Consider the following 232,779-nt stretch of genomic DNA (forward strand, 5'->3'; position numbering starts at 1 on the left):
GTGGGCCTGGGAGGGCATAGTCCCACCCACTTGGGCGCAAGGCCCACCCACTGGGGAGCTAGGCTCAGCCAATCAGAATTGTTTTTTTCCCCACAAAAGGGCTTTATTACAGATAGCAATACTCCTCAGTTTCATCAGCTGTCCGGGTTGCTGGTCTCAGACGATCCCACAGGTGAAGAAGCCAGATGTGGAGGTTCTGGGATGGCGTGGTTACACATGGGCTGGAGGCATCTGTGGCATTGTGTTGTGTGACAAAACTGCACATTTTAGATTGGTCTTTTATTGTCCCTAGCACAAGGTGCACCTGTGCAATGATCATGCTGATGAATCAGCTTCTTGATATGCCACACCTGTCAGGTGGATGGATTATCTTGGAAAAGACGACATGCTCACTAACAGGGATGTTAGTGGATCTTTTGTATGTGCATATTTTATTTGTGCACATGGAACATTTCTGGGGTCTTTTATTTCAGCTCATGAAACATGGGACCAACACTTTACATGTTGTGTTTATATTTTTTGTTCAGTATAAATGGAATGAAGTCAGTCATTATATTCTTCCCTAGTCTATTAATACGAACACAGTGGCCTTGTACGAAAACCCATACCAGTATTACATACTTAAACTGCATACTAATTTCAGTGTTTGATCTAGTATAATAAACTCATGTTTGACTCACGTGTCTGACAAGAGCAGATATATTGACGCCTGTACCAAAATGAACGAATGGCGGGAGTCAACACAATCACGCATATTAGTTGCAACTTTCAGCGTATCAATGCTGCGTTAACATTTTAGTCGGAACTAGAAATCTCGGACATTTCCGACTTGCTAACTGGTTGTATTTATAGGCGTTCAACGAATCTACAGATCGGAAATTTCGGAGTTTCTAGTTCCGACAAGAATATGAACGCGGCATATTATCGAAATTTCACATACTATAAAACTTTGTTTTTTCGCATACTACGACCCGTACGCTAGTATGGGTATTCGGACAAAGCTACTGTTCTTTCTAAACAAGTCTGCTCTCAGCTTGAGAGATAATGATCATAGGATATGTTATGTGTAATAATAATGTAATAAGCATTACCGTGTTTCAAACAACGCGCATTTCTTTTCCATTTAATCAAACCCTTTGAGATACAGTATGACGCCAACAAATGAGATCCTTTCTCTTCAGTGTAAACGGAAGTGAACAGTGACCAAGAACCATTTCCCCGTTAGCGTTTTTATTGTTGTTATTTAGACGTTTATTAACACCCTGGAACTTAAAATATGACTAATTTACTTGCACAACATCACATACTTACCTAAGGTAGTGTTTAAATCACGTTGGAGACAGGACTTGGTTGATAGCTAGCTAGCTGGCTGCTAACTAGCTAGAAATGGCTAACGTGAACAGTATGGTTTTTCACACTCAAATAGCCTCAATCATGGAGGTGCTAGCGAATGCAGCCGTGGCAGAGATCTGTAAACTCGTAGACGACGACTATGCAGTGTTTCGTTTGGAAATAACTCAAAGCCAAAAAGAAAACAGGGGATTGCGGAGGAAGCTACAGCTACTGGAACTGAAGGTAGCACGGGAGCGCGCAGAGAGGACAATGCGAGAGCGCGTCCTCGCCAGTCGTCCCAGTAGTGTCAAGATCCTCGACCGATACAGAGGAATGGCAAGAGGTACATTTTCCAGAAGGCCAAGGTTGCGCGGCTTGTCGGCGTTCATGTATAGCTCAGTGCCTGTTACCCGTTCCGTTCTGCACATGTGTTCAGATGTATTACCCAGAATTGAGCCTTGGTCAGTTTGTCGATAGTATGCAATAATTGCCCTGATTACTAAGATATCTTGCACAAAGACATAATATCATATTCTAACCAGATTCTTAATTTACTGCATTTCCTATTATTAGCTCAATGAAAACAATTTGATGCATAGAAAATAATTCAGTCAATCAATAAATTCTATGAAGTGTTACCTTACACCCAATTCTAGACCGTGCCAATAGTGTACAATATAGTGTTGAGCATTGACAGTAGCTAACCTAACCACCTCTTTCCCCCCAATCACTCTCTCAGGTGAAGGAAATCTCACTGGAGGCCACAGAAGCTTTGTGAAGCCAGCGGGACACAATACATGGAGAGATGACCAACCAATCACTGTTGATGAGGGGAGTGGAACCTCAACCCAGCACGTTATCGTGATAGAGGTTAGTGTAATAGTATTACGTCAGAAAATCAAATGTGGCCAGTTTATTTCAGAAAGACTCCCCTCATCCTTCATATGATGTGGGCGTGCCCTGTAGTTAAATGCTTGTAGGACAAAGTTCATTTCGAAGTGCATGAATGTAAATATTCAATGTGTTGACAGGGCATGTCGACCTTTTTGGACCCGTGAAGACGTCTAAATGGGATGGGGAGTTGGTGGTGTAGGACCACCTATTTATGTTTCTCTCTTCTTTACACCAATTTTATTATTACACAAATCTGTGTGATCAATATGATCATTTCTCTGTATGTTTTTCTTTGGCAGCCTACGGATACATGTTGTATGAACTGTGTAAATTGAAATTAATATTGTACCCCCCCCCAAAAAAAGACAAAACAAATACAAACTTGGTCAAAAAAATTTACTTCCCTACGACATTGTTGTCCAATTCTTCTCATGTACCGTTAATAACCTCCACTCTTCTTGTGTCAGTCTGCAGATGCAGAGGCTGCAGGTCCTGGGGTCAAGCAGGAGAAGACTGAAGGAGAGGAGGAACCATGGCACAGCAGTAACATCCAGACTGGAGCTCCCCCTGTAGCCACGGAGGACCCCACCACTGCCACAGTGCTACCCATGCCCCGACGCATTATCACGGAGGTCAGTGGAACGCCAAACGCCGTACTCAAGTCAGAGACAGACACCAAGACTTTAACGGGGCTGAGCTGTCCTGCTCCCCACTCAGAATATTTCCATTACGGTAACCCAAGGACGGTTCTGTCCCATCAGGACTCAGGTGACACGTTACAGACTGGCAATGATCCGTCTTGTTCATACGCTACAGAGATGATACCTGGTGACATGCCTGTGGTATTAGATGCACAGACTAATCCAATGAGAGGGGACTGGAACCAGTACAGTAGTAGTGTATACTCTGAAGGGTGCCAAGATAAGAAAGGGGAGTGTCTGGTCGTAGATGAGATGACTGTGAAAGTGGAGGGCGACGTTCCTGTGACATGGAATGCAGACGAGACTCACTTCGGAGAAGGACACTCGCAGGGCAGCTCCAGTGACTTCTTAGACTACAGGGAAAGCTTAGAGACAAATCTAAATGTCCCGACCCACTCCCCTTTACACCCAGTGTCCATGTCGATGGCGCCTTCCGATTCACAAGGCTGCATCCTTTTCGATCAGGTATTGAACTCAAACAACCAAACGGCCAAGGCGTGGGGAGAGGGAGCAACAACGGGCGGTAAAGAGAAGCAGTTCTTTTGCATGTTCTGTAACAAAGGCTTCAGCTGCCCACAGAAGGTGGAGATCCACCAGAGGGTCCACACAGGGGTGAAACCCTTCATCTGTACCCAGTGTCATATGCGATTCGCCCATGCTGGCAACCTGAAGAGGCACCAGCGGTTTCACACAGGGGTAAAACCCTTCAAATGTACCCAGTGTCACATGCGATTCACCCAGGCTGGTGACCTGAAAAGGCACGAGAGGGTCCACACAGGGGAGAAACCCTACAGCTGCCCTCAGTGTGAGAAGAGGTTCTCCCGTCAGGACCAGCTGAAGATGCACTTGAAGGTCCACACGGGAGAGAAGCCATTCGCCTGTACACACTGCGGGAAGAGGTTCTCAGAGAGGACCTACCTTAGGATGCACCAGCAAAAAGACCATTCAACTGTAGAACATAGAAAGTAACCATTCCACTCCATAGCTTCTGACGTTTAGATCAAACCCTGCATTAAAGACTAAGATGAATTGTCATTGTTGTCAGCAGAAAAGATCCACAGATACATTTGGAATAAAGAGAGTAAGAGATTTCAGCGTTGAATATTACTGGGTAGAATATTGCATCCAGTCATTGTGTGACATATAAGGCATAAATAAGTCTACAAAAGTCGAACATGTTGTGCTGTGTAGGCTATATGATGTTCACACATTTTCCCAAGACACTTTTAATGAGAAAATTAAAATTATATTCATCAACTTCATTATATTCATCAACTTCATGCAGATTTGTAGTTGAGACATGTGTATGTTTGGTTTTCATATGGTGTGTTTAAAACCTGTTTGTTTAATAAACACAAAATGGGACTTTTCATTCCAAGACTTTCATTGAGACTCTTTAGTATACATCACATCTGATCTCACGCTTTATAACCAATATACACTTACTAAATATACCTACACATACCCACACACTAACAAACACCTACTGTACATGTCAAAATAGTTAAGTCAGGTTTATCTGATGATAAATCATATTTATGTCCACCATTACGGGTTTAACAACAATGAAGTCATTCTGTAACTACAGTATTGGACTCATGTAGTGGGGATGGGTAAACACTCCATGTTGAAAGTGTGTTTATTATCTGTGTGTACGTACTTGAGATGTCTGTATCACCTGTCTCCTCCAGGAGGAGGGTCCAGGGGTGCTGCTGGTGACGGATGAGGGGTGTGAGGAGGTTCTGGGGAACCTTGAGGGGACCATGGTCATTGAGGACAACCAGACTACACCTCCTGAACCCACAGAGGAACCAGCTGAGCAGCACAGGACCACACACAGTCTCACTGAGGTGAGCCCGCTGTGAACTACTCTCTAAATGGTATTCGGTCAGGGCCTGTATCCACAAAGCCTCTCAGAGTAGGAGTGCTGTTCTAGGATCAGTTTTGCCTTTTAGATCATAATAATAACACTATGTGTTTATTTATTTGACAGGTGGGGACCTGGTCCTCGATCAGCACTTTTACTCTGAGCCACTTTGTGGATACGGGCCCAGGCCTTGATTAATTTTGTCTTAAATGAAATGGGTTTCTATTCTATCTATTTTCTATTGTTCAACTCTACTGATGGTTTTATCACAACAAATGCTGGGTTATTGCGAATGTCCACACTGTGGTCTTGGCACATGAGCTCCAGCCAACTGCTGGCAGATACAGTGCAGGTAGGATTATTATGGATAAGAGTGAGATTCTTTTTATTTTTCAAACGGCAGCCAATCGTCAATCATCATTTCACCAGAATAAGACCTTCGATATTTAATTGAAAGGAGCATCAAGCTCACCGTGCATTTAAAAAAAAATTGAACCTTTAGGCAAGTCAGTTATGAACAAATTCTTATTTACAACAGTGGGTTAACTGCCTTGTTCAGGGGCAGAGCGACAGATTTTTACCTTGTCAGCTCGGGGATTTGATCCGGCAACCTTTCGGTTACTGGCCCAACACTCTAACCACTAGGCTACCTGCCGCACCTTCACTTTCACGCCCTGTGAAGTTCATCATAACTTATTTCATGGTGTCCTCCAAGTTCACTTTGATATGATGGTTATTATATCAATATTTGGGGTTCTACCGCCATTTGTCGCAGAATACATTTTAACGACTCAAAAAGGTCCCTCCTTGTCTAGACTATTTTGTTATGTCGACATTTGGAGAGTTTACCGCCAGATTTGCTGTTTCCATCAGGCCTGTTTTGACATTTATTATCCAATGTACTTTTCTCACATAAAAAGGTTGGATGGAATCCTGGTTACACACACAGTTGGATGTATTTAAACTGATGTACGTCACTATATCACTGTGTTCATCAATGCAATAAGAACCAAAACATGCTCAAGTCAAGCCCCTCAACTGTTTCTGTTATGCGAAATCCCAGAGCACACAAGCTTATCTATCATCTGTGTTATGTGATCTTTACAAACAGTCCATGACTTCAAGCTGTTTGCAGTAAATGGCATGAAGGCTTCAGGTCTTGTGATGACTGGGGTGAAATATTAAACATGAACGAATGTAACCCTGTACTTGATATTCCAGACTGACTAATCTCTACAAACTGAGGAGTGTATGTCCTTTTAACTTCGGTTTAGGAGGGTAATTATTGCAAGAGATGTAGACTCGGACACTGTCAAAAAAGAGGAATAAATGCAAAAAATACTAAAAATATCATGGTGAAAAGATGAAAACAAACCGCTTCCGCGTCAAGCCATCATAGTGCCCTCAAATTCAACTCTGGACCTCGAAGACAGTTCCACTGCACTTTTTAATTGATCCCCTCTAATCAGAGACTGATTTAGACCTGGGACATCAGGTGTGTGCAATTAATTATCAGGTAGAACAGAAAACCAGCAGGCTCCAGACCTCGTAGGGTAAGAGATGAGTACCTCTGGCCTAGTGTATGCTGGTTTTTGTTTTTTCCTTTCAATTAGGTGTGGGGAGTTCTTTACTAATTAGTGACCTTAATTCATCAATCAAGTACAAGGGAGGAGTGAAAACCCGCAATCACTCAGCCCTCCGTTGAATGAGTTTGACTCGCGGCTTAAATGATCGGCACACACACACCTCTGACTTCGATTTCAAGGATAATTGCATGTGTCACATGATCAAGAAAGAAAATACATTAAATCAGTACCTTATACAATAGAATGCATGAACTACTACATTGTGTATATAAGCGGACAGAGAAATATAATCAATTATTGCTTTTAGAAATACCATGTGAACATTTCCTCAGAATAAATAACACAGGGTTGTAGAAAAATTGAATATAGAGTAGGGAGCTTGAAAGAGCTTGAAAGAAATTTGATTTATTTATTTTTATTTCACCTTTATTTAACCAGGTAGGCAACTTGAGAACAAGTTCTCATTTACAATTGCGACCTGGCCAAGATAAAGCAAAGCAGTTCGACACATACAACAACACAGAGTTACACATGGAGTAAAACAAACATACAGTCAATAATACAGTAGAAAAATAAGTCTATATACAATGTGAGCAGATGAGGTGAGATAAGGGAGGTAAAGGCAAAAAAGGCCATGGTGGCAAAGTTAATACAATATAGCAAGTAAAACACTGGAATGGTAGATTTGTAGTGGAAGAAAGTGCAAAGTAGAAATAGAAATAAATCACTAGATGAGGGTATCAAGCTCCAGTAAAACTTACAGAAAACACTTCAATAACGATTCTTCATTCATGCCTGATAGGTGGAGAGTTTTTAGAACATCCACCTGTATTCTGTCTGGAGAACACTCAGTTCAAGATTACCACCCCTATGTGAACTATTTATCTTCTGTACAGAAGGACATGGAGGAGACTGGGTGACCGGCCTTTGAGAAATGACGTGCCATTGGGGATTTAGGGTCATTTCTCCTTACACCACTCCTGTGTTCTATAATACGTGTTCTTATCTGTTTACTGGGTTGGCCCATTTATTGCTTATTGCATGGACAAGAGATAAGGTATATGACGTTAGAAGAGCTGCATGTGAGGAACTGTTTCATAGTGTATTGTTTACCAGTGGCAGAGCTACTGAATTTGCTCACTTTTATACAGGAGTCCCTATATGCCGCACACCTACCGCAGGGGTAGAAACCGGTAACCTGGTTTATTTTCTACTCTATTCTTGTTAACACAGTCTTCTTTCGAAACAAGTCTTCTCTGAGCTTGAAAGATACTGATCATAAGAGATTTTATGTGTAATGTAATAAGCAGTACATTTTTTTTTTAAACATTGTGCATACCTTTTTCATTTAACCACTCCCTTTGTTCTATGACACCAACCAATAAGATCCTTTCTCTTAAGTAAAGCAGAGACCAATGGATTAATAAGAACAGTGGTAAAAAAAAATGGTATGAGTTGAGGAAGGGAAAGACAACTGTATAAGATCCAGGAAAAGGTGGGGACAGGGAGGTCCTCAGGTCCAGAGAGAAGGGACGAAGACGTAATCACAAGGCTGAGACTCATCAGGCTCAACAGCACTTTGAAATTACTAGGGAAACATCCAACTGGGAAGTTAAATCACAGGCAGAGGGAGATGGAGACAGTGGAACACATTCTATTTCAGTGCCAGCGATATGGAAGGGAAAGGGACAGTTTCTTAAGGAATAATGGTATTGAGAAGCCAAGTTTTATTGAACTGTTAAGAAAACCTTAAGGTGATATTGTATTGAATTATATATTTCGTTTCCTTAGGGAGAAGGGTTTAATTGTGTAGGTTTAAACTTTAAACCTTCCCTGTCTCTGATCCACATTCCAGTCGGTGGCGGAAATGCATCTTTAAAGTTGGTTGCCAACCGCCATTTAAAAACCACTGAAGAAGAATCGTAAACGGAAGGGAACAGGAACAATTTCTACGTTAGCGGGTTTTGTTGTTATTTAGACGTTTATTAACACCCTGGAACTCCACAGCATCGCCTACTTGCCCCATATAGTGTTTAATTCGCGTTTGAGACAGGACTTGGTTGATAGATGTTATCTAGGTAACGCGGACGTTAACTAGCTAACGTTAGCTGCTAACAATGGCTAACTGTATTGCTTTTCACACTCAAATAGCCTCCATTATGGAGGTGTTAGCGAATGCAGCCGTGGCAGAAGTCTGTAAACTCGTAGACGACGACTATGCAGTGTTTCGTTTGGAAATAACTCAAAGCCAGAAAGAAAACAGGACATTGCGGAGGAAACTACAGCTACTTGAACTGAAGGTGGCACGGGACCGCGTCCTCGCCAGTCGTCCCAGTAGTGTCAAGATCCTCGACAGATACAGAGGAATGGCAACAGGTACATTTTGCAGAAGGTGGAGGCTGCGCATGTGTTACTTTAGATGTGTTAACCACATATGGCTGGTTAACCAGAATTCAGTCTTGATCATTATTTGGATATTAGGCAATAATTCTGATTACTTAGCTAACTTGCAGAAAGACACTATCATATTCTAACCATTCTTGATTTACAGCGTTTCCCATTATTTAATCATTGAAAACAATATAATGCATGGAACATAATCAATCTATAAATAGTATTTAAAGAAGTTATGCTTAGTGTTATCTCACATCCTTGCCAATTCTAGACAGTGTCAAAACTGTAAATAGTGTATAATACACCATTGAACATTGACAGTACCTCACCACCTCTTTTCCCCCAATCTCTCTCTCAGGTGAAGGAAATCTCACTGGAGGCCACAGGAGCTTTGTGAAGCCAGCGGGACACAATACATGGAGAGATGACCAACCAATCACTGTTGATGAGGGGAGTGGAACCTCAACCCAGCACGTTATCGTGATAGAGGTTAGTGTCATAGTATTACGTCAGAAAATCAAATGTGGCCAGTTTATTTCAGAAAGACTCCCCTCAGCTTTTCACTTGCTTACATGGACATACTTATTTATCTGCCATAGGGGAGCTTGTGAGACTTCCCTATGACCTTGTTATCCATTTCTACTCATGTACTGGTAATAACCTCCCCTCCCCTCATGTCAGTCTGCAGATACAGAGGCTGCAAGTCCTGGGGTCAAGCAGGAGAGGTCTGTAGGAGAGGAGGACCCAAGACACAGCAGAGACATCCAGACTGGAGCGGCTGGAAAGCACCTTGTAGCCACCGAGGACCTTGCCACCACCACCGTGCCCCAGGCCTGGACCCAATCTAGCATCACAGAGGTCAGTGGAACGCCGAAGGCCGTCCTCAAGTCAGAGATGGACACCGAGATATTAATTGTAACACAAAGGCTCTTACACACAGGATCTGACCGCAGATCAGACCCAGAGAGACTGGGGAGACTGGGCTGTCGTCCTGCTCCCAGCTCAGAGTATTTACCGGTATTTCACCAGAGCCAGAAGACAGTTCATTCCCGTGGAGATGGTGACGCGTTAGACACTGGTGGTGATGATCCGTCTTGTTCTTACACTACAGAGATGGACCCTGGCAACATATCCTTGGGTTTAGAGACACAGACTGATCTGTCTAGAGGGGACTGGAACCGATACAGTAGTAGTGTATACTCCGAAGGGTGCCTAGATAAGAAAGGGGAGGTTATAGTGGAAGATGAAGTGACTGTGAAAGTGGAGGGTGACGCTCCTCCCACATGGAATGCAGATAGTCAACTAGGAGACGGACACTCACAGGGCAGAGATTTCTTAGATTACAGGGGAAGCTTAGAGACAAATCTAAATGTTGCCACCCACTCCCCTTTACACGCATTCAGGGATCGCAATCCTGCGTCCACATTGATGGCACCTTCCGCTTCACACAGCCATATCCTTTCCGATCAGGTATTGAACTCAAACGACAGGGCTAGAGCCCAGGCTCATGGAGTGGGAGCCACATCAGGCAATAGTAAAGAGAAACGGTTCCTCTGCATGTTCTGTAACAAAGGATTCAGCTGCCCCCAGAAGCTAGAGATCCACCAGAGGGTCCACACAGGGGTAAAACCCTTCAGCTGTACCCAGTGTCATATGCACTTTTCCGTGGCTGGAAACCTGAAGAGGCACCAGAGGGTCCATACAGGGGTGAAACCCTTCAGCTGTACCCATTGTCAAATGCACTTTGCTCAGGCTGGTGACCTGAAGAGGCACGAGAGGGTCCACACAGGGGAGAAACCCTTCAGCTGCCCCCAGTGTGAGAAGAGGTTCTCCCGTCAGCACCAGCTGAGGATGCACCTGAAGGTTCACACGGGAGAGAGGTCGTTCGCCTGTACACACTGCAGGAAGAGGTTCTCAGAGAGGAGCTACCTCAGGATACACCAGCAGAAAAACCATTCCACTCAATAACATAGAAAGTAACCATTCCATTCAATAGCTTCTGACATTTATATCAAACCATGCATCAAAGACGAAGATGAATTTATTGTTATCAGCTAAAAAGACCCACAGATGCATTTGGAATAACAAGAGTAATAGATTTCAGTATATATTGCAATATATAAGGCATACAATGCATTCGTAAAGTATTCTGACCCCTTGACTTTTTCCACATTTGTTACTTATTCTAAAATGGATTAAATAAAAACGAATCTACACACAATAATGCATAATGACAAAGCGAAAACAGGTTTTGAATTTTTTGCAAATGTATTGTCAGGCCTTTATGGTAGAGTGGCCAGGCAGAAGCCACTCCTCAATAAAAGGCACATGACAGCCCGCTTGGAGTTTGCCAAAAAGGCACCTAAAGACTCTCAGACCATGAGAAACAAGATTCTCTGGTCTGATGAAACCAAGATTGAACTCTTTGGCCTGAATGCCAAGTGTCACATCTGGGGGAAACCTGGCACCATCCCTACGGTGATGCATGGTGGTGGCAGCATCATGCTGTGGGAATGTTTTTCAGCAATCAGGATCAAGGGAAAGATGAACGGAGCAAATTACAGAGAGATCCTTGATGAAAAACTGCTCCAGAGCACCCAGGACCTCGAACTGGGGTGACGGTTCACCTTCCAACAGAACAATGACCCTAAGCACACAGCCAAGACAATGTAGGAGTGGCAACGGGACAAGTCACAATGTCCTTGAGTGGCCCAGCCAGATCCCGGACTTGAATCTGATCAAACATCTCTTGAGAGACCAGGAAATAGCTGTGCAGCGACGCTCCCCATCCAACCTGACAGAGCTTGAGAGAATCTGCAGAGAAAAATGGGAGAAACTCCCCAAATACAGGTGTGCCAAGCTTGTACCGTCATACCCAAGAAGACTCGAGGCTGTAATCACTGCCAAAGGTGCTTCAACAAAGTACTGAGTAAAGGGTCTGGATTCTTATGTAAATGTGATATTTCTGAGTTTTTTTTATTTTTATATAAGTTTGCAGAAATGTAAAAAAAAAATAGGGTTTTGCTTTGTCATTATGGTGTATTGAGGGGAAAAAAACAATTGAATCCATTTTAGAACAAGGCTGTAGCGTAATAAAATGTGGAAAAAGTGAAGGGGTTTGAATACTTTCTGAATGCACTGTAAGCCTAAAGTCTGTTTCAAATTGTGTTTGTACTGTATAGGCTATATGATGTTCATGAAAGCATATTACATTACTTAAATTCAACTGCTTTATTTTTTTCCCAAGACACTTTTTTAATGAGAAAATTAATGCAGTTCATCAAGTTCATGCTGATTTTTAGTTGAGACGTGTATGTTTTCATATGATGTATTTAAAACTTGTTTAATAAACACAAAATTGGACTTTTCATTCTAAGACATTCATTGAGACTCCCTTTAATATACATCAGATCTGATCTCACCCTATTCTGCTTCATAACTAGTGATGAACCGTGTTATTGGTTAACAGTCAGTCATAATTATGGCTAAACCCCACCTATTTCTACAATTTCTCAAAATTAGATTTTAAACCTAACCATAATACTAACCTCATGCCTAAACTTAAATTAAGACCAAAAAGCAAATGTTTAATTTTCATTCATTTTTATGGGCAATTGTGACTTAACTATTGACGGCCAATATACACTTACTAAATATACCTACACTAACACCTACTGTACATGTCAAAATTGTTTAGTCAAGTTTGTCTGATGACTTGACTTATCATAGCTGACATCTTTACCCACAACATATTTATGTCCACCATGATGGGTTTAACAACAATGAATTCATTATATAACTACAGTACAGGACTCAAATGTAGTGGGGATGGATAAACACTCAATGTTGGAAGTGTGTTTATCTGTGTGTACGCACCTGAATTTTTTATTCAAACGGGAAACTGGAGAGTGACAAACCGAGCAGCGTTGGCAGTTCTTGACACAAACTGGTGTGCCTGGCACCTACCTACCCCGTTCATAGGCACATTCACCCTCTGAATGGCACACATACACAATCCATGTCTCAGTTGTCTCAAAGCATAAAAATGCCTTTAACACTGATTGAAACAAGTGGCCTCAATAAGGGATCAGACTTGACCAGGTGAAAGCTATGATCTCTTTGAAGTCACATGTTAAATACACTTCAATCAGTATAGATGAAGTGGAGGAGTCAAGTTAAAGACTCTTTAGTACACATCACATCCGATCTCATACTATTCTGCATAAACATGACAGCTCTTTATAACCAATATACACTTACTAAATATACCTACACACTAACAAACACTACTGTACACGTCAAAATAGTTTAGTAAGATTTGTCTGATGGTGACTTTTGACTATTTCTCCACAACAACATTTATGTCCACCATGATGGGTTTAACAACAATGAAGTCATTCTATAACTACAGTATAGGACTCAAACGTAGTGGGAATGGATATACACTGTTTATTATCTGTGTGTACCTACCTGAGGAGTGTATGTCTGTGTAATCTGTGTCACCTCTCTCTTCAAGGAGGATGAGGAGGTGCTGCTGGTGAAGGAGGAGGGCCTGGGGAACCCTGAGGGAACCATGGTCATGGAGGACAACCAGACTACACCTCCTCCTGAACCCACAGAGGAACCAGTTGAGCAGCACAGGTCCACACACAGTCTCACTGAGGTGAGCCCACTGTGAACTACTGTCTGAATGATATTAGGTCAGGGTCCGTATCTACAAAGCCTTTTTACATTTTTTTTATTAACAATTATTTATTTCAAACGTCAGGATTTCCGTTAGGCAAATGTGGCACCGGACAATGTAACCTGGAAGATTTTTTATTTACCGTCCATTTGAGAAAATTACCGGACCCATATGCCGTGGGTGCATAACCCATTAATATCCACCCACGTTGCTCAGAATGACATAAATCACATTTAGATTATGGTAATGCATCTTAACAGAACATGCAACTCATGTAATGAAGCAGCCAAGAAAACAACATTTTCAAACATTTGCCAAAATGCAATTCGTGGGAAAACACCATTGCTAATATGGCTAGGATTGTGGCGTCTGGACAATAAAAGAAAGTTGATATGAAAACCAATAGAACAGGAGAGAAATGGCATAGTGGTGGGTCCAATAAGAAAAGAAAATGGAAATAAATTAGCCAAAATTATATATACTGAACAAAAATATAAAATGCAACATCTAATGTGTTGGTCCCATGTTTCATTAGCTGAAATAAAAGATTCCAGAAATGTTCCATACGCACAAAATGTGTTTACATCCCTGTTAGTGAGCATTTCTCCTTTGCCAATATAATCCATCCACCTGACAGGTGTGGCATATCAAGAAGCTGATTAAACAGCATGACCACTACACAGGTTCACATTGTGCTGGGGACAATAAAAGGCCATTCTAAAATGTACAGTTTTGTCACACAACACAATGCCACAGATGTTTTGAGGCAGCGTGCAATTGGCATTGATAGGTTCTAAATGAACCTTGCTTTGGGTGAGTAAGATGTTAAATGTATTTCTCCATCCCAATCTTTTTACATTTCTTCCATGTCTTGTCCCATTAAATTTGTTTCTTGCAACAGGGCTATGACCAATGTTCCCTCAATTTTTGGGGCACTGAGCAAATTTCAGGTCTGCTGAGCGCAAGCTTGAGCATTAAAAATTCTGTGCAATTTCCAGCACGCTGGTACTCTGAACACTGAGGCTGTACCTGCTTTATGGTACAGTTTAACAGTGGCCATGTAGGCTACTGTGGCTATTTGATCATAATGTAGGCCTACCAGAGTGGCCTACCATCAAAAACAATGGAGAAAATGCATCCCATAACATTTTAACATGTTAATAGCTATTCTATCATTCAGCCTACAGTAGCAGCCAATGTGTGGTGTTCAATGCCTACATTCCATGAGACTTAAAAAAAAAACATGCAGGGCTTGACATCAACCTGTTTATCCACTTGTCCTTCAGACAAGGAGGTGACTGAAAATGTTGTGTTTGATGCAAGAAACCACTTTACAAAATAAAAAGCATTATTATTCCTATACCATTATTACAGAGAATCACACAAACGATGCTACCCTCTGCCTATTGTCTACTTAGCTTATTAGGGCTCCCGAGTGGCGCAGCGGTCAAAGGCACTGGATCTCAGTGCAAGAGGCGTCACTACAGACCCTGGCTCGATTCCAGGCTGTATCACAACCGGCCGTGATTGGAGTCCCATAGGGCGGCGCACAATTGGCCCAGTGTCGTCCGGGTTAGTCTCGGGGAGCTGCCCTGGCAGTCTCGGGGAGCTGCTGGACGTGCAGCTGAGGGAGCATTAGCTATGACACATTTTAATTTATTTAGGTAATTAAATGTTTGTTTCCTTTTAATGCGGTGTGCCATAGACTTCACATTCCATGAAATTATGTTCAATTCAGAAAATGAAATCTGTGTACTGGCCATAAAAAAAATATATATATATATTTACACGTCTAAAACATTCATGGCTGTAGTACCATAGGATGAACCATAGAGTGGGCACGCCTTAAAAACAACTCGGAACTGGGAACTCGGAAATCTCAGACTTCCGACTGTGCGTCCAAAACAATTGGGAACTCTGGGGCGGGGAAAACAAGCTCAGACTGGGAAAAATCGATTTGAACTGTCATCCAACCCCCGAATTCCAACTCGAGTCTCTTTCTAGAGCTCCGACTTTCCGACCTGAAGATCACTGACGTCATGATTTGACCTCATATTTTTTCGAGTTCCCAATTGTTTTGAATGTGGCATCAGAGTTGTTGATCTAGGATAAGTTTTTCCTTTAAGATAATAATGAATAAGATTAGTTGGAAAGATCCTAGATCAGCACTCCTACTCCAAGGCTCTTTGTGAATAAGGACCCAGGTCTTGATTTATTTTGTATTAAGTGTGGTACCATGCCTTTATCTTCCATTTTAATGGTTTGATAATTTAGAGGTAGTTTTGTGAACCAGTGCTAACTAGCTTAGCGGCAAACACTGGAAGTCTTCCGGTACAGCTAGCAAGCTAGTTAGCATTGATTCGCTGAATTACCTCTTAACTGCCTGCATACTGGACACAGAGACAATAATGGTATCCACGAGTTCATCTGATTCATCTCTTTAAAGACTGTCACGTAATCAAATCAACTAACAGGTTTGCATAGTACTCATGGCAATCCCTCATTTCCCAATCAGAAGATGCTCCATAGCAGGGTGCTCATATCAGATTTCCTGATCCAACATCCTCTCACTCTGTATCTCTTACAGTCAGTAGACATGGAGGATGGGAAGCCTGATCTGCTGATAGTCAAAGTGGAGACAATAGAAGACGAACCAGAGAGCATTGATCTGCTGAGTGGACTAAAGATGGGGGAGCAAGGTAAGGGAGAAATACATATAGCCTACATACAGTAATAGATCTTCAATGGGAATAGTGATGCACCTGGCTATTATTTTCTTCAGTTATAAAATAAAATCAATACAACTTATGTTTACACACATGATTTATGTACTTGATCAGGACATTGACTCAAACTCCATATTTAAAGTTTTTTCTGCCATGTTTGTAAATGTCTATTTTGTAACCTCTTCCTGCAGGTGGTTGGCCGGAGCCTAACAAGGGAGACTGGGCAGCCATCTTGGAATCCCAGACGGCCGCAGCCAAGGGCCCAGGGGACCACATCACTGAGCAGGGCGAGATAGTGGAGGTCAGTGGATGGGACAGCGTCCTCAACTCTGGGCTGGGGAACAACACTATTAGCCAGAACCCCAAAAAATATTCCTAATAGTCTACACATAATACCCCATAATGCCAAAGCGAAAACAGGTTTTTAGAAATCTTTGTAAATGTAATACAAATAAAAAACAGATACCTTATTTATATAAGTATTCAAACCCTTTGCTATTAGACTCGAAATTAAGCTCAGGTGCATTCTGTTCCCATTAATCATCCTTGATGTTTCTACTTCATTGGAGTCCACCTGTGGTAAATTCAATTGATTGGACATGATTTGGAAAGGCACACACCTGTCTATATATGGTTCCACAGTTGACAGTGCATGTCAGAGCAAAAACCAAGCCATGAGGTAGAAGGAATTGTCCGTAGAGCTCCAAGACAGGAATGTGTCGAGGCACAGATCTGGGGAAGGGTACCAAAACATTTCTGCAGAATTGAAGGTCGCCAAGAACACAGTGGCCTCCATCATTCTTAAATGGAAGAAGTTTGGAACCACCAAGACTCTTCCTAGAGCTGGCCGCCCGGCCAAACTGAGCAATCGGGGGAGAAGGGCCTTGGTCTGGTAGGTGACCAAGAGCCCTATGGTCACGCTGACAGAGTTCCAGAGTTCCTCTGTGGAGATGAGAGAACCTTCCAGAGGGACAACCATCTCTGCAGCACTCCACCAATCAGGCCTTTATGGTAGAGTGGCCAGACGTAAGCCACTCCTCAGTAAAAGGCACATGACAGCCCACTTGGAGTTTGCCAAAAAGGCACCTAAAGACTCTCAGACCTTGAGAAACAAGATTCTCTGTTCTGATGAAACAAAGATTGAACTCTTTGGCCTGAATGCCAAGAGTCACGTCTGGAGGAAACCTGGCACCATCCCTACGGTAAAGCATGGTGGTGGCAGCATCATGCTGTGGGGATGTTTTTCAGCGGCAGTGACTGGGAGACTAGTCAGGAACGAGGGAAAGATGAACGGAGCAAATTACAGAGACATCCTTGATGAAAACCTGCTCCAGAGCGCTCAGGACCTCAGACTGGGTCGACGGTTCACCTTCCAACAGGACAACGACCATAAGCACACAGCCAAGGCAAAGCAGGAGTGGCTTCGGGACAAGTATCTGAATGTCCTTGAGTGGCCCAGCCAGAGCCCGGACTTGAACGCGATCTAAAATAGCTGTGCAGTGACGCTCCCCATCCAACCTGACCGAGCTTGAGAGGATCTGCAGAGAAGAATGGGAGAACCTTCCCAAATACAGGTGTGCCAAGCTTGTAGCATCATACCCAAAAAGACTCGAGGCTGTAACCGCTGCCAACGGTGCTTCAACAAAATACTGAGTAAAGGGTCTGGATACTTATGTAAATGTGATATCAGTTTTTTTTATAAATTAACAAAAAATGTCTAAAAACTTGTTTTTGCTTTGCCATTATGTGGTCTTGTGTGTAGATTGATGAGGGAAAAAACATTTAACAAATGTTAGAATAAGGCTGTAACCTAACAATGTGGGAAAAGTCAAGGGATCTGAATACTTTCCGAAGCCACTGTGTTCCCTACAGGTTATAGAAGGTTATATCTACAGGTTATATCCGTTCAGACCCCAGTCTTACCTACAGTTGAAGTCGGAAATGTACATACACTTAGGTTGGAGTCATTAAAACTTGTTTTTCAACCACTCCACAAATTTCTTGCTAACAAACTATAGTTTTGGTAAGTCAGTTAGGACATCTACTTTGTGCATGACACAAGTCATTTTTCCAACAATTGTTTACAGACAGATTATTTCACTTATAATTCACTATCACAATTCCAGTGGGTCAGAAGTTTACATACACTAAGTTGACTGTGCCTTTTAAACAGCTTGGAAAATTCCAGAAAATGATGTCATGGCTTTAGAAGCTTCTGATAGGCCAATTGACATCATTTGAGTCAATTGGAGGTGTACCTATGGATGTATATCAAGGCCTACCTTCAAACTCCGTGCCTCTTTGCTTGACATCATGGGAAAATCAAAAGAAATCAGCCAAGACCTCAGAAAACAAATTGTAGACCTCCACAAGTCTGGTTCATTCTTGGGAGCAATTTCTAAACGCCTGAAGGTACCACGTTCATCTGTACAAACAACAGTACGCAAGTATAAACACCACGGGACCACGCAGCCATCACACCGCTCAGGAAGGAGACGCGTTCTGTCTACTAGAGATGAACGTACTTTGGTGCGAAAAGTGCAAATCAATCCCAGAACAACAGCAAAGGACCCTGTGAAGATGCTGGAGGAAACAGTCACAAAAGTATCTATATCCACATAACCTAAAAGGCCGCTCAGCAAGGAAGAAGCCACTGCTCCATAAAAAAGCCAGACTACGGTTTGCAACTGCACATGGGGACAAAGATCGTACTTTTTGGAGAAATGTCCTCTGGTCTGATGAAACAAAAATAGAACTGTTTGGCCATAATGACCATTATGTTTGGAGGATAAAGGGGGAGGCTTGCAAGCCGAAGAACACCATCCCAACCGTGAAGCACAGGGGTGGCAGCATCATCTTGCGGGGGTGCTTTACTGCAGGAGGGACTGGTGCACTTCACAAAATAGATGGCATCATGAGGTAAGAAAATTATGTGGATATATTGAAGCAACATCTCAAGACATCAGTCAGGAAGTGAAAGCTTGGTCGCAAATGGGTCTTCCAAATGGACAATGACCCCAAGTATACTTCCAAAGTTGTGGCAAAATGGCTTAAGGACAACTAAGTCAAGGTATTGGAGTGGCCATCACAAAGCCCTGACCTCAATCCCATAGAAAATTTGTGGGCAGAACTGAAAAGGCGTGTGCGAGCAAGGAGGCCTACAAACCTGATTCAGTTACACCAGCTCTGTCAGGAGGAATGGGCAAAAACTTATTGTGGGAAGCTTGTGGAAGGCTACCCGAAACGTTTGACCCAAGTTAAACAATTTAAAGGCAATGCTACCAAATACTCATTGAGTATATGTAAACTTCTGACCCACTGGGAATGTGATGAAAGACAGAAAAGCTGAAATAAATAATTCTGTACTATTATTCTGACATTTGACATTCTTAAAATAAAGTGGTGCTCCTAACTGACCTAAGACAGGGAATTTGTACTAGGATTAAATGTCAGGAATTGTGAAAAACTGAGTTTAAATGTATTTGGCTAAGGTGTATGTAAACTTCCAACTTCAACTGTACCTACACGTCTATGTCAAAGATAATAAAACAAAACACTATAGTACTACAGTATTTTATATTATAGTTAACTGTGTATACTACATGAAATACTACAGTAAAGTCTGCAAGAACACTACAGTGAATACTATAGTACTTTTTCAAGTGGGGGACCAGGGTGAGGCGTAGATTTGGTCCACGGGGACGGGGAGGTGTCTGTATGCTGCAGGAGAGAACAGATACAGACTCGGCTAGCGATGCTCCGTCCTGCTCCTATAGTTGTGATTCAGAGAGACTGATGGGGCCTCAGGTTAACCCCCTAACAGGTGCTGCCTTCAGCCTGCCTTCTATAGGTTCAATCTACAGGAACATGGACCCTGTAACAATACAGACTCCCTGGCCTTCGTCCTCCTCACACTCTCCTAATGTTAAACCAGACCTCAGACAATGCCAGTGCCTCAACACTAAATGGCTACACAAGTCCAATGACAAATGACAGTAGTAGAGACGTAATCAGTAAAGGTGGCAGCGCCAAAGACAAGCGCTTCCCGTGTTCATTCTGTGAGAAAGCCTTCAGTTTCCCCAAACGGGTGGAGATCCACCAGAATGCACACGGGGGAGAACCGTACAGCTGCCACCTGTGCGGGGACAGATTTTCCAACTCGTTCAACCTGGAGAGGCACCAGAGGGTCCACACGGGGGAGAACCCTACAGCTGCCCCCAATCTGAGAATAGGTTCTCCCACCAACACCAGCTGAAGATGCACCTGAATGTCCACACTGGAGAGAGACCATTTGCCTGTACTCACTGCAGGAAGAGGTTCTCAGAGAGGAGCTACCTCAGGATACACCAGCAGAAAATGCACACGGCCCATGTATAGTGACATGTAATGTAGTACTAGTTAGTTTGTAGTTAATTCTGTTGGTTTAGGATGTAGTAGGGAACTGGATGAGAAGAAATGAGGAAAGAATGAGTATGATGAGGCAGAGTAGATGATATGGTGATGGTTGGTGTGATGGTGTCTGTAAAAATCCTTCACTAATGAAAAGTGACACTGTGTCCCTATAGGTTGATACTTGTATTTTATAATGGGGAAAGGATTGTGCCTTAAAGGCTCAGTGCAGTCAAAAACTTTAGATATTTAGATATATTTTCTCACTGAGGTTAGAATTATACTGTGAAATTGGGAAAATTATAATACCCTTTTAGTGTAAGAGCTGTTTTGGTGGGATAGAGTTTCGGCCCTGCCTGGTGACAGCACCAGGTGTTAAATTAGTTAATAGACCAATAAGAGAGTTCCAAACCTCTCTGCCAATAACAGCTAGTTTTCAGTTTTCCCCTCCCCACTCACACCACTCCCAGACAGTCCTAGTTCAATTCTTGCTTGAGAAATTGCTCTTTGCTAAGAAGCTATTTTTGTTTCTTTTTGACCTTTTGAAAACAATCACAGTAAGGTACTTAGTTGTTAACCAGAAATTATTAGATACTGAGATAAAAACGGCTGCATTGGACCTTTAATGAATGTTCACTGGACATAAAGTAGTGAAGCTGTGTGTAATGTCATGTTGAACCTTTTCCAAAGTATTCTAAAATTAATTTGATCAAAGGGAAGTTACCAGATTTACAAGAAGTGTTACCATAGTTAGAAAAGTTATTCTACTTCACATGTATCGTTTTGTATAATAAAAGTACAACATTATCTTAGTATATGACCATTTTGTTGAAATTAAATACAAAATTTACTCTGTGCTGACTCACTTGGTTATTTTTGATTATTGCCAGGACTGTTTCCCTTCTCTGTCGAACCAAAACATTATACTTCATTCTTGAATCAACACGTGGACATTTTTTTTTATTTATAGTAAACTTGAATGGGTCAATATTGTTAGGTACTTAAATCACAGTGTGAAAGATAGGCTTGACTGTGGATAACATTTTATAATATAATGTTTCTGTGTCTACAGCAAAGAGTTTCTTATATAAACCTTTATATGCTATTCTGCTCAATTTGTGTTTATAGTCTGCAGTCCATGAGGACCTGCTGATTTCTGGTGTCGCTGACGGGAGAGACTGGACCTCTGAAGTGGCTGGTCACAAATCCTGGCCCCGGATCAGGACCATGGATCAGGAGTCATCGCTCTTCCTTCCCGAGTCGCAACTAGGACCAAACCAAGAGGGACAGAGACTCCACCACCACACAGAACACAACCAGTGGACAGGAGGACTGAACAACCTCAGTCCTGGTGGTAATCAGATAGACAGAGGCTCCAGTCAGGGATCCAGTCTGCAGCCCAGACCCTTCTCTTCACAGTCTCAGTGCAGGGATGAAGCAGGGCCTGGGGCTGATAGAGATAGACCCTCCTGTTCCTATGATACAAACACCACAGTATCCATGATGAACAGAGCAGATCACCCTGGGCTTCAGCCTTCACAGAGAGTGGTGGGAGACCCCCCTGGTGGTAGTCTATCAGGAAGTCTGTCTTCAGGGTCTCGTCTAATGCCTGGTGACTGGGTTCATAGAAAGCCTGGACATGGGTCTAGCCTTCCTCAGCTACCTCATGGTTACCCCACAAATACAGACAGGGTCAGGATGGACGTTCACCACGAGAAGTACTTAGCTTATAACACAGCACACAATCCCAACAACACCCAAACAATGGCTAGAGGTCAAGGAGGGAACTCAAAGACTAACCACCTGAGGGCAGCGGCTCCTGCTTCTACCACCTCTGGTGTCATTGGGTCACAACGTGGGAGGCCGAGCAATAGGACAGACGCCGACAAGCCGTACGCCTGCCTCACGTGTGGGAAGCGTTTCGCTGAGGCGAACTATGTGAAGAAGCACCAGACTGTTCACACCAAGGAGAGGCCCTTTAAGTGTAAGCTGTGTTACAAGAGCTTCTCCTTCCAAAATAACCTTATCAGACACAGGAGTGTCCACAATGGGAAGAAATCATAGAAGTGTATGAGTTTTACGCAGGGGATATCTGGGAACCATTATTTATCTGACATACACTAAATGACCAGTATGTGGACACCCCTTCAAATTGGTGACAGGTGTTTACAATCGAGCACACAGACATGCAATCTCCAAAGACAAACATTGGCAGTAGAATGGCCCATACTGAAGAGCTCAGTGACCTTCAACATGGCACCATCATAGGATGCCTCCATTCCAACAGTCAGTTCATCACGTTTCTGCCCTGCTTGAGCTGCCCCGGTCAACTGTAAGAGCTGTTATTGTGAAGTGGAAATGTCTAGGAGCAACAACAGCTCAGCCACGAAGTAGTAGGCCACACAAGCTCACAGAACGGGACTGTCGAGTGCTGAAGATCGTAGCTCATAAAAATTGTCTGTCCTCGTTTGCAACACTCACTACTGAGTTCCAAGCTGTCTCTGGAAGGAACATCGGCACAAAAACTGTTCGTCGGGAGCTTCATGAAATGGGTTTCCATGGCTGAGCAGCCGCACACAAGCCTAATATCACCATGCGCAATGCCAAGCGTCAGCTGGAGTGGTGTAAAGCTCGCCGCCATTGGACTCTGGAGCAGTGGAAACGCGTTCTCTGGAGTGATGAATCTGGCAGTCCAATGGATGAATCTGGGTTTTGCAGATGCAGGGAGAACGCTACCTGCCCGAATGCATAGTGCCCACTGTAAAGTTTGGTGGAAGAGGAATAATGGTCTGAGGCTGTTTATTGTTTGGGCTCCTTAGTTCCAGTGAAGGGAAATCTTAATGCTACAGCATGCAATGACATTCTAGACAATTATGGGCTTTGTGGCAACAGTTTGTGGAAGGCCCTTTCCTGTTTCAGCATGAAAATTCCCCTGTGCACAAAGCGAGGTCCATACAGAAATGGTTTGTCAAGATCGGTGTGGAAGAACTTGACTGGCCTGCACAGATCCCTGACCTCAACCCCTTAGAACACCTTTGGGATGAATTGGAACACCGATTGCGAGCCAGGCCTAATCGCCCAACATAGGTGCAGGACCTCACTAATGCTTTTGTGGCTGAATGGAAGCAAGTCCCTGCAGCAATGTCCCAACATCTAGTGGAAAAGCCTTCCCAGGAGAGTGGAGGCTGTTATAGCAGCAAAGGGGGGGACCAACTCCATATTAATGCCCATGATTTTGGATTGAGATGTTCAAGGTGTCCACATACTTTTGGTCATGTAGTGTATTATAGTTATGTGTAGTGTATTGGGGTAAGAGGTTTTTTTGGATTACTAGGTCCCTCGTTTGAGCATCTGGGTACACTCATATTCTTACATGATACAGACTTGTTTGGTGTGCTAGCATAGCCAAAATACTGTCATTGAAGTGTAACACTACATGTCCCCTCTGAATTTGGTTTTGCCTATGTTCTATTCATAACAAATACTATGTCTCCCCCCCAACATTATTCAGCATAATCAGGTGGTACCTGTTCCTTTATGTACAAAAAAATAGGTGATCAAATCTGTTAATAAATGAGAAATCATGTTGTCATGCCCTTTTTATTTGCCTGTGTATCATTTAGAATAAAAAATGGCCTCCGTTTCCTTGGCTTCCTTCGAACCTATAGGTTTCTGTCCTTGACACTGATGGGATCTAACCAGCCATTCTTGTTAGGTCATTTACTGTAATTTTTCCACCACACTTGTAGTGAAAGAAAGTGACCGGTCAGCCATATTGGCACTCCCTAGTAGGAATGAATGGAATCCTACAGTATTTCAATTATATGTATTCTTTTTTTGTGTGTGTGGGGACAGTAACATAAGTCACCCCAAAAAATTATACTTAAGGAAAATGCTATATTTTTATGTTTTAACTCGCATATTAATTTAAACGTGAATTAAGTTGTCTAATATAAAAAAACGTGGCAAAAACGTTAAAAAAAGAATGTAGACAATAATAAATATTTCTATAGCTTCCAAAATATTTTTTACGATGGAGGCACGGTGCCTTAAACACGGCAGGTAGCCTAGTGGTTATAGCGTTGGGCCAGTAACCGAAAGGTTGCAAGATCGAATCTCCGAGCTGACAAGGTAAAAAAAAATCTGTCGTTCTGCCCTTGAACAAGGCAGTTAGGCCGTCATTGTAAATAAGAATTTGTTCTTAATTGACTTGCCTAGTTAAAGGTTAAATATAAATTAATAAACAGCGCCCCCTACAGTATTCGAGTGCGTTCGTAAATTCAGTCTGGCTATCTACTCCGATTTCCAGAGCGCTCTCGTCTGACAGTGTGCTAGAGCCTAGAATACTGATGAATTTACTAACACGCAACACCCGATGAATATGAAGTTTAATTGTTATCTCAGCTTTTCATTTCCTTAACTGGCCATACTAATTCAGTGGTGATTTTAGCATGTAAATCTTGGTGGGTTGCATGCCAGCAAAGCCACTACACAACACTAAACAATACATTCATTGCACTATAACGGTGGCAAATGGTGCCCACAAACTGTTAGGGTCTACATAAAGCTGTACCAACAGCAGAGTCCCAACAGCAATCCCAACACCTTACCACTGCTACACCTGGCTATCAGCTGAGCCTTGTCTGGCAACGAAAACAGTTCATTCAACCTCATTTACTGCCTTTAAAAAAAATATAGCCGATATGGATGACTTGCTTAAACAAGTGTGGTTTCTACTGACTACTGAGATGTAGAAACACTGACATAAGGGGACAAAAGCAGCTAAGAGGCAATCCGTAATTTCAATTAAGACATTAATGAGCGAGCTAGGATGGATGTAGTCAATATAACTTTTGTTCATCTCTTTCGATATGTACAGTGACATAATTCTGAACATGGGCCGTTCTTACAGTGTTCTCCCTGTACAGCAAGTCAGAACTGTAGGATAAATAAAGGGGGCATATAAGCAGACAATGAAAGCCCTTACAATATTCAATGATTACATTTCTCTAAAACAGGTTATAGGGTACATGTGCACCACCAAGTCAAGACAGTAGGTGAAATTAAGAGGTGAAAATAGAAAAAGTTATTTGGGTGAGGCATATGTGCTACTAACAGCTTACTACACAACATACACTTAGTATTACTTTCTTAGCTACAGTATACATATTTCCCTGGCATATTACATAATTTATGCAGCAGCATCTCACTTGAACAGGAAGGGGGCGGTCTTTCATGGGCAAATTTTGTCAAAGTCTGTGATTCTATGGATTTATGGTGCTTTCAAGACAACTGGGAACTCTGGAAAAAAAACAAGGTTGAATCATGATGACGTCAGTGATCTTCAGGTCGTAGCTCTAAAAAGAGACCGGAGTTCCCAACTTACAATTCCGAGTTGGATGACCGTTCAAAACGTATTTTCCCAGTCCGAGCCAATTTATTCCTGAGTTCCCAGTTGTCTTGAACTCACTGAATTCAGATTCCCAGTTCTGAGTTAAATTGTTTTGAGTGCAGCAGAAATGATGCTGGATTGACAGCATGGCCAATGTTGAATGTTAGAATTTTAAGCTTGGAAAAGAGACCCTTAAACCAACAATTGGGACCACACACCCACTCAACTGAATAGCAGGCTAGTGGTTGCTTTGCAATGCTTGCAGATAGCCACTGATTCCTTCCAAACTACTCCTTTGCGATTTCCAACTTGTGTAATGTTTATGTCCAAAGGCTGATGAGTACTGATACATTTTATCTATAATTTCTCTTCATTATTTCTCTTCATATGACAAGGAGTAAAAAGGATTTGCCAGTAGATTGTCGAATTGATTCATGATGACTGCCAGCTAAGATTTTGATAGTATGATGTTGACATGATCAGTCCAATCAAAGCTACTGTAGATATAACGTGATTTCATGTCATTTTATTTGCGGCCAATGACCTTGAGACTTCTTGGATGGGCACTTCTAATGTAACTCTATGGCAGCACCCAAGGGGCTTGAATTTTCGAGCTCTACCCTTAGATTTGGCGGTGACATAGTGTCCCCATGAGTGACATAACACTGAGCCAATCATGAAGCAACTAGAGAATATTTCCAACCTCTACACTCTGTATTTTAAGCTGGCTTCCCCACCACCACAGAAAGCACTTAGCTAGACTGAAACACCTTCATTTTGGAGGTGACTTACTCAAGAAAGAAAAAAAAGAGACCATGTTTGTATGGATGCTTTATTAACTCAATGATTTTGTATAATATTTGACATTGTTTTCAAACTGATGTGACATGTATTAATGCCAAAATAAAATGCAAAACAGGCAAAAAAAATATTTATTTTTAGCTAAAAATGTGGGGCTCAAAACAGGTGGAGCTAAACATGCCACCATATCCCGTCTAAGATCAACATAACCCATAGCCGGATTTCTCATAACCATGATACAAGTTTATCCGGGTTATTGTAAACGGGACGTGATGTTTATATGCGTCAACTCAAAACAGAATACTTTAGTATCTTCAATAATAATGGGATATTGCGTGTACATGGGTAGCGATAAATGTAACTATTTTGAGCAGAAGAAATATGAGTAGCATATGCATAACCATGGTAGTAATTGAAAGGGAACAATAGAGATTATGAGGAAATGCAGATCAAAGGTGAGGACACAAGACTGAATCCAAATATTACACTAGATTTTATGTGCATTTTACATTTACTGTACTTTTTGCAGCATCTGTCTAATGAAATCTTATGACTCATGGAAAGAGCTTTCAATTATTAAATTATTATTTTTTTGTTCCTCTCCTTGCTTTGCCATTGAGTAATTTAAGCTTGGAACACAGCTTTAAATCCCCACCATCATATCACTGTTGTTCATTCAATCCAAATACAGTCCATTATAGATCGCAATCTGGGTCAGGTGGGCATAACTTGAAAGCTTATCCTATTGCCAAAAATACCTAGGCAAATTATTAAATACTGTAGGCTTTTCTTAAGGCATAACACAAGGCCTGGTGAAGTGTTAAATTAAGTGTGTTTTGTCTTTATAGATCTTCAGATGGGCCAAGGATCCAACATTCACCGATATGTCACAATAAGCGCAAAGACCTGATACTGATCCTGGTTCCGGTGCAGAAATGGCTGTTTATATAATCTCATTACACCTTAAAAATGCCTAATTTGGAGTTGCCGAAACGACGCCATGGCCCTCCCACGTTTGTCTCATCCCATCTTATTTCCCCATCTTGTCACACATCGGACTTGGATAAGTGGTGTAGTGCTATTAAGAGGTTTAGAAGGCTTTTTCAAAGAATGAGAATGCATTACTTTTTTATTTTTAAGGTATCTGTAACCATCAGATGTATGTCTGCATTCCCAGTCATGTGAAATCCATAGATGAGGGCCTAATGAACCTACTTCAATTTCCTTATATGAACTGTAACTCTGTAAAATATTTGAAATTGTTGCATTTATATTTTTGTTCAGTGTATATACACAGAACAAAAATATAAACGCAACATACAAGCATTTCTAAGATTTTACTGAGTGACAGTTCGTAGAAGGAAATCAGTCAATTGAAATAAACTCAGCTTAAAAAGAAACGTCCTCTCACTGTCAACTGCGTTTATTTTCAGCAAACTTAACATGTGTAAATATTTGTATGAACATAACAAAATTCACGATTGAGACATAAACTGAAGAAGTTCCATAGAAATGTAACTAACAGAAATGGAATAATGTGTCCCTGAACAAAGGGTTGTCAAAATCAAAAGTAACAGTCAGTATCTGGTGTGGCAACTAGCTGCATTAAGTACTGCAGTGCATCTCCTCATGGAATGCACCAGATTTGCCAGTTCTTGCTGTGAGATGTTACCTCACTCTTCCACCAAAGCACCTGCAAGTTCCCGGACATTTCTGGGGGAAATGGCCCTAGCCCTCACCCTCCGATCCAACAGGTCCCAGACGTGCTCCATGGGATTGAGATCCGGGCTCTTCGCTGGCCATGGCAGAACACTGACATTCCTGTCTTGCAGGAAATCACGCACAGAACAGGCAGTATGGCTGGTGGCATTGTTATGCTGGAGGGTCATGTCAGGATGAGCCTGCAGGAAGGGTACCACATGAGGGAGGAGGATGTCGTCCCTGTAACGCACAGCGTTGAGATTGCCTGCAATGACAACAAGCTCAGTCCGATGATGCTGTGACACACCGCCCCAGACCATGGCGGACCCTCCACCTCCAAATCGATCCCGCTCCAGAGTACAGGCCCCGGTGTAACGCTCATTCCTTCGACGATAAACGCGAATCCGACCATTACCCCTGGTGAGACAAAACCGCGACACGTCAGTGAAGAGGACCAGTCCTGTCTGGTCCAGCGACGGTGGGTTTGTGCCCATAGGCGACGTTGTTGCCGGTGATGTCTGGAGAGGTCCTGCCTTACAACAGGCCTACAAGCCCTCAGTCCAGCCTCTCTCAGCCTATTGCGGACAGTCTGAGCACTGATGGAGGGATTGTGCGTTCCTGGTGTAACTCGGGCAGTTGTTGTTGCCATCCTGTACCTGTCCCGCAGGTGTGATGTTCGGATGTACCGATCCTGTGCAGGTGTTACACGTGGTCTGCCACTGCGAGGATGATCAGCTGGCCGTCCTGTCTCCCTAAAGCGCTGTCTTAGGCATCTCACAGTACAGACATTGCAATTTATTGCCCTGGCCACATCTGCAGTCCTCATGCCTCCTTGCAGCATGCCTAAGGCACATTCACGCAGATGAGCAGGGACCCTAGGCATTTTTCTTTTGGTGTTTTTCAGAGTCAGTAGAAAGGCCTCTTTAGTGTCCTAAGTTTTCATAACTGTGACCTTAATTTCCTACCGTCTGTAAGCTGTTAGTGTCTTAATGACCGTTCCACAGGTGCATGTTCATTAATTGTTTCTGGTTCATTGAACAAGCATGGGAAACAGTGTTGAAACCCTTTACAATGAAGATCTGTGAAGTTATTTGGATATTTACGAATTATCTTTGAAAGACAGGGTCCTAAGAAAGGGATGTTTCTTTTTTTGCTGATTTTAGATTCATTAAGCCCTAATCTATGGATTTCACATGACTGGTTTCCACATGACCAAGAGTGAAATGATCTGAATTTAAAAACAGACAATCTGACAAAGATCTGAATTTATGAATGACCCAGAGAGCACTCTGACACTGGAGGCAATTTACAAACAGGGGAAGGCGTCTCGCCATAGTACCCTACCAGTCTAACATCAACTTGCTATCACTGAGATGGGAGGGGTGGAAATATTTGAGGTGTCCTAAAAAACGTGTGCTAAACTGCCAACTTCGGCTGGCTATGGCATCGATTTAGCCAGCGAAAGCTCACAGTAGCCTAGTCAGTGGCATATCAATGTTTTATTAAATGCGATGCCCATTGAATGACAGGTGACTGTGGGAAGCCTGTTTAGGAACATCAACTTATTAAAAAAAAGACTGCATCTTCCACTTTCCTCTGTTGGACCTGCGGTAACTGTCAACAACCCCTACTGTGGCCCTATAGCCCTCCTGTCACAGCGGGTGGCTTTAGTAATCAGGAGAGGTGGAGTCAGGCGCAGGAGTCGGATGATTCCGGGAATAAAGTTTAATAAAATATTCACACAGAAAAATATGCAAAGAACGGAGTGCAGGGTGTGCAAAAACAAAGGCACCACCCTTTAAAGAACGTTCACCAGGGACGCAGCCCAAAAACAATACAACGTAACTCCAAGAGGGAAAAACACAGAACTTCATAACAAACAAACAACCCTGACAACGAACAATCCCGCACAAACCACAAACCTAACTAGCTAGTCTAAATACCCTTCCCCACTAACAATAAACACAAAACAGGTGCGTAACTAACCTAGGCCTAACTAACAGAACGTGAAACATAAATCGGTGACAGCTAATAGGCCGGCGACGACGACCGCCGAGCGCCGCCCAGGCGAGGAGGGGCACCACCTTCCGTAGGTGTCGTGACACCTCCCAAGCCACTGAGTAGTAAGAAGGAGTTACCCTTAATCAGATATTTGTTTGTGCTATTATTGTTATGTATCTCTCCCATGATTGCAGTGTTTCCCAACCCTGGTCCTCGAGTACCCCTGGACAAGCACACCTGATTCAACTTGTCAACTAATCATCAAGCCCTCAATAAGTTGAATGAGGTGTGTTTGTCCAGGGCTACAGTAAAAATAAGTGTACTGTTGGGGTACTCGAGGACCAGGGTTGGGAAACACTGGTAGTTTACATAAGCAGTACCGTATTTCAAAGAGCAGCGTGCATAGCCTTTTCATTTAGCCACACCCTTTAAGCTCTGATGCCAACCAATAACACTTTTTCTTCAGTGTAAACAGAAATGAACAGTGACCAACAACAATTTCCACGTTAGCGTTTACACTGTTATTATTTTGACCTTTATTTACACCATGGGACTCAAAATACGACTATTTTAACTGCACAGCCTCGCATACAGTATATCACAAAAGTGAGTACACCCCTCACATTTTTGTAAATATTTGAGTATATCTTTTCATGTGACAACACTGAAGAAATGACACTTTGCTACAATGTAAAGTAGTGAGTGTACAGCTTGTATAACAGTGTAAATTTGCTGTCCCCTCAAAATAACACAACACACAGCCATTAATGTCTAAACCGCTGGCAACAAAAGTGAGTACACCCCTAAGTGAAAATGTCCAAATTGGGCCCAATTAGCCATTTTCCCTCCCCGGTGTCATGTGACTCGTTAGTGTTACAAGGTCTCAGGTGTGAATGGGGAGCAGGTGTGTTAAATTTGGTGTCATCCCTCTCACACTCCCTCATACTGACTGGTCACTGGAAGTTCAACATGGCACCTCATGGCAAAGAACTCTCTGAGGATCTGAAAAAAAGAATTGTTGCTCTACATAAAGATGGCCTGGGCTATAAGAAGATTGCCAAGACCCTGAAACTGAGCTGCAGCACAGTGGCCAAGACCATACAGCGGTTTAACAGGACAGGTTCCACTCAGAACAGGCCTCGCCATGGTCGACCAAAGAAGTTGAGTGCACGTGCTTAGCGTCATATCCAGAGGTTGTCTTTGGGAAATAGACGTATGAGTGCTGCCAGCATTGCTGCAGAGGTTGAAGGGGTGGGGGGTCAGCCTGTCAGTGCTCAGACCATACGCCGCACACTGCATCAAATTGGTCTGCATGGCTGTCGTCCCAGAAGGATGCCTCTTCTAAAGATGATGCACAAGAAAGCCCGCAAACAGTTTGCTGAAGACAAGCAGACTAAGGACATGGATTACTGGAACCATGTCCTGTGGTCTGATGAAACCAAGAAACTTATTTGGTTCAGATGGTGTCAAGCGTGTGTGGCGGCAACCAGGTGAGTACAAAGACAAGTGTGTCTTGCCTACAGTCAAGCATTGTGGTGGGAGTGTCATGGTCTGGGGCTGCATGAGTGCTGCCGGCACTGGGGAGCTACAGTTCATTGAGGGAACCATGAATGCCAACATGTACTGTGACATACTGAAGCAGAGTATGATCCCCTCCCTTCGGAGACTGGGCCACAGGGCAGTATTCCAACATGATAACGACCCCAAACACACCTCTAAGACGACCACTGCCTTGCTAAAGAAGCTGAGGGTAAAGGTGATCGACTGGCCAAGCGTATCTCCAGACCTAAACCCTATTGAGCATCTGTGGGGCATCCTCAAATGGAAGGTGGAGGAGTGCAAGGTCTCTAACATCCACCAGCTCCGTGATGTCGTCATGGAGGAGTGGAAGAGGACTCCAGTGGCAACCTGTGAAGCTCTGGTGAACTCCATGCCTAAGAGGGTTAAGGCAGTGCTGGAAAATGATGGTGGCCACACATAATATTGACACTTTGGGCTGTTTCACTTAGGATATTTTCACTTAGGGGTGTACTCACATTTGTTGCCAGCGGTTTAGACATTAATGGCTGTGTGTTTGTGTTATTTTGAGGGGACAGCAAATTTACACTGTTATACAAGCTGTATACTCACTACTTTACATTGTAGCAAAGTGTCATTTCTTCAGTGTTGTCACATGAAAAGATATACTCATATTTACAAAAATGTGAGGGGTGTACTCACTTTTGTGAGATACTGTACTTACCCCGGGTAGTGTTTAATTTGCGTTGGAGACATGACTTGGTTGACAGATGTTATCTAGGTAACCCTAGCTAGGTGCTGGATAACTATGGTTTTTCACACTCAAAAAATAGCCTCCATCATGGAGGTGCTGGCGAATGCAGCCATGGCAAATATCTGTAAACTCGTAGACGACAACTATGCAGTGTTTCGTTTGGAAATTTCTCAAAGCCAGAAAGAAAACAGGGGATTACGGAGGAAACTACAGCTTCTGGAACTGAAGGTGGCACGGGAGCGCGTCCTCACCAGTCGTCCCAGTGTCAAGATCCTCGACGGATACAGAGGAATGGCTAGAGGTACATTTTGCATGAAGCTGCTGGGCCTTTCGCCAGTCATGTATACTGTAGCTCAGTGCCAGTCGCCCTGTTCTCCTCTGCACATTTGTTCAGATGTTACCCAGAATTGGGTCTTGGTCAGTTTTTGAATAGTATGCAATAATTCCCGTGATTACTTAGTTTAATGACTTGATATTTTTCCATGCAATGTTCAATTCACTGGTGTTACTAAACAATCAATACCACGAATCAATAACCAGAATTTATCACAGAACTTTTACGATTCCATTATTCAGACCAGAATCGCTTCCAGCCACATACTCATAGGAAAAAATATCACCTCTTTTCTAACAGCGTTCTGCCTTTCCTCTATCGCAAGATTAAAACCAATGTTACAACTGTATCTCTCTTTCGGCTTCACACTTATGAAATGTCTATGACCTTATATGTACCATGTAAAATCGCCAAATTTATAAAATACTTACTACAACTTAATACAACTCCCTTCAAACCTATCCGCTCATTATAATTCATTAGATTTCGGTAACTGTCTCTTCAATTTAAACTAAACAAGCCATCAAAACGTTCGGTTTATATCTTAAACAACGGTCGTTAGTGGTATCTTTCCAGGCAAAACATACCAACAGTTGAATAACAATCAGCACCTAAAACTTTTATCCACTGATGCATAGGTTGAGAAGCGAACCCGAGTCTCCCGCATGGCAGGCGAGACTTCTACCACAGAACCACCAACGCACTATTGAACTGATGGACACTCCTCGCAAATAACCCTATTTATCAATGTCTGTAGTCGTACAATTAGGCGCGTACTATCGATACAATTTCCAGAACATAGCCCTAATGTAAATGTCTAAGCCTTTCTCCTGCGACCGTTGACTCTGCCCCTCTTTTTCTACACTTGCCTTCTTCTGTGGGCTTCAGACAACCACACCCTGGCTATGTCTAACCATCGACATGCTGTTTTTCTGTCTTGTCCCCACATACCTTATGCATCTTCCTTACTTTTAGTCCCATCTTTAACCCAGCATTTAAAACATATTTTTCTACCCTAGCCACGCCCGTCGTATGCGTCTTGCCAATAGCCACAATTATCGTCCTAAAATATTCCTCCAATCTCTTTGATGCCTTTTTGTTTGTAAATTCAAATCAGCTATACATCTCCTTTTATTCTACACCTAAATTTATCCTATTATTTTTATCTCCAATCTTTTTATTATACTATTATTCTCTTGCCTTTAAATTCTTAATTCATTATTCCTCTTTTACCTCGCCTTATAACCTCACCTCCTTTCCCAAGAATTACTCCGCCGAACCCAATCGTACCTTTTTTATATTTACGAATCTTGCCGATATCAATTACTAAACCAATTATTCCCTATATCTTCGAACCTAATCGTACCTTTATATTTACGAATCTTGCCGGTGGACCAATACTCTATGGTACCATGGTACTAACAACACATTCACCACAGGTTTGCATGTCACAATAATGACTCTATAATATTTCTTATCTACTCATAATAATTCATAATTTGGTTCACTTACATCGAACAAGTGCTTCACAAAATTAATTTGGATATAGCCAATATGCAGATCTTTATTATAACAATAGGTGTCTGCTTACCTGTTTTTAGTTGTCCGGACTCTTTGTGAAACACACCGTTCCACGACAGAGATGTCCAATTGGCTGATCAATACTCAGCGAAGTCCCAGTACCAGAATCATGTCGGGGTCACCATTTGTGGGGTCGCGTCAATTCGAATCTGGTATCAGAACAAAATAGTCAGCACATAGTAACTTCTGATTTCTTTGTACTTTAATTAATGCAAACACTTGAATGGTAAATATGATGTTCGTATATATACAGGCTCGCTGTGTCACCACGCAGGGCAGACAGAGAACTCAGTGACACATCCTTTGCTTTTCATTAAATACTCTGACAGAGATAGTTCCCGCTCACTGCTGGCCTGTCAGAGGGAGGATGAGCGTGGTTTAAACTTACTCATCCTATCGTTGGCGTGCAGGCTGGTCCCAGCCTCTAGACGCATCTTTTTTTGCCAAGCATAGTTGTCTTCTAACTTATCTTCATGTGTGTACCCGAGAGTCAGACACCCAAGGACAGTGCCTGTTCTTGTGCCACAGCCATTCTCCCCTCTATCAGTTCCTCACATACGCCTGTCCTTGAGCGGCCCCACAATCAGGCATTGTGTGTGTGTCACGAGTCTACTCAGCCTGCACTACTAGCCAGCAACCCTCCAGTTAGTCATGTCTATTATATGTCGCTCAATCTATGTTAATACAATATAAACCTCTTATGTTTAGCATTAGTATTCATAAGTTATGCACCACAACTAATTTTATTATATAGGTTTAAATAGTTGTATTATATTGGTTATGCAAACAAATAGTTGGTTAAACCCTAACAGTATATCTTGGTTTTGTCAATATCCACTAGGTGAAGAAGATTAGTAGGCTGAAGCCCATTGCTTTTTTCCCCCATGTATGTTTCTCCTGAAAAGAGACTCAAACAGCCCTTATTGTTGATAGTAAACATTCAGCCATCAATGTCTATTCACAACGTTTGTTTTCAACATAGAAAGCTCGTAGGTTTTAGTTTACTCCAAGGTTTAGCTAGTTAGAGCAAGATGGAAAACGAGCAAAAACGTATCTCTACAAGTGTTTTCATGTTTGATTGTTGAGATTGTGGTTTTGGTCCGATATTCAGGGTGGGTGTATTGTTTGTCGTTTCCTTCCTAAAGAGAAACATGGGTCACTTCAGTGTTCAAACTAAAGTTGAAACATTACCTGACTATTTACATATTAGAGATTACTATTTGGTTATATATTTGAAACCCAACCCATGCTTAATCCACTAAAATATGTCACATTCAACGTAAAAGGTCTTAACAGCCCGGTTAATAGGAAAAGAGTCTGTACATACCTTAAGAAATTAAAGGCTTTACAAGAAACATCTTAGTCAGTGAACACAATAAATGAAAGAGGGAATGGGTAGGACAAGTTTGGCGTCATCTTTTAACTCCAAAGCAAGAGGAACTGCAATTTTGATAAGTAAACACATCCCCTCCTGCGTCAACAACACCATGTCTTATCCCTCAGGAAGGTTTGTTTTGGTGCAGGGGCATATGTATTCGGAGTCTTGGACCCTATTGAATATTTATGCTATTTATATATATATATATATATATATATTTATAAATGGAGCACATAGATCGAGACTAAACTCTACACTCCTGAACCCTCCTTTGTGCATTCATCAAAGAGCAGATCAATATTTTTACTTAGACAAAAACCCTCTGCTCCTGACAGTTTCATTCTTTGGGACGCATTGAAAGCCTCTGAGGGACAGATCATTGCCTATACTAAAGGGCTGAAGAGAGAACACGGTGCTGAACTGAATGTCCTTTTATCTGAAATCTCAAAGCTAGAGAGAACCTACCAAAGAGGCCCGACTAAAGACCTATACAGGCTTTTGGTAAATAAAAAGCTGAAATATAATATTCTGAACACGTATCAAGTTGAGAGGGCCATCGCTAAATCGAAACAGCGTTACTACGAGCTTGGAGAGAAAGCTCACCAAGTGTTGTCATGGAAACTGAAAGCAGAGGAAAGTAAGAGGACAGTTAATGCTATAGAAACTCTTACTAACGAGATATCTTTCAACCCTACTGAATTATACTTTTAAGAAATACTATAAAGACCTCTATACTTCCCAATCAAGCGACGATCTATCAGAGATCAACTCTTTTCTCTCCTCTCTCAACCTCCCATGCCTGTCAGAGGTAGACCGAGAGCGCCTGAGTGAACAGTTCTCAGTACCTGAATTGTTGGAGGCCATTAAATCTTTATCTTCTAATAAATCTCCAGGGGAGGATGGCTTCCCTCCAGAGTTCTATGAAGAATTTAAGGAGCTGTTGTTACCCTACCTTATAGAAAATCCAGGGGGAACAACTGCTTTCTGGAGTCTCTCTCAAACTGTGATTACAGTAATTCACAAGAAAGGGAAAAACCCACTAGTGCGCCTCCTATAGACCAATCTCTCTCCTTAATACAGATTGTAAACTGGTCACCAAGATGCTGTCTAAATCAAATCGTATTTATATAGCCCTTCGTACATCAGCTGATATCTCAAAGTGCTGTACAGAAACCCAGCCTAAAACCCCAAACAGCAGTCGTGTCTCCCCCTGTTGGTCAACCCAGACCAGACTGGCTTCATAATTAATAGATTGTCCTCCAATAATCTCAGTTTTTTATATATGTAACCCTCTCACCAGGCTCGAATATGACTCACAATATTAACTTATGCAGAGTATCTCAGCAGCATGGGATGTTAGGTGAGAAGGACATCTCCAATAAGAATTCCTATTGTAAACTATCTAGGGTTATGACAATAGGGTATTAACTTCAGATGAAATGATTATAGGTTTCTGTTATTGAATCAGGATAGACCATCCCATGCATTAAATGAAATTGAAACAATCAATGACTCCACCAAGGCAATATACATAACGTTCCATATGTGTATTGAAACATTTTCAAACACAAATACATTTTCAGACACAACATCAAAATACATTTTTTTTTTTAAATCCCCAATGAGTCGTGCACAACCCGTGTCCAAATTATTTCAAGTTTGCTTAAATAAACCGTTGGCGCGCGTTGGAGCTCAAAAAAAAAAATGAAGACACCCAAAAATATCCAGAAGCACCTCACCTTGTGGTTACTCACTGCTTGGTAGATATTCCCTCAGCGAAGTATGGCAGTTCCATGCATGTTTCCTCACGAAGTCCAAGGCAAGCACAGCTACCCATGCAGACAGTACTCCTTAGCCGTAACCGATATCCCATGGGAACACGAACTCGTTAAGCTTCCCAAGCAATTATCTCCTGGTGTCACACGATGCTAGGCTAACCTCAATGCTGGCAAATAGCTCCACGACGAGACGGTAGCTTCAGTCTTTACTAAGTTTTAACAAATTTATAACAACTATTTTATAAAATAAAACATGTCTTAGTAAGTATGGGTTTTGTTCTAGTTCTGTCGTCTTTTATAATTTCTTTACCAACCGTTCTAAGGTAAAAACGTCCATCCTTCCATCAACGTCTTTTCCCTCTCTTTTTTCCCTGGCCTCCCGTTAACCAAGTCAACTCCCATTGGCCACAACTTAACAAGCGACCTTATTGGTCAAAACTTAAACTTCAAAGTAAAACAAACTATTCACTTATACATTAAATACATATTTCTTCAAAAGCATAATGCATTAACAACATTACAGTTTAGGAGCAATTCAATCATCTTTTAAATGTATAACCAATTAATTATAACAAATAAACTCAATACCTGGTTCAAACAAGGGTATTACATATTGTAACGACCCGGTATTGTGTTCTGTGTTTGTGGGTGTGTTATGGTTCTCATGGCTACTAGCAGGGGTTAAATATGTCAGGACAGAGGGAAAGGTTGGGGGGGTATGATGGGTAATCCCGCGGGATTTGGGAATGCATAAATAGGGATTACTGTCTCATCTTTCTCTCTCTCTTTCTGTTCGGGCCTTGATCTGTTCCTAGGGGAGTGACCCTGAACTCGACATGGTATAATTGTGTACGTTCGGTATTTAGCGGCGTGGGCTGTGGCCAGAACAATAGCCCAGTTTAGGAATAAACCTGTGTTCTGACCTGCACACCTAGAGTCCGTCTCTTTTCCTTTCATGACCCAGCCGGGTCATTACAATATATATAATTCACCTTGCTAACAAAAACAAAATACCCACTGCCGCAGTCTCCCTCGACACCGAAAAGGCCTTTGATAGGGTTGAATGGCCATATATTTCGCGTATTGGAAAAGTTTGGTATCAAATTGTATTAGTCACATGTGCCGAATACAACAGGCCTTACAGTGAAATGCTTACTTATGAGCCCCTAACCAACAATGCAGTACAAATAAGAATAAGAAATAAAAGTAACAAATAATTAAAGAGCAGCAGTAAAATAACAATAGCGAGGCTATATACAGTGGGTTCCAGTACAGAGTCAATGTACGGGGGCACCGGTTAGTCGAGGTAATTGATGTAATATGTACATGTAGGTAGAGTTACTAAAGTGACAATGCATAGATAATTAGAGACTAGCAGCAGCGTAAAAGAGGGAGGGAGTGGGGGGGCAATGCAAATAGCCAATTGACTAGATGTTTACGAGTCTTATGGCTAGAAGCTGTTTAGAAGACTCTTGGACCTAGACTTGGTGCTCCGGTACCGCTTGCCATGACTAGGGTGGCTGGAGTCTTTGACAATTTTTAGGGCCTTCCTCTGTCACCACCTGGTATAGAGGTCCTGAATGGCATGAAGCTTTAGGTGCCATGTTTGTAAATTTGAAAAATAAATCACTCTACAAATCTTCTAAAGCTAGGATTGTTATCAATAGGATTACTTCCTCCTCTTTCCCTCTCTACAGGGGGAACAGACGAGGTTTCCCAATTGGCCCCCACCTCTTGGCCCTCGCCATCGAACCGTTGGCTGAGGCCATTAGAACGTGCCCTGACATACAAGGCTTTGAGGTGGGCCCCCATACCCATAAGTTATCACTCTTTGTGGACGACCTTGTCTTATTTCTAACGAACCCAGAACATTCCCTCTCTCACTTACAGAACCTATTATAGTTCTTTCTCTGGATATAAGGTCAATTTTGATAAAAGTGAAATTTTACCGTTGTCTGTCTTTGACCATCAAGCATAAGTTTCCTTTTAGATGGTTGCCTATGGGCTTCACATATTTGGGCATAATGGTGGATGGTAACCTGAACAACCTCTATAAACTCAATCTGGCCAGTTTGTTGCAAAAGGTGGAGGGTGACCTGTGTAAATGGATGGACTTGCCTCTCACTCTATTGGGTAGAATCAATGTAATTAAAATGAATGTCTGTTAATGGAATTTTATATCTTAATGATAATAATTAGCAATCAATAAGCCTTGACTAATCCCCAGGGTTTGTAAGACACTGGGTTTAATAATAATTAGGCAAGGACTCAGCTTTCTGCAAAAGGTTAATTCGGCTTTATTCAGAGAACGTTCTGAGGTCCAAATAACAAAACACCATTATATACCAGGCTCCTCATTTAAATCACACTCCTCCACACAAACCGTAGTTAACCTACACACATACATTTTCACAAACACTAGATATATGAAACACTCCTCGGATTTCTCACAACCGTTAATCACTATCCAGCGCTGTCTGTGCTCTTTCCCCCCCCCCCCCCCCCCCCCGAGATTTGTGGTGGCTAATTTCTGCATTACCAAATGAGAAGAGTTACAAACACACCAGTCCGAGTTAAACTACATCTTTAATACTTAAGATACTTTTGCAAAAGTACTTGACCCCCAATAATGCACTCTCTCGAATGAACCATTGAATGAGGTAATTACACAATGTCTACAGACATCTTTTATAGCAACGATACACCCCCTTCAACGTACATTGACAAACCACAGATACTTAGTAACAGTTCACAAAGGTTAAGTTTTGTATGACAGATATCCATAAAACACAGCAGGCAGTAACTGCTATGTCAACAGGGTTCATTGTATAGCCCAGTATCTGGTCCGCCTAGAACCGTCCCTCCCTGGTACGGTATAGAACGAAAACACCATTTCATCCAATGGCATATATCGATTGTCAACTCTAGATACTCCCATCTCAAGCAAACCCCCTCTTGACCCTACTCCTGGACAGGCTCACTGGGGAGTGAGCCTCTAGGCCATATATTATCACAGGATAAGTGCAAGATCTAAGAGAGGACATACAAGGGTCCATTTACTGCCATAATCCTCCCCACAATAAAGAAAAGGAGGGAGTGACTTGCTCACAGACATTGTGGAGACAAGTAATTGGTTCCCCATTAATCACGCCATCCCTTCACATGGTTTAAGAATAAGTAAAGACACATTCCCATGGCGACAAATCTGATCTCTCCCCTCTCTGGGCCCCAAGTGTCTGAGCCCCAGCTAAGGTAGACGTGCAACTGAAAAGACACCAGAGTCCAATGGACACTTTCTAATGACAAGTACCTCAAATAAGCATATTATACTAATAAAACATCTTAATTATCTATGTTACCCAACTAATTCTGATTCATCCACGACAGATTAGAGAAACCTTGGAGGTACCTCCCGGTTTTCTCAAGTCTCTCCAAGTTTCTAGGTCGGGTAAAACAGAGGTCTACTGTTCTCTCATCTCCCTGCTAAAACACCCCTACTTAAAACACACACACCCCCATTTTGTCCCGGCCCTCTACTAGACCTTATGGGACTAACCATTCAGTACCTTAATTATTCATTATCCATGCTACATAACTACTAATTAATAATGGATTATTGATTCATTTACCTTTATTAGATAATTCTCGTATCAATGTCCTGCCCAGATTTCTATATTTGTTTCAATCTCTCCCTATCCCTGTGCCCGCAGCATTCTTTTCCTCTCTCGACAAGCTGACCAGACGGTTTATCTGGCACGGCAAAACCCCTAGGCTTAGCCTGGATAAACTGACCCTTAATTACGGTCAAGGGGGCTTAAACCTCCCCAATTTCAGAATGTATTACTGGGCTGCGCAGTCTAGATTTCTGATTGATCCAGTTTAATTTCCTCCATCAGCTCTATATCACCCCAACTAGATTACACAAGTTCAACCCTGATATCTCCTCCCTGTGTTTTAGATGTGGCTCAGATGAAGGAACATTCCTCCATTCCACTTGGCAGTGTTCAGAACTACACCGTTTCTGGCAGGGGGTATGCGATACCATATCCTCAATTCATGGGGCTGTAGACCAGGTCGTCTGTCTACTGGGTAACTATACTAATTCCAATCTTAGGCAAAGCCATACTATAAAGCTAACAGAAATATTGCTAGCGATTGCCAATAAATGTATTGCCTTGAAATGGTAATTGGATTCCTCCCTGCCAGTTGCAATGTGGCTATCGGAAGTTAATAGTAGTATACGACTGAAGAAAATGACTTACTGCTTGAGGAATAAGTTGGAGACATTTTATAGAATTTGGCAACCTTTTATTGATTATATGGAGAATCTCCCCTCGCATCACATTGATTGCATCTCTATATAATCCTCATGTAATGTTTCACACTTAATGTATAATATGTAGCCTACGGCAGGTGACCATATGATCTAATGTCTTTTTATTTACATTTTATTCTGATTATTTTTTGGGTATTTTTTGTTGTTGTTGTTGCACTTACATTGTCATCTTGAAAGTTTGTCACTTTGTTATATTGTTGTCTATCTTCTCATTTTTTGTTTTGAATGTTCCTAATTGGAAAATGCTAAGAAAATAAATAATAAAACCTGACCACTCGGTGCATTCAACATGTCAACACTTCTCACAAATACAAGTAGTGATGAAGTCAATCTCTCCTCTAATTTGAGCGAGGAGAGATTGACATGCATATTAATGTTAGCTCTGTGTACATTTAAGGGCCAGCTGTGCTGCCCTGGTCTGGGCCAGTCCCTCTTTTGTGGCACCTGACCACACGACTGAGCAATAGTCCAGGTGTGACAAAACTAGGGCCTGAAGGACCTGCCTTGTTGATAGTGTTGTTAAGAAGGCAGGGCAGCGCTTTATTATGGGACAGACCTCTCCCCATCTTATCTACTGTTGCATCAATATGTTTTGACCATTACAGTTTACAATCCAGGGTTACTCCAAGCAGTTTATTCTCCTCAATTTACAAAATTTCCACATTATTCATTACAAGATTTAGTTGAGGTTTAGTGAATGATTTGTCCCAAATACAATGCTTTTAGTTTTTTAAATAATACTAAGTAATGTATTTATTGCCACCCATTCTGAAACTGACTGCAGCTCTTTAAGTGTTGCAGTGATTTCACTTGCTGTGGTAGCTGACATGTATAGTGTTGAGTCATCAGCATACATAGACACACAGGCTTTACTCAGAGCCAGTGGCAGGTCATTAGTAAAGATTGAAAAAAGTAAGGAGCCTATAAGTGTGCTGAAAATCTGTTGTTCATTTGTTTGCTGTGAAACAGCATTGTATCTGGTCAAACACCTATTTTTTTTCAAAAGTTTACTAAGGGTTGGTAACAGGCTGATTGGTCGGCTGTTTGAGCCAGTAAAGGGTGCTTTGTTATTCTTGGGTAGCGGAATGACTTTTGATTCCCTCCAGGCCTGAGGGCACACTTTCCTGTAGGCTTAGATTGAAGGGGTGGAAATATCATCCGCTATCATCCTCAGTAATTTTCCATCCAAGTTGTCAGACCCAGGTGGCTTGTCATTGTTGATAGACAACAATACTTTTTTCACCCCTTCCACACTCACTTGTCTTTCATAATTTGGTCAGTTATGCATGGATGTGTAGGTTCAGAATTTGTTGTTGGCATGTCATGCCTAAGTTTGCTCATCTTGACAATGAAAAAATAAAGTAGTTGGCAATAGAGGGTTGTGTGATGAATGAGCCATCTGATTCAATGAATGATGGAGCCGAGTTTGCCTTTTTGTCCAAAATGTCATTTAAGGCGCGCCAAAGCTTTTTCCTATCATTCTTTATAATTTCTGTTTCATAGTACAGTTTCTTCTTTTTGTTCAGTTTAGTCACATGATTTCTCAATGTACAGTACATTTGCCAGCCAGACTTATTTGCCATTCCTTTTCCCCCTCATCCCTCTCAACCATACCATTTTTCAATTCCTCATCAATCCACAGGGATTTAACCATTTTACAGTCATTCTCTTAGTGGATGCATGCTTATTAGTAAATGGAATAAAGAATTTCAGAAAGTTGTCAAATGCAGCTTCTGGTTGCTCCTCATTACAGAGCGGTTTTCCTAATTTAATTCAATAAATTTTATTGGAAACATTCTTTACATTGGGCTTTCTGACATAACACGTTTCATTGTAAACAAACACTGGGAAGCTCTCGCCATTCAAACTTTCCCGCCAGAGAAGCTCTTGCCATTCAAACTTCCACGCCAGTTAATTATGAACGATGTAGCCTATTTTATATCCAGCAAGCAAGAGCAAAGTACTTCTTTCCATGTATGTATGTATGTATGTATGTATGTATGTATGTACATGTCAAATGTTTGGACACACCTACTGATTCCAGGGTTTGTCTTATTTTTACTATTTTCTACATTGTAGAATAATAGTGAAGACAGACTATGAAATAACACATATGGAATCATGTGTGGGGGTGCTTTGCTGGGGGCACCGTCTGTGATTTATTTAGAATTCAAGGCACACTTAACCAGCATGGCTACCACAGCATTCTGCAGCGATACGCCATCCCATCTGGTTTACGCTTAGTGGAACTATAATTTATTTTTCAACAGGACAATGACCCAACACACCTCCAGTCTGTGTAAGGGCTATTTGACCAAGAAGGAGAGTGATGGAGTGCTGCATCAGATGACCTGGTCTCCACAAATCTCCCGACCTACATTTACATTTACATTTTAGTCATTTAGCAGACGCTCTTATCCAGAGCGACTTACAGTGGTGAATGCATACATTTCATACATTTTTTTCTTCTCCGTACTGGTCCCCCGTGGGAATCGAACCCACAACCCTGGCATTGCAAACACCATGCTCTACCAACTGAGCCACACGGGACTAGTAGTAGTAACTCTAACTCTAGTAGTAGTAGCAAAGTAGTAGTAACTATCAGTAGATCCGGTGGCAAAGAGAAGCGCTTCCCGTGTTCATTCTGTGGGAAAGCCTTCAGTTTCCCCAAACAGGTGGAGATCCACCAGAGGATGCCCACGGGGGTGAAATCGTTCAGCTGTCACTTGTGCCAGGCCAGTGTTTCACACTCGTCCTGATGTGGCAGGGGAGAAATCCTACAGCTGCACCCCAGTGTGTGAAGAGGTTCTCCTGCCAGCACCAGCTGAAGATGCACCTGAAGGTCCACACGGGAGAGAGGCCGTTTGCCTGTACCCACTGCGAGAAGAGGTTCTCAGAGAGGAGCTACCTCAGGATACACCAGCAGAAAATGCACACAGCCCATGTATAGAGTATAGTGACATGTAATGTAGTACTAGTTAGTTTGTAGTTAATTGTGTTGGTTTAGGATGTAGTAGGGAACTGGATGAAGTGAACTGAGGAAAGAATGAGTATGATGAGGGAGAGTTGGTGTGATGGTGTCTGTAAGAATGCTTCACTTATTAAGTGTCATTTTTACTTTACATAAAGTGAAGATGACAAAGATGTGTGTAATGTTAAATATTTTCCAAAGGATTCTAAATTGTATTTTAAAGCGAAGGTACAGAAAAGTTTATGTAATAATGTACCCAGGTTGTCTCTCGTTTAGAGGCACAGACCATTTTCCCTTTTTATAAAAATAGTTTATTACAACGAAAGAGCAAAGTGTATCAATGGGTCTGTATAGGAGCAGATCAGGTTCGCATTATTTAGGTAAAATGCTTCATGCATATAGAGTTCTAGTAGCTATTATAGTTATTCAGGTCTAAGAAAGAGTGACAAAGGCCAGATCTGAAACCAAAAACAGAACACAATGTAAGAAATACAGCATGGCTACAATGCATGACCTCAACCCAATTGAGATGGTTTGGGATGAGTTGGACCGCAGAGTGAAGGAAAAGCAGCCAACAAGTGCTCAGTATATGTGGGAACTCCATCAAGACTGTTGGAAAAGCATTCCAGGTGAAGCTGGTTGAGAGAATGCCAAGAGTGTGCAAAGCTGTCAAGGCAAAGGGCGGCTACTTTGAAGAATCTCAAATATAAACTATATTTTGATATGTTTAACACTTTTTGGGTTACTACATGATTCCATGTGTTATTTCATAGTTTTGATGTCTTCACTATTATTCTACAATCGTAAAAAATACAATAAAACCATTGAATGAGAAGGTGTGTCCAAACATTTGACTGGTACTGTATACTGATCAAAAATATGTAAAGTGTTGGTCCCATGTTTCATGAGCTGACATAAAAGATCACAGAAATGTTCCATATACACACAAAAAAAAAGCTTATTTCTCAGAAATTTTGACAACAAATGTTTACATCCTGGTTGGTGAGCATTTCTCGTTTGCCAAGATAAGACAGCCATCTGACAGGTGTGGCATATCAAGATTAAACATCATGATCATTACACAAGTGCACCTTGTGCTAGGGACAATAAAAGGCCACTAAAATGTGCAGTTTTGTCACACAACACAATGCCACAGATGTGTCATGTTTTGAGGGAGTGTGCAATTGGCATGCTGACTGCAGGAATGTCCACCAGAGCTGTGAATTTCCAAATTAAATTCAGTGAATTTCTTAAAAATAAAACTGGTGAAACATTTAAGTTACGTTTTTAGATTAAACTATACTAAATATATTAATGTCACCAAATAGTTGATTAAAACTATGTTTTGCAATGAATGTTACGGTAGCCTCAACAGCACTCTGTAGGGTAGCACCACTGACCGCCACTGGAACCCACTAAGGTGTTTCAGATGTTAAGCTTATGGTCATTTTGCAGCAGTGTGTAGAATGGAGATACCGAGATGTGAAGTGTGCAGGAGAGCATGGGCCAAATTAATATGTAGTATTGGTGGGGGGAGAAAAAACTGTTAATTATGGGGGTGCCCATGTTGCTGGGAATCAGAAGTGCCTGGTGCGAGAAAGACAGGTTGAGGTTGCCAGGGTCAAAAACACATAGAATAAACAAACATACGGTCAATAACACAATAGAGAAAAAGTCTATATACAGTGTGTGCAAATGGGGTAAGATGAGGTAAGGCAATAAATAGGCCATAGTGGCGAAATAATTAGAATTTAGCAATTAAACACTGGAGTGATAGATGTGCAGAAGATGAATGTGCAAGTAGAGATACTGGGGTGCAAAGGAGCAAAAAAATAAATAACAGTATGGGGATAAGGTAGTTGGATGGACTATTTACAGATGGGCTATGTACAGGTGCAATGACCTGTGAGCTGCTCTGACAGCTGGTGCTTAAAGCTAGTGAGGGAGATATGGGTCTCCAGCTTCAGTGATTTTTGCAATTCGTTCCAGTCATTGGCAGCAGAGAACTGGAAGGAAACGCGGCCAAAGGAGGAATTGGCTTTGGGGGTGACCAGTGAAATATACATGCTGGAGCACGTGCTACAGGTGGGTGCTGCTATGGTGACCAGTGAGCTGAGATAAGGCGGGTCTTTACCTAGCAGAGACTTGTAGATGACGTGGAACCAGTGGGTTTGGCGACGAATATGAAGCGAGGGAGGGCCAGCCAACGAGAGCATACAGGTCGCAGCGGTGGGTGACAAAATATGGGGCTTTGGTAACAAAGCGGATGGCACTGTGATAGACTGCATCCAATTTGCTGAGTAGTGTTGGAGGCTATTTTGTAAATGACGTCGCCGAAGTCAAGGATCGGCAGGATAGTCAGTTTTACGAGGGTAAGTTTGGCAGCATGAGTGAAGGATGCTTTGTTGCAAAATAGGAAGACAATTCTAGATTTATTTTTGGATTGGAGATGCTTAATGTGAGTCTGGAAGGAGAGTTTACAGTCTAACCAGACACCTAGGTATTTGTAGTTGTCCACATATTCTAAGTCAGAACCGTCCAGAGTAGTGATGCTGGACGGGCGGGCAGGTGCAGGGCAGCGATCGGTTGAAGAGCATGCATTTAGTTTTACTTGCATTTAAGAGCAGTTGGAGGCCACGGAAGTAGAGTTGTATGGCATTGAAGCTCGTCTGGAGGTTAGTTAACACAGTGTCCAAAGAAGGGCCAGAAGTATACAGAATGGTGTCATCTGCGTAGGGGTGGATCAGAGAATCACCAGCAGCAAGAGCGACATCATTGATGTATACAGAGAAAAGAGTCGGCCCGAGAATTGAACCCTGTGGCACCTCCATAGAGACTGCCAGAGGTCCGGACAACAGGCCCTCCGATTTGAAACACTGAACTCTATCTGATAAGTAGTTGGTGAACCAGGCGAGGCAGTCATTTGAGAAACCAAGGCTGTTGAGTCTGCCGATAAGAATGTGGAGGATTGATAGAGTCGAAAGTCTTGGCCAGGTCGATGAATAGAGCTACACAGTATTGTCTATTATCGATGGCGGTTATGATATCGTTTAGGACCTTGAGCGTGGTTGAGGTGCACCCATGACCAGCTCAGAAACCAGATTGCATAGCGGAGAAGGTACGGTGGGATTCGAAATGGTCAGTGATCTGTTTGTTAATTTGGCTTTCGAAGACCTTTAGAAAGGCAGGACAGGATAGATATAGGTCTGTCGCAGTTTGGGTCTAGAGTGTCTCCCCCTTTGAAGAGGAGGATGACCGCGGCAGCTTTCCAATCTTTGGGGATCTCAGACGATACGAAAGAGAGGTTGAACAGGCTAATAATAGGGCTTGCAACAATGCGGTGGATAATTTTAGAAAGAGATGGTGCAGATTGTCTAGCCCTGCTGATTTGTAGGGGTCCAAATTTTGCAGCTCTTGCAGAACATCAGCTATCTGGATTTTGGTGAAGAAGAAATGTGGGAGGCTTGGGCAAGCTGCTGTGGGGGGTGCAGTGCTGTTGACCAGGGTAGGGATGGCCAGGTGGAAAGCATGGCCAGCCGTAGAAAAATTCTTATTGAAATTCTCAATTATTGTGGATTTATCGGTTGTGACAGTGTTTCCTAGGCTCAGTGCAGTGGGCAACTGGGAGGATGTGCTCTTATTCTCCATGGACTTTACAGTGTCCCAGAACCTATTGGAGTTTGTGCTGCAGGATGCAAATTTCTGTTTGAAAAAGCTAGCCTTTGTTTTCCTAACTGCCTGTGTATATTGGTTCCTAACTTCCCTGAAAAGTTGCACATCGCGGGGACTATTTGATGCTAATGCCATACGCCACAGGATGTTTTTGTGCTGGTCAAGGGCAGTCAGGTCTGGAGTAAATCTGGATGATGAGTTAAGGGTGAGTAGTAGGCCTAGGCCAATACATAGTGATACAAATTTGTGCTTCACTCAAGGTTGGCTTCTTCTTAGCATTCATGCCCTTGGTTATCAACTGCATCGCAGAATTCGAATGTAAAAAAAAACAGAAAATAGATATGGTGGCAGCTGCATTGAAATACTTGGGTGTATGAGGTTTTACTGCAGAAGAGTTACAACACCGTTGGCCTGGTGTAGGATCAGTTAGGGTCAAATTAGTGGAATGGGGGTGTTGGTATATAGGTGTAGGGTTTGTTGGTGGTGCAGTGTTTTCCTTTTTAATTTTTGTTTCACAAAATGTTACGTGATCGACCACACACTACCGCACAGTAGGTGGCGGCAAGCACAAACAAAATGTGTGAACGCCAAAGACACCAAAGAATAAGAAGTAAACGGACGTGAACAGTGAGTTTCCACGTTAGTGTTTTTATAGTCGTTATTTAGACGTTTATTAACACACTGGAAATCAAAATATGACTCCTTTAACTGCACAGAATCACATACTTAATTCGCGTGGGAGACAGGACTTGATATTATCTTGGTAACGATAGCTAGCTGCTAACAATGGCTAACTGTATGGTTTTTCACACTCAAATAGCCTCCATCATGGAGGTGTTAGCGAGTGCAGCCGTGGCAGATGTATGTAAACTTGTAGACGACGACTATGCAGTGTTTCGTTTGGAAATAACTCAAAGCCAGAAAGAAAACAGGGTTTTGCGGAGGAAACTACAGCTACTGGAACTGAAGGTATCACGGGAGCGCGCAGAGAGGACAATGCAACAGCGCGTCGTCACCAGTCGTCCCAGAAGTGTCAAGATTCCCGACCGATACAAAATGGCAAGAGGTACATTTAGCATTGGGCCGAGACAACCCCTCTGCGCATGTGACTTTTGACGCGTTAACCAGAAATGGGTCTGTTTTTGGGACGGATGCAATAATTGCCCTAATTACTTAGCCATCTTGCACAAAGACACTATCATATTCTAAACATATTGATTTACTGCATTTCCTAGTATTTACTAATTGAAAACAATATGATGCATGGAACATAATCGATCAATAAATAGTATATCAATAAGTTATGCTAAGTGTTACCTTACATCCTTGCCAATTCTAGTCAGTGTCAAAGCTGTCAATAGTGTGTACAATATAGAGTTGAGCATTGATAGTACCTAACCACCTCTTGGCTCCCGAGTGGCGCAAGGCACTGCATCTCAGTGCAAGAGGCGTCACTACAGTCCCTGGTTCGAATTCAGGCTGTATCCCATCTGGACGTAATTGGGAGTCCCATAGGGCGGTGCACAATTGGCCCAGCATCGTCCGGGTTTGGCCGGGGTAGGCTATCATTGTAAAGAATAATTTGTTCTTAACTGACTTGCCTAGTTAAATAAAAGGTTACATTTCCCCCCAATCACTTTCTCAGGTGAAGGACATCTCACTGGAGGCCACAGGAGCTTTGTGAAGCCAGTGGGAGACAATACATGGACAGATGACCAACCAATCACTGTTGATGAGGGGAGTGGATCCTCAACCCAGCACGTTATCATGATAGAGGTTAGTGTAATCGTATTACATCAGAATTACAGTACATCAAATGTGTCCCGTTTATTTCCGAAAGGCTCCCGTCTGCTATTCACTTGCTTACATGTACATACTTATTAATCTGCCAAGGTTGAGCTTGTGAGACTTCCCTATGACATTGTTATCCTATTCAACTCATGTACCGGTAATAACCTCCTCTCTTAATGTGTCAGTCTGCAGATGCCAAGGCTGCAGGTCCTGGGGTCAAGCAGGAGAGGACTGAAGGAGAGGACCCACGGCACAGCAGAGACATCCAGACTGGTGCGGCTGTAGCCATGGAGAACCCCACCACCACCACCCCAGCGCAGCCCAGCTCCCGACACAGCATCACGGAGGTCAGTGGAACGCTGAACGCCATCCTTAGGTCAGAGTCAGAGACTTTAACTGTGACACAAAGGCTTTTACACACAGGATCTGACGACAGGTCAGACACAGAGAGACTGGGGAGACTGGGATGTCCTCCTGCTCCCGGCTCAGAGTATTTACTTTACGGTAACCCAAGCCTGGTTCATTCCCATCGGGACTCAGGTGACGCGTTAGAAGCTGGTAATGATCGATCTTGTTCTTACACTACAGAGATGGACCCTGGCAACATATCCTTAGATTTAGAGACACATGCGGATTCGTCTAGAGGGGACTGGAACCGGTACAGTAGTAGTGTATACTCTGAAGGGTGCCTAGATAAGAAAAGGGAGTGTCTAGTTGTAGATGAAGTGACTGTGAAAGTGGAGGGCGACGTTCCTCCCACATGGAATGCAGCTTGTGCAGGACTCTCACAGGGCAGAGATTTCTTAGATTACAGTTTAGAGAGGAATCTAAATGTTGTTACCCACTCCCCTTTACACGTGCTCAGGGATTGCGACCCAGTGTCCACGTCGATTGCGCCTTCAGATTTACAAGGCTGTGTCCTTTTCGATCAGGTATTGAACTCAAACAACAGGGCTAGAGCCCAGACTCAGGGAGGGGGAGCCACATCAGGAAATAGTAAAGAGAAACGGTTCCTCTGCATGTTCTGTAACAAAGGCTTCAGCTGCACCCAGAAGGTGGAGATCCACCAGAGGGTCCACACAGGGGTGAAACCCTTCAGCTGTACCCAGTGTCACATGCGCTTTGCCCAGGCTGGCCACCTGAAGAGGCACCAGAGGGTCCACACAGGGGTGAAACCCTTCAGCTGTACCCAGTGCCAAATGCGCTTCGCTCAGGCTGGTGACCTGAAGAGGCACCAGAGAGTCCACTCAGGGGAGAAACCCTTCAGCTGCCAGATGTGTGAGAAGAGGTTCTCCCGCCAGCACCAGCTGAAGATGCACCTGAAGGTCCACACAGGAGAGAGGGCATTCTCCTGAAGGCATATATAGATTTCTGTGTTTAATATTTCTGAATATTATATTGCATCCAGACATTGTGTAATAAGGCATACATATACATACACAGAGTCATGTAGTAACCCAAAAAGTGTTAAACAAATCAAAATATATTTTATATTTGAGATTCTTCAAAGTAGCCACCCTTTGCCTTGATGACAGCTTTGCACACGCTTGGCATTCTGTCAACCAGCTTCACCTGGAATGCTTTTCCAACAGTCTTGAAGGATTTCCCACAGACCACTTGTCAGCAGACCACTTGTTGGCTGCTTTTCCTTCACTCTGCGGTCCAACTCATCCCAAACCATCTCAATTGGGTTGAGGTCAGGTGATTGTGGAGACCAGGTTATCTGATGCAGCACTCCATCACTCTCCTTCTTCATCAAATAGCCCTTACACAGCCTGGAGGTGTGTTGGGTCATTGTCCTGTTGAAAAACAAATTATAGTTCCACTAAGTGCAAACCAGATGGGATGGCGTATCGCTGCAGAATGCTGTGGTAGCCATGCTGGTTAAGTGTGCCTTGAATTCTAAATAAATCAGAGTGTCACCAGCAAAGCACCATCACACCACCTCCTCCATGCTTCACGGTGGGAACTACACATGCGGAGATTATCCGTTCACCGACTCTGCGTCTCACAAAGACACGGCAGTTAGAACCAAAAGTCTCATCCACAGGTCTAATGTCCATTGCTCGTGTTTCTTGGCCCAAGCAAGTCTCTTCTTCTTATTGGTGTCCTTTAGTGGATTTTGCGACTGCACTTGAAGAAACTTTCAAAGTTCTTGACATTTTCCGGATTGACTGACCATGTCTTAAAGTAATGATGGACTGTCGTTTCTCTTTGCTTATTTGAGCTGTTCTTGCCATAATAAGGACTTGGTCTTTTACCAAATAGGGTTATCTTCTGTATACCACCCCTACCTGGTCACAACACAACTGATTGGCTCAAACGCATTAAGAAGGAAAGAAATTCCACAAATGAACTTTTAACAAGCACACCTGTTAATTGAAATGCATTCCAGGTGACATTATGAAGCTGGTTCAGAGAATGCAAAGCTGTCGAAGGCAAAGGGTGGCTACTTTGAAGAATCTCATACTAAATATATTTTGATTTGTTTAACACTTTTTTTGGTTACTACATGATTCCATATGTGTTATTTCATAGTTGATGTCTTCACTATTATTCTACAATGTAGAAAATAGTAAAAATAAAGAAACCCTGGAATGAGTAGGTGTGTCCAAACTTTTGACTGGTACTGTATGTATGCATTTACTTATATTTGTTGTATTATACAGGGCGCATTTGAAAAAAGAGACCTAGGTCTCTGTCCTTCCTGTAAAAATAAAGGTTAAATAAAAAAAAAAGACAACGTATAGAAAATTGGGTTCCGCTTTAAATGACATTCAGCTTGTAAAAGCTTCATAAACACTACAAATGTGCTACAAATCTTACCATATGTCATGCTTTATAAAGGGTTCATAAATGTGGCATAACTGTGACAACCACCAATGTCATGTGACATAACCCACTAACGTGCTTTATTAAGGGTGGCATAATCACCGCTTATTAAAGGCCTTATATTATATTGAGGCTTCACAAAGCATTTATAACCCTGTCATGCATCTTGCTAATTGATTCGACATTACAAAGGTAAGATATTGGGTTTGATTTCCAGGACCACCCATATGTAAAATGTATTCATGCACGACTAAGTCGCTTTGAAAAAAAGCATCTGCTAAATTTTACATATTATATTTCACTAAAACATTTCTAGGATGGCACAACCTCTTTCCCTCTTGGGTGCATAGTCAATATTGGACCTGACCTCAACTTCCCCCAAAGTGCTTCCCCCCCCAAAATGTTTAACTTTTTTTTTTTTTTACCCATTTCATTTATTTATTTATACCAAATTCCGTTTTCTTTTTTTCTTCTTCCGGGTTCGGGATTAAGCACAATTTTCAGGTTTACCTCAGTTTTCACTTTTTTGGGGGGGGAAACAACAAAACTGGATTATCGGTGTTCACAACTATGCTTAAACCACATCAGGGGATGGATGACTTAAGGTCTGGGAAAAATCTAAGTAACTTTATTTTTGAGTGTAGTTGCCGTTTATTTCAGTAAGCATGCCCTGCACCATTGTTTGGTTAGCAGGTGTTCTGTAGTGCAGTAAGTGCACGTGATAAGAGTCGACCACCAATGAAATGAGTGGACTAAAAGGCCAGCAACACTCCATATTATTCAGAAATGACACCATACAGTGCATTCGGAAATTTTTCAGACCCCTTGACTTTTTCCACATTGTTACATTACAGCCTTATTCTATAATGGATCAAATGTTTTTCCTCATCAATCTACACACAATACCCCATAACAACAAAGCATAAACAGTTTTTTTTTTAAATCCACATTTATTACAATTAAAAAACAGATACCTTATTTACATAAGTGTTCAGCCCCTTTGCTATGAAACTCGAAATTGAGCTCAGGTTTATCCTGTTTCCATTGATCATCTTTGAGATGTTTCTTCAACTTGATTGGAGTCCACTTGTGGCAAATTCAATTGATTGGACATGATTTGGAAAGGCACACACCTGTCTATATAAGTTCCCACAGTTGACAGTGCATGTCAGAGCAAAAACCAAGCCATGAGTTCGAAGTAATTCTCCGTAGAGCTCCGAGACATGATTGTGTCGAGGCACAGATCTGGGGAAGGGTACCAGTGGCCTCATCATTCTTAAATGGAAGAGGTATGGAACCACCAAGACTCTTCCTAGAGCTGGCCATTCGGCCAAACTGAACAGTCGGGGGAGAAAGGCCTTGGTCAGGGAGGTGACCAAAAACCCAATGGTCACTCTGACAGAGCTCCAATCAGGCCTTTATGGTAGAGTGGCCAGACAGAAGCAACTCCTCAGTAAAAGGCACGACAGCCCGCTTGGAGTTAGCCAAAAGGCACCTGGACTCTCAGACCATGAGAAACAAGATTCTCTGGTCTGATGAAACCAAGATTGAAATCTTTGGCATCACATCTGGAGGAAACCTGGCACCATCCTTACAGTGAAGCATGGTGGTGGCAGCATCATGCTGTGGAGATCTTTTTCAGCGGCAGGGACTGGGAGACTAGTCAGGATCGAGGGAAAGATGAAATCGAGCAAAGTACAGAGAGATCCTTAATGAAACCCTGCTCCAGAGTGCCCAGGACCTCAGACTGGGGCAAAGGTTCACCTTCCAACAGGACAAGGACCCTAAAAACACAGCCAAGACAACTAAGGAATTGCTTCGGGACAAGTCTCAATGTCCTTGAGTGACCAAGCCAGAGCCCGGACTTGAACCCGATCTAACATCTCTGGAGAGACCTGAAATTAGATGTGCAGTGACGCTCCCCATCCAACTTGACAGAGCTTGAAAGGCTCTGCAGACAAGTATGGGAGAAACTCCCCAAATACAGGTGTGCCAAGCTTGTAGCTTGAATTTTATTTAACTTGAATTTAATGTAACTTTTTTTTAAAGGTTGAGTTTGTAGTAAAGTGTTGAGTTAGACGAAATACTGTAGCTCCTTCCTAAATCGTTATTTCAAATCATTTTGGTGACTTCACAGCAAATGCTACCTATTCGAAATGTAACTAGCTAGCAGGCTCAGCTAAATACAAATCCCCCTATATACAGCGATATCATGAGATTTGTAAATGAAAGAGGAATATAATAATACAAATTGAATGGAGTTTCCCCATCTTCCCATTTAGTTTCTGGCAGAGCACAGAAATGCCCTTATCCAGGATGTGTGACAAAGGCATTTCCTAACGGATCTGCTAACTTTCTTTGTTGTTACATTAAAGGTTGAAACCAACAAGCAGTACCTCCAGCAGGAAGAGAGGCAAGAACCATTTGTCCGCCATCTCACTGACAAGCTACACTATTCACAGCCCTGTGTAATGTTCAATGTAATCGCATTATTATAGTTTTTGAAACATGTCTTTAATGCGTATTTGTTTTAGCTGTTAGGGAATTATAACTGTGTTAATACATTTGTTCACATCAAAGGCTTTATGTATGTGTTATAAATGACCAAAGGGGTCTGAATTTAAATTAAGTACAGCGTCACGCATTATAGCATCTTTATGGATGTGTTATGAATGACCCTCACTTCAAAGTAAGTATTACAGGACACTACATAGTGTCAATAAATAGGTTATTAACAGTCTGCTGATTTATGAAGGTTGTCTCATGATCCACAGGTTATTGTATGGTGTGAGATGTATTTAAAATGGGTTGATGGACCTGCAAAATGTGTGTGTGTCAGAACCAAGAAGATTTGGGAGTAGTCCAACCTGAAATTACCGCACCAGGTATTACTCTACTGTTCCCATGCTGGAGACCAGGGCTTGATTACAATGTTGCCAACATTTTGTGGCTGATCTTTCAGTGGGGGAGTGATGAATGTGTCAAAGACCTGACTGGGCCCAGCACCGCACATATGGCTCGTTTTTGTTGTGTGTGTGTGTGTGTGTGTGTGTGTTTCTGTACTGAGGAACATGTAACTTGGTTCCAGAAGAAAGACACTTTCAATTTCTTTCAGTTGGGGGCTTTCATCAAGGTAAGTGTTTCTTGGTGTAACGTCGTCCTTAGGCTATTGCGCACACACAGCACATACTGTATAAACCTGGGTTATCAACAATTCAAAGTTGGCCTTAGTGGGAGTGGCCATAGAATTCTATAGGAGTGACCTTACTGAGTATAACATATGTCATCATCACTAAACAAAGTCATAATTAAGGCTAAACCCTGCCCATTTCCACAATTGATTTTCTTAAGTGATTTTAAACCTAACCCTAACTAATGAAGGCCAAGTTTGATGCGTTGATCCACCAGACTTTCCACACATTAGGACGGAAGTGTCTGGGAACGAGATTAGGTATAACATGACATTAGAGCATATGCCATCCTTCAGCACAACATGTCACCCTTTATAAAGCACATGTTTATATCATATGACATAGTGGGTTATGTCACATTTGACATTGGTGATTGCCACATTTATGAACCTTTTATAAAGAATTACATATGGTTATAGATGCTTTTTAGCATGTATTTAAAAAATATATATATATTTAACCTTTTATTTCACTAGGCAAGTCAGTTAAGAACAAATTTTTATTTACAATGACGGCCTACCCGGCCAAACCCGGACGACGCTGGGCCAATTGTGCGCCGCCCTATGGGACTCCCAATCACCGTCAGATGTGATGCAGCCTGGACCCTAACTAGGGACAGCAGTGCCGCCTCTTGCACTGAGATGCTGCGCCACTCGGTAGCCCAATGTAGTGCTTATGAAGGCTATAAACTCAACGTAATTTAAAGCGGGACCGTCCAATATGAAAAAAATAATTGGATTTAAGCTGATTGGCCACTCTAAAGGGCCGCAAATGAGCAACAAATTCCTCTGGGTGTTAACTCTGTGATTTGAAACTAAAGTGACCCTGAATAAAATGGATCCCCCTTTTACTCCATACAGAAAATTATGTAAGGTGCCATAAATGATAGTACACACAAAAAACATTGACCAGTTTGTATTTAATTTAGTTTTCAATCCTATCAAAATATATTTTAGAAATACTTGTAATTATTGGTTGTATGATAACTAGTATAAAATATCGATAATTCTGCACATTTTCGCCTTAATTATTAATGTACAAAGTAATAGGAAAGAATTCTTATTCTTTAGGATTCCAAAAATCCGTGACCTGGAAGTACTTAGCTAGTTATTCTTGCCTGCTTCACAGTGGTAAAAACATTTACGTTTTTATTAACGTTTTTATTGTTGTGATTTAGACGCTTGTTAACACCCTGGAAGTCTAAATATGACTTAACTGCACTGCATCACATACTTACCCTAGGTCATCTTTTAATTCGCGTTGCCGACGGGGCTTGGTTGATAGATTTTATCTAGATAACGCTAGCTGCTAACAATGGCTAACTGTATGGTTTTTCACACTCAAATAGCCTCCATTATGGAGGTGTTAGCGAATGCAGCCGTGGCAGAGATCTGTAAACTCGTAGACGACGACTATGCAGTGTTTCGTGTAGAAATAACTCAAAGCCAGAAAGAAAACAGGACATTACGGAGAAAACTACTGGAACTGAAGGTGGCACGGGAGCGCGCAGAGAGGACAATGCGAGAGCGCGTCCTCGCCAGTCGTCCCAGTGTCAAGATCCTCGATCGATACAGAGGAATGGCAAGAGGTACATTTTGCAGGAGGACGACGAGGGTGCGCTGCCTGTCGCCTCTAGTGTATAGCACAGTGCCTATCTCCCCGTTTCCCTCTGCACTAGGTACAGATTGTAACACCAGATAATGAATGTGATTCAACCAAACATTTTTGGACCATTATACTCGTAGTTACAGGTGTGGCTATACAAAACGTCGCCAGAGATGAACTAATCTCACCTGGTATTGGCGATACTATCTTCGTCCTCGATTTGTGGAAACAGGAGTCTAATAAAATGTTTGTGTCCGTTTTATTTTTAAAAACTATACATTTTCTAAATTCAATCCGATTTTTGGTCCATGAAGTAACCAAGACCGGTGTCTGTCATCATGACGTTAGACAGTTTTGGGTGGACTCGCCTGTCTCAATCAATGGTGGAGTTAATTTTGCTTGGCGGTGCACCTGGTAAGTGGAGATTAATTTATGGACCAATGGAATGGTCTAAAATGCCCAAACTCTGGTGGGTCATTCAAAACGAACTCAACCAGTGAGAGAAGATTTGAAAAAGACAGGATTGAACATTGTTGGATTAGTTAATGGACCCCCCAAAATGATTTATTTTAATAACAGAGCATTTTCTAAATTCAAACAGACCCCCTGCAACTGGACAGACATTCTATGAGACTCCTGTTTCCACTAATTGAGGATGAAGATAGTATCGCCAATACCGGGTTAGTTGAAAAATCTCTGGCTACATTTTGTATTGCCACACCTGTAACTACTAGTACTATAGATACCAAATGTTTTGGTTAAATCACATTATCCGGTGTTAGTCTGTAGCCCCTCTGCACATGTGTTTTATCCAAAATTGGATCCTGGTAAATTTTTGGATAGTATGTATTAATTCCCCTATTTACTGAGCTATCTAGCACAAAGACACTCATATTCTAACCAGATTCTTGATTTACCGCTTTTCTTATTATTTCCTCAATGAAAACAATGTGATGCATGGAACATAATACATCTATCAAGAAGTTATAAGAAGTGTTACCTTACATCCTTGCCAATTCTAGACGGTGTCAATAAATATACTGTTGAGCATTGACAGTAGCTAACCTAACCACCTCTTTTCCCCCAATCACTCTCTCAGGTGAAGGACATCTCACTGGAGGCCACAGGAGCTTTGTGAAGCCAGTGGGACACAATACATGGAGAGATGACCAACCAATCACTGTTGACGAGGGGAGTAGAACTTCAACCCAGCACGTTATCGTGATAGAGGTCAGTGTTGCATTTAAAAATGAATTACAGTTCCTTTTGCAAATCAAATGTGGCCAGTTTATTTCAGAAAGGCTCCCCTCATCTATTCACTTGCTTACATGTACATCCTCATTTATCTGCCATAAGGGAGCTTGTGAGGCCCTATGGCAACTCAACTAATGTATAACCTCCTCTCGTCTTGTCAGTCTGCAGATGCAGAGGCTGCAGGTCCTGGGGTCAAGCTAGAGAGATCTGAAGGAGATGAGTGCCCACGGCACAGCAGAGAAATCCAGACTGGGGTGGATGGAGCGCCCCTTGTAGCCACGGAGGACCCCACCACCGCCCCAGCGCAGCCCAGGACCGGATGCAGCATCACGGAGGTCAGTGGAACGCCGAACGCCATCCTCAAGTCAGAGACAGACACCGAGACTTTAACTGTAACACACAGGCTTTTACACACAGGATCTGACCACAGATCAGACCCAGAGAGGCTGGGGAGACTGGGCTGTCCTCCTGCTCCTGGCTCAGAGTATATACCGGTATTTCCCCATAGCCAAAGGACAGTTCATTCCCATGGTGATAGTGATGTGTTAGACACTGGTGGTGATGATCCGTCTTGTTCTTACTCAACAGAGATGGACCCTGGCAACATGCTCTTAGAGACACAGACTGATCTGTCTAGAGGGAACTGGAACCTGTACAATAGTAGTGGATACTCTGAACGGTGCCTAGATAAGAAAGGGGAAGGTCTGGTCGTAGATGAGGTGACTGTGAAAGTGGAGGGCGACGTTCCTCAAACAGGGAATCCAGATAGTCACCTAGGAGACGGACACTCACAGGGCAGATATTTCTTAGATTACAGGGGAAGTTTAGAGACAAATCCAATAGTCGCAACCCACTCCCCCTTACACTCATTCAGGGATCGTGAGCCAGCGTCCACCTCAATGGGGCATTCCGATTCAAACGGTCTCGTCCCTTTTGATCAGGTATTGAACTCAAACGACAGGGCTAGAGCCCAGGCTCCGGGAGGAGGAGCAACATCAGGCAATATTAAAGCGAAACGGTTCCTCTGCATGTTCTGTAACAAAGGCTTCAGCTGCTCCCAGAAGGTGGAGATCCACCAGAGGGTCCACACAGGGGTGAAACCCTACAGCTGCCCCCAGTGTCACATGCGCTTCACCCAGGCTGGTGACTTGAAGAGGCACCAGAGGGTCCACACAGGGGAGAAACCCTACAGCTGCCCCCAGTGTCACATGCGCTTCACCCAGGCTGGCAGCCTGAAGAGGCACCTGAAGGTCCACACAGGGGAAAGGCCGTTTGCCTGTACGCTTTGCGGGAAGAGGTTCTCAGAGAGGACCTACCTCAGGATACACCAGCAGAAAAACCATCCCACTCTATAAAATGTAAACCATTCTACTTTATAGCTTATTACATTTAGATCAAACCCTGCATCAAAGACAGATTCATTTTCATTGTTGTCTGCAGAAAAGATCCACAGATGCATTTGGAATAATGAGATTAACAGATTTCAGTGTTGAATATTCCTGGTTAGAATATTGCATGCAGACATTGTGTGATATATAAGCCTAAAAAGTCTGTAACATAGTGTTTGTACTGAATAGTCTATATGATGTTAGGAAATGCCTGTTTCATTTTTAATGGTGTATTTAAAATGTGTTTATGTTCAATAGAATGAAAAGTCCCATTTTGGTGACTCTTTAGTATTCAGTACCAGTCAAAATTTTGGAAACACCTACTCATTTAAGGCTTTCTTTATTTTACTATTTTCTACATTGTTGAATAATTGTTAAGACATCAAAACTATACAATAACATGTAGTAACCAAAAACCAAAAAAAGTGTTGACAAATAAATGAGATTCTTCAAACGTAGTCACCCTTTGCCTTGATGACAGCTTTGCACACTTTCAACCTGCTTCATGAGGAATTCTTTTCTAACAGTCTTGAAGGATTTCCCACATATGCTGAGCACTTGTTGGCTGATTTTCCTTCACTCTGCCATCCAACTTATCCCAAACCATCTCAACTGGGTTGACGTCAGGTGATTGTGGAGACCAGGTCATCTGATGCAGCACTCCACTCTCCTTCTTGGTCAAATAGCCCTTACACAGCCTAGAGGTGTGTTGGGTCATTGTCCTCTTGTAAAACAAATGATCGTCCCGCTAAGCACAAACCAGATGGGATGACGTCTCACTGCAGAATGCTGTGGTAGCCATGCTGGTTAAATGTGCCTTAAATTCAAAATAAATCACTGACAGTGTCACCAGCAAAGACACCTCCATGCTTCACGGTGGGAACCACACATGTGGAGATCATTCGTTCACCTACTCTTCGTCTCACAAAAACACAGCGGTTGGAACGAAAAATCTCAGATTTGGACTTATCAGACCAAAGGACAGATTTCCACCGGTCTAATGTCCATTGCTCGTGTTTCTTGGCCCAAGCAAGTCTCTTCTTATTGGTGTCCTTTAGTAGTGCTTTCTTTGCAGCAATTCAACCATGAAGGCCAGAGTCACGAGGTCTCATCTGAACAGTTGCTGTTGAGATATTTGTTACTTGAACTCTGTGACTCATTTATTTGGGCTGCAATCTGAGGTGCCGTTAACTCTAATGAACTTATCCCCTGCAGCAGAGGTAACTCTGGGTTTCATCATACCGCTTGATGGTTTTTGAGACTGCACTTCAAAGTTCTTAGTGTTCCGCATTGACTGACCTTCGTTTCTCTTTGCTTATTTGAGCGGTTCTTACCATAATATGGACTTGGTCTTTTACCAAATAGGGCTATCTTCTGTATACCACCCCTACCTTGTCACAACACAACTGATTGGCTCAAGCGCATTAAGGAGGAAATTAATTCCACAAATTAACTTAACAAGCCCCACCTGTTAATTGAAAGGCATTCCAGGTGACTACCTCATGAAGCTGGTTGAGAGAATGCAAAGCTATCGTCAAGGCAAAGGGTGGCTACTTTGAAGAATTTGTTTAATACTTTTTTGCTTACTACACGATTCCACGTGTTATTTCATAGTTTTGATGTCTTCTATTATTCTACAATGTAGAAAAGTTTTTTTTTTTTTTTTTTTTAAATGGAATGAGTAGGTGGTTACTGGTACTGTACATCACATCTGATCTCACCCTATTCTGCATATACCCGACAGCGCTTTATAACCAGTATACACTTACTAAATATACCTACACATACCCACACTAACAAACACCTACTCTACACGTCCAAATAGTTTAGTCAGGTTTGTCTGACTTGACTTATCATAGTGGACTTATATTTACACACATCTCTAAATGTGGAAGACACATTAATGCATTGTTGTACAATTGACTAGGTATCCCCCTTTCCCATCATATTTATGTCCACCATGATGGGTTTAACAACCATGAAGTCATTCTGTAACCACAGTATAGGACGCAAACGTAGTGGAGATGGGTAAACGCTCCAGGACCATACTTACAAAAATTAGAGGTTAAATTAAAGCATCCGCCAATTAAACGTCATTGACGTATTTGCACGTGATTAAAGGCTTCATGTTAACTGTTCCCATTACATAAACTTGCACATTTACTCCTATGCTAATCTCACCAGGTGGCCTTGATTATTTCCTGTAATAAACTGTGTATTTACAAATTAAAATCGTCAACGTAGTTGGATGTTTCAACACTTTTTCATGGAAGCGTCCTTAACAGAAGTATAACCGCACACTGATAATCATAGCAACTACATCACGTGTATTTGACTTACTGGTCAAATTGCTGTGTAGAGTGACTAGCTCAGTTCGAATCTCACTTGAGATTTCCCTCCCTTTGAAATTCCATTTATTTTGTGTTAAGGGACGTAGCCTATAGCCAACAGTTAGAAAATTAAGGTTAATAATTAATATAATAAGGAGCTACCTTTTTCTTCAGCCTTGCAGACAATCTGCTATGGCCTAATAATCATATTGCATAGGCTATATTATATGGACTTGTACACGTAAATGTAGGCCAACGTTTTATATGCATATTTATAATAATCTACTTCGTCACGTTATTTGACTCGACGAGCATTCAAGTGTAAGAGTAGGATTACAGGTTGCACTCTCACTATCATCCTACAGATGGGAGTATTGCAGTTATTTAAATAAAGAAGTGTATTGTGTACAGCCTACTGTATGTAAAATATTCAAAATCGACAGTCTTAATGGAGGAAGACACTTATCAGTATCAGATGGTGAATTACTTATATTTGACAAAGTTATCCAACTCTGATTCTCATATTCTGTAATATAGGAATTCCGATCACGAATATAGCTATAGTCTATATTCATTCACGTCAGATAGTGTCCTCCTTATGCTTTAACTTATTAATGCATATGGGACTTTGTATGGTACACTTCAATTCACTTCGACAATGTGTGTGAGAGGCTATAGACCTACATAAATAAAAATGTATCACTCCTTGAACCCTCATATGAAAACCATTAATTCAATGTAAAAATGCAGACCGGTACATAAATAATCGACACTACTATAGTATAGGCTCTATTACATAGACGTGTAGGCCTACACCTACATTTACAATGATATGTGTATTATAATCATCCACTTCGTCACATGTGGAACAGCAGTGAACAGTATTTTCCTTACCAAAAAGGCTTGCAGCGAGGGGTGTTCGAACCCGCGGTTAATATACACTGGCGTTTACTAAACCGCTTCTGCGCTGTTTGCCACCTGGAAAACAATGATGGTTACCTTACATTACAATTCCATGAGACTGATTTTTTTACAACGTACGATCAATTTAAATGTTGTACAGACCTCATCTTTTCTCCGTAAAAGCACATGGATGAATGTGAAACGGATAAGCAAAAACGTGGGACTTTGACATATATACAAAAATGTTACTTTAGTAAGTCTCCTAGTCAAGGATGCGTCGATTATGTAATATTGTCAATCTACACTTGAGACAGACCAAGTGAAGAGGAACAAAAGTAAACCTTGAATTGGGGTTTAAATGTATCCCTCTGGTGGCCAAGTTGTCCTATTTTAAGAAATGCCATTGGTTTGTGGAGAAAAAGTTAAAGGTCTTTGATAGGCTGATACGGATTTTTTTACAGGAAATAATCACTGCCACCTGGTGAGGTTAGCATAGAGCTAAATGTTCAAGCTTGTGTAATGGGAATCGCTAACATTTAGCTTTGTAAAGTGTTGGTTAACATGTAAACAATTGGTCCCATGTTTCATGAGCTGAAATAAAAGATCCCAGAAATGTTCCATACACACAAAAAGCTTTTCTCAACTTTTGTGCACAGATTTATTTACATCCCCATTAGTGAGCATTTCTCCTTTGCCAAGATAATCCATTTGACAGGTGTGGCATATCAAGAAGCTGATTTAACAGCATGATCGTTACAGGTGCACCTTGTGCTAGGGGACAATACAAGGCTACTAAAATGCCACATAAGTATCAAGTTCAATGTGCAATTGGCATGCTGACTGCAGGAATGTCCACCAGAGCTGGTGCAGAGAATTGAATGTTAATTTCTCTACCATAAGCCGCCTCCGTTTTAGAGAATTTGTCAGTACGTCTAATGGGCCTCACAACCACATGTAACCACACCAGCCCAGGACCTCCACATCTGGCTTCTTCATCTGCAGTATTGTCTGAAACTAGCCACCAGGACAACTGATGAAACTGGGTTTGCACAACCGAATAATTTCTGAACAACATGTCAGAAACCGTCTCGGGGAAGCTCATCTGGGTGCTCGTCGTCCTCAACAGGGTCTTGACCTGACTGGAGTTCAGCGTCGTAACCAACTATAGTGGGAAAATGCTCACCTTCGATGGCCAGTGGAGAAGTGTGCTCTTCACGGATGAATCCCAGTTTCAACTGTACCGGGCAGATGGCAGACAGCCTGTATGGCATTGTGTGTGGGCAAGCAGTTTGCCGATGTCAATGTTGTGAACTGAGGTCCCCATGGTGACGGTGGGGTTATCGTATGGGCAGGCATAAGCTACAGACGACAAACACATTTGCATTTTATCGATGGCAATTCGAATGCACAGAGATACTATGATGAGATCCTGAGGCCCATTGTTTAGCCATTCATCTGCCGTCATCACCTCATGTTTTAGCATGATAATGCACGGCCCCATGTCGCAAGGATCTGTACACAATTCCTGGAAGCTGAAAATGTATCTGTGACCAACAGATGCAAATCTGTATTTCCAGTCATGTGAAATCTGTAGATTAGGGCCTCATTTATTTCAATTGACAGATTTCCTTATATGAACTAACTCAGTTTAGAATATCTACACTGACCAAAAATAAACGCAACATGCAACATTTTACTGAGTTAGTTCATATAAGAAAATCAGTCACTTGAAACATTCATTAGGCCCTAATCTACAGATTTCACATGACTGGGAATACAGATGGACACAGGTATATTTTCAGCTTCAAACGCAACATGCAACAATTTAAAAGATTTTACTAAGTGTTTTGATTACTTTAAAATGTAGTAACAGGTCCATGTAGAATAAACCACGCTTTACATAATATCATAGAAGCAGTGTTCTGCTAATATAACAATGTGAAACTTTCATTGTCATTCCCAGCAGATACTGTGCCTATCAGCATTTTGTCTGGTAGTAATGGGGCAAACATGTCAGAGTGGTCATACTCATACTCACCACTGTGTGGTGTCCCATATACAACAGGAGTTCCCTGATCCTGGTTCAGAACACACAGGGTTTCTCCCTCCACATATTGACTGATAGCATTCAATTCAATCATTTAAAAAAAGCAATACAAGTAAAAATGGTCTAGTAAAATGTTAATGCCAGGTCTGGCTCTATTCAGAGACATCAGTGTCAAGCCTGTCAGTCTGGACTCCATCACATCATCTTGCAAGTCTCCATGTGCTGCCTTCATAGATGTTTCTGTGAACACATACATAGTCACTGTTCTATTACCAATGGCAGTTAGTACCTGTGTGTCAGATATCACCTATCCTATGTTGAAGTTTGAACAAGTCAGATAAAATCTGCCCAATTATGGTCTCCCCCATCAAACGACTGGCTGCCGTCTGGCAAAAGCATCTGCAGTCCATCTGTAGAACTAGGCAGAGTTGAATCAGAGTTTATCCGTGACAAATGTAATGAAAAGGGTGTTGCAAATACTGGACATTTCTGCTGTACTGTATTATTCGTGATCACCTTCTGTCCCACATTGTGGATGTGTTGAGTGCCAGGTCTCTCTCCATTGAGACGTCACTATCAAGCCTCTGTCGGTCAGGACTCCATCACATCTCTCCATGTGCTGCCACCATAGCTTAATCTGTGAACACATACACAGTCAGTGTTCTATAACCAAATAGCAGTTAGAATAGGTGATATGACAAACAAACTATGTTGAAGTTTGAACAGGTCAGACTAAACCTACCTAATTCTGGTCTCCCCATCAATGACCGCTGGTGAGCAGGCAAGAGGCGAGAATTGAGGTAAGGTCTTTGCCAGCTCCCCGTTTGTGCTTGGTCAGTCACACACAAACACAGAGCACTGATTACATTATCAATGGTGGTTATGACTCGAATGGTGGAACCAAGCTGCTCGCCGAAATAGAACGGTAAACATTTGACCAGGTCAAATGTCACCAACCCGATTCAAGCATCCTCCCTGTTCAATTTATAGGAATGCTCACAGCGAGGGCATGTCTGCGTGATGCTGAGGGTCCCCTTGCTGGTCTTCTCTATGTTGCATGTTTGGCAGCAAACTGGATCTCTCTCGAACAACTGCTGCAAGCAATCCTCATAAACAATGGACTTCCTCATCTTATGAGGTGGTGTTAGGGTTATATGATAGACAGCCAAGTGGTAAATTGCATTTTGTTAAAGAAATGACAAAGCTTTTTGATAACGCACTTCAAAACCAAAATAATAGTTTAACAAAACCGTGTTTTTTTAAACACAACCTTTCATATAACACACAACCTTTCATATAACACACATTACCGTTGTTGATGAAGCCGCCTGTGTCATCAGGGCAGTAACTCGGGTCAAGCTAATTCTAGGTCGTCACTAGTTACCACAGCCACAAAGTCAAACACCTCGCCTATTTCTACAATTTATCTTATTAAAATGTGATTTTAAACGTAACCTTAAATTAAGACCAACATACATTTTTAAATGTTACATTCATTTTTGCCATATAACCGATTGTGGATGTGGAAACCATAATGATATACTTTATAGATGTAGACTGACTAGCTCCAGATTGGATTCAGGCCAGTGACGCCATTGCGGGTTGTTGCTCCTAGTTCATCGTATTAGTCAGACTCACACATGAGTTAACTATCACCATAGTTGCATTTATTATTTAGTTTTGCCTTTGGAAATAACATACAGAAGACACTTGCAAATCCGACATGTCAAATGATAACGTTATATAACCAGCAGTATGAGCTATTGTAACGAGCTAGTTAACTAGCTAGCTATGCTAACAATAGCTAAAACGTTAGCTAGCCTGCCTCGCTTTGTCAAAAGATAGATACTTAACCAGCAATAACGTTAGTTAAATTATACCAGAGGTCATATAACAGTATCTCTGGTTATACTCACCACCACCGAACGTTGCACACCAGCTAGCGTTACTTTACTGGTGGTGCAGAGGGGACTGGCGAACTCCAACCGCCTTTCCGCATACTAGGGTCCTTCGGCAGGGCATGCAAACCATATCACTTTGGGTGTGGAGGCATGGTCAATCCACACAGGGCTTTTTAGTCATAAACGGCGGTGATGGAAAAAAAAGAGCCCCATTCTGAAAAGCAAAGCGGATGGGGCGAGTTGCACGTGGAGCTAGGCAAAATTGGGGATAATTTGTTGACATAATTGTAATCCAAAACCAACCTTAATTTACTCGTTGTGACGCACTTGGTTCCAAACTCCGTTTTTGACAAGACTGATTGCCCTATTTTCACACTATAATAAATGTTTGTGACTCTTATCAATGCCACATAGGCCATTTAATGGGATTAGTTGATTATGGGCAGTCGCTCATTAAGATCTTTTATTAGGCTGATACGGAAATTGTTACAGGAAATAATCAATGTTCACAAGTATGGCCCCTTACAAGTTGAAAGTGTATTTTTTACCTGTGTGTATGTACCTGAGGGAGTGTATGTCGGTGTAATCTGTATCACCTCTTCCTTCCAGGAGGAGGAAGGTCCAGAGGTGCTGCTGGTGAAGAAGGAGGGGTGTGAAGAGGGTCTGGGGAACCCTGAGGGGAACATGGTCATGGATGACAACTGGACTACACAACCTCCCGAAACCACAGAGGAACCAGTTGAACAGCACAGGACCACACACAGTCTCACTGCGGTGAGCCCACTGTGAACTACTGTCTGAATGATATTAGGTCAGGGTCTGTATCCACAAAGCCTCTCAGAGCAGGAATGCTGATCTATGATCAGTTTATCCTTTTAGATCATAATGAATATAATTATATGGAAAGATCCTAGATCAGCAATTCTACTCTGAAATGCTTTGTGGATACAGGCCCAGGTATTGATTCAAATTGTCTTAAGTGTGGGACCATGCTTTTGAAATATGAAACCATTAAAGAGTGTCAAGTAATCAAATCAACTAACATGTTTGCATAGTACTCATAGCAATCCCTCATTGCCCAATCAGAAGATGCTCATATCAGATTTCTTGATCCAACATCCTCTCACTCTGTATCTCTTACAGTCAGTAGACATGGAGGATGGGAAGCCTGATCTGCTGCTGGTCAAAGAGGAGACGATAGAAGACAGACCAGAGAGCATTGATCTGCTGAGTGGACTAAAGATGGGGGAGCAAGGTAAGGAAGAAATACATATAGCCTACATACAGTAATAGATCTTCAATGAGAATAGTGATGCACCTGGGAATTTTTGTCTGAATTTTCATCATTCATAAAATGAAATCAATACAACCTATGTTATAATGTATAAACTTGAAACTAGAGTTTTCTCTGCCATGTTTGTAAAGTCTATTTTCTAACATCTTCCTGCAGGTGGTTGGCTGGAGGCTAATAGTGGAGACTGGGTGGCCAACTTGGATTCCCAGACCCAGACAGGTGCAGCCAAGGACTCTGGGGATGACATCACTGAGCAGGCCAGGACCATAGGCGACATAGTGGATTGGACAGCGTCCTCAACCTTGAGCTGCGGTACAATACTGTTAACCAGAAACAGACAAACACAAAACAACATCCAATCTTAGTCTCCATGACAGCAAACTGTCTGAGAACAGGCCAATGCGTAGATTTGGTCTGCGGCGACAGGGAGGTGTCCGTATCTGGTGGGAGAGAACAGACACAGACTCAGCTAGCGCTGCTTCGTCCTGCTCCTATAGTTGTGATTCAGAGAGACTGATGGCACCTCAGGTTAACCCCCTAACAGGTGCTACCTTCAGCCTGCCTTCTATAGGATCTATCAACTGGAACATGGACCATGTGACAACACAGACACTCCCTGGACTTCGTCCTTCTCACACTCTCCTAATGTTAAACCAGACCTCAGACAATGCCAGCGCCTCAACACCAAATGGCTACACAAGCCCATTGACAAATGACAGTAGTAGAGACAGAATCAGTAAATATGGCAGCGCCTAAGAGAAGCGCTTCCGTGTTCATTCTGTGAGAAGTCCTTCAGTTTCCCCATAGAGGTGGAGATCCACCAGAGGATGCACACGGTGGAGAAATCGTTCAGCTGTGCCGGGCCAGTTTCTCCCACTCGTTCAACCTAAAGAGGCACCATATGGTCCACACAGGGGAGAAAACCTACAGCTGTCCCCAGTGTGAGGAGGTTCTCCCACCAGCACCAGCTGAAGAGGCACCTGAAGGTCCACACGGGAGAGAAGCCATTCACCTGTACGCATTGCGGGAAGAGGTTCTCAGAGAGGAGCTACCTCAGGATACACCTGCAGAAAATGCACACAGTATAGTAACATGTAATAAATGACTAGTTAGTGTGTTTGTAGTTCACTCTGTTGGTTTGGGATATAGTAGGGAACTAGATGAGGTGAACTGAGGAAAGAATGAGTACGATGACACAGAGTAGATGATATGGTGATGGTTGGTGTGATTGTGTCTGTAAAAATGCTTCACTGATGAAGAGTGACAACTATGTCCCTTTAGGTTGATACTGGTGTTTTATAGTGAAATAATGATAGTGCCTTAATTCACTTCACAAAATAGATAAGATCCATGTAATTTTGAACCCAAAGTATTCTAAAATTAATTTGATCAAAGCGAAGGTACCAGCTTTACAGAAAAGGTAGTGTTACCATAGTGAGAAGTTATTCTACTTGCATTGTACAAAACAATACATAACAAGTACTATACTTCATGTTATGTGACTATGTCAATTTTGTTGAAATTAAATAAAAACTGTGCTGACTGATTTGGCTATTTTTGTCTCATTGCAGGGACTGAGTTTCCCTTATCTCAGTCGAACCACATAATTTTATTTCATTCTTGAATCAAAAGATATGGATATTTTTATAATAAACTCCAATGGGTCCATATTGTTAGGTTTGACTGTGGTTACCATTTATAATATAATGTCATGTTTCTGTGTCTACAGCAAAGAGTTTCTTATATAAACCTTTATATGCTCTTCTGCTCAATTTGTGTTTATAGTCTGCAGTCAATGAGGACCTGCTGATGTCCGGTGTTGCTGACGGAAGAGACTGGACCTCTGAAGTGACTGGTCACAAACCCTGGCCCTGGATCAGGACCCTGGATCAGGAGCCGTCACTCTTCCTTCCTGACTCAGGACGGAACCACGAGGGACAAAGACTCCACAATCACGCAGAACACAACCAGTGGACAGGTGAACTGAACAACCTCAGTCCTGGTGGTCATCAGAGAGACCGAGGCTCCAGTCAGGGATCCAGTCTGCAGGCCAGACCCTTCTCTTCACAGTCTCAGTGCAGTGAGGGAGCACATCCTGGGGCTGATCGAGAGAGACCGTCCTGTTCCTATGATAAAAACAGCACAGTATCGATGATGAACAGAGCATGTCACCCTGGGCTTCAGCCTTCACAGAGAGTGACGGAAGCCCCCCCTGGTGGTAGTCCATCAGAAAGTCTGTCTTCTACTTCAGGGTCTTGTATACTACCTGGTGACTGGGTTCATAGAAGTCCTGGACCTGAATCTGGGTCCAGCCTTCCTCAGCTACCTCATGGTTACCCCACCAATACAGACAGGGTCAGGATGGGTGTTCTCCACAAGAAGTACTTAGCCTATAACACAGCACACAATCCCAACAACACCCAAACAATGGCTAGAGGTCAAGGAGGGAGCTCAAATGTGGCTCATGCTTCTACCTCCTCTGGTGTCATTGGGTAACAACGTGGGAGGCCAAGCATGAGGCCGGACGCAGATAAGCCGTATGCCTGCCCCACGTGTGGGAAGCGCTTTGCTGAGGCGAACTATGTGAAGAAGCACCAGAGGGTCCACACTGGGGTGAAACCTTTTAGCTGTACCCAGTGTCACATGCGCTTCGCCCAGGCTGGTGACCTGAGGTGGCACCAGAGGGTCCACACAGGGGAGAAACCCTACAGCTGCCCCCAGTGTGAAAAGAGATTCTCCCGCCAGTACCAGCTGAATGTGCACCTGAAGATCCACACGGGAGAGACGCCGTTCGCCTGTACTCAACAATGTTGTTGATCCATCCTCAGTTATTCCTCTTCAAGCCATTAAACTCTGTAAATGTCACCATTGGCCTCATGGTGAAACCCCTGGGCGGTTTCCTTCCTCTCCGGCAACTGAGTTAGGAAGGACACATGTATTTTTGTAGTGATGGTGTATTGATACACCATTCAAAGTGTAATTAATAACTTCCCCATGCTCAAAGGGATATTCAATGTCTTTTTTTTTCTTCACCCATCTACCAATAAAAGTTATCTTCGTTGCAAGGCATTGGAAAACATCCCTGGTCTTTGTGGTTGAAATTCACTGCTCGACTGAGGGACCTTACAGATAATTGTTTGTATGGGGTACAGAGATGAGGTAGTTATTCAAAAATCATGTTGAACATGATTGCACACAGAGTGAGTCCATGCAACCTATGTGACTTGTTATGCACATTTTAACTCCTGAACTTATTTAGGCTTGCCATAACAAAGGGGTTGAATACTTATTGACTTTAGACATTTCAGCTTTTAATTTAATTCATTTGTAAAAAATGTTTTATAAAATCTAATTCCACTTTGACATTATTGGGTATTGTGTGTAGGCCAGTGAAAAAAATTGATTAATTAAAACATTTATACTTACAACAAATTGTGGAAAAAGTCAAGGGGTGTGAATACTTTCTGAAGGCACTGTATTTGTGGGGTGGTTATGCAATACCTTTTTTTGTAAACGAAATGTGCAATTCACTCTCCAACCTGTGTCAGGCGGCAATACACTACAACACGTCTAGTCTGCCGTAAAACCACACGAAGAAAAGTAAGTAAACGGAAGTGAAGAGTGACCAAGAACGCCTTAGCGTTTTTATAGTTATTTCGACATTTATTAACTCAATAAGACACATTTAATTACATAGCAAAACATACTTACCACAGGCAGTCTTTAATTCGCGTTAGAGACAGGACTTGTTTGATGTGTTATTTAGGTAACGCTAACTAACGTTAGCTGCTAAGGTTATCTAACAATGGCTAACTGTAATGGTAACGTTATGGTTTTTCACACGCAAATAGCCTCCATCATGGAGGTGCTAGCGAATGCAGCCGTGGCAGAGATCTGTAAACTCGTAGACGACGACTATGCAGTGTGTCGTTTGGAAATAACACAAAGCCAGAAAGAAAACAGGACATTGCGGAGGAAACTACAGCTACTGGAACTGAAGGTGGCACGGGAGCGCGCAGAGAGGACAATGCGAGAGCGCGTTCTCGGCAGTCGTCCCAGAAGTGTCAAGATCCTCGACCGATACAGAGGAATGGCAAGAGGTACATTTAGCCCCGTTCCCCTCTGCTCATGTGTTTGGAAAGTATGCAATAAGTCCTCTGATGTGATTACTTGGAAGTCTTGCAAGAAGTTAAGTGTTGGTTTATATCATTGCCTAGACAGTGTCAAAACTGATTTAGGTCAAATTTGTTTTATATTGGGTATTCGGTGTATATTTGGTTCTCTCTCGTCAATAGCTACCAAGCATGAGATAATACGATTTCGGATTAAACAAAGCGTGCCATAACTAAGAAAATACTATATTCTGAATCAGAGGATGGAGAGAAATCCATCCCTTTTTTCGTTGTTGAATTATTATTTATTATTTTCGGATTTCAGTCTTCAATAGTTCTTAAATAGCATTCACTGTTCGGCTATTAGTGCCTTCAGAAAGTATTCACACCCCTTGACTATTTCCACATTTGGTTTTGTTACAGCCTGAATTTAAAATGTATTATATGGAGATTTTGTGTCACTGGCCCACACACACAATACCCCATACTGTCAAGAGGATTTTGTTTTGTTGAAATTAATAAACGAAAAGCTGAAATGTCTTGAATCAATAAGTATTCAACCCCTTTGTTATGACAAGCCTAAATAAGTTCAGGAGTACAAATGTGCTTATCAAGTCACATAAGTTGCATGGACTCACTCTGTGTGCAATAAGTGTTCAACATGGTTTTGGAATGACTACCTACCTCATCTCTGTACCCCACAAACAATCATCAGTAAGGTTCCTCAGTTGAGCAGTGAATTTCAAACACAGATTCAACCACAAAGACCAGGGATGTTTTCCAATGTCTCTCAAAGAAGGGCACCTTGACAGAGCTTGAATAATAAAAAATGAAGTGTAAATATTGTACAATCCAGGTGTGCAAAGTTCTTCGAGACTTACCCAGAAAGACTCACAGCTGTAATCACTGCCAAAGGTGATATGTATTGACTCAGGGGTGTGAATACTTATGTAAATGAGATATTTCTGTATTTCATTTTCAATACATTTCATTAGAAACATTGGACATTCTGATGTAATACATTTTATTGTAAACATAAACATTGGGTGCCTGGAGAAGAGAGGATTCCCCATTATTGCATTTTTATAACAAGCCAATGTGATCACATCACACCAGAGAAGCTCTCGCCATTCATATCTCCCCGCCTGTTCACTGTGTGAACGCTGTTGCCTATTTTTTTTATCTAGCAAGCAAGAGCAAGGTGCTTCTTTCCTCAAATATACAGTACCAGTCAAAAGTTGCCAAGAATGTGCAAAGATATTAAGGCAAAGGATGGCTACTTTGAAGAATCTCAAACTTTTTTTTGGTTACTACATGATTCCATGTGTTATTTCATAGTTTGTCTTCACTATTATTCTACAATGTAGAAAATAGTCAAAATAAAGAAAAACCCTGGAATGTGTAGGTGTGTACAAACTTGACTGGCATTGTAGATATAGAAAGATATATTTTAGAATTGCTTAATAAGTGACCAAACTATATATCTACTTCTGGGACACATTTGGGCTAGGCAACTAGTTCAGGAGCTATAAGAGGAATAGAGAGAGGTTGGAAGAGCGCGAGGCCAGTGGAGTTGCGCAATAATATAACAGTGAACACAGAGACGTATTCGTTAGAAGTGCTAGCTCCTATATATTAGGCCTACTACAGTGAATTTAGGCATATTTTGGTTTGACGCAGGCTTTGTGGCAATTAATTGATCATCACGAAATGCGTCAGTTTAATGAAATGCGCAATAAAAAAGTATAGTGCCTAAAGAAGCCCAGGCTGTTAACGTAGGCAACAGATCGCAAAGCAGGGTATCCCCGTGTTACATTTCCTGTCTCGCCTCACTTGCTAGCTCCAGGGCCAGAGAAATTTACGGATGCTCTGGGGTAATTCCCACATTTGGGGGTCTTATCCGCTGCTAATAACGAGTTAGTCTGGAATTCCACTGAAGTAGTTGACATTTATTAAACTTGTACACCATGTGAGGTAGTCTGAATGACAAAATAAAAGTGGGCTCACAGAGCGAAAAGAGCGTGGCTCACAGATCGGCTATAGAGGTCGACCGATTATGATTTTTCAACACCGATACCGATTATTGGAGGGCCAAAAAAGCCGGTACCGATTAATCGGGCGATTTAAAAAAAATAAAATTTGGTTTTACAATTATTATTTTTTTATTTGTAATAATGACAATTACAACAATACTGAATGAACACTTATTTTAAGTTATAATACATCAAAATCATTTTAGCCTCAAATAAATAATGAAACATGTTCAATTTGGTTTAAATAATGCAAAAACAAATTGTTGGAGAAGAAAGTAAAAGTGCAATATGTGCCATGTAAAAAAGCTAAGGTTTAAGTTCCTTGCTCAGAACATGAGAACATATGAAAGCTGGTGGTTCCTTTTAACATGAGTCTTCAATATTCCCAGGTAAGAAGTTTTAGGTTGTATTTATAATAGGAATTATAGGACTCTCTCTCTATATGATTTGTATTTCATATACCTTTGACTATTGGATGTTCTTATAGGCACTTTAGTATTGCCAGTGTAACAGTATAGCTTCCGTCCCGCTCCTCGCTCCTACCTGGGCTCGAACCAGGAACACATCGACAACAGCCACCCTCGAAGCAGCGTTACCCATGTAGAGCAAGGGGAAAAACTACCCCAAGTCTCAGAGCGAGTGATGTTTGAAACGCTATTAGCGCGCACCCGGCTAACTAGCTAGCCATTTCACATTGGTTACACCAGCCTAATCTTGGGAGTTGACAGGCTTGAAGTCATATGCGAAGGGCTGCTGGCAAACGCACAAAAGTGCTGTTTGAATGAACGCTTACAAGCCTGCTGCTGCCTACCATCGCTCAGTCAGACTGCTCTATCAAATCATAGATTTAATTATAACATAACACACAGAAATACAAGCCTTAGGTCATTAATATGGTCGAATCCGGAAACTATCATCTTGAAAACAAAACGTTTTTCCTGTCAGTGAAATACGGAACCGTTCCGTATTTTATCTAACGGGTGGCATCCCTAAGTCTAAATATTCCTGTTACATTGCACAACCTTCAATGTTATATCATAATTACGTAAAATTCTGGCAAATTAGTTCGCAACGAGCCAGGCGGCCCCAACTGTTGCATATACCCTGACTCTGCGTGCAATGAACGCAAAATGACACAATTTCACCTGGTTAATATTGCCTGCTAACCTGGATTTCTTTTAGCTAAATATGCAGGTTTAAAAATATATACTTCTGTGTATTGATTTTAAGAAAGGCATTGATGTTTATGGTTAGGTACGATTGTGCTTTTTTCGCAAATGCACTTTTGTTAAATCATCGCCCGTTTGGCAAAGTTGGCTGTCTTTGTTAGGAAGAAAGTCTTCACAGTTCGCCACGAGCCAGGCGGCCCAAACTGCTGCATATACCCTGACTCTGTTTGCAAGAGAAGTGACACATTTTCCCTAGTTAAGAGAAATTCATGTTAGCAGGCAATATTAACTAAATATGCAGGTTTAAAAATATATACTTGTCTATTGATTTTAAGAAAGGCATTGATGTTTATGGTTGGAGCAACGTGTACCTAAGCGATTATATGCAACGCAGGACAGGCTAGATAAACTAGTAATACCATCAACCATGTGTAGTTAACTAGTGATTTTGATTGATTGTTTTTTATAAGATAAGTTTAATGCTAGCTAGCAACTTACCTTGACTTCTTACTGCATTCGCGTAACAGGCAGGCTCCTCGTGGAGTGCAATGTAAAGCAGGTGGTTAGAGCGTTGGACTAGTTAACCGTAAGGTTGCAAGATTGAATCCCTGAGCTGACAAGGTAAAAATCTGACGTTCTGCCCCTGAACAAGGCAGTTAACCCACCGTTCCTAGGCCGTCATTGAAAATAAGAATGTGTTCTTAACTGACTTGCCTAGATAAATAAAGGTCTAAAAAAAAAAAAAATCTGCCAAATTGGCGTCCAAAAATACCGATTTCCGATTGTTATGAAAACTTGAAATCGGTCCTAATTAAAATCGGCCATTCCGATTAATCGGTCGTCCTCTAATCGGCTACATCTCCGCCACCACAACAATTGCATCATTGTTACCCATAATGCGTTTTAAAGCTTTACCAACACTACTCCCACTCTGGATGGTGATTAGGCCTAACACCACTCCAACACTCATACAAAGGCACAACGCCCAATGGTTTTCATTTCAGTTACATGGACATTAGACATGTTACCCCTTTGGTCTCTTTCTTCTTCTTTTCAGTCCATAAAGACCTCTGAACTTGTCCTGTTCAGTAATAACTCCACTTGACGGAGAAAATAGTCTTTACAGTACATATTCCCTAATTGCCCGAAAGCACATGGAGCGGTGGGTAGCACAATACAAGGGCTGTTGGTTTAAGATTAGGATACTTTGAGAAAGGAAGGCAAGCCAGTCTTTCCGGTAGCCTGCCGTCCATTATGGGGCTTGCACATGTAATTCCAGTGCGAATGCAGGACCCCAATTTCTCTCTCCTGAAAAGGAAAAAGGTTAACATCTGCAACTTACAACTGTCCTATTTCAAGAAAGTTACTTTCTGTTTACAAAAATACCTGCCTTTCTTCCCATACAAAATAAAACAGTTCCCAAAACATAAATAGCCCACGTCTCAATGCATAGAATGCTCAGCAACAATAATGCAGCAATAAACAAGTGCCTTTTTTTTTTACCTCCCAGAACAGTTTGTATGTTACAGTTCAGTTCAAATTCCCAGTTCAAAATCAAGGAGCCACCCAATCACCTAGTCTGTTAGGTGGTATTTTGTTCCTCTTTGGCCTCCCTGTGGGTGTCTGACCCAAGGCAGGGTGAGTAACAGTCCATGCTTGGCCTTGTTGCATTATGCTACCCCCACTAGACTGAACTCCATCTGGTGTCGCAGACCCACTCACAAAATAAGTGATATCTGAAGCAAGCCCTGCATCCTTCTCAATTCCATTGTCACTGTTTTGATCGTCCATGAACAGGTTGGGTAGATCCAGATCGGAGTCGTGGAGGCCTGCATCCAGATCAGGCGACAAGACCTCTGCAGGTTTCCACGCTTCGGCGTGTGTGAACACCCAGCTGTTGTCTAGAGTCGTGCGGCTTGAGTTTGTCGTGATGAACAACATTCACCTTTGTTCTCGTACTCTTTTGGAGCTGGTAAACCAAGTCGTCCAGCTGTCCCAGTATGAAGTAAGAATCTTCATAGGATGGTTGGAACTTCCTAACTTTGTCCCGCACCCGCTTTGTTCCTTTAAGTACCATACTGTGTCACCAACGTTGTAGTGTGTCCTCGCGACATTCTTGTCATACTGCTTTTTGGCACGCTCCACAGACTGACCCTGCATTTCCCTTTCAATCTGGTGAGCAAGTTCCAATCTGTCTCGTAGATGTACAACATACTGTGGAGGGGTCATTGCGTGCTCATGGTCAGGTGGTAAGCCAGCCACCAGGTTGATGGGTTCTGTTACTTCTCTTCCAAGGAGCATCATGTTTGGAGTGAACCCTGTTGAGCTGGGCTTTGTTGCTCTATAGGCTAACCTTTATTTAACTAGGCAAGTCAGTTAAGAATAAATTCTTATTTACAATGACGGCGTACCCCGGCCATACCCTAACCCGGACAACGCTGGGCCAATTGTGCGCCGCCCTATGGGACTCCCAATCATGGCCGGTTGTGATACAGCCTGGAATTGAACCAGGGTCTGTAGTGACGCCTCTAGCATTGAGATGCAGTGCCTTAGACCGCTGTGCCACATTATTTGGAAGACTTCAGACTCGAAATTGGAGCCTTGATCTCTGTGGAGTGTCTGTGGGGCTCGACACACCCATTCAGCTGTCAGAACTTCAGCCACTGACACGGCTTGATCGTTGGGCAGAGGGTAGGCTTCCACCCACTTTGTGAAATAGTCTTGAACCACCAATATGTAGCGATCTGTCTTGTTCATGGGGCCCATGAGATCAATGGCGATCCTCTCCATAGGTACTCCCATGCGGACAGTGCCCATAGGTGCTTGGGGTTTCCTCGAAGGTCTGGCTTTAGCCGCACAGCTGGTACATGTACGACACCATAGTGTGACATCTTCTCTAATTTGGTACCAATAGTATCTTGTCTGCAAGATGTGTGCGTTCCACGCCAAAGTGACCGCCTACTGGGCCATCATGCTGTCCGTCCGGAACACACGAGTTAGGAGCATCTGTGGGTAAAACACTGCGCCTTCGGTACAGTAGAAGCGCTGTAAGAGAATGCCGTCCTTGACATATAGTCTCTTCCACTGGCTCCAATAGGCCTCAGTTGCTGGCCCGAAAGGCGACACAGCCCCCCACGATGGCTGTTCCTGTCCTTCCTCGAGCCATCTCTTGACGGGGCCCATGTCAGAGTCCGCCATCTGAGCTCGACGTAATTCCTCAGTAGTCCATCCATGGAACAAAACAGTGTCACTTGCGTTGGTGAGGCTAATCTTTTCCACGTCCGACATTTCATCTTCACTGTCCCGATGACCCGACTCCACGTCGAAGGCAGCTCCAGAATCTCCAGGGAGTGTAGGCTGGGGTCTTCTCCTACCCCCACTGAGCGGCGCTCCATAGAAGTAGCTTCCACAGCGTAATCAGCTATACTGGGGCCGCGGTCAGACTGCACTTCCTGGTACCTGAAACGGTCATTGTTCTGGGTAGGGTCCTGTAAGTGCAAGGGCAAGTCTGGCAGCAGGGCCTCCTGGACAGGACGTCAGCATTTGTGGTGGCGTCCTGGATGATGTATGACGTTGAAGTTATACTCCCCAAGCTTCTCGAGCCACCTCGCCAGTTGACCTTCTGGTTCCTTCATCCTTATGAGCCACCGAAGGCTGCTGTGGTCGGTTCGTACAATGAAGGGTCTTCTGAGCAGGTATTGACAAAAGTGTGTAGTGAACTCCACTACTGCCAGTAGTTCCCTCCGTGTGGTACAATAGTTTTGCTCGGTGGAAGACAGCCGCTTGCTCCCATACGCTAGTATGCTTTCATCGCCGTCCTGCATTTGGGACAAGACGCCTCCAATGCCGAAGTTGCTGGCGTCTGTATCGAGGATGAGGTTGCCACTGTTGAGTGGATAGCCCAAGACGGGCGTGGTGGTAAGTAGCTTCTTTCATTTTTTGGACGCCTCCTGGGACTCTGGCGTCCACCGGAAATGAGCATGCTTCTTTGTAAGCTCATGAAGGGGCTTGGCTGCAGCAGAAATATATTTTACAAAATCTTAGGTAGTACGAGGCCAGGCCAACGAACTGACGGACTTCTAAAACTCAGGTAGGCTGGTCCATTTCTTGGACTTTCAGAAATTTCTGGGTATCTGTGGTGATGCCGTGTTCAGAAACAATCTGTCCAAGGTAGGTTACTTGTCGGCGAAAAGACAGCACTTGGAGGGTTTCAATTTCAGGTTGGTTTGGCTTAGCCGATTGAACACTTGTGCCAGGCGTTGGAGCATCTCTGTGACTTCCATTCCCAGGATGATGATGATGTCATCTAGATATACTAGGCAGGTCTCACATTGCATTCCGGCCAGGACGTCGCTGGCGCGTTGCAGAGCCCAAAATACATCACATTCCACTCAGAGGCCCTTCCTGCTGCAGAAAGCGGCCGCCTTACCGTCGCTGAGAATAAGCTCTACCTGCCAGTAGCCTGACGCTAAGTCCAAAGTGCTAAACCATTTGGCCGCCGACAGAGTGTCTTGGATACGAGGAAGTGGATATGCATCCTTAACAGTACGCTAATTTAGAGCCCTGTAGTTCACACATAGACGGTATGTCTGCTCCTTTTTGCATTCCATAACTATCGGTGAAACCCAGCTGCCGTGGCTTGGAGAGGTTACTCCAGTTTCAAGACTGCTGGATCTGCATTGTGCGGTTTTTCTAATGTCCATTCAGAAAGTACAAGTGAGGAGGGACAAATAATAGAACTGAAATGAGCATAACATTGCAAAAATGTAAGCCAGTCATGATGATCAACCAGTGCGAGGAATGAAGACCGGTGGCAGTTTTACATTACTTTCCTCTTATTAAAGCAAACGTAGCTCGATTGAATCTTGAAGGCAAATATTTTTCGTATCATTTCTCTCTCTCATTACGGAGTCATCTTTGGACAACACGGTCTTGCATTGACACTGCCTGCTCACAAGGAAATTACAGCAGCAGTCATTGTCTTATGTCGGAGCGCGTTGGATTCCGCCATCTGACGTGAGACAATGCGTAGCAGGTTGATTGTTATTGTTTTTAAAATTCAAATTCTATATTGCGCCAAATTTGTGCGAACCCCATGTTCCATAACGTTGTCATGGAAAATTAATGTTTCCAACAACCAATCAGCAACTTCGCGGTAAATCCGTCTGCATAATGAATGTTGAGATTGCCCGAAAGCTTTGGAAAATGACAGGAGTGGAATGTTAGCTATGAAGACTGGTACCCAGACTAGTTCCTAAACAAAGTGTGTCATGAATATTGGGAGGATGGAGAAAAATCCACTTTTTGGGGCAGGCTTGGCACACGTTGTTGAAGAGCTATTGAAGATTTTAATTTTGGGGGGGATTTCAAGGTATGGACTCCCCCGAGTTCTGCAACCAAATTGCAAACACAGAAAGGGGTCTATACCGTGGTGCAGATAGTAGCTAGCCTAACCATCTATTTTCCCCCAATCACTCTCAGGTGAAGGACATTTCACTGAAGGCCACAGGAGCTTTGTGAAGCCCGCTGGACACAGCACATGGAGAGATGACCAACCAATTACTGTTGATGAGGGGAGTGGAACCTCAACCCAGCATGTTATCGTGATAGAGGTCAGTGGAATAGTGTTGCATTAAAAATTACAGTTACTTTGTAAATCAAATGTGTCCCCAGCTATTCACTTGCTTATATGTACGTCCTCATTTATCTGCCGTGGGGTTCCTTACAACATTCTTATCCAATTCAAACATTGTACCGATAATAACCTCTTTTCTTGTCAGTCTGCAGATACAGAGGCTGCAGGTCCTGGAGTCAAGCAGGAGAGGACTGAAGGAGAGAAGGACCCACGGAACAGCAGAGACATCCAGACTGGAGGGTCTGGAGCGCCCGCTGTAGCCACGGAGAACCCCACCACTGCCCCAGCACAGCCCAGGACCCGACACAGCATCACGGAGGTCAGTGGAACGCAGAACGCCGTTCTCAAGTCAGCGACAGACACCAAGACTTTAACTGTAACAAACAGGCTCTTACACACAGGATCTGACCACAGATCAGAACCAGAGAGACTGGGGGAGCGGAGACTGGGCTGTCCTCCTGCCCCCGGCTCAGACTATTTACCGGTATTTCACCAAAGCCAGAGGACGGTTCATTCAAGTGGGCTTGGTGAATCGTTAGACACTGGCAGTGATGATCCATCTTGTTCTTACTCTACAGAGCAGGACCCTGGCAACATGCCCTTGGGTTTAGAGATACAGACTGATCTGTCTAGAGGGGACTGGAACCGTTACAGTAGTCGTGTATACTCTGAAGGGTGCCTTGATAAGAAAGGGGAGGGTCTAGTCGTAGATGAAGTGACTATGAAATTGGAGGGTGATGTTCCTCCCACATGGAATGCAGATAGTAACCTAGGAGATGGACACTCACAGGGCAGAGATTTCTTAGATTACAGGGAAAGCTTAGAGACAAATCCAAATGTCACGACCCACTCTCCTTTACACTTGTTCAGGGATCACGACCCAGTGTCCACATCGATGGGCCCTTCCGATTTACACAGCCACGTCCTTTTCCATCAGGTTTTGAACTCAAATGACAGGGCTAGAGCCCAGGCTCAGGGAGGGGGAGCCACATCAGGCAATAGTAAAGAGAAACGGTTCAGCTGTACCCAGTGTCACATGCGCTTCACCGAAGCTGGCACCCTGAAGAGGCACCAGAGGGTCCACACAGGGGAGAAACCCTACAACTGCCCCCACTGTGAGAAGAGGTTCTCCCGCCAGGACCATCTGAAGATGCACCTGAAGATCCACACGGGAGAAAGGCCGTTTGTCTGTACGCACTGCGGGAAGAGGTTTTCAGAGAGGAGCTACCTCAAGATACACCTGCAGAAAAACCATTCCACTCTATAACATAGAAAGTAATCATTCCACTCGATAGCTTCTGACGTTTAGATTAAACCCTGTATTAAACGGTAGACTCTGCAAGATGATGTACAGTGCCTTCGGAAAGTATTCAGACCCCTTGACTTTTTCCACATTTTGTTAGGTTACAGCCTTATTCTGAAATGGATTAAATAGTTTTTTTCCCCCTCATCAATCTACACACAATACCCCATAATGACAAAGCAAAAACAGGTTTAGACATTTTTGCTAATTTATTAAAAATAAAAACAAACATGACGTTTACATAAGTATTCAGACCCTTTACTCAGTACTTTGTTGAAGCACCTTTGGCAGCAATTACAGCGTCAAGTCTTCTTGGGTATGATGCTACAAGCTTGCCACACCTGTATTTTGTGAGTTCTCCCATTCTTCTCTGCAGGTCCTCTCAAGCTCCGTCAGGTTGGATGGAGAGCGTCGCTGCACTGCTATTTTCAGGTCTCTACAGAGATGTTCGATCGGGTTCAAGTCCGGGCTCTGGCTGGGCCACTCAAGGACATTGAGAGTTGTCCCGTTGTACTGTTGGAAGGTGAACCTTCCGCTCTGGAGCAGGTTTTCATCAAGAATCTCTGTACTTTGCTCCATTCATCTTTGCCTCGATCCTGACTAGTCTCCCAGTCCCTGAAAAAAAAAGAAACAGCATGATGCTGCTACCACCATGCTTCACTGTAGGGATGGTGCCAAGTCTCTTCCAGACATGACACTTGGCATTCAGGCCAAAGAGTTGAATCTTGGTTTCATCAGACTAGAGAATCTTTGTTTCTCATGGTCTGAGAGTCTTTAGGTGCCTTTTGGCAAACTCCAAGCGGGCTGTCATGTGCCTTTTACTAAGGAGTGGCTTCCGTCTGGCCACTCTACCATAAAGGCCTGATTGGTGGAGTGCTGCAGAGATGGTTGTCCATCTGGAAGGTTCTCCCATCTCCACAGAGGAACTCTGGAGCTCTGTCAGAGTGACCATCGGGTTATTGGTCACCACCCTGACCAAGGCCCTCCCCCCCCGATTGTTCAGTCTGGCCGGACGGCCAGCTCTAGGAAGAGTCTTGATGGTTCCAAACTTCTTCCATTTAAGAATGATGGAGGCCACTGTGTTCTTGGGGACCTTCAATGCTGCAGACATTTTTTGGTACCCTTTCCCAGATCTGTGCCTGTCTCGGAGCTCTATGGCTTGGTTTTTGTTCTGACATGCACTGTCAACTGTGGAACCTTATATAGACAGGTCTGTCTTTCCAAATCATGTCCAATCAATTGCATTTACTACAGGTGGACTCCCAATCAAATTGTAGAAACATCTCAAAGATGATCAATTGAAACAGGATGCACCTGAGCTCAATTTTGAGTCTCATAGCAAATAGTCTGAATACTAATGTAAATAAGGTATTATTTATTTTTTGTCATTAGGGGGTATTATGTGTAGATTGCTGAGAATTTGTATTTATTTAATCAATTTTAGAATAAGGCTGTGACTTAACAAAATGTGGAAATGGTCAAAGGGTCTGAATACTTTCCGAAGGCACTGTAGATGCAAAGTAAACTGCATTAGTGGGTCAATTGCCAAAACAACTAAGCGTGTTGAAATGCAAGGCCCAGACATTGTGGAATATATAAGTCATATTTAGAGGGCAGCGGGTAGCCTGGCGGTTAAGAGCTTTGGGCCAGTAACCGAAAGGTGGCTGGTTCGAATCCCTGAGCAATTTCTAATTTCTCCTGTAAGTCGCTCTGGAAAAGAGTGTCTGCTAAATGACATAAATATGTAAAGGTAAAATGACAAAAAGTATAGCATAAAAAGTCTGTTACATATTTTGTTTGTACTGTGTAGGCTATATGATGTTCACAAATGCCTATTTCATTACTTCCATTCAACTATGTTTTATCCCAGAACACTTTTAATGAGAAAAAGAATGCAGTTCATCAACTTCATGCAGATTTTTTGTTCACACGTGTATGTTTGGTTTTCATATGGTGTATTTAAAACTTGTTTGTTTAATAAACACAAAATGGGACTTTACATTTCAAGACTTTCATTGAGACTCTTTAGTATACATCAAATCTAATCTCACCCTATTCTGCATACACCTACCTGACAGAGCTTTATAACCAATATACCTACACATACCCACACACTAACAAATACCTACTGTACACATCAAATAGTTTAGTCAGGTTTGTCTGACTTTTGACTTATCACAGCTGACTTATTTTTACCCACATCATCATATTTATGTCCACCATGATGGGTTTAACAACAATGAAGTCATTCTGTAACTATAGTATAGGACTCAAACGTAGGGGTGTGGGTAAATACTCCATGTTGAAAGTGTGTTTATCTGTGTGTGTGTGTGTGTGTGTGTGTGTGTGTGTGTGTGTGTGTGTGTACGTACCTGAGGGAGTGTATGTCTGTAATCTGTATCACTTCTCTCTTCCAGGAGGAGGGTCCAGAGGTGCTGCTGGTGAAGGAGGAGGGGTGTGAGGAGGGTCTGGGGAACCCTGAGGGGAACATGGTCATGGATGACAACCAGACTACACCTCCTCCTGAACCCACAGAGGAACCAGCTGAGCAGCACAGGACCACACACAGTCTCACTGAGGTGAGCCCACTGTGAACTACTGTCTGTATGGTATTAGGTCAGGGTCTGTATCCACAAAGCCTCTCAGAGCAGGAATGCTGATCTATTTTTTTTTAGTTTATCCTTTTAGATCATAATGAATAAGACTATATGGAAAGATCCTAGATCAGCACTCTTTGTGGGTACGGGGCCAGGTCTTTATGAATTCTGTGTTAAGTGTGCAACTATGCCTTTGAATTATCAAACCATTAAAGAGTATAAATTAATCAAATCAATTAATAAGTTTGCGTCATATCAAATTAACTAAAAGTTGCCTAGTACTCATATCAATCCCTCATTGCCCAATCAGAAGATGCTCCATAGCAGGATGCTCATATCAGATTTCTTGATCCAACATCCTCTCACTCTGTATCTCTTACAGTCAGTAGACATGGAGGATGGGAAGCCTGATCTGCTACTAGTCAAAGAGGAGACAATAGAAGATGAACCAGAGAGCATTGATCTGCTGAGTGGACTAAAGATGGCGGAGCAAGGTAAGGGAGAAATACATATAGCACATTGTTTTCCGACAGGTTGCATCGCTTCTATGCAAGGCTCATCCCTCATAAGTGCTGGAGGAATCTCACTATCTGGGCGGCAGGTAGCCTAGTGGTTAGAGCATTGGGCAAGTAACCGAAAGGTTGGTGGATCGAATCCCTGAGCTGACAAGGTAAACATCTGTCGTTCTGCCCCTGAACAAGGCAGTTAACCCACTATTCTTAGGCAGTCATTGAAAATAAGTATTTGTTCTTAACTGACTTGCCTAGTTAAATAAAGGTTAAATAAAAAATCTGATGTAAAACAATGCATATAGTCTACATACAGTAATAGATCTTCAAAAGGAATAGTGATGCACCTGGCTATTTTCTCCTCAGTCATAAAATTAAATCAATAGAACATATGTTTACATACAAAAACACACATAATGTCTGAACTTGACCGGTTAATTGAACAAAATAAAGTGAGTTTTCCCTGTCATGTTTGTAAAGTGTATTTTCTAACCTCTTCCTGCAGGTGGTTGGTTGGAGGCTAACAGAGGAGACTGGGCGGCCAGCTTGCATTCCCAGACCGATGCAGCCAAGAGCCCAGGGGACGACATCACTGAGCAGGCCAGGACCAGAGGTGACATTGTGGAGGTCAGTGGATGGGACAGCGTCTTCAACTCTGGGCTGGGGAACAATACTGTTAACCACAACCAGAAACAGACAGTCAAACACAAAACAACAACCGATCTTAGACTCCATGACAACAGACTGGCTGTGACCAGGGCGAGGTGTAGATTTGGTCTGCAGGGTCACAGTATGTGGAGAGAGAACAGATACAAACTCGGCTAGCGATGCTCCATCCTGCTCCTATAGTTGTGATTCAGAGAGACAGATGGCACCTCAGGTTAACCCCCTAACAGATGCTGCCTTCTATAGGATCTATCAACTGGAACATAGACCCTGAGACAACACAGACACTCCCTGGCCTTCATCCTCCTCACACTCTCCTAATGTTAAACCAGACCTCAGACAATGCCAGTGCCTCAACACTAAATGGCTACACAATCCTATTGACAGTACATTTCACATTTACATTTTAGTCATTTAGCAGACGCTCTTATCCAGAGCGACTTAGTGGTGAATGCATACATTTCATACATTTTTTTCTTCTCCGTACTGGTCCCCCGTGGGAATCGAACCCACAACCCTGGCATTGCAAACACCATGCTCTACCAACTGAGCCACACGGGACTAGTAGTAGTAACTCTAACTCTAGTAGTAGTAGCAACTCTATCAGTAGATCCGGTGGCAAAGAGAAGCGCTTCCCGTGTTCATTCTGTGGGAAAGCCTTCAGTTTCCCCAAACAGGTGGAGATCCACCAGAGGATGCACACGGGGGTGAAATCGTTCAGCTGTCACTTGTGCCAGGCCAGTGTTTCACACTCGTCCTGATGTGGCAGGGGAGAAATCCTACAGCTGCACCCCAGTGTGCGAAGAGGTTCTCCTGCCAGCACCAGCTGAAGATGCACCTGAAGGTCCACACGGGAGAGAGGCCGTTCGCCTGTATGCACTGCGGGAAGAGGTTCTCAGAGAGGAGCTGCCTCAGGATACACCAGCAGAAAATGCACACAGACCATGTATAGAGTATAGTGATGTAATGTAGTACTAGTTAGTTTGTAGTTAATTGTGTTGGTTTAGGATGTAGTAGGGAACTGGATGAGAAGAAATGAGGAAAGAATGAGTATGATGAGGTAGAGTTGGTGTGATGGAGTCTGTAAGAATGCTTCACTTAAGTGTCATTTTTACTTTACATAAAGTGAAGATGACAAAGATGTGTGTAATGTTAAATATTTTCCAAAGGATTCTAAATTGTATTTTAAAGTGAAGGTACAGAAAAGTTTGTAATAATGTACCCAGGTTGTCTCTCGTTTATAGAGGCACAGACCAGTTTCCCTTTTTATAAAAATAGTTTATTACAACGAAAGAGCAAAGTGTATCAATGGGTCTGTATAGGAGCAGATCAGGTTCGCATTATTTAGGTAAAATGCTTCATGCATATAGAGTTCTAGTAGCTATTATAGTTATTCAGGTCTAAGAAAGAGTGACAAAGGCCAGATCTGAAACCAAAAACAGAACACAATGTAAGAAATACAGCATGGCTACAATGCATGGTTTAAAGATGAAAATGCAATTGGTTAAGCATGAAACGCACTGAGAATCTCACTGCAGATACACTTCTGATAGATACTTATCACAGTGGGAGGCCGTTCCTTCTCTTGCTAGAACAAAAGCGTTACCTGCTGTATGCCGACCCGGTAGTGACGAACCTGCCGTTTCTACTTGTAGAATTGTAACGTTCGTCATTAGCCAACAACTTGACTTTGAGCCAATCCGAGAGCACGAACTGGGGGAGGTAAAACGTGTGACAACAAAAGGGGAAAAAAATATAGCATATTCTCTGTACATCCATGGTTAAATGTCATGAGCCAGACTTCATATGCAATGTAAGCTATGGGATGGTAGCTAGCTAAGAGCACAGACGCAATGCGGTTGAGGCTTATTTATAAAAAAAACCTTTGGCCTCACTCCCCCCTATCTGAGATACCTACTGCAGCCCTCATCCTCCACATACAACACCCGTTCTGCCAGTCACATTCTGTTAAAGGTCCCCAAAGCACACACATCCCTGGGTCGCTCCTCTTATCAGTTCGCTGCAGAAAAACACTCAAACTGGACAGTTGTATCGCAATGTCTTCATTGAAATACTCAATCCATGGACACTCTTACTGACAGTTGTAGCAGCTTTTCGTGATGTAGCTAGTATTGACATAATTAAATCACAATGGATTAGTTTCCATGAAACAGCTGCCTGTGTTCGTGCAGTGTCCTTAGCTAGCCATGTTGTGCTAGCTTGCGAAAATGCTAACGTTAACTCGATAGTTAAACATTTGGCCATGGGCTGGTACTATGGGATTATGGAGAGTGAATTTAAAAAAAATGATCTTACTAGGTAGTCATCTAGTTGTGGCCGTCTGGCTAGTATCAACAAGGGCTTTCTACAACAACAAAAATCAACATTAGCACAGCTAGTTAGCAATCATTGGAATCTAGACCATAACTAAACACAGACGGACATTCATTACCAAGCAATGCTCCTGCCACCTTCTGATTTGGAGAATTGTAACAAGGCTGAGTGGCGGACGACATCAAGGTTTTTGCTGTGTGAATACAAAATATAATTGACTGTCGGCAATGTCGGCAGGCAAACGTTTGACAATCCCTACCTGCTTTTACAAAAATCAATACAATCAGAAGTAACATACCGTTTCTTATCTGTAACCCACACGGAAGGACTCAAAAGGGCTGGTTACACACACTTGCTATCAGTCTTCCCTTTTGAGAGAAATGGCGCATGTCATTTATTTAATTTACAAAAAGCGACAGTAACTCATTTGTATTACAATAGTCAATGTAATGTCCAAAACAACAACGCAGGTTCTCACACAAACACTATATTCCCGTCTGTCGGTTGTAGCTCAGGGTGACGCAAGCATACCGGACCGATGCCCATTGTCTAACTGCACGCAACACTGCTTGAATAACCCGCTGTTAGCAAAGCGTGGACAGTGTTGACCAAGTAAGAGAGACTGCCGTCTGCCATACTGTTTACCTTTAACCTTCCAGTACCAGGTAGGGGCAGGGTCTGACCCCAAACTTCTACCTGGTCACATTAACATAGTGAGAAAATATATTTTACTTGTCACGTATCGTTTTGTGCGATAAAAGTACTGTACTTCAAAGTTATGTGAACATATGGCTATTTTGTTGAAATGAAATACAACATTGATACTGCTGACTTGATTTTTTATTTGTATTTTTAGGGACTGAGTTTTTCTTATCTAAGTCGAACCAAAACAATATACTTAATTCTTAAATCAACACATATGGAATTGTTTTAATAATAAACTCCAATGGCTCCATATTGTTAGGTACTTATATCACAGTATTAGAGATGGGCTTGACTGTGGTTAACAGTTTATAATGTCATGTAATGTTTCTGTTGGTACAGCAGAGTTTCTTATATAAACCTTTACGCTTTTCTGTACAATCTTTTTTTGCAGTCTGCAGTCGAAGAAGACCTGCTGATATCCAGTGTTACTGGTGGGAGAGATTGGACCTCTGAAGTGGCTGATCACAAACCCTGGCCCCGGATCAGGATCCTGGACCAGGAGCCTTCGCTCTTCCTTTCTGAGTCGGAACCAGGACCCAAACGCGAGGTTAAGAGACTCCACCACCACACAGAACACAACCAGTGGACAGGCGGACTGAACAACCTCAGCCCTGGTGGTCATCAGAGTGACAGAGGCTCCAGTCAGGGATCTAGTCTGCAGCCCAGACCCTTCTCTTCACAGTCTCAGTGCAGGGATGGAGCAGATTCTGGGGCTGATAGAGATAGACCCTCCTGTTCCTATGATACAAACACCACAGTATCCATGATGGACAGAGCAGGTCACCTTGGGCTTCAGCCTTCACAGAGAGTGGTGGGAGACCCCCCTGGCGGTAGTCTATCAGGAAGTCTGTCTTCTTCAGGGTCTCATCTAATGCCTGGTGACTGGGTTCATAGAAGGCCTGGACCTGGGTCTAGTCTTCCTCAGCTGCCTCATGGTAACCCCACGAATACAGACAGGGTCAGGATGAACGTTCACCATGAGAGGTACATAGCCTATAACACAGCACACAATCCCAACAACACCCAAACAATGGCTAGAGGTCAAGGAGGTAGCTCTAAATTGGCTCCTACTTCTACCTCATCTGGTGTCATTGGGTCACAACGTGGGAGGCCGAGCATTAAGACGGACGCCGACAAGCCGTACGCCTGCCCCACGTGTGGGAAGCGCTTCGCTCATGCAAACTATGTGAAGCAGCACCAGACTGTTCACACCAAGGAGAGGCCATTCATGTGCAAGCTGTGTTACAAGAGCTTCTCCTTCCAGAGTAACCTTATCAAACATAGGAGTGTCCACAATGGGGAGAAATCGTAGCAGTGTGGCTTGAGATGTACACAGGGGATATCTGGGAACCATTCTTTAGCTGACATAGTTATCATGTGAAGTGTCTTGGGCTAAGAGGGTTTTTTGGATTACTAAGTCCCTCAGCACTGTTCAATGTCAGTCCTGGAGGGCCAAAACCCTTCTGGTTTTCATCTTCTCCTAATAAGGGACTAATTCAGACCTAGAACACCAGGTGAGTGCAATTAACTACCAGGTTTGAACAATAGTTTTGTACAAAAAAATAGGTGACCAAATTTGTTAATAAATGAGAAATCATGTTGTCCTTTTGATGTGTTGATTTTGTATTTGCTTGTTTATCATTTAGAATTAAAATTGGCCTTAGTCTCCTTGGCTTCCTTCGAACCTATAGGTGTCTGTCCTTGCCACCGATTGGATCTAGCCAACCATTCTTTTTAGGTCATTTACGGTAATTTTTCTAAACAAGTCTGCTTTGAGCTTGAAAGATACGGATCATGGCCTTTTCTCAATTGGTTTTGAGCAAATCCTGTGTCCTCTCTCCTCCGGCCTCCTTTTGAATAAGGTCAAATGTAATCGAGGAGAGGGAATGTGGACGAAAATGCGCTTGAATGAAATGAGACTGCTTCTCCTTATTCGCGGGTCATAAGGCAAATAATGTTTAGGGCTGGATCCCAAAATAAATGTGTAAAGTGATAATTAAGTTAGTTGTGCAAGATAAAACATAAGTAGCATATTTGTTTTTAAACATCTGCATGCTTTTCTCCACCAACAAAACAAAAGCTGATTCAAAGGTGGCGTGGTAGATTTCAAAAAGACTATCAAGGAGGGGAGGACACTTCCTTTCGACTACTAATGAATTCCTATCTCCTCGACCACTTATCCTAGGACGGAAGGCGCACCCGGGTGGATGCTGGTTGGAAGAGCGCGCTTGTTTGAAATGGAAAAGCGTTGCGGTAGCTTTTGATAAAGAAGAACATCAAGACGAAGCAGCTGCTTTACAAGTGGGATGCACTGTTGAGCGCTACATCCTGAGGGGTTCGTGCTGATTGTACAGAGATTGTGACAGCCGGTTAAATGGCGTCCCTTAACAATGCAAGAACAAGATGTATGTCAGGAGAAGTGCAGTATTATCAGAAGGAGACGTATACTTGGAATACAGAGGAGGAATGGAGGGAAAAAGAGAGGCAGGGGAGGTCTCAGAGGGAGAGGGAGGAAGTCGGTGAGCTTGAGTCGGTTAAAAATGGCGGGAAAAAGGGAGATGGTTTGTTAAAAAAGAATGATAGAAAGTGTAAGCAGAGTGAGCTGAAGACAGGAGGAGAAATGGAAGTGAATGAGGTCGAAGTATCGGATGTGGTAGGTGTGGTGAAGTTCTCGGAGCCCGAGGCTTGCACTTAGGGTCAGGATAAAGATGAGTCTGTGACAGTAGGAGTGAAGTTTTTGGTAAAAGTGGACCGTTGCCTTTTGACTGATCCATTTGTGGTTTCAGGGTGGGTGAAAACAGAGTTGGGTGCTGTGGAATCGATGAGGGTAACCAGAAGTGGTCTTGTGATAATTGTTTGTGTTTCTGCTGGTCAGAGGGAGAAGGCGCTCGCCGTTAAACGAATTGTTTTGCTCTCAAGAAAAGGGCACCATTGAAAGGAGTGATTACCGGGGTAGCAATAAATGTAAAAGTTGACCAACTGAAGGGGAAGATTCCCAGTGGTTGTGATGCTCGTCGCACAGACAGGGTGGCGTGAGTGATGAAACAGAAGAGTCATTGTCTGTTCTTTTGAGTTTTGATGTTGTCTTTGGCCGACAAAGTGATATTAGGATATATAAGTTATCCTGTACAAGCTTTTGTGCCGAATACATTACGTTGTTACAGGTGTCAAGCTTATGGGCATGTGGCAGCAGTGTGTAGGCGGGAGGTTCCTAGGTGTGAGAAGTGTGCAGAAGGGCATGAGACAAAGGAATGTGTAGCATTGGGGAAAGTAGTGGTATGTGTTAATTGTAGGGGTGCCCATCAAATCAAACTTTATTTGCCACATGCGCCGAATACAACAAGGGTAGACTTTACCGTGAAATGCTTGCTTACAAGCCCTTAAGCAACGAGTGCAGTTCAAAAAGAAGAAAATATTTACCAAGTAGGCTAAAATCAGATCAGAAATGTTCCATGCGAGAGACTCAGGTTGAGGTTTCCAGGGTCAGAGTAGTGCAGAAGTTGTCTTATGTTGAGGCAGTGAAGAAAGTAGGGGAAGATGAGTCAAGGGGGAGGGATCCTGAGAGGAGTGGTGTGAATAGTAGATCTGTACCAGTACAGAAGGATAAACCAACAAGTGATATACGTTTCAGTAATATGTTAGTTTTTTTTGGCATTTATAGCAATGATTATCAACTGTACTGCAGGGGTGGAATGTAAGTCTCAGAAAATTGAGGTTGTGGTGGCAGCTGCAGAGAGGTAGTTGTGTGTGCGAGATTTGACATCAGAAGAGTTACAGGGTGTGTTAAGTGGTGGTGTCCCATCCTTTCATTTTTCTATTGTGTTATTGACTGTACGTTTGTTTATCCCATGTGTAACTCAGTGTTGTTGTTTTTGTCGAACTGTATAAGTGAGTTGCAAAGTATAAGTGAGTTGTACTCCAGTCTAGTAGGTGGCGGAAATGCAACATTTATTGGATGCCAACCGCCGTTAAACCTCGAAGAAGAAGCCCACATCGGTTTCCGGTTCACGGAGGACATACTTTCTGTTCTCCCTCAAATGCGGAAAGGCCCATGAATAGGAGGTTTGATGTGTAAAGTAATAAGCAATACCGTATTTCAAAGAACAGCGCGCATAGAATTTTTATTTATCCGCCAACCAATAACATCTGTGTAAACAATGACCAATAACAATTAGCATTTTTGTTGATATTTAGACTTTTATTAACATCCTGGAACTCAAAACTGCACAACATCACTCCATGTAGAATTTAAGTCGCGTTGGAGTCCGAACTTACTTGATAGATGTTATCTAGGTAACGTTAGCTAACTGTATGGTTTTCACACTCAAATAGCCTCCATCATGGAACTGCTAGCGAATGCAGCCGTGGCAGAGATCTGTAAACTCGTAGACGACGACAATGCAGTTTTTGGAAATAACTCAAAGCCAGAAAGAAAACGGGATTATGGAGGAAATTACAGATACTGGAACTAGTGGCACGAGAGCGCGTCCTCGCCAGTTGTCCCAGTAGTGTCAAGATCTTCGACCTCTACAGAGGAATGGCAAGAGGTAAATTTTTCAGAAGGCGGATGCTGTGGGTCATATCTAGAAGGCATGTCATGCCGCTAATGTCAAAAGTTGCGTCGGTGAGAACTTTGGGATTTTAGCTAATACTTTTCCTAACCTTAACCTAATTATAATAACCTGCTACATTAAGTATCCAAAGCTGCTTAAAGTCCGCTAACCTGATACGAAAAGTGACTTCTGACATTAGCTGCATACTACCTCGTCAAAATCGACGCTACGTGGACAGTACATAATTGAACCACCCCCTTACCCCCCAATAACACTTTTAGGTGAAGGACATCTCACTTGAGGCCACAGGAGCTTTGTGAAGCCAGCGGGACACAACGTGTGGTGAGATGATCAACCCAGAGCTATAGATGAGGGGAGTGGAACCTCAACCCAGCATGTTATCGTGATAGAGGTTGGTGTCATAGTGTAACATAGAAAATTACTGTACATCAAATGTGGCTCGTTTATTTCAGAAAGGCTACCCTCAGCTATTAATTTTCTTACATGTTCATCCTTATTTATGTGCTTGTGAGACTTCCCAGCAACATTGTTATCCAATTCAAATCATGTACAGATAATAACCTCTCGTGTCAGGCTGCAGGTCCTGGGGTCAAGCAGGAGAGGACTGAAGGAGAGGACCCAACACACAGCAGAGACATCCAGACTAGAGCAGTGGCTGGAGTGATGCCCCCTGTAGCCATGGAGGACCTCCCCACCGTCACCAGGACCCAACGCAACATCAGTGACGTCAGTGGAACGGCGAACACCGTCCTCAAGTCAGAGACAGACACCAAAACTTTAACTGTAACACACAGGCTCTTACACACAGGATCTGACAACAGATCAGACCCAGAGAGACTGGGGCTGGGTAGACTGGGCAGTCCTCTTGCTCCTGCGTCTGAGTATTTACCTGTATTTCACCAGAGCCAGAGGACAGTTAATTCCCGTGGGGATGGTGAAGGTGACGCGTTAGACACTGGCAGTGATCCGTCTTGTTCTTACACTACAGAGATGGACCCTGGCAACATATCCTTGGGTTTAGAGACACAGACTGATCTATCTAGAGGGAACTGGAACCTGTACAGTAGTAGTGTATACTCTGAAGGGTGCCTAGATAGGAAAGGGCAGGGAAAGCGGAAGGCGACATACCTCCTACATGGAATGCAGAGATTTCTTAGATTACAGGGAAAGTTTAGAGACAAATTCAAATATTCACGACCCACTCCCCTTTCCACATGTTCAGGGGTTGCGACCCAGTTTCCTCATCGATGGGGCCTTCCGATTCAAATGTCCTTTTCGATCAAGTATTGAACTCAAAGGGCCAAATCGCGGGGATGGGGAGCAAAATCAGTCAATAGTAAAGAGAAACGGTTCCTCTGCATGTTCTGTAACAAAGGCTTCAGCTGCACCCAGAAGGTGGAGATCCACCAGAGGGTGGATTCTCCCGACAGCACCAGCTGAACATGCACCTGAAGGTCCGCAGGGGAGAGAAGCCATTCGCCTGCACACACTGCAGGAAGAGGTTCTCAGAGAGGAGCTACCTAAGGACACACCAGCAGAAAACAATCCCACTCTAGAACATAGAATGAAACCATTCCACTCGATAGCTTCTGATGTTTAGATCAAACCCTGCATTAAAGACAAAGATGAATTGTGATTGTTGTCAGCAGAAAACATCCACAGATGCATTTGGAATTACGAGAGTAAAATATTTCAGTGTTGAATATTCCTGTGTAAAATATTGCATGCAGACACTGTGTGATATATAAGACATACAGTGCCTTCAGAAAGTATTCACACCCCTTGACTTTTTCCACATTTTGTTGTGTTACAGCCTGAATTTAAAATTGATTAAAAAGATTGTTTTTCACTGGCCTACACGCAATACCCCATAATGTCAAAGTGGAATTATGTTTTTAGACATTTTTCCAAATAATAAATAAATGAAAAGCTGAAATGTCTTGAGTCAAGTATTCAACCCCTTTGTTATGGCAAGCCTAAATACTTTTGTGAGTAAAAATGTGCTTAACAAGTCACATAAGTTGCATGGACTCACTCTGTGTACAATAATAGTGTTTAACATGATTTTTGAATGACTATCTTATCTCTGTACGCCACACATAAAATTATCTGTAAGGTCACTCAGATTGAGCAGTGAATTTCAAACACAGATTCAACCATTAAGACCAGGGAGGTTTTTCAATGCCTTGCAAAGAAGGGCACCTATTGGTAAAAAAAAGAAGACATTGGATATCCCTTTGAGCATGGTGAAGTTATTAATTACACATTGGATGGTGTATCAATACAAAGAGACAGGCGTCCTTCCTTACTCAGTTGCTGGAGAGGAAGGAAACTGCTCAGGGATTTCACTATGAGGCCAACGGGGACTTTAAAACAGAGTTAAATAGCTGTGATAGTAGAAAATTGAGGATGGATCAACAACATTGTAGTTACTCCACAATACTAATCTAATTGACAGAGTGAAAATAAGGAAGACTGTACAGAATAAAAAATATTTCACAATATGCATCCTGTTTGCAACACGGCCCGCTGCCAAAACCTGTGGGCTCTCCTTCACTGCAGCCAACATGAGTAAAACATTTAAACGTGTTAACCCTCACAAGGCTGCAGGCCCAGACGGCATCCCCAGCTGCGTCCTCAAAGCAAGCGCAGACCAGCTGGCTGGTGTGTTTACGGACATATTCAATCAATCCTTATCCCAGTCTGCTGTGCCCACATGCTTCAAGAGGGCCACCAATGTTCCTGTTCCCAAGAAAGCTAAGGTAACTGAGCTAAATGACTACCGCCCCGTAGCACTCACTTCTGTCATCATGAAGTGCTTTGAGAGACTAGTCAAGGACCATATCACCTCCACCCTACCTGACACCCTAGACCCACTCCAATTTGCTTACCGCCCAAATAGGTCCACAGACGACGCAATCACACTGCACACTGCCCTAACCCATCTGGACAAGAGGAATACCTATGTAAGAATGCTGTTCATCGACTACAGCTCAGCATTTAACACCATAGTACCCTCCAAACTTGTCATTAAGCTCGAAACCCTGGGTCTCGACCCCACCCTGTGCAACTGGGTCCTGGACTTCCTGACAGGCCACCCCCAGGTAGTGAGGGTAGGTAACATCTCCACCCCGCTGATCCTCAACACTGGGGCCCCACAAGGGTGCGTTCTCAGCCCTCTCCTGTACTCCCTGTTCACCCATGACTGCGTGGCCATGCACGCCTCCAGCTCAATCATCAAGTTTGCACTACAGTGGTAGGCTTGATTACCAACAATGACGAGACGGCCTACAGGGAGGAGGTGAGGGCCCACGGAGTGTGGTGTCAGGAAAATAACCTCACACTCAATGTCAACAAAACAAAGGAGATGATCGTGGACTTCAGGAAACAGCAGAGGGAGCAGCCCCCATCCACATCGACGGGACAGTAGTGGAGAAGGTGGAAAGTTTTAAGTTCCTCGGCATACACATCACAGACAAACTCAAATGGTCCACCCACACAGACAGCGTGGTGAAGAAGGCGCAGCAGCGCCTCTTCAACCTCAGGTGGCTGAAGAAATTCGGCTTGTCACCAAAAACACTCACAAACCTTTACAGATGCACAATCGAGAGCATCCTGTCGGGCTGTATCACCGCCTGGTACGGCAACTGCTCCGCCCATAACAGTAAGGCTCTCCAGAGGGTAGTGAGGTCTGCACGCTTCACCGGGGGTAAACTACCTGCCCTCCAGGACACTTACACCACCCGATGTCACAGGAATGCCAAAAAGATCATCAAGGACAACAACCACCCGAGCCACTGCCTGTTCACCCCGCTATCCTCCAGAAGGCGAGGTCAGTACAGGTGCATCAAAGCTGGGACCGAGAGACTGAAAAACAGCTTCTATCTCAAGGCCATCAGACTGTTAAACAGCCATCACTAACATTGAGTGGCTGCTGCCAACATACTGACTCAACTCTAGCCACTTTAATAATGGAAAAATGGAGGTAATAAATGTATCACTAGCCACTTTAAACAATGCCACTTTATATAATGTTTACATACCCTACATTACTCATCTCATATGTATATACTGTACTCTATACCATCTACTGCATCTTGCCTATGCCGTTCGGCCATCACTCATTCATATATTTTTATGTACATATTCTTATTCATTCCTTTACACTTGTGTGTATAATTGTTAGGTAAGATTACTTGTTAGATATTACTGCATGGTCGGAACTAGAAGCACAAGCATTTCGCTACACTCGCATTAGCATCTGCTAACTATGTGTATGTGACAAATAAAATTCGATTTGATTTTAATAAGGCGCTGAAGTAATACTGCAAAACATTTTGCAAAGCAATTTACTTTTTGTCCTGAATACAAAATCATATGTTTGGGGAAAATACAATATATTACTGAGTACTGTACCATTCCAAAACCTCCCAAAGGTGTTCGATGGGATTGAGGTCAGGGCTCTGTGCAGGCCAGTCAAGTTCTTCTACACTGATCTCGACAAACAATTTCTGTATGGACTTTGCTTTGTGCACAGGGGCGTTGTCATGCTGAAACAGGAAAGGGTCTTCCTCAAACTGTTGCCACAAAGTTGGAAGCACAGAATCGTCTAAAATGTCATTGTATGCTGTAGCGTTAAGATTTCACTTCACTGGAACTAGGGGGCCCCAGACCATTACTTCTCCTCCACCAAACTTTACAGTTGGCACTATGCATTGGGGCAGGTGGCAAGCTTTACACCTTTCCAGCCGACACTTGGCATTGCGCATGGTGATCTTAGGCTTGTGTGCAGCTGTTCAGCCATGGAAACCCATTTCATGAAGCTCTCGACGAACAGTTATTGTGCTAACGTTGCTTCCAGAAGCAGTTTGGAACTCAGTAGTGAGTGTTGCAACCTATGACAGATCATCGGCTGTTCCGTTCTGTGAGCTTGTGTGGCCTACCACTTTGCGGCTGAGCTGTTGTTGCTCCTAGACGTTTCCACTTCACAATAACAGCACTTACAGTTGACCGGGGAAGCTCTAGCAGGGCGGAAATTTGACAAACTGAATTGTTGGAAAGGTGGCATCTTATGACGGTGCCACGTTGAAAGTCACTGATCTCTTCAGTAAGGCCAATCTACAGTGAATGTTTGTCTATGGAGATTCCATGGCTGTATGCTCAATTTTATACACCTGTCAGAAATGGGTTTAGCTGAAATAGCCAAATCCACTCATTTGAAGGGGTGTCCACATACTTTTGTGTATGTATATATATATAGTGTATGTGCCCTAGCCTACCACACAATGGCGCTATGGATTTATTTTCACTGGTTGACGCAGACATGCTCAGGAAAGTGATATCACAACTTCAGCCTTCTACCTGCCTTCTTGATCTTATCCCCACCACCTTCTTAAAACAGTTTTTAATTGCATATCTGAAGAAGTGCAAGCTATTGTTAATATTGTTAAACTCCTTGTTCACAGGCACTTTTCCCACTGCACTAAAAACCGCTATGGTAAAACCCCTTATGAGGAAAAGTAAACTAGATTCTTTAGCTCTTAGAAACTTTCGGCCAATCTCTAACTTTGCATTCTTAAGCAAAATTCTGGAGAAAGTGGTGTTCAAACAGCTAAATCATTTATCTGTTTGAACAAATAATACAGTGCCAACTGTATTTTTGAAAAATTACAATCTGGTTTTCGGGCCCACCACAGCACAGAGACCGCCTTAGTTAAAGTGGTAAATGATCTTAGAGCCAACACAGATGCCAAACAGCTCTCTGTTCTTGTACTCTTGGATTTAAGTGCTGTATTCGACACTGTTGACAACGATGTCTTTCTGGACAGACTGGAGAGGTGGGTTGGCCTCCGGTCCAGTTCTAAATTGGTTTAGGAACTATTTAATCGGTCAAGAGTTTTTTTGTCACCCTTAGTGAACAATACATGTGGCATACCACAAGGTTCGATTTTGGGTCGGGTACTGTTCAGTTTATATATGTTATCAGAAAGCACAGCATGGATTTTCACTGCTACGCAGGCGATACACAACTTTTAATTTCTGTGTCACCAGAGGATTTTTAGCTCCACAGACAAATTATTAGACTGTGTTAGTGATTTAAATACTTGGATGGCTCACAACTTCCTCCAACTAAATCAAGACAAGATCGAGGTACTTATTGTTGGAGCTTAAGCACAGAGAGAACCTGGCCACACTTTTTAATTCAATAAAGATAAAACACCAGGTAAAAAACATAGGTGTTATTTTTGTTTCGGAACTCAATTTTGAGTCACACATTAGGAATGTGACCAAAATAACTTTTCACCACCTGAGGAACATTGCCATGGTGGGGCTGTTTCTCTCTCAGGCTAATACAGAGAGACTCATATATGCTTTTATTATAAGCAGGCTTGACTACTGTAATGCTCTCCTGTCTGGTCTACCCAAGAAAGCCATTGGTCAACTGCAAAACATACAGAATGCTGCAGCATGGGTACTGACCAAGACCAGACGGAGAGCACACATTACATCGGTTTTTAGGTCTCTGCACTGGCTGCCTCTGAGTTTTCTAATTCATTTTAAGATTCTTCTCTTGGTTTTTAAATCAATCCATGATTGTGCATGTCAAGCTTGGGTGTAGTGGGTGAGGAATCAAATGCAGGAAGCTGCGATACAGGGTAGTGGCTTTAATAAGCACAACGGCAAAAACACAAGCCTTCCCAAAACAGCGATCAAAGCGCACAACAAAACAAGGTGCCCCAAACACAGGGGACAAAACACTTTTGGTGCAAACACACGCACTACTGCAAAATACAAAATCAGAGTGTCACCAAGCAAAGCAAACAGAGAAACACAATCACGTACAAAAACCATACATCCTACGCTAACCTAAATACCCCCCCCCTTTCTAATGACTAACCCAAAACAGGTGCGTGCCTACCTAGACCAACCAAACGAAAGTGAAACAAAACAGGGATCGATGGCAGCTAGTAGTTCGGCGACGACGACCGCCGAGCCCCGCCCGGCCGAGGAGGGGCGCCACCATCCGTCACAGTCGTGACAGTGCACCCCAATACATGTCAGACATGCTTTTAAATTATGTACCCAGTAAGCAGGGTTGGGTAGGTTACTTTCTAAATGTAATCCGTTACAGTTACTAGTTATCTGTAACGTAACTTTTGGATTACCTAAACTCAGTAACGTAATCTGATTACATTCAGTTACTTTTAGATTACTTTCCCCTTAAGAGGCATTAGAATACGACAAAAATGTGTGTTACCAATTGAACCACATCTATTGCAGGATAAATCAATGTTAAAGTTTACATAGCTGGCCATATATTGATGTTAAATTTTACTTTATGGGTTGGTTATGTTGGCTTCTTCTAACTCATCGCTTTCTACTACATATAATAATACGATTAAATTAGACTTTGTTTTTTAATGTAAAGATATATTAAAATTCCAGTCATTCAAATAAATGTTATACCCCTGATGTCGAGGAATAGGACTTGGAAATATGGAAGTATAGATTAGCCAAATTGTTTCACCTTAGCATAACCCCAAAACTAAGGACTTATTATCCAGCCCTACTCTGTTGTTTATGACTTTGTTGTCATGGAGGACTGATTGGGCTCATTGATTCTAGTTGAAAAATTAAAAGCTGCGCTCATGGAATGGCATGCTTTGAGCACTACTGAAAAGTGCTATTTACATGTGAAAAATGAACACCATATGCTGCATTTGCTATAGGCCTACTGTTTACCTTTTTGTTGGTGACACTTTGATATCTTGATAATATGTAGCTGTTTAAAGGGCAAATCCACAGATGAAACAATAACAAAATGGTCGCCCCGCCTCTGTTTTGGTAAAAAGCTGAGGGATGGAGCTGGAGAAATGTAACCACTGTCAAATTAATAGACAGCGCTATGGATGCAAGGACCGACCATCCATGACATCAAAATTATTGTTTTAACCATGTTATGAGGCTATACAGTGTTTGTTTACAAACATTGGAGAAAAACAAGCTTATATTTTGGGTTCCAATGGAGTGTGACAGTTGAACTAAGCTTGAGGCATTTTATAAGTTATATTCCTCAAGAATCAATGGATATATAAATCCAAAATGGATGTAACAATTACAGATTGTCCCTTTTAAGTCTATCAAAAGTGTGTGAGTTTGAACATGTGTCCATTAGGCCTATGGATTAAAAAAATGTATCAGCATGAATTAAAAGCCCAACTTTTATTCCATAGGCTGGGACCGCTGGCTGTCAAAAACAAGGATTGATAGGCAGCGTAAACTTCTTGAATTCAACCATTATTGGGTTCAAATACACATTTATATTTGTGAACAGCCGTCCACAACAACCACAATCCGTAAGGCGCAAATAGCTAAATGAGAGAACAGCAGTGTGATTCACATCAATGCGCTATGTAGATATCAATAATAAGTGATATCCGTATCGCCGTAGACTACACCACTACTGTCATCCTTACCTCCAAGCTTTTATTCAAGTTGGATAATCTTTGGATGCCAACAGCAGTCGTACCATTGGAAGACATAGCTTGGACTGTTGCCAACAAAAGCCTATTCCTCTTTTCCCGCGACCCATCAAACACATTTGGTGTGTCATCATAGTGGTCTCTGACTTCTGGTCAGACTCACTCAGGTGGAACAAACTTAAAACTTGTGCCTTTTTTCAATGCTGATTTGAATGTCTTTGAGAACAGAGTAGTGTCAAAGAACCTCCTTTCTGAATTTAAAAGTAATCCTCGAAGTAATCAGCTAGTTTTTCAAAAGTATCTGTCAAATCAAAGTAGCAGAGAGAACAGTCTATGACTTTGGTGGCTGGAGTCTTTGACCATTTTTAAGGCCTTCCTCTGAAACCGCCTGGTATAGAGGTCCTGGATGGCAGGAAGCTTGGACCCAGTGTTGTACTGGGCCGTACGCACTACCCTCTGTAGTGCCTTGCGTTCGGAGGCCGAGCAGTTGCCATACCAGGCAGTGATGCAACACGTCAGGATGCTCTCGATGGTGCAGCTGTAGAACCTTTTGAGGATCCATGCCAAATCTTTTTAGTTCATCAAGTTCATCCAGATTTTTATGGTGCATTTAAAACGTGGTTATGTTCAATAGAATGAAAAGTCAAATTTTGTGTTTCAGACTTGATTGAGACTCTCTTTAGTATACATCACATCTGATCTCACCCTATTCTTCATACACCCGACAGAGCTTTATAACCAATACACACTTACTAAATATACCTACACATACCCACACACTAACAAACACCTACTGTAAACATCAAAACAGTTTAGTCAGGTTTGTCCGATGATGATGACATAGCTGACTCATATTTACCCACAACATCATATTCATGTCCACCATGATGGGTTTAACAACAATGAAGTCATTCTGTAACTACAGTACAGGACTCAAATGTAGTGGGGATGGATAAACACTCCATGTTGAAAGTGTGTTTATTATCTTTGTGTACGTACCTGAGGGAGTGTATGTCTGTGCAATCTGTATCACCTCTCTCTTCCAGGAGGAGGAGGGTCCAGAGGTGCTGCTGGTGAAGGAGCAGGGGTGTGAGGAGGGTCTGGGGAACCCTGAGGGGAATATGGTCATGGATAATAAGCAAACTACACCTCCTCCTGAACCCACAGAGGAACCAGCTGAGCATCACAGGACCACACAGAGTCTCACTGAGGTGAGCCCACTGTGAACTACTGTCTGAATGGTATTAGGTCAGGGTCTGTATCCACAAACCCTCTCAGAATAGGAGTGATGATCTAGGATCAGTTTTACCTTTTAAATCATAATGAATAAGATTATTTGGAAAGATCCAAGATCAGCACTTCTACTCTGAGACTCTTTGTAGATACGGGCCCAGGTCTTGATAAATTTTGTCTTAAGTGTTTAACCATGCCTTTGAATGATCAAACCATTAAAGAGTGTCAAGTAATCAATTTAACTAACATGTATACATTGTATCAAATCAATTAACATGTTTGCATTGTACTCAAAGCAATCCCTTAGCCAATCATAGCTCCATAGCAGGGTGCTCATATCAGATTTCTTGATCCAACATCCTCTCACTCTGTATCTCTTACAGTCAGTAGACATGGAGGATGGGAAGCCTGATTTGCTGCTGGTCAAAGAAGAGACAATAGAAGACGGACCAGAGAGCATTGATCTGCTGAGTGGACTTAAGATGAGGGAGCAAGGTAAGGGAGAAATATATATAACCTACATACAGTAATAGATTTTCAATGGGAATAGTGATGCACCTGGCTATAGTTTTTTTTCATTCAAAAAAGGAAGTCAATACAATTTATGTGTAAAATACAAAAACACAATGTATAAACTTGACAAAAAAGAAAACAAATCAGTATATAGAGTTTTCTGGCATGTTTATAATGTCTATTTTATAACCTCTTTCTGCAGGTGGTTGGCTGGAGGCTAACAGAGGAGACTGGGTGGACATCTTGGATTCCCAGATCCAGACCGGTGCAGGGGACAACATCACTGGGCAGGCCAGGACCAGAGGTGACATAGTGGAGGTCAATGGATGGGACAGCGTCTTCAACTCTGGACTGGGGGACAATGTCAACCACAACCAGAAACAGACAGTGGAACACAAAATAACATCCGGATTTAGTCTCTTTGACGACAGATTGGCTGTGTCCACGATGAAGTGTAGATTTGGTCTGCGGGGATGAGGAGTTGTCCGTATGCGGCAGAAGAGATAGACACAGACTCGGCTAGCGATGCTCAGTCCTGATCCTATAGTTGTGATTCAGAGAGACTGATGGCACCTCAGGTTAACCCCCTAACAGGTGCTGCCTTCAGCCTGCCTTCTATATGATCTATCAACTGGAACATGGACCCTGAGACAACACAGACACTCCCTGGCCTTCATCCTCCTCACACTCTCCTAATGTTAAACCAGACCTCAGACAATGCCAGTACCCCAACACTAAATGTCTACACAAGCCCAATGACAAATGACAGTAGTAGAGATGCTAACAGCAGATCTGGTGGCAAAGAGAAGCACTTCCAGTGTTCATTCTGTGGGAAAGCCTTCAGTTTCCCCAAACAGGTGGAGATCCACCAGAGGATGCACATGGGGGAGAAACCTTCCGGCTGCCATCTTTGCCGGGTGAGTTTCTCCCAGTTTTCCAACCTGAAGAGGCACCAGAGGGTCCACACAGAGGAGAAACCCTGCAGCTGCCCCCAAGGTCACATGCGCTTCACCCAAGCTAGAAGCCTAAAGAGGCACCTTAAGGTCCAAACGGGAGAAAGGCTGTTTGCCTGTACGCACTGCAGGAAGAGGTTTTCAGAGAGGAGCTACCTCAGGATACACCAGCAGAAAAACCATTCCACTCTAAAAAATAGAAACAATTCCACTTGATATATTTTTACATTTAGATCAAACCCTGCATTTAAGACAATGATTAATGTTCCTTGTTGTCAGCAGAAAAGATCCACAGATGCATTTGGAATAACGAGGTTAACAGATTTCAGTGTTGAATATTCCTGGGTAGAATATTGCATCCTGACATTGTGTGATACACTGTATAATACTGTATGATATACTGTATAACCCAAAAGTTTGGGGTCACTTAGAAATGTCCTTGTTTTTAAAAGAAAAGCACATTTTTTGTCCATTAAAATAACATAACATTTATCAGAAATACAGTGTAGACATTGTTAATGTTGTAAATGACTTGTAGCTGGAAACTGCTGTTTTTTAATGGAATATTATCTACATAGGCGTACAGAGGCCCATTATCAGCAACCATCACTCCTGTGTTCCAATGGCACGTTGTGTTAGCTAATACAAGTTTATCATTTTAAAAGGCTAATTGCTCATTAGAAAACCCTTTTGCAATTATGTTAGTACAGCTGAAAACGGTTGTGCTGATTAAAGAAGCAATAAAACTGGCCGTCTTTAGACTAGTTGAGTATCTGGAGCATCAGCATTTGTGGGTTTGATTACAGGCTCAAAATGGCCAGAAACAAATAACTTTCTTCTGAAACTCGTCAGTCTATTCTTGTTCTGAGAAATGAAGGCTATTCCATGCGAGAAATTTCCAAGAAACTGAAGATCTCGTACAACGCTGTGTACTACTCCCTTCACAGAACAGTGCAATCTGTCTCTAACCAGAATAGAAAAAGGAGTGGGAGGCCCCAGTGTACAACTGAGCAAGAGGACAAGTACATTAGTGTCAAGTTTGAGAAACAGACGCCTCACAAGTCCTCAACTGACAGCTTCATTAAATAGTACCCGCAAAACACCAATTTACACGTCAACAGTGAAGAAATGACTCCGGGATGCTGGCCTTCTAGGCAGAGTTGCAAAGAAAAAGCCATATCTCAAACTGGCCAATAAAAATAAAATATTAAGATGGGCAAAAGAATACAGCCACTGGATAGAGGAAGATTGGAAAAAAGTGTTATGGACAGACAAATCTAAATTTGAGGCGTTCGGATCACAAAGAAGAACATTCGTGAGGTGCAGAAAAAATGAAAAGCATGGTGGAGGCAATGTGATGGTCTGGAGGTGCTTTAGTGGTGGTAAAGTGGGAGATTTGTACATGGTAAAAGGGATCTTGAAGAAGGAAGGCTATCACTCCATTTTGCAACGCTAAGTGACCCCAAATGTTTGAATGGTAGTGTATAAGCCCAAATGTTTGTTACATATTGTGTTTGTACTGTGTAAGCTATATGATGTTCACAAATTCCTATTCCATTACTTCCATGGAACGACTTGATTTTTTTCACAAACTTTTAATGAGAAAATGAATGCAGTTCATCAAGTTCATGCTGATTTGTTGTTGAGACGTGTATGTGTGGTTTTCATAGGGTGCATTTGACACTTGTTCATTTTTAATAAACACAAAATGGGACTTTTCATTCTAAGACTTTCATTGTGACTCTTCAGTATTCATCACATCTGATCTCACCTTATTCTGCGTACACCAATACAACCTACAAAGGGCCCAATTCAATCAAATGCACTTTAGCCAACATCCGCATAGCTGACGTTTTGATGTGTCGGAGGTGGAACTGGAGGTAGCACTGTCAAATCCACAAGCGGCTCCAGGCATTATACCTAAAGCGGACATTGCCATTGGCTGCACGGAGTTGCTGTCACGTCCTGACCATAGTAAGATGTGATTTTCTATGGTAGAGTAGGTCAGGGCGTGACAGGGGGTGTTTTGTGTTTTTCTATGTTTTCTATTTCTATGTTTAAGTTCTAGTTTTTCTATTTCTATGTTGGGGTTGTTTGGGTTGATCTCCAATTGGAGGCAGCTGGTCCTCATTAGCTCTGATTAGAGATCATATTTAAGTAAGGGTTTTTCTTCCTGGGTTTTTGTGGGCAGTTGCATTCTGTTTAGTCTTTGTACCTGACAGAACTGTAAGTTGATCGGTTCCTTTTGTCATTAGTGTTTTGAGTTAATAAATATCATCATGAGCACTTCGTGACAATGATCAGGAGCAGCTGGTCACTGATTTTTGACAGCGCCAACGCAATTCCACAGCCAAAACAGCTATGCAGGTGTCTGCTATAGCCGGTTAATGATGGATCGTATTGAATCCAAGCCTTAATATACTTACACATGCCCACACACTAACAAACACCAACTGTACATGTCAAAATAGTTTAGTCAGGTTTGTCTGTTGATGACTTTTGACTTATCATAGCTGACTTATTTACCCACATCAAATTTATGTCCACCATGATGGGTTTAACAACAATGAAGTCATTCTGTAACTACAGTACAGGACTCAAACGTAGTGGGGATGGATAAACACTTCGGGGCCAAACATTAGAAAAAGTAGAAGTTCAAGGTTAAGTTTAAGCATCAGCCAATTAAAATCATTGATGTAGTGGCACGTGATCAAAAGCTACATGTTAGCTGTTCCCATTGCATAACCTTGCACATTTATCCCTATGATAACCTCACCAGGTGGCCTTTACTATTTCCTGAAACAAATTCCGTATCAGCCAATTCAAATCATCGACGTAGTTGGACGTGTTCCTACACTTGTTCATGGTAACGTCCTTAAGAGAATTAAGAGAAGTACAACAGCACATACTGATAATCAATGCAACTACATCAAGTGTATTTAACTAACTGGTCAAATTGCTCTCTGTGTAGAGTGCCTAACTCCATGTAGTTGTCGCAGATTGTGACAAGGGTTCGAATCTCATGTTTTTCTCACCCCATTTGAAATGTAGAATTAAATGTATTGTGTGTTGAAGGGACGTAGCCAACAGCTTGAACATTAAAATTAAGAATGAATTTAATAAGGAGCTACCTCTTTTGAACAGCCTTGTAGACTAAAAAACTGTAAAAATGCTTCACTGATGAAGAGTGACAAACTTTGTCCCTTTAGGTTGATACTGGTGTTTTATAGTCAGTTAACTATAGTGCCTTAATTTATGTTTTCTTGACATGTAGTAGTGAAGATGTGTGTAATGTTGAACCTTTTCCAAAGTATTCTAAAATAAATGTTATCAAAGCGAGGGTACCAGATTTACAGAAAAGGTCAAGTGTTACCATAGTGAGAAAAGTTATTGGACCTGTCACATGTGTCGCAATGAAAGTATTGAACTTCAAAGTTGAGTGTATGACCATTTTGTTCAAATTAAATACAAAATTGAGTCTGTGCTGACTGACTTGGTTATTTATGTATCATTGCAGGGACTGAGTTTCACTTATCTCAGTCGAACCAAAACATACTTAATTATTGAATCAATACATATGGAACAATTTTATAATAACCACCAATGGCTCCATATTGTTTACAGTGTTAGAGATGGACTTGACTGAGGTTAATATTCTATAATAAAATGTCATGTTTCTGTGTTTACAGCAAAGAGTTTCTTATTTAAAACGTTATGCTCTTCTGTTCAATTTGTGTTTATAGTCTGCAGTCCATGAGGATCTACTGATATCCGGTGATGCTGATGGAAGAGACTTGACCTCTGAGGTGGCTGGTCACAAACCCTGGCCCCGGATCAGAACCCTGGATCAGGAGCCGTCGCGCTTCCTTCCCAAGTCGGAACCAGGACCCAACCATGAAGGAAAGAGACTCCACCACCACACAGAACACAACCAATGGACAGGTGGACTGAACAACCTCAGTCCTGGTGGTCATCAGAAAGACAGAGGCTCCAGTCAGGGATCCAGTCTGCAGCCCAGACCCTTTTCTTCACAGTCTCAGTGCAGGGATGAAGCAGGGCCTGGGGCTGGTAGAGATAGACCCTCCTGTTCCTATGATACAAACACCACAGTATCCATGATGAACAGAGCAGGTCACCCTGCGCTTCAGCCTTCACAGAGAGTGGTGGGAGACCCCCTGGTGGTAGTCTATCAGGAAGCCTGTCTTCTCCTTCAGGATCTTGTTTAATGCCTAGTGAATGGGTTCATAAAGGTCTGGGTCTAGACTTCCTCAGTTACCTCATGGTTACCCCACCAATACAGACAGGGTCAGGATGGGTGTTCACCACAAGAGGTGCCTAACTTGCTCTCTAAGCAGATTCTCTCCCACTGGATCTCCCTGGCATAGCGCAGCAAGGGTTAACTACTGTAGCGCTATAGGCCCCAACTCCACCAGGGTTCTGGCAGCGTCTTGGGTGTTGTTTAAAGGGTTGACTGTAGGAGATATTTGTGCTGTGGCGAGTTGGGCATCACCACACACTTTTGTGAGATTTTATCGCTTGAATGTCACCGCTCCCAGTTTAGCCCACAGCGTGCTTACTGCGGGGACAGGGGACTGAAAGTTGACTGAATGAAAGGTAAGGTAACGTTATGACTATAACTACTGTTCCCTGAAGGAGGGAAACGAGGTACGACACCCGTTTGGCCCCGCACCGCCCGTTACTGGGCTCGTTGAAGAGCAGTATTAAATTGAAGGAATGGATCGAGCTTCACACTTTTCGCCTGTGGAAGGCGGGACTTCCAGCGAGGTGTGGATTTCTTTGGCCTTCATTGGATTTTAGATCCTTCAACCATAGTATGTTATACCTCATTTCCCTCCTTCAGGGAACAGTAGTTATAAAGTTACGTTAAGAGTACAGTTGAAGTCGGAAATTTACATACACTTAGGTTGGAGTCATTAAAACTTGTTTTTCAACCACTCCACAAATTTCTTGTTAACAAGCTATAGTTTTGGCAAATCTACTTAGTGCATGACAAGTAATTTTTCCAACAATTGTTTACAGGCAGATTATTTCACTTATAATTTGTTGAATCACAATTCCAGTGGGTCAGAAGTTTACATACACCAAGTTGACCGTGCCTTTAAACAGCTTGGAAAATTCTTTAGAAGCTTTAGAATAAAATGGCTTTAGAAGCTTCTGACATCATTTGAGTCAATTGGAGGTGTACCTGTGGATGTATTTCAAGGCCTACCTTCAAACTCAGTGTCTCTTTGATTGACATCATGGGAAAATCAAAAGAAAACAGCCAAGACCTCAGAAAAAAAATGTAGACCTCCACAAGTCTGGGTCATCCTTGGGAGCAATTTCCAAATGTCTGAAGGTACCACGTTCAACTGTACAAACAATAGTACGCAAGTATAAACACCATGGGACTACACAGCCGTCATACCGCTCAGAAAGGAGACGCGTTCTGTCTCCTAGAGATGAAAGTGCAAATCAATCCCAGAACAACAGCAAAGGACCTTGTGAAGATGCTGGAGGAAACAGGTACAAAAGTATCTATATCCACAGTCAAACGAGTACTATATCGACATACAGTTGAAGTCGGAAGTTTACATACACCTTAGCCAAATACATTTAAATTCAGTTTTTCACAATTTATGACATTAATCCTAGTAAAAATTCCCTGTCTTAGCTCAGTTAGGAACACCACTTTCTTTTAAGAATGTGAAATGTCAGAATAATAGTAGAGAGAATGATTTATTTCAGCTTTTATTTCTTTCATCACATTCCCAGTGGGTCAGAAGTTTACATACACTCATTGTAACGGCCGTCGTTCAAATGAGACCAAGGTGCAGCGGAGGATGTGTTCATCTTCAGGAATTTATTAAAGAAAGAACACGTTAGACAAAAACCGACAGCCAAACAGTCCTGTCAGGTGCAAACACTAAACAGAAACAATTACCCACAAAACCCAAAGGAAAAACATGCTCCTTATGTGTGACTCCCAATCAGCAACAACGAGCTTCAGCTGTGCCTGATTGGGAGCCACACACGGCCCAAAACAAAGAAATACAAAAACATAGAGAAAGGAACATAGAACGCCCACCCAATGTAACACCCTGGCCTAACCAAAATAAAGAACAAAAAACCCCTCTCTATGGCCAGGGCGTTACACTCATTTAGTATTTGGTAGCATCGCCTTTAAATTGTTTAACTTGGGTCAAATGTTTCAGGTAGCCTTCCACAAGCTTCCCACAATAAGTTGGGTGAATTTTGGCCGATTCCTCCTGACAGAGCTGGTGTAACTGAGTCAGGTTTGTAGGCCTCCTTGCTCGCACACGCCTTTTCAGTTCCGCCCACAAATGTTCTATAGGATTGAGGTCAGGGTTTGTGATAGCCACGCCAATACCTTGATTTTGTTGTCCTTAAGCCATTTTCCACAACTTTGGAAGTAAGCTTGGGGTCATTGTCCATTTGGAAGACCCATTTGCAACCAAGCTTTAACTTCCTGATTGATGTCTTGAGATGTTGCTTCAATATATCCACATAATTTTCCTGCCTCATGATGCTATCTATTTTGTGAAGTGCACCAGTCCCTCCTGCAGCAAAGCACCCCTACAACATGATGCTGCCACCCCCGTGCTTCACAGTTGGGATGGTGTTCTTTGGCTTGCAAGCGTCCCCCTTTTTCCTCTTAACATAACGATGATCATTATGGTCAAGCAGTTCTATTTTTGTTTCATCAGACCAGAGGACATTTCTCCAAAAAGTACGATCTTTGTCCTCATGTGCAGTTGCAAACCGTAGTCTGGCTTTTTTTATGGCGGTTTTGGAGCAGTGGCTTCTTCCTAAAACAGATCATTTTTACTAGGATTAAATGTCAGGAATATGAATAACTGAGTTTAAATGTATTTTGCTAAGGTGTATGTAAACTTCCGACTTCAACTGGATATGCTATTCTGTTAGGTCCTATTTTCCAAACCCGCTACGGTGCTTTAGGTGCCAAGAATTCGGACATGTTGCAGCATTGTGTAGAAAAGAGATCCCACGATGTGAGAAATGTTCAGGAGGGCATAGTAAGGGGAAGTGTAAAGTTGGGATAGAGAAAGCACTGTGTCAACTGTGCAGCTGGGGATCAGAAAAGCCATGTGAGAGAAAGACAGGTTGAGATTACCACAGTTCGAGTGGGGCAGAAAGTTTCCTACGCTGAGGCAGTAAAGCAAATAGAGGATAGCTCAAGGGTGAGTGATTTGACTGGGAGCCCCCCCCCCAGTGAGTAGGCCTGAAGAGAAAGATCCAGAGAGGATGAGCTTTATTAAGGTAGGATTTCTTGCGTTTATTGCTATGGTTATTATTTGTATTGCACTGATGGAGCATAAATCCCAGAAAATAGATGTGGTAGTGGCAGCAGCAGAGACATTTATGGGTGTAAGATTTTAGTGCAGAAGATCTACAGGGGGGTTCAAGAGTATAGGTTCCATCCTCCCAGGCTGTTCTCCTGGAGTAGGATCTGGTAGGGCTAAAGTCGTGAGATAGGGGTGGTTGGTTTTTGGGTTATAGTGGTGTATATGTGTAGAGTTAGATGGTGGTGAGATTTACTTTTTTACTTTGCTTGAACTATTTTTTTGTGACAAAATGTGCAATTCACACTCCGACCTGTGAAAGGCAGCAATGCGCAACACAGCGTCTAGTCTGCCGGAAAATCACACAAAGACGTGACCAAGAAGAATTTCCAAGTTAGCGTTTTTATTGTTGTTATTGAAACCTTTATTAACACTCTTGAACTCAAAATATGACTAATTTAACTGCACAGCGTTACATATTTAGCCCATGTAGTGTTTAATTCGCGTTGGAGACAGGACTTGGTTGATACATGTTATCTAGGTAACGATAGCTGCTAACGTTAGCTAAAAATGGCTAACTGTATGGTTTTTCACACTCAAATAGCCTCCATTATGGAGGTTCTAGCGAATGCAGCTGTGGCAGAGATTTGTAAACTCGTAGACGACGACTATGCAGTGTTTCGTTTGGAAATAACTCAAAGCCAGAAAGAAAACAGGACATTGCGGAGGAAACTACTGGAACTGAAGGTGGCACGGGAACGCGCAGAGAGGACAATGCGAGAGCGCGTCCTCGCCAGTCGTCCCAGTAGTGTCAGATACAGAGCACTGGCAAGAGGTACTTTACATTTAGCAGAAGGCCGAGACTTGAGCATTTACAGTATCTAACCACCACTTTTTCCCCACTCTCAGGTGAAGGCCACAGGAGTTTTGTGAAGCCAGCGGGACACAATACATCGAGAGATGACCAACCAATCACTGTTGATGAGGGGAGTGGAACCTCAACCCAGCACTGTATTGTGATAGAGGTTAGTGTTGCATAAAGAATGACAGTTACTTTGTAAATCAAATGTCCCTGTTTATTTCAGTAAGGCTCCCCTCAGCTATTCACGTGCTTACATGTACAGTACATCCTCATTTACCTGCCATAGGGGAGCTTGTGAGACTTCTCTGCAAAGTACTGGTAATTACCTATCTTCTTGTGTCAGTCTGCAGAGGCTTCAGTTCCAGGGATCAAGCAGGAGAGGTCTGAAGGAGAGGAAGACCCACGGCACAGCAGAAACATCCAGACTGGAGCGGCCGGAGCACCCCCTATAGCCACGGAGAACCCCACCACCACCCGAGCGCAGCCCAGGACCCGATGCAGCATCACGGAGGTCAGTGGAACGCCGAACGCCGTCCTCAAGTCAGAGACAGACACCAAGATCTTAACTGTACACACAGGATCTGACCACAGATCAGACCCAGAGAGACTAGGGCTGGGGAGACTGGGCTGTCGTCCTGCTCCCAGCTCAGAGTATTTACCGGTATTTCACCAGAGGACGGTTCATTCCCGTGGAGATGGTGACGCGTTAGACACTGGCGGTGATGATCCGTCTTGTTCTTACGCTACAGAGATGGAACCAGGCAACATATCCTTGGGTTTAGACACACAGACTGATCTGTCTAGAGGGGACTGGAACCGGTACAGTAGTAGTTTATACTCTGAAGGGTGCCTAGATAAGAAAGGGGAGGTTATAGTGGTAGATGAGGTGAAAGTGGAGGGTGACGTTCCTCCCACATGGAATGCAGATCGTCACCTTGGAGACAGACACTCACAGGGCAGAGATTTCTTAGATTACAGGGAAAGCTTAGAGACAAATCCAAATGTCACCACCCACTCCCTTTCACACACGTTCAGGGATTGTGTTCCAGAGTCCATGTCGATGGGGCATTCCGATTCACACGGCCTCATCCTTTTCGATCAGGTATTGCACTCAAACGACAGGGCTAGAGCTCAGGGAGGGGGAGCAACATCAGTCAATAGTAAAGAGAAACGGTTCCTCTGCATGTTCTGTAACAAAGGCTTCAGCTGCCCCCAGAAGGTGGAGATCCACCAGAGGGTCCACACAGGGGAGAAACCATTCAGCTGCCCCCAGTGTCACATGTGCTTCGCCCAGGCCTGCAGCCTGAAGAGGCACCAGAGGGTCCACACAGGGGAGAAACCCTACAGCTGCCCCCAGTGTGAGAAGAGGTTCTCTCGCCAGCACCAGCTGAAGACGCACCTGAAGGTCCACACGGGAGAAAGGCCATTTGCCTGTACCCACTGCGGGAAGAGGTTCTCAGAGAGAAGATGCCTAAGGATACACCAGCAGAAAAACCATTCCACTCTATAACATAGAAAGTAACCATTCCACTCGATGGCTTCTGATGTTTAGATTTAACCCTGCGTTAAAGGTAGACTCAGCGAGATGATGCAAAGCACAAAGTAAAAACAGCAGTAATGGGTCAATTTCTGCAACAACTAAGACCGTTGAAGCGAGAGGCTAAACTTCTCTGCGGTTTTGTTCCCGAGCTGTGCGCATGCGCAGGTACTCTTTGTGACTAGGTGAGACCAAAGTCTTGCATCGCACTCATCGCAATATCTGCGGTGCTGCTCCTGGAAACCTCATGATGCTGAGTCTTCCTTTAAAGACAAAGGTTAATTTTCATTGTTGTCAGCAGAGATCCACAGATGCATTTGGAATAACGAGAGTAACAGATTTCAGTGTTGAATATTCCTGGGTAGAATATTGCTTGCAGACATTGTGTGATATATAAGCCTAAAAAGTCTATTATATATTGTGTTTGTACTGTGTAGGCTATATGATGTTAGGAAATGCCTATTTCATTACTTCCAGACACTTTTAATGAGAAAATGAATGCATCATTTTAGTTAAGACGTATGTGTGGTTTTCATATGATGTATTTAAAACTTGTTTAATAAACACAAAATGGGACTTTCATTCTAAGACTTTCATTTTGACTCTCTTTAGTATACATCACATCTGATCTCACCGTATTCTGCATAAAAACGACAGCACTTTATAACCAATATACACTTGCTAAATATACCTACACATACCCACACACTAACAAACACTTACTGTACACGTCAAAATAGTTTAGTCAGGTTTGTCTGACTCTATAGCTAACTAATTTACCCACAATATCATATTCATGTCCACCATGATGGGTTTAACAATAATGAAGTCCTTCTGTAACTACAGTATAGGACTCAAACATAGTGGGGATGGAAAACACTCAATGTTGAAAGTGTGTTTATCTGTGTGTACGTACCTGAGGGAGTGTATGTCTGTGTAATCTGTATCGCCTGTCTCTTTCAGGAGGAGGAGGGTCCAGAGGTGCTGCTGGTGAAGGAAGAAGGGTGTGAGGAGGGTCTGGGGAACCTTGAGGGGACCATGGTCATGGAGGACAACCAGACTACACCTCCTCCTGAACCCACAGAGGAATCATCTGAGCAGCACAGGACCAAACACAGTCTCACTGAGGTACGGATAAAGGCCAGGTCGTGATTAATCCCTCATTGCCCAATCAGAAGATGCTCCATAGCAGGGTTCTCATATCAGATGTCTTGATCCAACATCCTCTCACTCTGTATCTCTGACAGTCAGTAGACATGGAGGATGGGAAGCCTGACCTGCTGCTAGTCAAAGAGGAGACAGTAGAAGATGGAGCAGAGAGCATTGACCTGCTGAGTGGAGTAAAGATGGGGGAGCAAGGTAAGGGTGAAATACATATAGCCTACATACAGTAATATTGGAATAGTGATGCGCCTGGCTAGCTTTTTTCCTAATTTTCCTTATTCCTGAACTGAAATCAGTACAACTTATGTTTACATACAAAAACAGACATTATAATGTATGAACTTGACCAGGTAATTTACAAAAAAAACTCCATATGCAGAATTCTTTGCCATGTTTTTAAAGTCTATTTTCTAACCTCTTCTTGCAGGTGGTTGGCTGGAGGTTGATAGTGGAGACTGGGCGGCCATCTTGGATTACCAGACCGATGCAGCCAAGGGCCCAGGGGACGACATCACAGAGCAGGCCAGGACCAAAGGCGACATAGTGGAGGTCAGTGGATGGGACAGCGTCTTCAACTCTAGGCTGGGGTACAACACTGTTAACCACAACCAGAAACAGACAGTCAAACACAAAACAACAACTGAACTCCATAACAACAGACTGGATGAGACCAGGGCGAGACATAGATTTGGTCCACGGGGACGGGGAGGTGTGCATATGCGGCAGGAGAGAACAGACAGACTCGGCTAGCGATGCTCCGTCCTGCTCCTATAATTATGATTCAGAGAGACTGATGGGGCCTCAGGTTAACCCCCTAACAGGTGCTGCCTTCAGCCTGCCTTCTATAGGATCTATCAACTGGAACATGGACCCTGTGACAACACAGACACTCCCTGGCCTTCATGCTCCTCACACTCTCCTAATGTTAAACCAGACCTCAGACAAGCTACACAAGCCCATTGACAAATTACAGTAGTAGTGATGCTATCAGCAGATGTATTGGCAAAGAGAAGCGTGTGTTCATTCTGTGGGAAAGCCTTCAGTTTCCCCAAACAGGTGGAGATCCACCAGAGGATACACACGGGAGAGACATTGTTGGGGTGCCACTGGTCCTGTGCCAGTTTCTCAGACACATCCAACCTGAAGAGGCACCAGAGAGTCCAGACAGGGGAGAAATCCTACAGCTGCCCCCAGTGTTAGAAGAGGTTCTCCCACCAGCACCAGCTGAAGGTCCACACAGAAGAGAGGCTGTTCGCCTGTACACACTGTGGGAAGAGGTTCTCAGAGAGTAGCTACCTCAGGATACACCAGCAGAAAATGCACACAGACCCCGTATAATGTAATGTAGTACTAGTTAGTTAGATTGTAGTTAATTCTGTTGGTTTAGGATGTAGTAGGGAACTGGATGAGGTGAACTGAGGAAAGAATGTGTGTGATGAGGCAGAGTAGATGATATGGTGATGGTTGGTGTGATGGTGTCTGTAAAAATGCTTTACTGATGAAGAGTGACAACCTTGTTCTGTTTGATACTGTGGTTTATAGTGAAATAATGATCGTGTCTTATTACATTTTTCCTTCAAAGTATTTAAAAATGCATTCTATCAGTGAAGGTACCAGATTTAACTTCACGTTATGAGTGTGTGACCATTTTGTTGAACTGAATTACAAAATTGACTGACTATTTTTTAAATAATTGCTGCGACTGAGTTTCCCTTATCTCAGTGGAACCAAAACAGTATATCATTTTTTTATCAACACATATGGATGTTTTTTAATAATAAACTCCAACGGCGCCATATTGTTAAGTACTTGAATCCCATTGTTAGAGATGGGCTTGACTGTGGTTAACATTTTATAATATAATGTCATGTTTCTGTGTGTACAGCAAAGTTTCTTATATAAACCTTTATACTTTTCTATTCAATTTGTGTTTAAAGTCTGCAGTCCATGAGGACCTGCTGATATCTGGTGTTGCTGGCTGGAAATACTGGACCTCTGAGGTGGCTGGTCACAAACCCTGGCCCCGGATCAGAACCCTGCATCAGGAGCCATCGCTCTTCCTTCCAGAGTCGGAACAAGGACCGAACCACGGGGGACAGAGACTCCACCACACAGAACACAACCAGTGGACAGGTGGACTGAACAACCTCAGTCCTGGTGGTCATCAGAGAGACAGAGGCTCCAGTCAGGGATCCAGTCTGCAGCCCAGACCCTTCTCTTCACAGTCTCAGTGCAGGGATGAAGCAGGGCCAATGGCTGGTAGAGAGAGACCCTCCTGTTCCTATGATACAAACACCACAGTATCCATGATGAACAGAGCAGGTCACCCTGGGCTTCAGCCTTCACAGAGCGTGGTGGGAGACCTCCCTGGTGGTAGTCTATCAGGAAGTCTGTCTTCTCCTTCAGGGTCTCATCTAATGCCTGGTGACTGGGTTCATAGAAGGCCTGAGCCTGGGTCTAGCCTTCCTCAGTTACCTCAGCGTTACCCCACCAATACAGACAGGGTCAGGATGGGTGTTCACCACAAGAGGTACCTAGCCTATAACACAGCACACAATCCAAACAACACCCAAACAATGGCTAGAGGTCAAGCAGGGAGCTCAAAGACTAACCACCTGAAGGTGGTGGCTCCTGCTTCTACCACCTCTGGTGTCATAGGGTCACAACGTAAGAGGTCAAGCAATAGGACAGATGCTGACAAGCCGTATGCCTGCCTCACGTGTGGGAAGCGTTTCGCTGAGGCGAGCTATGTGAAGGAGCACCAGACCGTTCACACCAAGGAGAGGCCCTTCAAGTGCAAACTATGTTACAAGAGCTTCTCCTTCCGGAGTAGCCTTATCAGACATAGGAGTGTCCACAATGGGGAGAAATTGTAGCAGTGTGGCTTGAGATGTCTGGGAACCATGCTTTAGCTGACATATAGTTATCATGTGACGTGTCCTGGAGTAAGAGCAGTGGCGTTCTGGAGGGTGTACACAGGTGGCCGTATACCCACTTATTTTTCAGTGGACAATGAGTATAGTCGCTTCTTAATCCCCACGATGTCTGTCAAAGTAGTGCAGTGGAGGTATAAACTGTGTCAATAAAGATGATGGAGCAGATCTAGAATGTTTATCTTACAATGTTGATAATTTAGTCTTTATTCACATTTTCGCAATGTGCACGCGGTGGTAGGCCTACGGGCAAATGATCCAAAATACAATTTGTGGGAAAAAAACTTGGCTACTTCAAAATGGAGATCGACACAGTGGCGCTGCCCGTGCTGCCAGACGCCATAATGGCACGGATACAATGATGAGGCCTCTTTCCATCTCTATGTTTTGGCCTGACTGTGAAAGACCAATATGGATTCTATCATTTTAGGTCATTCAGAGTATGTCACTGTTTCACATTAAAACAATTACACAGGGCGCCTTTTCTTCGTATTCGGGATTTTTTGTTGTTGCACCACTTCACCACTGGGTAAGAGGACAATTAACCACTCATTAGCCCTTTGTTAACTTGTCATTTGATACAGGTTTGTGTAAATACCTGTTTTTATAGACATAGTAAACCAAGGCTAGAACAAGGCCAGTTGAATACTTACCTTACTGAGGTGATGTAGATTAAATAAAGTCATTATTTTGTATTATATTCTTGCTAACACTGTTCTTTCTATACAAGTCTGCTCTCAGCTTGAAAGATAATGATCATAGGAGATTTGGGGCTCTATTTTCACCTGGCGTTATGGCAGGGCAAGCTCACGTTAGTTTGTAATTTCAGTATGTTAAAAACTGACACTGGCGTTTTCCACCCCATGCGCTAGGTTCAGCAATTTTTGTCTAATCTCAGCTCACTAGCTCTGAGGTGGGAGGGGTGGCAATATTTAAGGTGTGTCGTTGAAAACAAGTGCAAAAGTCACAATTTCATGTAGCGCATATAGAGACATTTAAAACCAAGGAAAAGCAGGTCATAGTTGTAACTGGCATGGATTTTGTGAGCGGAAGTGCAACCTATCCAGCCGTGACGCAAATTGCTCTTCTACTCATGGAACAAGAGAAGATATGTGCTTTTTGTGCTGGTAACCCTTGTATTAATAAACAAGGCTGTTTTTTTTGTCCTGCCCATTGGGTTCGCCAAGTAGCCAAGCCTATCAATAAAAGGTTTTGCTCGTGAGACTGCTTAGAAATACAGTGCCCTCTGTAATTTTTGGGACAGTGACAGATTTTTTGTTGTTTTGGCTCTGTACTCTAGCACTTTGGGATTTGAAATTATACAATGACTATGAGGTTAAAGAGCAGACTGCCAGCTTTAATTTGAGGGCATTTTCATCCATATTGAGTGAACAGTTTAACAGTTTTTGTACATAGTCCCCCCATTTTAGGGGACGAAAATGATTGGGACAAATTCACTTATGTGTATTAAAGTGGTCAAAAGTTTTGTATTTGGTCCCATATTCCTTGCAAGCAATGATTACACCAAGCTTGTGACTACAAATTTGTTGGATGCATTTTCTGTTTGTTTTGGTTGTTTCAGATGATTTTGTGCCCAATAGAAATAAATGGCGAGTAATGTATTGTCATTTTGGAGTCACTAGTGTCGTAAATAAGAATGTATGTTTTCTAAACACTTCCTCATTAATGTGGATGCTACCATGATTACAGATAGTCCTAAATGAATTGTGAATAATGAATGATGAGAAATGTACAGACGCACAAATATCCTACCCCCCCAGAAAAATGCTAACCTCCCATGTTATTGTAATGGTGAGAGGTTAGCATGTCTAGCGGGTATGATATAAAATGCTAACCTCCCATGTTATTGTAATGGTGAGAGGTTAGCATGTCTAGCGGGTATGATATAAAATGCTAACCTCCCATGTTATTGTAATGGTGAGAGGTTAGCATGTCTAGCGGGTATGATATAAAATGCTAACCTCCCATGTTATTGTAATGGTGAGAGGTTAGCATGTCTAGCGGGTATGATATGTGTGTGTCTAACTTTCTCATTCATCATTATTCAGGATTCATTCAGGATTATCCTTGATCCCCTTTTTATCTATGTATTGGATAGGCCTACGTTATTTTAACAAGCTCCCGTTTTGGATGTGTGTAAAAACCTCTCCATGTAGGCTACATGCCCATCGTGAAATGAGAGATGAGATATGCTGGTGACCCTTGTATTTAGAAAGTATTTCCTGTAACAATTGCTTGTTTTCCGTTACAAACCAAGCCCTCTGTAGGCTACCCTTATCCCTATAGGCTATAACGAAGGCTGCTTCAACAGCAATCTTTTTTATCCTGTCGATTTGATTATATCATGCTTCTGATATAATAGTAGGACCTATATGCAAATAGCCCTTGCCATATATGGATCTGTGCCATTCACTTTGAACTGGACTGTGTTTAGGCTACTGTGGGAGCGGTCTAAAGTAGATGAGCTTGTTTTGAAATCAAAGTGAAAGCTGCATGTAGCCACGTGTGCATATTTGTTCATATTCTTTGCTAGTTAGTGAGTTATTAGCCCAGTTATAACTCATTTCTAGTCAACAATGGGGGAGGGGTTGCTTCCAACAAGAGCACAACATGTGTGCATTTCTAGCCATCTTTGAAAAGTGAGTCAGGTAAAGAGTTTTGTGTTGTATTTTGAGACCGTCTTGAATAAGCTAAGTAGCCAATACGCAGAGGGGAGAATCATTTGTGTGAATCTCTGTAATAATAGTATGGGAATATGAATGCATTTTATTTTGTAAGGTGGTTTCTTGCATCAAACACAACATTTTCAGTCACCTCCTCGTCGTAAAGGACAAGTGGATAAACAGGTTGATGTCAAGCCCTGCATGTTTTTTTTCAAAAGTCTCATGGAATGTAGGATTGAACACCACACATTGGCTGCTACTGTAGGCTGAATGATAGAACAGCTATTTCCATGTTAAAATGTTATGGGATGCGTTTTCTTGTTTTTGATGGTAGGCGACTCTGGTAGGCCTACATTATGATCAAATAGTCACAGTAGCCTACTTGGCCACTGTTAAAACTGTAATTCATAGCGGGTACAGCCTCAGTGTTCACAGTAAATATATTATTATTGAGAAAAATAGTTGCAGAAATGTTTTGCGTAAAACCCTCCTTTGTCTGCGCTATGTTAATAATGCATGCCCAGAGGGAGCAATTATGTTGCTTGTAGGCCTTACTATTTAGAACAAGCCGTTGTGATTAGAATTTGATTGAAAGTTTTCACTCATTTTAGACCTTATCAATAGTGAACTTAATCTGGCTTATTGACATCGTTTGTCATGTCCATGGCTCAGCCATAATGCAATTTACTGTAGGCCTATATCAGTGTGAATGCTCTGGTTAATTTAGTCAGGCAGCTAAGTCTCCTATTCTACAACCCAACCCTATTTTTTTCCTGGTCCTTTCGAGCCAGACCTAGTAACTGCTGCAGCCCAAGGATGCCAGTAAGCAGAGACACAGACACAAGACACAGCAAGGCACTTCCCCCCCCAACTTGTTGCAGAAGGATCGGTTGCATGCTATAAGGGACAGGTCCGAGGTCCTCCGCCGCAGTACAGCTCATTCACTGCCAGCTGCTGTGGCTCACCGTCAAGGGGATGCTGCAGATTTACACCCTGCAGCCCAACTCCACTCTCACCATGTTTAAAACTGCTCATCAGCGTCACCATTAGCATGAGCCGTCAACGACGCCCTCACCATCAGCGTCGCCATCAGCCCGGGTCTCAGATCCTTCAGCTGTTAAGATCCAGCCTGCGCCTACCTTGGAGCTCAAGGTAGTAGTGGGGTCTACTACACCCGCTCCGACCATGGAACCCTCAGCCTTCCCCAGGGCCAGAGGAGCTGCCTGAGCCCACCCTGGGGGAGCACCATACCACTGTGCTCCAACTGACTCCCTCTGTGGCATCCCTCATAGTGGTTCCAGTGCCTTCTCCAGGGATGGAGGAGCTGCCAGAGCTCCCACCCTGAGGGAGAACTCCTACTCCTACTCCAGCCGACACATCAGAATGTCAGTTGGTCCAGAATGCGGGAGCCCTGCCTGCAGCTGCTGTTGGCAACAAGTCTGGCCGTGCCACTCAGACCTCTCCGGTCCCTGTCTGGTGGGATCTGCTAAGTCCCACCTTCGATGTCCAGCCTGCTGCTGTCTAAAGACATCTCCCTGCTCCTCCCTGGGGGCCCCCTCCAGTCTCTGCTGCAGTGGTTCGGTCCATGTCTGCTGTCCAGGCCCTGTCAGCCCCTGGCTGATGGGACCTGCCAGTCCCAGCCTTGGTGTTCTTGCTAGCCCCTCCTGACCGAGGTGTTCAGTGTCCTGTCATAGAAAAACACCTCACCCTCTGTCCTACTTGGTCCTCAGTCTATAGCCCCAGTAGGTCCATAGCATCATAGCTCTCAGTTCCCTGATCACCTAATGTCTTCACAGTTTCTTGCTATGCTAGGTCCCCAGTCTCCTATCACAGTAGGCCCACGGCTCTCTGTCCCGATAGGTCTAACTCCCCCTAGCTCATAGTCTGTAGCCCAGTCAGGCCCCAAGTCACTAGCTCTGGGCACTCAGTTTCTTCACCACCCAGGGTCTAGCTTACATTTACATTTACGTCATTTAGCAGACGCTCTTATCCAGAGTGACTTACAAATTGGTGCATTCACCTTATGATATCCAGTGGAACAGCCACTTTACAATAGTACATCTAATTATTAGTTTTTTCTTTTTTTGGGGGGGGGGGGAGTAGGGGGGGTGGGTTAGAATGATTACTTTATCCTATCCCAGGTATTCCTTAAAGAGGTGGGGTTTTAGGTGTCTCCGGAAGGTGGTGATTGACTCCGCTGTCCTGGTGTCGTGAGGGAGCTTGTTCCACCATTGGGGTGCCAGAGCAGCGAACAGTTTTGACTGGGCTGAGCGGGAACTGTGCTTCCGCAGAGGTAGGGGGGCCAGCAGGCCAGAGGTGGATGAACGCAGTGCCCTTGTTTGGGTGTAGGGACTGATCAGAGCCTGAAGGTACGGAGGTGCCGTTCCCCTCGCAGCTCCGTAGGCAAGCACCATGGTCTTGTAGCAGATGCGGGCTTCAACTGAAGCCAGTGGAGTGTGCGGAGGAGCGGGGTGAAGTGAGAGAACTTGGGAAGGTTGAACACCAGACGGGCTGCGTCGTTCTGGATGAGTTGTAGGGGTTTAATGGCACAGGCAGGGAGCCCAGCCAACAGCGAGTTGCAGTAATCCAGACGGGAGATGACAAGTGCCTGGATTAGGACCTGCACCGCTTCCTGTGTAAGGCAGGGTCGTACTCTGCGAATGTTGTAGAGCATGAACCTACAGGATCGGGTCACTGCCTTGATGTTAGCGGAGAACGACAGGGTGTTGTCCAGGGTCACGCCAAGGCTCTTAGCACTCTGGGAGGAGGACACAATGGAGTTGTCAACCGTGATGGCGAGATCATGGAACGGGCAGTCCTTCCCCGGGAGGAAGAGCAGCTCCGTCTTGCCGAGGTTCAGCTTGAGGTGGTGATCCGTCATCCACACTGATATGTCTGCCAGACATGCAGAGATGCGATTCACCACCTGGTTATCAGAAGGGGGAAAGGAGAAGATTAATTGTGTGTCGTCTGCGTAGCAATGATAGGAGAGACCATGTGAGGATATGACAGAGCCAAGTGACTTGGTGTATAGCGAGAATAGGAGAGGGCCTAGAACTGAGCCCTGGGGGACACCAGTGGTGAGAGCACGTGGTGCGGAGATAGATTCTCGCCACGCCACCTGGTAGGAGCGACCTGTCAGGTAGGACGCAATCCAAGAGTGAGCCGCGCCGGAGATGCCCAACTCGGAGAGGGTGGAGAGGAGGATCTGATGGTTCACAGTATCAAAGACAGCAGATAGGTCTAGAAGGATGAGAGCAAAGAGAGAGTTAGCTTTAGCAGTGCGGAGAGCTTCCGTTACACAGAGAAGAGCAGTCTCAGTTGAATGACCAGTCTTGAACCCTGACTGATTTGGATCAAGTAGGTCATTCTGAGAGAGATAGCAAGAGAGCTGGCCAAGGACGGCACGCTCAAGAGTTTTGGAGAGAAAAGAAAGAAGCGATACTGGTCTGTAGTTGTTGACATCGGAGGGATCGAGTGTAGGTTTTTTGAGAAGGGGTGCATCTCTCACTCTCTTGAAGACGGACGGGACGTAGCCAGCGGTCAAGGATGAGCGAGGTGAGGTAAGGGAGAAGGTCTCCGGAAATGGTCTGGAGAAGAGAGGAGGGGATAGGGTCAAGCGGGCAGGTTGTTGGGCGGCCGGCCGTCACAAGTCGCAAAATTTCATCTGGAGAGAGAGGGGAGAAAGAGGATCGGATGTCGTCAACCTTCTTTTCAAAATGGTTGACGAAGTCATCCGCAGAGAGGGAGGAGGGGGGGAGGGGGAAGAGGATTCAGGAGGGAGGAGGGAGGAGAAGGTGGCAAAGAGCTTCCTAGGGTTAGAGGCAGATGCTTGGAATTTAGAGTGGTAGAAAGTGGCTTTAGCAGCAGAAACAGAGGAAGAAAATGTCGAGAGGAGGGAGTGAAAAGATGCCAGGTCTGCAGGGAGGCTAGTTTTCCTCCATTTCCGCTCGGCTGCCCGGAGCCCTGTTCTGTGAGTTTGCAATGAGTCGTCAAGCCACGAAGCAGGAGGGGAGGACCGAGCCGGCCGGGAGGATAGGGGACATAGAGAGTCAAAGGATGCAGAAAGGGAGGAGAGGAGGGTTGAGGAGGCAGAATCAGGAGATTGGTTGGAGAAGGATTGAGCAGAGGGAAGAGATCATAGGATGGAAGATGAGAGAGTAGCGGGAGAGAGAGAGCGAAGGTTGCGACGGCGCAATACCATCTGAGTAGGGGCAGAGTGAGTAGTGTTGGAGGAGAGCGAGAGGGAAAAGGATACAAGGTAGTGGTCGGAGACTTGGAGGGGAGTTGCAGTGAGATTAGTAGAAGAACAGCATCTAGTAAAAATGAGGTCAAGCGTATTGCCTGCCTTGTGAGTAGGGGGGGAGGGTGAGGTCAAAAGAGGAGAGGAGTGGAAAGAAGGAGGCAGAGAGAAATGAGTCAAAGGTAGACGTAGGGAGGTTAAAGTCACCCAGAACTGTGAGGGGTGAGCCATCCTCAGGAAAGGAACTTATCAAGGCGTCAAGCTCATTGATGAACTCTCCAAGGGAACCTGGAGGGCGATAAATGATAAGGATGTTAAGCTTGAATGGGCTAGTGACTGTGACAGCATGGAATTCAAAGGAGGAGATAGACAGATGGGTCAGGGGAGAAAGAGAGAATGTCCACTTGGGAGAGATGAGGATTCCAGTGCCACCAACCCGCTGACCAGATGCTCTCGGGGTATGCGAGTACACGTGGTCAGATGAGGAGAGAGCAGTAGGAGTAGCAGTGTTATCTGTGGTAATCCATGTTTCCGTCAGCGCCAAGAAGTTGAGGGACTGGAGGGTAGCATAGGCTGAGATGAACTCTGCCTTGTTGGCCGCAGACCGGCAGCTCCAGAGGCTGCCGGAGACCTGGAACTCCACGTGGGTCGTGCGCGCTGGGACTACCAGGTTAGAGTGGCAGCAGCCACGCGGTGTGAAGCGTTTGTATGGCCTGTGCAGAGAGGAGAGAACAGGGATAGACAGACACATGGTTGACAGGCTACAGAAGAGGCTACGCTAATGCAAAGGAGATTGGAATGAAAATGAACTAAACAACTGGGAAAGTGAGAGAGCACTCAAATATAACTCTTCCAACTTCCACTTTAGAAATTATAATTGATGTAAACTACAGTGGTTCAATGTTTCCAGGAATAGGCTCAAACTTAGTTTATTCAGCTAGATAACTTGGTACAGTATTCTTCCGTGAAATCCACCCAGTGCACCGTATCCTATGACGCCGTAGCTAACTAGCATGCTAGCATCCAATAACACACGGTTTTCACCAATACTTGGTTACAACAAACTACCAATGGATCATTCGTGTCCGTGTCTAGTTCCTTTCATAATGCAGAAGTAATTAAACGTTGGCTAGCTAACACAAAGTCAGTCCTGCTAGCTACACAAGTGGACTACACATCTCGAATGTTCAGAAAGTTAAGCTTACGTTGCAAAAATCTTATTGACTAAAATGATACAGTACTGCTAGCTGGTAACGTTGGCCAGCTAGCAGTGGCTGCGTTGTTGACTTTGTTTGAAAATGTAGCTAGCTAGCTAACCTCGATAGTTAGCTAGCCAGCTGCATTTTACCTCTCTCCCATCTTTGAGTATTTAGCAGATAGCAGTGGGCCAGTAACCGGAAGATTGCTGGATCAAATCCCAGAGCTGACAAGGTAAAAATCTGTTGTTCTGCCCCTGAGCAAGGCAGTTAACCCACTGTTCCCCAGGCCCCGGAGACAGGGATGTCAGTTAAGGCAGCCCCCCGCACCTCTCTGATTCAGAGGGGTTGGGTGAAATGCAGAAGACACATTTCAGTTGAATACATTCAGTTGGACAACTGACTAGGTATCCCCCTTTATCGCCCTCTCTTTCAGGTGTGCAGCTGTCTCTAGTCATGAGATCTCGAGCCGTCACTGCTGTGGAGATCCAGCCTACCTCAGCTCCTGTCCTGGGGACCTCTCCTGTCGCTGATGGGGCGGTGTCGCAGTCTTCAGTCCGGCCCAACCGAATTATCTGGGACCTTCGTCTGCTCGTCCTGTTGCGGCCTGGCCCCCACCTGTCCCTTTGCCTGGGCCCGGCAGTCACCGCCTGTTGTTGCTTCGTGGCTCCAGCCACCTAAGTATCCAGCGCCTAAGTATCCAGCCGCCTAAGTATCCAGCCGCAGAGTTATTGTCGAGCTCTGCAGCTGCAGCCCTGCGGTCTCCAGTCCTAAGACTCTTGTCCAGCTCTGCCGCTGCGACCTCCAGTCCTGGTGTCCTCAGCTGACACCATGCCGGGGGTCAAGATGACTCCTGCTCCTCACCTGGGGACCTTATAAGCCCTCACTGCCGAGATCCTCCTGTTGCCTGTTTCTGGGCAGAGGGGGCAGACGCCACCAGATCTACCGCCGCATCCTGATGGCTCCCCTCTTCCAGAACCGTCTCACAGCATGCACTGATCCCCACCATGTCACACACCCTGGTCTGGGGACCTCAGGCACCTTTGGGACACCAAGAGATAGGACATCTGTTGGACCAGCTGCCCATCTGATCTACATCCCTGCCTCGCTGGATGACCACAAGTCTTCACGTCATCTCTCTCAGTGACTGTCTACCCTTGCTGCTCATTGTTGTTGATTTAAAATTTGTACAACACATTTGGTGGCGGCTGTTAAAAGTGGCCAGCTTTCTAGCACTCCCTTCTGGTTAGTTTAGTCAGGCAGCTTAGTCTCCTTTTCTACAACTTAACCCTGTTTTTCACTATTTGTAACAATATATTTCCATATTGAAGACATGCAAATTACCTGTTCAACATCTCTAAAGAAAATAATAAAACAATGTATTTAGCAAATATAGGATTGGCCTACATTTTGTTATTTTGTTTCTGTAGGCTATTTAACAAACTAGATTATAAGGGATTAATGGCATGTTCACGTCATGTCTGAAGCTCTTCATGTCTGAAGAAAGATGATACCGGAGTTTTCCAAGAATCAATGGGCACATACCATTAATATATAAGTCCAAAAATGTATAAAGTAACTGCACATTTTCCCTTTAAAGGGGCAATCTGCAGTTTCTACAAACATTTTTGTTCTCATAAATGAATATGTACCCATTGATTCTTGAATAATATAACTTAGAATTGCCACATGAGCTTAGTTCAACTGTCTAACCCCATCAGAACCCAAAATATACAATTGTTTTACTCCAATATTTGTAGACAAAGTAAATGTAAACAAGCACTATATAGCCTCAACATGGTTAAAACTAGAATTTTGATATCAAAGATGTTTTTAATTTTTTAAATACGTCAGTTAACCTCTTGGGGATCCCTGCCCGGTTAAGAACAAATTCATATTTACAATGACGGCCTACCCCGGCCAAACCCGGATGACGATGAGCCAATTATGTGCTGCCCTATGGGACCCCCAATCACAGCCGGATGTGATACAGCCTGGATTCGAACAAGGAATTGTAGTGATGCCTCTTGCCCTGAGATGTAGTGCCTTAGACCGCTGCGCCCGAGTGGCTGGTCACTCCTTGCATCCTTAGCTTTGTCTATGAATTTGAGAGCGGTTACATTTTTCCAACCCTATCCCTAAGCTTTTTAGAGAAGCAGGAGAGGGGACTTCCCTTATTGTTTCAAACACTGATTGGCGCTTTAATGTGTAACGTAATAAGCGGTACCTTATTTGGATTTCAAACAGCTCGCATACGTTTTTCATTTCACCAGGCCCTTTGAGCTATGACGCCAACCAATAAGATCCTTTCGTTTCAGTGTAAACGGAAGTGAACAGTGACCAAGAACAACTCTCACGTTAGTGTTTTTATTTTTGTTACTTAGACGTTTATTAACACACGGGAACAAAACATATTCATATTTTAACTGCAAGCCGTTTAATTCGTGTTGAAGACAGGACTTGCTTGATAGATGTTTTCTAAGTAACGCTAGCTATCTGCTAACATTAGCTAACAATGCCAATGGATAACTTTAACGGTATGGGCTTTCACACTCAAATAGCCTCCATTATGGAGATGCTAGCGAATGCAGCCGTTGCAGAGATATGTACACTCGTAGACAACGACTATGCAGTGTTTCGTTTGGAAATAAATCAAAGCCAGAAAGAAAACAGGACATTGCGGAGGAAACTACAGCTACTGGACCTGAAGGTGGCACGGGAACGCGCAGAGAGGACCATTCGAGAGCGCGTCCTCGCCAGTCGTCCCAGTAGTGTCAAGATCCTCGACCGATACAGAGGAACGGCAAGAGGTACATTTTGCAGAAGGCGGGAGCTGTCGCCCGTTCTTCTTATCATATAGCTCAGTGCCTGTTGCCCGGTTCTCCTCTGCACATGTGTTCAGATGTGTTAACCAGAATTTGGTGTTGGTCAGTTTTTGGATAGTATGCAATAATTCCCGAGATTACTACACTACATTACTACACTACACGACTATGCAGTGTTTCGTTTGGAAATAACTCAAAGCCAGAAAGAAAACAGGGCATTGCGGAGGAAACTACAGTGGACACCTGCTTGTCGAACATCTTATTCCAACATCATGGGCATTAATATGGAGTTGGTCCCCCTTTGCTTCATGAACTTAGTTCAACTGTCTAACCCAATCAGAACCCAATATACAATTGTTATATTCCAATATTTGTAAACAAAGTAAACGTAAACACACTATATAGCCTCAAAACATGGTTAAAACTAGAATTGTGATATAATGGATGGTCAGTCCTTGCATCCATAGCAAAAGCGGTTACATTTTTCCAACCCCTTCCCTCAGCTTGACATTGCCCTGTGTAGGATGGGACGGATGGGACGTTAAACGGGTGTCCTGACTATCTGTGGTCACTAAAGATCCCATGGCACTTACCGTAAGAGTAGGGGTGTAGCTATACCCCAGGTCGTTGCTGTAAATGAGAATGTGCTCTCAGTCAACTTACCTGGTAAAATAAGGGTTTAATAAATAAATACAAAATAACAGCCTCCACTTTTCTGTGAAAGCTTTCCACTAGATTTTCAAACATTGCTGCGGGGACTTGCTTCCATTCAGCCACAAGAGCATCAGTGAGATCGGGTACTGATGTTGGGCGAGTAGGCCTGGTTCGCAGTCGGCGTTCCAATTCATCCCGAAGGTGTTTGATGGGGTTGAGGTCAGGGCTCTGTGCAGACCAGTCAAGTTCTTCCACACCGATCTCGACAAACCATTTCTGTATGGACCTCGCTTTGTCCACAGGGGCATTGTCATGCTGAAACTTGAAAGGGCCTATCCCAAACTGTTGCCACACAGTTGGAAGCACATAATTGTCTAGAATGTCATTGCTAAATAAAATAAAATCAAATTGTATTTGTCACATGCACCGAATACAACAGGCGAATACAACGCACCTTACAGTGAAATGCTTACTTACAAGCCCTTATTAACCAACAATGCAGTTTTAAGATAAATAAGTGTTAAGAAAGTATTTACTAAAATAAACTGAAGTACAAAAAATAGAAGAAAATAGAAAAATACAAAATAATTAAAGAGCAACAATAAAATAACAATAGCGAGGCTATATACAGGGGGGGGCCGGTACAGAGTCAATGTGTGGGGGCACACGTTAGTCGAGGTAATTGAGGTACTGTAATATGTACATGTAGGTAGAGATAAAGTGACTATGCATAGATAATAAACAGAGAGTAGCAGCAGTGTAAAAATGGGGGGGACAATGCAAATAGTCTGGGTGGCCATTTGATTGGTTGTTCAGGGGTCTTATGGCTTCAGGGTAGCAGCTGTTAAGAAGTCTTTTGGACCTAGACTTGGCGCTCCGGTACCACTTGCCGTGCGGTAGCAGAGAGAACAGTCTTTGACTAGGGTGGCTGGAGTCTGGCAATTTTTAGGGCCTTCCTCTGACACCGCCTGGTATAGAGGTCCTGGCCCCAGTGATGTACTGGCAGGAAGTTTGGCCCCAGTGATGTACTGGGCTGTATGCACTACGCTCTGTAGGGCCTTGCGGTCGGAGGCCGAGCAGTTGCCATACCAGGCGGTGATGCAACCAGTCATGATGGTTCAGCTGTTTAACTTTTTGAGGATCTGAGGATCCATGACAAAATATTTTCAGTCTCCTGAGTGGGAATAGGCGTTGTCGTGCCAGGATTTTCCTGGCATCCGCCAACCCAGATTTGTCCGTCGGACTGCCAGATGGTGAAGCATGATTCATCACTCCAGAGAACGAGTTTCCACTGCTCCAGAGTCCAATGGCTGTGAGCTTTACATCACTCCAGCAGACGCTTGGCGTTGTGCATGGTGATCTTAGGCTTGTGTGCGGCTGCGCGGCAATGGAAACCCATTTCATGAAGCTCCCGACAAACAGTTCTTATGCTGACGTTGCTTCCAGAGGCTGTTTGGAACGCGGTAGTGAGTCTGGCGACCGAAGGACAGACGATTTTTACACGCTTCAGCGGTCCCGTTCTGTGTCCTTGTATGACCTTAGTGGCTGAGCCGTTGTTGCTCCTAGACGTTTCCAGTTCACAATAACAGCACTTAGTTGACCGGGGCAGCTCTAACAGGGCAGAAATTTGACGAACTGACTTGTTGGAAAGGTGGCATCTTATGACATTGCCATGTTGAAAGTCACTGAGCCATTCTACTGCCAATGTTTGCCACGGAGATTACATGGCTGTGTGCTTGATGTTGTATACCTGTCAGCAATGGGTGTGGCTGAAATAGCCGAGTCCACTAATTTGAAGAGGTGTCCACATACATACTTTTGTATATACAGTACCAGTCAAAAGTTTGGACACACCTACTCATTCAAGGGTTTTTATTTTATTTTTACTCTTTTCTACATTGTAAAATAATAGTGAAGACATCAAAACTATGAAATAACACATATGAATCATGTAGTAACCAAAGAAATGTTAAACAAATCAAAAAATATTTTAGATTCTTCAAAGTAGTCACCCTTTGCCTTTGACAGCTTTGCACACTCTTGGCATTCTCTCAACCGGCTTCACCTGCAATGATTTTCCAACCATCTTGAAGGAGTTCCCACATATGCTGAGCACTTGTTGGCTGCTTTTCCTTCACTCTGCGGTCAAACTCATCCCAAATGATCTCATTTGGGTTGAGGTTGGGTGATTGTGGAGACCAGGTCATCTGATGCAGCACTCCATCAATCTCCTTCTTGATCAAATAGCCCTTCCACAGCCTGGAGGTGTGTTGGGTCATTGTTCTGTTGAGAAACAAATTATTGTCCCGCTAAGCACAAACCAGATGGGATGGCGTATCGCTGCAGAATGCTGTGGTAGCCATGCTGGTTAAGTGTGCCTTGAATTCTAAATAAATCACTGACAGTGTCACCAGCAAATCACCCCCACACCATCACATGTGGAGACATCCGTTCACCTACTCTGCATCTCACAAAGCCACAGCGGTCAAATTTGGACTCATCAGACCAAAGAACAGATTTCCACCGGTCTAATGTCCTTTGCTCGTGTTTCTTGGCCCAAACAAGTCTCTTCTTCTTATTGGTGTCCTTTAGTAGTGGTTTCTTTGCATCAATTCGACCATGAAGGCCTGATTCACGCAGTCTCCTCTGAACAGTTGATATTGAGATGTGTCTGTTACCAGAACTCTGTGAAGCATTTATTTGGCTGCAAAGACTTATTTATTTATTTTTTACCCCATTTTCTTCCCAATTTCGTGGTATCCAATTGGTAGTTACAGTCTTGTCTCATCGCTGCAACTCCCGTACAGACTTGGGAGAGGCGAAGGTCGAGAGCCATGCGTCCTCCATAACACAACCCAACCAAGCCACACTGCTTCTTGACACAATGCCCGCTTAATCCGGAAGCCAGCCACACCAATGTGTCAGAGGAAACACCGTACCACTGGCGACCGTGTCAGCGTGCACGCGCCCGGCCCGCCATAGGGGTTGCTAGAGCGCGATGGGACAAGGACATCCCTGCCGGCCAAACCTTCCCCTAACCCGGACAACGCTGGGCCAATTGTTTGCCGCCCCATGGGTCTCCCGGTCGCGGTTGGCTGCGACAGAGCCTGGACACGAACCAGGATCACTGCGCCTCTTGGGAGGCCCGGGGGCTGCAATTTCTGAGGCTGGTAACTCTTATGAACTTCTCCTCTGCAGCAGAGGTACCTCCTGGGTCTTCCTTTCCTGTGGCGGGCCTCGTGAGAGCCAGTTTCATCATAGCGCTTGATGGTTTTTGCGACTGCACTTGACTGACCTTTGCGTCTTAATAATGATGGACTGTCGTTTCTCATTGCTTATTTGAGCTGTTCTTGCGATAATATAGATTTGGTCTTTTACCAAATTGGGCTATCTTCTGTATACCACCCCTGCCTTGTCACAACACAACTGATTGGCTCAAACACATTAAGAAGGAAAGAAATTCCACAAATTAACTTTTAACAAGGCACATCTGTTAATTGAAATGCTTCCAGGTGACTACCTCATGAAGCTTATTGAGAGAATGCCAAGATTGTGCAAAGCTGTCATGAATGCAAAGGGTGGCTATTTGAAGAGTCTCAAATATAAACTATATTTTGAATAGTTCAAAAAAATGTTGGTTACTACATGATTCCATATGTGTTATTTCATAGTTTTGATGTCTTCACTGTTATTCAACAATGTAGAAAATAGTAAAAATAAAGAAAACATCTTGAATGAGTAGGTGTGTCCAAACGTTTGACTGGTACTATATAGTTTGCCCATGATTTTGAAATAAGATGTTTGACGAGCAGGTGGCCACATACTCTTAGTCATTTAGTGTATCTTGCACAAAGACAATATAATATTCAAGGTTGAGGAGTAACGGATTACATGTAAACCATTACATGTAATGGATTACAAAAATACTAATTGTAGCCTAATCCATTACATTACCAGCTAAAAATATTGTAATCCAATTACAGATTCCTTTTGAAAAACTAGATTACTTCGAGGATTACTTAAAAATTCAGAAAATATGTTTTGCGTAAAAATTATTTGAGACCTTTCTGTTTTCTCAATAGATATGTTTCCATCCAATTGGTGACAGATTTTCATGTGAATATTCTCAAATCTGCATTAAGAATGTATGGTCATTTTACCACCAGGGGTGTGTTTCCACCATACAGACTCGTTTCACATAAAAATCAGTGCATGATGACGCATTTTTGTCTTAAATTTCAATACACCGAATAAAAATTGAATGTTCAATGTGTTTCCATCCCATTTTCAACTCTACCGATAGTTTTGTCACAAACTGTTGCATTAAATAGCAAATGTGCCTAATCTGGTCTTGGCACGTGCACTCTAGCCAACAGCTCGCAAATACAGTATGCTCAAACTCACACACTTTAGACAGCTGCAAAATATCAAAGTGTCACCAACAATAACGTAAACAATAGGTCTATAGCAAATGTAGCATCTGGCATACATTTTTCACATGCAAATAGCACTTTTCGGTTGTGCTCAAAGCAGGCCATTCTAAGAGCAGTATTTATTTTTCATCTCGATGCAACTATGAGCCCAATCAGTCCTCCATGACAACAAAATCATAAACAACAGAGTAGGCTATTAAATCCTTTTTGTTTTTGGGTTATGCTCAGGTAAAACAATTTGGCTAATCTGTATTTCCAAGTCCTATTCTTAAAGATGAAGGGGTATTGAATTAATTGTAATGACTGGAAATCTGACAGAATTTGGTTTTGAATGTAAACATATATCCTAATCGTATTATTATGTAGGAGAAAGCAATGGGTTAGAAGAAGCCTACATAACCAACCCATAAAGTAACATACAACATCCATTTATGGCCAGCAATGTAAACTCTAGCATTGATTTTATCCTGCAATAGATGTTGTTCAATTGGTAATATTCATTTTTGTCTTCTTATAATGCCTCTTAAGGGGAAAGTAATCTAAAAGTAATTGAAAGTAATCCGATTACGTTACTGAGTTTGGGTATTCCAAAAGTTACATTACTGATTATTATTTTGGACAGGTAACTCATTCACGATTACATTTAGAAAGTAACCTACCCAACCCTGAATATTCTAACCAGATGCGCGCCACTTTTGGATGCAGATTGCAGAATAAAAGCAGGTCACCCAGTCATCAGTCAGGGCCACGAAGAAACATTCATTGGTTGTTGTAACCACAGCAATATATTTTTGGGTTGTCGTACACTTACAGTGTCATTTTGATTATTGTTTGAACAGTCACCAACATTATATTTGGTTGTGATCTTTGTACAATATCTACTTTGGATGCAGCAGTTGTTAGCTAGAATGCTGACGCTCGTTCACATAGGCTGTAGCAAAGTTAGCCAAAGAGCCATTTTACTGGGCCAAGTTGAAGTCTTTTTTTAAAAGTATAATGCAGTTGATTTGCGATGATGACACAAACATTATATTAAGCAGGACATTCATATGAGCCTTATAATCCAAAAGTAGTTTGAAATGCATTCCTAAGAAACATGTAAATAGATTTTTGGGGGGCGGCGTTCTATGACAACTCCGCCGTGTTCTGCAACCAAATTGCGCATATCGCCCTCGTGCAGCAATGTTTGCAAACACAGAAAAGGGGTCTATACCTTTGCGTAGACAATAGCTAACCTAACAACCTATTTTCCACCAATCACTTTCTCAGGTGAAGGACATCTCACTGGAGGCCACAGGCACTTTGAGAAGCCAGCGGGACACAATACATGGAGAGATGACCAACCAATCACTGTTGATGATGGGAGTGGAACCTTAACCCAGCACGCGATAGAGGTTAGGGTAACATTGTTGCATTAATAATTACAAGTACTTTGTAAATCAAATGTGGCTGATTTATTTCAGAAAGGCTCCACTCAGCTATTTACTTGCTTACATGTACATCTGCCATAGGGGAGCTTGTGAGACTTCCCTAGGACATTGTTAACCAATTGTACTCATTTACCGGTAATAACCTCCTCTCTTCTTGTGTCAGTCTGCAGATGCAGAGACTGCAGGTCCTGGGGTCAAGCTGGAAAGGTCTGAAGGAGAAGAGGCTCCACTGCACAGCAGAGACACCCAAACGGGAGTGGCTGGAGCGACCCTTGTAGCCACAGAGAACCCCACCACCGCCACAGTGCAGCCTAGGACCCGACGCAGCATGACGGAGGTCAGTGGAATGCAGAACGCCGTCCTCAAGTCAGAAACAGACACCCAAGGCTTTAACTGTAACACACAGGCTCTTACACACAGGATCTGACCACAGATCAGACTCAGAAAGACTGGGTCTGGGGAGACTGGGCTGTTCTCCTGGTATATCACCAGAGCCAGAGGATGGTTCATTCCCATGGGGATGGTGACACGTTAGATACTGGTGGTGATGATCCGTCTTGTTCTTATGCCACAGAGATGTACCCTGACAACATGCCCTTGGGTTTAGAGACACAGACTGATCTATCTAGAGGGGACTGGAACCGGTACAGTAGTGGTGTATACTCTGAAGGGTGCCAAGATAAGAAAGGGGAGGGTCTGGTCGTAGATTAAAGCCTGTTTGTCCATGTACAATGATGACTCAATAGTATACACTGCGGGTGTAAAATAAATAACTGACACCCTTAACATTGAGCTCCAGTCAGTTTTAGAATGGGTGCTAAATATCTCAAAAACTAAAAGCATAATTTCTGGTAAAAATCACTGGCTCAACCCTAAACCTCATCTGGATCTATTATTGAATAATGTGGCTATTGAGCAAGTTGAAGAGACTAAACTGCTGGGTGTCACTCTAGATAGCAAGCTATCATGGTCGAAACATATAGACTCAATAGTTACTAAAATGGGAAGGCGTTACTCTGCTTTCTTGATATCTCAGTCAACCAGACAGGTCCTACAGGTCCAAGTTTTGTCGCACCTAGACTACTTTCCTGTTGTGTGGTCAGGTGCGCCAAAGAAGAACATAGGCAAATTGCAGTTGGTCCAAAACAGAGCAGCAGGTATTGCACTTAGATCTACACAGAGGGCGAATGTCAAAGTTGAGGAGAGATTGACTGCATCACCGTTGGTCTTTGTGCGAGGTGTTGATGCGTTGAAGGTACCGAACTGTCTGTTCAAGCAGTTGGCACACAGTGCGGACACTTATCGGTATCACACAAGACATGCAACCGGAGGTCTTTTCACAGTCTCCAGGTCCAGAACAGAGGCTGGGAAACACACAGTCTTAAATAGAGCCATGACTAAATTGAACTCTCTGCCAACCCAGGTAACTCAAGATAATAAAAAATAAAAAAACTGATAAAAGTACAACAGTGATTGTGAAGAGACACACAGGCAATTTTATGCATTTTGTATTGTATTACGTATTGTATTATGTATGTGATACGTGGTTGGGATACGACTGTGATATGTGGTCTCGCCTGACTATCTTAAGATGAATGCACTAGCTGTGGGTCACTCTGGATGGGTGCATCTGCTGAATGACTCAATTGTAATGTAAATGTAGTGGTATGTATGTACACTGAACAAAAATATAAACACAACATGTAAAGTGTTGGTCCCATGTTTCATGAGCTGAAATAAAATATAACATTTTCCATACGCACAAAAAGCTTATTTCTCTCAAATTTTCTGCACAAATTTGTTTATATCCCTGTTAGTGAGCATTTCTCCTTTGCCAAGATAATCTATCCATCTGACAGGTGTGGTATATCAAGAATCTGATTAAACAGCATGATCATTACACAGGTGCCCCTTGTGCTGGAGACAATAAAAGGCCACTAAAATGTGCAGTTTTGCCACACAACACAATGCCACAGATGTCTCAAGGGAGCGTGCAATTTGCATGTTGACGGCAGGAGTGTCCACCAGAGCTGTTGCCATAGAATTGAATGTTCAATTCTCTACCACAAGCCACATCCAACGTCGTTTTAGAGAATTTGGCTGTACGTCCAACCGGCCTCACAAATGCAGACCACATCGTGTGTGCAAGGGGTTTGCTGTTGTGATTAGAGTTCCCCATGGTGGCGGTGGGGTTATGGTATGAGCAGGCATCAACTATGGACAACGAACACAATTGCATTTTATCAATAGCAATTTGAATGCACAAAAATACCGTAACATGCTCTTGAGGTCCATTTTATGAAGGTATCTGTGACCAGTTGTGAAATCCCTAGATAGGGCCAAATGAATGTATTTCAATTCACTGATTTCCTTATATGAACTGTAACTCAGTAAAATCTATGAAATTCTTGCATGTTGCGTTTTATAATTTTGTTCAGTATATATTTATCTATATTATGTATTTTAGTTGTTGCGTTTCCTGCTTGGACCCCAGGAAGAGTCACCGCTGCCTTGACAGCAGCTCATTGGGGATCCTAATAAAATACTAAATAAAAAAGTAAACCGCAGTAGTGGGTCCTTTTCTGCAACAACTAAAAGCGTTGAAGCTCAGACGTGTGATATATAAGGCATATATAAGCCTAAAAAGTCTAACATATTGTGTTTGTACTGTGTACGTTATAGAATGATCACAAATGCCTATTTCATTACATCCATTCAACTACTTAATGTTTTTCCCAAGATGCTTTTAATGAGGAAATGAATGTAGTTTATCAAGTTCATGCAGCATTATAATTGAGACATGTATGTGGTTTTCAGATGGTGTATTCAAAACTTGTTTGTTTAATAAACACAAAATGGGACTTTTCATTGACAGTCTCTTTAGTATACATCACATCTGATCTCACCCTATTCTGCATACACCCGACAGTAGTTTTACCTTTATAATCAATATACACTTACTAAATATACCTACACATACCCAAACACTAACAAACACCTACTGTACACCTCAAAATAGTTTAGTCAGGTTTGTCTGATGACTTTTGACTTATCATAGCTGACTTATTTACCCACAACATCATATTTACACTGAGTGCACAAAGAATTAGGAACACCTTCCTAATATTGAGTTTAACCCCCTTTGCCCTTAAGAACAAATCAAATCAATTTTTATTGGTCACATACATATGGTTAGCAGATGTTATTGCGAATGTAGCGAAATGCTTGTGTTTCTAGTTCTGACAGTGCAGTAATATCTAACAGGTAATCTAACAAATCCCCAACAATTGCATAATACACACAAATCTAAGTAAAGTGATGGAAAAACCTCAATTTGTAGGGGCATGGACTCCACAAGGCATCTACAAGCATTCCACAGGGATGCTGGCCCATGTTGACTCCAATGCTTCCCACAGTTGTGTCAAGTTGGCTGGATGTCCTTTGGGTGGTGGACCATTCTGTTGAGCGTGAAAAACCCAGCAGCGTTGCGGTTCTTGACACACTCAAACTGGTGTGCCTGGCACCTACTACCATACCCCTTTCAAAGGCACTTACATCTTTTGTCTTGCCCATTCACCCTCTGATTGGCACACATACACAATCCATGTCTCAATTATCTCAAGGCTTGAAAATAATTTCTTTAACCGGTCTCCTCCACTACACTGATTGAAGTGGATTTAACAAGTGACATCAAGAAGGGATCATAGCTTTCACCTGGTCAGTCTATTTCATGGAAAGAGCAGGTGTTCCTAATGTATTGTACGCTCAGTTTATGTCCACCTTGATGATTTTAACAACAACAAAGCAACAGTAAACATGTCGAGACAGGAGATCTGCTTGTTCAAAGTTTGGAATTTCAGTTGATTGCTATAGCGCCCTCTTGGGCCAATCAGTGTCATTTTGTAAATGCCAGGGCCCGGTTTCCAAAATGGTGCTAATGATGAACTTAGCCTTAAGATGCTTTTGGGAAACTGGGCCCAGATCTCTATGGCAAGAAGTGTCATTAATCCAACTTTAGTCAAATTCGGGCCAGTGGTGTCTGAGATATTGCGTGTGACTAACGTGCGTACTGAGACAGTTCCATAGTCCCCTCTCTGATTTCATCATGAGGGACAATGAAGTCATTCTGTAACTACAGTATAGGACTCAAACGTGGTGGGGATGGGTAAACACTCCATGTTGAAAGTGTGTTTATTATCTGTGTGTATGTACCTGAGGGAGTGTATGTCTGTGTAATCTGTATCACCTTTCTCTTCCAGGAGGAGGGTCCAGAGGTGCTTTTGGTGAAGGATGAGGGGTGTGAGGAGGGTCTGGGGAACCCTGAGGGGACCATGGTCATGGAGGACAACCAGACTACACCACCTCCTGAACCCACAGAGGAACCAGCTGAGCAGCACAGGACCACATACAGTCTCACTGGGGTGAGCCCACTGGGAACTACTGTCTGAATGGTATTAGGTCAGGACCCGTATCCACAAAGTGTCTCAGAGCTGATCATAGATCATAAGGAATGAGACTATGTAGGTGGGGAGCTGATCCTTGATCAGTATTTCTACTCTGAGACTCTTTGTGTATACGGGCCCAGGTCTTGATTCATTTTGTATGAATTGTGGGACCATGCCTTTGAATTATCAAACCATTAGAGTGTCAAGTAATCAATTCAACAAACACATTTGCATAGTACTCATAGAAATCCCTCATTGCCCAATCAGAAGATGCTTCATAGCAGGGTGCTCATATCAGATTTCTTGATATAATATCTTCTCACTGTACCTCTTATAGTCAGTAGACATGGAGGATGGGAAGCCTGATCTGCTGCTGGTGAAAGAGGAGACAATAGAAGACGGACCAGAGAGCATTGATCTGCTGAGTGGACTAAAGATGGGGGAGCAAGGTAAGGGAGAAATACACTGCTCAAAAAAATAAAGGGAACACTAAAATAACACATCCTAGATCTGAATGAATGAAATAATCTTATTAAACACTTTTTTCTTTACATAGTTGAATGTGCTGACAACAAAATCACACAAAAATAATCAATGGAAATCCAATTTATCAACCCATGGAGGTCTGGATTTGGAGTCACACTCAAAATTAAAGTGGAAAACCACACTACAGGCTGATCCAACTTTGATGTAATGTCCTTAAAACAAGTCAAAATGAGGCTCAGTAGTGTGTGTGGCCTCTACGTGCCTGTATGACCTCCCTACAACGCCTGGGCATGCTCCTGATGAGGTGGCGGATGGTCTCCTGAGGGATCTCCTCCCAGACCTGGACTAAAGCATCCGCCAACTCCTGGACAGTCTGTGGTGCAACGTGGCGTTGGTGGATGGAGCGAGACATGATGTCCCAGATGTGCTCAATTGGATTCAGGTCTGGGGAACGGGCGGGCCAGTCCATAGCATAAATGCCTTCCTCTTGCAGGAACTGCTGACACACTCCAGCCACATGAGGTCTAGCATTGTCTTGCATTAGGAGGAACCCAGGGCCAACCGCACCAGCATATGGTCTCACAAGGGGTCTGAGGATCTCATCTCGGTACCTAATGGCAGTCAGGTTACCTCTGGCGAGCACATGGAGGCCCCCCAAAGAAATGCCACCCCACACCATGACTGACCCACCGCCAAACCGGTCATGCTGGAGGATGTTGCAGGCAGCAGAACGTTCTCCACGGCGTCTCCAGACTGTCACGTCTGTCACATGTGCTCAGTGTGAACCTGCTTTCATCTGTGAAGAGCACAGGGCGCCAGTGGCGAATTTGCCAATCTTGGTGTTCTCTGGCAAATGCCAAACGTCCTGCACGGTGTTGGGCTGTAAGCACAACCCCCACCTGTGGACGTCGGGCCCTCATACCACCCACATGGAGTCTGTTTTTTGACCGTTTGAGCAGACACATGCACATTTGTGGCCTGCTGGAGGTCATTTTGCAGGGCTCTGACAGTGCTCCTCCTGCTCCTCCTTGCACAAAGGCGGAGGTAGCGGTCCTGCTGCTGGGTTGTTGCCCTCCTACGGTCTCCTCCACGTCTCCTGATGTACTGGCCTGTCTCCTGGTAGCGCCTCCATGCTCTGGACACTACGCTGACAGACACAGCAAACCTTCTTGCCACAGCTCGCATTGATGTGCCATCCTGGATGAGCTGCACTACCTGAGCCACTTGTGTGGGTTGTAGACTCCGTCTCATGCTACCACTAGAGTGAAAGCACCGCCAGCATTCAAAAGTGACCAAAACATCAGCCAGGAAGCATAGGAACTGAGAAGTGGTAATCTTGCTAATTGCCTATAATTTCCACCTGTTGTCTATTCCATTTGCACAACAGCATGTGAAATTTATTGTCAATCAGTGTTGCTTCCTAAGTGGACAGTTTGATTTCACAGAAGTGTGATTGACTTGGTGTTACATTGTGTTGTTTAAGTGTTCCCTTTATTTTTTGAGCAGTGTACATATAGCCTACATACAGTAATTGATCTTCAATGAGAATACCGCCTGGCTATTATTTTTTTCATTTTCTTCATTCATCAAATTAAATCAATTCAACATGTTTACATACTAAAACACACATAATGTATAAACTTGACCAGATAATTCATTTAAAAAAAGTCCATATGTAGAGTTCTCTGACATGTTTGTAAAGTCTATTTTCTAACCTCTTCCTGCAGGTGGTTGGCTGGAGGATAACAGAGGAGACTGGGTAGCCATCTTGGATTCCCCTTACCAGGAAGGTGCAGCCAAGGGGCCTGGGGACAACATCACTGAGCAGGCGAGGACCAGAGGCGACATAGTGGAAGTCAGTGGATGGGACAGCGTCCTCAACTCTGGGCAGGGGAACAACGCTGTTAACCACAACCAGAAACAGACAGTCGGACACAAAACAACGTCCGAACTTAGTCTCCATGACAACAGACTGGCTGAGGCCAGGGCGAGGCGTAGATTTGGAGGTGCCCCTATTCGGCTGGCGAAAACAGACACAGACTCGGCTAGCGATGCTCCGTCCTGCTCCTATCGTTGTGATTCAGAGAGACTGATGGCGCTTCAGGTTGACCCCCTAACAGGTGCTACCTTCAGCCTGCCTTCTATAGGATCTATCAACTGGAACATGGACCCTGCGACAACACAGACACTCCCTGGCCTTCGTCCTCCTCACACTCTCCTAATGTTAAACCAGACCTCAGACAATGCCAGTGCCTCAACACCAAATGGCTACACAAGCCCATTGACAAATGAGAGTAATAGAGATGGAATCAGTAAAGGTGGCAGCGCCAAGGAGAAGCGCTTCCCGTGTTCGTTCTGTGGGAAAGCCTTCAGTTTCCCCAAACAGGTGGAGATCCACCAGAGGATGCACACGGGGGAGAAACCGTTCGGCTGCCAACTGTGCCGGGCCAGTTTCTCCGACTCGTCCAACCTGAAGAGGCACCAGAGGGTCCACACAGGGGAGAAACCCCACAGCTGCCCCCAGTGTGAGAAGAGGTTCTCCCGCCAGGACCAGCTGAAGATGCACCTGAAAGTCCACACGGGAGAGAGGCCGTTCGCCTGTACGCACTGTGGGAAGAGGTTCTCAGAGAGGAGCTACCTCAGAATACACCAGCAGAAAATGCACATGGCCCATGTATAGAGTATAGTGACATGTAATGTAGTATTAGTAAGTTTGTTAATTCTGTTGGTGTTGGATGTAGAAGGAGCTGGATGAGGTGAACTGAGGAAAGAATTAGTAGATGATATGGTGATGTTGGTTGGTGTGAAGGTGTCTGTAAAAATGCTTCACTGATGAAAAGGGACAACCTTGTCCTATTGTCTGAATTTTGGTGTTTTATAATTAGTAAATGTTTACAAGTCATGAAGCTGTGTGTAATATAATGCTTAAAAATTTTCCAAAGTATTCTAAAATGAATTTGATCAAAGTGAGGGTACCAGTTTTACAGAAAAGGTCATGTGTTACCATACAAAACCCCTTGATTTCAATGTTCAACAAATCATACAACTCTTTTTAATTACTCATTTTAAAGCAGTCTTTTTAATTACATTTTTTTAATCATCGCTTTGTCTAATAATTCACTGTGTGTTTATTTTTTTAATAGAATGCCAAAATATATTTTTTAATAATTTATTTCCCTGAGACTCCACTGAAATGCTCAGTCTGATCGTGTGGACGTTAGGAATCAAATTTGAATATGAAATGATATATTTACATACACAGCCCTGATTGTCTGATAGGAGGGGTCTAGATAACTTCCACAAGTGTGTAGGCTACTTTGTCTTGTCATCAAAACAAAAGTAATCTTAATATCATTGTTGTACGTTTTCCAATAGGTCACCAGAAGATGCAGTACCAGAACAGACTTTTTGCATGGTGGACCATCCTGGCCTATATCCTGTCTGCCGTGTACTGTAGATATGTGGTAGTGGTGGAGTAGGGGCCTGAGGGCACACAGTGTGTTGTGAAATCTGAAATCTGTGAATGTGTTGTAATGTTTTTATTGTATAAACTGCCTTAATTTTGATGAACCCCAGGCAGCAGCTAATGGGGATCCATAATAAATAAAACAATTCATTGCCGAATGCAATGATTATCTACAGGGCAGACTATATGGTATAATCTTGAGTATCATCAATAAAGCATAGAATCAATCAGATCAAGCGTTAACTGGCGATACCGGATGTTTTTGTGGTGTCGGAGGTGGAACTGCGCTGCAGCTGTCAAATCGGTGAGCAGATGCTCTTGTGATTATGGTCACGAAGCCCCACCCGCCCCCTCGCGTTAGTTCAAAACGAGGAAGTGTAGGCTATGTAGAAATAATTACATTCAAATTGAAAAATCATTCAACTAAATAATGAGGATCTCTATCATCCTAATCAAGGTGTAGATTACATTTTACATTCCAGTGTTCAAACTTGTAAACAAGGCTGCATGTTATTTCTGTTAATGCGACTCCGTGCAGCCAATGGCAATGTCCGCTTTAGTTACAATGCTAGGAGCCCCTTGTGGATTTGACAGCTCTAACACATTTCCACCTCCGACACCACCAAAACAACCGCTATGTGAATGTTGACAACATTTTATGAAATAGACTTTGTGATGATACTGGAGATGATAACTGATTTATATTTTTTGAATGAATACACATTTTGGAATGTTTTGCTGTTGAAAGTAAATAAAGAAACCAGATTGCAATGGAGGATTGTTGTCATTCTTCATAAATGATCCTTTCAGTTATTGACATAACATAATAAACATAATAAACAGAGCGTAAACACGGTTATAATGAAAGTCTAAATCATGGCATGTAAGTGTCTTTTCAAGTTATGTGCTCAAGCCAGACGGATTACCAGGACGTGTACTCAAAAGCATGTGCGGCCCGACTGGCAAGTGTCTTCACTGACATTTCCAATCTCTCCCTGACTGACTCTGTAATACCTACATGTTTCAAACAGACCACCCTAGTCCCTGTGCCCAAGAAAGCGAAGGTAACCTCCCTAAATGATTACCACCCTGTAGCACTCACGTCGGTGAGCCATGAAGTGCTTTGAAAGGCTGGTCATGGCTCACAACACCATCATGCCGGAAACCCGAGACCCACTCCAATTTGCATACCGCCCCAACAGATCCACAGATGCCTCAATCGCACTCCACACTACCCTTTCCCACCTGGACAAAAGGAATACATATATGAGAATGCTGTTCATTGACTACAGCTCAGCGTTCAACACCATAGTGCCCACGAAGCTCATCACTAAGCTAAGGACCCTGGGACTAAACACCTCCCTCTGCAACTGGATCTTGGACTTCCTGACAGGCCGCCCCTAGGTGGTAAGGATAGGCAACAACACATCTGTCATGCTAATCCTCAACAATGGGGTCCCTTGGGGGTGCGTGCTTAGTCCCCTCCTGTACTCCCTGTTCACCCACAACTGCGTAGCCAAGCACGACTCCAACACCATCACTAAGTTTGCTGATGACACAACACTGGTAGGCCTGATTACCGACAACGATGAGACAGCCTATAGGGAGGAGGTCAGAGGCCTGGAAGTGTGGTGCCAGGAGAACAACCTCTCCCTCAATGTGAGCAAGACAAAGGAGCTGATCGTGGACTATAGGAAAAGGAAGGCCGAACAGGCCCCCATTAACATCGACGGGGCTGTAGTAGAGTGGGTCGAGGGTTTCAAGTTCCTTGATGTCCACATCACCAACGAACTATCATGGTCCAAACACACCAAGACAGTTGTGAAGAGGGCACGACAACACCTTTGCCCCCTCAGGAAACTGAAAAGATTTGGCATGGGTCCCCAGATCTTCAAAAAGTTATACAGCTGCACCATTGAGAGCATCCTGACCGGTTGCATCACCGCCTGGTCTGGCAACTGCTCGGCATCTGACCGTAAGGCACTACAGAGGGTAGTGAGTACGGCCCAGTACATCACTGGGGCCAAGCTTCCTGACATCCAGGACCTATATTCTAAGTGGTGTCAGAGGAAGGCCCAAAAAATGATCAAAGACTCCAGTCACCCAAGTCATAGACTGTTCTCTCTGCTACCGCACGGCAAGCAGTACCTGAGCGTCAAGTCTAGGGCCAAAAGGCTCATTAACAGCTTCTACCCACAAGCCATAATTCTGCTGGACAATTAATCCACCCAGACTATTTACATTGACCCCCCCCCCACACACAATTTTTTGTGTTACCTTTTGATTTTATTTATTTATTTTCACTTTAGTTTATTTAGTAAATATTTTCTTAACTGAATTTCTTGAACTGCATTGTTGATTAAGGGCTTGTAAGTAAGCATTTCACGGTAAGGTCTACACCTGTTGTATTTGGCGCCTGTGACAAATACAATTTGGTTTGATTTGATTTGAAGCCTGTAATGTGTTCTTGTGAGAGGTAAACAGATTATGGTGAAAGTAACAGGGTGTTAGCTAAACATAATCAGATAGGAGGTATAGAGCAGCAACAGACTAGTCATCGATGGTATAAAGTACAAAAAAGTAGTGGTATTATTTACATTGTTATCGCCAGCTTTCTCCAACATTGACATTACTATACACAACTATAATCTCATCCTGTGACAGGAAAGGTGGAAGAGTTAGTATGTCACACTTATTGCACACACATAATTACATTTAGCTTCTCAACAAGAACTTGCTTGGCTTTAAGAGCTTTGCACACCTGGATTGTACAATATTTGTCCATAATTCTTTTTTTTATTATTCAAGCTCAAGTTTGTTGTCATTGATCATTTTTAAGTCTTGCCATAGATTTTCAAGCCGATTTAAGTTAAAACTGTAACTAGGCCACTCAGGAACATTCAATGTCATCTTGGTAAGCAACTCCAGTGTATATGTGGCCTTGTGATTTAGGTAGTTGTCCTGCTGAAAGGTGAATTCCCAATGTCTGTTGGAAAGCAGACCAAACCATGTTTTCCTCTAGGATTTTGCCTGTGCCTAGCTCTATTACCTTTCTTTTTATCCTAAAAAAAACTCCCTAGTCCTTGCCAATGACAAGTATACCCATAACATGATGCAGCCACTACCATGCTTGAAAATATGAAGAGTGGTAATCTGTGATGTGTTATGTTGGATTTGCCCCAAACATTATGTTTTGTATTCAGGCCAAAAAGTTTTTTTTTTTGCCACATTTCTTGCAGTATTACTTTAGTGCCTTATTAATTAATTACTTATTACTCATTATCAAGTGAAAATACCTACAAACAAAAGATGAGCTTCTACTTTAGTAAACCTTTTTGCAATATGTAAAAAGACATTACATTTCTCACAAAATAAGAAGGATTTTTATTGTTAGATTAATAATTAATTATTAGATTAAACAAATATATAGGCCTACTCACATAATACTCTTGGGTAACAGATACTGTGAGATTGTCACGTCCTGACCAGTAAGGGGTCATTTTGTTATGATAGTTTGGTCAGGGCGTGGCAGGGGGTGTTTGTTTTGTGTGTTTTGGGGGTTTTGGGTTGATCTATGTTATTCTATTTCTATGTTTAAATATCTAATTTTTCTGTTTCTATGTTGCATTGTTTGGGGTTGGTCTCTAATTGGAGGCAGCTGACTCTCATTGCCTCTGATTAGAGACCATATTTATGTAGGGGTTTTCTCATTGTGTTTTGCGGGGGGTTATTTTCTGTTTAGTTCATGTTAACCTGACAGAACTGCTGGCTGTCGTTTTCTTGTTTTGTTTATAGTGTGTCAGTATAATAAATACAAATATGAGCACTCAACACGCTGCGCCTTGGTCTACCTTTAACGACGGACGTTACAGAGATAAAGGTTCAGGGAGACTATCGAGCCCAGGTAACGTTAGCTAGCAGCGATCATAGCATATTTGCCAGCTTTAGTCAAGGTTAGAAAACTAGCTAGCTAACGTGCTAGCTAATCCCCAAAAACTCAAGAGATTGAACAGAATGTCTAGATGTAGTTGGTAGGCCCAACAAAAACTCCAGGAAACGTTTTCTATCTAGTTAGCTACAGTTAGCTAGCTAACAGCACTAGGCTAGCTGGCGAGCAAATTCCAGCTAACTACCTATGCTAAATCGTCCAGCTGAATTCATGTATCCAAAAAAACTAAACAAATTGCATAGAAAACTTACTTTCTATCTCCTGTGTTGACATTTTTGATCTACCACACTTTTGTTTCTTTCGCAGCAATTTTTCAGGTCTGGATTTTGCACACTTACCTTCTTTTCGACCCCATTCTTTGCACATTGTTACATGATGTCAGTGTCAACACGTTGGCAAGTTTGATGTTGGCGTTATTTCAAGCGTGTTGTGCAGATGGGCAGATCTTGATATGATGCCTTATTCCTGGGTTTAAATAATTGCAGCAATGCATCCCATCCAAAAGTGAGAATATTCTTCAACAGTGAAAACCTTGCAAGGTTGCATGATGGAATAAGAGTTTGTCTTATGACCATTTTAAGTGCATTTATAAACAATTATTCAACCAAGCTTAATAGGCTTAGAATTTTACAAGCACATATGACTCTCACAATTTTAACCATCACTATTTATTAATGTGTCTAAAAATGGTTAATTGATGGTTAAAATAATGGACCCACTGTCAAAAGCACCATAAATATTTTTTCATGTTAACCATTTGTGAACCTGTTTTTGCCATTGGGCCTGGGCATCAGAGTTGTGGCAATGAGGTGGTCGGTTTTCAATTGGATAACACTTGGTTTTTGCAGCCTGGTGTATGGTGCATTAGGATGCCATCAGAAACTTTAACATTTGTAACAACCATGGTAACAAGCATTCATTGTTACACCCCTGTAATTACAGACTGCAATTACCACCAGTTAAATGTTGTTATTACAGTGTAACTATAAAATATTACAATTAATTACAATACTTGTTACAGTGGAGTTACATATGTAATTACACTGTAATATGTAACTACACTGTAATAAGGACCCCTTAAACTAAGTGTTACTCATTTTTCTTCCACCTTGACATTAAAGTATTTTGTGTAGATCGTTGACAAAAAATTACAATTAAATCAATTTTTATCCCTTTTTGTAACAACAAAATGTGGAAAAAGGGGTGTGAATACTTTCTGAATGAACTGTATATGTAGATTTATTTTCTTTATGTATATATTTGATAAATACATTTCCCAAATATATTTACATATATTTTACATATATTTTTATTTTTATTTAATTTAAATATATTTGAATATATTATTTTACGTATGGGCTGACTCTACACACACACGCACACACAAAAAGGCTAAATCTGATTATTATGTAAACGCTCTTTTGGATTGTAATGGGAACCTGGCTAAATTCTGGAAAACTGTCAAATCCCTGAAAGATTCTACTTCCTCCTCTCTGCCAGAACAAAATAATTCAGACACTGGCCTCATTATGGAAAAAAATGTCCATCATTGATGCATTTAATCACCATTTTATTTTAGTGGGCTATCTCTTGAAAATAACTTTGAAGCCTATTGACAATGATATTGGACTGGATGCTGATAGGCGATACTTGCTGAATGATCAGAAAAATTACAGTCAACGCTTTTCTTTTAGGCTATTTACAGTAAGTCCTGGATGCTTTGGAAGCAATAGACAACAATAAATCCACAGGGGCTGACCAATTGGATCCTGGTCTGCATAAGTGTGCAGCGCCCATCATTGTTGGCTCAATAACCCACATGTTTTATTTAACACTGTTATCAGGAAATATTCAAATAGTACAGAAATCAGTTCTTGTGCTGCCACTCCATAAACGTCGGGATAATAGTGATCTTAATAATTATCACCTCATTTCAAGCTTCCTTGTCTAGCTGTTAGGTGACCTAAACTGGGATATGCTTAACATCCCGGCCATCCTACAATCTAAGATAGATGCCCTCAATCTCACACAAATTATCAAGGAACCTACCAGGTACAGCCATAAATCCGTAAACATGGGCACCCTCATAGATCATCCTGACCAACCTGCCCTCTAAATACATCTATGCTGTCTTCAACCAGGATCTCAGCTATCACTGCCTCATTGCCTGCGTCCGTAATGGGTCCGCGGTCAAACGACCACCCCTCATCACTGTCAAACGCTCCCTAAAACACTTCAGTGACCAGACCTTTCCAATCAACCTGGCCCGGGTATCCTGGAAGGATATTGACCTCATTCCGTCAGTAGAGGATGCCTGGTTATTCTTTAAAAGTGCTTTCCTCACCATCTTAAATAAGCATGCCATTCAAAAAATGTTGAACTAAGAACAGATATAGCCCTTGGTTCACTCCAGACTTGACTGCCCTTGACCAGCACAAAAACATCCTGTGGCCTACTGCATTAGCATCGAATAGCCCCCGCGATATGCAACTTTTCAGGGAAGTTAGGAACCAATATACACAGGCAGTTAGGAAAGCAAAGGCTAGCTTTTTCAAACAGAAATTTGCATCCTGTAGCACAAACTCCAAAAAGTTCTGGGACACTGTAAAGTCCATGGAGAATAAGAGCACCTCCTCCCAGCTGCCCACTGCACTGAGGCTAGGAAACACTGTCACCACTGATACATTTAGAATTTCAATAAGCATTTTTCTATGGCTGGCCATGCTTTCCACCTGGCCACCCCACCCCGGTCAACAGCTCTGCACCCCCACAGCAACTTGCCCAAGCCTCCCCCATTTCTCCTTCACCCAAATCCAGATAGCTAATGTTCTGAAAGAGCTGCAAAATCTGGACCCTCTCTTTCTAAAATTATCCTCTGCAATTGTTGCAACCTCTATTACTAGCCTATCTTTCGTATCGTCTGAGATCCCTAAAGATTGGAAAGCTGCCGTGGTCATCCCCCTCTTCAAAGGGGGAGACACTCTAGACCCAAACTGTTACAGACCTATATCTATCCTACCCTGCCTTTCTAAAGTCTTCAAAAGCCAAGTTAACAAACAGATCACCGACTATTTCGAATCCCACCATACCTTCTCCACTATGCAATCTGGTTTCCGAGCTGGTCATGGGTGCACCTCAGCCACGCCCAAGGTCCTAAACAATATCATAACCGCCATCGATAAATGACAATACTGTGCAGCCGTCTTCATCAACCTGGCCAAGGCTTTTGACTCTGTCAATCACCTTATTCTTATCGGCAGACTTAACAGCCTTGGTTTCTCAAATGACTGCCTCGCCTGGTTCACCAACTACTTCTCAGATAGAGTTCAGTGTTTCAAATCAGAGGGACTGTCCGGACCTCTGGCAGTCTCTATGGGGGTGCCACAGGGTTCAATTCTCGGGGCGACTCTTTTCTCTGTATACATCAATGATGTCGCTCTTGCTGCTGGTGATTCTCTGATCCACCTCTACGCAGACGACACCATTCTGTATACTTCTGGCCCTTCTTTGGACACTGTGTTAACAAACCTCCAGACGATCTTCAATGCCATACAACACTCCTTTCGTGGCCTCCAACTGCTCTTAAACGCTAGTAAATCTAAATGCATGCTCTTCAACCGATCGCTGCCCGCACCTGCCTGCCCGCCTAGCATCACTACTCTGGACGGTTCTGACTTAGAATATGTGGACAACTACAAATACCTAGGTGTCTGGCTAGATTGTAAACTCTCCTTCCAGATTCATATCAAGCATCTCCAATCCAAAATTAAATCTAGAATCGGCTTCCTATTTCACAACAAAGCCTCCTTCAACTCATGCTGCCAAACATACCCTCATACCCTCGTATTCTGCCGATCCTTGACTTTGGCGATGTCATTTACAAAATAACCACCAAGACTTTTCCTAGAGCTGGCCACCTGGCCAAACTGAGCAATCGGCGGCGAAGGGCCTTGGTCAGGGAGGTGACCAAGAACCCAATGGTCACGCTAACAGAGCACCAGAGTTCCTCTGTGGAGATGGGAGAACCTTCCAGAAGGACAACCATCTCTGCAGCACTCCACCAATCAGGCCTTTATGGTAGAGTGGCCAGATGGAAGCCACACCTCAGTAAAAGGCACGCTTGGAGTTTGCCAAATGGCACCTAAAGGACTCTCAGACCATGATAAACAAGATTCTCTGCTCTGATGAAACCAAGATTGAACTCTTTAGCCTGAATACCAAGAGTCACGTCTGGAGGAAACCTGCCACCATCCTTACGGTGAAGCATGGTGGTGGCAGCATCATGCTGTGGGGATCTTTTTCAGGGGCCTGGACTGGGAGACTAGTCAGGATGATTGAGGGAAAGATGAACGGAGCAAAGTACAGAGAGATCCTTGATCAAACCCTGCTCCAAAGCGCTCAGAACCTCAGACTAGGGCGAAGGTTCACCTTCCAACAGGACAATGACCCGAAGCACACAGCCAAGACAACGCAGGAGTGGCTTTGGGACAAGTCCCTGACTATCCTTGAGTGGCCCAGCCAGAGCCCAGACTTGAACCTGATTGAACATCTCTGGAGAGACCTGAAATTAGCTGGGCAGCAATGCTCCCCATGAAACCTGATAGAGCTTGAGAGGATCTGCAGAGAAGAATGGGAGAAACTCCCCAAACGTGCCAAGCTTGTAGCGTCATACCTAAGAAGACTCGAGTCTATAATCACTGCCGATGGTGCTTCAACAAAGTACTGAGTAAAGGCTCTGAATAACCTGTTTTTGCTTTGCATTATGGGGTATTGTGTAGATTTATGAAGGGGGGAAAACAATTTTAGAATAAGGCTGTAATGTAACAAAATCTGGAAAAAGTTCAGAAACAAATCGTGCCTTTCTCTAAGCAGTAGGAAGCAGGTTATTCAGTCAACCTTTGAATCTGTTCTTGATTAATGTGATATTATTTATCAAAGGGCAGCTGTTACGACTCTTATACCCTTGGATGTAATCTACCATAGCGCCCTTCATTTTGTTACAGGTTACAGTTTTGATACTCATCAATGCATCCTGTATCAAAAGTTTGCTGTTCTTAGCTAAAGACCTGTAGATTTCTACATTACTCCCTTTTTGTTTACAAGGCCCCACATAAATGTCAGTTTTATCTAACTTTGTTGTTGAATTATAGGCACCTGAGTTGCCTAACCCATTCACAGGATTGGTTAACTCTTGAGGTTACTAGGGTCTCCTCAGAGCTAGGTAAATCTGCTTTTAGTTTTAATGCACCGTATTGCTGGAACAAAATTCAAAACACATTTAATCTGATGTTCTGGTGCCATTCGGGCCATTTGAAGTATTGATTGGGGATTTTGTGGAGGAATGTAACTGTTTTTTAGGGTGATTTATGATGTTTTATTTGTGCTTCCCATGCCTGTGGTTTTGTATTTTAAGGTGTGATATATATATATATATAATAATTGTGTGTGTGTATAATGTGTATATTATATTATACAAAGCACAATATTTCTTCCCTGTTAAAGTAGAAGTTCAATAAAATAATGCTCCTTCTACTCTGTTTATCATTTATCCTGATGCCTAGTCACCTTACCCCATACATACTTTATGTTGACACGCACACTTATAGACACACTCCATGTATGCAGTTACCCAGGACTCTTCCGACGTGTAAAATGGTCGTCACTATTTACCACAGTAACAAAGTCAAAACCTCGCCTATTTCTACAAATTGTCTTCTTAGAATCTGATTTTAAACCTAACCTTAAATTAAGACCAAAAAATATGTTTTTATTTACATGAACTTTTACGATATAGACAATTTTGACTTTGTGGCTGTGGTAACTAGTGGAACCCCTGTGAAAGGCGGAAATACGCAAAACAACGTCTAGTCTGCCGGAAACTCACACGAAGAAGTAAACGGAAGTGAACAGTTATTACAAATTAATTTCCACGTTATCGTTTTTATTTAGACGTGTATTGACACACTGGAACTCAAAATATGACTACTTTAACTGTATAGCATCATACCCCATGCCGTGTTTATTTCACGTTGGAGACAGGACTTGGTTGATAGCTGTTATCTAGGAAACGCTAGCTAGCTAGCTGCTAACGTTAGCAAAAATGGCTAACTGTATGGTTTTTCACACTCAAATAGCCTCCATCATGGAGGTGCTAGCGAATGCAGCCGTGGCAGAGATCTGTAAACTGGTAGACGACGACTATGCAGTGTTTCGTTTGGAAATAAATCAAAGCCAGAAAGAAAACAGGGCATTGCGGAGGAAACTACTGGAACTGAAGGTGGCACGGGAGCGCGCAGAGAGGACAATACGAGAGCGCGTCCTCACCAGTCGTCCCAGTAGTGTCAAGATCCTCGACCGATACAGAGGAATGGCAAGAGGTACATTTTGCAGAGGCTGTGCTACCTGTTGCCGTTCATACATAGTTCAGTGCCTGTCGAACTGTTCCCCTCTGCACATGTGTTCAGATATTACCCAGAATTGGGTCTTGGTCAGTTTTTGGATCGTATGCAATAAATCCCCAGATTGCTTAGCTATCTTGTGAGAGACACTATCATATTCTAACCAGATTCTTGATTTACTGCATTTAAGATTATTTACTAAGTGAAACAATTAGATGCATAGAAAATGGAACATAATCCATATTCAATAAATAGTTTTTCAAGAAGTTATGAGAAGTGTTACCTTACATCCTTACCAATTGTAGACCGTGTCAAAGTGTACAATATAGCATTGACAGTCGCTAACCTAACGACCTCATTTCCCCCAATCACTCTCTCAGGTGAAGGACATCTCACTGGAGGCAACAGAAGCTTTGTGAAGCCAGCGGAACACAATACATGGACAGATGACCAACCAATCACTGTTGATGAGGGGAGTGGAACCTCAACCCAGCACATTATCATGATAGAGGTCAGTGTAATAGTGTTGCTTTAAAAACAATGAGTTACTTTGTAAATCAAATGTGTCCCATTTATTTCAGAAAATCTCCTCTCAGCTATTCACTTGCTTACATGTAAAGTCCTCATTTCCTCAGTTAAATAAAGGAAAGAAAGAAAATAAGTTATCTGCCATAGAGCATGTGAGACTTCCTTACGACATTGTTATTTTCTCATGTCAGTCTACAGATGCAGAGGCTGCAGGTCCTGGGGTCAAACTGGAGAGGTCTGAAGGAGAGGAGGACCCACGGAACATCAGAGACATTCAGTCTGGAGCGCCCTCTGTAGCCACGGAGGACCCCACCACCCCAGCGCAGCCCAGGACCCGACGCAGCATCACGGAGGTCAGTGGAACACCGAACGCCGTCCTCAAGTCAGAGACAGACACCAAGACTTTAACACACAGGCTCTTACACACAGGATCTGACAACAGATCAGACCCAGAGAGACTGGGGCTGGGTAGACTGGGCAGTCCTCTTGCTCCTGCGTCTGAGTATTTACCTGTATTTCACCAGAGCCAGAGGACGGTTAATTCCCGTGGGGATGGTGATGGTGACGTGTTAGACACTGGTGGTGATGAACCATCTTGTTCTTACGCTACAGAGATGGACCCTGGCAACATATCCTTGGGTTTAGACACACAGACTGATCAGTCTAGAGAGGACTGGAACCGGCGCAGTAGTAGTGTATACTCTGAAGGGTGCCTAGATAAGAAAGAGGTGGTTATATTGGCAGATGAGGGGACTGTAAAAGTGGAGGGCGACATTCCTCCCACGTGGAATGCAGATAGTCACCTTGGAGATGGACACTCACAGGGCAGAGATTTCTTAGATTACAGGGAAAGCTTGGAGACAAATACAAATGTCGCCACCCACTCTCCTTTACACGTGTTCAAGGATCGCGACCCAGTGTCCACGTTGATGGCACCTTCCGATTCACACGGCTGTGTCCTTTTCGATCAGGTATTGAACTCAAACGACAGGGTTAGAGCCCAGACTCAGGGAGGGGGAGCAACATCAGGTAATAATAAAGAGAAACGGTTCCTCTGCATGTTCTGTAACAAAGGCTTCAGCAGCTCCCAGAAGGTGGAGAGGCACCAGAGGGTACACACAGGAGAGAAACCATTCAGCTGTACCCAGTGTGAGAAGAGGTTCTCTCGCCAGGACACCCTGAAGAGGCACCAGAGGATCCACACAGGGGAGAAATCTTACAGCTGTTCACAGTGTCACATGCGCTTCGCACAGGCTGGTCAACTGAAGATGCACTTGAAGGTCCACACAGGAGAAAGACCATTTGCCTGTATACACTGCGGGAAGAGGTTCTCAGAGAGAAGCTACCTTAGGCTACACCAGCAGAAAAAACATTCCACTCTATAACATAGAAAGTAACGATTCCAGTCGATAGCTTCTGATGTTTATATCAAACCCTGCATAAAAAAAATGTCAGCTGAAAAGATCCACAGATGCATTTGGAATAACGAGAGTCACAGATTTCAGTGTTGAATATTCCTGGGTAGATTATTGCATCCAGACATGTGATATGTAAGGCATATATAAGCCTGAAAAGTCTTTTACATAGTGTTTGTACTGTAATGTTTACAAATGTCTATTTCATTACTTCCATTCAACAATACAAGACACTTTTTTAGTAAGAAATTGAATGCAGTTTTAGTTTAGACGTGTATGTGTGGTTTTCATATGGTGTATTTAACCCTTGTTTATGTTTAATAAACACAAAATGGGACTTTTTATTCTGACTTTCATTGAGACTCCCTTTAATATACACTGAGTATACAAAACATGAATAACACCTGCTCTTTCCATGACATAGACTGACCAGGTGAAAGCTATGATCCCTTATTGATGTCACTTGTTAAATCCACTTCAATCAGTGTAGATGAAGCGGAGGAGACAAGGTAAAGGACTTTTACGCCTTGAGACAATTCAGACATGGATTGTGTTTGTGTGCCATTGAGGGTGAAGGGGCAAGACAAGATTTAAGTGACTTTGAACAGGGTATGGTAGTAGGTGCCAGGTGCACCGGTTTGTGTCAAGAACTGCAACGGTGCTGGGTTTTTCACGCTCAATAGTTTCCTGTGTGTATCAAGAATGGTCCATCACCCAAAGGACATCCAATTGCGTTGACACAACTCTGGGAAGCATTGGAGTCAACATGGGCCAGCATCCCTGTGGAACGCTTTCAACACCTTGTAGAGTCCATGCCCCGACGAATTGAAGTTGTTCTGATGGCACAAAGAGGGAGGGGGGGTGTAACTAAATATTAGGAAGGTGTTCCTAATGTTTGGTATACTCAGTGTACATCACATCTGATCTCACCCTATTCTGCATACACCCGACAGCAGTTTATAACCAATATACGCTTGCTAAATATACCTACACATACCCACACACTAACAAACACCTACTGTACACGTCATAGTTTAGTCACATTTGTCTGCTGATTACTTTTGACTTATCATAGCTGACATATTTATGTCCACCATGATGGGTTTAAAAATAAATAGTCGCACACTCGGCAGGTAGCCTAGTGGTTAGAGCGTTGGACTAGTAACTGAAAGGTTGCAAGTTCGAATCCCTGAGCTGACAAGGTAAAATCTGTCGTTCTGCTCCTGAACAAGGCAGTTAACCCACTGTTCCTAGGCTGTCATTGAAAATAAGAATTTGTTCTTAACTGACTTGCCTAGTTAAATCAAGGTAAAAAAAAAAAAATATATATATATATATATCAACTCGCAGTAATTTATATATATATAAATTCCCAGTAATGTTTCGGCACCAATTAAAGTAGTTGATTTACTTCCATGTGACCGAATGCAAAATTGTTACTGGTCCCATCAGATAACATGGTAGAAGTTTGCCCTACAGTATGCTGACCTCACCAGGTGGCACCGATTACATCCTGGCACAACTTCTGCTTCAGCCTATCAAAGGTCTTAGATTTTTCTACCCACCATCCAATGGCATTTCTTAATTATGCAGAAATCGCTCTGCCATTTCCTGGTTGCTAAAATTCTAATAGTTTACCTAATTTCAGTTTATGTGACAAAACAAGCAAGTATAGTGTAGAGAGTCATTGTACCATCTAAACCACTGTGAAATATATTTTTCATAACCAAAAAACATTGTATTTTCAGCTGTTTGAAGCTGGTGTACAAAACCGAAAGTAAGACACCCAAAAACTAAACTTAAGAACTGAAGCATAGAAATAGCGCACATAGAACAGATCTACTGCTTATTAGACTTGCTAGACATCTTAGACTTGTTAACGTTAGACAACATTTTCACGTTTTCCATATTATGACAAAATCCACATTTTTGGTTTATCTGTTTCACACAAATCCATGTGCTTTTATGAAAAAAGTCAAATGAGGTCCTTACAAGAAAGTTTATCGTAAAAAAAAATCAAGAGCATTATGGATTTGTCAAATAGCAGTCATGAAGGCTATTGCCATCCTCATCACTTCTAGGTGGCTGCTAAAGAAGTTGACTTGTAACCTCACATCAAGCTTTTTTGTTGAGGAATAAACTGTTCAATGTCAGTCCTTGATACTTGATTCAAAGCACATGTGATGAAGTGGAATATTATAATAATGCATAAACTATAAAACATTGTAGTGTAGCCTACATAAAATATACTGATGACAGCCAAGTATCTTCCTACATTAAAGTGACATTTCTAACATTTTCAGTTGAGAGAATGCCAAGAATGTGCAAAGCTGTCATCAAGGCAAAGGGTGGCTATGAAGAATATCAAATATATTTTGATTTGTTTAACACTTGTTTGGATACTACATGATTCCATATGTGTTATTTCATAGTTTTGATGTCTTCACTATTATTCTACAATGTAGAAAATAGTAAAAATAGAGAAAAACCCTGGAATGAGTAGGTGTGTCCAAACTTTTGACTGGTACTGTAAGTGTAGCCTACATAAAAATATACTCTTCCTACATTAAAGGGACATTTAAAAAATGTTCAACTTCATATTCACCACCCCAACATCAACATAATGTGAAAATGCCGCATTTCTGTGTTTTGTAGTAAAAAAGATAGAGGAAGATTAGTGTTTCCAATGACATCATCGGTGTGCATCGCGTGATTATTAACAAATTATAAATAGGCATTGCCTACTAATTGTTAACTAATTGGTTGATGATGTCAATGGAAACACTTATCTTCCTCTATCTTTTTTTACTACAAAACATAGAAAAGCGGCATTTTCACATTTGTTGATGTTGGGGTGGTGCTGGAGATGAATATGAAGTAGAAGCGGGCGGCAGGTAGCCTCGTGGTTAGCGTGTTGGGCCAGTAACCGAAAGGTTGCTAGATCGAATCCCCGAGCTGACAAGGTACAAATCTGTAGTTCTGCCCCTGAGCAAGGCAGCTAACCCACTGTTCCTATGCTGTCATTGTAAATAAGAATTTGTTCTTAACTAACTTGCCTGGTTAAATAAAATAAAAAACATTTTGAAATGTCCCATTAAGACTGTTGATTCAAGCTGCAACACTGCCACCAGTAGGACGAGAACGAGAGTGCAAACTATTTCTACTGTACACTTTGGATCATCTTCCTCGAGTGAAATAATACGCATGACAAAGCAGATTATAAAAATGCATATAAAACGTCGGCCTACGTTTAGTTGTACACATCCATGTAATATAGCCTATGCAATATGATTATTTGGCAATAGCAGTTTGTTTGTGTGCGGGGGTGGGGGGACTCGTGAGATTCGAACCCTTGCCACAATCTGCGACAATTACATGGACTAGGCACTTTAGACAGAGAGCAATTTGACCAGTCAATGAAATACACACGATAGCCTTGTTGCTTTGCTGATCAGAACGTGCTTTTGGACTGACGTGCGTTAAGGATGCTTCCATGAACACGTCCAACTACATCTACGACTTTAATTGGCTGCAGAAGTTGTGCCAAGATGTAATCACTGCCACCTGGTGAGGTTAGCAAAGGGCTAATGTGTGTTATCTGTGTTATCTGATGGGACCAGTTACAATTTAGCTTTCTGTCACTTGCAAGTAAAACAAACATTTGAATTGGCTTATGTGCATTTTGTGCGTGATAACCTGTTTAACTTTAAATGCTTGCTTATGTTTGCAAGTTTGGCCCCTCCATGTTGAGTGTGTTTATTATCTTGTGTGTGTATGTACCTGAGGGAGTGTATGTCTGTATCGCCTCTCTTCTAGGAGGAGGGTCCAGAGGTGCTGCTGGTGAAGGAGGAGGGGTGTGAGGAGGGTCTGGGGAACCCTAAGGGGACCATGGTCATGGAGGACAACCAGACTACACCTCCTCCTGAACCCACAGAGGAACCAGCTGAGCAGCACAGGACCACACACAGTCTCACTGAGGTGAGCCCACTGTGAACTACTGTCTGAATGGTATTAGGTCAGGGCCTGTATCCACAAAGCCTCTCAGAGTAGGAGTGCTGATCTAGGATCAGTTTAGCCTTTTAGATCATAATGAATAAGATTATATGGAAAGATCCTAGATCAGCACTCTTACTCAGACTCTTTGTGGATACGGGCCCAGGTCTTGATTAATTAATTGTGTCTTAATTGTGGTACCATGCCTTTAAATTATCAAACCATTAAAGACTATCAAGTAATCATATCAACTAACACGTTTGCATAGTATTAATAGCAGTCCCTCATTGCCCAATCAGAAGATGCTCCATATCAGATTTCTTGATCCAACATCCTCTCACTCTGTATCTCTGACAGTCAGTAGACATGGAGGATGGGAAGCCTGATCTGCTGCTAGTCAAAGAGGAGACCTTAGAAGACGGACTAGAGAGCATTGATCTGCTGAGTGGAGAAAATATGGGGGAGCAAGGTAAGGGAGAAATACACTGAGTGTACCAAACATTAAGAACACCTTCCTAATATTGAGTTGCACCCTCCCCACAAAGAACAGCCTCAATTCGTCGGGGCATGGACTCTACAAGGTATCGAAAGCATTCCACAGGGATGCTGGCCCATGTTGACTCCAATGCTTCTCACAGTTGTGTCAAGTTGGTTGGATGTCCTTTGTGTGGTGGACCATTCTTGATATACACGGGAAACTGTTGAGCGTGAAAAACCTAGCAGCGTTGCAGTTCTTGACACAAACCGGTGTGCCTGGCTAAGGCTGTGGTGGTCGCGAAATTTTGTCAGCTGGTGATTGCCAAGCAAATAACTGTCTGTCTCACGGTAGTTGACCGTTAATTAACATAAACATATTTAGCATCTCCTGGCTACCACACATTGCCTACAAGTCACTGATGTTGACCTTTAGAACATCTGAATTTTAAAAAGTATAATAAATCCATTTAATATAGCCTACACCTTCACTATAAATCCATTATTTATTTTAGACAGGTCTAAAGAAACATGATATGAAGAAAATGTAGTCTATTTCAGAAGAACAGAATAGCTTACTCTGAGTTGTCCTTATGTTAAGTCCTGATCTGGCTATGCTAAATGGCTGTGGCCTACACTAGTTCATTTAGCAGACAAGATTTGCTTAGAATTCCATGGCATTATTTTATATTATGAAGAATACAATTGAACATAGCTGAATAAAATAGAAAGGATATTTTTGAGGGAGTGTGCACATGCGGCTATTCTGTGTTGAGCGGTTAACAAAGAAATAGGTTCTCCTATATGCTTAATTTATAGTTATTAATGTAACTTTATTTGTTCTACAAACGTTGGGCTATATATTTAGATGTTTAATACATTGTAAGGCTTTATGATGCGACTCTAATGATTATTTGAAAAAAGCTTGAAAGGCATGAGCTCTGCTTAGTTTTTTGCGCTGGCTGTACACACTACATCAGTCACTCATTCACAATTTGACAAGCACTTGATAATGCCTAGAATTTTACTGCGGTAACCCCTTTGCGTGGCCGTAATGCACCCTAAAAAAATCCATGCCTTTTGTGGCCAGTGGCCATTGTGCCCTTCTCCCTGAGTGCTGCGTGCTCCTTCACGTGATAGGGTCTTTCTCACAGGCTACAAGTGAAGATAGACACATCGGGGACGCAACTGCGCGTGTCCTTATCCAAATCCGAGGTGCATATTGAACATATTTGAAGAACTGTCCACATTGACTTTTCGTCAGCCAACAAGATGAGTAGGCCTAACGAACAGCAAAAGCACTAGCCTTTGTCAATCTACTATCCCCCATAGTACAAAAGTCGACCTATTCTGTGCGAGAAATAAATATTCCAAACATAGTCTGGGACAGTTGTGGGATGCGATAGATCACAAATTAATAAAACCACTAGCATCAAAAAAAACTTTTTCACGCAATGTGGCTGACGCAACAAATCAGAACGTTTAGCTTAAAATGTTAGGCTATTTTTTCACATTATAAGCGCAGCAATGCGCACATGGTAGTAGGCTATAAGCGCAAATGTTCCATTAGCGGAAAACACCGTTATCATAAGTGACCGCAAATGCAATTATGCATGTAATACTGTTATTATAAAGCTGCATTTTTATGGTGAAAATTATCTAACCCAAACTTGAAACTCACACGCTGCTTATATATGCCAGTTAAGCTGTACACCCCTTATAAAGCGGATTAATGTGCTTAATTTTAAGAAGTTATTTGGCCACTTTAGTTGTAATACAAACCTTATTAAAACATATAGGCCCATGGGCTAGGCCACATGAGGTGTGCGACTATGATTTAGAAAAAGTCGCCAAAAAAAGTTGTTCTTATGCTGGGCATCATTCACAAGTGATAATATATCATTCACAAGTGACAGGCTAATATTGTCACCCATCAGACTATTCCTGATTTAATCTTGTTTTTACATATACTAAATAATATATGTGTGAAATTTGCATTGATTTAGAATAGACCATTATCATGCACCTGTTTCGAAACAGGGTCAGCGGGAAAAAATACATGTCATCTAAGTAGCAAATGGAGGACGTTTTTTCCCGTGATTTATTTTCATGCCAGCCAGGTAGGCCATACTCCTGTTGTAAATATAAGCAATGTGCTTAATATTAGGAAAGTTGAGAAATAAATATCGTGGCCTAGCCTATAGAAAGCTGATGGGTTCCTCCTCTTTTTAAGAGGCCATCACGCAATTGCATAGCCTATTGAAATGTTGCACAACATGAGCTCATGGGCTCTTATTAAGTGTTTGATTAGATTTTCGAATATATTTGCATTGTCAGAGTGATTAGAAGGACAATAGAGTGCTGAGTACCAGGCAGTTAGCAAGTTTGGTAGGCCACTAATGACCAGCAGCAGCATCAGAGCTTGGAGAAGCCTAATTACTATGACTAAACGGTAATACAGTCACCTCAACAGCCCTATGCCTGGCACCTACTACCATACCCCGTTCAAAGGCACTTAAATCTTTTGTCTTGCCCATTCACCATCTAAATGGCACACATACATACACAAACCATGTCTCAATTGTCTCAAGGCTTAAAAATCCTTCCTTTTTCCTGTCTCCTCTATGTCAAGGAAAGAGCATGTTTTGTATACTCAGTGTACATACAGCATACATATAGTAATATATCTTCCATTGGAATAGTGATGCACCTGGCTATTATTTTTTTTTCATTCATAAAATTAAATCAATACAACATATATTTGCATAAATGTATGAACTTGACCTGGTAACTGACAAAAAAAAACCTCTAAATAAGTCTATATTCTAACCTCCTCTTGCAGGTGGTTGGCTGGAGGCTAACAGGGGAGACTGGGTGGCCATCTTGGATTCCCAGAACCAGACGGGTGCAACCAAGGGCCCAGGGGACAACATCACTGAGAAGGCCAGGACCAGAGGCGACATAGTGGAGGTCAGTGGATGGGACAGCGTCCTCAACTCTGGGCTGGGGAACAACACTGTTAACCACAACCAGAAACAGACAGTCGAACACAAAACAACCAAACTTAGTCTCCATGACAACAGACTGGCTGAGACCAGGGCAAGGCGTAGATTTGGTATGCGGGGACAGGGTCGTGTCCATATGCGAGGGGAGAGAACAACAGACACAGACTGGTCTAGCGATGCTCCGTCCTGCTCCTATAGTTGTGATTCAGAGACATTGGGGGCGCCTCAGGTTAACCCCCTAACAGGTGCTTCCTTCAGCCTGCCTTCTATAGGATCTATAAACTGGACCATGGACCCTGCAACAACACAGACACTCCCTGGCCTTCATCCTCCTCACACTCTCCTAATGTTAAACCAGACTTCAGACAATGCCAGTGCCTCAACACCAAATGGCTACACAAGCCCATTGACAAATGACAGTAGTAGTAACTCTGCGTGCAGATCCGGTGGCAAAGAGAAGCGCTTCCCGTGTTTGTTCTGTGGGAAAGCCTTCAGTTTCCCCAAACAGGTGGAGATCCATCAGAGGATGCACACGGGGGAGAAACCCTACAGCTGTGCCCATTGTCAAATGCGCTTCGCCCAGGCTGGTCACCTAAAGAGACACCAGAGGGTCCACACAGGTGAGAAACCCTACAGCTGCCCCCAGTGTGAGAAGAGGTTCTCCCACCAGCACCAGCTGAAGATGCACCTGAAAGTCCACACGGGAGAGAGGCCGTTTGCCTGTACGCATTGTGGGAAGAGGTTCTCAGAGAGGAGCTACCTAAGGATACACCAGCAGAAAATGCACACGGCCCATGTATAGTGTGTAGTGACATGTAATGTAGTACTAGTGTTAGTTTGTAGTTAATTCTGTTGGTTTTGGATGTAGTAGTGAACTGGATGAAGTGAACTGAGGAAAGAATGAGTATGATGAGGCAGAGTAGATGATATGGTGATGCTTGGTGTGAAGGTGTCTGTAAAAACTCTTCAGTGGTATAAAGTATTGAAAATATGTGAAAGGTAATGTTGAACCTTTTCCAAAGTTTTCTCAAATGAATTTTATCAAAGCGAGGGTTCTAGATTTACAGAAAATGTAGTGTTACCATAGTGAGAAAAGTTTTTCTACTTGTCACGTATCGTTTTGTGCAATAAAAGTACTGTACTGTATTTCATGTTATGTGAGTGTATGACCATTTTGTTGAAAATATATTCAAAATTGACTCTGTGCTGACTTGACTTGGTCATCTTATTAGTAGCCAAAAATATTTACAATATCTTCAACTGAAACATTCAAATTGTGGAGTCTAATGTTCTATAAATGCTTCCCCCAATAAGAGTTGAAATTGTGTGGGAAGGCATCTAATTTGTTGTTTTCCCAAATGAAAATGGTACTTGTCTTTATTGATGGTATCTCTAGTTAACCATCTGTGAGATTTAATATGAGATCTACAAATAGTTTCTCTTTTCTTTCCCTTAACTTTTTCTTCCATTCTGTTGGAATTGCTGCCAGTACCTGATAGTAAATATTTTCCCATACAATTGTGCACAGTGTAAAATAAAATAAAAAGATATTTTCCAGAAACACATTCCCAATTTTTGTATTTATCAGTATATTTGAATTCAACCATATGATCTGCCTCTGAATTTTCCTGGAGATAATGGCTCTGAATTCTCCTGGGGATAATATTGAAAATGCAAGAAAGCTTTTATTGATTATTTAAAGAATGGGTATACAGTGCCTTCATAAAATATTAATATCTCTTGACTTAATGCAAAGTGTTTTTAGAAATGTTAGCAAATTTATTGAAAATGAAATACAGAAATATATAATTTACATAAATATTCACACCCACAAGGCAATGCATGTTAGAATCACCTTTGGCAGCGATTACAGCTGTTAGTCTTTCTGGATAAGTCTTTAAGAGTTTTGCACACCTAAATTGTACAATATTTGCACATTGTTTAAAAAAATTATTCAAGTTGGTTGTTGATCATAGCTAGACAGCCATTATGAAGTCTTGCTATATATTTTCAAGCTGATTTAAGTCAAAACTCTAACTAGGCCACCCAGGAACATTCAATGTCATCTTGGTAAGCAACTCCAGTGTGTATTGGCCCTGTGTTTTAGGTTTTTGTCCTGCTGAAAGCTGAATTTGTCTCCCAGTGTGTTGGAATGCAGACTGAACCAGGTTTTCCTCTAGGATTTTCCTGTGCTTAGCTTTATTCCGTTTCTTTTTATCCCCCCAAAAAGTCCCTTGCCGATGACCAGCATACCCATAACATGATGCAGCCACCACCATGTTTTAAAATATGAAGACTGGTACTCAGTGATGTGTTGTGTTGGATTTGCCTCAAACATAACACTTAGTATTCAGTATATAAAGTACATTTCTTTGCCACATGTTTTGCTGTTTTACTTTAATGCCTTATTGCAAACAGGCTGCATGTTTTGGAATATATTTATTCTGTACAGGCTTCATTCTTTTCACTCTGGCATTTAGGTTAGTATTGTGGAGAAACTACAATGTTGTTGATCCATCCTCAGTTTTCTCCTATCACAGCCATTAAACTTTGTAATTGTTTTAATGTCACTATTGGCCTCATGGTGAAATTGGCCACCATTGGCCTCATGGAGCAGTTTCCTTCCTCTCCGGCAACTGAGTTAGGAAGGATGCCTGTGTCTTTGTAGTGACTGGGTGTATTGATACACCATCCAAAGTTTAATTAATAACTTCACCATGTCCAAAGGGATATTCAATGTCTGCTTTTTACACTTTTTTTACCCATCTACAAATAGGTGCCCATCTTTGCGAGGTATTGTAAAACCTCCGTGGTCTTTGTGGTTAAATCAGTGTTTGTTTGAAATTTACAGCTCAACTGAGGGACCTTACATATAATTGTATGTGTGGGGTACAGAGATGAGGTAGTCATTCAAAAAGTATGTTAAACACAATTATTGCACACTGAACATTCACTATCTTCTTTGATAAGCAACTCCAGTGTATATTTGGCCTTGTGTTTTAGGTTATTGTCCTGCTGAAAGGTGAAGTCATCTCCCAGTGTCTGGTGAAAAGCAGACTGAACCAGGTTTTCCTCTAGGATTTTGCCTGTGATTAGCTACAAAATTTATTTTTTTATCCTGAAACATCCTGAGCAGTTTCCTTCTTCTCCGGCAACTGAGTTAGGAAGAACACCTGTATCTTTGTAGTGACTGGGTGTATAGATTATTTTATAGGGCAAGGCAGCTCTAACCAACATCTCCAATCTCGTCTCACTGATTGGACTCCAGGTTAGCTGACTCCTGACTTAAATTAGCTTTTGGAGAAGTCATTAGCCTATTGACATACTTTTTCCAACCTACACTGTGAATGTTTAAATGGTGTATTCAATATAGACAAGAAAAATACAATAATATGTGTGTTATTAGTTTACGCACACTATATTTGTTTGATGTTGTGACTTAGATGAAGATCAGATCAAATTTGATAACCAATTTATGCAGAAATCCAGGTAATTCCAAAGGGTTCACATACTTTTTCTTGCCACTGTATTGACTCAAGGCATTTCAGGATTTTATTTTATATTAATTTGTAAACATTTCTAAAAACATAATTCCACTTTGACATTATAGGGCAATGTGTGTAGTCCAGTGACACAAAATTCAGGCTGTAAAGGGGTGTGAATACTTTCTGAAGGCACTGTAGATAAACAGAGGCAATGAAGGTGTTTTTCAAGGTCACTCTGCCATATAAAGACAAAGCTTTACCTTTCCACAGCAATAGTATTTTGTCAATCTTGGCTAGTTTCACATCTAAGTTCTCCTTTACAAGATCCTTCATTCTTTTGGAATGTGGATGCCAAGCATGTCCACAGGGCCATTGCTCCACTTCATTGGTACACAACAGGGCAAAAGATAGTTGGACTTTCTTAAGGAACCCACTCTCAAAAAGGTGTATTTTTCATAATTTGGTTTCAGACTTGATAAATTAGAAAAGTCATTCAAATCTTCAATAAGAGCATCTAGTGATGATTGTTGAGGCTGAAAGGCAAATGCTGTATCATCTGCATAAGGACATTTAGGTTGCAATACCACTGATGCACAGACCTACTATACTGAACAAAAATAAACGCAACAACTGCTATTAATGATTTTACTTAGTTACAGTTCATATAAGGACATCAGTCAATTGAAATAAATTCATTAGGACCTATTCTATGAATTTCACATGACTGGGCAGGGGCATAGCCATGGGTGGGCATAGGCCCACCTACTGGGGAGCCAGGCGCAGCCAATCAGAATGAGTTTTTCCCCACAAAAGGGCTTTATTACAGACAGAAATACTCCTCAGTTTCATCAGCTGTCTGGGTGGCTGGTCTCAGGTGATCCCGCAGGTAAAGAAGACAGATGTGGAGATCCTGTACTGTCAAATTTTCTAAACAGACATTGGAGGTGGCTTATGGTAGAGAAATGAACATTAGATTCTCTGGAAACAGCTCTGGTGGACATTCCTGCTTTCAGCATGTCAATTGCACACTCCTTCAAAACTTGAGAAACCCGTGGCATTGTAATGTGACAAAACTGCACATTTTAGAGTGGCCTTTTATTGTCCCCAGCACAAGGTGCACCTGTGTAATGATCATGCTGTTTAATCAGCTTCTTGATATGCCACACCTGTCATGTGGATGGATTATCTTGGCAAAGGAGAAATACTCACTAGAGAGAAATAATATTTTCTTGTGTATGGAACATTTCTGTGATCTTTTATTTCAGCTCAACATGGGACCAACACTTTACATGTTGTGTTTATATTTTTGTTCAGTATATGTCACGTCCTGACCAGTAATAGGGGTTATTTGTTAATGTAGTTTGGTCAGGACGTGGCAGGGGGTATTTGTTTTATGTGGCTCAGGGTGTGTTTGTGTATGTGTTCATGTAGAGGGGGTATTTGGTTTATATGGTTCGGGGTGGTTGTTTATGTAGAGGGGTATTTGATTTATTAGTCCAGGGTTTTGGTTATTGTTCTATGTTAGTTTAGTTCTATGTTCAGTCTAGTCGTTTGTATTTCTATATTTAGTTAATTGGTGTTGGGGCCTTCAGTTGGAGGCAGCTGTCTATCGTTGCCTCTGATTGAAGGTCCTATAAATAGGTATGCGTTTTGTCATGGGATTTTGTGGGAGATTATTGCTGTGTATAGCTTTGTGCCTTACCGGCCTGTTCTTTGTCGTCGTGTTTTTTTTGTATACGTGTTTATTTTGGTTTTCCTTCTTTGTCCGTTAATAAAAGAAGATGAGTATACATTTTCCCGCTGCGTCTTGGTCTAAACCCTACGACACCCGTGACAGAATGTCCCACCAAACACGGACCAAGAAGCGGAGGAGGGAGCAGCAACAGAGCCCAGTGGAATCATGGACATGGGAGGAAATTCTGGACGGGGCTGTATCTTGGCACCAGGCTGGGGAATATCGTCGCCCACCAGAGGAGATAGAGGCAGCCAAGGCGGAGCGGCGCCGGTATGAAGCTTTGTGCGCGCCGATGGGGAAGCACGAGAGGCACCCCCAATAATTTTTTTGGGGGGGGGCACACGGGTAGTTTGGCTGGGCCAAGGGTGAGCCCTAAGCCAGCTCCCCGTGCTTATTATGGGAAGCATTTGGAGTGGAGAGCGCCGGAGTATGCGGTAGTGCGCACGATCTCGCCGTGCGCACGCACAGTCCGGTGCGAGCGATCCCAGCCCCTCGCAAGTGCCGTGCTAGAGTAGGCATCCAGCCTGGAAGGAAGATGCCTGCACAGCGCATCTGGCCACCAGTGCGCCTCCTAGGCCCAGGCTACCCTACGCCTGCTCTACGCACGGCAAACATCAAGCCTCTGCACAGCCCAGTTCGCCCTGTACCAGCACTCCGCTTGTGCAGGGCTGCTATTTCCATCCAGCCAGGACGGGTTGTGCAAGAGGTGCGCTCCAGACCTCCAGTGCTTACCCATGTCCCGGTGTATCCAGTTTCTGCTTCTCGTGCTGACCCTGAGGTGCGCAGTCTGGAGTCTCCTAAACCAGCACCACGCACCAGGCTTCCAGTGCGTCAGCCCAGTCCAACTCGTCCTGGTCCTGCTCCCCGCACTAGCCCTGAGGTGCGTGTCCCCAGTCTGGTACCTCCACTACCAGCCCCACGCATCAGGCTTTCAGTGCGTCAGCCCAGTCCCGAGCTTCCGACGACAGTGCCTCGTCCAGAACTTCCGGCAACAGTGCCTCGTCCAGAACTTCCGGCAACAGTGCCTCGTCCAGAGTGTCCGGAACCAAGAGAGACGGCCCACTGTCCGGAACCAAGAGAGAAGGCCCACTGTCCGGAACCAGGAGAGGCGGCCCACTGTCCGGAACCAGGAGAGGCGGCCCACTGTCCGGAACCAGGAGAGGCGGCCCACTGTCCGGAACCAGGAGAGGCGGCCCACTGTCCGGAGCTCCCAGAGTCGTCCCACTGTCCGGAGCTCCCAGAGTCGTCCCACTGTCCGGAGCTCCCAGAGTCGTCCCACTGTCCGGAGCTCCCAGAGTCGTGCCACTGTCCGGAGCTCCCAGAGTCGTCCCACAGCCCGGAGCTCCCAGAGTCGTCCCACAGCCCGGAGCTCCCAGAGTCGTCCCACAGCCCGGAGCTCCCAGAGTCGTCCCACAGCCCGGAGCTCCCAGAGTCGTCCCACAGCCCGGAGCTCCCAGAGTCGTCCCACAGCCCGGAGCTCCCAGAGTCGTCCCACAGCCCGGAGCTCCCAGAGTCGTCCCACAGCCCGGAGCTCCCAGAGTCGCCCGGAGCTCCCAGAGTCGTCCCACAGCCCGGAGCTCCCAGGGTCGTCCCACAGCCCGGAGCTCCCAGAGTCGTCCCACAGCCCGGAGCTCCCAGAGTCGTCCCACAGCCCGGAGCTCCCAGGGTCGTCCCACAGCCCGGAGCTCCCAGAGTCGTCCCACAGCCCGGAGCTCCCAGAGTCGTCCCACAGCCCGGAGCTCCCAGAGTCGTCCCACAGCCCGGAGCTCCCAGAGTCGTCCCACAGCCCGGAGCTCCCAGAGTCGCCCTACAGTCCGGGGTCGACGGAGAGGGACATCGCTGTAGAGACGTTATGTGAGTGGAGTGAGCCAGGGGTGGAGCGGGGTCTGCGTCCAGCTCTTGAGCCACCTCCTGAGGGGGGAGTATTGGGGAAAGGGGGGGTGTTGCAGGAGCACCGTCACCTGCAACACCCCCCCTTTCCCCAATACTCCCCCCTCAGGAGGCCACCCTCCCTTCCCTCCCATGTAGTTTTGGGATTTATTTTGTTTTTGGGGGTTATTTTTGGTTATTTGTGTGAGGTGCATCCGGGGTCTGCACCTTTTGGGGGGGGGGGGGGTACTGTCACGTCCTGACCAGTAATAGGGGTTATTTGTTATTGTAGTTTGGTCAGGACGTGGCAGTGGGTATTTGTTTTATGTGGTTCAGGGTGTGTTTGTGTATGTGTTCATGTAGAGGGGGTATTTGGTTTATATGGTTCGGGGTGGTTGTTTATGTAGAGGGGTATTTGATTTATTAGTCCAGGGTTTTGGTTATTGTTCTATGTAAGTTTAGTTCTATGTTCAGTCTAGTCGTTTGTATTTCTATGTTTAGTTAATTGGTGTTGGGGCCTTCAGTTGGAGGCAGCTGTCTATCGTTGCCTCTGATTGAAGGTCCTATAAATAGGTATGTGTTTTGTCATGGGATTTTGTGGGAGATTGTTGCTGTGTATAGCTTTGTGCCTTTCCGGCCTGTTCTTTGTCGCCGTGTTTTTTTTGTATACGTGTTTATTTTGGTTTTCCTTCTTTGTCCGTTAATAAAAGAAGATGAGTATACATTTTCCCGCTGCGTCTTGGTCTAAACCCTACGACACCTGTGACAGTATATATTGGAATTGTTCCTAATTGGGATGGCCAGCATCTCGATAGCCAATAAGAATAAATAAGGCAAAACTGGATCCCCTTGTCGGACCCCTCTAAATAAATAAACACCCAATATTCACTACTTTACTCACCGGTTTCTGATATAAGACTCTAAATCATTGAATAAACGACGATCAAAAGCCTTCTCAAAATCTGCACCTGCCTTTTCTTCTATTTCACAATGTTCAATAGTTTACAAAAAATAACCAATATTGTCACCTATGTAGCAACCCTAAATAAAGCCAGATTGCTCACTTCTCTTACTACTTTCTTCATTCTAAGTGCTAAACATCTTGATACAATATGGGTGTCACAGCACAAAGTGAGGGGTCTTCCGTTTGAGGTGCACAGGGCTTATATAATGGCAATTTGCTTCCTGCTTCAATAGTAATGTAATCAGTCCCTCTCTTTGGGATGTTGATCATTCCCCCTGTTCAAATGAAAAATGTAAGCAGGTGAGTAAAGGTTCTTAGTTTTCTGTAAAAATACCCTGTACACCTCAATTGGTATACCGTCAAAGCCAGGAGATTTACCCGTTTGGAATGAGTTAATTGCCATTACTAGTTCATCGTCAGCGATAAACCCCTCACAGGATGCTATTTGTATTTCTGTTAAGCTGCAACATGTATCTTTTTGGGTGACCTGACCAAATTCACATAGAAAGCCAAGGTGTATCCTTTTCATCTCGGTATAGCTTGCGTTAATATAGAGCTTGTCAGCAACAATATAAGCACCGAGCCAAGTCTATCTTCCTTAAAGCTGCAATATGTAACATTTTGGGCGACCCAATCAAATTCATATAGAAATGTGCATTATAGATCTGTCATTCTCATTGAAAGCAAGTCTAAGAAGCGGTAGATCTGCTCTATGTGCAAATTTCTTAAGTTTAGTTTTTGCATCTTTTACTTTCGGTTTTGTGCAACAGCTTCAAACAGTTGAAAATACAAGATTTTGGGTTATTGAAAATATATATTTCACATTGGTTTAGATAGTACAATGATTCTCTACACTGATTTCTTGTTTTGTCACATAAACTGAAATGAGGCAAACTATTAGAATTTTAGCAACCAGTGCTTCATAGTGCATATTTAAGCATTGGGTAGGATATTTTCCACCTGTTATTTCTTTCTTTAGGAAACTGGTCATTAAGCCCAAAGTTTGTACTTTAATAGTCTACCCTTGGATTTAACTGGTACTTTTTATTTTTCTCCAATGACCGAATTTGGCCATGATTGGGCAATTTTCAATACCTCTTCTGCTAGGATATATAGTTTTGTTTGTATAACGTATTTTCCTAAGAATTTCCATTATTATTCTCAGAAAGACCTGTGAAAACCAGGTTCTCTCTCATTGAATGGGACTGTAGGTCTAATAAATCCCCCTAGAGTCTATTGATACACCAGTGCGTCAATATAAGGAGCACTTTAAAAAAATCCCATCAAAATCTTTCAGTTTAAGCTAGAGATATCTGTTTTTTGGCATAGGCTGCGTCTCAATCCATCAAATCCGCATCTGTGGTGGAAAGTGGCCAAGCTACAGGGGTGTTTGTCAGACCATGAGACATCCCGAAAATTCATCTTCTCATGAAAACGGCTGTAGCGTCTGAACGGTTTGGCCTACAAAACGAATATGGAAAGATGAGACTATTACGAAAATGATTCGTTTTGCTCTACGATCCCCACAAATGTCACGGGACTCGTCTGAATGTAACCGGTACCAGTTTTAAAAAATGAACGGAAGAATGGAGGTAGTTTTGTGTCTACCACAAAAAAGGGGTTAAATATGTGTAAAAGAAAAGCACAAATATTTCCTGAGCTTTCTTATATCTCCTAGATATAGGACAGACACTTCAAAACCTTATTCCTTTTTATTTATTTTTTCCATTTATGAATGTGTTATTCAATGCGTTTTCATGGGATTTGGTACTAAAGGCCAAAGTCTATATTTGATCAAATATATACAGTACCAGTCAAAAGTTGACACACCTACTCATTCAAGGGTTTTTCTTTATTTTTACTATTTTCTACATTGTAGAATAATAGTGAAGACATCAAAACTATGAAATAACACATATGGAATCATGTAGTAATGAAAGAAAGTGTTAAACAAATCAAAATATATTTTATATTTGAGATTCTTCAAAGTTGCCACCCTTTTAGTTGATGACAGCTTTGCACACTCTTGGCATTCTCTCAACCAGCTTCATGAGGTAGTCACCTGGAATGCATTTCAATTAACAGGTGTGCCTTGTTAAAAGTTAATTTGTGGAATTAATTTCCTTTTTAATGCGTTTGAGCCAATCAGTTGTGTTGTGACAAGTTAGGGGGGGTAGAAGATAGCCCTATTTGGTAAAAGAAAACGTCCATATTATGGCAAGAACAGCTCAAATAAGCAAAGAGAAATGACAGTCCATCATTACTTTAGGACATAAAGGTCAGTCAATCTGGAGAATTAAGAACTTTGAAATTTTCTACAAGTACAGTCGCAAAAACCATCAAGCTCTATGATGAAACTGGTTCATGAGGACCGCCACAGGAATGGAAGACCCAGAGTTATCTCTGCTGCAGAGGATAAGTTCATTAGAGTTACCAGCCTCAGAAATTGCAGCCCAAATAAATGCTTCACAGAGTTCAAGTAACATCTCAACATCAACTGTTCAGAGGAGACTGCATGAATCAGGCCTTCATGGTCAAATTGCTGCAAAGAAACCACTACTAAAGGACACCAATAATAAGAAGAGACTTGCTTGGGCCAAGAAACACAATCAATGGAAATTACACCAGTGGAAATCTGTCCTTTGATCTGATGAGTCCAAATTTGAGATTTTTGGTTCCAACCGCCGTGTCTTTGTGAGATGCAGAGTAGGTGAACGGATGATCTCCGCATGTGTGGTTCCCACCGTGAAGTGGTGGAGGTGTGGGGGTGCTTTGCTGGTGACACTGTCTGTGATTTGTGTAGAATTCAAGACAGACTTAACCACAGCATTCTGCAGCGACACACCATCCCATCTGGTTTGCGCTTCGTGGGACTATCTTTTGTTTTTCAACAGGACAATGATCCAACACACCTCCAGGTTGTGTAAGGGCTATTTGACCAAGAAGTAGAGTGATGGAGTGCTGCATCAGATTACCTAGCCTCCATAATCACCCAACCTCAACCCAATTGAGATGGTATTGGATGAGTTGGACCTCAGAGTGAAAGAAAAGCAGCCAACAAGTGCTCAGTATATGAAAAGCATTCCAGGTGAAGCTGGTTGAGAGAATGCCAAGAGTCTGCAAAGCTGTCATCAAGGCAAAGGGTGGCTACTTTGAAGAATCAAAAATATATTTTGATTTGTTTAACAGTTTTTTGGTTACTACATGATTCCATGTGTTATTTCATAGTTTTGATGTCTTCACTATTATTTTACAATGTAGAAAATAGTAAAACATTTAAAAAAAAACTTTGAATGAGTAGGCGTGTCCAAACTTTTGACTAGTACTGTGTATCTATTTTTAGACCTACAAATTCAAAATCAAATAGTTAAATAATCCACGGTATGACTATCTTAGAACAATAATAACCCCCAAGTCTTAAACTCTAGAGAAATAATATTTATTTGAGCATTTTGTCACTTCAATAATGAATTAACAGTAGTTGTGAATGTTTTGACATTACCTTTGAGCTGTAGGTTGTCTTTGATCAGGTATTTTATTTGGAGCTGGCTGAATTCCAGACTGGCTGCTAGGTCGCTGAGATATTTGTGCACACATTTTTGTTGTACATTTACTGCTTATTCTCCCCAATTTTGTGATATCCAATTGGTAGATAGTCTTGTCCCATCACTGCAACTGTCCTACAGACTCGGGAGAGGCGAAGGTCGAGAGCCATGCGTCCACCGAAACACGACCCTGCCAAGCCGAACTGCTTCTTGACACACTGCTCACTTAACCCGGAAGCCAGCCGCACCAATGTGTCGGAGGAAACACTGTCCATTTGCACACAACTTCTAGCATTGATCATTTCTTGTTGATGGACTGTAGTACATTCGAAATCAAATGTCCGTAGATTCGTTTCTGCATCTTTTCGCTCCTTGGGGAGCTTGTTCTAATGGTTAATGTTTTACAATCATAGAAAGAGAAATGTGTGTGCTCAGCTCAAATGTTCATAGTGACAAAAGAAACGCATCCATTTGTTCTGGCCTTTGTTACTAAACATGACATTTGAGCTGAGCACGTGTGTACAGCAAATTGCTTCTTATATAAACCTTTATATGCTCTTCTGTACAATTTGTGTTTACAGTCTGCAGTCCATGAAGACCTGCAGATATCAAGTGTTGCTGGCGGGAGAGACTGGACCTCTGAGGCGGCTGGACACAAACCCTGGCCTCAGATCAGGACAGTGGATCAGGAGCTGTCACGCTTCCTTCCCGAGTCGGAACCAGGACCCAACCGTGAGGGACAGAGACTCCACCACTACACAGAACACAACCAGTGGACAGGGGGACTGAACACCCTCAGTCCCGGTGGTCATCAGAGAGACAGAGGCTCCAATCAGGGATCCAGTCTGCAGCCCAGACCCTTCTCTTCACAGTCTCAGTGCAGGGAAGGAGCAGGACCTGGGGCTGATAGAGACAGACCCTCCTGTTCCTATGATACAAACACCACAGTATCAATGATGAACAAAGCAGGTCACCCTGGGCTTCAGCCTTCACAGAGGATGGTGGGCGACCCCCCTGGTGGTTGTCTTTCAGGAGGTCTGTCTTCTTCAGGGTCTCGCCTAATGCCTGGTGACTGGGTTCATAGAAGTCCTGGACCTGTGTCTAGCCTTCCTCAGTTACCTCATGGTTACCCCACCAATACAGACAGGGTAAGGATGGGCGTTCACCACGAGATGTACCTTGCTTATAACACAGCACACAATCCTAACACCCAAACAACGACAAGAGGTCAAGGAGGGAGCTCAAAGACTAACCACCTGAGGGCAGTGGCTCCTGCTTCTACCACCTCTGGTGTCATTGGGTCACAACGTGGGAGGCTGAGCATTAGGACAGACGCAGACAAGCCGTACGCCTGCCCCACGTGTGGGAAGCGCTTTACTGAGGCGAACTATGTGAAGAAGCACCAGACCGTTCACACCAAGGAGAGGCCCTTCAAGTGCAAACTATGTCACAAGAGCTTCTCCTTCCTGACTAACCTTACCAGACATAGGAGTGTCCACAAAGGAGAGAAATCGTAGCAGTGTGGCTTGAGTTTTATGCAGGGGATATCTGAGAACCATTCTTTAGCTGACATGACCAAAAGTATGTGGACACCTGCTGGTCGAACATCTCATTCCAAAATCATGGGCATTAATATTGGTATCCCCTTTGCTGCTCTAACAGCCTCCACTCTTCTGGGAAGGCTTTCCACTACATGTTGGAACATTGCTGCAGGGACTTCCTTCCATACAACCACAAAATAATTAGTGAGATCGGGCACTGATGTTGGGCAATTATGCCTGGCTCGCAGTCGGCGTTCCAATTCCTCCCAAAGGTGTAAGATAGGGTTGAGGTCAGGGCTCTGTGCAGGCCAGTCAAGTTCTTCCACACCGATCTCAACAAACCATTTGTTTATGGACCTCGCTTTGTGCACAGGGACGTTGTCATGCTGAAACAGGAAAGGGCCTTCCCCAAACTGTTGCCACAAACTTGGACGCACAGAATCGTCTAGAATGTCATTGCATGCTGTAGCGTTAAGATTTCCCTTCAATGGTACTAAGGGGCCTAGCCCAAACCATGAAAAACAGCTCCAGACCATTATTCCTCCTCCACCTAACTTTACAGTTGGCACTATGGATTCGGGCAAGTAGGGTCCTCGTGGCATCTGCCAAACCCAGATTTGTCGGTCGGACTGCCAGATGGTGAAGCGTGATTCATCACTCCAGAGAATGCATTTCCTCTGCTCCAGAGTCCAATGGCGGGCAGCTTTACACCATTCCAGCCGACTTTGGCATTGCGCATGGTGATCTTAGGCTTGTGTGCGGCTGCTCGGCCATAGAAACCCATTTCATGAAGCTCCCGACGAACAGTTCTTGTGCTGACGTTGCTTCCAGAGGCAGCTTGGAACTGGGTAGTGAGCGTTGCTACCGACGATTTTTACACGCTACGCGCTTCAGCAGTCCAGTTCTGTGAACTTGTGCGGCCTACCACTTCGCGACTGAGCCATTGTTCCTACTAGACTTTTCCACTTCAAAATAACAGCATTTACAGTTGACCGGGGCAGCTATAGCATGGCAGAAATTTGACAAACATACTTGTTGGGAAGGTGGCATCCTGTGACGGTGCAACATTGAAAGTCACTGAGCTCTTCAGTAAGGTCATTCCACTACCAATGTTTGTTTATGGTGTGAGCAGACCAAGTACTTTGAAGCTGCTCTAAAGCGGAAAGGTGGAATAAACAAGTCGGGAGCAGGTTTTCTTACATTGAACAAAGTTCTCTATTGATGTCTTTCTTTCTTATCAAACAATCCCACACAATCAAGGATGATCTCACAAGGAAAACAGAAATCTTCTTCTTTACAGGAACAAGGAACACAACTTTTAACTATAACATAATTACGGGTGTGTCACCGCCTTAACTATCCGTTCGTGGAGAGCTCCCTTCGGGTGGTGGTGCGGATCCGTGGTTGCCATTCCCAAGAGGTCGTTTGTCCTCTTCTTCTCCCTCCCGTCCGCTAGGTCCTCACATTTTTTCTCCAGTCTCCCCCACTGCCAGTTCCCTTCTCTCTCTTATAGGGGGAAGAGAATAGGTCATTAGTACCGTCAGCTGTGCTTAATTCCCTCTGATCACCTTGACTCACATGCCGGGCTGGGCTACTATCCGTGGGACCAGCCTGTCCCCTGGTGGTCCTTCCACATACCTCTCCCCTCAGGACTGGACAGGATGGCTGGAGCCAGACGCGCCATCTTGGTCGCATCGGGACAATGCGTCCGCATTCCCGTTCCTTGATCTGGCCCTGTGGATGAGATGGAAAGAGAATGGCTGTAATGCAAGAAACCATTTGTCTGTTCTGTTGTTATTGTTTCTCTTACCGGCCATCCACGTGAGGGGAGCATGGTCAGTAACGAGGGTGAACCTACGCCCGTGTAGGTAGTACCGGAGATACTCGAGGGCCCACTTAATGGCTAGGGCCTCTTTCTCTACAGTAGCATATCTTCGTTCCCGATCACGGAGCTATCTACTTATGAAGAGAATAGGCCTCTCTGCTTCGCCTTCACCCTGAGCTAGGACGGCCCGAGCCCCGTATCTGAGGCGTCTATCTGCACAGTGAACTCTTGGGAGAAGTCAGGAGCCTGCAGGACGGGATCAGAGCACAGGCTATCTTTTATCAACTGGAAGTTGTCTTCCGTCTCATCCTTCCACGCTACACAGTTTGGCAGGTTTTTCTTAATGAGGTTTATGAGGGGGGATGGCAATGGTTACATATCCTGGGATGAAACTGCGATAATATCCCGTTATCCCCAAAAAGGCTCGGACGTCCCACTTCGTCTGGGGCCGAGGCCAGTCCCGAATTGCCCTGGTATTTTCTGCCTGTGGGCATATTTTTCCATTCCCCATGCTGTATCCCAGTTATTCCGCTTCGGACAGACCCAGGCAGCATTTTTTTGGATTGGCTGTCAGCCCTGTAGCCTCCAGGCTCACAAGCACCGCAGTCGCAGGGGGTGGTTATCCCAGTCCTCACTGTGGATGACCACATCATCTATGTACGCCGCTGAGTACTCTTGATGGGGCCGTAGAATGGCGTCCATGAGGCGTTGGAAAGTCGCCGCAGCCACATGCAGTCCAAAGGACATGCTCACATACTTAAAAAGCCCCTCCAGTGTGGCGAAGGCAGTCTTTGGGCGGTCCTCCGGAACCACCGGCACTTGCCAATATCCTTTCGTCAGGTCCAGGGGGGTGATGAACTTGGCCTTTCCCAAGCGCTCTAAGAGTTCATCCACGCGGGGCATGGGACACGCGTCAATCGTAGAGATGGCGTTTACGCCCCTAATGTCATTGCAGAGCCTCATACTACCATCGGGTTTGGGGACTATGGGACTGGGACTGGACCACTCGCTCGTAGATGGCTCGATCACCCTCATCCTCAGTATCTCCCTTACCTCGTTCTTAGCGATGACTCAGCGTGCCTCAGGAATCCTGTAAGGCCAGATATGCACCTTCTTGCTGGGTTCGGTGTGATATGGTGAAACAGGACATCTGTTTGTCCTGGGAAGGGAGAGAATACCCTGCCAAATTGCATAATCAGCTTGTCTAGCCATCTCGACTGCTCCGGCAGGAGAGTTTGGCCATGGCGCACCTGTAGCGGGGCCTCCTCTTTTTCCTTGTCCTCCACTGCCATCAAAGCCACACCCTCCTCTCTTCCATGGTACTTCTTCAGCAGGTTGATATGATAGAGTTGGACCTTCTTCCTCCTGTCAGGTTGCTTGATGCGGTGTCATGACGTTGCCCTCTTTGGGTACAGCGAGCACAGTTGACCCCCTCCCTCTGCACCAGCCCTTTTCTATGCACCATCCCCCGACCTCTATACTCCTGACACCAGGCTCTGTAAGAAGAGGTCGTAAATTCCTATGAGGAGATTCTCTCCTCATGGCCCCAGTATAGAGACAGAGTAAGTTTTCATAGACCACACAAAGGAATTTCTTCTACCTCACAGAACTTGACAACCGAACAATATTCAGGTTCTGGAGAAGGTATAAAAGATCGGTGAAGAATCCAGCTATGAACTGGTCCGTTTGGTACAATTTTGTGAAACTCATGAGAGACAATACGGCCACATTACCATAATCATGTTTATACAATAGCCTCAGCTATGAGACTTACATCTAAATGGTTGTATAAAATGAATGAATAAGGATGGAACTGTTTGTGAAATTGTGTAATGTGATTTTGGACTGTTTAACCTGTTGGGGCTAGGGGGCAGTATTTACACGGCCGGATAAAAAACGTACCCGATTTAATCTGGTTACCAATCCTACCCAGTAACTAGAATATGCATATACATTATATATGGATAGAAAACACCCTAAAGTTTCTAAAACTGTTTGAATGGTGTCTGTGAGTATAACAGAACTCATTTGGCAGGCAAAAACCTGAGAGATTCCTTTACAGGAAGTGGCCTGTTTGACCATTTATTTGCTTTCTTTGACATCTCTTCCAAAAACTCAGGATCTCTGCTGTTACGTGACACTTCCCACGTCTCCAATGGGGTCTCAGAGCCCGGGAAAAACCTGAATGACGTAATTCAAAGCCCTGGCTGAAACACAGGAGCGCTTTTGCTAAGTGGTCTATCAGAGGACAAAGGACTTCATGCTCGTGCACTGTCCGCCCCCGTCTTTTTGTTTTTCCCTCTGTTTACAGACAGGCAGATTCCCGGTCGGAATATTATCGCTTTTCTACGAGATAAATTGCATAAAAATTGATTTTAAACAGCGGTTGACATGCTTCGAAGTACGGTAATGGAATATTTAGAATTTTTTTGTCACGTTATGCGCCATGCGCGCGACTGTGATTTACCATTCTGATAGTGTCTAGAACGCACAAACAAAACGTCGCTGATGGAACATAACGATGGATTATTTGGGACCAAACCTACATTTGTTATTGAAGTAGAAGTCCTGGGAGTGCATTCTGACGAAGAACAGGAAAGGTAAGACCATTTTTCTTATAGGAAATATGATTTTGATGAAGGCTAAACTTGCCGGGTGTCTAAATAGCTAGCCCGTGATGGTTGGGCTATGTACTTAGAATATTGCAAAATGTGCTTCATCCGAAAAGCTATTTTAAAATCGGACATATCGAGTGCATAGAGGATTTCTGTATCTATAATTCTTAAAATAATTGTTATGCTTTTTGTGAACGTTTATCGTGAGTAATTTAGTAAATTGTTAGTAAATTCCCCGGAAGTTTGCGGGGGGTATGCTTTTTCTGAACGTCACATGCTAATGTAAAAAGCTGTTTTTTGATATAAATATGAACTTGATTGAACAGACATGCATGTATTGTATAACATAATGTCCTAGGTGTGTCATCTGATGAAGATCATCAAAGGATAGTGCTGCATTTAGCTGTGGTTTGGGTTTTTGTGACATTATATGCTAGCTTGAAAAATGGGTGTCTGATTATTTCTGGCTGGGTACTCTGCTGACATAATCTAATGTTTTGCTTTCGTTGTAAAGCCTTTTTGAAATCGGACAGTGTGGTTAGATTAACGAGAGTCTTGTCTTTAAATAGCTGTAAAATAGTCATATGTTTGAGAAATTGAAGTAATAGCATTTCAAACGTTTTGAAAATCGCGCCACAGGATTCAACTGGCTGTTACGTAGGTGGGACGATTTGGTGCCACCTAGCCCATAGAGGTTAATGAAGGAAACTCCAATTCCCTTTGGAGTCTAATTAAATCAGAGGACCGCCCATGAGCACAGTTATGGTCGGGCGTCATGGGACAGGCCCTTTTCTGCTCTTCCAAATAAAACCCCCACCTAGGTTTTCTATCACCAGACCGAGCTTACCTCAATTACGAGATGGCCAAGGTTTGACCATGCATTCCTCTTACTGAACTTTTAACCATACCACGTGGTTAAACTCTTAGACTATCGATACCGACAGAATAAGAACAAGTCTCTGATATAATTACTAGTCTGCAGCTAGGAATTCGGTATCATTGAACGCGAAGACCGACAACCGCCGAAACATCTGTCCTATAACGACATTAATGAATGTCACTCTGAACTACCCATTCTAACCACGACAGAGAGAGAGAGGGCGGACAGACTCTCCAACAGAAACAAACTTTTCAACAGAGATCCAGACGACACACTGAGCGTAAATATATATATTGATTGCAATTGTTCCCGAATGAGTGAGTGTTCATGTGCAAAGGATTAGCATTTCAATTGTTATAATTATCAACTCTGTAGTGCCTTCTCAGTTGACCGCCCACTCCTCTTTTGTCTAACAAGCCGCCATGCCGGTTTAGCCCACTAGGGCACATTCTCCTATAATTTCCGTGTAACCATATCTACTGTTTGTTATGCATTTGTGAATTACTTAGTTAGTAAATAAATGATTTTAAGACAATTGATGTATGGATGACTCATAGTGAAGACTGGGTTCGTGCAGATAACCAACAATTTACGACGTTTGGCTTGAGACTGACGTGAGGTAAAGAATACGTCATTAATCAGAAGACTAATTGATCAGATATTAAAATATCTGAAAGTTATATTAGGAAAATTATAACTTTGTAATCTGAATATTTTCCTTGGTGCCCCGACTTCCTAGTTAATTACAGTTACACGATTAATCAGTTTAATAACGTAATAATAATTACAGAGTGTTATTTGATAAATGAGTCTTCAGTTTTAATGATGCCAAAGACACGACAGCGGTAATTGACCAGTGAGACCCTTTCCGTTACCTCGTAGGGCCCACTCCACTGTGTCAGCAAGCAGTGTTTGGCCGTGGGCACGAGTATCCTTAACTTTCTCTCCCACGGTGAACTCCTTGGGTGCCGCTGACTTATCGTAGGCCCAGCCTTGAGTCTGTTGCGCCTTCTCCATATGCTCGTTTACCATGGGCCAGACTGCCGACAGGCGGTCCCGCATCAGGGGTAACATGTTCTATCATCGACCGGAATGGGCAGGGTTGGGCCTCCCAGGTCTCCTTGGCTAAGTCGAGGATCCCTCGACATGGTCTGCCGTACAGCAATTAGAACATGAAAAACCCTGTGGATGCCTGTGGTACTTCTCGCAGGTCAAATATTAAGTGGGGCAGAAGCATGTCCCAGTTTTTCCTGTATCTGGACACCACTCTTCTCAACATCCTTCCGCCCTTTTAACAACTCCCATGTAGATCGGTACGTTTCCACTAGAGGTCGACCGATTAATCGGAATGGCCGATTAATTAGGGCCGATTTCAAGTTTTCATAACAATCAGTAATCGGTATTTTTGGCAACCGATTTGCCAATAATTTTTTTTTTTAAACATAAATATTTTTTAACTAGGAAAGTCACGGCCTAGGAACAGTGGGTTAACTGCCTTGTTCAGGGGCAGAACGACAGATTTTTACCTTGTCAGCTTGGGGATTCAATCTTGCAACCTTACGGTTAACTAGTCTAACGCTCTAACCACCTGCTTTACATTGCACTCCACGAGGAGCCTGCCTGTTACGCAAATGCAGTAAGAAGCCAAGGTAAGTTGCTAGCTAGCATTTAACTTATCGTATAAAAAACAATCAATCAATCATAATCACTAGTTAACTACACATGGTTGATGATATTACTAGTTTATCTAGCCTGTCCTGCGTTGCATATAATCGATGCGGTGCGCATTCGCGAAAAAGGTTGCTCCAACTTGTACCTAACCATAAACATCAATGTCTTTCTTAAAATCAATACACAAGTATATATTTTTAAACCTGCATATTTAGTTAATATTGCCTGCTGACATGAATTTCTTTTAACTAGGCAAAATGTGTCACCTCTGCAACAGAGTCAGGGTATATGCAGCAGTTTGGGCTGCCTGGCTCGTTGCAAACTAATTTGCCAGAATTTTACGTAATTATGACATAACATTGAAGGTTGTTCAATTTAACAGGAATATTTAGACTTATGGATGCCACCCATTAGATAAAATACGGAACGGTTCCGTATTTCACTGAAAGAATAAACGTGATAGTTTCCGGATTCGACCGTATTAATGACCTAAGGCTCGTGTTTCTGTGTGTTATTATGTTATAATTAAGTCTATGATTTCATAGAGCAGTCTGACTGAGCGATGGTAGGCAGCAGCAGGCTCGTAAGCATTCATTCAAAACAGCACTTTACTGCGTTTTGCCAGCAGCTCTTCACAATGCATTGCGCTGTTTATGACTTCAAGCCTGTCAACTCCCAAGATGAGGCTGGTTTTACCGGTGTGAAATGGCTAGCTAGTTAGCGGGGTGCGCGCTAATAGCGTTTCAAACGTCACTCGCTCTGAGACTTGGAGTAGTTGTTTCCCTTACTCTGCATGGGTAACGCTGCTTCGAGGGTGGCAGTTGTCGATGTGTTCCTGGTTTGAGCCCAGGTAGGAGCGAGGAGAGGGACGGAAGCTATACTGTTACACTGGCAATACTAAAGTGCCTATAAGAACATCCAATAGTCAAAGGTATATGAAATACAAATCGTATAGAGGGAAATAGTCCTATAATTCCTATAATAACTACAACCTAAAACTTCTTACCTGGGAATATTGAAGACTCATGTTAAAAGGAACCACCAGCTTTCATATGTTCTCATGTTCTGAGCAAGGAACTTAAACGTTAGCTTTCTTACATGGCACATATTGCACTTTTACTTTCTTCTCCAACACTTTGTTTTTGCATTATTTAAACCAAATTGAACATGTTTCATTATTTCTTTGAGGCTAAATTGATTTTATTGATGTATAATATTAGGTTGAAATAGGTGTTCATTCAGTATTGTTGTAATTGTCATTATTACAAATAAATACAATTAAAAAAAATTGGCCGATTAAATCGGCATCGGCCTATTTTGGTCCTCCAATAATCGGTATCGGCGCTGAAAAATCATAATCGGTCGACCTTTAGTTTCCATGGCCTGGGCTATGTTGTCGGCTGACAACAGGTTTGTTTGCCCCATGACCCTTTTTAAGTCCATGGGTAATTCCCTCAAAATCTTGTCCACTACGAAAGTCTCTACGACATATCCTACTCCCTTTCCGGGTTCCAGTTACTGTTTCGTTAGTCATATGAGTGCGAAGATCTGGGCACGCACGGGTTGGTCGGCCATATAGGTCCATTGATGGAACTTTACAGCTCTATCTCGGGCGGCCAGCTGGTACCTGGACAGAATCTCGGTTTTTAGTCGCTCATAGTCAGCAGCTTCGCGGGGGTCCAGGTCATAGTAGGCTTCCTGGGCTGTCCCAGTCAAAAAAGGGGCTAACGCGCTCGCCCATTCTGTGGGGGGCCACTCTTCCAAGGTGGCCGTCCTTTCGAACATCATGATGAAAGCCTCAATATCATCCTCATTTGAGAGGTAAGATGACGTGAGCGGCCACTCTCGGCTTCACTCTTGGTTATTCTTGTCGGCTCAGCTGTTGTTGCATGAGTTCAATGGTTGTCTGCTGTGCCGTGATCAACTGTTGTAGTAGAGCATTATCCAACTTTCTTGAATGGTTCCTCTGTGTCGACAGGTAGATTTTTGTTTTCCTCACTTATCCTTGTGTAACTCATCCACCTGGTGCCTGCATTCTCCACCAATGTGAGCGGACCAAATACTTGAGGCTGCTCTAAAGCGGAAAGGTGGAATAAACGAGTCAGGAGCAGGTTTTCTTAAATTGAACAAAGTTCTCTATTGAGGTCTTTCTTTCTTCTCAAACAATCCCACACAATCAAGGATGACACAAATCTTATTTTTTAGAAGAACAAGGAACACAAGGTGAGTAACTTAACTATAACATAAATGGCGGGTGTGTCACTGCCTTAACTATATGTTTGTAGAGAGCTCCCTTCGGGTGGTGGTGCGGATCCATGGTTGCCATTCCCAAGAGGTAGTTTGTCCTCTTCTTCTCCCTCCTGTCTGGTAAATCCTCTCCTTTGGAGAAGCAATCACTTTTTTTCTCCTCCAGTCTCCCCCACTGCCGGTTCCCTCCTCTCTCTTATAGGGGGAAGAGAATAGGTCATTCATACCGTCAGCTGTGCTTAATTGCCTCTGATCACCTTGACTCACATGCCGGACTGGGCTACTATCCGTGGGACCAGCCTGCCCACTGGTGGTCCTTCCACAATGGAGATTGCATGGCTGTGTGCTCGAAGTTATACACCTGTCAGCAACGGGTGTGGCTGAAAAAGCCGAATCCACTAACTTGAAGGGGTGTCCACATACCTTTGTATATATAGTGTATCTTACAAGAGCTTCTCCTTCTTGAGTATCCTTATCAGACACAGGATTGTCCACATTGGGGAGAAATCGTAGCAGTGTGGCTTGAGTTTTATTGGTATTGGTATTTTATTAGGATCCCCATTAGCTTTTGAAAAGCATCAGGTTCTTTTCCTGGGGTCCACACAAAATATGACACAATACAGAACATTAATAGAGAAGAACAGCTCATGGACAGAACTACATTCTTTTAAAACGTCACACAGACTACATATGAGTACATACACACAAAATATCTAGGTCAAATAGGGGAGAGGCGCTGTGCCATGAGATGTTCATTAATCTGTTTTTTTTAAAAACAGGTTTGCTGTTCACTTGAGCAATTTGAGATGGAAGAGAGATCCATGCAATCATGGCTGTATATAATACTGTATGTTTCTTTAATTTGTTCTGGATTTAGGACTGAAAGGACCCCTAGTGGCATGTTGGGTAGGCTAAGTGTGTGTGTCAGAGCTATGTGTAAGTGGACAATGCAAAGACTTTTGAATTTTCAACACATTGTTTCTTATGAAAAAAAGTGACGCAGTCACTTTTAGCCAAGAGAGACTGGTGTGTATAGTATTGATATTAGCCCTCTGATTACAGTGAAGGGCAAGACGTGCCGCTCTGTTCTGGGCCAGCTGCAGTTGTTCTGTGTGCTTTGCAGCACCTGACTGGGCAATAATCAAGATAAGATAAAACTACAGTTTTCTTTGTGGAGTGTGGTGTCAAAAAAAGCAGAGCATTATCTTTATCATGGACAGATCTCTCTCCATCTTTACAACCACTCAATTAATATGTTTTGACCATGACAGTTTACTATATTTTTCTGGTTAGATAAATAAAATACAAAAATCCAAGGTGGCTTTTGGCAAACTCCAAGCGGGCTGTCATGTGCCTTTTACTGAAGAATGGCTTCTGTCTGGCCACTCTACCATAAAGGCCTGATTGGTGGAGTGCTGCAGAAATAATTGGTGGACTGCTGCAGAGGAACTCTGGAGCTCTGTCAAAGTGACCATCGGGTTCTTGGTCACCTCCCTGACCAAGTCCCTTCTTCCCCGATTGCTCAGTATGGCCAGGTGGCCAGCTCTAGGAAGAGTCTTGGTGGTTCCAAACTTCCATTTAAGAATGATTGAGTCCGCGGTGTTCTTGGGGTTCTTCAATGTCCTTCATTTTTTGGAACCCTTCCCCAAATCTGTTCCTCAACACAATCCTGTCTCAGAGCTCTACGGACAGTTCTTTCGACCTCATGGCTTGGTTTTTGCTCTGACATGCACTGTCAACTGTCAGACCTTATATAGACAGGTGTGTGCTTTTCCAAATCATGTCCAATCAATTGAATTTACCACAGGTGGACTCCAATCAAGTTGTAGAAACATCAAGGATGAATCAACATCCGGCGCTGACAGAGATGGCCGCCTCGCTTCGCGTTCTTAGGAAACTATGCAGTATTTTGTTTTGTTATGTATTATTTCTTACACCGTTACCCCAGGAAATCTTAAGTCTTATTACATACAGCCGGGAGGAACTATTGGATATAAGAGCAACGTCAACTTACCAACATTATGACCAGGAATACGACTTTCCCGAAGCGGATCCTCTGTTTGGTCCACCACCCAGGACAATGGATCGGATCCCAGCAGGCGACCCAAAACAACGGCTCCGCAGAAGGGGCAGATGGAGCGGTCTTCTGGTCAGGCTCCGTAGATGGGCACATCGCCCACCGCTCCCGAGTATACTACTTGCCAATGTCCAGTCTCTTGACAACAAGGTAGACGAAATCCGAGCAAGGCTTGCCTTCCAGAGAGACATCAGAGATTGCAACATTCTCTGCTTCACGGAAACATGGTTCACTCGGGATACGTTATCAGAGTCGGTACAGCCACCTGGTTTCTTCACGCATCGCGCTGACAGAAACAAACATCTCTCTGGTAAGAAGAAGGGCGGGGGTGTATGCCTTATGATTAACGAGTCGTGGTGTGATCATAACAACATACAGGAACTCAAGTCATTTTGTTCACCTGATCAAGAATTCCTTACAATCAAATGCCGACCGCATTATCTACCAAGAGAATTCTCTTAGATTATAATCACAGTCGTGTATATCCCCCCCCAAGCAGACCCCTCGACGGCCCTGAAAGAACTTCATTGGACTCTATGTAAACTGGAAACCACATATCCGAGGCTGCATTTATTGTAGCTGGGGATTTTTAAAAGGCTAATCTGAAAACAAGGCTCCCTAAATTTTATCAGCATATCGAATGCGCGACCCGGGCTGGCAAAATCCTGGATCATTGTTACTCTAACTTCCACGACGCATACAAAGCCCTCCCTCGCCCTCCTTTTGGCAAATCTGACCACGACTCCATTTTGTTGCTCCCAGCCTATAGACAGAAACGCCCATGCTCAGGTCTGTTCAACGCTGGTCCGACCGATCTGATTCCACGGTTCATGATTGCTTCGATCATGTGGACTGGGATATGTTCCGTATAGCGTCGAACAACAACATTGATGTATACGCTGATTCAGTGAGCGAGTTTATTAGCAAGTACATCGGTGATGTTGGACCCACGGCGACTTTTAAAACCTTCCCCATTGATGGCAGCATTCTCGCAAAACTGAAATTGCGAACCACTGCTTTTAATCAGGGCAAGGCGACCGGAAACATGACCGAACAAACAGTGTAGCTATTCCCTCCGCAAGGCAGTCAAACAAGCTAAGCGTCAGTATAGAGACAAAGTAGAGTTGCAATTCAACGGCTCAGCCACGAGAGGTATGTGGCAGTATCTACAGTCAATCACAGACTATAAACAGAAAACCAGCCCCGTCGAGGACCCCGATGTCTTGCTCCCAGACAAACTAAACAAGTTCTTTGCTCGCTTTGAGGACAATACAGCGCCACCGACATGGCCCGCTAACCAAAACCTGTGGGCTCTCCTTCACCGCAGCCAACGTGAGTAAAACATTTACATTTTAATCATTTAGCAGACGCTCTTATCCAGAGCGACTTACAGTAGTGAATTTATACATTTCATTTCACAATTTTTTTTGTTGTTGTACTGGCCCCCCATGGGAATCGAACCCACAACCCTGGCGTTGCACACGCACCATGCTCTACCAACTGAGCCACATGGAAGACTAACGTGTTAACCCTCGCAAGGCTGCCGGCTCAGACTGCATCCCTAGCCGTGTCCTCTGAGCATGCGCAGACCAGCTGGCTGGTGTGTTTACGGACATATTCAATCAATCCCTATCCCAGTCTGCTGTTCCCACATGCTTCAAGAGGGCCACCATTGTTCCTGTTCTCAAGAAAGCTAAGGTAACTGAGCTAAATGACTATCGCCCCGTAGCACTCACTTCCGTCATCATGAAGTGCTTTGAGAGACTAGTCAAGGATCATATCACCTCCACCCTACCTGACACCCTAGACCCACTCCAATTTGCTTACCGCCCAAATAGTTCCACAGACGACGCAATCGCAATCACACTGCCCTAACCCATCTGGACAAGAGGAATACCTATGTAAGAATGCTGTTCATCGACTACAGCTCAGCATTTAACACCATAGTACCCTCCAAACGCATCATTAACCTCTATGGGACCGGCGGGACGAATTCGTCCCACCTACGTAACAGCCAGTTGAATCCAGTGGCGCGATTTTTAAAACGTTTGAAATACTATTACTTCAATTTCTCAAACATATGACTATTTTACAGCTATTTAAAAACAAGACTCTCGTTAATCTAACCACACTGTCCGATTTCAAAAAGGCTTTACAACGAAAGCAAAGCATTAGATTATGTCAGGAGAGTGCCCAGCCAGAAATAATCAGACACCCATTTTTCAAGCTAGCATATAATGTCACAAAAACCCAAACCACAGCTAAATGCAGCACTAACCTTTTATAATCTTCATCAGATGACACACCTAGGACATTATGTTATACAATACATGCATGTCTGTTCAATCAAGTTCATATTTATATCAAAAAACAGCTTTTTACATTAGCATGTGACGTTCAGAAAAAGCATACCCCCCGCAAACTTCCGGGGAATTTACTAACAATTTACTAAATTACTCACGATAAACGTTCACAAAAAGCATAACAATTATTTTAAGAATTATAGATACATTACTCCTCTATGCACTCGATATGTCCGATTTTAAAATAGCTTTTCGGATGAAGCACATTTTGCAATATTCTAAGTACATAGCCCAGCCATCACGGGCTAGCTATTTAGACACCCGGCAAGTTTAGCCTTCACCAAAATCACATTTCCTATAAGAAAAATGGTCTTACCTTTCCTGTTCTTCGTCAGAATGCACTCCCAGGACTTCTACTTCAATAACAAATGTAGGTTTGGTCCCAAATAATCCATCGTTATATCCAAACAGCGGCATTTTGTTCGTGCGTTCTAGACACTATCAGAATGCTAAATCACGGTCGCGCGCATGGCGCAGAACGTGACAAAAAAATTCTAAATATTCCATTACCGTACTTCGAAGCATGTCAACCGCTGTTTAAAATCAATTTTTATGCAATTTATCTCGTAGAAAAGCGATAATATTCCGACCGGGAATCTGCAATTAGCTAAACAGCCGAAGGAAAATACTCCACGGGGTCGAATCGCGCATGCGCCTAATTCTATTGTCCTCTGATGAGACACTTGGAAAAGGCGATTCTGTGTTTCAGCCTGAGGCTGCCTCGTCATCGTTCAGGTTTTTCCCGGGTTCTGAGAGCCTATTGGAGCCCTAGGAATTGTCACGTTACAGCTAAGATCCTGACTCTTCAATAAACAGAAGCAAGAACAACAACACCTTGTCAGACAGGGTACTTCCTGCATGAAACCTTCTCAGGTTTTTGCCTGCCATAGGAGTTCTGTTATACTCACAGACACCATTCAAACAGTTTTAGAAACTTTAGGGTGTTTTCTATCCAAACCTGAACAATAATATGCATATTCTATTCTGAGTTGGTGTAGGAGGCAGTTAAAAATGGGCACATATTTTTTCCAAAATTCTCAATGCTGTCCCCTAGCCCGTAGAGGTTAAGCTCGAGACCCTGGGTCTCGACCCTGCCCTGTGCAACTGGGTCCTGGACTTTCTGACGGGATGCCCCCAGGTGGTGAGGGTAAGAAACAACATCTCCACCCCGCTGATCCTCAACACTGGGGCCCCACAAGGGTGCGTTCTCAGCCCTCTTCTGTACTCCCTGTTCACCCATGACTGCGTGGCAATGCACGCCTCCAACTCAATCATCAAGTTTGCAGACGACACTACAGTGGTAGGCTTGATTACCAACAATGACGAGACGGCTTACAGGGAGGAGGTGAGGGCCCTTGGAATGTGGTGTCAGGAAAATAACCTCACACTCAATGTCAACAAAACAAAGGAGATGATCGTGGACTTCAGGAAACAGCAGAGGGAGCAGCCCCCTATCCGACGGTACAGTAGTGGAGAAGGTGGAAAGTTTTAAGTTCCTTGGCGTACACATTATGGACAAACTGAAATGGTCCACCCACACAGACAGCGTGGTGAAGAAGGCACAACAGCGCCTCTTCAACCTCAGGAAGCTGAAGAAATTTGGCTTGTCACCATAAACACTCACAAACTGTTAGATGCACAATCGAGAGCATCCCGTCGGGCTGTATCACCACCTGGTACAGCAACTGCTCCGCCCACAACCGTAAGGCTCTCCAGAGGGTAGTGAGGTCTGTACAACGCATCACCGGGGGAAAACTACCTGCCCTCCAGGACACCTACACCACCCGATGTCACAGGAAGGCCAAAAAGATCATCAAGGACAACAACCACTCGAGCCACTGCCTGTTCACCCCGCTATCATCCAGAAGGCGAGGTCAGTACAGCTGCATCAAAGCTGGAACCGAGAGACTGAAAAACAGCTTCTATCTCAAGGCCATCAGACTGCTAAACAGCCATCACTAACATTGAGTGGCTGCTGCCAACATACTGACTCAAATCTCTAGCCACTTAATAATTAAAAATTGGATGTAATAAATGTATCACTAGTCACTTTAAACAATGCCACTTTGTATAATGTTTACATACCCTACATTACTCATCTCATATGTATATACTGTACTCTATACCATCTACTGCATCTTGCCTATGCCGTTCGGCCATCGCTCATCCATATATTTATATGTACATATTCTTATTAATTCCTTTACACTAAGGTAGTTGTTGTGAAATTGTTAGATTACTTGTTAGATATTACTGCATGGTCGGAACTAGAAGCACAAGCATTTCGCTACACTCGCATTAACATCTGCTAACCGTGTGTATGTGACCAATAAAATTTGATTTGATCAATGGAAACAGGATGCTCCTGAGCTCAATTTCGAGTCTCAGAGCAAAGGGTGTGCATACTTATGTAAATAAGGTATCTGTTTTTTATGTTTAATACATTTGAAAAAAATCAAAAAAATATGTTTTCACTTTGTCATTATGGGGTATTGTGTGTAGATTGATGAGGAAAATTGTTCATTTAATCAATTTTAGAATAAGCCTGTAACGTAACAAAATGTGGAAAAAGTGAAAGGGTCTGAATACTTTCCGAATGCACTGTACATAGATACAGGCTTTGTTTAATGCCAGTGGCAGGTCATTAGTAAAAATAGAAAAGAGTAGAGGCCCAAGAGAGCTGCAATGCGGTACAACGCACTTTACATGTTTAAAGAGCCACTGAACACTCCGATTGGCACGTGTGCTTTTATGCTGCTCATTAGAAAAACTAGATTTCAGTCTTGGAGGCGTTTCCTGACCGATTCCGCATTTGATTAATGATGTTTGTCCCCCATTAGACACTGTAGATGTGGAAGTCTATTTCACTTCTTCAAAATCTTCAGAATGAATCTAAGATAACTCAAGAAATCTTGTCATTTATTTTGACATTTTTGCCGAAGATGTTTCAGTTACACAATTTTACATCTAACTAAGGTGTTTGGTGCAGTATTTCTCAAGTAAAAAAAATGTGTGACAAGTTGTCTTGAAGTAACGTCGACTTTGTTTACACTTTTATTTATGTTCCAAACTCCGTTTTAGACAAGACTGACTTCATGAACAAAATGATCCTATTTACACTTTGTAGTCAATTGACATTAGAATAACTGTTTCTGAATCATATTGATGCCATATAGGCCGTTTTCAAAGGGATTCGTTGCTTTTGGATTCAATTTAGCCTGCCAAGGCCGCACAGTAGCCTAATCAGTGGCATATCATCAATGTTTTAGTCAAATATAACCTTTGAAAGCAGCAAAAACCGCCAACAGACATTTCCCTTTTTTTCTGTATTTTGGAAGTTATTTTTGTCTAGCTTCTGTGAAAGGTTAGAACTCCGGTGCGATGCCCATTGAATGAAAGGTGTCAAACTCTGGGAAGCCTGTTTAGGAACATCAAGTTATTTATAAAATACTAATTGTTTTCCGTTTATGATTTTGTTAAAAATATATATATATTCCACTTTGGACCTAACTGTCAACAACCCCTGCTGTGGCCCTTTCCCTTATAGCCCTCCCATGACATTGGGTACAGAGCAGGTTCTAGCCTTTTGGGGTCCCTAAGCGAAATCTGGTTAGGGAGGCCCCTCTTCTTGACAGCAGAAATTCTATAGATTTTGCCATGGAGCGTAGAGAAAATTACGCTGTTTTAAAGCAAGTTTTCTGCAGTTCTACACATTTTACAATGGGGTGGAGAATCATTTTTGCAATTGTATAACAAATTTCATGTAATTCTACTCATTTTGCCATGTGGCAGAGATAAATATTTGCAGTTTTAAAGCACATTTCCTGCAATTCTACACATTTTGCCAAGACTTATGCCATGTTAATGATATCTGAGTGAGAGACTAACAAAATCAACGAGTGCCCCCTGGAGGTCAGGGCCCCTGGGCATGTGCCCTGTGTGCCCAGTCGGTATTAGGCCATGATTGCTAGAAGTTTAGAAAACTGGCTAGACTAAAACCTTTGGTGTAAAGTGCTTAAGTAAAAATACTACTTAAGTCGTTTTTTGGGGTATCTGTACTTTACTATTTATATTTTTGACAACTTTTACTTTTACTCCACTACATTCCTAAAGAAAATAATGTAATTTTTACTCCTTACATTTTACCTGACACCCAAAAGTACATTTTGAATGCTTAGTAGAACAGGAAAATTGTCCAGTTCATGCACTTATCAAGAGAACATCCCTGGTCATCCCTACTGCCTCTGATCTGGCAGACTCACTAAACACAAATGCTTCGTTTGTGAATTTTGTCTGAGTTTTGAACTGTGCCCATGGCTATCCGTAAATAAAAAAACAAGAAAATCGTTTTGTCTGGTTTGCTTATTAATAAGACATTTTACTTTTGATACTTAAGTACGTTTAAAACCAAATACTTTTAGACTTTTACGCAAGTAGAATTTTACTGGGTGACTTTCACTTGAGTCATGTTCTTTTAAAGTATCTTTACCTTTACTCAAGTATGAAAATTGGGTACTTTTTCCACCACTGACTAAAACTCAAAAAATGGTTAGCCGACATGGCTTATTGAATGACTGTCAGTGCCTGACAAAACAAGTGAAAAACTGCTGATGCCAACCAAATGTTTAACATGTCCCTTTTTCTGTATTCTACTATTCCAACCCTCAACAGTAAGTTGAGAGCCTGACGGAGTAACTTTTTCCGCAAGTCACTTATGCCTGGAGCCGGCCCCGACTAGTAGGTAGGTGTTGCCCATAATAAAATCTTGTTTCCTCGGTCAACTTTCATCTCCTACAATTGTTATGCGTATTACTAACCACGTTCCCATCCACAGTTTATGTGCGATAAAGTCATAACGTATAAAACAAAATCACGACAGCTGTGATGGTAACAGGACGTTTTGGTAGAATTGTTTAATAAATGCCGACAAATCTTTTTTGTTGTTGTTATTTAACCTTTGTTTAACTAGGCAAGTCACTTAAGAACAAACTATTATTTACAATGACGGCCTTCCCCGGCCACCACGGCGCTGGGCCAATTGTGCGCCGCCCTATGGGACTCCCAATCACGGCCGGATGTGATGCAGCCTGGTAGTAACGCCTCTTGACGCCTCTTGCACTGAGATGCAGTGTCTTAGACTGTAATGTGTTCTTTCGACAAGGATCTTTTTGTGTTTGTAAAATGTATTATGCGAGAAATGGCAGTGGAAACACCTTTATGCGCAACTATTGATATAATAACCATCATATCGAAGTAAATTTGGAGTCCCGCTATGATGCTGTGTGGTCCTCCAACTACGACTCGGGAAAACATGCAGTTTATTAGGCTACAGATGAAATAATGTATGAACTTCACAGGGTGGTTAAAGTGCACGGTGATCTTGATGCTTTTTTCCAATAAATATCGAGGGTCTGATTCTGGTGACTTGATGATCGATGCTTGACAATATTCTAGCTCTTATCCATAATAATTGAATCATGTAGCCTAGACTACCCGCACAGCCTTCCCGCACTGTATCTGCGAGCTGTTGGCTAGGGCGCACGTGCCAAGACCAGAGTAGGCACAGTTGCGATTTAACACAACAGTTTTTGTGACAAATCAGTAGATTTTTATTCGGTACATGAAAACATAACTTCTAAAATTATTTGTATGTGCACAACGTGATCACGCAGAGCCTTTCATCCGCATCAAGTCGTTTTGATGGAAACATCTCTTGTGGGAAAATGTGCACATTGTTTTTATGCAGATGTTAGATTATTCGCATGAAAATCTGTTGCCAATTGGGTGGAAACCTAGATATTGTTATGAATCCCTCATGGCTGTAGCAAACATTGCCACTCAATCATTTACGTACTCAGCCACACAAGTCACACACTCAAAGTTGGCTGTATTTATACTGATCTACACTCCCCTAGTATTTATTTGGACAGTGAAGCTAAAACTTTTAATTTGGCTCTATTTCCAGAATTTTGGATTTGAGGTCAACTGTTTCATGTGAGGTGACAGTACAGAATGTCACCTTTTATTTGAGGGTATTTTCATAACTACAGTGTCTTCAGAAAGTATTCATACCCTTTGACTTTTTCCAAATGTTGTTACAGCCCGAATTTAACATTTATTAAATTGAGATTTGTTGTCACTGGCCTACACAATAACCCATAATGTCAAAGTGGAATGATGTATTCCGTAATTTTTATAAATTAATACAAAATTAAAAGCTGAAATGTATTGAGTCAATAAGTCCCTTTTTTGGAAAGCCTAAATAAATTCATGAGTAACCAAAAAAAAGCTTAAAAAGTCACATAATAAGTTGCATGGTTTTTGTATCCCACACATACAAATAATTGTAAGGTCCCTCAGTCAAGCAGTGAATTTCAAACACAGATTCAACCACAAAGACCTCACAAAGGGCACTATTGGTTAAAAAAAAGAAGACATTGAATATCCCTTTGAGCATGGTGAAGTTATTAATTACACTCTGGATGGTGTATCAATATACACAGTTAATACAAAGATACAGGTGTCCTTCCTAACTCAGTTGCCGGAGACGAAGGAAACTGCTCAGGGATTTCAGCATGAGGCCAATGGTGACTTTAAAACGGTTACAGAGTTTAATGGCTGTGATAGGAGAAAACTGAGGATGGATCAATGTTACGTGAATTAAGTTATCAATGTTCTTAAACCGAACTTCAATTAAACTAATGTCTGCCCCCCCCCCCCCCCCCAGATTCTGGTTAAATGACGCAGACGGAGAACCAGCCCACAATGGTCAAAACGTTTATTTATGAGAGCGCTGAAATCCTTACAATGTACAAAGCCTTTTATATTAACACACACACACACACACACACACACACACACACACACACACACACACACACACACACACACACACACACACACACACACACACACACACCAGCAGAGAACTCCACCCCGCTTTAGGCGGCTGTATTTTTCCACAGTACACATACATTCCTTATCAAACCTTGCCACCTGTCTTCTAATCTCCTGCCAACTAAGCAGTTCCCAGGCCGTTGTTTCTCTCCCTAACTTAGGGAGGCATCTTCTCCTGTTCCTTTCCCAAGGTCGTCTTATCAACTCTGCCCTGCTCATTTTGAAGTGGTAACAGTGTCTTAGTTTTAAACAGTCTACTCACCCACAGCCATAGCCTTTATAATTTCTAATACATTTCAACAGGTTATATGGTTTCTGAGTGAAATCATTTAGTCAAACCTTTAATCATAGAATTTCCATTATAATCAACAACATTGTAGTTAACCCACAATACTAACCTAATTGTCAGAGTGAAAAGAAGGAAGCCTGTACAGAATATTCTCAAAACATGCATCCTGTTTGCGCTGTGTTGAATACAAAGTCTTATGTTTGTGGCAAATCTAATACAACAAATGACTGAGTATCACCATATTTTCAAGCATAGTGTTGGCTGCATCATGTTATGGGTATGCTTGTAATCGTTAAGGACTAGGGAGTTTTTTAGGATAAAAATGAAACGGCATAGAGCTAAGCACAGGCAAAGCCCTAAAGGAAAACCTGGATCAGTCTGCTTTCCACCACATACCAGGAGATTAATTTGCCTTTCAGCAGGCCAATAACCTAAAACACAAGGCAAAATCTACTCTTCACTGGAGTTGCTTACTAAGAAGACAGTGGAGGTTCCTGAGTGGCCGAGTTACAGTTTACTTAAATCTAATTGAAAACCTATGGCAGAGCATGAAGAATTTTTAAAAGAATAATGGGCAAATGTTGCACAATCCACGTGTGGAAAGCTCTACAGACATTTCCTTCGACCTCATGGCTTGGTTTTTGCTCTGACTTGCATTGTCAACTGTGGGACTTTATATAGACAGGTGTGTGCCAATCCAAACCATGTCCAATCAATTGAATTTACCACAGGTGGACTCCAATCAAGTTGTACAAACATCTCAAGGATGATCAATGGAAACAAGATGTACCTGAGCTCAATTTTGAGTCTCATAGCAAAGTTTCAAAATAAATAAGTTATTTCTGTTTTTTATGTTGAATAACTTTGCAAAAACCTGTTTTCGCTTTGTCATTAGGAGGTATTGTGTGTAGATTGATGAGGACAAAATGAATAAGGCTGTAACGTAACAAAATGTGGAAAAAGTCAAGGGGTCTGAATACTTTCCGAATGCACTGTAGGTAGGCCTACCTATGTTAGCACATGTTGAATGGAAAAATCCTGGTAAGTTGTTTTATGAGAAGGTGTTAAAGTTCACAGTTAGCTGAAAAGTACCAGTGGCTTGCCTTGGGCCCAAAGTGAGAGCAGGTCCGCCAGAACCATGGCCCGGTGAGACACGGGTGCTTCCCCGAGTAGATGGAAACAGAAAACTCTGATATGGAAATGCGCCATTAGTCTCTTGGGACCTCTCTTTTTATCTGCAAACAGAGGCTTTCACAGCTTTCCATATCGTAGGACAGAAAACATCTCAAAGACACAGGCTTCATTAGACTCCAAATTAGACATCACTGAATATTATGTTGCCATTATCTCTCTGTCCTCATAGTTTTCCCCTAGGGACTGGAACTGGAGAATCGTTTCATAATGTCCTCCCACAAAATGACCTGCCCTGTCCAGTCTACACTCTCCCTTTACTGACAGCTGGAGCGCAACAGCGCCTCTTCAACCTCAGGAGGCTGAAGCTAATTATTATGCTCACTCAGCTGTGCCTCACAAGTAATACAACAAACGATCTATTACGAGTGTGATCATATACCTAAAATGGTCTGAGAAGAACAACATTGGCAGGGTAATTCAAGCATTGCCAATATGCAGTGATAATGTATCGGGCCTATCGCACAAATCTCATTGCTACAGAACTTAATTGGTTAATGTTGCGGTAGATCTAGGCTTGCATTTAGACAAAGTGATCTTGACTCAGAAAAGGTTGGTGACGACTGGTGTAAAGTTAGTTGAGTTAGCTTACAAAGTAGCCTACTACTAGTACTGTAATACATCGTTGTTGTTTTTTTACATTTTCAAAATGTATTTACTTACGTGAATAGCTAACACTGCCTCTGTTTTTTGGGTCCTTACAAAAACGAAATAATGGGCAATCTTCAAGATATGTTCGGTGATAGCAAAGCACAGCCAGTAGCCATGTGGATGAATGGAGACTGGGCAAAAAGTGTGTACGTCACCAGAGCGGTTTAGAATGTGTTGCGACGTTTGACTTTACCAGCGTAATCCACTTTCAATTTCAATAAATATAAATCGCAAGATTGTCAGCCACACTTCATAACTTGAAAAGTAGCACTTGAAACCAGCATACGCAACAACTCTCTACAAAATGTGTCCTACCCGGACAGAAAACAGTGACACGCAGAACCCTTCTACGGGGCTATGGGGGAGGATTCTTGAACTGTAACATCCAATCAGAATCTTGCCCCTGGGAGCCAGTGGCCCATTCAAACCAATTTTGCAATATAAAATTCTCCAGACCTTCAAGGGAGGCGTGACAACGATGTGATTTCGAAGGTATGGCAATGCGAGACTATACTCATAGCAATCCCTCATTGCCCAATCAGAAGATGCTCCATAGCAGGGTGCTCATATCAGATTTCTTGATCCAACATCCTCTCACTCTGTATCTCTTAGTCAGTAGACATGGAGGAAGGGAAGCCTCATCTGCTGCTAGTCAAAGAGGAGACAATAGAAGATGAACCAGAGAGCATTGATCTGCTGAGTGGACTAAAGATGGGGGAGCAAGGTAAGGGAGAAATACATATAGCCTACATACAGTAATAGATCTTCAATTGGAATAGTGATGCACCTGGCTATTTATTCTTCATTCATAAAATGAAATCAACAAACTTGTGTTTACATACAAAAACACACAATGTATGAATTTGACCTGGTAATTGAAAAAAAAATTCACGTAGAGTTTTCTCTGCCATGTTTGTAAAGTCTATTTTTTAACCTCTTTCTGTAGGTGATAGGGTGGAATCTAACGGAGGAGACTGGGCGGCCATCTTGGATTCCCAGACCGGTGCAGCCAAGGGCCTGGGGGACGACATCACTGAGCAGGCCAGCACCAGAGGTGACATAGTGGAGGTCAGTGGATGGGACAGCGACCTCAACTCTGGGCTGGGGAACAACACTCTTAACCACAACCAGAAACAGACTGTCGAACCCAAAACAATAACCAAACTTAGTCTCCATGACTAGCTGAGACCAGGGCGAGGTATAGACTTTGTCTGCGGGGACGGGGAGGTTTTGGTATGCAGCGGAAGAGAACAGACACAGACTCGGCTAGCGATGCTCCGTCCAGCTCCTATAGTTGTGATTCAGAGAGACTGATGGCACCTCAGGTTACCCCCCTAACAATTTCTGCCTTCAGCCTGCCTTCTATAGGATCTATCAACTGGAACATGGACCCTGCGACTACACAGACACTCCCTGGCCTTCATCCTCCTCACACTCTCCTAATGTTAAACCAGACCTCAGACAATGCCAATGCCTCAACACTAAATGGCTACACAAGCCCATTGACAAATGACAGTACTAGTAAGGCTATCAGTAGATCCGGTGGCAAAGAGAAGCGCTTCATGTGTTCATTCTGTGGGAAAACCTTCTAGTTTCCCCAAACAAGTGGAGCTCCACCAGAGGATGCACACAGGAGAAATAGTTTGGCTGCCATCTTTATACCGGGCCAGTTTCTCCCAGTTTCCCAACCTGAAGAGGCACCAGAGAGTCCACACGGAAGAAATCTTACATCTGCCCTCAGTGTGAGAAGAGGTTCTCCCCCCAGCACCATCTGAAAATACACATGAAAGTCCACACGGGAGAAAGGCCGTTCGCATGTACACACTGCGCGGAAGAGTTTCTCAGAGAGGAGCTACCTCAGGATAGACCAGAAGAAAATGCACACGGCCCATGAATAGTAGTAATAGTAATAATAATGGTGCTTGCCTACGGAGCCGTGAGGGGAACGGCACCTCCGTACCTTCAGGCTCTGATCAGTCCCTACACCCAAACGAGGGCACTGCGCTCATCCACCGCTGGCCTGCTGGCCCCCCTACCTCTGAGGAAGCACAGTTCCCGCTCAGCCCAGTCAAAACTGTTCGCTGCTCTGGCACCCCTATGGTGGAACAAGCTCCCTCACGACGCCAGGACAGCGGAGTCAATCACCACCTTCCGGAGACACCTGCAACCCCACCTCTTTAAGGAATACCTAGGATAGGATGAAGTAATCCTTCTAATCCCCCCCCCCCTAAAATATTTAGATGCACTATTGTAAAGTGGTTGTTCCACTGGATATCATAAGGTGAATGCACCAATTTGTAAGTCGCTCTGGATAAGAGCGTCTGCTAAATGACTTAAATGTAAAATGTAAATGTTTTGCTCACATTGGCTGCGGTGAAGGAGAGCCCACATTAATTTTAAATATAGCTTTTCATACAGAATCTCTCACTTTAAAAAAAACAAGGGAGCTGGCAGTTCATAGGAGAGAGTCTTACACAGCTAGATGATGATGCAGTTCAGTAAAGGAGTAGCTTGATTGGAGTCGGCGTCGATGGTACAGCCAGGGAGGGAGACACATCAGTCAGACAAGCCTGGAGCTTTTCATCAAGCACCTCTGTCTCTACAGTTCACAGCTCCTCCTCCTCTGTAGGTAGGCTGGAACATCCACCACTGAATGTGTAGCCTCCATCTGGGTGATGCACCGGCAGCAATAAGTGCCTGAGAGACCACCACACCTGGGCAGTAATCGGCAACAGTCTCCTACGAGGCGAGCCTGTGTCATCCCCTCACACCACAGTCCACATCTTTCCATGTAGTACTAGTTTGTTTGTAGTTAACTCTGTTGGTTTTGGTTGTTTATTATGATGAGGCAGAGTAGATGATACGGTGATGGTTGGTGTGTCTTTAAAAATGCTTCACTGATGAAAAGTGACAACCCTGACCTGTTGGTTGATGCTGGTGTTTTATAATGAGGAAATGATAGTGCCTTAATTTGTTTTTACTTGACATGAAGTAGTGAAGATGTGTGTAATGTCGAACCTTTTCCAAAGTATTTTAACATTCATGTTATCAGAGTGAGGGTACCAGATTTACAGAAAAGGTAAAGTGTTACCATAGTGAGAAGTTATTCTACTTGTCACCTGTATTGTTTTGTGCAATAAAAGTAGGGGAGAGTGGGGTATGCTGAGCCATTTTTTACATTCAGCATTACTACGTCAAGGGAATTATAGTATTCTTTCTAACAAAGATATCTACATATATTTCATGATGTTGTGTATCCCTGAAAATAATCAGAATTCATGTAAATAGTACAGTTCTGAAAACATAGCTTGTCCAAAAAAGAAAGTGGTCTCTTGGCACAACTTCCCCCGGGTATGTGGTAAGTTGAGCAGCCTTGGGGTAAGTGGGTGACGGTTTCCTGTGACAGTGGGTGATGGTGCTGGTCGTCAAAGTTTAATTAATGGAATGTGGTTGGTATATTGTATATCTTAAATGTATGCAGTAGATCTTTCTGTTCAATGCCACTTACCCTTCCATTTCCTAACCAGTTGTCTGGGACAGGGATGTTGTTTCGATGTGCCAGTTTGTAGGCATGTTCTCTGCATTTGAGCCTACAAAGCCCATGAAACTGGTCCGCAAGTTTCTTGATATGTTTAGCAAGCTCAGACTCCCATGTCATCAGATAAGACATTGGTGCCTCTGCTACTTTATCACAGCCTCTTTCACACAGGTCCATGTTTTTCTTTTTATGTCATTGTACCTCTTCAGTGTCATTCAGTCTATTTTTTTCATCTCTTGTCCTTGGCTGCTCTCAAGAACCTCAAGGGGGCTAGACCCCTGCTTGTTTTACGTTTGTATAAACAGGGCATGATGATGTCTGCTCTGTAACAATAAAAATCCATCTTGAGTTCATATACATGACACACTGCAAAAATACTATGCATAAAACTGATGAAATGTTATCATTATTTGTATGGGCTATGGTGGCCATTGGCTCAACTTACCCCAAGGCAAACATTTTGACGATATTAGCCCAAACAGCTCCAAGGATGCACTTTCATGCTATGTTTAGGACCTCATATTGAAGCTTATAGAGACCCCAACAAATGTATAAAACAATCTTAAAATGATCTACTTTTATTTAGATACAAGCTTCATGCAACCTACAACAATAAATTAATTTGATTTTGTGGAGAAAAAAAAAGAATTAAGAACTTGCTTACCACTTTTCCATGTGGTTTCTTCCTTCTCAAACTCCATGAAATAATGGTTAGTGCTATCCGGAATCCTTGGGACTTCCCTACCCTAAACCCTAACCTTACATTTCAATTTCAATGGGGTAACGTCAGAGTTTGGACTTCCAAAGGATATCAGATAGCATGGACCATGAAATGATGACCTCTTCCTAAATATTTTGTGTATGGTTTCCTGGACACAAGGTGTGGGTCAACTAACCCTTTGTCTCAACTTACCCCACTCTCCCCTAGTCCCTTATGTAAGTAAGCGTATGACCATTTGAAACCATGTTGAAATTAAATACAAAATCGACTCTGTCCTGACTGACAAAAAAGATAAAAATCAGAGACCGAGTTTCCCTTCTCTCAGTCAAACCAAAACATTATACTTCATTCTTGAATCAACACACATGGCCATTTTTTATAATAAACTCCAATGGCTGCATATTGTTAGGTACTTGTGTTAGACATGGGCTTAACTGTGGTTCACATTTTATAATATCATGTCATGTTTCTGTGTTTACAGCAGATCATTTCTTGTATAAACCTTTAAGCTTTTCTGTTCAATTTGTGTTTACAGTCTGCAGTCCATGAAGACCTGTTGATATCTGGTGTTGCTTGCAGGAGAGACTCGACCTCTGAAGTGGCTGATCACAAACCTTGGAACAGAACTCTGGATCAGAAGCTGTCGCTCTTCCTTCCCGAGTCGGAACCGGGACTGAACCACGAGGTACAGAGACTCCACCACAACCACCACACAGAAGACAACCAGTGGACAGGTGGACTGAACAACCTCAGTCCTGGTGGTCATCAGAGAGACAGAGGCTCCAGTCAGGGATCCAGTCTGCAGCCCAGACCCTTCTCTTCAAGTCTCAGTGCAGGGATGAAGCAGGGCCTGATAGAGATAGACCCTCCTGTTCCTATGATATAAACACCACAGTATCTATGATGAACAGAGCAGGTCACCCTGGGCTTCAGCCTTCACAGAGAGTGGTGGGAGACCCCCCAGGTGGTAGTCTAACAGGAAGTCTGTCTTGTCCTTCAGGATCTCGTCTAATGCCTGGTGACTGGGTTCATAGAAGGCCTAGGTCTAGCTTTCCTCAGCTACCTCATAGTTACCCCACCAATACAGACAGGGTCACGATGGGTGTTCACCATGAGAGGTATCTAGCCTATAACACAACACACAATCCAAACAACACCCAAACAATGACTAGAGGTCAAGGAGGGAGCGCAAAGCCTAACCACCTGACGGTGGTGGCTTCTGCTTCTACCTCCTCTGGTGTCATTGGGACACAACATGGGAGGCCGAGCATTAGGCCAGACGATGACAAGCCATACGCCTGCCCCACGTGTGGGAAGCGCTTTGCAAAAGCAAACTATGTGAAGGACCACCAGACCGTTCACACTAAGGAGAGGCCCTTCAAGTGCAAACTATGTTACAAGAGCTTCTCCTTCCAGAGTAACCTCATCAGACATTGGAGTGTTCACAACATGGATAAATCATAGCAGTGTGGCTTGAGATGTACACAGGATATCTGGGAGCCATTCTTTAGCTGACAGTTTTTACACTGCTGCTACTCGTTGTTTATTATCTATGCATAGTGTCATGACGTTGGCCTCTTTGGGTACAGGGCTATCAGTTGACCCCCTCCCCTTTGTACCATCCCCCAACCTTGCACCCCCACCCAGGCCCTGTGTGAAAGGGTTGTAAAAAACTCTAAGAGGAGAATCTCCTACCACAGGTTTCATAGAGAGACAAAGGAAATTCTTCCAACTCATAGAATTGGAGAACCGAGCGACATGTGTGTTCTGGAGAAGATATGGAAGATTGGTGAAGACTCCAGCTACGAACTGGTCCGCTTGGTACAATTTTGTGATACTCAGAAGAGACAATATAGCCATATTACCATAAAACTGTTTATATGATAGCCTCAGCGATGAGACTTGAATCCACATGGTTGTATAAAATGTATTAATAAGGATAAAGCTATTTGTAATACATTGAGATGCTATGTACTGATGTTAATGTGATAGAATTGTATTTCTGTAACCAAGTCTAACTCAGTCATAGGCACACCCCCCAGGGACACAGACAGGACCAGGCGTCATTTGACAAGCCTGTTCTATGGGCACTATAAAACACCCCCTGATTTACATTTCTAGAGACCAGGCCTCCACTCCATTGCGAGTTGGCCCATAGGTTTGACCATCCAAGTACTCTACTGAAAGTGAACTATTGTAACGTTTGTCGTCGGGAGACGAGGAAGCGGACCAAAACGCAGCTGGGAGCGAATACATGTTTATTTAACACACTAGAATTAAACATGTACACAAAATCAAGGAAAAAAACTGCCAATACGTTACGTGCTCAAATAACGAGACAACAACCCACAAACATCGTGGGGGAAAAGGAACTTAAATGTGATTCCCAATCAGACTTCACAAGCGACAGCTGTCTGATTGGGAAAATCACCCGAGCCCAACATAGAAATAAAACACAAAGAAAGGCTATAACCAAAACATAGAAAATAAAGCATAGAAATGCCACACCCTGACCAAAATAGCAGAGTTCACCTGGTCAGGGCGTGACAGTACCCCCCCTCCAACGGTGCGTACTCCCGGCGCACCAACCTAAAGTCTATTAGGGGGGGGACCCGGGTGGGCGCCTCACCCTCGGTGGAGGCTCTGGCCCCGGGAGTGTTTCTCCCCCTGCCTCCACCCTAGCCCTACCCCTCTGGCCCGGACTGGACCACTGTGGAGCGGCATGCTCAGGCTCCGGAGCGGAGCCGTCAACCGGAACATGATTGGGCACCGGTGGACCAGACACGGGCCGTGCCGGACTGTGGACACGCACCGTGGGCTTGGTGCGGGGAACAGGAACGGGCCGGACAGGACTGTGGACACGCACCGTGGGCTTGGTGCGGGGAACAGGGACGGGCCGGACAGGACTGTGGACACGCACCGTGGGCTTGGTGCGGGGAACAGGGATGGGCCGGACAGGACTGGGGACACGCACCACTAACCTGGTGCGGGGAGCAGGGACGGGCCGGACAGGACTGGGGACACGCACCACTAACCTGGTGCGGGGAGCAGGGACGGGCCGGGCCGGACTGGGGACACGCACCACTAACCTGGTGCGGGGAGCAGGGACGGGCCGGACAGGACTGGGGACACGCACCACTGACTTGGTGCGGGGAGCAGGGATGGGCCGGACCGGACTGGGGACACGCACCACTGACTTGGTGCGGGGAGCAGGGACGGGCCGGACCGGACTGGGGACACGCACCACTGACTTGGTGCGGGGAGCAGGGACGGGCCAGACAGGACTGGGGACACGCACCACTGACTTGGTGCGGGGAGCAGGGACGGGCCGGACAGGACTGGGGACACGCACCACTAACCTGGTGCGGGGAGCAGGGACGGGCCGGACAGGACTGGGGACACGCACCACTAACCTGGTGCGGGGAGCAGGGACGGGCCAGACAGGACTGTGAACACGTACTGGTGACCTGAAGCGTGGAGCCGGTTTAGCCACTCGTCCTGGCTGGATGCCCATCCTAGCACGGCATGTGCTGGGCATGTCCACCGGACGCACTGGGCTGTGCGGGCGCACTGGCGACACAGCGCGCAACTCTGCATACCATGGCTTGGTGCGGGGAGCAGGGACGGGCCGGACAGGACTGGGGACACGCACCGTGGGCTTGGTGCGGGGAACAGGAACGGGCCAGACAGGACTGTGAACACGCACTGGTGACCTGAAGCGTGGAGCCGGTTTAGCCACTCGTCCTGGCTGGATGCCCATCCTAGCACGGCATGTGCTGGGCATGTCCACCGGACGCACCGGGCTGTGCGGGCGCACTGGCGACACAGCGCGCAACTCAGCATACCATGGCTCCTCCTCCAGATCTTCCCTCTGCAGGTCCTCAATCAAACGCCTCATCTCCTTCTCTTCCTCCGCCGTCATCCCCCACGAGAGCAGTGGTCTGGGCTCTTCCTCTGCCCTTCCGGACCACCCCATTAGCCCCCCCAAAAAATTTTCTTGGGGCTGTTTTCCGGGCCTCCTCGACCGCCGCCTGCGACTCCGTCTACCGGCTGGCTTTTCCTCCTCGACCTGGGAGTCCGTCCGCCAGGGTCCTTTCCCCGACATGATCTCCTCCCAGGTCCAGAACTCCTTTCCCTCGCGAGCCCATCTCTCGCGCTCCTTTTCCTCCCGCTGCTTGGTCCTGGTTCGGTGGGTTGTTCTGTAACGTTTGTCGTCGGGAGACGAGGAAGCGGACAAAAACGCAGCTGGGAGCGAATACATGTTTATTTAACACACTAGAATTAAACATGTACACAAAATCAAGGAAAAAAACTGCCAATACGTTACGTGCTCAAATAACGAGACAACAACCCACAAACATCGTGGGGGAAAAGGAACTTAAATGTGATTCCCAATCAGACTTCACAAGCGACAGCTGTCTGATTGGGAAAATCACCCGAGCCCAACATAGAAATAAAACACAAAGAAAGGCTATAACCAAAACATAGAAAATAAAGCATAGAAATGCCACACCCTGACCAAAATAGCAGAGTTCACCTGGTCAGGGCGTGACAACTATACCACGTGGTTAACTTTTAGACTATCGAGACCGACAGAATAAGAACAAGTCTTTGATATTAATTATTAGTCTGCAGCTAAGTAAATTATATCATCGAACGCTCCGTTGATGAGATTGGGGGCGTGCTCAGTCCTCCTTTTCCTGTAGTCCACAATCATCTCTTTTTGTCTTGATCCCGTTGAGGGAGAAGTTGTTATCCTGGCACCACACAGCAGGTTCTGACCACCTCCCTATAGCCTGTCTCCTCATTATTGGAGTCGTGCCTGGCTATGCAGTCATGAGTGAACAAGGAGGACAGGAGGGGACTGAGCACGCACTCTTAAGGGGCCCCCGTTTTGAGGATCAGCGTGGCGGATGTGTTGTTACCTGCCCTTACCACCTGGGGGTGGCCCGTCAGGACGTCCAGGATCCAGTTGCAGAGGGAGGTGTTTAGTCCCAGGGTCCTTAGCTTAATGATGAGCTTTGAGGGCACTATGGTGTTGAATGCTAAGCTGTAGTCAATGAATAGCATTCTCACATAGGTGTTCCTTTTGTCCAGGTGGGAAAGGGCAGTGTTGGGTGTATGTCTGTTGGGGCGGTATGCAAATTGGAGTCAGTCTAGGGTTTCTGGGATAATGGTGATGATGTGAGCCTTTCAAAGCACTTCATGGTTACAGACGTGAGTGCTACGGGTCAGTAGTCATTTAGGCAGGTTACCTTAGTGTTCTTGGGCACAGGGATTATGGTGGTCTACTTGAAACATATTGGTATTAGACTCAGTCAAGGACAGGTTGAACATTTCAGTGAATACACTTGCCAGTTGGTCAGCGCATGCTCAGAGTACATGTCCTGGCAATCCATCTGGCCCTGCGGCCTTGTGAATGTTGACCTGTTTAAAGGTCTTACTCACATGTTTCAGTGTTACTTGCCTCGAAGTGAGCATAGAAGTAATTTAGCTCGTTTAGTAGGCTCGTGTCACTGGGCAGCTCGTGGCTGTGCTTCCCTTTGTAGTTTGTAATAGTTTGCAAGCCCTGCCACATCCAACGAGCATCGGAGCCGGTGTAGTACGATTCGATCTTAGTCCTGTATTGACACTTTGCCTGTTTGATGGTTCGTCGGAGGGCATAACGGGATTTATTATGAGCTTCAGGGTTAGAATATATTCCAGTCTGTGCTAGCAAAACAGTCCTGTAGCTTAGCATCTGCTTCATCTGACCACTTTTTTATTGACCGAGTCACTGGTGCTTCCTGCTTTAGTTTTTCTTTTTTCTCGGCATGGAATTATGGTCAGATTTGCCAAATGACACCTTTGTTTTAAGCCATGGATTTCTAATCCCTTAATATTACTGTTGGATCTAATTTTAACATCTAACATTCCGATGGCAATAATAAATAGATACGCCGATAGTGGACAACCTTTGTTTTTTTACTCCTCTTGACAGTTTAAAACTTTCTGACATGTAGCCATTATTTACTATTTTACACCAAGGGTTACTATACATAACTTTAACCCATTTTAAAAGAGATTCTCCAAAAGTTGAAAAATTCCAGGCATTTGTATATGAACTCCAGTTGACTTTTATCATAAGCCTGTTCAAAGTCAGCTATGAAAATCAGGCCTGGTTTCCCCGATATTTCATAGTGTTCAATTGTTTCCAGTACCTGTCTTATATGTGCTGCTGTGCGTTTTGTTGCTAACCTTTGCTATCTGACAACTTTACGTTTTTTACTTTTTAATTACCGTTTATATTTTTAGTTTTTCCCTCACTCAACTTTTTTTCCATTCAACTTTTTTCACTCCGGACGCTTTATCTGGACGTGGTTCGTTAGGACCTCCACCAGCCGAAGCTAAGTAGTAACATTAACATGATGCCTTCTAATTGCAGTCGCTGTACTCATAATATACAAGAGAATGATCGCCTTACGGCGAGGATAGCTGTGCTGAAAGCCCAGCTTCAGACGCAATCGTTAGGCAAGGGTAATTTCAGTGTAGGAAAGGATGAAATAACGTCTGTGCCACCAGTAAGTACAGATAGTAGTATAAATCCCCTCGCACGGTCCCCGCAGCCGGACAACTTTCTCATGGCTTCTGGAGTGAAATGCTGTAGGAATGCTCAACCGGTGTTGCTCATTCAGCCGACAGAAACTTGAAACCGGTTCTCCCCATTAAGCAGCGAGTCGGAGTCAGAGGCCGAGCCTTCTCTGGTCTCTACTCCTCCCGTTACAGGGTCTGAGATGCCAAAGCCTCCCACCATTAGCTCTGACAAATTGAAAACCTTAGTCATTGGCGACTCCATTACCCGCAGTATTAGACTTAAAAATAATCATCCAGCGATCATACACTGTTTACCAGGGGGCAGGGCTACCGATGTTAAGGCTAATCTGAAGATGGTGCTGGCTAAAGCTAAAACTGGCGAGTGTAGAGAGTATAGGGATATTGTTATCCATGTCGGCACCAACGATGTTAGGATGAAACAGTCAGAGGTCACCAAGCACAACATAGCTTCAGTGTGTAAATCAGCTAGAAAGATGTGTCGGCATCGAGTAATTGTCTCTGGCCCCCTCCCAGTTAGGGGGAGTGATGAGCTCTACAGCACAGTCTCACAACTCAATCGCTGGTTGAAAACTGTTTTCTGCCCTTCCCAAAAGATAGAATTTGTAGACAATTGGCCCTCTTTCTGGGACTCATCCACAAACAGGACCAAGCCTGGCCTGTTGAGGAGTGACGGACTCCATCCTAGCTGGAGGGGTGCTCTCATCTCATCTACGAACATAGACAGGGCTCTAACTCCCCTAGCTCCACAATGAAATAGGGTGTAGACCAGGCAGCAGGCTGTTAGCCAGCCTGCCAGCTTAGTGGAGTCTGCCACTAGCACAGTCAGTGTAGTCAGCTCAGCTATCCCCATTGAGACCGTGTCTGTGCCTCGACCTAGGTTGGGCAAAACTAAACATGGTGGTGTTCGCCTTAGCAATCTCTCTGGAATAAAGACCTCCTCCATTCCTGCCATTATTGAAAGAGATTGTGATACCTCACATCTCAAAATAGGGCTACTTAATGTTAGATCCCTCACTTCCAAGGCAGTTATAGTCAATGAACTAATCACTGATCATAATCTTGATGTGATTGGCCTGACTGAAACATGACTTAAGCCTGATGATTTTACTGTGTTAAATGAGGCCTCACCTCCTGGTTACACTAGTGACCATATCCCCCGTGCATACCGCAAAGGCGGAGGTGTTGCTAACATTTACGATAGCAAATTTCAATTTACAAAAAAAAAAAAAACTGATGTTTTCATCTTTTGAGCTTCTAGTCATGAAATCTATGCAGCCTACTCAATCACTTTTTATAGCTACTGTTTACAGGCCTCCTGGGCCATATATAGCGTTCCTCACTGAGTTCCCTGAATTCTTATCAGACCTTGTAGTCATAGCAGAAAATATTCTAATTTTTGGTGACTTTAATATTCACATGGAAAAGTCCACAGACCCACTCCAAAAGGCTTTCGGAGCCATCATCAACTCAGTGGGTTTTGTCCAACATGTCTCCGGACCTACTCACTGCCACAGTCATACTCTGGACCTAGTTTTGTCCCGTGGAATAAATGTTGTGGATCTTAATGTTTTCCTCATAATCCTGGACTATCGGACCACCATTTTATTACGTTTGTAATCGCAACAAATAATCTGCTCAGACCCCAACCAAGGATCATCAAAAGTCGTGCTATAAATTCTCAGACAACCCAAAGATTCCTTGATGCCCTTCCAGACTCCCTCTGCCTACCCAAGGACATCAGAGGACAAAAATCAGTTAACCACCTAACTGAGGAACTCGATTTAACCTTGCGCAATACCCTAGATGCAGTCGCACCACTAAAAACTAAAAACATTTGTCATAAGAAACTAGCTCCCTGGTATACAGAAAATACCCGAGCTCTGAAGCAAGCTTCCAGAAAATTGGAACGGAAATGGTGCCACACCAAACTGGAAGTCTTCCGACTAGCTTGGAAAGACAGTACCGTGCATTATCGAAGAGCCCTTACTGCTGCTCGATCATCCTATTTTTCAAACTTAATTGAGGAAAATAAGAACAATACAAAATGTATTTTTGATACTGTCGCAAAGCTAACTAAAAAGCAGCATTCCCCAAGAGAGGATGGCTTTCACTTCAGCAGTGACAAATTCATGAACTTCTTTGAGGAAAAGATCATGATCATTAGAAAGAAAATTACGGACTCCTCTTTAAATCTGCGTATTCCTCCAAAGCTCAGTTGTCCTGAGTCTGCACAACTCTGCCAGGACCTAGGATTAAGGGAGACACTCAAGTGTTTTAGTACTATATCTCTTGACACAATGATGAAAATAATCATGGCCTCTAAACCTTCAAGCTGCATACTGGACCCTATTCCAACTAAACTACTGAAAGAGCTGCTTCCTGTGCTTGGCCCTCCTATGTTGAACATAATAAACGGCTCTCTATCCACCGGATGTGTACCAAACTCACTAAAAGTGGCAGTAATAAAGCCTCTCTTGAAAAAGCCAAACCTTGACCCAGAAAATATAAAAAACTATCGGCCTATATCGAATCTCCCATTCCTCTCAAAATTTTTTGAAAAAGCTGTTGCGCAGCAACTCACTGCCTTCCTGAAGACAAACAATGTATATGAAATGCTTCAGTCTGGTTTTAGGCCCCATCATAGCACTGAGACTGCACTTGTGAAGATGATAAATGACCTTTTCATGGCGTCAGACCGAGGCTCTGCATCTGTCCTGATGCTCCTAGACCTTAGTGCTGCTTTTGATTCCATCGATCACCACATTCTTTTGGAGAGATTGGAAACCCTAATTGGTCTACACGGACAAGTTCTGGCCTGGTTTATATCTTATCTGTCGGAAAGATATCAGTTTGTCTCTGTGGATGGTTTGTCCTCTGACAAATCAACTGTAAATTTCGCTGTTCCTCAAGATTCCGTTTTAGGACCACTATTGTTTTCATAATATATTTTACCTCTTGGGGATGTCATTCGAAAACATAACGTTAACTTTCACTGCTATGTGGATGACACACAGCTGTACATTTTGATGAAACATGGTGAAGCCCCAGAATTGCCCTCGCTGGAAGCCTGTGTTTCAGACACAAGGAAGTGGATGGCTGCAAATGTTCTACTTTTAAACTCGGACAAAACAGAGATGCTTGTTCTAGGTCCCAAGAAACAAAGAGATCTTCTGTTGAATCTGACAATTAATCTTGATGGTTGTACAGTCGTCTCAAATAAAACTGTGAAGGACCTCGGCGTTGCTCTGGACCTTGATCTCTCTTTTGACAAACATATCAAGATTGTTTCAAGGACAGCTTTTTTCCATCTACTTAACATTGCAAAAATCAGAATTTTTCTGTCCAAAAATGATGCAGAAAAATTAATCCATGCTTTTGTCACTTCTAGGTTAGACTACTGCAATGCTCTACTTTCTGGCTACCCGGATAAAGCACTAAATAAACTTCAGTTAGTGCTAAATACGGCTGCTAGAATCCTGACTAGAACCAAAAAATGTTATCATATTACTCCAGTGCTAGCCTCCCCACACTGGCTTCCTGTTAAGGCAAGGGCTGATTTCAAGGTTTTACTGCTAACCTACAAAGCATTACAGGGGCTTTCTTTCCATCTTTCAGATTTGGTCCTGCTGTACATACCTACACGTACGCTACGGTCACAAGACGCAGGCCTCCTAATTCTCCCTAGAATTTCTAAGCAAACAGCTGGAGGCAGGGCTTTCGCCTATAGAGCTCCATTTTTATGTAATGGTATGCCTACCCATGTGAGAGACGCAGACTCAGTCTCAACCTTTAAGTCTTTATTGAAGACTCATCTCTTCAGTAGATCCTATGATTGAGTGCCGTCCCTAGGAGGGGTGCGTCACTTGAGTGGCTTGAGTCACTGACGTGATCTTCCTGTCTGGGTTGGCGCCCCCCCTTGGGTTGTGCCGTGGCAGAGATCTTTGTGGGCTATACTCGGCCTTGTCTCAGGATGGTAAGTTGGTGGTTGAAGGTATCCCTCTAGTGGTGTGGGGGCTGTGCTTTGGCAATGTGGGTGGGGTTATATCCTGCCTGTTTGGCCCTGTCCGGGGGGGGTTTCGGATGGGGCCACAGTGTCTCCTGACACCTCCTGTCTCAGCCTCCAGTATTTATGCTGCAGTAGTTTGTGTCAGGGTGCTAGGGTCAGTCTGTTATCTGGAGTATTTCTCCTGTCTTATCCGGTGTCCTGTGTGAATTTAAGTATGCTCTATCTAATTCTCTCTTTCTTTCTTTCTTTCTTTCTTTCTTTCTTTCTTTCTTTCTTTCTTTCTTTCTTTCTCTCGGAGGACCTGAGCCCTAGGACCATACCTCAGGACTACCTGGCATGATGACTCCTTGCTGTCCCCAGTCCACCTGGCCGTGCTGCTGCTCCAGTTTCAACTGTTCTGCCTGCGGCTATGGAACCCTGACCTGTTCACCCGATGTGCTACCTGTCCCAGACCTGCTGTTTTCAACTCTCTAGAGACAGCAGGAGCGGTAGAGATACTCTCAATGATCGGCTATGAAAATCCAACTGACATTTACTCCTGAGGTGCTGACCTGTTGCACCCTCGACAACCACTGTGATTATTATTATTTGACCTTGCTGCTCATTTATGAACATTTGAACATCTTGGCCATGTTCTGTTACAATCTCCACCCGGCACAGCCAGAAGAGGACTGGCCACCCCTCATAGCCTGGTTCCTCTCTAGGTTTCTTCCTAGGTTTTGGACTTTCTAGGGAGTTTTTCCTAGCCACCTTGCTTCTACACCTGCATTGCTTGCTGTTTGGGGTTTTAGGCTGGGTTTCTGTATAGCACTTTGAGATATCAGCTGATGTAAGAAGGGCTATATAAATACATTTGATTTGATATTATCTCCAATGTATTGCCCATGTAAAAAACCTGTCTCATTAGGATGAATAATATCTGACAAAACCTTTTTAATTCTATGCGCTAAGCATTTAGCGCATAGAAGTGTAAGACGCCTCCAATTTTTTAAATGGACTGGATCTTTATATACAGTTGAAGTCGGAAGTTTACATACACATTAGCCATAAACATTTAAACTCCGTTTTTCACAATTCCTGACATTTAATCCTAGTAAAAATTCCCTGTCTCAGGTCAGTTATGATCACCACTTTATTTTAAGAATATGAAATGTCAGAATAATAGTAGAGAGAATAATTTATTTAAGCTTTTATTTCTTTCATCACATTCCCAGTGGGTCAGAAGTTTACATACAGTCAATTAGTATTTGGTAGCATTGCCTTTAAATTGTTTAACTTGGGTGAAACATTTTGAGTAGCCTTCCACAAGCTTCCCACAATAAGTTGGGTGAATTTTGGCCGATTCCTCCTGACAGAGCTGGTGTAACTGAGTCAGGTTTGTAGGCCTCCTTGCTCACACACGCTTTTTCAGTTCTGCCCACAAATGTTCTATAGGATTGAGGTCAGGGCTTTGTGATGGCCACTCCAATACCTTGAATTTGTTGTCCTTAAGCCATTTTGCCACAACTTTGGAAGTATACTTGGTGTCATTGTCCATTTGGAAGACCCATTTGCGACCAAGCTTTAACTTCCTGACTGATGTCTTGTGATGTTGCTTCAATATATCCACATAAATTTCCTTTCTCATGATGCCATCTATTTTGTGAAGTGCACCAGTCCCTCCTGCAGCAAAGCACACCCACAACATGATGCTGCCACCCCTGTGCTTCACGGTTGGGATGGTGTTCTTCGGTTTGCAAGCCTCCCCCTTTTTCCTCCAAACATAACGATGGTCATTGTGGCCAAACAGTTCTATTTTTGTTTCATCAGACCAGAGGACATTTCTCCAAAAAGTACGATCTTTGTTCCCATGTGCAGTTGCAAACCGTAGTCTGCCTCTTTTATGGCGGTTTTGGAGCAGTGGCTTCTTCCTTACTGAGCGGCCTTTCAGGATATGTCGATATAGGACTTGTTTTACTGTGGATATAAATACTTTTGTCCCGGTTTCCTCCAGCATCTTCACAAGGTCCTTTGCTTTTGTTCTGGGATTGATTTGCACTTTTTGCACCAAAGTACATTCATCTATAGGAGACAGAACGTGTCTTCTTCCTGAGCGATGGCTGATGGTCTGCATGGTCCCATGGTGTTTATACTTGCGTACTATTGTTTGTACAGATGAACGTGGTACCTTCAGGCATTTGGAAATTGCTCCCAATGATGAACCAGACTTGTGGAGGTCTACAACTTTTTTTCTGAGGTCTTGGCTGATTTGATTTTCCCATGATGTCAAGCAAAGAGGCACTGAGTTTGAAGGTAGGCCTTGAAATACATCTACAGGTACACCTCCAATTGACTCAAATGATGTCAATTAGCCTATCAGAAGCTTCTAAAGCCATTACATAAACAGCTTAGAAAATTAAGGGCACAGTCAACTTAGTGTATGTAAACTTCTGACCCACTGGAATTGTGATACAGTGAATTATAAGTGAAATAATCTGTCTGTAAACAATTGTTGGAAAAATTACTTGCCAAAACTATAGTTTGTTAACAAGGAATTTGTAGAGTGGTTGAAAAATGAGTTATAATGACTCCAACATAAGTGTATGTAAACTTCTGACTTCAAATGTATATACACTGTGTACAAAACATTAGGACACTGCTTTTTCCATGACATGACTGACCAGATGAAAGCTATTATCCTTTAATAATGTCACCTGTTAAATCCACAATCAGTGTAGATGGAGGGGAGGAGAGGTTAAAGAAGGATTTTTAAGCCTTGAGACATTTTAGTGTGCCATTAAGAGTGTGAATGGGCATCACAAAAGATGTGTCTTTGAACAGGGTATGGTAGTAGGTGCCAGGCACACCGGTTTGAGTGTGTCAAGAACACTGCTGGGTTTTTCACGCTCAACAGTTAACCATGGGAATCAAGAATGGTCCACCACCCAAACGACATCCAGCCAACTTGAAACAAATGTTGGAAGCATTGGAATCAACATGGGCCAGGATGCCTGTGGAATGTTTTTAAACCCTTGTAGTCCATGCCTGACTAATTGAGGCTGTTCTGAGGGCACAAAGGGATGCAACTCAATATTAGGAAGGTGTTCCTAATGTTTTGTCCACTCAGTGTATGTGTAGGGTTGGACGGTGCAATTGGTGTGCCCCCCCATTTTTGTGACAAAATGTGCAATTCACACTATGTGCAATAGGTTACGCCACACAGCTTCTAGCCTACCGGAAACGCATACGAAGAAGAAAGGGCAGTGAACAGTGATCAAGAAACAATTTCCACGTTAGCGGTTTTGTTGTGATTTAGACGTTTATTAACAACCTGTAACTCATAATATGACTCATTTAACTGCACAGCATAGAATACTTAACCCATGTGGTGTTTAATACGCTCTAGAGACAGAACTTGGTTGATAGATGTTATCTAGATAACGCTAGCTTGCTGCTAACAATGGCTAACTGTATGGTTTTTCACACTCAAATAGCCTCCGTCATGGAGGTTCTAGCGAATGCAGCCGTGGCAGAGATCTGTAAACTCGTAGACGACGACTATGCAGTGTTTCGTTTGGAAATAACTCAAAGCCGGAAAGAAAACAGGGCATTGCGGAGAAAACTACTAGAACTGAAGGTGGCACGGGAGCGCGCAGAGAGGACAATGCGAGAGCGCGTCCTCGCCAATCGTCCCAGTAGTGTCAAGATCCTCGACCGATACAGAGGCATGGCAAGAGGTACATTTTGCTGCGTGGCCTGTCGCGGATTATAAATTACCCAGTGCCTGACGCCCTGTTACCCTCTGTTCAGATGTTACCCATAATTGGTTCTTGGTCAATTTTTGGATTGTATGCAATAATTCATCTGATTACTGAGCAATCTTGCGCAAAGAGACTATCATATTCTAAACATTGATTTACTGCATTGACTATTTACTCAAAAACAATGATGCATAATACATTGATCAATACAATAGATGGGTTATGAAAAGTGTTACCTTACATCCTTGCCTATTGTAGACATTGTTAATAGTGTACAGTATAGCATTGACAGAAGTTAACCTAACCACCTCTTTCACCACAATCACTCTCAGGTGAAGGACATCCCACTGGAGGCCAAAGGAGCTTTGTGAAGCCAGCGGGACACAATACATGGAGAGATGACCAACCAATCACTGTTGATGAGGGTGGTGGAACCTCAAACCAGCACGTTATTGTGATAGAGGTTAGTGTAAAAGTGTTTCATTACAAATTACAGTTACTTTGGAAATCAAATGTGGCCCATTTATTTCAGAAAGGCTCCCCCCACCTATTCACTTGCTTACATGTACATCCTCATTTATCTGCCATAGGGGAACTTATGAGACTTCCCTACAACATTGATATCCTTGTGTCAGTCTGCAGATGCAGAGGCTGCAGGTCCTGGGGTCAAGCAGGAGAGGACTGAAGGTGAGGAGGACCCATGGCACAGCAGAGACATCCAGACTGGAGTAGCTGGAGAACCCCCTGTAGCCACAGAGGACCCCACCACCCCAGCGCAGCCCAGGACCAGACGCAGCATCACGGAGGTCAGTGGAACGCAGAACGCCGTCCTCAAGTCAGAGACCAAGACTTTAACACACAGGCTCTTAAACACAGGATCTGACCACAAATCAGACCCAGAGAGACTGGGGCTGGGGAGACTGGGCTGTCCTGCTCCCGGCTCAGAGTACTTACCAGTATTTCACCATAGCCAGAGGATGGTTCATTCCCGTGGTGATAGTGATGTGTTAGACACTGGAGGTGATGATCCGTCTTGTTCTTACACTACAGAGATGGACCGTGACAACATATCCTTGGGTTTAGAGACACAGACTGATCTGTCTAGAGGGGACTGGAACCAGTATAGTAATAGTGTATACTCTGAAGGGTGCCTAGATAAGGAAGAGGAGGTTATAGTGGTAGATGAAGTGACTGTGAAAGTGGAGGGCGACGCTCCTCCCACATGGAATGCAGATAGTCACCTTGGAGATGGACACTCACAGGGCAGAGATTTCTTAGATTACAGGGAAAGCTTAGAGACTGATCTAAATGTCACCGCCCACTCCCCTTTACACTTGTTCGGGGATCTAGACCCAGTGTCCACGTTGATGGGGCCTTCCGATTCACACAGCCACATCCTTTTCGATCAGGTATTGAACTCAAACGACAGGGCTAGAGCCCAGGCTCAGGGAGGGGGAGCCACATCAGGCAATAGTAAAGAGAAACGGTTCCTCTGCATGTTCTGTAACAAAGGCTTCAGCTGCCTCCAAAAGGTGGAGAGGCATCAGAGGGTACACACAGGGGAGAAACCCTACAGCTGTACCCAGTGTGAGAAGAGGTTCTCCCGCCAGGACCATCTGAAGATGCACCTGAAGGTCCACACGGGAGAGAGGCCGTTCGCCTGTACGCACTGTGGGAAGAGGTTCTCAGAGAGGAGATACCTCAGGATACACCAGCAGAAAAATCATTCCACTCTATAACATAGAAAGTAACCATTCCACACAATCTTCTGACTTTTAGATCAAACCCTGCATTAATTGCATTTTTATTATATTTTAAATGTTGTCAGCAGAAAAGATCCACAGATTGTCATATTTAAGCCTAAAAAGTCTTTAATATTATTTGTGCTGTGTAGGCTATATGATGATCAAACTTTCCCAAGGCAATTAGTGAGAATTTATTCAGTTTATCATGTTCATGCTGATTTAGTTGAGACGTATGTGTGGTTTTCATATGGTGTATTTAACACTTGTTTGTTTAATAAACTAAAATGTTACTTTTTATTCTAAGACTTTCATTGACTCTAGACCCACACACTAACAAACACCTACTGTACATGTTAAAATAGTTTAGTCAGGTTTGTCTGATGACTTGACCCACAACGTCATATTTACAGTACCAGTCAAAAGTTGACACCCACTCATTCAAGGGTTTTCCCAATTTTTTACTATTTGCTACATTGTAGAATAATAGTGAAGACAACAAACTATGAAATAGCACATGGAATCATATAGTAACCAAGAGTGTTAAATAAATCCAAATATATTTTAGATTCTTCAAAGTAGCCACCCTTTACCTTGATGACAGCTTTGCACACGCTTGGCATTCTCTCAACCAGCTTCACCTGGAATGCTTTTCCAACGGTCTTGAATGAGTTTCCACATATGCTGAGCACTTGTTGGCTGCTTTTCCTTCACTCTGCGGTCCTACTTATACCAAACCATCTCAATTGGGTTGAGGTTGGGTGATTGTGGAGGCCAGGTCATCTGATGCAGCACTCCATCACTCTCCTTGGTCAAATAGCCCTTACACAGCCTGGAGGTGTGTTTGGTCATTGTCCTGTTGAAAAACAAATGATAGTCCTACTAAGCCCAAACCAGATGGGATGGCGTATCGCTGCAGAATGCTGTGGTAGCCATGCTGATTAAGTGTGCCTTGAATTCTAATTAAATCACTGACAGTGTCACCAGCAAAGCACCATCACACCTCCTCCACCATGCTTCACAGTGGGAACCTCACATGCGGATATCATCCGTCCACCTACTCTGCGTCTCAAAGATACGGCGTTCAGAACCAAAGAGCTAAAATTTGGACTCATCAGACCAAAGGACAGATTTCCACTGGTCTAATGTCCATTGCTCGTGTTTCTTGGCCCAAGCAAATCTTATTGATGTCCTTTAGTAGTGGTTTCTTGTAGTGGCAATTTGACCATGAAGGCTTGATTCATGCAGTCTCCTCTGAACAGTTGATGTTGATGTGTCTGTTACTTGAACTCTGAAGAATTTATTTGGGCTGCAATTTCTGAGGCTGGTAACTCTAATGAACTTATCCTCTGCAGCAGAGGTAACTCTGGGTCTTACTTTCCTGTGGTGGTCCTCACGAGAGCCAATTTCATCATAGCTCGATTGGTTTTTGCGACTGCACTTGAAGAAACGTTCAAAGTTCTTGAAATGTTCCAGATTGTCTTAAAGTAATGATGGACTGCCATTTATCTTTGCTTATTTGAGCTGTTCTTGGACTTAGCCCTATTTGGTAAAATACCATATTCTGTATACCCCCTACCTTGTCACAACACAACTGATTGGCTGAAACGCATTAAGAAGGAAAGAAATTGCACAAATTAACTTAACAAGGCACACCTGTTAATTGAAATGGATTCCAGGTAACTACCTCATGAAGCTGCTTGAGAGAATGCCAAGAGTGTGCATAGCTGTCAAGGCAAAGGGTGGCTACTTTGAAGAATCTCAAATATAAAATATATTTAAAAAAGTAAAAATAAAGAAAAACCCTTGAATGAGTAGGTATGTCCAAACTTTTGACTGGTACTGTATGTCCCCCATGATGGGTTTAACAACAATGAAGCCATTCTGTAACTACAGTATACACTCCATATTGAAAGTGTGTTTTATCTGTGTGTACATGTACATACCTGAGGGAGTGTATGTATGTAATCTGTATAAACTGTCTCTTCTAGGAGGAGGGTCCAGAGGTGCTGCTGGTGAAGGAGGAGGGATGTGAGGAGGGTCTGGAAAACCCTGAGAGGACCATTATCATGGAGGACAACCAGACTACACCTCCTCCTGAACCCCCAGCTGAGCAGCACAGGACAACACACAGTCTCACAGAGGTGAGCCCACTGTGAACTACTGTCTGAATGGTATTAGGTCAGGGCCCGTATCCACAAAGCCTTTCAGAGTAGGAGTACTGTTCTAGGATTAGTTTTGCCTTTTAGATCATAATGACTAAGATTATATAGACAAGTGGGGACCTGATCCTCGATCAATTCTCCCACTCTGAGACTGTTTATTGATAAGGGCCCAGGTCTTGATTAATTTTGTCTTAAGTGTGGGACCATGCCTTTCAATTATCAAACCATTAAAGAGTGTCAAGTAATCAATTCAACTAACACATTTGTGTAGTATCACATCAATCCCTCATTGCCCAATCAGAAGATGCTCCATAGCAGGGTGCTCATATCAGATTTCTTGATCCAACATCCTCTCACTCTGTATCTCTTACAGTCAGTAGACATGGAGGATGGGAATCCTGATCTGCTGATAGTCAAAGAGGAGACAATAGAAGACGAACCAGAGAGCATTGATCTGCTGAGTGGACTAAAGATGGGGGAGCAAGGTAAGGGAGAAATACATATAGCCTACATACAGTAATAGATCTTCAATGGGAATAGTGATGCACCTGGCTATTTGTTTTCTTCATTCATAAAATTAAATCAGTACAATGTATGTTTACATACTAAAACACACAATGTATGAACTTGACCAGGTAATTGACAACAACAAAAAAACTCCATATGTACTGTTCTCTGCCATGTTTGTAAAGTCTATTTTGTAACCTTCAGGTGATTGGCTGGAGGCTAACAGAGGAGACTGGGCGGCCATCTTGGATTTCCAGACCCCGACCGGTGCAGCTAAGGTTCCAGGGGACAACATCACTGAGAAGGCCAGGACCAGTGATGACATAGTGGAGGTCAGTGGATGGGACAGTGTCCTCAACTCTGGGCTGGGCAACAACACTGTTAACCACAACCAGAAACAGACAGTCGAACGCAAAACAACATCCAGTCTTAGTATCCATGACAACAGATTGTCTGAGACAAGGGTGAGGTGTCAATTTGGTCGACGGGGAGGTGTCGGTATGTGGCTTGAGAAAACAGATACAGACTTGGCTAGCGATGCTCCGTCCTGCTCCTATAGTTGTGATTCAGAGAGACTGATGGAGCCTCAGGTTAACCCCCTAACAGATGCTGCCTTCAGCCTGCCTTCTATAGGATCTATCAACTGGAACATGGACCCTGAGACAACACAGACACTCCCTGGCCTTCATCCTCCTCACACTCTCCTAATGTTAAACCAGACCTCAGACAATGTCAGTGCCTCAACATTAAATAGCTACACAAGCCCATAGACAAATAACAGTAGTAGAGACAGAATCCGTAAAGGTGGCAGCGCCACAGAGAGGCAGTTCCCGTGTTCGTTCTGTGGGAAAGCATTCAGTTTCCCCCAACAGGTGAAGATTCACCAGAGGATTCACACGGGGGAGAAATCATTTGGTTGCCACCTGTGCCAGGGCAGTTTCTTCCAATCGTCCAGCCTGAAGAGGCACCAGAGGGTCCACACAGGGAAAGAACCCTACAGCTGCACCCAGTTTGAGGAGAAATTCTCCAACCAGCACCAGCTGAAGATGCACCTGAGAGGTCCACACGGGAGACATGAACTAGTTACTTTGTCGTCAATTAGTTTGTTTTAGAGGTATAGGGAACTGGATGAGGTGAACTGAGGAAATATTGAGTATGATGAGGCAGAGTAGATGATATAGTGATGGTTGGTGTGATGGTGTCTATAAAAATTCTTCACTAATGAAAAGTTACAACCTTATCCTGTTGGTTGATGCTGGTGTTTTATAATGAGGAAATTATAGTGCCTTAATTCATGTTTACTTGGCATTAAGTGGTGAAGCTGTGAGTGTAATGTTTAACCTTTTCCATAGTATTCTAAAATTAATTTTATCATTGTGAGGGTACCAGATTTACAGAAAATGTTAAGTGTTACCATAGTGAGAAAAGTTATTCTACTTGTCACGTATCATTTTGTGCAATAAAAGTACTGTTCTTCAAAGTTGAGTGTATGACCACTTTGTTGAAATTAAACACAAAACTGAGTCTGTGCTGACTGACTTGGTTATTTTTGTATCATTGCAGGAACTGAGTTTCCTTTATCTCAGTTGAACCAAAACATTATACTTAATTCTTGAATCAACGCATATGGAATTGTTTTTATAATAAACACCAATGGCTCCAAATTGTTAGGCACAGTATTTCAATTAGTGTTAGGGATGTGTTTGACTGTGATTACCATTTTATAATGTCATGTTTCTGTATGTACAGCAAAGAGTTTCTTATATAAACCTTTATGCTTTTCTGTTCAATTTGTGTTTACAGTCTGCAGTCCATGAGGACCAGTTGATATCTGGTGTTGCTTGTGGGAGAGACTGGACTTCTGAGGTGGCTAGTCACAAACCCTGGCCCCAGATCAGAACCCTGGGTCCGGAGCCATCGCTCTTCCTTCCCGGGTTGAAACCAGGACAGAACCACAAGGGACAGAGACTCCACCACCACACAGAACAAAACCAGTGGACAGGTGGACTGAACAACCTCAGTCCTGGTGGTCATCAGAGAGACAGAGGCTCCAGTCAGGGATCCAGTCTGCAGCCCAGACCCTTCTCTTCACAGTCTCAGTGCAGGGATGAAGCAGGGCCTGGAGCTGATAGAGATAGACCCTCCTGTTCCTATGATACAAACACCACAGTATCCATGATGGACAGAGCAGGTCACCCTGGGCTTCAGCCTTCAAAGAGAGTGGTGGGAGACCCCCCTGGTGGTAGTCTATCAGCAAGTCTGTCTTCTCCTTCAGGGTTTCATCTAATGCCTGGTGACTTGGTTCAAAGAAGGTCTGGACCTGGATCTAGGCTTCCTCAGTTACTTCAGGGTTACCCCACAAATACAGACAGGGTCAGGATGGGTGTTCATCACAAGAGGTATCTAGCTTATAACACAGCACACAATCCCAACAACACCCAAACAATGGCTAGAGGTCAAGGAGGGAACTCAAACACTAACCACCTGAGGGCAGTGTCTCCTGCTTCCTCCTCTGGTGTCATTGGGTCACAACGTGGGAGGCAGAGTATTAAGACGGATGCAGACAAGCCGTACGCCTGCCCCACGTGTGGGAAGCGCTTCGCTGATGCAAATTATGTGAAGAGGCACCAGACCGTTCACACCAAGGAGAAGCCCTTCAAGTGCAAACTATGTTACAAGAGCTTCTCCTTCCTGACTAGCCTTATCAGACATAAGAGTGTCCACAAAGGGGAAAAATCATAGCAGTGTGGCTTGAGAAGTACGCAGGGGATGTCTGGGAACTATTCTTTAGCTGAAATATAGTTCTCATGTGAAGTGTCTTGGTGTAAGAGGATAATTAATCACATACCCCTCATTAACTTGTAATTTAAAAACAGGCTTGTGTAAATACTTGTTTTTAGAGAGACAATAAACCTAGGCTAGAACAAAGACAGTTTAATATTTACCTTACTGAGGTAATGTAGATGGAATAAAGTAATTATACTTTTCTAAACAAGTCTGCTCTCAGCTTGAAAGATACACATCAAATCTCCTATGAGAAGTACTGTAACATAATAAGCAGTACCATACTTCCAAGAACAGCACGCATCCATTTTTCATTTAACTACACCTTTGAGCTATGATGCCAACCAATAACGAAGGTTACGAATGTAGCCATGGTTATGTGAGCTATATGGATCACTCCGATATATTGGTATCACTACGTGGTGGAGGGATACATCCGAGATGAGGATTTACAGATTTACTCCCGTGTACGGCTGGGGTCCGCCCCTATATATAGACCCCATAGCCGCGACACACGTTCTCTACATAATTTGAGGGGCCACTAGCACCGTAGAGGATTGGAGTAACCCATATAGCTCACATAACCGTGGTTACATACATAACCGTGGTTACGTAACCTTTTATGTTTCACTATATTGGATCACTCCAATATATTGGTATACCCGTACCCGATTTAGTCGGTGCTAGAGGGACCTGGCCAGCCAGCGGCGAAGTCCCAGCGCAGGATCGAGATGCAAGAGCCGTCAATGTGGAAGAGGGGTCCCGGCACAGTCCCGGGACGAGGCGGCGACGCCGAGGACTGCTGAACAAACCGCAGAGGGAGGTGCCACATTTACCCGATAGTACCTAGCAAAGGTGCAAGAGGTAGCCCAGCTGGCCGCAGCACAGATATCAGCAAGGGGCACTCCTCTCAGTAGAGCCCAGGACGCAGCCACACCTCGTGTTGATTGTGCCACCACAGATCCCAGCACTGGCCTGCCAGCCAGGCGGTATGCTGTCGTAATCGTGTCCACGATCCAGTGAGAGAGCCTCTGCTTTGATAGCCCAGGCATCAGGACTCTCTTACCATAGTAGACAAAGAGCTGGTCTGTTGTTCACACTGACCATATCCACTCCACATAGGCAGCCAGTGCCTGCACAGAGCATAGCATGCCGGAGGGAGGCCCAGACTCCCCTGCCACTGCCGGGGGTCGTAAGCAGACAGGATAAAAGGGATGTTCACATCCCTGTCTGACAGAACCTTCGGGAGGAATGAAGGGTTGGGGGGTCCATCCGGGGTCCATCCGGTAGCACTCAGAACTTACCGAAAGAGCATGGAGCTCACCCACCCTCTTCATGGAAGTAATCGCTACCAAGAAAGCCACCTTCATAGAGAGGTGTTTCAGGGTGGCAGACTCCCAACGGTTCAAAAGGCGGCTTTGCCAAAGCTGCCAAGACCACATCCAGATCCCAGCTCACCATTGAGAGGGTCCTAGCAGGATGCAGGTGACAAACCCCCTTCATAAAACTGGAGACCAAGGGATGGCACTCCACTGGCCTGTCCATCCACCCCACATGGCAGGCAGATATAGCAGCCAAATACCCTCAGTGTAGAGGCTGCCAAGCCCTTATCCAAACCAGACTGCAGGTATTGGAGGACATACTGCCCCACGCATGACACGGGCACAACCTCAATATCAGTGCACCAAAAGCAGAACAACCGCTAGCGCAACTGGTATGCCGTGGTTGTAGCCGGTGCCCTTGCCCGTCTGTGCTGACCAGCTCCCGGCGGCACATCCTCAGCATCTCCACCCCACCCGAGAGAAAGGAGCGACAGCGCCACCTCAACAATGCCCTGAGGCACTGTGGGGTGGCGCTTCGGGTGCAGCCTGTGTGAGTTGAACCACCATTGAAGAGGCCGGATTTGAAATAGGCCCAGGGGAATCAGCAACAAGGCCGCCGTCAGCATGCCCAACAGGCGTTGGCAGGTCAAGGCGGATTCTACCCTCCCCTGCCAAAAGTGATTGAGGCAAGATAAGTTCGCCTGAACCCTTCTGGAGGGCAGGCGTGCTCATGAGGACTGAGTCCAGCTCCATGACAATGAAGGCCACCCTCCGGGTGGGCGTCAGATGACTCTTGTCTTTACAGTAATGCCCAGCCCGCCGATGTGGGTCAGGTGCATGTCTCTGTCTGACAGGACCTGGGTCCAGACAACCGTCCAGATAATTGAGGATCAACAATCCTCGGGACTTGAGAGGTGCCAGGACAGCATCCATGAACTTTGTGAAAGTGTGGGGTGCGAAGGAGAGCCCAAAGGGAAGATCCTGAATTCGTAAGCCATCCCTTCAAAAGGGAATCGAAGGTACTGCCAATGAGCTGAGTGAACAGGACTCTAACGAAACACAAGTGCGACAAACCACCTGCGGAAGAAACAGATCAACCATGCGCAGCGAGTGGAGCACTCAAGAGGAGGGGCTGGCCAAGTGGCCAGCTGCAAACAGCCAGTGAGTTTACTTCCACTCAAGATATTAATACACTTATTATTATTATTAATACACTTACACATATTACACTTACCAGTGACTTACCAAGCGAACTTCAGGAAGTTTCTACCTCAAACCATATGAACGTCCGCCGAGAAAATGAAAGAGAACGTGTGTCGCGGCCATGGGGTCTATAAATATAGGCAGACCCCAGCCGTGACACAGGTGTACACCGGAGTAAATCTGTAAATTCTCGCCTTGGATGTATCCCTCTGTCGCAGAGTGATACCAATATATCGGAGTGATTCAATATAGTGAAACATAACAGGGTATTGCGGCGTAAACTACAGCTGCTGGAACTGAAGGTGGCACGGGAGTTCGCAGAGGACAATGCAAGAGCCCGTCGTCCCAGTAGTCAAGATCCTCGGTATCTCCTCCAATACCGAGGAGTGGAATGGCCAGAGGCTCGTACATTTTGCGGAAGGCCGAGGCTGACTTGCGGCATTTCCACTAATTACCACAATCACAAAGTCAATATTGTAACAATTTATAAACACAATAATGTGCTTTTTGATCATAATTTACGGTTAGGTTAGGTTTAGGTTTAAAATCACATTTTAAGAAGATACATTGTAGAAATAGGATGGGGGTTATGACTTTGTGGCTGTGGTAACTAGTGACGACCAGGTTGCGGGGCCTCGTGCGCATGTGTGACTTGCATGGATCCATGAGCACCAACATGTGACGTTCATAGGAGCATGTCAAATGAAAGCTGTCTATATTTTTCTGAAATGAAGGCATATATACATGTTCAATAATTTTCCAACCTCAAAATGTTGAATAAACAAAAGCTTTGATTTCTTGTCAAACAGATGGATAAGGGGCCTTATAAAATGTCTACCAGAATGTCTTAAAAGGTATTAGAAATACATCAAAACATGATGATGTTGAAGACCCATACCAACATTGCCTTGTGGATTGAAATTCCGTTACCAAAAACCCACATCTTTAAGATATTCTCTCCCTCATGAGGAGAGAGGATCAAATAAAAGTTCATTAGTAATAAGTGAAGGTAGACCTATCAATTAGTTATTGTTTTTACTGATATCAATTTTGTTTCTGAATTATTGATTAAAACTCGATATATAAAATCCCTAATGGAATTTCGGCAATTGAATTGTCTGCAATGAGAAATCCTAGTTGTCACAAACCACAGTTGAGTCACCTGCTACTGTCCTCCCAGTGGCATACTGTTATATTCAGCCGATAACTGTTTTCTTTCTCTTTCTGTCACCTGGTGGTCAAAGTAAGTGTGTGACTAGTCTGGACAGCCCCTCCTTCTCTCTTTTTTTCTCTCTCTCCAATTAATGTGACCCCTCTTGGCTCTTACTGACACCTATCCATGAGCCCCCTCTTTCCATTTACTGTAACCAGCTTGCTCACTCACTGAGCACCGACTGACACCGGATGTCTAAATGTATTCTGTCTGCCCTGGCCTTGATTTCGAAGTCCACAGACGCCAGTTTTTGGTCCTGTCTGGACCAGCCTTTATTTTAATGTCCGTAGACGCCTGGACCGGCCTTCATTTTTCCAAACATTAACGTTCATGATTGGTTCAGATTTTGTCCCGTCCGGACCAATTCTGAACCAGTCACAGACGTCTATGTTTCACAAGTTTGGGTAGTACAGTAGAGCACAGTAAATACAAGTAGAGTATAGTTCAGTACAGTCCTGTACAGTTGAGTAGAATAGAGTGGAGTAGAGTTCAGAAGAGCACACTGGAGTTGAGTACACTAATGTACTGTACTTTATTGAGCTCTACTGTGCTGTACTTTGATGTTCAAACTTGTGAAACATAGAGGTCAATAGCTGGTTCAGATTTCATCTGGGCTGGACCAACCAAATTTGGTCTTGTTTTATGGAGGAGCTCATTAAAATAATAGCCTGTATGTAGAATAATACCCAAATATGCAAAGGAGGATATTGCTTAATTCTATCTTAGTGTACCAATTTATGATACATCACCATGAGGAGAATTACATTCATATCAATAAATATGCATTTCTGTATAGCTAGTAGAGGGACCCATGATGAAATGTATTTACCGCAATTCTGTTACCGGGTATAAATCCACTTCACTTACTGTAGTTCAAAAACCAAAATATTTTTTTTCTCAACTCAAGGTGTTATGTCATAGCTGACACCCCACTCTTTCTACAGACATCTTTGAATCTTAGCAGGTATTTATGATTTTGGAAAATGTGGTCACACAAATTGAGGGAGATTTTCCCGAAATTCTTTTACTTAACTTTTCATCTGCACAGTTCCTGCAGTAAATGTGTTTTTGTACAAATGTTCCTATACATTGTTAAAAGTAGTCCTTATCCATAGAGTTGTATGGTTTGTTAAACTGTTCACTCAATGTTTTTTGTTTGGCATACATTTTAGGGGAAAATTCTAAGTCTCAGCGCAATTCCGTTACCGTTGAATTGCCCATTTGTTAACCACATATGGTTAACCAGAATTGGGTCTTGGTCAGTTTTTGGATAGTATCCAATAATTCCCCTGATTACTTAGCTATCTTGCACAAGACACAATATCATATTCTAACCACATTCTTGATTTACCTGCATTTCCTATTGTTTACTAATTGAAAACAATATGATGCATGGAACATAATCAATCTATCTATGAATAGTATATCAAGAAGTTATGAGAAGTGTACCTTACATCCTTGCCAATTCTAGACAGTGTCAAATAATAGTGTGCAATGTAACTTTGAGCATTGACAGTGTCGTGTCTTTACTGTGATTAAATGAGATGACATTTTCAAATCGATTACCTAATGTTTAATTATTTGATAAAATGAATCAGGCAATAATTAACTCATTAGGAATCCGGGGCACCACGGAAGCAATAGTTTAAAAAGAGCGGCTATCTTCCGAATCCACAGATCTGACGATATTTTATATCAATAGCAGTCAATCATTAATTATTCTTTACCTTCTATCAGTCTCATCTGAACGTCCTAAAATTCTTAGTTATCTGCACGAACCCTAGTATAAATTATGAATTAGCAACATAC

At 43.3% G+C, this 232,779-nt stretch overlaps 9 protein-coding genes and 3 long non-coding RNA genes across 14 annotated transcripts; 11 read left to right on the top strand and 1 right to left on the bottom strand.

Annotated features, from left to right (window-relative positions):
- The first annotated feature begins 2,189 nt into the window (after positions 1 to 2,189).
- On the top strand, positions 2,190 to 227,443 carry LOC115201881 (zinc finger protein GLI4-like). Its single transcript, XM_029765763.1, has 6 exons — positions 2,190 to 2,202; positions 2,694 to 2,858; positions 4,619 to 4,777; positions 16,046 to 16,157; positions 224,653 to 224,780; positions 226,252 to 227,443. The coding sequence occupies exons 2-6, from the start codon at positions 2,835 to 2,837 to the stop codon at positions 227,188 to 227,190; spliced, it is 1,362 nt and encodes a 453-aa protein (XP_029621623.1). The 5' UTR covers positions 2,190 to 2,202; positions 2,694 to 2,834; the 3' UTR covers positions 227,191 to 227,443.
- On the top strand, positions 9,228 to 10,979 carry LOC115201910 (zinc finger protein 583-like). The gene is made up of 2 exons (XM_029765798.1): positions 9,228 to 9,263; positions 9,456 to 10,979. Exon 2 carries the CDS (start codon positions 9,669 to 9,671, stop codon positions 10,740 to 10,742), a length of 1,074 nt encoding a protein of 357 aa, XP_029621658.1. The 5' UTR covers positions 9,228 to 9,263; positions 9,456 to 9,668; the 3' UTR covers positions 10,743 to 10,979.
- On the top strand, positions 49,377 to 52,074 carry LOC115201859 (uncharacterized). The gene is made up of 3 exons (XM_029765733.1): positions 49,377 to 49,856; positions 50,436 to 50,566; positions 50,767 to 52,074. The coding sequence occupies exons 1-3, from the start codon at positions 49,577 to 49,579 to the stop codon at positions 51,934 to 51,936; spliced, it is 1,581 nt and encodes a 526-aa protein (XP_029621593.1). The 5' UTR covers positions 49,377 to 49,576; the 3' UTR covers positions 51,937 to 52,074.
- Positions 66,251 to 68,332, bottom strand: LOC115201950 (uncharacterized). The gene is made up of 2 exons (XR_003879850.1): positions 66,648 to 68,332; positions 66,251 to 66,371 (listed from the first exon to the last, which is right to left on the bottom strand). It is a non-coding gene; the product is annotated as an uncharacterized LOC115201950 (long non-coding RNA).
- On the top strand, positions 71,274 to 72,178 carry LOC115201939 (protein krueppel-like). The gene has a single exon (XM_029765833.1). It carries the CDS (start codon positions 71,841 to 71,843, stop codon positions 72,141 to 72,143), a length of 303 nt encoding a protein of 100 aa, XP_029621693.1. The 5' UTR covers positions 71,274 to 71,840; the 3' UTR covers positions 72,144 to 72,178.
- On the top strand, positions 86,640 to 92,077 carry LOC115201913 (E3 SUMO-protein ligase EGR2-like). Of its 2 annotated transcripts, none has more exons than XM_029765801.1 (3): positions 86,640 to 86,669; positions 87,190 to 87,311; positions 90,781 to 92,077. In XM_029765801.1, exons 1-3 carry the CDS (start codon positions 86,657 to 86,659, stop codon positions 91,699 to 91,701), a joined length of 1,056 nt encoding a protein of 351 aa, XP_029621661.1. In that variant the 5' UTR covers positions 86,640 to 86,656; the 3' UTR covers positions 91,702 to 92,077. The 2 variants fall into 2 exon arrangements, with proteins under 2 accessions (XP_029621661.1, XP_029621662.1); XM_029765802.1 differs by lacking the exon at positions 90,781 to 92,077 and adding an exon at positions 88,120 to 89,093.
- Positions 94,389 to 96,297, top strand: LOC115201951 (uncharacterized). 2 transcript variants are annotated; one of them, XR_003879852.1, is made up of 3 exons: positions 94,389 to 94,936; positions 95,224 to 95,354; positions 95,537 to 96,297. It is a non-coding gene; the product is annotated as an uncharacterized LOC115201951 (long non-coding RNA). The 2 variants fall into 2 exon arrangements; XR_003879851.1 differs by having other exon boundaries at positions 94,395 to 95,354.
- LOC115201955 (uncharacterized) lies at positions 104,582 to 105,491 on the top strand. The gene is made up of 3 exons (XR_003879856.1): positions 104,582 to 104,657; positions 105,063 to 105,174; positions 105,395 to 105,491. It is a non-coding gene; the product is annotated as an uncharacterized LOC115201955 (long non-coding RNA).
- Positions 113,795 to 116,451, top strand: LOC115201866 (gastrula zinc finger protein XlCGF48.2-like). Its single transcript, XM_029765744.1, has 3 exons — positions 113,795 to 114,305; positions 114,380 to 114,495; positions 114,676 to 116,451. The coding sequence occupies exons 1-3, from the start codon at positions 114,041 to 114,043 to the stop codon at positions 115,840 to 115,842; spliced, it is 1,548 nt and encodes a 515-aa protein (XP_029621604.1). The 5' UTR covers positions 113,795 to 114,040; the 3' UTR covers positions 115,843 to 116,451.
- Positions 142,179 to 145,464, top strand: LOC115201914 (zinc finger protein 8-like). Its single transcript, XM_029765803.1, has 2 exons — positions 142,179 to 142,325; positions 144,090 to 145,464. Exons 1-2 carry the CDS (start codon positions 142,223 to 142,225, stop codon positions 145,040 to 145,042), a joined length of 1,056 nt encoding a protein of 351 aa, XP_029621663.1. The 5' UTR covers positions 142,179 to 142,222; the 3' UTR covers positions 145,043 to 145,464.
- LOC115201856 (zinc finger protein 19) lies at positions 155,648 to 158,460 on the top strand. The gene is made up of 3 exons (XM_029765726.1): positions 155,648 to 156,154; positions 156,556 to 156,686; positions 156,895 to 158,460. The coding sequence occupies exons 1-3, from the start codon at positions 155,878 to 155,880 to the stop codon at positions 158,086 to 158,088; spliced, it is 1,602 nt and encodes a 533-aa protein (XP_029621586.1). The 5' UTR covers positions 155,648 to 155,877; the 3' UTR covers positions 158,089 to 158,460.
- On the top strand, positions 219,498 to 222,076 carry LOC115201870 (zinc finger and BTB domain-containing protein 18.3-like). The gene is made up of 3 exons (XM_029765750.1): positions 219,498 to 220,010; positions 220,367 to 220,497; positions 220,670 to 222,076. The coding sequence occupies exons 1-3, from the start codon at positions 219,734 to 219,736 to the stop codon at positions 221,771 to 221,773; spliced, it is 1,512 nt and encodes a 503-aa protein (XP_029621610.1). The 5' UTR covers positions 219,498 to 219,733; the 3' UTR covers positions 221,774 to 222,076.
- Positions 227,444 to 232,779: the final 5,336 nt, after the last annotated feature.

This window comes from Salmo trutta, chromosome 11, assembly GCF_901001165.1.
Source record: "Salmo trutta chromosome 11, fSalTru1.1, whole genome shotgun sequence".
Lineage (NCBI taxonomy): Eukaryota > Metazoa > Chordata > Actinopteri > Salmoniformes > Salmonidae > Salmo > Salmo trutta.

Bases quoted from the DNA above. Each gene is read 5' to 3' on its own strand.
- LOC115201881 (XM_029765763.1), top strand. From the start codon at position 2,835: ATGCCCCGACGCATTATCACGGAG. The intron at 2,859-4,618 runs GTCAGTGGAACG...TGTCTCCTCCAG, and splicing joins CCCGACGCATTATCACGGAG to GAGGAGGGTCCAGGGGTGCT. The intron at 16,158-224,652 runs GTAAGGGAGAAA...TGTAACCTTCAG, and splicing joins ACTAAAGATGGGGGAGCAAG to GTGATTGGCTGGAGGCTAAC.
- LOC115201910 (XM_029765798.1), top strand. From the start codon at position 9,669: ATGGACACCGAGATATTAATTGTAACACAAAGGCTCTTACACACAGGA.
- LOC115201859 (XM_029765733.1), top strand. From the start codon at position 49,577: ATGGCTAACTGTATGGTTTTTCACACTCAAATAGCCTCCATCATGGAG. The intron at 49,857-50,435 runs GTACATTTAGCA...TCACTTTCTCAG, and splicing joins CCGATACAAAATGGCAAGAG to GTGAAGGACATCTCACTGGA. The intron at 50,567-50,766 runs GTTAGTGTAATC...TTAATGTGTCAG, and splicing joins AGCACGTTATCATGATAGAG to TCTGCAGATGCCAAGGCTGC.
- LOC115201939 (XM_029765833.1), top strand. From the start codon at position 71,841: ATGAGGCCGGACGCAGATAAGCCGTATGCCTGCCCCACGTGTGGGAAG.
- LOC115201913 (XM_029765801.1), top strand. The intron at 87,312-90,780 runs GTCAGTGGATGG...CTTTTTTTGCAG, and splicing joins CCAGAGGTGACATTGTGGAG to TCTGCAGTCGAAGAAGACCT.
- LOC115201866 (XM_029765744.1), top strand. From the start codon at position 114,041: ATGGCTAACTGTATGGTTTTTCACACTCAAATAGCCTCCATTATGGAG. The intron at 114,306-114,379 runs GTACTTTACATT...CCCCACTCTCAG, and splicing joins ATACAGAGCACTGGCAAGAG to GTGAAGGCCACAGGAGTTTT. The intron at 114,496-114,675 runs GTTAGTGTTGCA...TTCTTGTGTCAG, and splicing joins AGCACTGTATTGTGATAGAG to TCTGCAGAGGCTTCAGTTCC.
- LOC115201914 (XM_029765803.1), top strand. From the start codon at position 142,223: ATGGAGGATGGGAAGCCTGATCTGCTGCTGGTGAAAGAGGAGACAATA. The intron at 142,326-144,089 runs GTAAGGGAGAAA...CTCTTCCTGCAG, and splicing joins ACTAAAGATGGGGGAGCAAG to GTGGTTGGCTGGAGGATAAC.
- LOC115201856 (XM_029765726.1), top strand. From the start codon at position 155,878: ATGGCTAACTGTATGGTTTTTCACACTCAAATAGCCTCCATCATGGAG. The intron at 156,155-156,555 runs GTACATTTTGCA...TCACTCTCTCAG, and splicing joins ATACAGAGGAATGGCAAGAG to GTGAAGGACATCTCACTGGA. The intron at 156,687-156,894 runs GTCAGTGTAATA...TTCTCATGTCAG, and splicing joins AGCACATTATCATGATAGAG to TCTACAGATGCAGAGGCTGC.
- LOC115201870 (XM_029765750.1), top strand. From the start codon at position 219,734: ATGGCTAACTGTATGGTTTTTCACACTCAAATAGCCTCCGTCATGGAG. The intron at 220,011-220,366 runs GTACATTTTGCT...AATCACTCTCAG, and splicing joins ATACAGAGGCATGGCAAGAG to GTGAAGGACATCCCACTGGA. The intron at 220,498-220,669 runs GTTAGTGTAAAA...TCCTTGTGTCAG, and splicing joins AGCACGTTATTGTGATAGAG to TCTGCAGATGCAGAGGCTGC.